The sequence below is a fragment of the Cavia porcellus genome, unplaced genomic scaffold, assembly GCF_034190915.1.
Source record: "Cavia porcellus strain 051 isolate PalLab524CR breed Dunkin Hartley unplaced genomic scaffold, mCavPor4.1 scaffold_1, whole genome shotgun sequence".
In the NCBI taxonomy this organism is placed as follows: domain Eukaryota; kingdom Metazoa; phylum Chordata; class Mammalia; order Rodentia; family Caviidae; genus Cavia; species Cavia porcellus.
In genome coordinates, this window is record NW_026947484.1 from 120,088,885 (window position 1) to 120,377,242 (window position 288,358).

Consider the following 288,358-nt stretch of genomic DNA (forward strand, 5'->3'; position numbering starts at 1 on the left):
GCACTTTCTTGCCCTTTCATTATTACAATATCTATTATACATTTTGGATATTATTCTTTCAGTGTTTTATTATTACTTTTTACACTAGCGAGACAATATGACATTTACAAACGTGAGTCTGATTTATTTCACTTATGAGGATAGCCTCAAGTTGCCTCAATTTACCTATAAAAGTCTCATCATCATTCTTATAGGTGAGTAATATTCCATTATATAAAAATACTACATCTTTTTCATCCATTCTGTGATTAATGGGCACTTTGGTTGATAAAATCAGCATGATACTGTCAAAGAAATGGAACAAATTAGAAGATGAAAATATAACTACGAAGACACTCAGCTACCTGATATTTGATAAAGGAGCTAAAAATGTTCACTGGAAGATGGATAACGTTTTTAACAAATGGTGTGGGAAAAATTGGCTTCCCATATGCTGAAGACTAAAACTAGACCCATGTCTACCACCATCCACTGAAGTAAAGTCAAAATGGATTAAAGATCTAAATATTAAAAAGAAACACTAAACATACTGGAAGACAAGGTAATTCAAAGAATCAACAAAGCAGTCCCTCAGACAAAGGACTTACATCCAGACCATACAAAGAATTGAAAACATCAAGCCCCTTAAATTCAAAGACCTTCTCCAAAAATGGGCATCTGAGATGAACACACACTTTTCTGATGAAGATATGCAAATGGCAAATAAATACATAAAGAAATGGTCACCATCACTGGTCATTTGAGAAATGCAAATTAAAACAGCATTGAGATTTCATCTCACTCCAGAAAGAATGGCTTCCATCAAGAAATCAACCAGTAACAAATGTTGGTGAGGCTGCGGGAAAAAGGAACATTTCTCCACTGTTGGTAGGAATGTAGGCTGGTGCAGCCACTTTGGAAATCAGTATGGAGATTCCTCAAAAGACTAAGATTGGAAGTACCATTCAATCCAGCTATTCCCCTCCTGGGCATTTTCCCAGAAAAATTGCAAAGGCCATGTCACAGCGACATACGTGCACCCATGTTTATAGTAGCACAATTTGTAATAGCTAAATCTTGGAATCAACTTTAATCTTTTATAGAATTCTATAACTTTCATCATAGAGGTTTTTCAGTTCATTGATTTAGTTAATTACTAAGTAATTTCTCTTGATTTCATTGTGAATAGTTTTGTTTTGCTTATTTCTTTCTCAGTGAGTTCATTATTGGTGTGTTCAGGAAGGCTATTGATTTTCATGTGTCGATTATCTATCCTAATATGCTACTGAATTTAGTTATTAATTTGGGAATCATTTCACAGAATTTTTGGGTCTTCCATGTAAAGGATCATGTCATCTGCATATTATATTGACTTCTTCCTTTCCTATACATGTCCTTTTTATTTCCCTTGCCTAATTACTCTTGCTAATGTTTTGAATACCATATTGAATTAAAGTGGTGACAATGGACATCCTTATTTTGTTTCTGACTCTAGAAAGAAATATTTGTCATAAATGGCTTCTGCAATATTGAGATGTTCATGTGAATTTTGTTCTTTCTTGTGTTTATGGGGGTCATTGAATCATCCTTGCATCTTTGGGATGAAAGCTACTTGGTCATGATGCATGATTCTTTTGACAAGTTTTCAATTCTATTTGCCAATAACTTATTGAGAATCTTTGTGTGTATGTTCATCAAAAAGATTTCTTTTTTTGGGTTTTGAGTCCTTTTCTTGTTTTGGAATCAGAGTGATCCTGACTTCCAGGGCTGGATTTGGAAGTATTCCCTTTCTTTCAATTTCATCAAACAGTTTGAGGAGTATGAGTATTACTATCTCCCTGAAGGTTTTGCAGAATTCATTGGTGAATCCATAATCCATCAGGTCCTAGATTTTTCTTAGATGGCAGTTTTTAAATTACTTCTGAAATTTTATTGCTTACTATTGGATGGTTCAGAATTTTTATGTCATTTTAGTTGAGTTTTGGTAATTCTTAAGTATCTATAAATATATTCATTCTTCATGATTCATCAATTTGTTAGAGTACTATTTTTTCATAGTAGTTTCTGGATTTTGGTGGTGTCTGTTGTAATTTTTGAAAATTTTTAATTGCATTTATATAATCTTTTCTTGCCTCCTTTTTACAATTTTTATTCTCAATTTTGTTAAATTTTTCTTTGTTCCTTATGATTTCCCTCCTTACACTGCATTCTGATTTGAACTATTTTTGTTGTTGTTGTTGCTGTTGCTGTTTTTACTATTTGAGGTTCATCACCAAATCACTAGGTTATTTATTTGAGCTCATTCTGTTTTTCTAATGTGAGTATGGACCTAAAAAATTTTCCATTTAGGACTGTTTTCTTTGTGTCCTATAGGACTCAGATGTGTTGTACTACAGTCTTGTGTGAGTGTAAGAATTGTTTAATAACTTCTCTTAATTTCTTCTGTGGCCCACTGACTGTTCAGGAATGTAATATTTACTATTCATATATTCACACATTTTCTGTGGTTTATTTTGTGATTGATTTCTAGTTTTACTGCACAATGATAAGATAGTATATAGATAGGGTGATTTTTATGCTTATATGTTTATTTAAGCAGGCTTTGTGGATTAATCTGTGGTCTACTTTGGAGAAAGTTCTGTGTATTCTGTTGTAAATATGTAAAACACTGTAGATCTCTAATAAGTCCTGTTTAAAGGGGTGATTTGGAGTTGGTATTTCTTTATGGATTTTTGTTTGTTTACTTGAACTGTCTCTTCGTGAAACTGAAATATTTAAGTAATGCACTATGATGATGTTGGTATTTATTTGATTTTTTATGTACAGTAGTACTTGTTTTGTGAAATTAGGTACCCCTTTGGTACATGAGTGTTTACAATTGTTACTTCTTCCTGTTTAACTGTTCCCTTAATTAATATGTAGTGACCTTCTTTGCCTCTTCTGATCAATTTTACTTTAAAATTTACCTACACAATAAAAGTGCTGTTTCTGCTTCCTTTTGGGGCACTGCTACATAAAATATTGTTATCCATTCTTGATTTTTAGTCTATGACTTTATTTTGGAATTGGATAAGCTTCCTGAATGCAACAAAATGCTGAATTTTGTCTTTGGATCCAGTGTGGCAATCTTTGTCTTTCCATAGAGTTGAGGCCATTTGCTTTGAGAGTTATTAGTCAAATGTATTGATTTTCCTGCCATTGTATTCTTTGACTGTTTTTGACTCCTTTATTTGCTCTTTTTTTGCATAAATACTTGCCTCTTTGATGCATTCCTTTCTTTCTTTCTTTTTTTTTTTTCTTTTTTTGGTACCAGGAATTGAACTCATAACCTCGTACTTGCCAAGCAGGCACTGAAGCCACTGAGCTAAATCCCTGACTTTTTTTTTAACTTTTTGAGACAGTGTCTCACTATGCAGTTCAGGCTGGCCTTGGGCTCACTTTGTTGCCCCAGCTGGTCTCTAACTTGAAATGATCCTCCTCCCTCAGCTTCCTGATTTCTGGGATTACAGAAATGTGTCACCAAGCCAAGACATTTTCTCATCTTTTGTTTTTCCTTTCCTTTTCCTTTCTTTGTTTCTTTTGCTCTTTTTTATTTTTCTTTTTGTTTTCTTTTCTTTTTTTCCCTTTGATGTTTCAGTTTAGGATATTTATTGTAATGCCTCCCCTAATGACGTCATTTAATTTGTTTATCTTTCCAAAAACACTAATTCTAAATGAGGTCACATTCTGATATACTTGAGGGTAAGATTTCATCATATGAATTTGAGGGGAACACAAATCAAATCATAATTGATAATGACAGACTTACTTATTAAACTCATAACACCCAAATCACTACTGGATGTCAAGCATTAATCAGAGCCAACAATGAGAAAACAGATGTAGTTCTCACAGTAATTGAGACTGTCTCTATTGTACTTTTCTTGCCTAGTATTCAGTTCATATAGCACCTCACCACCTCACCGCATGCCTTATGAGTTTCCTTGATAAGCAATTCTGACAATTAAATCTCATATTTGAATAATTAAATCTCAAATTAAAATTCTACCAGAAGATACACATCTGCCCTTTTAAAAGCCTTGCAAGAGTAAATACTTTGGGTATATTTAATAAATAAATTCATTCTATCTGGAGGTAAAATTAGCATGTTAGAAAAGATTTTCTTAGGTCCCTAGCATGACTCTTAGAGAATTAGTTCTCTCTGTTCACTAAATGACATAGTATATGAGGTGAGAAAATTGTTATTTGACATAACATTGATTTACATTAATTTTATATTTGTAAGCAGTTAAAGTGCTTTATTTACCTGAGGCCTAATAGTTCTGGAATTAAGCAATTTTCAGAGTGACAATATCATAAGTGAATTTTTAAAATGTTCTTACCACATTTGTTCTTTTGCTGAATGTGTGAGCCTACTACGTAGAAATATATACCATTAGGATCCAGCTAAAAAGGAGGTAAAGGAAAGATACCATGCGAAAGTTAAGAGTGGCATCGTTCAGAAGAAGGAGCTCTCCAGGAACATGAGCTAGCAGAAACTCACGCATGGATTGAAAAGATAAGTGCATTTTAGGCTTTCCTTTAGAAGGAATACACAAACTTTTTTAAAAAAAGATGGCAAGTAAATTAATATTTTGATACCATAAAAGTCTACCAATTTCTTGAGAAAAAACTTTTTTGCATGTCCGAAGTTTTACTCAGGACCTTGTGCTTGCCAGGCAGCTGCTTGCACTGCTGAGCTTTATCCCTCATCCGAGAAAATCTTTTAAATGCTGGTGTCATTCTAGACCAGTAAGATTGACCAATGTGTGCTGGTTATTGGAGTAACATCTGTAGAATAGTGTGTTGCCAGGGCAGGAAGTGTTTGACCTGTATTAAAACATTCATGGACATCTGTTTCCAGCCTCTTGATTTCTTCTCCCTGAAACACCTTTCCACATCTCCGTTCTCCTTTTGCTTTGCTAGCTTTCTCAGTTTCAGTTGACAGTTTGAGTTACCATTTTTGAGAACTCCTCCTGGCTGTCCTCAGACTAGACTAATATTATCTACTATCTGTTTCATTGGCACAGCAGACTAATATTACCTGCTATCTGTTTTCTATTGCAGCCTTCCGCAGACTTGAGAGCAATGCTCACCTGTCCATTTTTGTTTTGGCTGTTCTATACATTGAAGCTCTTGAAGACTGAAAATTTCATCTTTCTCACTGTTGTGGATCTAGTGACTGAAACATAGGGGTACTCAACATTATTTTGTCAACAACAAATTTAGAATGATAAATATTTTACTCAGCTATTTTTTTCTAACAATGCATTGTTTTCTTTAGCTTACACCACAAAAGCACAATATAAAATGGAACATTGATAATTAAATGAATAAGGGATTTTCTGTCTCTGATGTGTCATTTGTAGCAGGATGAAACTTCAGAATTCAACCTTGCTGAAACTTAAACTCTTACAGAATAAATGAAAGTAATAATTGCAGTCTTTTCTGCCTCACAGGAGTGATGTAAGGATTGTGTACATGAAGCATTTCATGAACAGCTGTATAAGTATTAGATTTATTGTTATCACTGAAAAATACCACGAGCTGGATTACATCAAATCCACTTGTTACACATTACTAAAATGCCTGTGGTGAATTTTGTTGTATGTCACCATCAAATATTTACTCAGCTCATACTGGAGACAGACTTTCTTTCCTTTCATTAAAAACATTTACACTGTTGGCAAAAGTGCAGAAGACTGGACATTGAGATGGATTTGACTAAGTGATGAAAGCCAGTTGAATAGCTTTATTTGTTAGCCTACAGATTTCATAAAAGAACCTTAGTGTATTTTATAATAGGCTCAGAAAGCCTTTTGTGAGATATGGTAATAAAGTGAACCATTTTATCGGTTTCTTTTTATTTTTTGAAGGACTTTTCCCCTCCTGCTTGTGGAGTAATATTAGTTTACCCATTTTTTTACCGTTGCTGTAACAAACTACCACAAATTTAGCAGCTTAAAAAATACATTTTTCTTTTCAAACATGGTGGCCACAAAGATGTTTCCATGGCTGGATGCCCTCTGAATGCTTCATTAGGGATCCATGTCTTTACTTCTTTCCACTTTTAGAGGTTGTCTGTAGCATGATCTCTTTTGGGCTTAATTTTAATCACTTGTATTGTCTCATCTCCTACATCTAAAATTAAGTTTATCGGTACATGTTAGCAACACATAATGATAACATTCATCCCAGGGAATTTGTACCTCTGTATGATAAACCTTGATTCTTTCCTTCTCCTATTCTTTTATTCTCCCTTTATTCCCTTTCCTTCTCCTTATTTACAAAAGTTTTGTTTCCATTTTGTACTTCTTTTCTCATTTTTTTGTTTTCTCTTCCTTTCTTTCTCTCTTTGCTCTCCCTGGTTCCCCTTCCTATTTGAACATTTTCTTCCTGTTTCACAATACCTATTATACATCTTTGATCTTATTTACTCTTTTGGTTTCTTACACAGAGAAAACAATATGGTGTTTACACATGTCGAGTAAGAGACAATTTATTTCACTTAAGAGTATGGTATCAAGGTCCACCTATTTTCCTAGAAATGTCTCAAGTTTATCCTTATTTATGGTTGAGTAGTATTCCATTGTATTAAAAAAAATCTTTATCCATTCATTTGTTGATGAGCATTTGGGCTGTTTTTAAGACTTAGCTATTAAAAAGTGTGCCACTATAAACAAATATTACTGTGGTATAATTCTTTTAATTCTCTTATAAATATACCAAGGGAATAACTGGGTGGATTGGATCCTCTAGTTGTTTTGTTTTGTTTTTGAGGAATCTACAACTGATTTCCCCAGTGGTTGCACCAGTCTACATTGCTACCTACAGTGGAGAAGGGTTCACCAGCTTTTTTATTGATTGATTTCATAATTATCCATTCTTTCCGGGTTGAGATTGCATCTCAGCATTGTTTTAATTTGCCTCTCTTGAATGAAAATGTTAAACTTTTTTTATATATTTGTTTTGCACTTCTACTTAATCAGAGAAATATCCATTAATTTCAGAAGTCCATGATTGGATGGGGTTTTTTAATTTGGGGAACTGACTTTTTGAGTTCTTTATAGAATCTAGATATTGGTCCTTTATCAGATGAACAGCTGGCAATTATTTTTTTCCACGCAGTGAGTCACTTTTTCACTCTGTTGGTGGTTTCATTTGCTATGTAAAAGCTTTTTAATAACATAAGATCCCAGTTGAAATTCTTTGAGATATTTTCTCTGAAATAAGGGATTTCTTTATATATCTTTGTCTATTCTGATGTCTTCAAGGGTTATACCTATTCTATCTTTCAGAATATTTAGTGTTTTTTTTAATATTTAGATCTGATTCATTTTCATTTTAGTTTACTGCATAGTGAAAGATATGGGTCTAGATTTGTTCTTCAGCACTTGAAAAGCAAGTTTTTCCAGCACTATTTATTAAAGAGGCTATCTTTCTTCTATGAAGGCCTTTGGCTCCTTTGTCCAAGATACATGGCTGGGTTATGTCTATCTTATTTGACTGTCTTGTCTTCTCCTCAAAAGAACTTTTGTGATTATCTTGGTCCCACTTAGACAACACAGGGTAATAGCTCTACCTCAAAATCCTTAATTTGATCACAGTTGCAGTACTTTTTATGGTAGAAGGTAAGACATTTAGTTTTTGGTAGTTTTGACTTCTGTGTTTTGAGGGACATTTTTGAGGGGCAGTATTTGTCTCTTGCATGATAGATCACTTTCTCTATTTTTAATGTTGTTTCTGTTTTTGAATTTTATTTGTAATAACGTTTTATTCTCTATTACTTGGAATTATAAATAATTATTTGTAAGTTTTACAACTTATTGGAAGGCTGTAGTAGGCAGTTTTAGGTGTTATGTCACAAATTACTCCAAAGTTTTGTGGCTCAAAGCAATGATAAACACCTCACACTGTTTCTGTGGGTCTAGACTTCAGTAGTAGCTTAGGGAGGAGGCTCTAGCTCAGGTTCTCTTATCAGATTTCTTTTAAGATGTCATTAGGATGGCAGAGCCTGAAGGTACCTCTGGACTGCAGTACTGGGTGCTGACCAATCGCCCAGTCATCTGGGTGACAGATGATAAAAGAAAAAGAGACAATAATTAGAATGCAAAGTGAGTCTAGAGAGCCTGAGCTCTTATCAGGCTACACCAAATAATCTTTTAACCTGCCACTTGTTACTAAATTCCCACAGCTTTCCAGGGGGCACAGAGGGAAATGTTAGGAAGAACTGAGTGGAGGGCACTGATATGAGCGAGGTCGAGTAAGAGACAAACTGTTCTTGTATGAATAAGCCATTGATAAATTTAAATTTATTTTCCCTTGGGGTAGTATTTACTTCTACAGAATCTTGTGTAAATATCAGAGTGTCTAGATAAAACATTATCTTCTCTTCTGAGATGTCACAGAGCCACAGGTTTTAGAGGCCCCTACTCGAGCCAGTGGCACAGGGAGGGAGCGGCTGGCTCTGTCTACGACGGACTCAGATGCTTATTACAGAAAGCCAATTCATGGATTTGTAATTCGCTTAAGGTGTTCTCCATCACTGCAGGATGTGACTCCAAGCTTCCTCACTCACATGGATGGTAGGTTGGTGCTGCTTGGTGGTACGAGACTTCAGTCCTTCACCAAATGCAGCCCTATCAAGGCTGTTAAGTTTCCCCATGACATGGCAGCTGCCTCTCCATTGAGGGAATAACTCAAATCACACAATGAAAACCAGACCTACCCTCAGAAGACTTAGCTCTCAATTTTACCATTTTCTACTGACCCAGGGTAGGCAAAAATCAGTGTACAGGAAACTACACAACTGCATAATTATCAGGGAGAATCTTTGGGGTTCATATGAAGCTTGCCTTGTACAGACAAGTGAATACAATTTGGTATAATTTTTGGTGCTTGAGTGTTAATCAGCTTTGAGACTGAGGGAGGTCTTACAATTTTTAAAATAAATTCAGTTATGTAATAGCCTAAAATGAATTAACAGAAGGCAGTTACGAGCATTTTCTCAGACAAGATTTTACTTTTTGATATGTTCTGTTGTATGGACGGTTTAAATAACTCTAGATTAAATATATAAGGACAAAATTTGGGGAAACAAAATTCTTGACCAACTTCTGACAAAATAGGTATTTTTGGTGTATTTTGAGAATAAGAGAACAGAAAGAAAAAATAGAAACAAGACTTTAAAAATAAGAAGGTTTGAGGAGAGAGGAAGGAAATAGGAAAAGAAAGTAGAATGAAGATATATCATGTACAAGTACAAATTCCTTATGATGAATGTGATCATCATGTATATCAGAAGTATACCAATATAATGAATTATAAATTAATTTTTATAAAGGAACAAAAGGGAAATTCTCACTTAAACATAGTCCATTTTTGGTATGCATTGAGTATATAAATTATATTGAAATGAACTATATATAATATTACTATTCAGGAAAAATGGAATATAAGTTTAACATCTAAACAATACAGTTTTTAAAGGATTGGTTACAAATAAAAATGTAAGCAACCAAGTAGCCTGTGCCCATAAGATGTTACTTTTTACTGAATTTGGGATGGCTAGTTGTGCAAATTACAGAGAAAGCTCTTAAGAAATGATTTCTGATTAATATTTATTGATGCACTGTTTATATTTCCTTAAAAACTGCTGGCTTTGGCGATACTGTCTGGCAAACAGAACATACTTAACAAATTCACACTCAGGTGATATATCACAGGATCTACAATTATCATTTTCAAGTTCTATTTTACTCTTTACCATGAATCTGAAGACATGTAGTAAATGGTTCCTATAGATTGGTATCCAGGTTACAGTTTCCATTTACCTCTCTGATCATGTCTAAGCATATGCTGACTTTCCTATTTGGTTATCCACAGTCATTTTTCAAGTACATCTCCAAGGATTCTACCCCTTTATCCCAGGATACATATTATTCTTTGAATAGGATTAGATGACTGATAGTTCTTATATATATCAACTTTCATGATTTTGTTTGATGCCATTTCTTTTTCCTAAAGTAGTCTCCCTACCCTCTTTTTATCCTGTTGATTTCTTACAAATCGTTTCAGTCTTTGATGAGGTGGCTTTTTTTCTAAGAAATATTTCCTGAGCCTGCCATTTTGAGTTGTGTGTCCTTCCTATGTGTCACTCTATAATTATTATAATACTTAAATCACATATAAATGAATAATCATGCAAGACCAAAGCCATAACTTGTAATGGGATCTCTGCATTCTTTATATCCTAAATGCAAAGCTCATTACTTACTGAATTTTATTGAATGAATGGATGGATGCATATGTGTATAAATCAAAAACTAACGCCCAGTTTCACCACTTAGAAAACTGGGGTCAAACTGTCAAATTTTTAGTTAGTAGTTAATATTGAGGATGTGCCTTCTGTGGTCTCATATTCAGAAGCATATGCAATCATTGGTAAGATAAACAGTCACAACAAAAGAGATTAGTAAATAATCTATTCCTAATAAAATTTAAAGGAGACAGTTCAAAGTCTCAAGAATCTGTAATTTTAAATTTTCTCAGTATCTTAAAGGATATAGTAATATTTAAAATAAGTTTTTAAATTCCTTTGTCTTGAAACCTACTGTTGAAATGTAATAAAAAAGATTCAATGGAAAATAAATCCTTATTCTTAAGAGAAGCATTATAGTGGTTAATCAATTCTATCTCAATAACTCGATTGATGTTTTGAACTTCCTACTTGATCAACACTTCAAAGGTTTTAATGTGCCATTGTATATATTGAGCTCTCATGCCCCTGTGAAGTCCAGAGTATTTTTGAAGTACTAGAGAAATATGTGTTCATCGTTTTCCTGCCAGGTGCTAAGCTCTTCAGGTAGCAGCCTCTTAGCTCCCTGGCTTCATGGAGTTTACAGTTCTGTGAATGCACAAATGTATACATTTGCAAATGACTGTAAAAGAGAATTTCAAAGTGTAATAGAAAACTACATCAGAAATCAAAAATACAGTCTGGTGGACAGGAGTTATCTGAAAAAAAAAAAGACTAGAAGGATATTTAAGGGCTTGTTCACATAGCAGAATCTAGGTTAAAGCTCTAATATTCTAACTTGAAATTCAGTCATTTTATATCTAATACATGCCATGTTAGGAAATAAAATATATTGAATGGTCTAAAGCAAATTATTTCTCTTTATTTTATCAGATAAATGTTAGGAATTCATTTTAACCTGTAGACTAAAAGCCCAGTAAATTAATCCCTAAATACAGTTTCCTTCTACTGAGGAACCAACTCAAAAAGAATGTGAGTCAAGTCATGAGAAAGATGAACACCTGACCACTGATAGGTTTTCTTTTTGACTACAGTCTTTTTGACATTTTCCCAGCTTGGAGAGTTAACCATTCAGAATTATCTCTGATTGCTTTCTGGATCCATTACATTCCACTTAGTGTTCTAGAGAATTGTATACAATCGTATACAATTCTCTAGAACACTAAATACAAGAATTGTAACAAATTGTATACTTCAGTGTTACAGTTAGTGCTTTATAGTAGTATATTTTTATTGTTTTCTTACAATGCAATTGGTATTGTGAAATAGTGACCGGCGCAGCTCCCCAATGAGACAGGAAACGCTTCAGGTGGGTAACAGGAACTGCCAACTTTATTGTTGCGGGTTCTGGCTTATATATCTGACTGTAGCCAATCAGGCTGCCACGAGGGCTGCCACGAGGAGGAAGGGCTGGAATGAGATGCGGGCTCTGGCTAATATACTCAGCTGTGGTGAATACGAAGTGAGTACGGGGTGGCTAATTTGGAGAGGGACGTAGCGCATTGCGGAAGCTGGCGTGGTCCTTAGTCCCGGGTAGGGTATGATATGTTGAGCACCTGCGCCCAACAAAATAGAACTTTGAAAGTTAGATTTTTCTTTCTTGTGGAGATAAGCAATTTCTCCAAACCTTCTCTTGCTGATTACATAAGCAATACCCCCTCCTCTCCATAGCCCAGATGAAGTGACAAAATATGCAGATGGCAGCCCCAGTAGGCAGGACCCCTCTTTCCTTTCTTGAAGAAGGTGGTGGATGCATTGAAGGTGGTAGTGCTCCCCTCTTGTCTTCTTAAAGTAAAAGATCTTTACACTCCTGTACACAGTGAAATGGGGATTTATGGTCCCTTGATCTCCTTGGAGCTAGCTTTGAACAGATCCTTTTTTTCCATTTTACCAAAATACATGTTTTCCTTTGATTTGGTCAGTGACCATCAAGTGAACCTAAGGGTATGAACCAAAGTATTTGAAGGCAAGAGTGGCCAGAAGTGTTTTTGAACTATCTGATCATTTCTTTGCTTATCTTGTTCTCCAGAAAGACACAGAAAAAGAAATGAGGAGGGTACAGGAAGGGGTAGGGGGTGGGCTCTGTCTCATCCCATAGAAACTAACTTTGTTTTTAATAGCTGTAATGTCTTCAAAACTGTGTGTGGTTTGGGGGTGGGTTGAGACTGCCAGATATGCAGCAGTAACACTTTCTTACAACACCATAGGAAGTGTCAAGATAGAGCAGACATTTTAGCAGCCAGAAAAGCAGATTTAATGACAGTTATTCTTTCCTGAGCTACTTATAGAAACCAGGATTGTTCTTTCAACAGGAAAAATTCTGAAGCCAAGCTCTTTTTTTGGGACAATCCCTCTCCTGTGAATCTCTTTTGAGTGGCTCTTTTTCCTCCTGCACTTGTATGATACCTAGGCCTAGAAATGCAGTACAAATGTTCCTCATATTATTGTCCCTTTCAGATCATTCTTTCTTTTATGTCCTACCTACTATGAGTGCATTTCATGTCAATAGATTATACCCACATGCAGTCCCGTCTACCCTCCCATTTCCAATCACTGTCACCTTATTCCTCAAAGACATTAGGTCCTAGCATACTGCTACTCTCCAACACTACTCTTGTCATAGCTGTGGATGATTTCAGTATTTATATAGGTTTTTTTTCAAATGTTTAACATCTCAATTTCTTTAACTCTGCTCCTCTAATGATTTTTTTCTTCAAACTATCTCTAGCACTCATTTCAGTATCAGTAACTGAAATCCCAACATAGCCCTAAATCCAAGTATTCTAGTCTCTGAATAGCATCTTTTACTTTTTCTGCCTTCTCCAACTAATGTTCTGAATGACTTTCCCACTTTTATTAGTATATGTATACACAATAAGTAAATTCATCAAGCGGAATTAGTACATGCACGTCATAACTATTACACACACACACACACACACACACACACACATTCTTGCTTTTCCCTTCCTTCTTTTCCCCAATCTCCCACCCCAATTCCTCTTTCCTTTTGAAGAGTCTTCCCATTTTGTATTATCTATTGTACATTTTGGATCTGATTTATTCTTTCACCTTCTTACAGAACGAAGACATTATGATATTTACATGTATAAATCTGATTTCTTTCACTTATGAGTATATTTTCAAGTTGCATCTGTTTATGTATAAAAGTCTCCAGTTTATACTTCTTTCTGGCTGAGTAGTACTCCATCACATAAAAAGACCACATCTTTTTATTCATTATTAGATTGATGGTATTTGGGCTGTTTCCAAGATCTACTGATTAAAAATTGTGCTGTTATAAACATGTATGCACATATATTATGCTTTATATTCTTATATATCCAGAAAGGGAATAGTGGATGAAAAGGAACTTTCAATACTAGCTTTTCAGGAATCTCCATACAGAATTCTACAGTGGTTTCACCAGTCTACACTCCCAGCAATAGTGGAGAAGGGTTCCTTTTTATCCAAAGCCATTCAAGCATTTGTTGTTGGTTGATTTCTGGATAGTAGGCATTATTTCCAGGGTAAGATTGAATCTCAGTGTTATTTTAACTTGCATCTCTGAAAAGAATAGTAATTATGAGCTATCTTTCATACATTTATTTTCTGTTTGCATTTCTTCATCGGAGAAGTATGTATTCATCTGAAATGCCTAATTCTGAATTGAACCTTTAAATGTAAGACATGATTATTTGGAGTGCTTTATATCTTCTTGATAATAGTTCTTTATTTGATGAACAGTTGATAACCATTTTTCCCACATTATGGGCTATCTCTTTACTCTGTTGTCTTGCTGTGCAAAAGCTTTTTAATAACATGAGATCCCACTTGTTGATGCTTTGCAATTGTGTCTGTGTGATTGGGGTTTTATTCATCAAGTGTTTGTCTGCACTAATGTATTCAAGAGTTTTACTCATTCTATTTTCCAGCATATTTGATTCATCTGTTTTAATATTTAGATCTTTGATCCATTTTGAGTTTCATTTAGTCCAAGGTGAAAGGTGTGGGTCAACTTTAACTTTGGCATATGCAAAGACAGTTTTTCCAGCACCATTAATTAAAGAATCTATCCTTCTTCAAGGGAACGTGTTTGACAACTTTGTCAAAGATAAGCTGGCTGAGTAGGTCTAGAGTTGGTTCTGTATCTTCAAATCTATAGCATGGATCCTTGGATCTGTTTTGTTGTTGGAGTTTGTTTTTTGCCAGTACCATGCTGTGTTTATCAGTAGCTTTACAGCATAATTTCAAGTCAGAGATTGTGATGACCTTGTCTCCTTTGTTGCCCAGAATTGCCTTTGCTATTTTAGGCCTTTTTAGTTTCCAAATGAATTTTAGGATTTTTCTTTCTAATTCAGTAAGATATTGTATTGGAATTTTGGTTGGAATTGGATTGAATCTGCATAACAGTTTAGGAAGTATGGCTATTTTCACTATATTAGTTTTTCCTACCCAAGAGCAAGGGGTATATTTCCATTTTCTAATGTCCTCTATAATTTTCTTTTAAACTGTACTGTAATTTTCAGTGTAGAGGTCTTCTACTCTCTTTATGAGATTGATTTCTAGCTATTTCGTTTGTTTGGATGCTATTGTGAAAGGTGTTGTTTCCTTCATTTCTATCTTAGTGAGTTTTTTATTCATGTACTGGAAGACTATTGATTTTGAGCGCTTTGTACCCAGTCACGCTACTGTTTTTTATTATTAAATCTAGCAGTCTTTTAGTAAAATTTTTAAGGGTTTTCTATATAGAGTATAATATCATCCATGTATAGTGATAATTTAACTTCCTCCATTCCAATCTTTATTCCTATGATTTCTTTCTCCCATCTGACTGCTCTGGCTAGTTTTCAGTATTGTGTTGAACAAAAGTGGAGACAATGGACATCTATGTTTTGTTCCTGATTTTAGAGTAAAATCTTTCAGTTTTTGTCCATTTAGTATGATGTTGGTTGGTGGTTTGACATAAATGGCTTCTATCAGATTGATATAAAGACGTTTATTCCAATTTTCTGTAGGAGTTTTGTCATGAATCGGTGCTGAACTATGTCAAAACCTTTTCTACATCTATTGAGATGATCACACATTTTTGGTTTTGACTCTGTTAATATGTTGTATTACATTTATTGATTTACATATGTTGAATCATCCCTGTATCCCTTGGATGAATCCAACTTGGTCATGGTGTATATAATCTTTATGATTTTCTGTATTTTGTTTGCCAGTGTCTTATTAAGGAATTTTGCATCTATGTGTATTAAGGAGATTGGCCTGTTGTTCTCTTTCTTAGTTAGATCCTTCTGTGGTTTTGTTACAGGGTAATGCTTGATTCCTGGAATGCAATTGGGAGTAGTGCTTGCCTTTCAATTTCATTAAAGAGTTTGCAAAGTAGTTCTAGTTCTTCCCTGAATTTTTTATAAAATTTAGCAGTGAAAGTGGCTTTTGTTGGGAGATTTTTAATTACATTTTCAATTTCATTGATTGATATGGTTTTATTTTTAGTATTTTTATATCTTCTAGATTTAGCTTTGGTAATTCATATGTATCTAGGAAACTGTTAATTTCTTCTGCATTTCCCATCTTATTTCAATGTACATTTTCAAAGTGAATTTCAAATTTTTCTGAATTTTTGCAGGGTATGTTGTGATATCTTTTCCTTCTTTCTTGCAAAGAACCAACTCTTTGATCCATTGACTCTTTGTACTGTTATTTTAGTCTCTAGTGCATTAATTACTTCTCTGTTTAGAGTTTCTTCCCTCATACAAGCTTTTGGCTTAGCCTGCACTTTTTGTTTTTTTTTTTTTTTTAGAACTTTGAGGTCCACCATTAATTTGTTTATCTGTGCTTGTTCTATTTTCCTGCTATGAATTTCCCTCATAGGACTGCTTTCATTGTGTCCCATAAGTTCTGGTATATTGTATTGATATTATCATTTAATTGTAAAAACTGTCTAATTTCTTCTTTAATTTCATCTGTGACCCATTGTTTGTTCAGGAGGGTACTATTTAATTCCTTATGCTTATGAAGTTCTTGCATTTATTTTTGCCATTGATTTCCAATTTCATTGCACTAATGGTCTGATAATATGAATGGGATAATTTCAATTCCTTTGCATTTACTTAAGCATGTCCTATTAGCTAGCATGTAGTTGAATTTGGAGAACATACTGTGTTCAGCTGAGAAAAATGTATACTTTGATGTTGTGGGATAGAATACTTTATAGACATCTACTAATTTGATTTGTTGAAAAGTTTGGTTCAAATTTAATATTCCATTGTTGAGTTTTTTCTATTTGATCTGTCTTTTTGTGACAGTGGGGTATTCAGATACCCCAATATAATGGTATTTCTGCTTATTTGAATTTTCATGTCCATAATATTTATTTCATAACATTGAATGTACTGATATTTCTTGCATATATATATATATATATATATATATATATATAATTCTTATTTCTTTCTCTTATTAAATTGTTCCCTTTGCAAGGATAATGATCTTATTTATTTCTGTTAATCAGAAATTTGGTTGAAATTTATTTTGTCTGCAAATAGAATAGCTATCCCTAATTTTTTCTGGTTTGCTGAATATTGTTTTTCATATTAGATATTGCTTCTTGATCCATTATGCCAATCTGTTTCATTTAATTGGCAAATTGAAACCATTAACATGGATGGTTATAGCTCGTATGTATAGTCTTATCCTTGTCATGTTATTTTCCTGTTGCTGTCCCCTACCCTGATTTTTCCATCTGTTTAATTGTTTGCCTTGCCTGGTAAATTCCTTCTGTTGGGATTCATGGAGTTGTAGTCCTTGTTATCTCTTTCTAGAATGTCTTTCAGAACATTTTGGCATGTTGGTTTGGTGGTTATAAATTTTCTCAGGTGTCATGGAAGTATCTAATTTCTCCATCAATTTTGAAAAGATAGGTCAATCGGGGTTGGAGATTAGCACTTGAAATACTTCACTCCAATCTCTCCTTGACTTGAGAGTCTGTGCTGAGAAGTTAGGTATACTCTGATGGGCTTTACTTTGTAGGTGACTTGTCTCTTTTCCAAAACAGCTTTTAATATTCTATTCTTATGTGGAATTTCTAGATTGTCGACTATGATATGCCTCACATTAGATTTTTTTAAATAAATAAATACTTATTTTTTCGCATGGCAAATTGAAGCTGTATATATGCCTCATATATCTGTGTGTCAAATTCTTTTTCCCTGCCAGGGTAGTATTCTGCTATGACATCTGTGAACAGTTTTTATATCATTTATGCTATCCTGCTTTTTTATTGATTCCAATCAAACTTAGGTTATTTTTCTTTGCATATCTAGCAGCTGCTGAATTGATTTCTCATGGTCCTTTGCTATTTTTAAGAAATCTTTTTTTTCATGATCACTAACCATGAGCCTGTCTTCTATGTCTGAGATTTTTGTCTTCACATTGGCTCATTCTGCTGTGGATACTTTCAATGGAATTTTTATTCTTCTGGATATCTGCTTGAATCTGTCTTATAGATTCCATTTGTTTCCTATGTTGCCCATTCATTTTTTTTTCCATCATTTTCTTAACTTCCTCTACTTTTTTACTTTTTTCTGTTTTAGTGTCACTAAGCATGGTCTTTATTTTGGACACCATCTTTGTAGTTTTCTGAGAAATTATTTTGGATTTGATTTTTTTCTAGAACCTCATTCAATTGCTTTGTTTTAACAAATTCAGAGAGGCTGAGTAGGAATTGTCCCACTTGATTGCTCCCTGCATTTAACTTTTGTGAACTGAATGTCTCGGGTTGCATCTTGTTTTAAGTTTCTTCTCATTTTTTTCTTTTTTTAGTTTAATGCCTGGTTTGATGCTTGCAAATTGCCTATGGCATGTTGCTTTATTACTTGTACTTAGAACCCGTGTGGAAATGACTACTTCTCCAAGGAGTCTTCTCGGTATAGCTGATTTTCGGGTTTTGAGTCTGTTGTTAGATTCTACCTCTTCAGTTTGTTGGGGATGAGAACAAGTTATCTACTTGGCCCAGCCTCTGGTTCTATGGCACAGTACCACAGCCTTTTCTATGCTGTTTAGTCATTCTTGGCATTAAAATACCAGGAAAAACAGATGGTTAAAACAGTTTGTCACTGTTGACTAAAGTGGGCCCTTCAGCAATAACCATAGTATCAAACTCAGTCTAGAAAATGACAAACTGAGGTAACCATTAATTTGCCACCTTTATCAATATGTCAAATTTACCCTAAGCAGTGTAAATTTTAAAAGGATTAGGGGGGAAATAGAGAAGTAGAAGAATAAGAACAGATTAAAAAGCAAGGCTGGAGGACAAAGGGGAAATCACACTAACCTTGGTGGTACAGAAAGTACAGAAAGTCTCAGAAAGTGGTACAGAAGACAGGAGGGAAAGAGAGAAGAAAGAAATAAAAGATCAGAATAGAACAACTACCAGAGGCTAGAAACCACATTCACACTCATATAAAAACATCAAACAATGAAAGGAACAAAAGACAAAAAAAAAAAAAACCCCATAAGAACAACAAAAAAGCACGAAAGCAAGAGAGAGACAGAGAAAGAAGAGAACAAAATAAAAAAAGAGAAAGAGCAAAGGAAGAAAAACAGAACATAAAAAAAGAAATAAAGAGTCACTTCCAGTTTTCTTTCTGCTGTCACTGGTAGACATTGTGTGGAAACAAGAGTCCAGATCTGTGCTGATTTATCCTAGCAAGGCAGCAGTAGCTTTATGGGAGGGCAATGAATAATCTCAGGGAAGCTACACCTTTATTCCCCCTGAAGTTCAACCTGTATTCAGGCCTTGGAGGCTGAGCCTGCAGCAATCAGCACAACTTCTGTGGATTTGAAGTCAGCTGGAAACTGCTAGGTAAGCCTAGCAGTTCTGAGATCTGAGATCCGTTGCACCATCTCCAAAATGGCTCCTGGAAATTGCCCTCTCCCAGTCACCTTCCACTAGTGCAGTCCTTTACAACTGCTGAACCCTTCCACTGTCGCATCTCTCTGTGGAGGCATCTGGTGTTGCTAGCAGTCATTGTGTGTCTGCAGGTTTAAATTACTCCTTTAATGCAGTGAGTCCAATCTTACGGAGAAGGTTCCAGTAGCTACCTCCTTCTTCTTTGCTGACATTGCTCTCTTTGCTTGCCATTTGGGCTTCAATTCTCACGTCAGATCCTTCCTGAGTCCAGAGGAAGGGTCCCACTTCCCTTCTTGTCTTCCTTAAGTTGCTTTATTCCAGTGTATGGAGGGCAACTCTCAGAGAGGTTCTTTCTCCGCTACTTACCATTCCACCATCTTTCCAGAAGTCTACCCCATTTCTTTTAAGTTAAGAAATTCCTTTGTATTTGTGTACCATGTGTCTAATAACATTAAAATTTGATTGTATTCCTGAAATGTCTTTATTTTGCATTCACTTTGGACTGGTATTTGGTATTCTGGATTAACAGACCTTTCCTATAAAGTATTAAAGATGTCATTCTATTCATTTTTGGCTTGTATTTCTTCCTGATGTTAATACAACCATCACTGGAACTATATTCCTGAATGTAAGTAATTTTGCCCCTTCCCTGTTGTAAGGTTTCCTTTACTCCTTTTGCATGTTTTGGTTTCAGTTTGATGTGCTCCAGAGTGCTCTTTCTATTTATTAATTCTCCTGGAATTTGCTAGACTTCTTGCCCTGTGTGACTTGATATTTTTACTACAATTTGAAAGTTTTGGGCTACTGTTATTATTTTATTATTGGTACTGGGAATCGAAGCTAATACCTTTGCACTGAGCTACACCCATATACCTTGACTTTATTTTTTAAAGACACAGTTCTTGCTAAATTGCTGAGTTGCCCAGGTTGGGCTCAAATTTGTGATCCTCATGCCTAGAGTGCTGGGATCACATGTCTGCCATTACATATTACTTAGACCATTATCTTTTCAAGTATTTTTTTCTCTCCTGCTCCACTTTTCCTCCCTTCCCACTCTAGGTATGTGATATGTAAAGTTTGACCTGAGTTTCCCTTCTTTCACATTTTTATCTTTATATATCAGTTTAAATAATTATTATTGACTTTACTGAAACGAGATTGCTAAAAGGTTTTCAAATCTACTATTAATCATATTGATAAATTCTTTATTATGGCAATTTAAGTTCTCAAATTTTCACTCAATTCCTTTTTAGAGCTTTAAGTATTTGCTAAAATGTATCATCCATTTGTACTTTTTTCCATCTTTTCTGTTAAATTCTTTACTATACTTATATTAACTTTCCAAAGTCCTTCACTGATAATTACTAAATTTAGGTCATTTATCTGTCTTCTAGTGATCAGTTTTCTTCCATGAAGGTTCTTCTTGCTTCTCATATAACTAGTAATTTTATTGTGTGCTGTCATGGTTTATGTCTGTGTCCCTCAGGCCTCATTAGTTCGCATTGTTCGTTTGTGATGGTTCATTGTCTAGTGCTTGGATTGATGGTGTCAGTGCTACGCCCACAGAGGGGTGGAACCAGGATGTGATGTAATGGCAGGAAGAAGGTATGTCTTGCTCTTTGCTGGTTCCTGCTTGCTGTTTGCAGCCACCATGAACTGCAGCCCAGCCATGCCTGCCTGCTTTGGAGCCAACTGAGTGTGGGCTGAAGCCTCCAAAAACTGTAAGAAATAAACCTTTCCTTTCCCAACTTGGGCTTCAGGTATTTTGTCTCAGCAACGAGTAAAAGGTAACTAAGACAGAATTTGGTACCAAGAAGTGGGGTCGTTTGCTGTGACTATATCTGACCATGCTTTTAGAGAGGCTTTGGAAATGGCTTGTGAGCAGACTTTAGAAAGGTTCGAACATGTCACCTGGATGCATAGAGCTGGAGCAGCTTAGGCTGTTCTGTAGAGGAGATTCTGGTCAGAGCTCAGGAGGCCAGAAGGCTGATAGAAAGCCTTATGGTAAAGACCAGGCTTGGAAGGTTTCTGCTGGGAAGAAGGACTGCATTGGTTGTTGGACTCCACATGATGTGTGTTGTGGCTTGGCAGAAAGTTTGTCTGCATTTTGCTCCTGCCCAGAGACTTTGCCTGAGACTGAGACAAAGGGCAATGGACTGATTAATCTTGAAAAAGAAATTAAAAAGCAATCCATGTTGAGTCTGTAGCATGGCTATTGTTGGTGGCTTTTAACGAGCTTTATGTTGCAAATGAAGAGCAAAGAGCCCAGCAGGATAATTTGCAATACTGTGAGTTTGGCCAGAAGGAAAATGCCAGGAAGGCTGTGGATTGTAAAGTCAGAGTTGAGATTTTGATTACTGAGGGAAAAACAGAGAAATAAGAAAGATGGCCCTGGGGCATCCCAGGAAGCGGTCCCCACCTTTTGCAGCCTCACTGCAGAGGTGAAAAAATTTGCTCAGAGGAAAAAGCTGCAGAGTACCATGCTCCAGAATGGCAACAGAGGCCATGTGAGGTTCTAAAATGGCGGCAACATAGAAAAGCTTTTCCTCACAATCAGGTAGACAGAGCCCTGAGATCTAGGCAACTGACCCCTACAGCCAAGAGAGAGAAAAGCCTGGCTATTGCTTCAACTGGCAGCAGACCTTGGCGGCATCCACAAGGTGCTGATTTTAGGTGCAAGGAAAATGCATAAATTCTGAGGGTAAGATGGCTTCCACCTCAATTGCCAAGGGCCTGGGAGGCCAAGCAGTGTGCCCCTGAGAGGGCAATTTGTGAAGATGTAAGTGTGAAGCCAAAGGTGCAATGGAGACCCCAGAAGTTTGAAAAAGCCAAGAATGTGGATGATCCAAGGAAAGCTGCAAAAAACAAGCAAAGATGATTAAAGAGAAAAGCTGTGGTTGCCAGAGGTGCTGTGGGGGTGGAATCACCCAAGCCTTTTGAAGCTTGTAACCAGTTTGCTTCAGATGCTGAGCTTGGAACTCTACGACTTAATGTTTGTCCTGCTGGATGTTGGACTTGCTTTGTTTCCAATACTTTATATTCCCCTATTTGTAACTTTTGGAATGGTAATGTTTATCTTTTGCCTTTGCATTTCAGTAATGTTTAACCTTATTTCGTTTGTACAGGGGATTACAGTTAAGAGTTTACCACAGATCTTGGAGGAGACTTGGGACTTGGACTGTTCAGCAATGCTGAAACTTAGGACTTTGTCAACTCTTGGAGGTGGATTAAATGTCTTTTGTATAAAGGATGTACATGAGTCCTGGGGGCCAAGGGTAGAATGTCATGGTTTATGTCTGTGTCCCCCAGGCCTCATGAGTTTGCATTGTTCATTTGTGATGCTTCATTGTCTAGTGCTTGGATTGATGGTGTCAGTGCTACGCCCACATAGAGGTGGAGCCAGGATGTGATATAATGGCAGGAAGAAGGTGTGTCTTGCTATTTTCTGGTTCCTGTTTGCTGTTTGCAGCCACCATGAACTGCGGCCCAGCCATACCTGCCTGCCTTGGAGCCAACTGAGTGTGGACTGAAACCTCCAAAAACTGTAAGAAATAAACCTTTCCTTTCCCAACTTGGGCTTCAACTATTTTGTCTCAGCAATGAGTAAAAAGTAATTAAGACATATGCTGAAAGTCAGAAATTAGATATTATAGAGCTTCTAGATGGCACCACCCTCCTCTCAAGAAGTAACCTTATTCTGATTGTTGATTGCACTTATAGTGGCCAAATGTGTGGCCTTCATTCTCCAGATATTGTCCTAAATCCTTAGGCATGGCCTCTTGGTTCTCATCTGAGTACTAAGGCTGTCTGTGAGATTTCCACATTGCACTGAATGAAAATGCAATAAGTCCCCTGGAATCATTGTTTCCTGATTGGTCTCCTAGAAGCTGTCATTGGTGTGTTCTGTCAGGATCATTTCTCACACATGAACAACTTTGAATTTCACCAACAACATAATGGGAAATGCTATGGACATTTCTCAGACTTCTCTGGTTTCCTGTTTTTAGAATCTTACTATTTTAGATGGTTTGTTCCTGATTTAAAATTCCCAAACTCTAACATTCATTTCTTTTATTCATTTGCCATTTTCTGCATATAGTCAGATAGCTATTTTACCCATTTAGCATTTTCCCCATGTAGGCAGATAGGTTTGCTTGTTCAATTTCTTGAAAAATGATCTTAAATCTCTTACAGAGATTACAAAGCCACAGAAAATGACAAACTAACCTCGATCCAGTGGGAAAGCAAGAGACATAGTAACTATGCATGGTAAGAACAAATATCTTCTTAGAAAAGGTGGATCATTGACTCTTCCTACTTCTCCACCCAGAAATATTTAAAACATCAATGATTATTGTTCATCCCTAGGGGAAGTGTGTAGTGTAGTCATTTCATTTTCTTGTCTTGAGGTCTGGCCCTCAGTAAAATGTGCCTCCACCCACAGTTGTAATGTATCTGCACTGACTCCTTCAAGGATTTATTCCTGTCTTACCACCTATAATATTTCTAACTACTTATCTGTCTATAATATTGTCCCCTTGACTAAGTGTGCTTAACTGTGGTACGGGAGCAAGGAACAATGATCATTCAGGCTAAAGGGGATACAGTATGATCAGCAGTTGTATATATGCTCCAGAAGATCTGTCTAAAGGCCCTCGGTAGATCCAAGTGTTCTCATCTTGGGTGGGCATATAGCTTTCAGTCTGGAGGAGACAAATCCAAAGAAATAGTTAAATATGGATGAGTCAGGTAATGAGATCAACAAGATTATTACAAAAGTTTCCACCAGGAAGAGCTGTTAATAGCCTACCACAAAGCAAGTAAGGAGAATGTTTAGGGAGTTTTAGACTATGACAAGGCATTAACCTGCCTTACAATATCTTGAAAAGCCATCAAGTTATTAGCAAAAGGATCAGGAATGTACACACAACATTCATCTTTTACAATTGTACAAGTATCCACTTGTGCTGCTGTTTTATGGAAGTCCCTTTTCCCAGCCTTGTCATGGTCCAGGAAATTTATATTTGTAATCCCATGGAAATGTTACTGGAATTCTGGTAAGTTAATCACAATCTACCACCTCCAGCACAACCCACAGTGTGAATAAGACACTAAGACATATTTAATACTGTGGGCAGTCAAGGAGTCCTGAGTCCTGTGCAGATAAGTCTTGTCCAGAACAAAGTCCTTAACCCAAGCCAGATTTTATGAATTCACGAAGAAGGCAGTGGCTAGAAGATGAGAAGATGGTCGAGTGAATGGTGAGAATTATGTAAGTTCTGTGAACTGGGCTAGTTAGGGGGTCAGGAATATGGAATATGCAGAGAGGACATAGAGAAAGACCAATATACATAACACAACTGATGTTTAGAAGGCTGGTGCTTCAGTTCTGATGTGCAAACCTTTTCTGCCCTGGGAAATCATAGCCTCTTATCTTGAGGTCTTAACCCAGTTGATAGCCCTATAATGTTAGCTCTGTGTCTAGCTGTGCTCAACCATTAGGGAGACACTGAGGTGGGGAAATAGCAACTATCATCTGGCTTCAAAGATTACACACCAGCACCTCAGCCAGCCCTATTTACATCGCTTAGAACCAATTGAAAGGGAAAGGAAATAGCCTAGCCAGCTCTGCACTTATCAGTACATGGAGAGAGGACCAGGTTTAACCAAAGTGGAGATAATTGCTCTATATTCAAGGAGAGCCATCCAGTTGGACTTTTACACTGTAGGATTATTAATGCTAATTGATTATGAAGGAAAGCTTGCCTCATTAATTTTACTTCTTCATCATTTAGGACAGAAAAACCAGCTATGGTATTGTTTAAGGCCCTGTTGAGTATAGTTAGTAAAGGCCTTGGTGTGTGGCATGACGTGCTGTAATCATAGGGAAGGGATAAATATAGAAGCCAAATAATCACACCAATGAAACGCACTTCTAGACCATTGATGTTATAGACGGGGTAGGTTTTCAGGTTTGTTGATACCTTTGACACTCCGGCTTTGAAACCACACAAGTCCCAGTGTGCCTTTCCCTATCTATCCAGAGGGTATCCAAGGCTACAAATTGGTTCCACAGGACCAGTGAGTGCCATTTGGAATTTTCCATCCAATTTCATGGTGATTAAACCCATTTTTTGTAAACCAGTCTTTAACTTGTAGAAACATTGTGTGTATATACTACTTGGAGGTGTAGCCTCCCCACATATGTAGTAAAGGTATATCAATGACAATAGGAATGATTTCTTTGTTCTCAGTATAAATGGTCTATCTATTAAGTTGTTCTATAATTGAAGTTAGGTACATATAATCATCATCAGTATAAATACTTATTTTTTGTTTTTTACAGAGTTATAAAGCCTTAGACAGAGCTATGAGTTCTGCTAGCTGAGAACTGGTCCCAGGAGCAAGTGAGAATCTTTAAGCATTTGATGTAAAGTGACTACTGTAGAACCCACCTTTCTTGTCCTATTTTCCATGAAGGAACTGCCATCACAGGAGAGAGTCAAATCAGGTTTAGTGTGTAAGTAGTGTGTCTAACAAGTTTTCTCTGGCTGCATGTGTATAGGGAATTACCTGTAATGTCTTTCAGCCTCAATTCACTTTTTTTTCTGGTAGAAAGGAGGCACAATTTAAGAAGTAATATGTCCTTTTAGAAGTAGAATCCAGTAATTAAGAAGTTGGTTGTCTGGTAGGTATACGCTCCCTCTAGAAGAAAGAAGTCCTACCATATTGTGTGGTGTATATACAATAGATATTTGTCTAAAGTCAGCTTGGATGCTTCTAATACCAAGAAAACTACTGTGTTCATAGCTGTAAGGTATGCAGGCCATCCCTTTGCTACAATGTCTAATTCATGACTCAGATATCTATGGGTTTCCTATCCTGAATAAGCACTCCCAAAGTTATCACTTGCTTTTCATCAACATATAGATTGAAATGATGTCCTGTTGTAGTCTCAGTGCTGGCACATTTACAAACATTTGTTCAAGCTTCTGGAATCAGACTCCCAGGTTAAAGTGAAGGCTTCCTTTATGAAGTGATAGAGGAATTGTGCAACCTCACCGTATCTTGCTACCCAAAGATGACCAAAGCCTGTAATTCCTAGAATCTCCTTAGCTGTTTTAGAGTCTTGGGTTGCAGGAAAGAAAGTATTGGCTTAACTTTTCCCCCTAGCCTTTGGGTTCCCTTAGATGTGATGTAGCTCAAGAATTTTGTCCCAAGCCTGCAAAGTTATGTCTTAGACCTAGAAGCCTTATAACCCCTGTCTGCTAATATATTCAGCAGAGAACAGGTGGCATAAGATTTTGAAGCTCAGGAAAACATACTATGAACATTCTGAGTGATTAATACAGTAAAATAACACTTTAAGTGTTCAATGTAGTAATGGTAGTAGTGATGATGGACTGTTATTTTGTGATTGGTAGTTCTAAAGTTAGCATTTAAAACATAAATCATTAAAAAAGACGTAAATCATACATGCTCAAAATTCATTGGAATCTCTCAGAAAGTCCAACAGATAGTTTTGTTGCATTGTTTTTTTTTTTGGTGGCTCACTAGATAAAGAAATTTCCTATTTATTATATGCCATGTTATAGTTTTTTAAAAAAGAAAAATACTTTATAACCATAGGCATTTAAGCACTACATCACATTTAGAGTTTATATTAGGCAAGAAACTTAGTCTGATGCTGAATGACAAATTCATATCACCTGTCTTATATCTTTGTTGGGAAGTGTGCCATTTAAATGAAATGATGGATAGGACTTTATCTTTCAAGAATATAGAAGTAGCCAGAAGTAGTGATGCATGACTGTAATCCCAGAACTAGGGAACCTGAGGCAGGAGGATTGTTGTGAGTTCAAAGCCAGCCTGGGTTACATATTGAGTTCAAGTCTAGGCTGAGCTGCATATTATGACCCTGTCTCAAAAACCAAAAACAAAATAATCTATCTATCTATCTATCTATTGATCTATCAATCTATCATCTATCATAGTGAATTTTACTGTCTTTTTCTCTTCTTGTACATGTGAATTTTATTCTTTCTACTGTTTCATTCTGCTCATTCCTCAGAAGAACTTCAGTGGAATGCCAGTTTTACAAGGTAAATATGTGGGCCAGTCTTCAGAATACTATATGGCTCAGGACTAAGTAGCTGGATTTTTATAGCACAGACCTACAGGTTTTCAGCCTTTTCATGTCTAGCAGCTGAACTGTGGTTTTAGCATATTCATTTGGGTATCAATGTGAATCACTGAAATTGGGCATGAGACAAGGTCAGGAAACAACTGGAAGTTTACGAAATGGAAGAAGAGATTAAGCTGACAAATTGATTTGGTGGAGAGAAGGGCTGGATTTATGAGATAATTTTAACAGATAATAAATTGTTAAAGTATGGAATACATACAGTGCTATTAAGGTATAGTGAGTTAGACAAGTTAAATATAATTCACTGCTAGTTAAGGAAGGACCCTAGCAGGGAAAAACTCTAACATGTGCTCAGAAAATGGACCACTATTATTTGACAATGTGACTGACTTGTTTTAGTGGTCTAAATGCCACAGGTTGAAAACAAAACAAGAAATTCTGTAATTAAAAACAACACAAGAAACTTCAGTATTAAAAAAAAGTGAGTGCCTGACCCTGAGAAAAGGTGAGGTTATTCTAAGATTTCACAGTGTATGAATAGCTAGGATGCCTTAGACATTTAAGTGAGCCGGGAGAGAAGACAGCAATCTCTGCTAACTGAGCATGTCTCAACATGCTGCTTGCTTCACATAGTGTGGTAGACTAAAGTGTCCCAATGCAGAGGAACAATGATCTTGAAAAATGCCTGCATATAGCTTGGTATAAAACAATTATGATTTTACTGTGGGGAAAAAACTGCTTACATGCTGTGTTATAAGACACACAAAAGTAAATTAGGTAGACTAAAAGTTGAAAAAATTAAGTCAACTATCTGCTAGAAATTTTCTCATAAGGTCCAGATCATTGGTGTCTCTTTAATGTTAGACAATTAGCAGCTCTGAGTTCTGGTTTGGTAAGAGTTGCCATGAGCTGCAGATGGTACTCCTTGATAAGTCCTATATTCGTAAACAAAAACTATATTCACACAAAGACCAAAGGATTTTTATCATTTACTCAGTTTTACAGGCTTTTGAATTCATAGTCTCTGACTTAGGTTTCAAGTGAAGTTTTAAGTTCCAGAGTATCTTGTTACCGGGTCCAGCAGAAAAAAGAAAACTAATGACAGTCCTAAAGAATGACTAAAAACATTGGGATAATTTATTTTGAAATATATAAGAAGTTTCACAGATGGCATTATTATGATATTATTGGTATTAAGGGTTTTTTCCCACCTCAAGTGATGAATTTAGTTGAGGACTCCTCTGAAAGGACAGAGAGTGGTTACATAATTTGTGTATGAATGTATATTACATTTGAATTTCAAGTTTCTTCTAGATTGATTTAAAAACTTTCTTTAAAAAATTTTCTTCCAGATTGACTTACAAACTATTTTAGTTTCAGACTATACTGTATATTAACTTACATCACAAAGTTTATTATCTTCTACCTTTTATCAGGAAGAGTTTAAAGTAGATACTGACATATGATGAACACGCAAAAGCCTTTTATCTTTTCTTTGATATTTTCCAGTCCCACCTTCATATTCCTGTATTGTGACTCATTTTCCAAAATGCTGGCTGAATGAGACTCTAAAATGTGCTCTTACACTTATAAAGAGCGCCAACTGCTGAAAAGGTGACCACATTCATTTCTTCAAAAGTAGAGTCGTTTTTGATCTACTATGTCAGATTGCTTGCTTCTAGCCTGGGGTTCGGCAGCATTTTAGCTAAGCAGAGAATTTAATTTTAGTTTGAGTTTCAGTTTTATTCTTTACAATCTAGAATAAATTGCAGTGTTATTTTTCTTACATATAAATTGGGACATAATAATGAGTGATTTATAACTAGGGATTAATAAGAAAGATAATGCATTGTTAGGAACAATATGGGCAACATGTAAATAGATACCAGCATGTAGTCAGTGATCAGTAAATGTTAGCCATTCTGTTGTTACTGTGCTTTTTCATCCCTTTCTCAAAGATCGCATAGCTTTCTTTATCTCCAACCTACATTCTGCACTCAGTGAACCAATGTTGATCTAAGCAGACATTCAAGGTGATCCAACATAGACTTTTAGGAAATAGCAGTCCCTTCTTTCATCTTCTCATCTCCTCTTGCTTTCCTACTTCTCCATCCTTCTCTCTTCTCTTCCTTTCCATTCTTATCTCTCCCTCTTTACTTCTTTTTTTTCTTCAAACTACATCACTATATTTATTAAGGATCTCTTACGAGTCATGAATCATCATAGACACTGAAGATAAAATGACAATAAAACTATGGTCCCTTTTGAGGATCTGACAACTTAGTCTTTCAAAATTGCTTTAGAATAGCCTGACACAAAGGTCTTCTATAAGTGTTCTTAAAGAAATCTAATAAATGTGAGTTATTGCCCCCTTACTAACACTTGAAGCTAAACTTTCATTCCATCTGCTAATCAGGTTCTGTCCTGATCCTCCATGTTTTTCATACCCACTGTGCTAATAAGCATAGAAGATATTCTGATCATGTTAGCACTGAGGTCTTTTATCTGATTTTTTTTTCTTTTTCAGTTGTGAGATGTGAGAGACTGGATCTGAGTATGCCCGTAGTTCAGCAGTTCCTGAAATTCTACTCCCTGCTGGTAGATTTATTCATCACCAGCTGCCCACTTGTACGCGTCAAGCACCATTTATCTCAGTTCTCTGCTCTGATATCCTATTTCAGACCTCTCAAATCCATGTTTCCCAATACTGAGCCCTGTTGAAACAGCCTAACATGCTGGATTTACCTGTTGTTTTCCATCTCACAGCTTTTGGAGACTTGGGCTATTACTTGTTAAATTTGCCTCACATCCTGGACCAAGCAGTGGACATTATAACCTCCCCCACTTTCATATCGCAACCAGATCTACCTCAGTCACAGCCCACTCAGCCAGCCCTCCTCCTTCAAACACACAGAGCTGTGTTTCTCTAATATTCTTCCTTCTTTTCATAGGATATCTCTTAAACTTCTAGTTTTATCAGTGTGTAAACAAATGCATAGAGAGATTGCCAACCAGTTAAGCATTTTAATGAACATATTTTGATAACAGACAATAGATGAATTCAAAGCCCAAAGGGAAAGAAATGTGGACTCTAAGTTTGCCTTCTGCCTGTGAAATTTGACTAGTTTGGTAGAGGAGAAGACACACTGACAAATCTCCAACAGTTCTTTAGATTTCAATGTTACATACATTATTTTAAGAAACTTTATTTTAGAAGAGATTTAGATTAACTAATAATTATGAATATTTCAAAAGATAATTCCCTTATACATTAGACCGAATCTACCCTTTTAAGCATGATACATTTTTCTCAGCTAATGTACTGAGTGATATGTTGCTTATTACCTAAAGTTCTGTGTTTGTTCTGATTCCCTTAGTTTGTGCCTATTATCCTTGGTATCTTCCGTGAACAAGTCCGAAATATCATATCATACTTCATTTTCTTGTCTTGTCTCCTTCATATCTTATTTTTAGACTTCCTGTTTTTGAAAGTCTTGTCAACTCTAAGTAGTACTAGTCAGATATTTTGTGGATTGTCTCTTTGTAGACATGCATTGGATATTTTTCTTATATTAGCCTGGATTTGTGCCATGAGGACTAACACAGGTTATATGTCATTTCTGTCAAATGAAGGATACTTACTATAAACATTGTTTACTTACTGTAAATATTAATTTTGATTACCTGGCTGAAGTAGTATTATTAAAATTTCTCTACCATACAGTCATTTTTTATGCCATACTCTACATAGAAGTCATTGTATGTAGGCCATACTTAAGGAATAAGAAGTTATATTTCAATCTCCCTAGACTTATGTATCTACTTAAATTATTTACTCTTACATTGTAGAATTTGTCTATTTGTCCTTATATTAACTCAGTTATTCAATCATTTCTCTTCATAGGCATAGAATCATTGGTATTTATTTCAAACTTTCGATTATATTATCACACTATATTATTTATTTTCTTGCTTAAATTATTCTAGCTTGGGCCATTAAGAACTTTTTTAGTTGGGATTTATGTCCTTTGACTTAGTCCTGTCATGTTTGACATGGTTCACAGTGCACTACCCTAAATATTATGTTGGCGTTTGAACAAACTACAGAAAAGTAGAAAAGACACTCTTGTTCTTGCCCCTGTCCTCTGAAGATTATAAAATTTTCATCCAGAGATGATCTCCCTAAACCAGGGGAAAAGGAACACTCTTTGAAAATGCAGAAATCTGAAGAATCTAAACAAATAGGCCTTGCAAGATTCTTCTCAGAGCATAACCTATTTGTCCAATCATCTTTCTGCACAATTTTACACTGTTCATTAAACTAGGAACAAAATTACAAAGGTTTTCTTATTTCTTAAGACTCCCAGTCACATAAAACTTAATTTGTATGCTTTTTTTTTTGTTAATCTGTTATTTGTTATAGAAGCATCAAAGCAAGAAATCTTCTAATGGGTGAAGAAAAGTTGTCTTTTTTTCCTGATGTAGGCCTAGAACCAGCCACTTTCCCACAAGGGGCTATTTTGAAAAGTAGAAACTTTTATGTAGAGTGATATTAAAAGCAAGACACAGGCTCTGATTGTGGTTGTAAGAGAGCTGTAATTGCTTCTATGCCATTCTCCCTAGCCACTGGTCAGCTGTTAAGGAAGCACAAGTTAATTGCAGCAGTTGTGGTGTGCAGCTGGGTGGCTCCACGCCACTGGATGGTATCGCGAAGAAGGCAAGAAGTTGGTAATAGCAAGTAAAAGATGGGAGAAAGGAAGAGGTAGCTAGCAGTGAAGCCTTTAGGGTCACAGAAGGATCCTGAACACGTTGTGCACAGCTTAAGTCAAGGATTCAGTGAGCAGATTCAAGACATAGGGCAGAAGCGAGCAGTGGTTAAGACAGATTGTTTTTTAACCTGGAGAGTATTAGTAAAGCGGCATTATCATTTTACTAATATTCCATGGGGAAATAATGGATTAAAGAAGTAAAAATTAATTACTGATCAGCTGTTTGGAAATTGTCTCTGTTCTGTAGTCACTTTCATGAGATTTTTCAAATATACATGTTATGGATTAAGAACTGATGGTCAACTTAATGCCAGCCAGATTACATCAGCATGGATGGCATTGAGTGAAGATGCTCCACCTGAGGAAAGTTGCCAGCATAAATAGGTGGAGAAGGGAGATATGGAGGGTTGAGGCATTAAGGAGGCATTGTGGGTTCTCCTACGAGTTTCTGTCTGAGCTGTTGGTTCTCCTGGGGAAGCCTTGGTCCTCACATCGAGCCTTGCTTCCTGGCTCCGGAGGGGAAGACATGTGCTGCTTGGTCTCCAGGTCACGCTGCTTCCTTGCATGTACCCGACTGTGCTTGTCATTGGAGGAGCTCGGGGCCTCCGTGTGGCTGAGGACGGCTGTGGTGTCTTTCAGGACAGCCCTGGTCTTTGTTGTGAGTGTGACTTCTCGGCTCCAGCATAGAACCCTCATCCCACTAGCACAGCTCCTTCATCCTGCTGGCATAGACTTTCTGGCTTCCACTGCTGACCCTTGGGTCTTCCCGGCACAGATCCGTGAAAGAGAATGGTGTGAGTACTTCTTGTGGGCTCTGGACCTCCCGTTGGACTCGTGGAGGCATTGTCCTGAGCTTTGGATTTTTATCTGGACTCATGTGGGACGCTGCTGTGGGGTTTAGGCTCTTGACTAAATATGTCTTTGGTGTTGTGGATAGATTTCCTGCATTTTCCTGTGTTAACTTCTAGTAACCATTATAAAAATATTATAAACTCCATGTCCTGATTCTAATTGTTCTCTGTGTACAACTTCTGACTAAAACAATACGTAATTATATTTTATAGCACATTTTAGCTTATTAAAACACTGCTACATTACGTTTCCCACTTTCTCTCAGCCATTCTTTGAGAGAGGATAAATTATAAGTGAAGAAACTGAAGGACAAAATCTAAGTGGTTAGCTCAAAGGTGTCCTCTTTAACAATAAATATGAAACTAAATATTAGGTTTCCTATGTTCTTAGCACTGGTACTATTACCATTTTGAGTCAGAGACTTTTTCATTATGAGAATTGTCTTATAGCACCCTGGACATTTTCAGCAATCTCCTTGGCTTCTACTGGATACCAGGACTTATCTGTACATACTATTGAATGGCCCTGTGAGACAAAATGGCCTCTATTACAGATCGACTAGCCTTAGTTCACAATCTGCTTTTAAGCAACAAAGTCATCAATGACTCATCTACAAAATTCAGCAGTGTAGATAATAAGTATTTGAAAATTTAAAGTGCAAATTTTAGTATATAAGTAATATTTAAAAAACTATGTTATTGCTGAGAAGGTGATTCTTTACATTTCAGGATGTACCTGTTGAAGACATAGAAAACCATTTATAACAGTAATGTAATAGAGCAATTACAGAAGTGCTACTTTTAAGATAATAAATTAAATTGGATAATATTCAGTTAGATTAGCTCAAACAGATGTTAGCATTTCAATGAATATCAAATCCACTGAGAGTCACTGCTTTTCAGTTCCCCTTTTAAGTATTATTTTTAATTCATTATGGAAATAATACTGCAGAAACAAGTGAAGGAATGGCTAATATATGTTTTAACTGATACAAACTTGTACATTTTTCCACATTTTCTTTTAATCTCACACATTTACATGTATGATTTTATGTAATAGTAATTATAGGGCATAATGTACATCCTTTTTAAACTTAAAATTGTATCATAAACATTTTCCCATTTCTTCTTAATGTGTATAGTTGTAATTTAATGACTACATAGTATTCTGTATGATTGGTAAATCATAATCCAGTTAACCATTCTCTATTGCTATATATTCAGGTTGTTTTGCTATCATAAATAATACTGCAACAGTTGTCTTTGTGATTATTACATTATATGACTTTTGGAAAGAGATTCACAGGAGTGAAATTACTGAATTGAGGTTATGAGGATTTTAGTAGCTTGCAAAATGTAATACCAAATTGCTTTCCAAAGGGATTCACGCTGCCAGTAGAAATGTAAGTTTGCATTAGTTATATTAGTTATATCCTGTTCAGAATTAGGAATTGTAGTTCTTGTGTGTGTTTTATAATTTAATTGTTAAAACTCTAAATCTTCTTTGGTTAATGCTAATGACTTAAAGAAACATTTATTGGATGCCTACAGTCATCACAGTGCTAGGAAATTTGCATTTATTGCTTAGAGTATCTATTCTGCCTTTGCCTCCCTCAGGCCAGTGACAGTCAATGTCCTTACCCTCTGTTTCTTTTCTTTTTTCATGACACTTACAATCTCAAATTATACGACATATCTATATTCCTCTATATATTGCTGACTTCTCCAATAAAATGAAAACTTCATGGAGACAAGAGTTTGGCTTTGTTCATTGCTGCTCTGCTGACATCTCGGACAGCACATAGTCCAGAGTAAGAGCTGGAAAAACATTGTTGAGTGACTACATGAAGGATTGAATTAATTAATTTCAGTTTATGACCACTGTCATTCTGACAATAGACACTGGAACTGTTTTCAGATATTTGCTGCTGCCTTTCTGTTTCCTTCCTCACTCACTTGCTGTTAAGTAGAGCTGTGCTGCTTGTTTTGGCCATTCAAAGGTGAGTAGTGGTGACTGTATCTCTTTGGGGCAGACTGTGTAGGAGTCAAATACACCTCAGCACTGGTATCTTTTTCCTGCCACAAGTGATACTTAAAAGATATGTAATAGAAACTCCAAGTAAACACTAATTCCTTGGGACTGAGATTTTGGGGTTGCTTGTTAATATAGTAAACTGAGTGTTATAAAGATTGATAAATAGTTTAAGTAATGTGGTCTCAATCTCTGAGCTTGCCGTGGAAAATCCAAGACTCAAATTTGATTTTCTTTGTGCCTTTCCCACTGCTCAGAATACATTGGGAGTAAAGAGCTGCATTAACTTAGTGGGACCGAGCACAACGACCTGTGTGGTATAAAAGCAATAGAAATTTATCGTCTTACAGTTTTGGAGGCTGTCAGTCTAAAATCAGTATGTCAGCAGGCTTGTCTCCTTCTGAGGGCTGTGAGAGAAAATCTATGTGTCTCACTCAGTTTCTAATGATTTGTCACTCTTTGGTGTATTTTGGAACATAAACACTCACTGTAATCTTTCCTTTCATCTTCACTTGTATGTATGTGTGTGAGTATCCAAATTTCTCCTTACTGTAGAGACACCATTCACGTTGGATTACAGCCCCCCATACTACAACCTAGCTTCATCTCAACTAATTATATCTGCAAATAACATCTGTTCAAATAAAGTCACTATCTGAGGTACTGATGACCAGGACTTCAACATGTGAGGGACACAGTTCAACATATGCACATATTTTCTTGGCCTATTATCCAAAATAAAATTAATTAATGAAGTATATATGTATATACACATAGTAATGCCAAAATTTAAACTCAAATGAGGATAAACAGGCACATTCCATAATTTTATATAGGATATAAACAGAGTATAACAATTGAGTGACAACATCTAGATTAACCTGGATAGAACAAAATTTAACTTACAATTGTTTCTGTTGTGCTTACAATGTTCCTGGAAATTTGTAGAATTAGAGAGAGGCAACAATAATGGGAAAAAAGAAAAGTAAAAAGTAATGTTATTTTAATATATATATATATATATATATATATATATATATATATATTTAACATGAATAGTGTTACAGTCTCAGTTGATGATGGCCCAGCTGTTGTCTCCATATGCCTTCAGTATTTCATGATTAGCACCAACTACTCAGAACAAATGTAAAGTCACCGGAAATGGTATGGCTACGATCCCAGATGCTGTCACCATATGTCTTATGAATTCCTCATTTAAAAATACCAGGTCCGTATCATTGGATTTATCTGGTATAAATACAAGTTGTTCTCTTAGAACCTAAATCACTGAATCACAATTAAAGCAAGCTAGCTAACAGAGCTTGAAAATTTCACAGCATTGATGTCTTATACTCATTTGTCACAATTTGGGATTTCAAAGGTTTAAACTTGTAATAAAATTGTTTTAACATTGATCCATATGCTGAAGTCATTCTCTGAGAGAGCAAATTTAATCACTTGACATATACCGGGTTTCTTTCAGAATGTGCTGCAATATGACATCTGGATGTCTCATATTTTATTGTTTATTTTTAGTAGTGAGAAAAAAGACACTGTATTAATGTCTACTTACCCACAGCAAATATATAATCATGGCCCTACTTTTGATAGTCAAATTATTTTCGTTTGAATCTCAAAGGGCTGTCTGGAATCAGAAGTACCACAAAAATGCCAGAGTAGCAGTAGTAAAAAGCATTCATCACAAAATCCAAATATTGTGTTGTTCACTTCTGATTAATTGATTGAATTTTACATGTAATAGCACCATGGTTACCTGTAATTAATTGTCATCCTTTGGTTTTTCTATGGAATATAACTATAAAGATACGTTTTTAAGACATTGGATAACTATAGAATGTTTCCTCATCCCACCCAAATTCATACCCACTGTGACTATGTTTGCAGACAAGGCCTTCAGGAGGCAGTTAAAGTCAAATGAAGCCCCAAGGATGGGGCCCTAATCTTTCAAACAGGAGTCAATTAAAAACAGGGGAAGTTACACCCAAAATCTTTCTGTTTCTACGGAGAAGGCACTTATTTGCAGTCCTGCTGGATTCTGAAACTGGACTTCCAGTTTCCATAATCTGAAGAAAGAAAGAAACAAAGAAAGAAAAGAAAAGAGAAGAGAAGAAAAAATTTTAAGTCACTCATTCTGTGTGTTTTATTGTGGCATATCAAGCTAACTAATATAATAGCCAACTTGAAGCAGTGAGAAAGTTTCTATGAAATAGTTTTCAAGGCAAGAAATTATGAAAATTAACAGCAGAAGACAGAGAATGATATAAAGCAAGTAGAAAAAAATTGAATAAACAATCACATCTTTTGAGATTCTTTAGTTTAGAGGAATAAACATCTCTATGCAGCTCCTTATAACTCCCAAGAGGCTTATACTTTGTTAAACCACCAAAAGAAACTATTCATGTTCAAAATGCTGGGTTAATTAAATCAACTGTAATGCACATACTAAACTAGAATGAAAATAATAAAAGTTTAGAAGACTGATTGAAATATTAGGCTTGAATTATTTGGGAAAAACAAAACAAAACAAGTGTTTCTTAACCCCTTCCCTATCAATAAATAGTCAAAATAGCTGAGGTGATAATCTAATATAAATACTGTCTGTTCTACTGATAAGACCAGTATTTCTTGTTTGGCCATAGAAAAACGAGTGAGAAGTTAATCAAAATAATATTAAATCAGTAATTAAGTTTAGGATATAAAATTGTCAAAATATTGAAAGTCTCCAATAATTTAAAAAATTAAGCAATGAAAAATAGGCTAATATTCATTTAGCATACTGCAATTTAAAGTACAAATACTCAGAATTAAACTTATTTCTTTGTAAGTTGTTACTGATTATAATTTTTGCTACAAACTGGATGAGCTACTTTCTTATACTTCATAGTTCGAAGTTGGAAGTGAGCAGTGGAGGTAATTAGGTTTAGAAGCAGTTCTGACAATGAGATTCATATGATATGATTAGTGTTATTACAAAAAAAGGGACCCAGTTCAGCTCATATCCTCTCATTCCTGCTCTACCCACCTGCTCAGTAAGAAGGTTTTCCCAGAAGATCAATGCCAGAATTCAATCATTTTACCTGGCACTATAATTTTACATTTATAAGCTTCCAAAGTCATAGAAAATAAACATCTATTATTTAAGCTGTTCTTTCTGTGACATTTTATTATAGCCATCTCACTGACTTAAGATAAGTGCAATTAGTTTGCGGACTTAGGCTATGGAATGAGTATCTTTTTTATACCTTGGCTAACTGTCATATTCCTTTCTAAGTTTAGATCAGCTACTGATATTTGATCCCTTGCACTTTCAAAGTAGAATATCCCCAAGAGTTTCACTAATGTGAGGTTTTTCTGTAAAAATCGCTTCCTGAAAGACATCATTTTTTACAATATTTAAGTTAATATAAATGATTTATACCAATAAGCTCACTTTCGCTAGGTTTCTAACTGAATTTCTAGAATCTTGTCAGTGATGGCTGTGTCAACAATTCCAGGGGAAGCTACATTTTCTGTATCACTTTTTATGTTTTATTTGAGTTTCATTTTCAACATTATTACTTTTTTCTCTTCGCATCAAAATTTTTTATCTTGTAAAAATCACATAGTTACTATACATTAACCAAAATTTGAACTGTATTTTTCTGAGAGTAATATTATTTAAATTGTGGCAACTGAAATTTCTGAAAATCAGAGTTATATAAATCAAAAGTTAATATATATGCACACATACTTCACAATCATTTATATATATATATTCATATATCATTGTATCATAATACAGCCTTATATTTCACCTACTTTCCTATTGTAATAATGTTTTGCCTCATTTTTTATGTAAATGTATAGTTTTCTCTTTTTTACAGCCTATTGTAAAAAAAATAGAAAATTTACTTTTAAATAAAGGCATCAGCAACTTTCCTATGGTCTTAGTTAAGTACTGGATAGATAGTTCTCTAGCATATCTATCACCAGTGTTCTGATGATGTATTTAGTGACATGACTGGTGGAGTCATCCTGATTTGTATGTAACAAACATGTTTTCTATTGTTACTTGTGGATTTCTCATAACAGATTAAATGAATATTGCACAAGTTGAGAGTTTGTGCGTATGTGTCTGTGCCAGGAATTGAACTCATGACCTCACACTTACAAAGCAGGCACCGTGCACAAGTTGAGAAATTTAATTTGAAGTATAGTACTTGAACATTTAACAGCTGTAAGTCTGCAACAAATTTAATTCAAAATATATCCCCTCTCTGCCATCTGTATATCTGCTATCTTGCAATAAGGCTGAAATTTCTCCCTCACTTCTCAAATCTCTTGAGCACTTGCCTTGGACAACTGAATGAGATACCCAAGTGCCAGTATGCCAGTGTCTTTCATGCTTCTGGTCCTTCAGCTTGCTCTGCTCAAATCCAATTAGACTGGTGATGTTTCAGGGATTATCTAGAGAAGAGTTCAGTTGTCCCAAGCAAAGCCATCCCAGACCAGCATGTGGCCAGGTACATGAGAGAGGCCAGGCAAGATCATCTGGAACCAACAACCAGAACTTGAATTCATAAATGAGCTTAATTTAGACTAGACAAGTGATTTTGTTAAGTCACAGACCCACGAAGGGTTGCAAATGCTAATGTATATTAGACCCTTTTAATTTAACAATAATTAAGTAGCACAATGTTATTTACAGAGGCAATGCTTTTTTGTTTCTTTTCTAAATCTTAGCTATTGACATCCAGTGACCTACAAGTGGCTAGCAAGAGCCTAAATCTGGTCCCAGGATCTGAATGTGCTTGATTTGATTTGCAACACATGCGGGAAGTTTTGGAACATTTCCCAGCAGCTAAGACCACACCCAGTGTCCTAAATCAATGCAGGATGCATGAGAGGTCCCTGTGGCCTAACTGAGCCATTACCAATGACTTCAAGCTGTCTAGCAGGGGCCTGCATTCAGTTCTGGGAGCCAAAGTGGACCAGGAGATTCCTAAACCATGAAGGAAGCTTTGGAACATTGCTCAAAATCTGGAAATATAAGACGATGAAAAATGAAAGAGCAAAATGCAATGTCAAACTTCCAGCCCAACTCTAGCAAGCCTAGGAGACATGGGCATAGAAGAAAATGTGAACCATACACCTGAAATTCCTGAAACAATATATCTGCAATAAAGAAGCAACTATAGGAAGCTATAAAAGAACTCAAATCAAAAATAATCTCCCAAGTAAAAGAAGAAATGATAAATGTAATGAAAGAAATGCTGAACACATCTAAAGAAGACATAGCTGAAAAATTAGAGAAACAATGCAAAAAGATGGAAACCCTGAATGAACAATATAAGAAACAAACAAAATGTATGAAACAGATTCAAAGAGATGTACAGGAAATCAAAAATTCCATGGAAAGTTGGCAAAACTGCCTCAACAAAAGTGAAGTTAGAATTTCAGTCCTCGAAGACAAGATTGCAGCTAATGAACAGGAAAAGAAATATCTTTTAAAAATAACAAGGAACAAGGAAATAAAAATTCAACCACTACAAGATGATGCAAAGAGAAACAATATAAGGTTGATAGGTATAATGGAAAAAGAAAGTGACAACACAAATGATATCAAGAGGCTATTTGCAGAAGTAATAGCTGAAAAATTCCCAAACATGAGAATGGAAACTGACATATAGGTCAGTGAAGCATATAGAACTCCAAATAAACATAACCAAAATAAAACTATATCCAGACATATAATAATCAACATCCCAAAAGTCCAACATAAGAACAGATTATTAAAAGCTGCTAGAGAGAAGAGACAGACCACCTATAAAGGAAAGCCTGTCAGAATCACAGCAGACTTCTCAACACAAACAATGAAGTCAGAAGAGCATGGAGTGAAGGACTTCAGATCCTAAAGGAAAATGACTTCCAACCCAGACTGATGTACGCTGAAAAACTGTTCTTCAAAATGGATGGAGAAATAAGATAATTCTACAAAAAAGAGCAGCTGAAGAACTTCATGACCACCAAACCAACCCTGCAAAAAATACTGACTGACACTCTAGATAGTCATAGGAAAAAGCACTAAGCAAGGCAAACAATTAAACAGAGAGGAAAGTTAACAAATCAAATGCAGAAAGATAACACGTCAAAAGTAAACCAATATATATCAATTATAGCCAGTAATGTGAATGGCCTCAATTCACCAGTTAAAAGAAAAAGATGGCAGAATGTATCAAGACACAGTATCCAACCATATGCTATATACAAGAAACCCATCTAATCCAAAAGGTAACACATAGACTGAAAGTCAAAAGATCGAAAACATACTCCATGCAATGGGATCCCCTCCAAAAAGCAGGAGCAGCTATTCTGTTTGCAGGTAATGTGAACTTCAAAGCAAGAATGATTCAAAGAGATAAATAAGGTCATTACATACTAGTTAGGGGAAAACTTCAAGAAGAAACACCCAGCTACACAAAAAAAATTTAACAAAAATGAAAAACCAAATAAGTAATAACACAATTATGACAGGAGACCATAACATGCCATTGACACAAAGGGACAGATCAACTAGACAGAAAATCAGAAAAGAAATACCAGAACTGAATCACATCTGTGAACAAATGGACTTGGTGGACATATGCAGAGCATTCCACCCAACAACATCAGCATATACATTCTGGGCAGCACTGGGATTATTTTCTAAAATAGAACATATACTAGCCCACAGAACATGCTTAAGTAAATGCAAAAGTATTGAAATTATCCCATGCATGTTATCAGATCATGGCACCATGAAACTAGAAATTAATGACAAGAGAAACTGCAAAAACCCCACAAATCCATGGAAATTAAATAATACACCCCTGAGCAATCACAGAACAAATTAAAGAAGAAATTAATATCTACAAGCAAACAAAAAGACAAATACATGTTACTGGAACCTGTGGGACGCAATGAAAGCAGTCCTCAGAGGAAAATATATTGCACTGAGTTCCCACATCAGTAAAACAGAATGAATACAAATAAACAAACTGACATTACACCTCAAACATCTAGAAAAAGAAGAGCAAGTCAAGCACAAAGCTAAAAGAAGGGAGGAAATTATAAAGATCAGAGCAAAAAGCAGTGCAAGAGAGACTAAGAAAACAATACAAGGAATCAATAAATCAAAGAGTTGGTTCTTTGAAAGAATAAATAAAATTGATAAGCCCCTAGCCAACCTTATTTAAAAAGGAAAGAAAAAACTCAAATTCATGCAATAAAGAATGAAAAGAGTAAAATCACTACAGACCCAGTGGAAATATAGAAGATCATCAATACCTATTTTGAAAACCTCTATTCCTATAGGCTTGATAACACAGAAGTGGGCAGATTCCTAGAAACATATGAATTACCAAAGCTGGGTCAAGAAGATGTAAAACTGCTGAATAACCTAATTTCAATTAACAAAATTGAAAATGTAATTCAATCCTTATCAACAAAGAAAAGCCCATGTTCAGATAGATTCACTGCAGAATTCTATAAGAATTTCAAAAAAGACTTAATGCCAACACTCCTCAAACTTTTCAATGAAATGGAAAGGGAAGCAATTCTCCCTAACTCATTCCTGGAAGCAAATATTACTCAAATACCAAAACCAGAGAAAGACCCAACCACAAAAGAGAACTATAGGCCAATCTCCCTAATGAACACAGATGCAAAAGTTCTTAATAAAATATTGGCAAACAGAATACAGCAAATCATCAAGAAGATTATAATGAAGTGGGATTCATTCCAGGAATGTAGGGATGGTTCAACAGATGCAAATCAATAAGGTAGTCCACCATATCAATAGAGCCAAAATATGAATCACATAATCATTTCTATAGAGCCAAATAGCTTTTGATAAGGTCCAAAACTTATTCATGATAAAAAAAACCTTACACAAAATTGGAATAGATGGTGTTTACCTCAATAAAAGCCATCTATTAAAAAACCAACAGCCAGTGTCATATTAAACAGCCACAAACAGAAAGCCTTTACCCTAAAATCAGGCACAAGACAAGGATGTCCATTATCACCACTACTACTCAATATAGTGCTAGAAATACTAGCCAGAGCAATTACATAAGAGAGAAATAAAAGGAATAAGAATAGGAAAAGAATTTAAATTATCATTATTTGCAGATGACATGGTACTCTACATAGAAGACTCCCAAAATCCCATGAAAGATTCTTAGGTATAATAAATTAATTCAGTAATGTAGCTAGATGAAAAGTCAACACTCAAAAATCAATAGCATTGCTATACACTAACAACAAAATCACTGAGAGAGAAATAAGAGAAGCCACACCCTTCACAATAGCATCCAAATATTGAAATACGTAGGGCTCAATCTAACAAAAGAAGTAAAAGATCTATTCAGGGAAAATTATAATACTCTGAAAAAGAAATTGAAGAGCACCTCAGAAAATGGAAAGACATCCTTCGTTCATGGATAGGAAGAACAAACATTGTGAAAATGGCCATTCTCCCAAAATTGTTGTACATATTTAATGCAATCCCAATAAAAATACCACTAGCATACCTCACCAATCTAGAGAAATCACTCCTAAAATTCATTGGTAACCAGAAGAGACCTAGAATAGCAAAGGCAATTCTAAGCAACAAAGGCAAGGCAGGAGGCATCACAATCCCTGACTTGAATTTATAGTACAAAGCTACTGTAATAAAATCAGCATGGTACTGGAATAAAAACAGACCTGAAGATCAAAGGCATATATTAGAAGATACAACTACAAACACACTCAGCCACCTTATCTTTGATAAAGAGGTCAAACACGTTCACTGGAAGAATTTTTAATAAATGGTGCTGGAAAAATTGGCTCCCCATGTGCTGAAAGCTAAAACTACACCCATGCCTATCATTATGTACTAAACTAAAGTCTAAATGGATCAACCATCTAAATACTAAGTCTGCCGGAAGACAAAGTAGGTAGAAATCTTGAAGACATAGGAGTAGGTAGAGAATTAATGAACAAGACTAAAATTATATGCCAAATTCTTCACAGGATCAATAAGTGGGATCATGTCCTATTAAAGAGTTTCTGCATGTCAAAAGAAATTTCCAGTGTAGTCAAAAAGAAATCCACAAATTGGAAAAAAAAATCTTAGTGAACTGTCCCTCAGACAAAGGACTTTGTCTAGAACATATAAAGAGTTAAAAAAAATCAGACCCCCAAACTTCAAAGACCAAATATAAAAATGGGCATCGCATCTGAGATGAATACACAGTTCTCAGATGAAGAAATACAAATGGCAAATGAATACATGAAAAAAATGTTCAGCATCACTGGTCATAGAGAAATACAAATTAAAACCACACTAAGATTCCAGCTCACTCCAGAAAGAATGGCCAAAATAAAGAAGTCTACCAACGACAAATGCTGGAGAAACTGTGGGGATAAAAGAACTTTCCTGTACTATTGATGGGAGTACAGACTGGTGCAACCACTGTGGAAGTCAGTTTGGAGGTTCCTCAAAAATCTGGGATTGGAAGTCCCATTTGATCCAACTATTCCACTTCTGGGCATATTCCTAGAAGAGCTGAAAACATCATACTACAGTGATATATGTGCACCCATGTTTATAGCAGCACAATTTGTAATAGCCAGATCTTGGAAACAACCTAAATGTCCATCAACTGAGAAATGGATAAAAAAGATGTGATATTTTTAAACAATGGAGTACTGCTCAGCTATGAAGAATGATCACTTTGAAATATTTGTAAGTAAATGGATACAACTCGAGACCATATTCATAAGTGAAATACATCAAACTCACATTTATAAATACCATACAGTTTCTCTAGTGTAAGAAATGGCAAGAGCACATAAGATACAAAATACTCAATAAATACAATGAAAGGATAAGAATCTGCTTAAAGGGGAAAAATAATATCTCAGGGAAAATGAGGAAAAAGGAAAAGGAAGGGAAAATAAAAAATATCTAGAATTATATAAACACACCTAGGATACCTAAGATGATTGTGCTACAAATTCCATAAGTTCTTGGATCAAAAAGTTAACATTCATAGGATTGGAACAATGCATATATTATTTTATGGTGATTTGAGGAACTCTTGAAAATCATGACATAAAATAGCAACCCTAGTTATGCTCCTACCATCTTATTTGGAAGACCTATATTGTCAGTGTTTTGGGATCTTTTCTATTGTTATTTTTTTTTTTGTTTTGTTTTGTGTTTTTCTAGGAATTTGTTTTTGTTTTGTTTTGTTTTTTCCTCTAATACAGAAAGGATAGCTATACATGTACAGACTCATACATGCATAGAACTTCGCCTAACCAGCTTATGAGAATTGATTATATAGTGCATGAGGAAATGAACAGCTACTTTGAAGAAAAAAAGATACTACAGTATCCAGTGCTGATTCCATATCATCATGTTGTGAAATGCAGAAATGCTATTTTTCTTTGTTCAGAGTGATTTTGGTCTGTTTTGTATTGTTTAATTTTAACATACATGAAGGTATGGACAACTATTTTGAAGAGAACAAGAGACATTATGGCATCCATTACTGATTTCCCTATTGTCTGGTTTTGAAGGCTTATAATGCCTTCATCATTCTGTTCTGATCAGTTTAATACTATTTTGTTTTGTATGAATTCATTGTGTGTGAAGCTATGGACACCTATGTAGAAGAAGACAAGAGACAACATGATACTCAGTGATGATCTATTGTCTTGCTTTGAAATCTTTGTCTCTTACATTGTTTTCTTCTGGTTTACTTTGTTCTGTGTTGTTATGTCTAGTTTTACTCTCTTTAAAATAAAATTTAAAAAACAATAAATCTTAGCTATTACTGTAGACTATTAAAATATCCTTTGCTTTGGCCTCAAAGTATCAAGGAAACTTGAGACAGTGCTCTCACCTTCTTTCAACAAAACTTGAGGAGTTTCGTCATCAGAAATGGTGAACAATAAAATCTGGTAGTCCAGGAGTCACATCTGCCATTCTTTAACCAGTTCATTGTGAATTGCTCAGTAAATATGCTGGATGAATGAATGAATGAAGGCTGACAGTTACTGTTGACAAGAAGCAATATTGCTAAGGAAATTTTATGAATTGTGAAAGTGTATCACTGTTTTGGAGAGAGATAGCCAATTCAACAAATGATGCTAAAAAAAGAATGGATAGCTGTTTTCAGAACACTGAGGCAGGATCCATATCTCTCACCATGTACTTAAATAAAATCAAAATGGATCAAAGATCTTCCATTAAAACAGAAACATTGACCCTACTAGAAGATAAAATAGGTAAATTGTTTGAAAATCTTAAGTGTAAGAAAAGATTTTCTATACACAACTCCAACTGTACAAAAAATGACAGCAAGAATCAACAAATGGAATTATATGAAATTAAAAAGCTTCTGCACAAAAAAGGAATCAATTAGTGGGTGGAGAGATAGCCTACATCATGGGAAAAAATTTCCAGCTATACTCAGACAGAGCACTAATATCTAAAATGCATAAAGAACTCAAAAAATTAGACCACCTAAAATAAAATACCCCATTAAGAAATAGGCAAGCAAAATGAACAGATACTTCTCATGAGCCAACGAATATGTAGAAAATGTTCAACTCACTGGCTGTTTGGGAAAGACAAAACAATGCTCAGATTCTCTCTTTACATCAATCATCAATGGGAATCCTCAAGAAATCAAAGAATAATAAATTCTATCATAACTATGATGAAAGGGAACCCTCCTACATTGCTGATAGGAATGTAAACTAATATTATCATTGTGGAAATCAGCATGGAGATTTTTCAAATAACTAGAATTACAAATTCCATATATCCCAGCTCTTCCTATTGTTATCTTCCCAAAAGTGCGAAAAACATCACTGCACAATGATACATGCATATCACTATTTATAGCAGTGCAATTCATAATGGTTAAATCTTGGAAGCAACCTGTATGTCTATCAATAGATGAATGGGTAATGAAAAAGTATTACCTATTTATAATGGAACATTAATATTTTATAAAAAGGATAAATTTGTAGAATAATGGATTCATCTGGAAGTTATAATGTGGAGTGAAATAAGTCAGATACACACATTTAAATACCATACAGTATCTCTCATTTGAGTAAGCCAAAATACAAAAATGCATAGTAAAGAATGAATAGAAAGAAATGAGAGGATAGATCTCTTGCAAATCAGAAGGGATCCTGAAGACCAAAGGTGAGAGAAAAGAGGGAGGAGAAGAAGAAGAAGAAGAAGAAGAGGGAGGAGGAGGAAGAGGCAGAGGAAGGGGAGGAGAAAGAGGAGGGGAGGAGGAGGAGGAGGAGGAGAAGGAGGAGAAGGAGAAGAAGAAGAAGAAGAAGAAGAAGAAGAAGAAGAAGAAGAAGAAGAAGAAGAAGAAGAAGAAGAAGAAGAAGAAGAAGAAGAAAGAATTAAGATATGTCATGTACAGGAACCTCGTAACCTGAACGAATGTGAACATTGTTTGTCGTAAACATGAGTCAAGACTAACAGCATCAATAAGAATTTGCTATTAGCATCAATAACAAGTTGCTCTTAGTTTTAACTCATGTTTATGACAAATAATGTTTACATCCATTTAGGTTAAAGCTTCCTATATATGGCACATCTTAATTCTTCTTTCTTCTTCTTTTCCTCTCCCTTTCTCTCACCTTTGGTCTCTAGGATCCCGTATGATTTGCAAGAGATCTATTGATTGTCCACTGTTTATGCCTTGATTTTGTAACTTGAACAACTACTTCTAAGATAACAATATGTAATTTATTAACTAGTGATTATTTTTTTTTGAAATTCTGTATTATTTCTACCCTTTTTTCTCTAAACAATAACAATGACAACAACAAAGAATGAAAATTGGCTGTGAATCAGCAGCAAGCATCCTGGGTCTAGGAGAAGCCCACCAAGCAGAAGATGCAATTTAGTTCTGGTGAGCCATGTAAGCCATGCAGAGCTCAGGAAGAGAGAAGTCAGATAGCACCTCCTGTAGGCTTACCAGTAGATGGGCTGAGAATCAAGAACTGTCCTCCACTCCCTCCTGTAGGCAACTGACTGGGTAGGCTGAGTTGATAGTAACTAAGCTACAGTTTGGTTGATTTTTGCAGGCCTGGGGCCAGTGGTCTGAGCATCTATTGGGAGGGTGACAGTACGTAATATAGCAAATATGGGGGATTTCTATCTTGTTTTAACTCACGTTTACGACAAATAATGTCGTAAATACTGGATTTTGAAATCCAGTATTAAAGTGTTCTCACTGCTTTGATTTGTTCTGATTTATTGGTTTGCCTTATCCAATATTTTATTTTGATTGGTTTTATTCTTTTTTATTGTGCTATGTCTGATGGAAGGGACAATATAGTGAAGATAGCAAGATAGAAGCCATTGTTGGTTTCCTGTTATCCTACTTCAAAGCTCTGTACTAATTGCACTGCTTTGTTTTGATTGTTTTTATTCTGTTTTGTTTTGCTGGGTTTTAAAATTTAAAAAAAGAATGAAAATTCGACTAAGGAATTTAAGGGCAAAGAGAGGTTGGTGGGAAGGGGAACAAGATTAAAGAAAAGAAACAAGTTGTATTACATAAATGTACCAGCTCTCTAATATGTAAACTTTAAGTACTGAAAACACATACTAACTTTAAAAAGACAGTTATAGAGTCTGAGAATGTAGCTCAGTGGAGACAGTTATGTATTAAGAATGTGTGAGGTGCTGGGTTTGCTTGCCAGCACAACGACAATAAAAACCAGAGAGGAACTTTGATAAAGAATAAAAATCACAGTTAAAAAAAACTTAATATCCTTAAAATCTGAGACTTAGAATTAGCCAAAAATATGAGAAGATATAATTCACCATGTAACCAAAAATTACAAGTTTCTTAGAAATAAATTTAATATTTTTCTAGATCTCTATGAATAAGTCCATGAAAGTACTGAAAGGACATAGAATTGCTGATCTAATGGAGAAACATTTCAATACGATCCCAGTAACATTGAAATCATAACTTTCCCCAGATTAATCTGGATATTTCATTCCAATCAAACACCCACAGTATTTTTATTGGAACTTGACAAGCTGATTTCAAAGTTTATATGTAAAACAATGAATATTTTGTTCAGAGGAAGAGGACAGCTTTTGCTACCACTGAAGAAAACTTAATGAAAAGCTGATTTAAGGAGCAGAGCATTAACACAGGGACACTTAAATACATTAAAAGAAAAATAATAGAGGATTCAAGTTTATGCACTTGAAAATAAATTGGAATTTCATTATTATAAATGTAGAAATTCAAATTAGGCATACAATGATGGACTCTTATGAAATAAATCAGACACACATGTTTAAATAATACAATCTTTCTCTTGTACAATAAATCCAAAGGGTAACTAAGAATCAAAAAGATCACAGATATTGGAAAGTAATAAGAAAATGTTCAAGAGGAACAAGGGACAAGGGAAGAGAGATAGAAAGGAGGGAATAGAGGTAAAAATAAAAAAGAAGGAAAGCAGTGGAAACAAAATTTTGTAAAGGGAGAAGGGAAGGAATGAAGGAAAGAAAGAGGAGAATGGAGAGGAAAATTTAAGCTTTATTCCATATAAGTACAGACTCCTGATTATGAATATGATTGCTACAGATATCAAATTATACTGATGAAATTAATTAAAAAAGAAATACTAACAAAATTGATTCTCCAATTACTAATACAGTAAGCTCCCTACTTCATATCATATATAAAAAGAAATTTGAAGTGGATTACAGACTTATAAATTTATCGAAGTTTTATATTATATATATTATAATAAGAAAATGAAGGCGAAAAGAAAAAGCCATTAAGAAAATATACTCTGATTTAATTCACTAATATTAAAAGCCTTTATGGTACTGTTACTCACAATTCTACGCATTTTTAAAAGTGGCTCAGAGGAGAAAATATTTGCAAACAATAGACAAAGGCTTAATATTCCAAAAGGTAAAGATAAGCAACTTCAAAGAAAAAATATGTAAAACGCATGAATAAAAGACTTAATAAAGAAAAGGTTACTTTTTTCTGAGACAGGGCCTTTTTTGTAGTTTGTGCTGGCCTTGAACTCACTAGTTGGTGAGGCTAGCCTTGAACTCTTAGCAATCCTCTTGTGTCAGTCTCCCAAGTGCTAGATTACAGATACGCATCACTACACCTGGCAAAAATATGCATGTTTTAAAAAATGCATGAAAGTATATTTTCCAATCAAGAATATAAAATTAAAACAGCAATGATACAATTTCCTGTCATTAGATGAACAAAAATTAAAAAGAACAGTAATGCTATTTTTAAGCAAAAGGAGAAAATTTTATTGTCAACAGTGTGTGAATGTTGACTAGTTCTGGTTTGGGTGGAAAGGAGTGAATCTGACCAAATTCATCCAGAATTCCCTGCACGCTTCAGAGTGTGTTCATGGAGTGCTGCTACAAGGTCAAAAGTCAGAAGCCACCAAAAACTGGTGCTGGCTAAATCAGATGCCCCGCATCCACGCAGAACATGGGGAATAACGCACAATTAGAAAGGCTTTCAAGTCACACGCTTTTTTTTTTTTTTTTTTTTTGTCTTTTTCCCTTTTTATCGGTACTGGGGATCGAACTCATGACTGCCTGCTTGCACGGCAGGCGCTTATGCCGCTGAGCTAAGTCCCCAGCCCCAAGTCACATGCTTTTTTAAAATGTAGGTTTTCAAAGACATAGATGTAAGATAACATTTATTTTAGAAATTGTAGCTTTTAAAGGATGTTGAGGGCTACTTCTGGGGAGTGGAGAAGAATTGGTAGTGGGGGCAAATGTGGCAGGCGTATCTCTGGTGACTGTTTCTAATAAAATACAACTTGCATGTAAAAACAGAAAAGCATCTTTTATTCCTCCATCCCCAATCCAGACCAACACATAAATAAAAAGTCATTTTTATTTTAATTTTTAAAATTTTATTTGAAAAATACAATACACAGCAGAGAATTATTCCCCTCCCTACTGCTCTTTCACAAAGGAAACTGTATGATAAATGTAACTGAGATACTTGGCTAGCTATATCCTGAGAAAAGAGAGGCCCAGTTAGAAGTAGGAAGGACAAAGTCTGTCACAGAAGGTTCACCTCTCTTTTAAAATAAAAGAACCTTTCAAATTATTTTAGGAATCAGATAAAACATGTGCAGAATTTCTGCCGTGCAAACAGACACTACCGAAATTTTCAGGTTGATCCATTTATACCGACCTGGGCCCCAAGTAAGTAGAATAAAAAGGATACGTCTTTATCAGAAAGGTATGTTCACCTGCCGTTCATATAGGCGTGTATACATATATATGTATAAAAATATATATGTATATATTTTTGTTAAATGTGTTTCTCATTATTCTTAGTAGTAGAATCATGGTTAGAAGGTTTGTTTGGCTGGCTTTTGCTTTGCATGCATCTTCTTTTTTTTCCTAGTTTTCTTTAGGATAGAATCATTCATTGAACGATCTTGGATCCAAGATGTCTAAGCATTAGAATGATCTTATTCTGGTTTAGGTTAAATCTAGAGATAGTCTTTTTGAAGAATTTTAAATTCCTGTATTCAAACCTGGTTTAGCACAAGGTACAAAGATACAACACTGACATACTAATTTATAGCTAAGGCTTCCAACAGAAAAATATTTCTGCTTGGAGCCTTAGAAAGTTGATGTCTAACCGGTAGAACTGATCAAACTCTAGAAACCTTACTGGTGATTCAGCCTCCTAAAGCATTATGAACTTCCCCCTCACTTCCATGGCCAATGACTAATTTCCCCCATTGCTGTAATTGCTTAAAACATAAGTCTTTAAAGAGGTACAAAGCATTCAAAGGTTTTTCATGTTCTAAATTTCTAACCGAATTGAACTGCTATAGATATTTGAAATTGGTAGACATATAAATTTACTGTATTTCAGCCTGGTAAATACGTTGAGTCTTAGCATCAGAAATGGTCCAGTAGCCCATTCTGGAAGCAATACATTTTGGTTATGCATATGCTGATTTCTACTGAATCACTTAGTGAATTAAAAGTTGACTTTATTTCAAGACTAAAAAAAAAAATTGTTTCAATTGATTGCTGCTTATATAAGCCAAAGTTACTAAGTTAGCTTTAAAGTTGGCAGGGAGACTGCTGAAGAGATCACCATCTTCCCTTTTATGGTGAGTCCCACATGGTGATGGTCATCACAGCCCTCAGGTCTCCTGAATGCAGTCTGAGGTCTGGAGGCGAGTGCGAAAGGAAGGACATTTGATTCAGGGTTCACTTTTATAAAGGGCCTCTTATCCAGCCCCCATTAATTATTTACAAACAAGATTACAAATAGGTTACTATGTCATTGTATATTTAAAAAGTGTGCATTCTTAAAAAGTAAACACTTAAAATATAGCGGTTCTTGTAACCTTGTTTTGGTATTTCTGCATTTGTTGAAATACAGGTAGGACTTAATGATTCTCAAAGGCCTTGGTATCCAAAAAGTGCATGTTGGAAAGGACTACATGCTTGGGGACATAAAAATCTAAATTTAGTTTAATGCTGCCTTTTACTCATTATGTAGGGTCAGGCACACTGCTTACCCCATCCTGGCTTCATTTTTCTCATCTATGAAACAAGGTCATACTTGTAATATCTACATAGGGCTGTTGTGAGGATTAAATAAAACCATAGAGCAAATTCATTTCATACTATAAAGGACTGCACAAATGAAAAGTCAAATATATTAATGATATTAATAGCAGTTATCTAATTTAAGTTGTGTGCTGTGGGTGGTTCTTTCCCATTTAAGTAATGCAAAATCTGACCCAGTAAAAATTGTCTATGAATGGGGCCTACGAACTATGCTCTAGACACTGTTATCAATGGGAAATTATTCCTTAATTGGCTGGATTTCTCATTTAATTGATTCTAAATACTGCCAGCATTCAAAAACTATAAATCAACAATTAAACCACAACTATCAGGAGAAAAACTCCAAATAAATAATTTTTAATTATGATACATTACTTATTACAGTAAAAATTGGCATTTTCCCCTTCAAAAGCAGAAGCACCAGTCTTAGAATGTATAGTATGAATGCTATTTTAAGTGACATACAGCATAATATAATGTGCAAACATTATTTTAGTAGTATAAGACATAGTTTTTAAAAGTAATTTCACATACTGAAATCTGTTAGAATGGGAATAATGTCATGCTGAATAAAATAAAACCCCCATGACTTTCAAAGTCCACTTCAAATTAAATAGGATATGCAACTGAACAGATAATATGAAAAATTAAAAAGTTAGCCCAAAATAGTGGTTTTTCTAATACAAATACGACTCATGTTGAAGTTTTAGTTTTTTACAGTCTCAGAAATTTCTGAAAAATTAAAGTGAACATTTTATTTAAGAATTAATTTGTTCCTTTGAGCATCTCATTTTATTGAACACCTACTTTGTGCTAGGTTTTGTTGCAGGTGTTGGGGATACAGAAAATAAAGACACAGTCCTGCCCTCGAGGAGCTCACAGTCTAGTGGGGGAAACAGATACACTGACATTAATTCTAAAATTATAAAAATTATTAGACAACTTTATAAACTCCTTTTAAAATCAAACAAACTTTGGGTGTTATGAATGGATGGTAAAAAGAGATGATGTCCAATGCAGGGAAAAACCATCTGCTTCAATATCATGTGACTTCCGCAAAGGCGGTGATGTGGTTCTGTAAAAGAGAAAAGGAATGAGAAAGTCAAAGCGTTGAAGAAAGTGAATTTGTCAAACATTTAGAATCTTTACACATAACCACTAGACTAATATAAAACTGTAGCCCATCTATGTCTGAATTGCCAAAACATATAGCATTATTAAACTGAATTCTGTGTAGTAGTACCTAATTTGAGCTGCTAATTATATATTTTATTCAACGTTATCAATAAACAGAATAGACTAAAATGTTTTACCTATTTATGATTTATAATGTTATACCTGCTTTATTCAAAATTTAACACTGGAATTTGGGGAGACAAAAATGGCAGTGCCAGACATGTTAATATTCTGCTCCACTGTTAATGGAATTTTAATGCTGCATTTTGGAATTGCAGATTAATTGTTCCCTGTGAGACAGATGGCATAAAATGAGGAGGTGAAATGCTCAGAATGAAATGGTATTTGTTAGCTGACAAAAATCTACTTAAATACTTCATTTTTGATGCATGAATCCAGACTCCATAGAAACTGCAATCTCTCTCTTTTTTTATTGTAACCACAGAATTCTTTACAAAGCCTTGGTTTTCTATTTTTTCTTCTTAAAGCAACAAATTATATACAAAAAAATGTCATGAATGGCTAATATTTAAATAGATTCAGGCATGCAATAGTCCGTATTATGACTGCTGAAACACTGCTCTGAGAAGTTGATATTACATAATTAATTACACTACAGAATTGTAATCTTGACATATGGGATTCTGTCAAAACCTAGTAGGAGTAATAACCTCAGGAAATAGCAGCAACATTGCAATAGCACTATTATACATGACCCATTTCGAATGTTTTCACAGTAGTTGTTTCACTGGCTCTTTATAATACTATGACACTCTAAGCAAAATTTTTATATTGAGAGTGTGTCATAAAATTTCTTCAACAAACATTCAGCTCTTTTCAAGTTAAATCATTTTAACTAGTTAAAAATACTTAAAATGTATGTATTTAAAAATACGTGTTTTAAAATGAAAATAAAATTTCTTTGTATTGAACTTACGTATTTTAAACCACAACTAGGAGAATATTATTGTAAGACATTTATTAAGTAATTTAAGACATTATAAGACATTTGTTAAGTAATTTAATACATTATCACCTAGGCTTGACTTCATAACAAAAACACAAAAGAATATTAGTAGGAATCAAAAATGAAGATGATTTTAACTAACCCCTGATAACACTTTAAAAACTTTAATTTCCCATTTTAAAAATTTTTTGATGAAAACCTTGGGAAATTCAGCAACTTGTCTCTAAATTTTCTTGATAAAAGCTTAATCAGAACGTTAGAACAAGGAAGACAGAATTATACAATGCATTCACTGAATAAAAGTTGTAAGAACTCTGGAAAGAATACAGTTTTACAAAGTTACAATTTTATTTTCAGTGGTCCCATGAGGAAGTAAAATCAGTAAACTGAGAAAAGACAATTTGATAAAGAGTATTTCAGCATGAAAGTGACATCAGAGTCACACCTTTAAATTGGGCCCAGGATAAAATAACTGCTAGAAAGACGTTAAGATAGAAACTGAAGATTAGTCAAATGTTGCTTTGAAAAGAGGTGAAGAAAGGATGTGAGAAAGAGATGAAAAAAAGATTTAAAGAGAGAGAGAGACAAACTAGATGATGCTCCAAAGAGCACTGGTGTAAGCCTCTATCCCTGCTGTTGACCCTATTAATGAACAGGGCACAGGTTCACTTAATTTCCTCAAGGGAATCTTACGTGAAGAGGAGTGAGGCAGAACTAAATGTCAAACATTGTCAATAAAGCACAGAAATAAATTACCAGAAACAACCACTCATGAGCAATGCCAAGCATGGCAGCAATAGAGGAAATCCACGTGCATTAGAGCAAACTGGAGAAACTAACACAAAAGGTGCAGAAACCGTGAGGAGATGACCATGTAGCTTGTTGTTTAACCTGGGCATACAAGGAGGTTAAAGGGATGCTAACCATAAGCAAAGACAACAGGCATCAATCAGGGCTGTCCCCAAAGGGATAACCATATGCCATTATTTGAATGCATCTTCAAAGCTATGTGCTATACTTTACCCTCAATCCAACTGTGGGAAGTGAACCCCAACAAGATGATTGGCCATGAATGCTGAGCCCTCCTTGTGAATGGATTACTTCTCTCAATAGGGATTTTTATTATTTTTTTCCTAACAAAAAGGTGATTTTCCTTGAAAGGCATCTAGTGAAGGAGCAAGACAATTATAAAACAAGAAGATAATATGTCACCACATATTAAGACTGTGTTTCTATATTATACAATGAACTGTAATAAGATAATTACATGCATAATTTGAAATACATATGCAGATGTAATAATTCTTATGCTAGATATTACTGTTCGTTACTTCTGCACGATTTTTGTCAGTAATATAACAAAGCCCTAACTGCATTGGAAAATTTCAGATCCCCTGTTTGACCACCAATCAATTTGTATGAATTCTTAATAAGCAACACTAATCCCTACTTGCAGGCCACAGCACAAACAGGCAAAGGTAACCTAAAATCTCATGCATGGGCACAGCTGAATTTTTCAGCACCTAGTGCTTTCCTCCATTGCACACTCTGAGGCTTACGATGGAGATGTCAGAGCCAGGACCCAGGTAGATAAAGACTAAAACATGTTCCATAAAGGAAAGTTCACTCAAATCCACAGCAAACTGGTAGCAAACTACTGAGTCTAGTCCTTGAGTGCAGGGATACTATAGAAAAACAAGTATTTTGTTTCTTAAAGGTGTTTTTAGATTTTTAAATTTAGTAAAGTTTAATGTCTATTAGCATGCCTGTTTTGAATGTGATAAATTCTATGTGAGAATCTCTAATTTACTATTGTATGAGTAATTATTGAAAATGTATTCTCTTTATAGCAAAAATATGTTACTTATACAAAACTATCAATTTGTGATACAAAAATTTGATGATTTGCCACTTGATAAAATCTGCCATTCATCATTTCTCTTTTAAAAATAGAACAAAATAAAAAAATAAGTAGTTTAGAGAAAAGTGTTCAGAACTGCAGCTATAAGCAAACTTTAATGAGCCATTATTAGGGTTATTTATTTAAGCAATACTAAATTCACATTGGATATAAATGAAATATATTTGAAAGGTTGATATTAAGAATAACAATAACAACAATCAGGCTCTTTAGTTTCTAGATTCTTTTTGGTTAGAATGAAGCCTGCACAGAAGGACATATTTTTCTGTATTTGCCTTAGCTTTGCAACCCAACTCCCACACCAGTGCGCTTGAGCGCACATACGTTTATTGCCTTAATTGAAGGTGTTCACAGTGGCTTATTCCCATTATCCAGCTGAAGAACCTTGCAAGACAGTCTTTAAAGGAACTTCCCTGTGAATTTTCTTCTTGACCGTTCTCAGTAGATTGATGTCGAGATACCTACAAAATGTGTTTCACATAAGATTTAAATATTGGCTTCTTAGACAAACTATGAGTTTAATTAAAGTTCTATATTTTTACCTTACTAGACAGTAGCATTTATGCTAATATTAGACAGTATTTCAACTCCATTCTTTCAAGGTGATTGATTACAGAAAGGCTTAGTATTTTAACAAGAGATTATCAAGAGTAAGTTTAGATTTTTAACTTAAGTATAAAATGGAACACAAGCATATAATGATGCTAATTCAATGAGTTGTATCATTGGCCCTGTTGGTATGGAAGCAAAATACACAGTGGAAACTGCAGTTCAGCAGTTTGAAGGTCAAATGTTTTACTGTGGCTCCATTACAAAGAAAATTTTCTCAAGAAATTTAATCTGAGGCAGCTTTCTCATGTGTGAAATAAAGATAATCCCATATTAATGGACCATTATTAAGGTTAAATGAGATCATACACAATGTTCTGTGTCCTTACTGAAACATACTCACTATTCCTTTATAGTTTAGAAAAACCACAGAAGCATGCTAAAATCAAAGTGAAAAAGAAAAAAGAAATAATGAGAAAGTAATCAAGACTTTTTAAAAAGACCTTTTGAAATTTCTAAATTAAATGCAGCAATTATCTATTTGACCATGCCAGTAGAGGACAGTGAAGGGACCAAAGAAGAAAGAAAAGAGAAGGCAGAGAGGAAGAGAATTCCAAACTCTAGCACCTTATTGTGTCATAAGTAAGTTTTCTTCCTAGCAAGCTTGATATTTCTAAACAGAAATATCGTTTAGGTAAACCTAAGAAAAAATTATTAGTGGAATTCAGGTTTGAGGTTATCAAATTTTTGTAAAATTTATGTTAGCCAATTTTTTGTTATTTTAAGAAATTAGGGATATGAAGACATAAATGTTAAAAATTTAAAGAATAAAGGTTTCCTTGAAAAAGGAGACTCTTTGGACTCTTTCTCTCCCTACATTGGTTCTCTCCCTCAGTGCAAAGTTTTGCATTAGTTCCGTTTTGTTTCCATTCAGGATTTTCTTTTTGTACTATACAGAAAATGTCTTGATACAACTTTCCAAAGGACCCATTCTCCCTGGAGAATGAGTCTCTGGGTGGCTTTCTTTGATAAACTAATTAAACCAAAGGTGGGTTCTTTTTTACTGGAGCCTTAGCTACAGATCTTATGAAGTATTTTTAAAAACCAGAGAATCCAAAGAAGCTGAAGGCTTTGCACATCAAATCTTTAGGGGCACTAGTTCTCATCCGTGGTTTTATGTAAAGAGCTTAAAGGAAATACTGATGCAACCCCAGAGATTTGGATTTAATTGGTTTGAGGCATGGCCTGATTGCTGGAGTTTTTAAAGGCTCTCTGGATGATTCTAACATACCACCAATATTGAGAACCACTGCATCAGAAGTGCTGCTGGCCCAGATGGATCCAGGGAAGGTACTGGCTCCGTACTCAAATCACCTGAGGTGCCAGATATAATTCCAGATCTGCAAACTCAAACAGGGCCTGCTGGATTAGAGTCTCTTGGCCTGTATCCCAATAACTTGCCATAAGAAACTGATTAGCAAAGTAAGCATTGTCAAGCATACAAAATCAATCCTTACTTTAATGTGCTACTTTTCACTGGAAAAAGTACTGCCTAAAACAAGCAGTAGTAGTGAATGATCCTAGAAACAGCTTTGTATTCAAAACATAGAATCAACTACACACCATGCGCCTTGCTTCAAGTTTTACAAGACATAGTAAGGCGCTGAGAAGGACTACAGCAAAGGCTTTTGCTTCACTTCTTCTCTGTGTTTCCCTAATGTGATTTGAAAGTTCATGTAAACAAATCAATTAATATCAATGTACTTAAGATATTTAGTGGATGTTTTGTCTTCCTGTACTCTGTCTTCCAAGCTTCTTATCCTAAGACCCATGAAAGTTAGACCTTTCTGTCTACCATCTCGTCCCATATATGAATTCTCTTAGAATTTTTCTCTCTACATAGTTTGCTTTTGAAATCACCACAAGAATTAAATATGATAATTTCCATCTGTAATTATTTGTTCTTAGTATGACATTTCTAGAGTTTTGGATTGTTATCACTGCCTACAACTTTCATTCAGCCAATGTTTCTGTTAAGTAATTGTTGTTGATTGGTACAGGTTACTGAAACATTGCTTACCCTGAGTATAAAATTAAACATACTTCTAAACTGTATCTATAATTACCTTCTTCCTCTTGGTGACAAGAAGAAATTTCCTTTGTTTCAACTAATCAAGATTGTATCAGCCAAGCAGAAAATAATACTTAGGTTTAGATGGCAAACAATTCCCAAAAAGCATTTCATATACTTGACTCTACCAACTTGAACTTTCAAAGGTATCTCAAATTTGCAATGAGTAGCTATAGTGGATTGCTACAGTTGTCTTAATAAAACTGTGTGGATATTAATTTTACATTAATATATTGGAAATACTCAATTATCTAAAAAAGGCTTCCACCTATATATTTATTGTTAAATGTATTTGTTCTCTTGATAGATAAAGAACCTCTTTCTTTAGATTTTCTAAATGTCATCAGTTAAAATCCATAACGTGCACATTGTTTCCCATGTGCTGACCTATACTGATGTATGGATGTCAGCATCAAGCTTTAAAGGAAAACAAGGCTGGACAAAAAGAGAGAAAGAACAAAGTCTTCCATGCTTCGTTATGGGCATGATGCAGTTTGAGCCAAAAGAATCAAGTAAGGATGGACAAGAATCACAGGAATGGTGAGATAATTGCTCTGTTCAGAATCTGCACCTGACCAAAAACAGCTATGCCAAATGATACCTGGCTAGTCAGAATGACAAGACATGGCTTATCGATCCCTGGTTGACAGCATCTTAGCATTCAACTGCAGTTTTGTAATACCTTTGGAGATTATTTGTTTCTGGTTTCCATTTGGCCTTTGGTTTATTCTCCATTCTGAATGTGATCTTTCCTTAAACTCCTAATGGCTCCCAGTTGCTCAAAGAGTAGAAGTCAACTTTTTAAATTCAAATGAAAGACTCTTCAAGAATTTTTGTCCAAAATGACAGAGAATATCTTTCTATGCAGTTATGTCTCATTTGTATTTCACCAATAATAATCTGACTGTTCAAAAATGTTATCATTTTTAAGCAGGATGCTTTATATATGATAGGCATCAACATTTTAGTAATCTGGAAACGTCCAGTCTTATACGTGTTGGTGTTATCTAGATTTCTGTTTTATTTTGTAATTTTTATATAACTTTCTTTTGTTATATATCTTGTTTTAAAATAAATTTTATAATTTGTAATATTTGTTACCAAATTTTATTATAAATTATTCCAATTCTCTATATAAATGACTTCCCATTGGGCTTGATGGCATATACCCGGCATACACATAATCCCAGCACTCCACAGACTGAGGCAGGAGGATCACAGTATGTTTGAGGCCAGCTTGAACTACTTAGTGAGTTGAAGGCCAGCCTGAATTACTAGTGAGACCTTGTCAATTCATTCATCTCAACTTTCCTAATTTGAGAGCTCTGAACATTGGTGCATTACTCAGTTGGTAAACACTGTCTAATAACTTTTTATTAGTAGTATACTGTCTGACTTCTTACCTAGTTGATCATTTTGTGATAATATTAATATTTAGATTTTAGGTAGATATAGAGCTGTTACTGTCATATTTACTCCTTGCAGACACTGATGACATGAGTCCATCTACCATAAATGGAATCAAATAGAACTTACATCTAATGTTTTGGAGGGAGAAGTCTGAGGCCAACATGGTATTCGTCTTGGGCAGGTAACTCACTTTTCTGACTTGTTTGTATGGTCTCATGTTCATATTACACTGTAGGATACCCTTGGAAACTCAATGGTTTCTAACAACAATTATTTCTCCTACTAAATGTTGGTGGCTGTGTTTTATAGTTCTTCTGAGGCTACATCTTATTTGAAGCCTGCTTTCCACGTCTTCCCATTCTGGCCTACGCTGAGGAGACAATCGTTATTTGTAATATGGGCTTCTTCTAGAAGATTCCATAAGATCAATGTTGCTCTGACTGATGAATCAATTCTATTGCTGTGCTGTTGATCATGTAAGTGAAGCAGGATGATCCCTGTGCTGAAGGAAGCAAGTAGTTAGCAATTGTGAAAAATAATACTGACCACTACAGTATTCATAGGATTCTTTCTTTAGTTGAAATCCAAAAAATTCAATGATAAATATCTAATTCCTGCTATGCATTTCAACTTTATATTGTCTGGTTGATCATCCAAATGAAAGATTGAAGTATTTATTTGGAAGAAGAGTTTCCTTAAAATGTATCTTTGAGTGTTGCTATGACATCTCTTGTTTCCTTCAGAACATACCATGATTCATATGTTAGGTTTCTGTGGTTTGGTATCTGTTGACCTTTCTCAGGTCAATTTCAGTCTCTTGTTCTTTTACTACAAAACCTGTTGTTAATATAAGCACTTGGACGTTTTTTAGTGTGGACTGTTTTCCTTATGGATTTTAGCATTGATTTTATTAATTGGCATTATTTGTTTTCTTACACTAGTTTCTTATTTGTACCAGTTGTCTTTCGTTTCTCACTTTATATGATTTGTTGAATTTCCTTTACTGTAAAAAGGAGATGCTATCTATAATAAATATATTTCTTACAGTTAATCTTTGAAATAAAGGCACATTTTCTTTCTCTCCTGTATCACAAAGTCATTTGAAGGGATTTAAATTCTTATGCTGATTACTCATGCTTAAATCAGGGTAGATTTGCTCAGTTTATTTTCCTGAAATAAGTGAAAGAGGACTCATCAATGTTCTTATAACTATTTTCATGAATAGTGAGGAAATCCTACACATAGATTCTGAGTGAAAGATCTAGATGATATAGTTTTAAATCATCATTTTGATAATCATCTTCAGTAGAATGTGAAAAGAGGTTGAGACCATGGACATTTCTAGAAAGATAATTTTATTTCTATGCAGTTTTATTCCTATGTTTGTTAAACTGTCAAAAATCAGCTGATCTGTACAACATAATTTCTTCTCCAGAAGGATGGGTACAATCCTTGGAGGCAATCGTTTCTTTATTTTATATTTTTACTTTTTATTTTTAATTTTGAATAAAGATAATAGCACATCGAGGTTAGAAAATAGTTTATTCATCTAGTATGAGCCCATGTTAATAAGAAGCCTCATCAGAAGAAAGCTTCTTACCTGAAGCCTTTTTGGGGTAAGTATTAGCCAATTTTCTAAATCTGCCTCAAAATGGTGTTGGTATGAGATGTTGAAACTCACTTCAAGTGGAATGAACTCTCTAGACTTTCCTCCTATATCTCACAGTCACTTGAATTGTTAATAGGACTCTAGGACTTTAGCTACTCCTGTGTGCTCCTTCAGTGGCAAAGAAAAAAGTTAGTTATCTTTTGGGGAAATTCTTTCAAACTAGGTTTACTTTACCGCATATCTAGTAGAAATCCCCCACATTGTATGCTATCTAGTTCTCATTCTTGGTTACACTGCTATTAATATATTTATTCTTTCTGATGCAAGAGACTAATGAAAGTGAAAAATGTAAATGGCTCCATCTTCATTTTCTAGAAGAGTGTTAAGCTTGTTTTCTTGGATTCACAAGGGTAATTGACATTTCATGTTTCTGGAAATACAGTGAAGGCAGCTCACTGGAGATTTTCTTCGGAATAAATGAGTCCATATAGGAGGAGCCAGAAAAAATTGTGTCATGAAGAGGTAGTGACCCACAAAGAGTTCACTTTATAGGTTCTTGAGTGGGTGAGAACTTTGTAGATCCTTCACATGAGAGGCATTTGCACATAGCTGCCATGCAGGACCTCAGGGCTGATAGGGCCTACCAGGGGTATAGCTGCGGGTATGCCAAGGAAAGCGGGGCCCAGGGTTTAAAAGTGCCGAAACTACCACCAACCAAGATTCCCATGTTTAATTTGGCAAGAAAAATAAATCACACATTTTCAGAAATGTCACGTGAATCATAAAAAAGGAGTATAGGAATTTAAATTATACTAAAGGAATTTTTTTCAGGGGATTTTGGTCAATCTGAGCAGATCAGGTTGCTAATCCCATGAAGAAGCATAACCAAGACTTTTGAAAGAAGTTAAGAAAACTGAGTAATACTTTAAAATTAAACTTATTCTTGGTCATACAGTTATTTATGAATAGTATGGCATTTCATATATCAACATGGTGGGGGAGAAGGGAAGATGGGGGAAGAGGGGAAGGGAAAGAAAGGAAAGGTTGAGGAATGCAGATAAGTCTTGGTGCACTGTCTCAGTGGTTTCCTTAGATTTAAGCATTGCTCTGATTATCTATCTATCTATCTATCTATCTATCATCTATCTCTTTCTTTCTGTCTACATTTCTATGTCTCTTTCTCTGCCTTTCCTTGTCTTTCTCTCTCTCTCAACCTCTTATCCACATACTCCTTTCTGTCATACTAGAAATAAATATCTACCATGACATTTTGAGTAACTGGCTTCATTGTACACGCACACATACATACACACACATACACACAGTGGTACCTGGGTTCATGAACACTTTTGTTTGTAAACAATTTGATTCACAAAAAGAAGCAGTTTTTTGTGAGAAAACAAAAAGAAAGCAATACTTTCTTTTTGTTTGCAAACTACATCAGGTGACAAACAAACCTGCATCCATTTGTCCTGAACAAAAAGAAAAATGGCTCTGTCCCAAAATTGTGGCACAAATTAAGTTTGTGAACCGAGGTGGTACAATGTATGTGCACATATATATTTTTTCCTTAAAAACACTTTTCTATATATTGGAAAACTTTCCACATCTTGATTTACTTTCTTCATTTTAACTCTTAAGGAGTAATAATAATAATTAGTAATTATTAAAAATGTCATGCACACTAAAAGCTGTTGTGTTTTACTATTATTTTACTTAACTCTCATAAAGAGCAATTTATGAAATAATAAAAGAGTCACTGAGCATTTAAGTGAGCTACCTAAATTCAAAACTCCCCAAATTCTTAGCCAGTCTATCTCTAGATCCTATAAGCAGAAACACCATACTGGAATATACTGAATCTCTTTGTAGGAATGTGTTGCCATTGCTTTAACAACTCTATAGATATGAATTTAGACTTTTCATGATTTTACATGGTTAACATCTGTAATAAAGTTACTGGTAACTTAAACATTTATTGGACATTGGATACGAGAGATCAGTTTCCACGGATGACTAACTCTTTTCATAAAAACTAAATGCAATAAATGTTCTGATTTACATAACTCAGAAAAATCATGAGTTTTCCTCATAAACTATGGTAATTAACCATATGACAAATTCCCTATAATTAAGGGATAAATTGCTGGCATAAAAATAATTGCTTGTATGCTATAATTACTCAGTAGCTTATAGTTTATCAAACATACTTTTAACTAAGGGGTTATATAAGTACAAAACTTCTGGAAGAAACTCTTTGCTTTCTTCATATGGAACTGACAATAAGAAAACGATAGATTGGCATAATAATGCTAAAACTCTTGGCCATTCCTATGGACTGAAATTTAAATAACTCTTCCTTTGTCTCCTGTTATGGATTAAAAACTGGTGGTCAACTTAATGCCAGCTGGATTACATCAGTATGGCTCTGAGTTTACATGTTCCACCTGAGGAAAGTTGCCAGCATAAATACAGATGTGGAGAAGGAGAAGCTATGCATTGATGCATTGAGCTGTTCAGGAATTGTGGCATTGTGGGTTCTATGTGTTGCCGTTGGAGCTGTTGGTTCTCCTGGAGGAGTTCTGGTCCTCACATCAAACATTGCTTACTGGCTCTAGAGGAGAGGAAGACTTGTGCCACTTGTGTCTTCAGGATGAACTTGTCACACTGGCTTCCTGGCATGTACTCAACTGTGTTTATCGTCAGAGGAGCTCGGGGCATTCCGTGTCATTGAGGATGCCTGTGGTGCTTTTCAGGACAGCCCTGGTCGTTGCTGTGAGTGGGACTTCTCAGCTCCAGCATAGAACCCTCAACCTGCCAGCACAGCTCCTTCACTCTGCTACACTTTCTAGCTTCCACTGCTGACCTTTGGGCCTTCCCAGCATCGATCCGTAAAAGAGACTGGTATAAGTCCTTGTGGGCTCTAGACCTCCAGTTGGACTCGTGGAAGGTACTGTCATGAGCTCTGGGTCTTCATCTGGATTCATGTGGAACATTGCTGTGAGAATCAGGTCCTTGACTAAATATTCTATGTCTTTAGTGTTGTGGATAGATTTCCTGCATTTTCTTGTGTTAACTCTGGGTGACCATCATAAAACAATATTACAAATTCCATGTCCTGATTCTAATTGTTGTCCTCACAACCCCTGACTACATCTCCCAACTAATGTCACTGTTCACCAATCAACTATTAAGATCAAAGTATTTAGGAAGAATTTCATATTACCATATTTATCAATGTGAATTATAGTCAAAGCAATGTGTTTGATTTATGTAATCCTTATTACAAGGAAAGTAGAAAAAATTATAGTAGACACCTTTGTGTAATGATCTTCCTCTCCTTCTGGCTGAGGAGTACAAAGAAATGTTGCAATACAGTTGCAAGGGAAGCCGGACATATATTCCTCCTATACTCCTAGTATCACCTCCTAATCTACCCATGACCTGTGTGTATGGAAAGGGGTAGGGGAAGACCACGCTCAGTGCATCCTTTGTGACAACAGGAATGGAATAGTCAGAGAGGGGACCCATACATCCCCATAAAGTGAGAATGAATCTAACTATCCCCAACTACCAGAGTGAAAACAAAGCACATGCATTTGACATGAGGAACAGTAATAAAACTAATGAAAGAAGTTCATAAATACTTGTCTCTGGAAATTTATTATTCTAATAAAATTGTTTCCTTCTACCAGTTTGTATTTTAAAGCTCACAATAAAAATAAAATGAATTAGCATAAAATTAGCATAAATAAAAATGAATTAGCGTAAAATACATAGTAATGTTAAAATCATTTAATATAGGGAGTTATGCGACAGTGTATAGAAATATTTGGCAAAACTGGAAGTTAATAAAAAGCTATAATGCAAATAAATATGCTAGAAAGTAGAATATTGGTTATCATTCCAGTAAGTTTCAGAGATGCAAACAGAAAAGATGAATGTTACCCTATTTTCTTCAAAATATGCTTAAAATCTTTTCCTTAATTCCATTGTTTTCTATCTTTATTAAGTTAAACAAGATGAAATTTTGTATATATTATTCAGTTTTTAAAACTGAATAGATATAGATACATGTCTCATAGTATTACACTGCATATTTTTCTCTGTTGCTCATCAATGATGTGGACTTTTGAAAATAAACACTTGGAAATTCAATTTATTAACTGTGAGTAGGGAAACTTATTGTAATAGAGTATTTGCTAAGCTCCTATAGAAGAGAAATTTAAATAAACAAATGGCTCAGAGGAGAAAGCAGTTCACTTTGTTTTTGGACTCATGTACATAGAGTGGGTATGTGGACTCCACTCTAAGAGTTCATCTATTAAGGTAACTGGCAAGGTAGATTTGCCCTCCTGGAAAAGGACTCCCCAAGATGGTTCCAGCCACCAGCTCATTCATTTGGTGAGCATGGGTAGAGAAGGCCCAGGCAAGTCTTCCAGGAAGCATATCAGAGGCTGAACTTATTTCTTTTGCTCACATTTCATTGTTCTAAACTTGTTTTCTGGTCACACCTGAAAGCAAGAGAAAGTGTGCAGTGTGGACCAGAGCTGAGCAGCTGGACTGATGTGGCTAAAATTGAGGCAGCCAACTAAAAAGGAAGAAGAGAAGATGAAATATTTCTGGATCATTCGCAGTCTGTGCCACTATACTAAGAGCCAGCTTTAAAAATTGTTATGAGGCCTGAGAATATTTTTGTAGAGCACAGAAATGTTTTTGTGGAGCTTATAGAAACCATCAGCATGGTATTTGACATGTACAATTATTAAATGGTAGCTATTACTAGAACCATCATTTTATAATTAATCAGCATCTCTAGACTCTCTTAAAGGCTTGAATTTTCCTCCATAGGGTCACACCTAAGTGATTATTTAGCTGTTCTGGAATTGTTTCAGGAAAAAAATCACTCTTGAAACAGTCATTTTATTGAGAAAGTTTTCTTCTCTTTCCAGCCTTTGCTTATCTTCTTAAATCCACATTCTTTTCTTTTGTCCTATTTGTGCTCTCTGAGGTCCTACAGAACAATTCTCATTAATTTGTCTTACAATAGTTTTCCAGATGCTTATAGAAAACTATGGCTTTGTCTATACGTTTCTTTTCCATAGGCTAATCACTTCTGGTTCCTCCAACAATCTCTCATAATACATGATTTTGAATCCATTCACCCTTCTACATATATTCATTTAGAATTATACATCATATTGAGTGCTGGCTACTCTATTTTACCACTCTCTGTCTGATAAGCATGTTGCCAAAGACTGTATACAAAATTTCAAGTTATTCTGACCAAAAATAAGCATAGCAGATCTATGATCTTCTCATTCTGGATATCAGTTTCCCTAAATGGGTCTTAAGATCATGGAAATAATTTTGGCAGCTGTTCATGCTGTTCACATATGCTCAGTTGTGCCTCGCTGTCCCACGGAGCCTTTCTCATTTGTGCAGTTAACCTAAATGTCCCCTAACCTACACATGAACTCACTTTTTTTAATCTACATACAAACACTTCTTTCTTTCTAGCAAATTAATTGTACCTTCTCTCAAGAACTTTTATTCCTTCACCCGATATGCCTCACAGATTCCCACCCTCTATACACCTCATTAGCAGGTGACTCAACTTCTTATCTAAAACACTGATTACAATGTAGAAATGGACAGAGCTGAGCAGAAACCATTAGCAGCCTTCTGGGAAATCATATAACTGGTTATAAATGCATACAACTACATCAATATTATGGAATATAGATATCCTATCTGCTTTACAAAAATGTTTGGCTCTGTGCTTTCTTCCGTGCTAGGTGAGGCCATGTCCCCCCATCAAAGTGCTCCAGGGTCTGGCTGTATCCAGCCCAGCTCAAACCTCATGCCTCCTCCAATAGGAGAGTATGCCTGCGGTATTCCTGCTGCTGGGCCCTCATATGCTGAGGTTTAAAATATTATTAATCCCTGATTGTGTGCCAGGTATTGAATGAGGTATGTTCTTATAGGCATGAAGCATGAAAGAAATGCAATGTTTCATGAAGAAAATGATTACATTTTCAAGTGGAAACATTTTATTGGGTCCATTTGTGAAATCAGGGTACCATGTTTCTTACATGGAAGTGCTCTGAAGTACTGCATGGATTCCATGCACAGGACTCAGCTTTGGACATGAGGGATGAGACAAACATTTTAAATGAGATATGCATTTTTCTACGATAACCTATTCAGTGGCTAAATTCTTGCTAAATAGCACATCAAACTGTGAGGTTAAATTAGTCAACAATAGGTATGTAGGCATTCTCCTGATACATGTGCAGAAACTAATTATTAGTTTGATCTAGGTAACAATAACATTTGAGAATTCAAACTAGCAATCACCTGTACAGATGTTACCTTTTCCAAAGGACTTTCTACTCGAGGAATGTTGATCATTGGCATCTGGGCCAGATTATCCATGTGTATATGATCATTTTCTGGTTGTTTTCCTTTGAAATTATTTACCACACACACGACCTAAAATTTCAAAATGGGTTACAGGTAAGTAAAACCATAAATCCTGTGTTATCAGCCTTTTGATTAATTTAATACATTTAAATATAATAGTAAAGTATTAAAAATACTTAAGAATAACATGTATAAATTTTGCATTTAGATTTATTTCATACAAATTTTAATAGCTGCTCGAATGCAGTGAGGCTCAAAGATTCATCAATTAGTATGTAGCTCAATTAATAATGACAAATTCATCATTCCAAAATTTTCATTAAAATATAGTCAATTCTCAAATCAACCCCAAAATAGCACCATAACCTTATAAAAATTCACAGCAAGCTAACCTTTCCCTAATGTGGCTAACCTACAGCTTAATTTAAATGCTAATTACTTTCCATTGCTTCAAGATTAATACATTCATGATAAACCTTTTACAATTGGCACTGTAATTCAGTAACATCCTTTTAATTAATCTAGTTTATTGTCTATTATTGTGTCACACATACATTTGGCATTTCAACAATACTTTACTGGCGATACTACTTAAATAGATGACCCTTCGTATAAAATTGACCCTTGTTTCAGTTGATTATATTATAGAGGTGAAAGAATTTGAAGTAAACCAGAGTTTCTCACACTCTGTCCATAAAAAGTTTTAGCACGGTGAGAAATGCTAATTCTTATGCCTTTCTCTAGAATTTTCCATATGGTAGGTTAAGGATGGGCCTAGGAGTTGGTCCTGTAAAATACATTCTAGAAATTTCTGATACAAATGGATGATGTTTAAGAAATGATAAATAAAAAAACACAGAAAGTTTTTGTTATTGTTTGTTTATGTTAAGTAGTGGGCAAGATCTTGAGTTTTCTGTTTATGAATTTCAGATACTATAAAGCGGGATACAGATTTACTTGCAGTTACAATCTAATACTCATTTTTAAAAACTTATCCATAATAATACATTCATATAAAATGCTAATTCATTAGAAAGCCTTTCCTTAGGAGGACTTACTACTGAATATTGCTTTTCAAATAACCTTAGTTACTTTCCAACTTTTTAAATGAAACTTGCATTAAATGAAACTTATAATCTCCAGGATACTAACACTTACTCTCAGAAATGTCAGAAAAATATTTCCTTGTAATCTGTTATTTATTTCTTATCCTTCTTTCCCTAAAAGAATTACAAGTTGGAAACATAAATCCTAACAATTTGATAACTCAGTTTTACTGATGTCATCAATATCTTCAAAGAAAGGAATGATAAGGCTGTGAAGATGTGTACTTGGTAAATCTGTGAAATGACATTGCCAGCTTCGAGGCCCCACAAAAGACTGATACTGATTGCTGAGAAGATAGTCAGAGAGTTTCTCTGGAAACAGAAGATAGTATTTTTGGCTTTGTAGGTTTACAGTCTCTACGGTAACTAGTCAGCTCTGCTTTTCTGATACAAAGCAGTCACTAAACAATTGATAAATGAACAGGCATATTAATGTTCAATAAACTTTTTTTACAAAATCAGACAGCAGATCAACTTTGGTCTGTAGGCTGTAGCTTACTGATTAAGCACTGTCTAAAAAAAGGATATCATCAAGAATTTTTGCTAAGAATTACAATGAAGCAAACTAGTCATCTTTCAACCATTCCACAAAACAAAAACATATATGCATTTTCTATTTCATTACTAAATAAATTATTGAAAAACTCAGTAGATGAACATTGTTAGTAAACCTTCTGAAGTAAAATTTATTGAACACAGAAACTACATAGGCTTTTGGAACTCATGAAATGAAGTTCATCTAACGTTAATATGAGTTCTAGAACTAGTATAATTATTTTGTTTTTCAAAGCAGAAAAAAGTAAGAAATAACAATAAAATAGAGTTTCAAAACAGCCTCGTAGAAGAGTAACAATAATCAACACATTGTGTATTGTTATACTCACAGTAGTTATTCAGAGGACAAGATATAGGCATGAAACAATACCCAGAAAATTACTAACATGGAATTTTCCTCTCAATGAATCAAGAGAAACCAGCTGTGTAACTATCTTAACTGTCTTGTGTTTATATATTTTTTCCTTTTCCCTTTCTCCTAACACAGTTTTTCTTTTCTTCAGAACAGTTTATTCCATATTCACAATATCTATTGTACATTTTGCACCCTGTTTACTCTTCATATTCTCTCTTTTTTAAAAAATTTTATTTAAAAGGAAAAAGAAAAAACAAAACAAAACAAAGCAGTGTAAGGGTACAAGTAATACAGAACTACAAAAAAAAGCAGTAAGAAATCACTTCATATTCTCACATTAGTGAAATAAGATGATGTTTACACATGCAGGGCACTTATGAATACAATCTCAAGTTGCATTCATTTACTTATAAAAGTCTCAAATTTATATGTTTTTATGGCCAAGTAGTATTACACTATATTAAAAAAAAATCCACACCTTTCTAATCCATTCTTCAGTTGATGGGTATTTGGGTTGTTTCCAAGATCTGGCTATTATAAATTGTGCTGCTACAAACATGGGTGCACACATATCTCTGTGGTATGATGTTTTCAATTATTCTGGGAAGATACGCAGAATGGGACTAGCTGGGTCAGATGGGACCTCCAATCCTAGTTTTTAAAGAAATTTCCACAGTGGTTGCACCAGTCTACACTCCACCAACAGTGAAAAAGGGTTCCTTTTTCCCCACAGCCTCATCATCATTGTTATTGGTTGTTTTCTTGATAATAACCATTCTTTCTGCAGTGAGATGGAATCTCAGTGTTATTTACATTTGTATCTATTGAATGACCAATGATGTTAAATGCTTTTCATATATTTATCTGTCATTTGTATTTGTTCATCTGAGAAGTATGTATTTATCTCAAATGCCCATTTTTGGATTGGGTCTTTGAATTTTGGGGTCCTGAAGTTTTTCAATTCTTTATGTGTTCTATATATAAGTCCTTTGTCTGAGGGACAAATGGCTATAAATTTTTCTCACTCTGTGTTTGTTTTTCACTTTGTTGGTGATTTCTTTTGTTATGCAAAAGCTTTTTAATAAGATGAGATGCTATTTGTTGATTCTTTGTTGTATTTGCTGTCCTAACCGGGTTTTGTTCATGAAGTCTTTGCTTATACCTATGTGTTCAAGATTTCTATTTATTTTGTCTTCCATTTTATTTGGTGTTTCTGTTTTAATGTTTAGATTTTTGATCCATTTGGACTTTAGTTTAGTGCATGGTGATAGACACGGGTCTAATTTTGGTCTTTGGCATATGGAAACCCAACTTTTCCTGCATCATTTATTAAAGACTATCTTTCTTGCAGTGAACATGTTTGGCTTCTGTGTCAAAGATAAGGTAGTTTACTATGTTTGTAGTTGTATCTGCGTCTTGTATTCTGTTCCACTAACTCTCAGGTCTGTTTCTACGCCAATTCCATGCTGATATTATCATAACATTTTTGTAGTATAATTTCAGGTCAGGGATTGTGATATACACTGACTTACCTTTGTTACTCAGGATAGTCTGAAGGCAAGTATTACCCTGATTCAAAACCCAGAGAAGAACTCAACCAACAGAGAAAACTACAGGCCAATTTCTTTAGTGAACGTAGAAGCAAATTTTCAGTAAGATACCAGCATGCAGAATGCATCAAATCATCAAAAATCATGAACAAGTAGGATTCATACCAAGAATGCAGGGATGGGTCAATATCAATAAATATATACACCCTATGAACAGAACCAAGAGAAACCATGAACCAAGATCATCTCAATAGATGCTTAAAAAAATTTGACAAAGGCCAGCATCTATTCATGTTAAAAATCCTACAGAAAATTATAATAGACTGTCTTTATCTTAATCTGATAAAAAAAATCTATAACAAACCAAGAGCTAACATTATACTACATGGGCAAAACCTAAAAATTTTTATTCTAAAATCTGGAACAAGGATGTCCACTATCACCTCTCCTATTCAGTATAGTTCTGGAATCACTAGCCAGAAAAATTAAACATGAGAAAGAAAAAAGGAATAAGGATAAGAAAGAAAGAAGTTAAATGAACATTATTGTAGAAGACATGACACCCCTACATGGAAAACCCCACAAGTTCCACCAAAAGACCTATAGACTTTATTTGGTTATTACCAAATTCAGTAAGCTGGATACAAAGTGAACACTAAAAAATCAATAGCATTCCTGTACACAAATAAAAAACTCACAGAGAGTGAAATTAAGGAAAACATACCCTTCACAACACATTCCAAAAGTATTAAATACTTAGGAATCAATCTAACTAAAGAAGTAAAAGTTCTATACATTGAAAACTACAGTACTCTGAAAAAGGAGATCAAAGAAGGCATCAGAAAATGGGAAGCCATTCCTTGCTTTTGGGTGGGAAGAACCAACGTAGTGACAATGGTCATACTCTCTAAACTGCTATACAGATTTAATGCAATTCCAATCAGAATACCATTAGCATACTTTGCAGATCTAGAGAAAACATTCCTAAAATTCATTTGGAACCAGAAGAGAGTTGGAATGGTATAATTGTTTTTAATATTATTTAGATTTGGAAAATTCTTTGAAAGAATCTATAGGTTATCTCTTTGCCTGTATAAAACATTAGGTTCAGCTATATGCCACTGAATGCCTATGGTCTAATGGGACTCTGGGAACCTGAGGCAGGAGTTTAGATCCAGCCTGGAAAATTTAGGGACTTAAGAGAGTCTGTCGCAAAATTTCAAAATTAATAATAATAATAATAGAAGAAATGATGTTGGGATATAGTTCAATGCAAAGACTGATTTTAATTCCCACTACAGAGAGAAAGAGAGAGAGAGAGAGAGAGAGAGAGAGAGAGAGAGAGAGAGAAGCTGAGAGAATTCATATGTCAAAAATAATCCATAATATCCCTAACGCTTATTTATTGAATGGTAAATACTGGCATAATAATTATTCTTCTTTACTCTTGGTATTTAAATTATAGGAAAAGAAATTACCAAATCTTCCATAGAGTTTTCTTTAGAGTCATATTCAAACATTTAGTAAGTTATCTGCTAACATCCACAAGTCCAGAATTGACTTATTGTTGGTAAAAACAATAAGAAAAAAGTAAGAGGCCTGTTTTTTTGATCCTGAATCTATATTTTTCAGGCAGATCTCTGGATCTCTGTTTTTTCAGTTTGAAGAGATTGCCACCCATCACTAAGTTAACTGCTTTTGTTTGACAAAGATATGACAAGACAATAAATACTCAGCACTAAATTTAAGATTTACCTGTCTCCTGCATTACTCTTGGAGGCTCTTAGGAAAGACTACATCCCCACTCACCCAACCTCCACCACAATGCAGCTGTATAAGGCTGCAAACTTTGTTTTATCTGTAACACCTTCTGTACTCAAGCACTCACTAAATCCTACAAACTTTACTTCCTAAAATCTTTGATAATTAGAAATTCCATTTGACCCAGCTATTCCCCTTATATGGATTTTCTCAAAAGAGCTAATGACATTATGTTATAATGATACATGTATACTAATGATTATAGATGCACAATTCATAAATCCTGGAAGCATTCTATATGTCCACCAAGGGACAAATGGATAAAGAAAATGTCTGTACACAATGGGATACTACTCAGCTATAAAGAATAAATTTGTAGATGTAGGAAAATGGATATATTTGGAATATATGATACTTAATGAAGTAAGTCAGTCACAGAAGCTTAAATACCATATAGTATCACTCATTTGAGTAAGGGAAGTATAAATATAGAGCAAAATACAGGTATGATAGCAGGAAATAGTGTGGTACCTATTATACAATGGGAAGGAAATCAAGAGACTAGGACTAGGGGAGGAGAGTAAGGAAGAGGAAGTAAACCGATTTAAGATGTGTCACATACAGGCACCAAATACCCTCAATGAAAGTTAAAAATATCAACTAAAAATAATAATATTAACAAATGAGGAGAGGGGATCTAGAAACAGAGTTAGGAAGGTAGATGAAGACAGGAAGAAGAGTAAAAAAGAATCAAGATATATTATGTACACCTACCTGATCCCTAGATCAGAGTAAACTTCATGGATTGCAAATGTACACTAATAAAAAGAAACTTTAAAAACAACTTGATGTTGTCTATGTGCTTCATTCTCTTTCCACCTCCAAGGAATCACCACCCCTTGCCCACATCCTACGTAACTTTCAAATCTGACCTGCTAAATCCAGTCTTGTCAGTCTGTAATCTATTCCTGATTAAGAATGGTATTTCTAAATGATATGAGAATGATATTTCTAAACACAAAATAAAGTATGTCATCCTCTTAGAGCCAAATTTGTGAACAGAAACAAGCTATTTAATATAACTTACATCTCAGTTTTTATGGTATGGAAAATGAGGACCATAACTACATTTCCACGAGGTGTTGTATTAATGGCATTAACGCAGTAAAGATCCCAAGAATAACTTAGTGTTGATATTATACAACAACCTAGTGGTAGTATTAAATAAGTTAATAAGTAAACTATTGTGGTTCAATAACCCTGAACTATTTTGCATGACACTGTATATTATTTTTGGAAGTATTTGGAGTCATATGTTTGATAAAATAATCAAAAACTATTGTTCAACTATATGTTTTGTATGGGGATTCTGTTCTCTATGTTGAAAAACATGCACACAAGAGGAGTGATGAATTTATACAATATAAATCCTAGTAAGAAGAGAATACAACAGGCTGAGACTGTGGTAGAAATGAAGGAAAAATGGAAGGGTTAGGTAATCAGGGACACTGTACAGGGAAATTGAAACTGGCTTGAGCCAAAGTATTTAAGTACATTGTAGATGTCAAAGGTGAGGATCATGAGCCTTAGCACTATCTTGGTACCAGGACCTAGTCTGTACTTACTACCTTTGGAAATTCATTTAACATTTAAAGAGTTCAAGGAAGCAAAACAAAAAAATGCCTACTTATTCATTCCTCATTTACTAAGCACCCCTTATGTGTCAGACTCTGTTACTTACTGGGGATATGAAATAGATCAAATTGACAAGTTCTCTGTGAGAAGCTTACATTGTAGTAGAATCAACAGCAAAATAAAAAAACAAAAATGTTAAAGTTGAAATGTGTAATGGAGAAAAGCAAAACAGGTACTGAGGAAAGGAATTGTCTTTGAGGAGGAGTAGCTGGTTTATACACAGGTCAGGAAAGGACTCATTATTTAAGAATAATGAGGAGCTAATTGGCAGGACGAAGTCATACATATAGGAAGAAGCAAAAGCAGCATTCAGAGGGAGATTTTTCTGACTCACTAGTCCTCTATTCTGAAGAAGGAACATGCCTACTGAAACAAACGTACAAGGTGGGCAGATCTTGTTTGTGACAGGGAATAAAGTTGATTAAACTCAAAGTGTATGATTTATATACATAGTAAAGAGGGGAACATAAATTTTGGCAGAAAAATTACAGCTAGGTTATTGAGGATGTAGGAATCCAATGGAAGTGCCTGGTTTTGATACAGTAGGAAAGAAGTTTGGTTTGGTTTGGTTTTTAGCAGTAGGTTGTTGTAATGGGCATAGGCCAGACTGGTGGAAGGGTGGTATTAGGAAGAAAGTCTGACGTGAGGAAGCAGCTAAGAACCTATGCACATAACAGCTGAGAAATAATAATCTCCAGAGTGAGAGATTCTGATCGGAGGAGCAAAGATATAAGACATGGAAGCAATGGATTTTGTAGTGGAAACGAACTTGGATTAGATGAATCACTGGTTGTGGTGGATGAACCAGAAGAATGAGTCAAAGACAAATGCTAGGCCAAGAGTCTGGGGATGGTGGCAGGGCGTTAACAGAGCCAAAGACGCTTGGAGCAAGTTAATGTTAATTTTATTTTGGAATCATGTTAGAATCCTACGCACACTGCAAAATAACTGGAAATATTCCAGGATGTTGCAAGCCAAAGCTAAAGACATTGCTTAAAATAAATGTCCTGCTGAGTTGTCCAAATGAGAAACTGGGTAGTCACCATAGACTGCTCCCTCCCATTGCCTTGCCTGAATCACCTTCAATGTGCCCACAGGCTGTGATCTGTTCTACCTCACCAATTCATTCACCTGTCCTCCTAAGGATCTTTTCTCTTGGTGCCACTGAGGTCCAATTTGCACCATTTTATTTCCCTGGCTCTGTGTAACCTGTCTCTTCTAGTCTTACTTGGAGTTTTATTTTCCAGCAAACATACTTCAAAGCTCAAACGTACTATACAGAAAAAGGAAATGAGACAAAATTATAATTTATAGGACTTATTTGTCATTCAGGTAGCTACTAACCAAACATTCACTATGTCTTTTAATTTTTGTAATTCTTAAGAATGAGTCTTTTGGGAGGGTATAGCTAATCTTATTTTTAAAAGGAGATACTGAAGTTCTAAAGGGATAAACAAATAACTCAATGGCATAAGCTGAGTATTTGAGTAAAGTGATTCAGCTAGACTGTATTTGTTTAAAGTCAGTTGAGGTCTCACGGTGAATTATGTAATTTTTAAACAGAAAAACAAGTAATTATCATGACAAAAAGGTCATGCGGGATACCTCACCCATGTCCTTTAACAGTCTCATCTCTTGTCAGTCATGCAAGAGAGAAAACTGCTATGTTCCTATATGAGCAAGCCGTGCCTGCCACTGGAACACAGCAGGGGCTGTCTGTGCTGAGGTTATGATGAATCTTGTCCTGCCTTTGTGCACTGTGATCTTCACCTCTCAGCGCATGTGTCAAGCCTATACTGACTTACTTTACACACTTGAAGAGCTTACAAAAGCAAAGTTGGGATACCACCTATCTTTGGTCTGTACTTAAACCCAACAAAGTTCATCTCTTGATTAGTGGTACTTCTATCATTACACTTAATCCTCTAAAACTTTATGTCTGCTTTTTCCACTAGGCTCTGATCTCTTTCAGAGTACAGGACTATATCTTTTTCAGCTGTTTGTGCCCAGCATCAAACACAGTGCCTAGATTAGAATATATGCATGGCTTTATGATGGAAGAAAAGGAAATGTCATTAATGAAATAATTCCAGTTATTACTTGATTCTTTTGGAAATATGTCATGTTTATCTGAATTTCCTTGTATCTACATTTCTTGGCAAAGTGCTTTGTACCTATAGGGACCCACACTCATAAATTCTTGAAAATGAACATATAAATGTGTGTTTAGTTATTATATGGTCGTCACTAACTTTGCAAGACCTTGGCATGAAGCCATTTTCTTGGATATGTGGCATTGTCTGAAAGGTACTCTTGACGTGTTCTGAATGTGCTCAATGAGTTCTTGTATATACACAATGAGGGTCCATAGTACACCTTAACATTCACTACGTGTTTCTCATATTGGGGAGTGACAAGAAGGTACCATGACTTTGGTTTTGGCTTTGCAAGCTATTCAGATGGCTAGGGAAGATGGCAGGAAGCAACCAAAGGAGATCAACAGGAAGACTGATGGGATGCCAGGGAATAAATTCTGCACCTGAGGAGCTCAAATACATTAATGTTTTTTTCGAAGTTTTTACTACTGGTGCGTTCTCCACTTATTTTTAAGATTTATGTGTGATAGTTTTGTTTTGTTTTCATTGTTAACCAGTTTCAGCTGTGGTGAGTGAAATCAAGGAAGGTTTGGCTAAAGTCTGGGTCCCATTATTTATGAACCTCCAGGATGTCTCTAAGAATTAGGTGCTACATTGGTAAGTTTGATCTGTTTCTGCACTTGGATGACAAAATTTGGTCTAAAGCAGTCTCTGTATATAGTGATAAATATTCTAACTTGGTATGTAAATAGATTGGAACCTAATCTACAACCATTCTCCCGCAACCAATCAACTAAATCTTAGTTATTGATATACCTGATCTTCCATTCAATCAGAGGCTGCAAGCTGCCAAAATACAGTTATACAAGACAAATGCTGAACACAGTCAATCAAGTTGTTCCTTTATGTCTTTTCATTTCCTTTGGCTATAAACATAACCCATACATGTACTAAAATGGGTGATTCAACTTTGGTGTGCAATATCATTCAGTTTTAAATTTTTTTCCCTCAAACTTTGCTAAATTTAACTCATCTCAGTTTGGTTGCTGTTCTTGTTTTAACAGAGGGTTGGGCCTACATTTCCCAGTGTCCCTAACAGTTAAAATGAATGACATCACACACACACACACACACACACACACACACACACACACACACACACACGTGTAGCATGTAGAACAGATATCAGGTCCTAATCACCACCTTACCAAAGAAAAATCTTGAGGAACCTACTTAAGATAAAAGTGCATAAGTTGCATTCAAACATTCATCAACTAGAAAGTTTCATATATATTTTTCTTAAGGATTATAAACTAGTACAAGAATGTTGAGGAAGGAAAGGTTAGAGTAAAAAGCAATTCAAATATAATAAAAGTGGAAATGATGTATTTCTTTAATTATAATATGTATATACAGAGCTACATCTTGATTCATACTATGTTCATTTTGTCAACTATGTAAAATACTATATAACAACATTTACAACATATTGATAAACTTTAAAATACATTTTCCACAACCAGTACCTACATAAATAGTCTAAGGATATTTTTTAACAGAAGCAGATCTGTCTACTTCATTATTAGTCTCCTAGAATGCTGACTGCACAATAAAATATGATTGCGCTGCCTTAGAAAGTATCTGGAAATGTTTAGTTGGAAATGAAATGGCCCACATCAGACGGCAGCATTGTCAGAAGTCTATGAGATGCAGGTTCTGGCAGAAGACAGGGCCAAGGGGATAGGGAACTCTGAGGTGTTTAAATAGTCCAAATATAAACCATACTGTTACAGTTTATATATTGTGTCAGTTTGAGAAGTCTAGAAGCTTAATTGACTCAGGAGCTTTATATCCTCGGGTGTAAAGGGACAAGCCCTTACCATTCTAGCCTATTGCTACTGTGTCAGTTTTCAAGGTCAGAAGTTTAAGTGATTCAGCTGGGGATGAGAGATCCTAGATTGTAACATCTTCAGCCTGTGTAAGAGGAGGGATCCAGACTGTGTGAGTGCTATGCCCACCTCAGGGGCGGGGGCCACCTGCAAACAATAAAAGGCAAATGAGGAAGGACTGATTGCTGGTTCTTAGGAGAAGCTCCAGTCTTCCCCTTCAGCTTGAGCATCCTCTGTCTCCTGGCTTCTGGCACAGATTGTTCTGCTTCTGCCTGAGACTCTTCAGCCTTTGAGGTATACTCTTCATCTTTCTATCTAAATTCTTTGGTGTTCTGTTGCAGACCCATTGGCCTCTTGAAAGGGACTTGCAGTGGACACTGCAGTAAGCTCCAGGCCTGCGCAGGACCCTTCAACCTCCAGGACACAGACACCCTCTGCAAACTCCCTCATCCAACTCTGTGGCTGACCATTGTAAGTCAATCTTATAAATTCTTATGCATTTGCATATCTTGTGTTATATCTGTTTCTCTAGTAAATCTTGACTGATATATATTCTAAGGAAATTTTTTAAATGTCTAAATAACCCAGTCTCAAAAACTAGCCAGGGAGGACTGTTGTTAGCCCTGCTCCATTTATGTGAAAGTATTTTGTTCACTTTGAGGTGCACAACTTTCTTTTTTTTTATTTTAAACCTGATTTTAAGCAGAACAAATGTGGAGGAAGTCATGATTTAAAACATGCATATTACCATTTGATATATTACATTAAGATACACTCAGGGATTCACCCTTGTATGTTCTTGTAGGTAATTATATAAATTAATTTTAAAAATATCTAAATAAATTTGTACTTACCAGAAACACTGCTATAGATATTCCAACCAGAAAGCCTGCTATCACATCTGACCAATGATTTCGATATTCTGCTACTCTGTTGAGTCCAGTAAGAAAGGCTAAACACATTAATCCCAAGCATAGAACTGGCTTAGCAAGTCTGGTTCCTTTGGCTTTGATTGTGTTGGTAATGTACATCTGAAACAGTAAGTAAAAAACATGACTTTTCATGAAGTTCTCTTTCATATTTACTCATATTACATTATGTATATATACACACACAGATATATATATATGGCTCAAATCATTAACCATAATTTGTGTATTTTTTGAAAGAAAATTTTTAAAAGCAGAGTTTAAGTAGCAATTATTTAGTTAAAAGATAAGGCTATATCTTTGGTCAATTCCTATAAAATAATTATTAATTATCTAGGAATGTTGACCATAGATATTCCAAGTGGCCTCCCCCTCCCCAATTTTTAATTTATCTTTTCTAGTATGACTTGAATTTATATTTTAGATCAACTGCAACAATACTATTAGAATGAGAAAATTGGTATTTTTAATGCTTTCATCTTTTATATAACATACGGGGAAGATGCATACTTGATAAAACCAGAATAGTGAATACAGCCAGAAAAGATAAAATGGAAATTTCTGCCAAGAAAATATTACTTTGAAGAAGGAATTTAAGGTTCAATTTAGTGCCAATATTTACTTTTATGTTATTATTTGAAATTTCAGAATTACTCTGTTTAAATTTATCAGCAAAAAGTAGGACAACAAAGAAAATTTTAATGATGGAAATGTAACTAAAAACAAAACAATGATTTGATGCATATATTTGGCATTTCCATATAAACTAATGAAAAGCATACAGTGTCAATTCATAGTAATGAATGAAATACACATGTATAAATTGTAAGATGCCATCCTCAAGAATAACTTGGTCCTTCTAATCTTATTAATGCTATAGCTCAATTGTTTATAACTTAAACCAAGTAATATTCTATAAGCAAACCTATAGACTATACTTAGAATGTGCCAATTTTTATTCAAGTCAATAGTTAAATGATTAACAGAAAGATGGCTTTGATGGTACAATTTTAGATTAGATTTTATGGTGTTAATGATAGTATCTGATGCTGATATTATTACTCAGAAAAATAGTTAGAAATAGATATAATCACTTGACTACTGTCCCGAATTGAATAAAAAATATGTTTACCTAAGAGAATAAACCAAAATTAGTTCCTCACAAGCATTTTAGAATGTTGTAAAATTCAATAATTACCTTCTGTATTGTTTTTTTCTAGGCAAAATATACAGTACTGATAGCTACATGAATATTTAAACAGTTCAAATAGTGTAAGTTTTTACTCTAGCCAGGTTTCGGCTCTTTGCAGTCTATCCCAGGTCCTCATACATCAATGGAAACAAAAATCTGGATTGCCTTCAGGTTGTCCTCTTCCTTTAGAGCTAGGCCAGTGTATTCTGAGATTGTCCTTTTAAAAGCTTAACAAGTTCAGTCATAGGAGATAAGCATTCATGAGAAGGAAATAAGAAGAGACATAAAGGAGGAAAAGGTACTTTCACCATTCTGTGAGATGTTGAAGAGCTATGTCTGCAGGCATAACAAGGCAGGGATATCATGAGGATTCTAGCTGCCAGCCATGCAGCCAATAAAGCAATTCCATGCATGACTGGTGCATATGAATAGAGGGTGGGATTTACTGCTGGAATTTTCTTTAATACAGTTTTCAAGAGACTTAATGATTCTTTCCCTTTGCATTTCTTTACCTCTCAAAACTAAAGATAGCCTACCCTTATTAGGACAAAATACATATGAGATAATCAAATAATATAAATACCATTAATATCAATTATAGCTGTCATCCAGCGAGTGCTCACAATTTAGGGTAATATCCTAAGCATTTATATTATCCAATATAATCCTCGACTGTATAAGTTATCATTATTACCCTCTTTGCATAAATGACAAAATTGAATCAAGGTTAAGTTTACTATGAAGATTGAACAAATTGAGGTGCTACTGTTGAGAGAAAAGGTTGTAAGTGGAAGTAGGAGGAAAACACTCAGATACTTCTGAATCTTAAGTACTTAAATATCTTACTTTTCCTTTCTTGTTTCTCCATTGATTTCTTTGGGGATGATAAGTGGTAAAAAAAAAACCCACATAAACTGAGTCAGAAAATGAGAGCTCCATTCCCAGTACCAAAATAAATACAATAAAATGAAATGAAATAAAACAAAATAAAGAGAGACAGAGAGAGAGAGAGAGAGAGAGAGAGAGAGAGAGGATTAAACATAGGCAGATGACAGTCTCCTACTCACAGAACTGAGGCTCCATCTGAGCTTTGCCATTAGGGGTAAAGGGGAAATAGATCAACTATAACACGTGTACAAAATCTCCTAAAGAATCAATATGGCTTTGATAAATGGTTTTGTTCTCTTTCTGCCCAAAGGCCATCTGAGGTACCACTCAGCTCTTGTTAAAATTGTAGAGGCCTATAGTGACTGATAGGCTTAAATTACAACCCTCTGATGTTTTTCAGTTGTGTCCTAAATTGCCCTAGTGACTCATGCAAGGCTTACAGAAAGTCCCGAAATACTCTCTATCCAAACCACTAAAAAAGCATCTATAAGTAGTCAGAGATTTGTATTTTCCTATATCAGATCCCTACTTAATGCTCAGAATCACATAGCAAATGGGAAGTGACTGGATTTCCAACGGTTATGGGAATTTCAAGATTTAGATATAACTTTAAAGTGGATTATAGCAGTGTGTTATATAGCACATGGGTTTTTCTGCAATGTAATCACCTCAGATGTAACAAAAGAAAAATTAAAGAATTTTGACTCATACTTGGCAACTGTGGTACTTAATACATGTAAGTGTATTTTAATCAACCTAATTGTGTTATCTTTATAGAAAGTCTATTATTCCCAATTTGCAGAAGGGGAAATCATGGCATAATAATCTATTAGGCAAACTGGATACAGGATAGGAATTTATTACGTTCTCCTGGTCTTTAATTCACTTATGAAATCATCTAGGTTAACCAGATGTCAAAACGTAGCTAAATGTTGATCTGACTGGATCAGGATGGTATTTATACAATCCTCAAGGGCCAGTGCATGCTCCATATCTTACAGGTCAACCCACTCAGCCATATTAGCATTCTTTATTCATTCAACAGATGTCATTTAGCATGCAGAAAACAAAAGCTAATTACTTTCCCCCAGCAAGTAGCCTGATTCCTCTATATCTTTCTCTTTGCTTATACAAATATATAGTATGGTGCCTTGTCATGATGAATAGTTTGAACTAAGAGATTGAGAGGCCTCAAAAACAATATTGATCTCTGACCTTCTTGTGCCCCCTATTTTACACAGAAACAAGTGGAAGAATTCTTCCCTTATCCCCAGAAGCAAGTCCATAAAAAGCCAGAATGCTTCTTCCCTAAGGAAAGTCATGAACCATAAAAACTTCATTTTTTTGTCCTATCCTATTTCTACAAGATTGCCCATTCTTCACTGAACCTAAGTATAAAACGTGTCATTTCTTAGGTTTCTTGTGTTACTTAAAACTTGATGAGACACATTGATTATGTGTTCTCTTGTTAATCTGTCATTTGTTAGAGAAGCACAGGCCATGCATCCTAAGGTAACACAACTTTCTGTTCCTACAAATGTCATAAAATTTGTATATTTGCAATCTAGATTGTGCAAAGGAAGCAGCTATTCCATTTTCATAATGATCTAAACTTCACTCTGAGTAGGACTTGGATAGGGAGGGAGGAATCAGGAAAAGATGCTAAGTTACTCACAGCTTCTCACTTTTAACAAGACAATACTGCAGTCTAGTCGGAAGTCTATAAGATCTCATGACTGATATGGGAAGCAAACTGTCAGTAGTGACGCAGGACTGATTTATGAAGTACCTCTCTGTCTTTTTTGGCCTCCACTGTCATGGGAATGCTCACTGTGTCACTGAGACAAACGTCTGACAGCCAATACTAATATCTTTGTGGCTTCATGCTGATTCAGTATATCTAAGCTCACAGGCAGTAAAGATCATTTAGTCTCCAAAAGATCTTCCCTGTAGCCCAAGGTGGGATGCAGGTTCCTTTCAGCAGTGTCTGATCCATTCTTTGATTCATCTCTCTGCACTTTAAAGAGTGAATTCTCCCAATTTCAAGCCAGAAATGAGGCAGAAGTCGTTCCAGGTTTTGTTATTCAAGAATCACGTCCTTCTCTGGGTTTCAAACTAAGGTTGCTTGCCCAAGTACACACAGCTACCACATGTCCTTCCATCCCCTAGAATCTTCTCTCTCCTCCTAGGTTGACACACTGTTCCTTACATTATTTCCCTTGCTTTCTATTTAAAAGACTCAGTTCTTCAAATTTTGCTTTTGATGTGTAAAAGTAGTTTTGAGATTGGCAAATCCTATATCCTTTGGACAAATACTCCTCTCCTATTGCCTACCCTTTTCTGAGGCCTCGAATTTGATATGGCGACTTTCACCCATTAGAGAGTTTGAGCGTTAGATATGTGGCCAGTGTGACCATGGTACTAAATTTTTAATTAAATGCAAACATCCAAGTATTTGTCTAGATTATTATTAAATGGATTTCAAATATTCAACCACTTGTGGATATGCATCTACTTTTTACACTGAATTTTATGACACCTAAATAAAGTATTTCATAGGAAATAGTAGTGATAGAATTGAGGTACCAAACATGCACTAGATTTAGAAAACTGAAGAAAAGGAATAAAAACATAATTTTATATTGATACATACTGAAATAATATTTTGGCCATTGAGGATTAACAAAATGTGATTTTAAAATTAATTTTACTTCTTTTTACATGTTTAAAATGTGCCCATTAAAAATTTTGAAATCATATATATGGTTCACTTTTTATTTCTGTTGCATAATGTTGACCTAGTCATAAATATCATATTTGAAAGCAAATGAAAAGTGATCAATGAATGTTCTGAAAAGATAATACCCATCCAATCTGTACTGATATTTTATTCTTTTTATTTATTACATTAGTTTAAATTGGTTATTGTACCCAAACTGTTTTCAGGCCACTTTTCAGAAAACATATTTCTGTATAGCTTATATGTATAGTAAATACTGTCTCATAAAATAGTATTATTATAAAATTATTTTTAATTTTCTGAGTAAATTATCACTATTTTTTAAGTCCTAAGAATCCCAACAATTACCTTTAACAATTTACTTCCTTAAAGTTAACCAACTGTTTTATATTTTATGAGTTTAATAATCTTGGCTAAAAGGTCAGTTTACCACATTTTAGCTCCATGACCTTAGACAAATTACCAAACTTGTCTGAGTCATTGTTAAAATGAAAACAAGAATTACACTAACTTTGTAGGATATAGCACAGTTATTGCATTTGGAATTTTAGCTTTTTCTATTATCACGGGGTGCATACAGTCTTTATTCTGTGACTAGAATAAATGTGAAGGTTTAAAATGGTATCTTTCTATTAAAACTATACATCTGATGGCAGAAAGAGTAAATTTCTGGGCATGGGGGTAAAGGTTTCTGTTGTGTTAAAAAAGAAAATTGTAAGTATCCACTTTCTGTATAATAGCCTTAATGGGTACCTAACAAAAGATTACAACATCACAAACAGAATTTATCCTGTAGTTGACATCTGTGAATAGGTAACATTAGGGAGTCATAAATGTGATGTAAGTAACAACAACCTCAGTGTGCAGGACCAGCTGGTACATGCAGTTAGGATCAGAATATGCTGAGTAACTCAGCTGCCCTCAGTACAATGGCCGATTGATGGTTTGCTTGTGAATAATGCCCCCTTTATCGCTGATTCATTTACCTTATCCTTAAAATACAGCATGGCTGATTTCACGTGGAGACCATTTCTCTCCAGTACAACCCCTCTGCTAAATATATGACACACACATTACTTCATCCATCAATAAGAACAAATACACTTTACTTGACATTGGTGTCTATAAAATCAAGAATGACAATCTTTACTGCTCAATATTTGTTTTCCATACACTGGATAAAAGCAAAGTGATATTGACTGAAAATAGCCTTCTAATTTATTTCTGCTTTTGATACAAGATGAAGCAAGTTGCATGACATTACCTGTAAACAAGTGATATTTTATCACAATGATTTCAAGATTTCTTTCACTTCTGAGATTTCAAATTCTCTGACTAGCAGGTACGGAAATTTCTATTAAGAGACTAGCCTGAAAATCTGTAAATACTACAAAAATATGCAATAGACTACTAGGTTAATTGAAAGATTAGTTTGGCTTATCATAATGGCAAATAAAGAAAAGAGAACTTAAAACTATTAACATATATAAATACAAATTTTCAGTTCAATATTAAAGATAAAAATTAGTAAAACGGTGATGATATATTTCAACTACATCTGACTAATTTTCAAAACTATTTGAATTTATAGTTAAATCTTTTTTTTTTCCTTTTAAAAGGAAAAAGAGAAAAAAAAGCAGAACAAAACAAAACAGTGTAAGGGTACAAGTAATTCAGAACTACAAAAAAAACAACAACAACAACAACAAAAAAAAAAAACAGTAAGCTATCACCAGTTAATACATTACACGCTATCATCTTAGAAACGGTGTCTCATCTTTAGGACTCAAAATATTTTTCAGACTCAGTTAAAGAAAGAAACTGTAACAATGCTGCAATTATCTACATGCATAGTCTTATAATGAACTTGAGTATAAAATATGATGACCATAAAAACAAAAAATTAAGCATTTATAACTGGATTTTAAATTTTGAGATAAATTATATAATAGCAGAGAAAGACTAAAAACACATATTTTGCAAAATAAATATACTTTTCAATGAGGAAGGCACATCCAAGCACACAGGCAAACACATGCAGTCCCAGGCCACTGGGTATATAGGGGAACAAACCTATACAGATACAACTTTGCAGCCATCTGCAAAGTACAATTCTACATCATTTTCACATAAATATTAACAGTTGTGCGACATTTCAAAGACAGTCTTAAAATTTCCAAATGTACTAACTGGTTATTTCTGACCTCACTGTTAACTCTCTCTGGGGATTCAGGGAGAAGCTTTTCTGGTTGGGGTCTCAGAAGGGGTGCTTCTTTCCCTGATGTAATGGTTTAAAATTTTCTTCCACCCTTCCCTGGATTTTCATTCAATTGAAATTGGATACACTCATCCTTATCCTGTCGTCACCTAGTTCTCAAGTTTCTTTGCTCTCCTTTCAAGAAAGAGTTAGAGAATGAACTGCCATAAGCTCTGCTCCTAAATTTGCCGGCTTTGACCTCTTACACCAAGAAACTCTGGGTTCTGGCAAAGATGTAAAAAAATTCCTCTGCTTCTTTGCACTTCAAATCATAATCTGCAGCCTCAGAACTGGCTGCTGGAAGAGAGGAGTATAAGCTTTCTCATTTTGCTTCCCATAGTTTGTTCCAAATTATTATGAAAAGAATGATCATGTTTTGCATTGTAATAATATATATTGTTATCCTTTGTTAACATATGAATAATGTCTCCTTTGCCCAAGTGCCTAGCATGATGCTTTGCTCACTCTCAATACGCTAGCTAGTGATATAAAATGTTAAAATGTATTGAATTTTTATCATGAGTCAAAGATTATGGTAATTTATTTATATGTACTCAATCAAATAATCCAAATCTTATGATATTGGTACTTAACGGAAGGGGTAACTAGGACACAGGAAAATTAAGTTACTCACACATGGACTTACAGCTAGTAGGAAATGAAGCAGGATGCAAACCCAAGCAGTTTTCCTGAAAAGCCTCTCCTATAACAAGGATGCTGCAGGCAACATAGACGTGAGAGGGATCTACCCCTCAGTCTTGCGGAGAGGGACTCTTCAAGCAGAGGTCAGAGCATGTTCTCAAGAGAAATGATTGGGGAGCACCTGAAAATAACTCAGTGTGGTAGTTGGAGGCTGTGGGTGAGTTCAAGGTGGGGAGCAGGCAATCAGTCAAGAAAGATTAATGGGTAATGGTTTCAAAAGTTTCTGTGTGTCACGTGGAGGAGTTCAGGTGTTTATAAAGAGGAAAATTGGAAGCCCCTAACTGATAGAGAATATTGAGGTCTACTGAAAAACCTATTACATTGAAATGATCATAATTGTGTGTATTTATGGTTAAAATGTGATATTTTGGTTTATATAAACATGAAAAATTCAGTCAAGTTAATTAACATATTTACCATGTCACCGACGTATCATTTTTTATATGTGATGAGAACTCATATAAAAGGTGTTTAAAATAACACCTTGATTGAAGTAATTCTAAGTGCTGCATTGTACCATCTTGAATGGGAATAATGGCTGTCCTGATGAGCAGATCAGAATATTTGGGAAATAGAATTCTGAGGTTTGTCTTTAAATTGGGTGTTTGCCTATGTGCACAATGAATGTGAAGCAAGCGGAGACAAACAGAGAGGAGGAACCCTGACGCATCCTACATCTGTTCCAGAACTAGTTGTGATAGTGCAGCCAATGCAAGCATCAAGTAGGATATCTTTTTTTCCTAGCTAGAGGGATAATTATGTTTGGATGTACACGAAGAATCCAAATGTCTGATGTGTCCTTTTATGGAAACAGAAGACTACATGTAGTCTTATTGTGCTAGTTATAAATTTTAAGTACATAATGGATTAAATAAATGTTTGAAGGCGAGTCAGGTATCAGTCTCCATGTACGACATGTTAACAGTGTTAAAGAGCTGAGTTCAAACATTTGACTGAACTTCTATGAGGACAACGGTGATCTCTGACTTATACCTTACTCTATGACTGGCCCCTAGCAACAGGCTAAGAATGTAGAAAACATGAATGAATGAATGAATGAATGAAATAAACAAATATACTGTTTGGAGAATTATGCTTATGTCTATATTAAAGTTGCAATGTCTATAATAAACATGCAATTTACAGAAATTTCCACAATAGTCTAATTTTATGAACTGTTGGCCTTATGTGGTTCTTTATTTTCTCAACTTATATAGTAGTTATTATAGCATTTTGCAAGTGACCTCTAAACAGTTATATATTTTCTAGGAATCTATTGGCCTTTGGATAAATTAGCACATTTACTAACCAAGATTTTATTATCTTTCTCTACCTTGCAGGAAGTAGTCATGTTGTTGTTATGAGTGGGTCATGTCCCAGGCAGAATCAGAGAACCTGAGCTCCAGTCCTAATCCCAGATCTTTAGTGGTAGACTGGTAGATGAATGACTTATCCTTACTAAGCCTTACCTTCTTCACTTGTCCAGTGTGGAAAGTAGCCATGTTGCCTCATGGCTACAAAGCCTAGCTCTACAAAGCCTAACCTGAGCCCTGGATTTGCGAAGCACTTCAGAATTCAAAAGTTTCAGATTGTGGAAAGGAAATATCAACCATTAATTACATGATACCTTCAGTGGAGCTGGCTATTCTACCCCACAATGGAACACATTCACATCTTTTCGCCAAAACACATGGATATTCACATTAAGTACAACAAGCGACAAACTGTAATTTTTTTTACCCAATAGATTTGGGTCAGATGAGATTTTTCCACACAGAAAGACAAAAAACAACCTTGCTTTGAGAAGTCTGAATTTTGTTTGTTTTGTTTTCTAATATTTTGCATTTAAACTGTAGAGTTAAGAATATAGAATTGTGAAACAGTGTTTTCAAGGACTAGGGGACGGATGATCTCTGAAGGACCAAGCCTAGACATTAGGAGTTGAGCTCGCAGTGGCCAAAATGTGTTCGTCAACTTTCTGGAAGTTCTCATTAGAGCAGCAGAAAGCTGTGATGCTAACTACGTGGGAAGGGTTCCCATTCATCCCTGAAAGCTGACAAGTACTAAGGACATATAGACCAATCCAGAACACAGTGGTTGATCTGGGACACTCCTGCCTTGTATAGAGGCTGCTAGTGTCAAGGTTACATAGATGCGTGCTGTGAAGAGAGCAAAGGCATCAAGGGTATGGCCTATGGTGTAGTCAGAGAAGAATGAGTATACCTACCTGGCTCAAGCTGGAGAACAAGGCTGAGAAAACTAACTTGGCATGCAGCGCTATATGAAGTAACATATTCCTCATCCTGAAGGAGGAGGATAGTATTTTAGGTGTCTGGCAGGTAGAACAGCATGCAGTGCAGGGAGTGAGGTCAGTGCAGAGTTTGCACCTTGTCAGTAAGGCGGGTTACCTAGAAGTCAGTTTCAGAGACATAAACGTTTACCCATGTTCAGGGGATAAACTCAAACTTCTTCCAAAAGCCTATTGTAAATGATTTGCTTTTCTGGAACCTAAAAATAGCTAAGGGAGCAGAGGCAGGAATGTACTTGCAGAGAGAGCCAGTGGAGACAAAGTTTCTCATTCCCAAGACCAAATGCGGCAAGCAGGAGATGACACAGGTTTTCTTGGAAAACAAGAAAATGTTTCCCAAATTACCATTGAAAATATGGTGTATTCCTGAAAAAGCTATTGATTAAATGTGAGGAAGAGATATGGATAGAATTTATTCATTCATTCCCTCATTTATTCTTTCATTCATTCACTTTCAGTAAATTCTTATTGCATCTCTACTGTGTCTTGGACAATGCGCTTGGACTAGGGATATGGAGATTGGGAAGTCAGACACTACTGACCTGAAGTAGCTCTTAGTCTAAAAAGAAAAAGAAATATGTAAAATGATTTGTTACTAAGAATAACTGATGTGTATGTTTAGGAGCATAAAGGATTTACAGCAAATTAAAATCAGATTGATCAATAGTTTGTTGTTGTTGTTGTTGTTCTGTAGGCTTTAGCTACAGGAAAAAAAAAAAAAAACCTTTTCCTCAAAAACAAGCAAGTGAACAAACATACTGAAGCAACAACCAATCCAAACATGGGCAGGGTTATACAGAGCTTCTTGCAGGGATTTTTCAGAAACAAGATAAAAGGCAAGACATGGGAATTTTAGATACTGGGAAAGAAGAGATATTATTGTAGAATGTTAAGAGAGTTACACATTAGTTTACCTTAAGGAAAAATCAGGTAATATGAATAAACCAAAGGCAATGGAGAAAAGTCAGTGGCAGAGCACAGTGACATAGGCAAGGAGCTCATCAGCCTTGCTCTGCAGCAGAAAGAAGATAGACAAGACCAGCAGGAGAGAACAAGTGGCACTACAGAGACAACTCTACCAGCTAGTGCTGTTGGGGCATGTATTCCAGAGCCATCATATCACTCACATCTCCACAATAAGACTTAGAATTCTGAAATGAAATTTACCAATTTAAAAAGTTTACCAATCAAGTAAAAATTTAAGTGTGCTAGACAAACCCTAACATATCTGCCTCCTGTTAGTCATGCACTGGTAGTTCACCTCCCTGCAGAGGTGAACAAGAGTATGGAAATCTCACAGGAAGCAAATCAGATAAGTGGGTCCCCATTGTGTGCAGAACAATGATTGTCTTAAGCATGGTGTACGAGGCCCTCCTTGATATGGCGTTTTATGGTTTCTCCAACCTCATCTTTTCATTCTGTACTGCAGATCTATGTTCCAGTCATGCTGAGCTGTTTGCAGTTTGCTCAGAAAATCCCATATTCTCTGTCTTCTCATCTTTTTGTAGTGGTCTGGACAGTGCATTCTAGAAGATATCTCCAAGTATTAATCCCTGGAACCTGTCAATGCTGCTTTACTTAGGAAAAAAGGTCTTTGCAATTGTAATAAGTCAAGTATGTAAAAAAGAAATCACTCTGGATTTTGAGTGGGTCCAAATTTACTAGAAAGTCTCACTAAAAGGAAAGAAGACAGAGACAGAAAAAAGAAAAAAACTACAACAAAAGGGTACTGGAAGTCAAGGGGCACCTAACGTCACTAGAAGTTACATTACAAGGGAGGGATCTTTCAGGGGCCTTCAGGAGCGGGACCCTGTTTAAATCCTGCTTTTGGGTTTCTGGTCTCCAACCTGGAAAGGGATACATTTCTATGGTTGTAAGCAGCCATATTTGTGGTAATTTTCCATGGAAATCACCCACCATGATCACTAGGCTCTGTCTCTCCGATACCGCTTCTGACTCTTGGAAACCTGCTGATTGCCCCCATCATCCAGAGTCCATCATCTATGAAAGCCACATTCTATTAGTAAGGTACAGTGGTTTTGCCTCCCACTCTGTTTCACCTGTGTGCTAAGCAGCCTTGCTGCAAGGGCTGAATTTTTTTGTCTCTACATCTTTAGAATCCCTACATGTTCAATAATTGCTTGTTATGTGACTAATAGGTGAATCAATTATATTCAATGTTTCAAAAGTTAGCCAATTTATAATTGTTAGGTTTTATGACCTACATTTCTTCTCTAATATGATGTAAGACTTGTAAATTGATATAAAAATGTAACAAAATCAAAATTTATAATTTAGAAATGTCTTACTGAATACTAAGATAATTAATGAGTGAGAAAATGACTAACTGGCCCCATCTAGATCTGTGACTATAGGGAAAAAGATAAAGAACAAGAATCCAAGGAACTGTGTGTGACTATCACATCAATGAAGTCAACAGTGTGATGCCTCTGAAAAGACAAGCAAACTACTAACAAAGAAGCAAACAAATAAAAACAATGTCCAACTTGGTTATTTATCACAAGATTATTTTTGAAGGATTTCTGTAAATATTAGATCTTTGACACTTCTTAATAACTATATTTGTAAAGCACTTCATGGTTCACAGAATTACAGACTTCTAAAATCAGCAGGAAGTTTGCAGAGAATTTAGCTACTTCTAACCCATATTTCGCAAACTCAGAAAAATCATTAAAGAGCTTCTAGAGCTTCTATGGGGTAAGGATGGATTATATGATTGTATATTATAGGACTGGCTACATAATTTCTAAGGCCTAATTCAAAATTAAAATGAGGAATTTCCTATTAAAAATTATGCATAATTTTAGACATTGACAGCAGAAGAGTAAACTCAGCATGGGGCCCTTCAAATACAGGCGCTGTGGAGCATAAGGTACACACATGTGAAGCTGGCCCTGCACATTATGACCTACATATTAGAAAGCTACTCAACAATTACATCAAGAACCAATGAATTATAACTGACAAGAGAAGAGACTATTAAGAAACTTTTGTTAGTAATGCAGTATGGTAATGATGAAGGTCTAGACTAAGTTTTTGGTGATGGGAGTGAAGTTTTACCATCCAACATTTTATCATCTTTATGATCTAATTTTCTCATTTTAAGTGTATGTATGTTTAATAGTCACAGAGTTACAATTAGAGCCATAAATTTATGAGCTTCACAAAATAAGAGGTACCCAATGAGACAACTTTAGGGGATAAGGAAGAACAATTAAAAGAACAAGTTAAAATACTAAATCTATGATTCTGCTAAAAATAGTCCAGCTGAATTGTGGGTGTTATTGTAAGTTAAAGCTAATGACAAGAAATATGAGAATGCCAAGCTCACTAAGAACACTTAAATACAAGAAATCTGCCTATGTTTTTTTATGCAGAATCTTCCTTTAGTGTCCTTGTGTACTGGGAGCACTACAATCTCATCACTCCTTCTTAACAAGCCAGCACTGTCAGAACACTTCATTAGGCTATGGTCATGTGAGTTGCAAAGGACCATATTGAGAATCACAATTCAACCCTTGAGAAACTACAGAGACATTAGCCACCGCAAACAAAGGAGCCAGTGAAAAGGCCTGGAATTTTGCATGGTCAGAGACCTCAGAGTGTGTGTTTTAGCTTTTTGACTGTGTGGGGAAGGCAGTGGAATGGAACAGTTCATAGAGTACACTAGATTTGGATACTGGCTGCAGTGTAGGCCAGCTGTTTGACTCTGGGCAAGTTATTATTTCTCTGAGCCTTAGTTTCTTGATCTTTAATTAAGAAAAATTATAATAATATCTATTACAACAAATACAACTAAAGTAATACAACCAAATTAAAGTGAGAGAATACATGGGTTCAGTTCTGCCATATACAGTGAAAGTAAGTTAAATATGTAGTTTTTTACACAAATATAGTGTGCTGTTTAAAGAAAAAAGCAGAACAAAAATCATAACCTTAAGGCTTTTTAGAGGGTATAAGGAGTGTTCTCAAGTTGATTGTTGGAGTTCAAAATTGTGCTGTACAGAAAGCTAGGGACATGGTCTGGAGAAGTCACAGACACAGTTAGGGACAACCCCACCCCCAGCCAGTGTCAACAAATGCAACTCAGTTGCTTCTTCTACCTTCCCAGGTGTGATAGATGTGGCTGGGCTTGTTTATGGGTCTGCAGCAGGACGTGCTAATCCTCTAGATGTGCACTGATCTCCTTCAAGTAGCCTCTCCAGCCGTGAGATTGATGAAAAGTTTTCTCATTTGACGGCAGAATGATGAAGAGGCTCGGTAGGAGGGTATGTGGGGTTTTATATAAATGTCAGGGTGCATCCCCATTACCTCATTTGGCTCTATTAGAATTGTCAGAGAAAATGCAAATGCTTGATTTATTTAAAGAACTAGACCAATTTATTCAGAGCAATCAATTCAGTGCTTTATGTAGGTACAGTCTCCTAATTCTTGAGTAGTCCTTTTCCCACATCAGTGTACTTTGAGACTGTAGATTTATTAGGGAACAAGGGCAAGACATTTACTTAAAGCTCTTAGTTTCAAATAATAAGCACTTAATATGTGGTTGTAGTTATTTGAGCCAATCAACATATCTTTCTAAATCAATTATATTCAGGCTGTGACTACCATTTTGCTAGCTATAAAGCAATTCTTCCTAGCCTCGGTGAATTTATAATTTACCTGATATAAGAATACAGAAGTAACAATAAAATCAAGCTGTTTTTAACTTTTTATGTGATATGCTACCAAATGTTTTGAAGTCAGAATATAGACCATGGCATGCTAAGAATGGATTCTGTCCTAGACATAAGAAATAAAGGGTTGCAATAATAAAACCTACTGCTCCTTGTTATTACTGTGCTTTGGCAATTTTGATATAATCGGTAATAATTCACTCCTGTTATTTTTCAAAGTCTTTCCTTGGTTGTGGGAGATGATGTTCTTCAAAGAGTACAAAATCCCCCACTTCTAACTCTTGCTTCTTTAGGACTCCCACACCAAAGAGAGGTAAGTTTTCCTGCCTTTTCAGTCTTGTGACTTGCTTATAACCAACTAAACAGGGCAAATGTGGCACAGAGAGCTCATATTTGCAGATGGACATGTCTGGTTCATCAGGACACTGTGTCTGGAGGTTTGTATAAAGTTGAATCCCTTGGGCTGCCATCTATGAGGACCGCAAGGCGTGTAGAGTCAGTGCAATCATTGCGGTCTTCACCTCCTCTCAGCGCAGGTGTAGAAGAGAAAGTCCACAGTCCTTCAGATGGATCCATGTGCAGCTAGAGAGTCAAGTCTGCCTTTGTGGCTTCCCAATTGAGGCCAGAAACATCACAGAACAGAGGCAGCACAGAATCACACTACAGGTATCTTAATTATTGGACCCACAGAGTCTTTGGCTATGATAAAATAGTTGTTTTATGCCAACTTTGGGGTGGTTTTACTATGGTGGTGTTATTCTATAGTATAAAGACATTAAACTTTATTTCAAGTTGAAATAATTCTTACAACTAATGCTGAACATTAATATATATAATTAGCATGTTTTTATTATGCAATCTGTATGATTTATTTTTTATATTTTGAAATTAATTCAAAGAAACCCCAGGCAGAAATTTGTCCCTTAGCCTCCGGACTCAGGTGTGCATATTTGCCTGGAAAGTAGGTTTATAAAGAGAACCACTCAAATGCAATTTGGCTATGTCTATGCATCCAGCCACCGTGGGGCTACATTTAAAATAGATTTGAGCAATAGGATAGCATAATATTTAAGAAGACAAACTAAACTTGAGTTTTTCAACTCTTCCAACCTACATAAGTACTTTCAGCTTTTATGTATGCCTGAAATTTAAAACAAATGTGAATGCAAAGTATATTTTCATTGAGTAAGCGAAAATTTTAGTTCCAACATGAGACAGTGTGTTGGATGTTTACAACTTTGAAATTTAAGTATGTTTATACTTTCATGTAAATATAAATATTATATTTAAAATACTAAAAATAAGTTGTAATAAAGTTTTTACAATATTTTATATATTCTTAGTTCAAAGCTGAAAAATAGATTTATCAAATAATGGCTGTTATTATAAGTTGGTTTACTGAACATGATTTTTTTACATAGATGAAAGGATAATAAAATGATGTGCATTGGTATCTAATATGCTAGATGTACCACTGAAGAAGATTAATTTCAATTAAAAAGACATGTTAAAATTTCAAACAAGAAATCACCTTCAATCAAGTTCACAAAGGTAAAGAGCATCTTCTTCCCCTTCAGAGCATCTGAACTCCCAAGAAATTCTCTACTTCCGTGCATCCTATGTGGGAAGAATAGTCTACTATCAGAGACAACAAAACCTGGACATGGCCTTCATCAAAGCCTTGGCAAACAGCTGCTGCTGTAAGACTCCCACTTAATCAATCAAGTGCTCCTGCAGCTGACACACAGCTGCACAGAGTGAAGCTTCCACTGCACTGGCAGCAGAGCAGGTGCAACAGGAGAGATGATGCAGTAGAGATATCAGAGCCCTCAAGTCACGTTATTGTCCTCACCATAGCCTTTCTGCAGCTCTAATTCTGGCTGTGGTTCCGTGTGCTTACCCTCTATTGCCTCTTGTTCCTTCTCTGAGCTTCACTTTCTGGCCTTTTCATTCATTTCATTTTGTCTAAATCAACCTGACTCACTTTCAATTATTTGTATTAGAAAATTCTGACCTTGGGGCTGGGGATTTAGCTCAGTGGCATAAGCACCTGCCTTGCAAGTGTGTGGTCGTGAGTTCGATCCCTGGTACCAATAAAAACAAAAAAGACAAAAAAAAAAAAAAAAGAAAGAAAAGAAAAGAAAAAAGAAAAAAAGAAAACTCTGACCAACACATAAAAAAATGAATATAACTTTGACAGAGTGAATAAAGAAGTTGGAGGACATGGAAATATTTTAGACTGACAGAATTCTTTTTTTAAAAATTTTATTTAAAAGGAAAAAGAGGAAAAACACAAAACAAAACAAAGCAGTGTAAGGCTACAAGTAATACAGAACTACAAAAAAAAACAGTAAGAAATCACTAGTTAATAGATTACATATTATCATCTTAGAGATAGTTGCTCAAATCACAGTATCAAAGCATACAAAGTGAACATTCAAACAGTGAGGCTGCAAACAGTCGTGTTCAATGATTCAACCAAAAACATTAATATGGTCAGCTATTAACACCCCTAAACACACTTGCTGTTGTATCCTTTAGAGCTCTTTTTTTCCCTCTCTTTTTTACAAGAAAATTTACACATTTTGGGTTTTATTACTCCTTAGCTCTTATTACTTTTTTTTTTGGGGGGGGAGAATAAAGTCAAATATGGCAAAACAGAGCTGTCAGACTGACAGAATTCAAAAGCAAAAAACATAAAAGTAGATAAATGTTATGATTAGTAACTGGTAGCAGTATAGTATAAATTCTGTTCAAATGTACTGAGAATTGAGATCTCATCAAAAGGCACTTTAAGGTAAGGCAGGTGTCCTAGTCAGTTCTGGCTTCAAGAACAAAATGCCACCACTGGGTGCCATGAACAACATAAATTTATTTTCTCATCATTCAGAAAGATGGAAATTCAAAAGGAGGGTACCACTAGGATGGGCAAGTTCTGGTGAGGGCTTTCCTCTGGGCTTGCTGTGTTATTGTTGTGTCCTCTGAAGGACAGAAGGCAAACTCTCTGGTGTCTCTTCTTGTAAGGATACAACTCTTATGAGGAAAGGGTCACCCTCATAACTTTATCTAACCCTAGTGTCCTCCCAAAGTCCGTATCTCCAATACCATCACTTAGGATTAGGACCTCAAAATATGAATTAGAAAGGATGCAATACATTCCATAGCAGGAGGAAAGAGAGGTTTCAGGTAGGATAAAGGGGATCTTTTACAGTGGTGTCTCTATTCATCAGTTTTATGTGTTCCATGATTCTGGAAAAGAGGGCAACATTTGTGTTCATGTGAAAAAGATGGTTTGTCACCTGATGCAGAGTTCACAAACAAAAACAAAATTTTGCCAAAGGCTTCTGGTTACAAATTAAATTGTTCACAAACAAAAGCGTTCATGAGCTGAAATACCATTGAATATCATATGCAAGAGTTGTGGGATTTTAGGCTAAGAGGGATGCGCTTGAAACTCGTGTTTTAGGGGTGCTACCTCAGCAACAGGGTACAGAATGGATGGGGTGAGGGGAAAATTATGTTAGGAAGTTTGAGAGGCTCCTGACTTACTTAAGGCTGGTAATATAAAGGGGCTGAATTCAGAAAGAGAAGCACAAAGGTGAAACAGAGGAATCTGAATGTGAGAGATACTTCAGATGTGGAACCAAAAGAATTAGACATCTGTAAGTGGGTGTGTGGAAGAGGGAGGGATCGAGGTTGACTCATAGATTTCAGGGTTGGGTAACTGGGCAGGGAGGAATGCAAATCATCAAATCAGAACACATACAAGCAAGTGCTAGCTTACAGCAGTGGCAAGATCATGCTTTTGGCTTTTGAAATGCTGAGTTAGCTGATGGGACAGCACATAGATATTTCAAGTTTGGAATGAAGTCTGGAGCTCCACAGAAAGGTTAAAGCCAACTGAGTTTTGGAGTTCATTTAAAATGGCATGAAAGAAGGAATGGGTGATATCACTCTTGGAGAAGAAAAGAAAGTCAAGTATAGGAGCTCCTTACACTGAAAGATGCTTTTTCTGACATTAAAATAAAACATTTGAATAAGAAAGGAAGTGAATTAAGAGAATATGAAGTTTTCAAGATCTTAAAAAGAGAAAAGCTGAGAAATAAGAGGAATGATCAAGAGTATCAAAGCCATTGAGATCCAAGGACCTAAAGAAATTTTTAAGAAGATCACTGGCAGATAAAAACTGAAGGATAGTTCGTGTGTGTGTGTGTGTGTGTGTGTGTGTGTGTGTGTGTGTGTTTTGAAAGGAAGGTCAAATCAGTGTAATTATTTCATAAGGTAAAGAAGCATAAGTATTGTTTCCAGTAGTTTATTTATAGATTGTATGGTTGTTTAGATTAATAGGAAGTTGCTGTGTGGTCATTAGTTTTGCATTTTGATAGTGAAAATTTTAAAAACATATTTTCCTACACTGTGAATAAGCTAATAGCACAAGTTTCTATACAAAAAAAGAAAGAAAACACATGTAAAGTGCTCAACACAGTAAGCTTTCTATAATAATAACTGTTCTATGTCGCAAATTGCTGTGTTATAGAAGAATTTCTACTTGTTATTTAGAGCCCTTTATTCCTCTTCCAAGATTTTCTGTAAATGGTATAAACCAATAACTCAAAGCATACTGTGTTCATAAGATGGTAACCTGATAGCAATACTACTGAAAAGGTGCAAAAAAATCTCTATTTAAATTACACCTTTAATTTAGAAGTCAATGACTGAAATTAAGTACTATCATTTTTACACACATTAAGACACTTAAAATATTTGTCACAGAAAGGATCACAGAAGATAATAAATCATGCTATTAATCTCTTGCTGTGCATTAACTTATTAGATTCTCTTCCTGAGTTAGAATTTGATGAAAACAGTGTAGCAGACACAGAGGTCAGTTACTATACATGCCTTTAAGAAATAGAAGGAAGAAAGGAAAGAAGGAAAGGAGGGAAGAAATAAGGGAGGGAGGAAGAAAAAAAGGAAGGAAGGAAGGGAGAGAGGGAAGGAAGAAGGAAGGAGGGAAGGAGGAAGGAAAGGCTGCTGTAAAGAGAGCAGTGACCCAAGTTCCTACACACAGTGCATTTGGATGGTATAAACTTCTAATAAACTGGTTTGAAAACGATGGAGCCACTTTATCTGAATAAAGAAGAAATGCCTGAACAGCTCAACAGATAGTAAAGGAAAAATTTAAAACATTCAAGACATTGCTGGAAGATATAGATATAGATATAGATATAGATATAGATATAGATATAATAGATTTAGATATATCATAAGAGGCTTGAAGACTCACTGGAGTATTATGTGCCACAAGAGGGTCTCGTGGACACACCATTTACAGAGGCAACAGGAGTTTTCTGGTGAACAGGCTGCCAGTATGACGCAAAAGTCCAGGGGTACCTATTTTCTGCAGGTCAGGCTCAATGGTAGGAGAGGCCACCATAGAGCTGATTTTTTAAAAATACTAATGAGATACTCTGTATCTGAAGAAATTGAAGTCGGGTGAACAGTTTAACCACCAAAACCCAGAAGCTGGGAGTCTCGGGTGTTGTAAGAATGCACAAGCCCAGAGTGACAGCAAAAAGTACCTGAATCGCAGAAAATTTCAGATATAGTCAATAGAATATAGCATTCCCAAGGGCAAAATATATGGAGATACAATGGGGTTACTTAATATATTTATCATCACAAGAATATAAGACTGTGTGAGTTGAGGGTAAGCACTCAGTAAAAGGTGCAATATTTTGTACAGTTGCTAAACCTGAATGACTACACTGACTGAACGGACATTTACACAGTGATTTCCTCACTTCTTCCCCAAAAGGACCACTGACTATTCAAGTGTCTATACACTGAGGAAAATGGATATCCATGTATTTCAAGGACTACTGGACACAGCATATGAATGGATATTGATACTTAGAGACCTGAGTTAGTCTTCTCATGGACCCCTACTAGAGTAGAGATAGGCCAACTAAGGAATAAATGAGCTCTGGCTGAAGTGTGGGTTTATTAATTCTGTTAATACATCCAGAAGCCTTTTCGTAGTCTACCAAGATATAAATGGGACATCTAATACTTGACAAATGGAATCATCCCTTATTGGGAGAATTCAACCGAAGTCTCTGACACTGTACTTTCTATATTCTCTACTAGATGACAAATCAAAAGCAACACTGAAGCGTGAATGGAAAGATGGTTAAAATTTAAGGCCATTGCTTAAAGTCTCAAGAATGCAGGAGAGTGGTCTTTTTTATCTGATTTCTAAGCAACTTAGCACTCTGGATAATTAATGGAATTTTCAACCAAATAGGAGTGAGTGGCCCTTGATTTTTCCAACTGCTCTTCTCTATTCTACTCAAGAAACACAAAATGTACCTCATGTGTACTGATATTAGGAGACCCCTTACATCATAGTTTATGTCAATACCATATTAATTCCTCCACTCTGTGCTATAGAATTACCAAAGATATGTACAGTGTGGATGTCTTATAGTTCGGATGCCTTTGACTTTTCACATCACTACAAGATAAATAGGATGCGATTAGCAGAGTAGGAGCCTTGTTAAAACACATGAACTACAGATTTGTTGCAGTAAACCCTATAATATTCAGGGCTTTAGGACTTCAGAAAGTGTTTAGGGATCCAGTTATCAGGAGTGTGCTAGAGATTCCCTCCAAAGTAGAAGATGATTATTGCATCTTGTACCCATACAATAAAACAAACAAACAAAGAAACAAATATAGTACCAGGTAGGTTACTGTGGGTTCTTGTGGAAACATATTCCATACTGATAAATACACCCTAGGGAGCGATCTGAAGATGGTGGCTTGATAGGGAGCAGGGTAGAGAGCTTCTCTGAGAAAAACAACTCAGATGCTAGAATTTAACAACATGGAGAAGACAAGATGAAAGTAGAGGGATTCTCTCAAGCCAGGAAGAAACTGAGGAAAAAGAAAAAGAAAGAAAGAAAGGGAAAAACATTGATGAAAGGCTGGAACCAGCTGCGCTCACTGGCACTGGTCCCACGCTGTGCTGGGCACACCTTGGAGTCAGATGATTCATGGTTGCACTGAAGTTGCAGCCACTGAAATTAGGAGTTGGTGAGTTCTGGGCCCTTGGTGGGAGGATGCGGCACAGCGTGGAGTGGAGCCAAGGTGGAGAGCTGCATTAATTCACAGTGAGTGCTGGAAATTGGGTCTCGCAGCGGATGTGGCTGGCTGAAGGATGCATTGGAGTTGGGCAGAACAAGGCCTGAACCTAGTGGCGTCAGTCAGCTGCCCCTCGCCGAGAGGGGAATGGTGGGATCTGCTTGGGCTGAGTCACGCCCCTACTTGAGACCAAATAGCTAGGGACAGAACTGTCCCGACCCTGTGACATCCACACAGTACAGACCAATGTGCTGAAGGCACTCTCTGGTTGACTGGCTCAGAGAAAAGGGCAAGCCCACATCGTCCCTGCATGCACCTCAGATAACAGTAAACTGGAGAAGGCAGCAAGTCCCCAGCCAGCATGCTTCAGAAAAATCGTAGGTAATATGGAAAGGGCCTGAGACCTCCACCATATCCCTGTCTGAAAGAAAACAGAAACATGACAAGAGAAAGAAAGAAAAAGCCTCCAGCCACTGACCCAAGGGAAATAAGTCCAGGAGAAGTAAATACAGAAGAGATCCAGTGTAGCAATCATACAATATTGGCCACAGCACCAGCAGACATAAAGAAATACCTTTGTGACCTCATAGATGAACTTAAAATTGAAATTCTATTTCAAGTGAGGCAAGATATAAAAAGATTAATAAAACAAATGCTAAACTCCTCTCAAGAAGACACAGATGGAAGAATGGAGGAACCCAGAAAAATAAGAGAAATCTTTGGTGAAGAATATAAACAAAATCTAGAATACATGAAACAGATCCAAAGAGATTACCAGGAAATTAAAAACTCCATTGAGAGGTGTCAAAATGCCTTGACAGAAACTAAAGTTAGCCTTTCAGAATTTGAAGATATATTTGCAATGTGTGATCATGAAAGAAAAGACCTCTTAAAAATAACAAGGAACTAGGAAGTAACAATACAAAGGCTAGAAGACGACAAGAGGATCTATAATTTAAGAATAAAAAATGTGAGTGAAGAAGCAGGTAAACATGAATTATAAAGGCTATTCACAGAAATAATTAAAGAAAACTTCTCAAGCATAGGAAAAGGAAATGATATCCAGATAAATGAGGCATACGAACTCCAGCCAATGACAACCAAAGTAGATCTACACCCAGACATATAATAATCAAGATCCCAGAAATTCACTACAAGAACAGAATATTAAAAGTGGTCAGAGAAAAGAAGCAGATTACCTATAAAGAAAAATCCATCAAAATCATGACAGACTTCTCAACACAAACTATCAAATCAAGAAGAGCTTGGAGTGAAGTAGTCCAAGCCCTGAAAGAAAATAACCTCCAACCCAAATTGATGTGCCCTGAAAAACTCTCTCTCAAAATTAATGGAGAAACAAGATGTTTCCATGACAAAGAGGAACTGTGGGTGTTCGTGACCACCAATCCAGCCCAACAAAAAATACTGAAGGACATTCTAGAGAGAGATAGAAAAAAATACTAGGATTCCAGCAACAGTGGCAGAAAGGCCTCAATGAATGGGGCACACAGTAAAATGAAGGAGAAAAGTGGAAAAATAATAGCAGAAAAATAGAACCAGAAATGAGGCAGAGAAGGATGGCTATAATCTCTAATATAGATGGCCTTGATATACTAACAAAAAGAAACACAGGCAAAGTAGATCAGGAAACAAGGTCCATCAAGATGTTCTGAATAGGAGGAAATATACTCAACATGAAAGAGAGTTAATAAACCAAAAGTCAAAGATGAGAAAACAATGCTCTATGTGACAGGGAACCAGCGAGAAATAGGGACAACTCGTCCAACAGCTGCAGATAGATTGGAAAGTCATGACACTTTTGTGCAGTGGAAAACTACTCAGCTATAAGGAAAATCTTGAGGCTTTAGTAGGTAAAGGAATATGGCTCAAGATCAAGCTCAGGGGTAAAAAGGTTCAGCACTGCTTAGATAGATAACAGATTGCCCCCCTAATCTAAAAACTAAAGGAGTTAGTGGGACCCAAAATATACAAAGCACAGATACCCTGAGAAAGGGAAAGGGGATGAATTGTCTAAAAAAGGAAAGCAGAGGACATTGTTAATAGTGTATCAGGATTTAAAAGCCATATTAGTCTTATCGCTCTGTTTAGTTTGATTTTATTCTGTTCTAGTCTACCTACTCATACTAGATTTCATGGCACAGACAGCTATCCCCAAAATAGCAGGTAATACTACGGTAACTATCCTTACTTTCCTATTAACTTAAACTGAAGCCCTGTAGTACTTACATTGTCATACTATGACTGATCTTATTTGAATCTGGGTTGTTAGATCGTTGTTTTGTCTTGACTGATTTTATTCGAATTTGGTATGCTTGATAGTATCAAGTCTAACAGTAGAGGCAACTACTCTGAAGATGACAAGATGCAATAAGATACCCATTCTAGCTTATTAACTGCTTTTGAAGTCCTACAATGTCTCTAATGTTGTATTTTTATTAAAAATGCTATGTAATGCTATGTTCAATTATATTATGCCTATGTTGACAATTCTATTGAAAATAACAAGAGATAGCATAGTAACTACTGTAGATCACCTAGTATTGTGGTTTTATATGTCTTTTTCATTTCATGTTTTTTCTAGGAATTTTTTTGTTATCTTGTTTTAATCTGTTTTTCCCTGTAATATAGAAAGGGTAGGTACACATGTAGAGATTCACCTATGTGTAGAATTTTTAAACAGTTTATAAGAACAGATTATGTAATGCACGATGTAATGAACAGATACTCTGAAGATGAGACACTAAGATACCTAGTGCTAATTCTGTAGCACTATGATATAAAATCTAGCAATAATATTATTCACTGTTCAGAATGATATTAGTCTAGTCTCTTATGTTTAATTTCAACATATGTAAAAATATGGACAGTTATTTCAAAGAAAACGAGAGACATTATGGCAGCCACGGTTGACTTCCTTATTATCTGTCCTTGTAGACCTAAAATTCATCATTCTGTTCATCAATCCTTCATCATTCTGTTCTGATTAGTTTAGTACTATACTGTTCAGTATGTATTCACTGTGTATGAAGATGTGGACAACTATATGAAAGAAAACAAGAGACAATATGATAGACAGTGAAGATCTCCAGTGGCCTTTCTTTGAAATCTGTGTTTCTTAAAATTGTTTCCTTATGATCTGTTTTTTTCTGTTTAATTTTATCCTCTTTATAATAAAAACAAATAAATAAATACACCCTAGTCCATATGATAAATGCTATGGCTGGAATATTGATATTCTGGCTCTGAATCTATATGTTAAAATTCTAATCTCAAGGTGATAGCATTAGGAAGTGATTAGGTCATGGAATGTTGTTTAACTCCCTTCTAAAAGTGACCACAGTAGTGTCTTCAAGAAAGTGACATCTACAATTCTAGTTTAGATCTAGTGTCCTCTGAACACCTCAGGTGTTCTCAGGTCAGTCTTCTGGAAATTAGCTAAACTATGGGGTGCTATTCTTATCATTAATTTATTGATGAGTTGGTAGCTAACTGTGCTGTTAGACAACGAGGCCTGACCAAAAGACATGGGTCAGTGAGGCCATGACTTACAAGGGTGTATTCTCATCCCTGGCTCTCCCTTTTTTTGCTGCTTCCTGGCAATATGAGTTAGCAATTTTCCTCCACTGTGCCCATCTACCATGCTGTGTTTGCCTTTGAGCCAGCCAATAATACATGGACTCAACCCTCTGAAACCATAACTCCTAAGAAACTTCTGCTCCTTAAGGTTGTGAGTATTGGATACTGTGTCTCAGCAACTTTTTGAATCAGAAATGAGGCCATCAATAGACACTGACTGCCAGTACCTTGATCTTGGTTAAACAATAAATTTCTATTGTTTGTGAGTTAGTTGGTTTGTGGTTATTTTCTTAAAGCAGCTGAACTGGACTAAGACATTAGTTGTCAAGGAAGCCTACCATCTTTGAGAGAGCCATGAAGCAAGAGGGGCCTCTATAACAGATACTGAGTGTGGGGTAGGCAGCCTTCATATTTAAGATTTGTGATCTAGCAGATGCTGTAGTGCTTTAGGTGTCAGTGGAGGAGAAAACATATAGTTAGGAGTTCACAGCAAATCCCAGGTGAGTGACTCACTAAATAGGCCCCAGAAATTCAAGAACAAGGGCATGTCACTTGCATCTGAGAATTAAGTATCTTAAAAAGTAGGCCTAAGCATGCTACTGGGCCTAAAGATATTGACTGGATGAAAATACAAAAGAAAACAATTTCTGAGCTGTCCATTATTAGCTTGCTTCTATTGGACTCTGTCAAAATAGTTATTATCTAGTATGGAATTCTAGTCAACTATAAGTATTGACAATGCTAGACAATTATTGTGCATTGTAAAAAGGCTAAAGATAACTTAGAAGCTGTGATATTAAAAAGCAATTAAAGTTTAACATCTTCAATAATGTGCAAAACATTAAATATTAAAAATTAAGGATCATAAAAACAAAGTATGCAATTATTAAGAACTAAAGTGCAATGAAAACTCAATAATCAAAGCTACTTAAATTAGTTTTGGTGCTTGAGCTACTTGGTCACTTGGACAGTAGGACATACATAGAAATTTTTGGAGTGCATGCTTTTTCAACTATTTTCTTAATGCACATAATACAATGTTCAATTAAAATCAACTAACAAGTTTTCTTCATCTACCATGTGTCAGTCACTACAGTGAGGATCACTCAAAATATGACTGACTTCTCTTCACTAGGAACACATCCCAGGAAGTAGTGCAATGCTGAGGTCTATGTTCCTGGTTCTAACATGTACCAATGGAATAAAATCGAGCAAGTTAATTATAACTGAAGGTTAAGTCACATCCTTAGGTTTGTTCATGCTAAAGACAGTATATTTTCATTCCAACCTTTCAGAAAATTAAGGCATACAAAGTATTTAGGATGAGATTACACAAATAAATAGTTTTTTTTTAATGAAACATAGCTCTGTGAGTAGTCAAGGGATTGAAATAAAGCAGCAAATTGAGTTCTACAATGAGGTTCATAGACTAGGCTATACCTAGCCATTGGGCCTGCGTCAGTAGTGATAGTGTATAAATCCTGGGGTGCACACTGAGTGTCAGCCCGATTCTTGTTGTGCTCTAACAGAAAGCCTAAGGATTCCCCACAGTGATGGTGAACCTTTTAAAGATTGAGTACCCAAGCTCTAACCTCAAACGCAATTATCTACCACAGATGTCAACACTGCAATTAAACCTAAATACTGAGGTTTTAGTTTAGAAAAAAGAAACTCTTTTCCAGTGTTTGGCTGCTGGGGTGACTTGGCTCATGTGCAGATGTAGAGGACTCTGCATGATTCCCCAGCACTGCAGCACATCCAGCCATCTCTCTACTCATCTGCTATAGCCCAGGCTCTTGGTGACTCACAGATACCTAGTTCATCCCATCCCTCAAAAACAATCAAATGCATTATCTCCATTTGACTCTGGACTCACCAGCACTAAGGTTCCCAGTTTTAAGAAAACCAGCTGAGCTCAAATCTTTATTATTTTGTATTTTAGATTCTATGATATTCTTCTTAAAAGGTTCCATTTTGCTTTTAGTTTCTTCTTATTTTTAATGCCCTCGTTACTCTCTATCAGATAACTCTTAAACTTCAGAAGTTTATATCAGTATAATAATATTGAATACCTGATGCATTTTTGGATACATGTTTTCCATATATATATGGAATTGAATTAAATGCAATCATTCTAAAGTATTAATCTGGCATAGTAATTTTCAGCTTCACATTGCAGTTTAACTCAAACCATGAAGCCTCAAGTTGATTTACAAGATCTTTCTGATTTATTTATTCTTGGTAATGCTTTAAATCCCACATTTCCCCACATACATCATGCCTTGAGTTCCCCGCTCATATGTTCCTGTTTCCCTGTTTCTTGCTCTCTGCCTTTGCTCCTGCTTCTCTTTCATCTGGATTTCTATATCTTGACCTATCCAAAGCACATCTACCTTCCAGATCTGTGATGGTTAATCTAGATTGTTCACTCGATCGCTTAAGGGAGCCTAGGTGATCAGTAAAGCTTGTGACTGGTTGTGTCTGAATGCATCGTGGAAATGGCCTTGAGGGACATATTTGTTCCTTAGCGCCTTTCTTTCTGACTCTCCCATGGTCTCTTCTTCCTGGGTGCCAGAACATGAGCAGCTTTTCTCTGCCATGTTCTTCTACCATGAAAATGGACTGAAACAAGCCGAAATAAAATTTTCTCTTAAATTGTTAGTTCAAATATTTATCCTAGCAATAAGAAAGCTGACCAAGGCCCTCAACAAGTATAACTGATTCTGCACCACTTCCCCACTGTCTTCACCAATATACTAACAATTGTTTCTACCCAGTAGATTATTACACACTATCCTCTACAGTAAGCACTATAACTATAGCTCATATTTCTAAGGATGCATGAAAATATCCTAATTTTTTAAAATTAGAAAGATTTAATATACAATTTTAAGAATTTTTTTTTCAATCTTATAATAAAATATAACTTTAAATTTTTCATGGTACAGCCACCCATGAAGAGATAGCACCCAGGGACTAAAAAAGTCATAATGCAATGCTGACTAATTTATACTGCATTATAGGACATCTTCTTTTCCTAATTAGAATATACAAGCTACCACCAGAAGTCTCCACATTGCAGTTTGCTAATATTATACTTAAGAAACCCCAGATATACAAATGGAATTCTGTGATACATTTTTCAATATACTAACTGAAATGTACTAATTAAAATGGCAATGCTCTGTTTTTAGCTGGGACCAGTGATCACTAGCTGGCAATGCTAGTGATCTCAGATTGGTTAGAGATTCTGCTATATTATTGAAAATGCAGGAATTTCTTTAATGTGACTAGAAAAACAAATATCATTATAAAGTCCCATGTTAGTACCAGAGTATTCAAATTTAAGTATCATTTATGGAACCTACATAAATATAAAAGTGGAGCGTATCCACCTAACTTTGTTTACCTATCTATTTATTATCACATCAGTCATGTTAGTACTTTATTTGCACAATTTCAAAATAGTGTTGTAATACAGCTTTACTATTATGGGCCATTGTTTAATATCTGAGACTAAAGTTGGTATGAAAAAATAATTCACTAGATATGATTATTATATGGAGTTCACAAAAGGAAAAGAGAAACAAGATGAGTGATAAAGGTGCTCCATGGTAGTAAATATCCTAGATTCCAGTGGGAATATCCTAGATTCCAACCTTACAGATGTCCTTTGAACCTTTTCTCATCCCCACTATAACCTTAGCTGAAGGCTAACAGAAGAATCAATCAAATAAGAATAGAAGCTAGAGCACCAACAGTCACAGTAATAGTATAGCAGTTACATTATGGGTGTATATTCAATAAATATTTTTGGTATATTACCTAGCAAACAAGACACTCAAGTCATCTCATTTGAAATTTAGAGCAGAGAAGCATTAGAAAATAACTGTTTGGTGGCAGGTATGTCTCACCAAGCCAGAAAAGACAAAACAGGAAGGCAGCTCAGAGCTTGTCTTTTCCCCTTCCACAGTATTTGTCCTCCAAATGCAATTTCCAGCTGGTCTCAGAAAATCAACTGCTACAGATAAATTGGCATGTGTTCTCCAAATTCCTGTCCTCCAGACTGAGCGCTGTTCAGACCTCTATAGAGAATGAGATAAAAGTCACAAGAGAGGAGGAAGCAAACTAGCACCACTGAATTGTGTTTATCTAACCTCTGTCTTGGCTGCATGTCAACAGTGTTTGCTACACATGTGACCCTTGAATTTACTGGCAATGTGACGACATGTGCTTTATTTTTTGGCAATAATATGTGGCTGTGTGAGTAGGATTGTGCTGATGATTGCTCTCCAGTGAGGAGGAGGACAGAAGAAAATGACATTGTAGCTTTCCATCAATATGCTGGGGAAACACTGTGGTAACTTGTTGAAGTTACCACAAATTCCTCTTATTTTAATATATTCATTTTTTATGATGTGGCTTGATGGCATATTCTATCTGCTTGTTGTGTTTCCTTGACCCTCAACAGCCTAAGAAGACTTTGGGGCTTGTTGGAAAGACAGACTATAGTGAAGTAATCACCAGGAAGCTGAAGAACTTCAAGAAACCCTCTGGGGAGGCTGCACCAAGATACCTTTGGGGAAGGTGACGTGAAAAAAGAGTTCCTATGAAAGACAGAGAGAGGCACAGGTACTTGAGCTTCTCTGGCTACAGTTGATCCTAGGTGCCTGGCAGCTGAATGCAGACCAGGGGAGAAGCCCAGGACAGACCAGCAGGAAAACTGCAAGTCAATATCTCAAATCCTGGGAATAATAGATAGATTTTTTGAGGTTCAGAGAGGTTTGTAATGAAGCAATATATAACGGAAACTGAGGCCAACAAATGTAGCTGACTCATCCTTTTTTTTTCTTTTAATTTAGAAAGGAAAGTTAAGGTCACAGTTGGAAGTGACCTAAAGAGATGGTTTTGGCCTCTGTATTTCAAAAATTTATGGGGTTAACTGGAAAGTTACTAAAGATGATTTTTTAAATTCTCAACTTGGAGATTCATTTCTTTTAACTGGAAAAAAATTGCTAATTTCACAGGGAAAGAAAAGCCAAAAAGCTGACTTTAAGTATTATTCTAATATGATTTAACACTGAATTATAAATTTGATAGTTCAATATTAAATAACCTTTAGAGTTCTCCCCTTTCCCCAAGAAAATCCAACAGCATTTGCAAAAATAGACACAGTAATTTTTATTTCTCTAAAAGTTTTTAGTAAAACAAAATAAAACTTTATCATCAAATTATTACCAACACCTTAGCTGAGGTCACATGCTTAAGGATAGCTCAAATTCCTTAATTTTATTTACTAATCCACATTGGAAACATCAAATATTCCTCAATTTTATTCATATACTTATCATGGTGCTTATTTATTTTTGTTGATGAGTTTACATGTGTTTATAAAATGTTAAATAATTCCTAAATATAATCATAAAGGCCATTTCCATAGAGAACACTGACTATATGGTTGTTTTCTCCTATTTTCCTATGTATCAAAATTCGGGCAAACATTTCATGAGACTGTGTCAGTTTAAAACACCAAAAATTTCTATTATAAAGTCTTCCCAAGGTGCCTGTGGTGAATTAGGGAAGAAATATATTTGTACTTAAGTTCAAATATAATGGTGAAACCCGACTGTAAAGCCGGCAGAGTTGCCATAGCAGCCACCCACAGTCACACACACACACAAAGAGGTGCTGGGGAAAGAGAGAGGCAGAGCGGAGCACAGAATCTATTGTTAAAAAGACAGAAGTACCCATAAGTGTAATCACAAGCAGGGATCCTAACTTTTATTCTGAGCCACCTTTAAGAACAAAAGATTTCTCAATGTCACCGTGTTTATTAAATGATTAAATGATTTATTAAATGATTTCTTTAAACCCTCTTCTATCTGCATTCTGGCTTTTAAACCTTACTAGCTGCTGAAACTATGCAGGAGGATGTGGAAATTCAGCAGACCATGCAGGTATTATAGCTAACAGGATTAGGGTTACACAGTCTGGAACACTTAGAATCATTGTAGAGAGGGTAAAGAGTGTTCTATGGATCAGAGCAAGTTACTTCACTTTTTAAGTGTCCTCCCCTGCAAAATGGGTCTAATAAGAGCACATATGTCAGAGAAATGTTACAAAGATTAAATAAAAATAGCACAAATAATAAATTAATAAATTAAAAATCTGTAAGAGTAAAGCTAAAACAATACCCAGTATATAGTAAATGTTCAATAAATATCTATTATAATAATTATTGTTAATTAATTATTACTGTTACTACCCTGAAGCTTTTACTACAGACTAGAACAGTATGGTCTATAATGTATAAGTTGCTAAAACATATGCAAACAGTTGGGCAGCAGATCAGGGGAAAGATATTAATATTCTTCCAGTAACTGAGCAGATAACATCTTCACACATAGCTATGTCTTTGAAACACTATTTCAGTGGACTAAAAAGGCAAAGTATTTTGTTATAGTTACATATTCACCACCTCTGGAGAATGCTGGTTACATAGAAAAATCTAACATCTATCAGTGCTAAAATATTTATGCAACAGTAGTTGGGGCCAGAGAGCATTTTGGAATTTGCTTTCCATCATGTGCTTCAGCACATATCTATATGCAGATATATTTGCAATTCACATACAGATATAAAGGTAAACATCAGATTTTGAAGTAATGGCAATGAATGCAAAGTATTCTGTGACTTCTCACTCATTCTTAATCTGCATTTTTAGGGCTGAGTACTTCATGTTCAGCAAAAGTGAAGCTTGTAGTCAACAGAGTTAGTGAATAGGAAAGAATATGCATGGGTTAGCATATTTCATATAAGGCTCAGAAGTACCTAATAATGTGTAGGAGAAAGTAAAGCTCAGGAGCTAAGAAATAAGAAGAAATGAAAGGAATGGAGCTGGCAAGCCCAGTGAGAGGGCAGGAAGAAAGCTGAAAGAAACAACTTCTACAAGACAGTAGGTAGAGGAAGAGAAAATGGAGAGGATAAAATTGAATACTGAACCCCACACAAATTTTCCTGATGGGATTTCTTTTTTTTTTAAATCAGGGCAATAAGAAATGAAGTAACTTGGCTTATTTTTTTTTAAATGTTAAAATGCACATCCTATGGCTTCTAAAGTTAGCTTACCATTGTAACAGTGATGTGCAATGTTATAGTTCCCCTTTTAAATTGCTCTTCCATTCCATAACCTTTATTTCCATTCTCAAGAAGTAGTGTCACAGGGCATCACTATAGATTCTCTCTGCTCCCAGTGAGCCTGCCATGACTGTATTAGAAATTTTTCCATCATCAAGTAGCTTCTTGGGAATAAAAACAATCCTGATTTTTCCAAGTCATTAGAAATAATCAAGTTGGGCTTCAAATTGGGCCTAAGTCTTTACAAATCTCTTGTTAATAAATTGAAATCAGGAGGAAATAGATATTGGCTCCATTAGAAAAGTGGACCCCAAAAGGCATTTAAATTCTCTGAAGTTCTTATGAGAGTTTATGGCAAAGCCTATGGAGAACACCTTTGAAGTCTAAGTCCTCAGCTGAAAGCACATCCCGTTGATGACAGAAAAGACTGATGACATAGGGTACTGGTGTCAAGAACAGCCTTGCCAAGCCTGTTCCTCTTTCCATTCTTTCTTACAACAATAATAAGCTCAGCTGTGACCACTTATTCCCTCTAAAAGGTCTTTATGATAGTTACACGTGGGACCTCACTCTTACTCCTAAAATGATGGCAAATGGTCCATAATAAACTCGAAATGAGTTTCTGAGTATATTTTGTTTACTGTGAGAAAATATTAAAACACTGTTTGAGATATTAGGATGATGCAATTACCAATAATAAAAGAGCTTTCTATGAATATAGTGTCACCTTTTCACCCCCACAAGGGAATACTAGAGCTTGAGTAGGCAACCAAGCCCTCGATAGCTCTCTTAATTGCATTATTAGCAGTTCATAGGGAGTGCTACAAAACAAATATGTTTTCATTAAGTCCCATTTAACACAGAGACAAACAATATTCACAATAGAAATACAAATGGCTAAAGTTTTAATATAACCAACTACGCACATAATCTCATGAGAATCAAGTGACTTAATTTCATTCACAGTACAAACAACAATTATCAGAAATAAATTAAACAGCCATTAGCAAGCTATTACTATAGCATCCAAAGAGTGATTTTCCTTATGGTAAGGAAAGGATTTGTAGCTTGGAAGAATGATCAGAAATCCATGCTCAGGTGAATATTTACTCCTTACTTACTGTTAGATACATGGCTGCATAGACACTGAGAGCTGCTTCTTTGGATGGGAATGTTTTCCTTGCCCTCATGATGAGATCTGGATTCCCAGTACAAGCCTCTTCCCCACTGATGAACTGTGTGTACTGCTGGCATCCAAGTGCTGTGTAGTTGGGCTTACACAGGGCAAGAAAATGTGGAGCCAGGTTTCCTGTAACGACTTGTCCAGCATTTACAAAGATATCTGTTGCGAACAGTCCAAATGTATAAATTCCTGAGGAAGAAAACAAGGAATTTGAGCTCTGTTTATTTGTATATCAACTCACAATAAGCAGAAATGAAAATATTTTAGACACTATAAAATATCTATACATCCATACAACTGGTTCATTTTATTTTCCTCCTTTCCAGTTTCTCCCTTGGTTCTCTGGAGTAGTGAGAGTGTTAAATTATTTAACACATTAAGCTGTATACCACCAGCTACATTTTTATGCATAGCAAGATTATAAGACATAAGATAAAAGAAGAAGATATATTCTAAGACTATGTTTGGGTAATTGATGTTTAAACGGAGACATGTATCCCTTGAGAGGGGATCGTTTATCATGTTTCACTAATGTTAGCAATCTTTATTTTTTTCCTGATTTTGAAAATATTTTTTATCGTACTAACATAAAGCAAAGCAGTTCTCTCTCCCTGAATATGCCTCTTAGGCCCATTCCAATTGGTATTATCTCTGCTGGAAATGACAATTAGAGTAAAATCCAATGCCATCAGTTTTCATTTAAGTATAGTGGAAAATCTTAAGTAAAGCAAACTGCTTTCAGATTAATCTCTACATAGCCTTCAGAAACATTTATAAAAGCACAGAACAGTTGGCAATTTAGTTTCTCCTTCTCTTTTTTAGATTGGCTATTTATTAAATGTGGGACAATTTAGTAAACAATAAAGCAATTAATATTATAATTTTAAATATCTCTATGCTAGTAAAATTTATTCACTTGAAATTACCTGAAGATCTAAAATTAAATATATAGATTTTTGTAAGATGTAAGAATGTTGTTCCTTTGTTGAATACCAAAAATGTGTTCTAAATTCTGAGTCATTGACCACCACTATCAAAACTTAGACAAAAATAAATTCTTTGCTATTAATTTCAACAAACTTACAGATGCAGTCTTCAAGGATGAGACACTGTTGTAAAATTTAATTTTTTATACTTTTGGGAAACAAAAAAAATCAGAATCATTTAACACTATACCAAAATAATACTTCTTTGGTTCAGTGGTTCAGTGTAATTTTATTATAAAACTAGACTTTCCTCTGAGTCATGTACTTCTTGTGTTCTATCTTTTCATCAATATTGTCTATTATGTGGAAAATTACCATGAAAGTTGCAAAGGATCAAATAATTTTCTAACATTAGAGGCATGGTTCTTTAAATTTCCAAATATTATGCAAGATTCAAGAGCAAAAGATTTATACACAAAACCTTGCATGTAGTATCCAAATGTCAATGAAACAAAGACATTAGACGTCCTTTTATCTTAAAATTCTAGTTGCAAACAGTAAGAATACTTTTCTTTATTCTACGATCATGCCAAGAGTTACACATAAAATAAAGATTAGTTAAAGCAGGAGTTTGGGAGGAGCAGAGAAATGAAAAAGAACTGAACTCAATAAGATGTTAATGTATACAATCATCCATTTCAAAATCCCAGGACCCAAGGATAGGAATATAAATTACAAGCTTTCTTTATCTGTGCTCCTTTGAAATCTAGGCTAACATGTACTCATTTTATTTAACTCAACAGTTCTTCTTATCTAACATAACTATTCCTCTTATCTAGAAAAATAGAAGTATTTGATAAGAATATAGAAGTATCTCTTGATACTTGTAAAGTTGCCAAATGCAGTTTAAAATTAAAATGTTAGTGCATCAGATCCAAGAGCAATCTTGTAGTAAACTAAACAGATAATTATTAAAGTGATATCCCACTAGGGTATCTGATCTGCTGACTTCAAGAATAGTCACTATACAAAGTGAAGTCTTATTATATAATAATGTTTCAGTTAAAAGCTTCCATTTCAGTGAAACAAACCAGAAACATCCAATTACAAAAAAGGAACAAGAAAGAAATCAAGCTGTCTTAAATGTTTTATGAAGTCAGATAAGTAATAAATAGGAAAAGGTTTAAAAACACACTTAGGGCCACACATTATTTAGAAATGTGAGTGTAAATTCAGGAAAATATTTTATTTTTAAGTAGACAAAATAATTTGCTTAACAGTATTTAGGAAAGCGTCAATTCATGCTTTTAGTTTTGTATAATTATTGATTATTGCTCATTTTATTATTTTGAATGACTCTCTTTGCAAAGAAAAATGAATCAAGGAGAAAGACTAGGCAATTTTGAGAAATAATTTATAAGATTTCATATAATAGTTATTGCTTCAATAAAATAAGTGAGCATTTTTGAGACACACAACTTAATGGCAATAAAAACATTCAATAGATAGGCTTTTTGTTTTCAGAGACATCTATAAGTCTGAAGGTATCTGGCTAGCCTTTACTGAGTTTATTTATATCTTAGGCCATCTATGCATAAAATCTATAGTTTTCTCATCCTGATCCCCTCAGAAGGAGAAATACATTGAATTACAACAGTATCTCCAATGTATATCTTAATATTGACCAGTTTTATATTTAATGCTATTTAATACATACATATATATAATTTTTATTTTTTACAGTACTGGCATACATATTTAGGACTGCTCTATCACTGAACTACATCCACAATCTTTTTGTTTTTCTACTTAATAATATATTCATTTTTATTTGCTGAAACTAGGAAACAAGTTAATTTTATTGTTTCTGTTAAATAAATGGTTTTGACCAACCTTCTATTGAACTGAAATAATGCTCAGAGTTTTTCAGTGCTCATAACTATTAATGGCAATATTAGAAATTTAAAATTAAAGCACTGATGAACCTAACTTCCAATAAAAACACCAATGTATTTTGTGTATAAGATAGATTAGAAGTAGAGCAGAGTACTATTTATTAAATACAATACATTGTACTTGTTTTTATGGTAGTGAAAATATAACCTAGGTTAGAATTTCTTGTATTTTAAACTTTATAAACATAATAACTCATTTATTTTAATTATGCAATTAGTAGTTTCTTAAAGAATATTAAATATTCAACTATTTGAGGTCATTTTCTTTTTCAATGTGAAATGACTCCTGAAGGGGGCTATTCCAATGTGAGAAAATCATGTGACCATTTTTAAAATGAAATTGAAATATTTCACAAAAATTATGACCAATATTTGCATAGAGTCAAAATATTGTTTCAGCATGAATAAAAACAATTCAAGGAACACATACCAAGAAATCGGACAGTTCGGCGCACCAGTGGATTTATGTAGCAACAGTCTCCAGTTAAAATAGTTTTTTCCTGATTTTCAAAATCTCTTGTTGCAAGTTGTAGGCAAAACACAGCTGTTTCTCCAACTATTATCTTTCAAAGAAAGAAAGATTAAAGAGTATTAGAATATAATCAGTATGAGATTTTTAAGTAAAAACGAAAAACTCCTTTGAATAATAGTCTTGATGTACAACTAAGTCATACTAACTAGACTCTTTTATTATACCTTGTCATATTTACATATATATGTGTATAAACCACATTCCCCTCAATCCAAGGAGATAGTAAAATGATAAATTATGGACAAAAATAGACATTAATACTTTTGTTTTCTGAAAGACTACATTAAAATGGAGTATACAAAAGAATTTGAGGAAAGTACTCAGTTACTTTTGGTGTGTGATTACATTTCATTTTCTTTTAAGTGACTGTTTTATTTAAATTTAACTTCAAGTTGAATCTTTTACAGAATTTGAACATTCTCTGAGAATATTTTTGAAGAAATCTAATATAGCCATACTAATTTAAAATCATACTACTAATTCTGTCAGGAAAAACATACTTGGTCTTGAGATTATCCTATTCTTAATTATTATTAAGAATTCAACTACAATCCTTAATATATTCTTTATATTTTAGAATATATGTTATATGCATCTACATAGAAATCATATAAAGCAGGAAATAATACCTTATTCTTTTTGAAAATGAATAAATAAAGGCTTAGAATTTAAATGACTTGCCCAAGAGGTAGTAAGGAAAACCAGGTTCTGGTGCAGACCAGTTTCTTTACTTGTGAGTTAGAAATATTATATTCTACATGTGTTTGTACCATTTGCAGTTATTTTAACACATACTTTTCAAAATGATCAGCACAAATAGAATTATTTTATTTTATGGGCAAGGAGATCAAAATTTAAGGAAGCTAAATCAGTTTCCTTTTAGACCAGTCAGAACCAGGCAGAAGTTTCTGATTCTTATTTTTTGGTTCTATTTAATACCATAGACAACAGCTAAGGGACTAAAAAGACAAAAAGAAACTGAGGCTAAGAAATAGTACATCTGATAATTTGTCATGCTTATATTTATGCTTAGTACTGTATTTTATTTTACTGTGCTTTGTTAATTATCATGTTGTACTGGGAATTCTTCATATTACAAGGTCCTCAGATTTGAGTGTGTTTCCCAAGTCCATGTGTTGGAAACCCTAATATGAGGTATTAAAGGTATTTGGAGGTAGATCTTTTGGAAGGAAATTAAGATTCAATGAGATCATGAGCTTGAATATGGGCTACAGTTATGGCTTCAATATCTTTGTAAGAAAGATATCTCACGGCTTTATAAGACTCTTGAGATGGCACATGTGGTCTGTCTCTCCATGTGATGTCCTCCACCCTTATAATGCAGCAAAAACGTCACCAGGTACCAAGCAGATACAGTACTAGCACGAAGCTTTTGAACTTCTTAGCTTCCAGAACAAGATAAGTAAGTTCCTACTTTGTATAAATTACCTTTGCTCCAGTATTTTGTTATAGCACCAGAAAACAGACTAGGATATCAGGGAAATGTTTCAGGAATCCCCATGAAAAGTATGATTAGAAGCTATGCAAAGTAGTAAAAAGAAGTAGAGAAGGAATCACAAAAGATTACGTTGTCAAACTACTTTTACCCTAAAGTGAACAACAGACTATAGGGCATCTATTAATTTCAAAGTTTTTTCAGCTCCTTTTCCTCTTTTCTCATTATAACTCTACTATATTTTCATGAAAGTCACGGTTAAATGATAAACCAGAAAAAGATGAGTTAAAGTGTACTATAAGTGCAGTATTGCCTGTCTGGTGTTCTGGGTTGAACATGGAAAAGACTAGGACTTCAGGTTCCTCTTGAATTTTAACTTTACTTTTGATGAAGTAGAGCAGATGTGCTATGAAACAATTCATTCAGGTACAAGAACTATTTGACAAAGTTATGTCAGCTGTCAACAGGACCTTCGGAGAAACCAATACACAAACAACCTGTGCTTGACATTTTAATTCCCTTTCTGAATAACTCTTTCATGTACTACATAGTCTTTGTTGCACATCAAAATATATTATCCCAAGGATGCTTTCTAAATTTTCAGTTTTAGCTTCTTCTAGGTCTGTTTTGCTATAGGATGTTTCAAATTCTAACAATCTGCCATCCACTCCACTTCAAGATTAACCAGGTCTGCAGTGATGGATCCCTTCTTCCAGTTCTCCACAGAAGTTACCGCTGGGTCCCCACACCCAGGCCGACCTCACTTTACAGCATGCTAACACAGTAAACTCTTAAGAATATAGTAGACTATAGGCAAGTCTTATGGAATGTGGAAATGCATCCCATCTTCATACACCTTATTTTGAAAAGATTAGAATGTCCTAGTCTGTTATTGACCTTTTGATAACCAACTTCTACACTGTTCCTGTAACAAAGACTCCACCTGGTACTCAGGTTTTTATAAACAAATCTGATGTCACATTCCTTGACTTGATAATCTTCCTTCCTGGATTCCTTCCAAACTGAGAAATTACTTTCAGAATGAGAAGTGCCTTGCTTGGACCACTCTGCTTGTGCTACTCTTTAATTATCTTTCCTAATGCTGACTTTGCCTGCATCTCAGCATATTTCACACTCTTGCATTTCCTGTTTGTGTATTGTGCATATCTGCCAAAATAATGTCAATGACATTTGGCTACTACTATTAGAGCTTCTCTTAAATCATATTAGGCAAAGCAAAATTTATTCCAGGGCTGGTGACTTATCAGAGAACCTAACAGCAAGGGTTGGAGATTCATATCGATGGAAGTTCTCAAGGGTTCAAGCAGTAGCTCTTAGTCTTCTTATCTCTTCCCTGTTGTCACACTGTCTGTATCTCAGCTTCTCTATGAATGCTTAACTTGTTCTAATTTTCTGCCAGCCAATTTTCCTGCTTTATAGCATACGTGTTTGCCCCCATAAGTCTCTGGAAGCCTTATTTTGGGCTTACCATCTCAGATCAAGGAAACAGTTCAAAATTCCAAATTTCCAGAGGTTCAGTTTCAGGGAGGTGTCTCTTTTGGTCCAATTAACCACGGTTAAAAAAAATTGTGTCATTATATCTAAGAACCAGTTTTCTGGGCACAAAAGCTGTTTCTCAAAAAGAGCAGGGAGTATGCTGTAACCCAATGTCTCTCATCCACCACATCTTTCCATGCCTCTCCTAACCAATTCTCAGTCTACACTAGCCCTATCTACCATGTTCTCTGGATGTGCTCCACATGTCTATTTGGACTTCATTTCAACAAAGGTGTATGCCTGGGCCCCGAGCATCTGCTAGAAAGTGGGTATATCTAATTCACATGCTCTTGTTATCCTACTCTCTAGAATTCATTGTGACATCTATGGAAATCTCCCTCCAACCATGTTCTCTATTACTTCTCCCATCAGATTTCCTGTGTGAAAACTCCCATTGCTTACAATTCTTGGATAAATTAAAACAATACAGTAAAATAATTCTAATTATAATATATAGAGTAAATGCTCTCCGAGGGCAGGACAGACACAGCAGTCAGGTACTGATGTTCCAGGAAAGCTTTATAGTTTAATTGAATGAACAAAACCAAAATAATTATGCAGGGCCACATAGGTTGAGCTTTGTTTGACTGCTGTTTTATTCACAAGTCACTGAGGGCATCTGTGGTGGCTTGTGGACCAGTTCCCAACTGCTCTGGACCCACTGCTGTATCTGTGGCAAGACCATTCCTCCCATCCAATGCCTACACATGATGGGGCACAAAGGCACATCTACCTTCTGAGACAAGGTACGTGCAGCTGGAAATTTGGTTTTAAGATATTCCATAACCTTAATCAAATCTTCCAAATCTTTCTTGGAACCAGGTTATAGTCTAAGGCACTACTCATCAATTGTTCTTCTCCTGTACTGAGATCATCAATCTATCTGAAGGCTCTCCCAGCTTTCTCTGGTTTACCTGCCAACCTTTATCTTTTCCTTGTGTTTGCCCTAATAAATCTCTGGTGTATCTAATTTCATTTGTATTTTCTTCTATAAGAATATAAACCAAACAACATCAAAGACAGGATGTGATCTTAAATACACTTAAATGAAGAGTTGCAACTAGACAAATCTAGAGGTCTCAGAAGCAATCCTAACCACAAGCCAGGGTAAGGAGGGGTGAGGAGGTAGCTTTACCCCTGGTGACTCTCAGCTTGACCTCAGCAGAGGCTGAAGAAGATTGAGTTGGCTTTGGCGGAAAAGGCACATAAGTAGCATTTACTACATGTTAACCATGATCATAATCACTGAAAAGTTATTGATACCAAGTACATCATTAGCAACAAGCATATTAATGCTGATAGCTTAATATTCAGTCTAATATATATATAATCATATGCAATTGATGACATTGCTATTAACTCACATTCTTACCTACTCTTTTTCTAACCTTCCATAGCACTACTCATTGGCAAAACATGAAGATTTTTCATCCTACTTTCTCTCTCCACTTCTGACTAATTTACTATCAGGTGATGATTTCTCTTGAGGTTGAATTCTCTCTAGGTAGTGACTTACAGATTTAGATTCTGCTTTTCCCAATGTTTTGTCCTGGCTTTTTTTTTTCTTCTCCTTCTAGAAGCTCTCTTGGTATATTTTATTCCTCTGAGCCTTATTAACCCTTTCTACTCAAAAGAATCCTAAATATTTATCTTTCTTCTGAATGCCTACTGCCTACTAATGGGCAACATCTTTACTGAAATTCTCACAGCCCTTGCATCTGAAGTATAATCCATGGATCCCCCTAGTTCTTCTGTGGCATCATCTCAGTAAGTCATGCTTCTGTTGAGGATCAAGTTAAAACTCTCAAATCCTAAGATATCAGATTGAACCCTCCATTTCCTTTATGTATCTCACTCTGCCAATGGCTTTATTTGTATTATTAACAAATAATTGTATTATTGTATTATTAACAAATAATTTGTATTGACAAAAATCACATATAGTATGTTATGCAATATGATATGTTAAAATACATAATACACTGTGCAATGGCTAGAGCTAAAATTTAACATATACATTGCCTCACATACTTTTTGTATGGTGAAAACATAGAATCTATTCTCAGCAATTCTTAAGTGTGTGCACATACATATGTATAGCTATTATTCATAGTCACTGTGGTGTACAAGAGTTTTCTTATTCTTCATATCTAACTGAATTTCTGTCATTTGCTAATTCCTGATGATTTTACATCATACTCCTATTTCAAACATGTTCACTTCTGTTACTATTTCTATTTTGGTATCTAGTCTCATTATTTTTATCCTCCATTACAGTATGCACAGAAATCACTTCTGTTCTTGAAATTGTCTACCGTCAGGTTTATCTATTGAAGACAAATTTTACGCAACTCATATTTCTTATTTACAGTTTTCAATGTGTCCTTGTAGCCTACAGCTTGACAGGAATTGTCACTAAAGATCATTTATAGCAAATCCTAATCACCCTAATCTTTTCAGGTTCCGAAATTCTTACATAGCCTCCAGACATGTTATATTATAGTCACATCTAAATGTTATTCAGCATACCAGGCATTTTCATACTCCCAGGCTTTTATATTTGGTCCATGGCTTCATATAACTTGGTAAGTAAGGCATCGTTCAGTGCTTGTGACAGGACTTAAATACTGCCTTCTCTTTTGCAAGTTTATGTCTATTCCTCATGCAATTCATCATTCTCTTCTCTTTCTTCTCATGGCACTTTGTACATTTATTATGGTAATTTCTATATAGCTTTATAAGTATAGGCAACAGCTGTCTCCTCCAATCAGTTAAAACTTTCTCTGAGGCAGAAACTGTATAATGTTTATGCCTCTAGTTTTAAAACAGAATGACAATAAATGTGAATGCCATATAAATCAATGAAATCCAGTTCAGTCTACTCATTTTATGGACAAAGACTCCTACCCTGAAATAAACAGAGGAGTTAAGCATGCCTGAATGACACTTACTAATAGAGGCAAGTGAATCCAAGTTCACAGCTATTTCATCACAGCCTCTGCTTATGCATTTGTAAGCTTTTCCTCCAATATTTTCAGATTAAGTCAGGTCAGTCCATTGTTTCCAATTTATGGGTTGCAGTCACTGTCCTACAGAGCCCTACCATTTCTACAGTTGTAAAGGAAAGGTGCTGGACACCTCACACCTTATCAGGACCTTCCCAACTCCTTGATTGTACTGCAAAAGAGAATTAAGCATAGAAATGACATTCCTGATTCTCATAGAGCGCACACAGGCTTTCTCATAGATCTTTCTCATAGATCTTTCTCAAGATCAAAAGTATCTCACTCTGTGCTTCCTATCTCTGATATTATTTTTTGAGATTCTCTTTGCAATGAATTTCTTCTTGTTTTCTCTTTTTACTCTTGGATCTCAGATGGAACTGAGGACATGGTGTTCTGGTTGTTTTCTCACTTTTGTCCAGTGATTCTTAGCCCTGGGATCACTGGCTGTCATTCCCATTAGAGTCCCAAAACAGGCTTTGGGTTAAGAGCATGATTGGTTGCTTTCCTTTGGAGTAGATCACGGGGGAACATGACAGTATCAGGGCACAAAGATAGAGATGTGAATGCTGAAAGCACTGGTGTTTCAAAGTTTTCCTTAATAAAATCTTCTTTCTTTCCTAACTAGCAAGTAAAAGCTATTTCTGAGGGAGCTGAGGTGGTGAACTGTGTTGGCTGAGAGTAACTCAGGAGCATGAACTCCCTATCCTGCTGTCACAGGCACCAGCTGCCTATAAGTGAGAAGTGGACAGAACCTCAGTAGAACACTTGTGGCTCTTGTGAGGTCACAAAAGTCCCAAGAGTCTGGATTTCATGGGACTCACTCTTCCCTTACCTCAGCAAAAGTTATCTACTCAGAAGGACATGAAAGAGAAAGGACTGTACTGGGATATACAGCCTAGACTGGCCATCAACTATACAGCTGCCAACTCCCCCCCTTTCTTCTGCCTTACTGCTCTTATCACCTGAGATCTAATCTCAACTGTTTTCTTTCATCTTCTGCAAGCAAGGCTTTCACTCTTCAGGACCAGAGTCTGATCCTACAGTAGCTGGTGCCACAGTAAGGAAGGCATCCTGGTGCCTTGTTCACAGGCCCCATGGTGGGAAGAGTTAGAGGAGTCAAAGATAAGCTCTAATATATGAAGCCACTGAAATGGGCAGCTTCAACTCCCTAATTTCCCCACTGTTTTGCTTTTAAAGAAAGATTAAATCTCAGGCTTAAGATAGTTAGCAGACAATAATAACTGGTAAGAAGTGAAAAATACAAGTTCTCATTGTATTTGTTGTCCTATTTTTAAGTGATTTTTTAAAAATTATGGTAATGACATAAAAGATTCTTTTATAAAAATTGCTTGAAAAGCAGACACATTGAAAGAAAAAGATAAATGATAGTTGAGAGGTTTGTAGCCACAATAGAAATCCTAAAGGTAATATTTTTAAGGAAGAAATTTGGGAAGCAGTTAACATGTAGGCTAAGTTACATGGCTTTTGCTAGGTTTTAGGCAGTGTTCTAACTTTTTATTAAATACTAATTCAAAGCAACTCTCTGAAGTATTTATATTAAAATTCAGTCATAGATGAATTAAACAGATCTAGCATAATATCCATGTGTTATTAGGAGTAGTTGCAGCTGTGGGTTTGTGGCAACAGGAGATGCCAGTGCCCTAGGGAAAGTGCAGTTTTAGTGAAGTAGTGGGGTCAAAAGGAAGCTTAGACAGTTTACTTTACACAAGTAAAGTTTAGTTTGCAGTCTTTAAGAGCCTCCTACTAATACAACTTCTAGGGGATAAAAAAAATGAACTTGTCAACCAAACCACTAGGTTGCATAAGCTGGTTCATTTCTCCACAGGCAAACCAGTGGAAAGATATTTGTCTATTTTGAGAGCTCTGTAGTGCAGAGAGCCACTGAAGCTGGAGATTGATCACATATGTGAGGCTAAAAGCAAGGCAGGCCCAGGAAAAACAGAGAGACCAAAACAGGCTATGTAAGCAAATTGTTCTAGCACCAAGCAGGCAAGGGGCCCAGGCAAGCCAGGCAAACAAGTTGCTAGGAAGTGGGGTTGGAATTGACATTCTTTCTCAGGAATGTATGGAGTACATAAATAAAGGTGCTATGAGTGGTTGAGCAATACCTTTCCTCCCATCAGAAGGATAAGGGTTCCATTTGACCCCAGCTTTGTCTCTTCTTTATTTTCTCATCCTCTCAGGGTCCTTCACCCCCAGAATCTCAAGAGTCACATGAGTCATGACACTATAGGCTGTGATACTTGGACCAGCAGCAAAGCACTACTGGTGCCCTTGATAGACATGCAAAGCCTCCATCCCTACTCAAGAGCTCTGGAGGTGGGGACTAGCCAGCCATCTGTGCTTATACAAGCCCTCTAAGCTCTAGCAGATATTTCATGATGTGTAAAACTACTGATTACCACATTTTAAATTTGTCAGAGATGGTTTAAAGGGGCTTTTAGATATTTGAACAAATAATTATTAGGTATTGTACTATCTCAGTGATTCTAGTCATTGTAGTTGAAGGGTAGGATTATAGTAGAGAGGTTAAGTAAAACTCTAAGTGAAAGAAAATCCAGCAGTCTTACTTTCCATATATATATATATATATATATATATATTTTTTTTTTTTTTAAACTGGGGATCAAATTCATAACCGCACACTTGCAAGGCAGGTGCTTGTGCCACTGAGCTAAATCTCCAGCCCCTCTCACTTTCCACATATTTGAAGTGAGAATAGAAGAAGTGAAATATCCTAATACAGCAGGTTCAGCATCAGCAAGTTCACTCAGATCTCCTGTCTCAGAATTCACTGCACTGTTCACTGTGTCAATAGTGGAGTAGGCCTCGACTTACCAGCCAAGGCAAAAACATGTTCAAATACTGCTGCAGAATTAACAAAGAAGAAATGAGTTACAGGGTAGTGGTGACTGATAATCAGGTATGCAAGTGACAAGAATAACATGAAAAAATTCTGGCATTGCTTTCTGGAACATTCCTTGAGAAAGATATCCAAAATAAGAAGAAAGATACCTTGAGAGCATCTCAGGAATCAACAAAATCCCATCCATTGTAGGCTCAATGGTGCAAATATGTAAACCTTTCTTTTGAAAAGAGAACCTGTGGGGCTCAAAAAGAGCTTCCTAGAGAAATGGCTCCCTGGTATTCATTTTATTATGCTCAGCCATAAAGAACCCCTAAAAGGTTGGTACATGAGAGGTTGTGGAATTGAGACCAAGGATTAGAAGGAGACCCCCAAGAATCTGAAGATGCCAGAAATTTAAAACATCTACTAAGGAAAGCTGCAGGCCACGAGCCAAGCCAGCCCAAGTGAATGAGAGTTTCAATCAGCAAGACCACAGGAGTGGATCTGTCAAGCCCTCTGAAACTCATATTTCACTGTGTGCCCCAGATAGCCCTTGGAGCTACAGAATTTAGTTTGCCCAAGTGCTTTGTGTTTTCTTTGGTCTAATTTTTTTTCTATTCACTATATTTCCCTTTTGAAATGAATATGTTTACTCTGTTTACAATGGGATTTAGACCTTGGGATCATGTAAGTTGTTTTTGGTTTTTACAGTTTCACAATAAGAGTTTGTCTTAAGTGTCAGAAGGGATTTTGACTTGGATTTTGGAAAAACACAGGAACTTTTGAAGTTTGGAGAAGAGATTTTGTGCATTTTAAGTCACATACAAGATAGTTACAGCAACGTAAGGCAGAATTATGATTTCACTGTATTTACATGGAGATCAAAGATGATTTAAGGAGATGTAATTAGGTGTCAAAGTCAGAAAGGGTGGACTTGTGCAACTTAATCTTGATTCAGTTAAGCGACTCCTTAAAAGATTGGTGGATCACAGAGGTGCTGTATGTATAAGTGGGTTAATCCACTTATGTTCATAGCTGAATGTGTAGTTAGGAGGTAGGGCAATTTGGCAGTAGATCACTAGGGCTGCCTCTTTTGCAGGTATATCCCTAGTTGTTGCTTTTCCTCTGGCTCTGTTTTTCAGCTACCATGAAGTGAGTAACTTTGCTCCACCATGCCTTCTGCTATATTTCTAACTTGGAGTCAGACAATCATGGACTGAAACCTCTGAAATCATGAGCCAAATAAACTACTTTGTCCATTAATTTGTGAGTGTCAGGTAATCTATCATAACAGCAGAAAATGTAACCAATACATTGATGAAGAAAATTAACCTAAATCTTACAACTTTTTTTTTTGGTTTGAACGAACTCATGACCATAAGCTTGCAAGGTGGGTGCTTGTGCTAAATCCCTGCCCTGATTATGATTATGATTATTATTTTAAATCTTGTAACTTCTAACTTGTCTTGGAGATTCAAATGAACATTGGCATATCAAGATTAGTTCAGCAACTGCCAGAAGCCATATGATGGTGTCATCTTAACATCTTCCTCTCAAGATAAGCACACACCTGTAATCTCAGCACTCTAAGAGGGTGAGGCAAGAGGATCATAAATTTAAGCTTATGATCATGGGAAGCTTATTGAGTTAGCAAAATTCTGTAGCAAACACAAATATTAAATTGAAAAGATAGAGGATGTAGTTTAGAACAAACATCTTGGGTGGAATACCCAATACACACACACACACACACACACACACACACACACACACACACTAGCAAGACTATAGCTTACTCTGTTACTGTACCTTCTATTACTTTAATGAAATACTTGAAGCTGCATAACCTATAATTAGAGGCTTATTTAACTCACAACTTCAGAGTCTGAAAGTCCAAAAAGCATTGTAAAAGCTTTAATGACAAACCCCTGATGGTATCACATCATGGTAGATGACATCAGGAGAGAATATATGAAAGATATGAAAGAACAAGAGATTACATTGTTAGGCAGGAAGTCAAAGAGGCTGGGGAATAGTCAACCTTGCTCTTTTTTAATAACCCTCTCATACTCGTGGACTCACAAAAAAATACCTTAAGGATTCTCTTTCAAGGGTTGTTGTTATGGTTTGTGTTTGGATGCCCCACCCCCGAAAGCCTCATACAGTCGTGGAGGCAGTTGAATCTAGCATTTGTGATTGGTCATCATCTAGTGCCGGGATTTGCCGTGTGAGTGCTGCACCTGCCCAGGGGTGGGGAGCCAGCATACAATGTAAGGGAGGGAGGCAGCGTGTTTTCCCCGCTTCTGCCCTTTTCACTCTTGTGCCTCCATGAATGGCTGCCCCTAAGCCATACCACCCTGCCTTGAAACCAGGTGAGCATGAATTGAAACCTCCAAAAACTGTAAGGTAAATAAACTTTTCCTTCTTTCATTTGGGGTATCAAGTACTTTGTCTCGGTGACAAGAAAAAGTAACCAAGACAGTTATACTCTTAACAATGACCCTCCCCCCATAAACTCTACTTCCTCAAGGTCCCAATATTTGCTAATATCATTATCCCAATGACCAAACCTCCAACACATCAGCACTTGCGGGACACATTGAATCCATAACTAAATCGTAGCACTTACCTATGATTATTAAACTAATAACCCACACAGTCTAGTTCTGGAGCTCAATTTGACTTCATAATGTTTTATTTTGTTTTAGCTTAGGAAGAAAGCTTCAGCAGCTAAAGCTTTCTTTTTTGACCTTCTGTGTTTATAATTTCATCAAAATTATTTTCCCTGCATTATATTCTGTTAAAGAAAATTATCAACTCTTTTGCTCAGTGTTTTGCAAGTTTATTTGATCTTAAAATTATATATTTTAGAGACAATTTTAAATGTCCAGTATAGTTTGTGTCCCAGAAACATAACTGAAAGTAGGGAATGTTTTCTTTCTTCCTAAAAGAAATGTGACCTTAGGAAAGATTACCTGGTGAAGCTACTATATGATAACTGGATAAAAAGAACAAGGCTTCTTACAGAGTTAGTTGAAAAAGTCTGGCTTTATAAACTGAGAAGCAACTCATTCCCCCCTTCCCTGGTCATTAGGAAGAAGAAAGAGAAATGTTCAACACAAACAAGGACAAATATTAATGCCTACAATGGGAAATAAAAGTATACTCTAAGAAATGACAGAAGTGAGAAATAAGGCTTTTATATAGTGCTTTGAGTTTTACCTGCAGAGGAAGTGGCCAAGGGAAGATAATGAAGTTTATCTTATCTTTCAAATATATCTGGCTAAGAATAACTTCCTTTTCTTATAGCATAGAAGAGTTATGCTTTTCCCAATTTGACTTCCTTGTGGTGGCTATTGTCAACTGTATTTGGGGAGAACTATCAAGGACCTGAGCCAGTGTGGAGGCTCTTCATTACAGTCTGGTCATAGGCAGTAATTTTATTCCTTTTGTGGTCCTGTCTTCTTTTGGCTTACTCAGTCTATCTATGTGCTTGAGATTTTTTCTGCTTCAAAATAAAGATTCTGTCATACAACAGGACTGAATTATTAGTGGTAACATTTTACTACCTTATTATCACATTAAGAGAAGCAATAGCCAATGTAATAAACCATGATACTCTGAGTAACCTTCTTCTCATGAAAGTAGGCTTTTGAGGTCACACCTTTGCCTGAGAAAGCAGAAACAGAATTCCTCGCAATTTCAAATTCATCGTATAGTTTATTCCCCCACAGGCCATCTTCTTCCAGTTTGTGTGACTTTCATCTCTCCATTTTTAAACAGACTGCCAGAGTAAATGTCATTTAAGGCCATTCATTTTTTAATGAGAAAGGCACTAGATGCTTGAAGGACTTTATTTTTAAAACATTTTGCAGGAACAGTAAATGACGATTACAAAGGAAATCCTTATATTTTACCACACTAGTAAAAATATTTAAAGACAATATGCAAAGAAAACCATGATTAAAATCCAAAAATAAATGAATCAAACAAATACTGGAAAATGCTCTTATATTGCAGACTCTTCATTAGTATTTGGTGCAAGTGCAATATTTCAGATTATTGCACATAGAATATTAGGAGAAGATATAATTATAATATAAATGTGAAGTCTTGAAATTTCTGAATCAGCTAAATTTATTAATCAATTTAAATCCTTCCACTGTAATAGGAAATATACTTTTTCTAAACCTGGTTATTATCTCAAGTGCGTTTAAGCTTATGATATATACAAACAATATGAATTCATATAAATAATTCTCATTCATTGTCATTTTAAAAATAACATTAGCATTTATCACAAACAAAGAGAACAGGCACTATTGTAACATCTTGCATATATTAGATTTGGTCCTTGATACTACTGTATAGGGAGTTACTGTTACCCATATCAAATATGAAGCTCTCAAAGCTAGTAATGTTAGACCTGAGACTCAAACGCTAGTAATCTGATTCTAATTTTGACATTATATTATCATGTCATTATATTTTATTCTTTTGTTTTATATTTGGGAGAAAAATTAAAACTTTATCTGAAATTCTGCATGTCTGAGTCTAATTTCCCACAATTTTTTTTTTATTATTTTTAAGTAAATCACAGGAATCGTTTAAAAAAAGTTCACCAAGTGAGTGCGGTAATTAGGTTGGAGTTTTTACTTGATTGGCTTTGGGGTCTGCCCCACAGAAAGGTAAAGCACATTTGTAGTTGTGCATAGGTGGGTCATGGAGGCATGGCCTTGGATTCTGTGTCTGACTTTTACTCCTTTTTCTGTCATTCTCTGCCTGCTCTGCTTCCTGGTCACCATGATTTAAGCAGCTTTGCTTCCCCACACCATTCACCACTGTATCACTACTTTGGGTCCAGCTGAACATCGGCTGAAACCATAAGCAGATTAAATGTCTCTTAAATTATGAGTCTTAGGTGTCTAGGTACTCAAAAATTGACTAACGTAGTGTAGATAATGTAATGTAGTATGTCTATAATGTAGTATAGATAGTATAGATGATAGATAATAGACTCAAAAATTGACTAATGTAGTATAGATGATAAATGACAGTATAGATCATCTATACTACATACATACTACACACGGCAATATTTATCCAAATAGCATAAGAAGATAGAGTCCATATTGGCAGACAAAGTTGGATGAGGCTGGGAATATTACTTTTTTGCAATGTCTCCCGAGACTACTAAATTTTATTTTGAAAATCAGCAGACTCTTCCACTTTAGAATACTGATGATGGGGCAATTTTGTGGACGCTGAAGAAAATAATATTGTTTCAGGTAATACCTAACAAGATGTTTAAGGAAAAAATGATTAAGCTTTAGATAAAAGTTATGAATTAATATTATTTCCCAAAATAGTAATGATTACATACTTACAGAAGCTGACAAGCATAGAAGCCTATAAAACTGATATAAAATCTTTTTATTTAATTGTGAAAGGCAAAAAAGTATGACTTTGAAGCTCACTATCAATTCCATACAAAACTAAATTTCTATGTCATTTTCTTAGCACTTCATCTTGTAATATTGAGACCAGCATTTTTATCTGACATATATGTAAAAGATTATCAAGATAAAAATTCTTGACTTTTACAATCATAAAGGACTCAGTCTTTTCCAGCCCTTTCAGTTCTTCAGAATACTTGTTCAAATGGACAAGCCATGCATAATCTTAACATCTAATTCTCTACTAAGTTCTATTGTGATCTATCAAAATATTTAATCATCATAGCTCACTACATGGCAAGACTGTTGGAGAGAACATAAAATGCCAGCTCAAAACCTCCTGACACCCAGGTCCATAATGATTTCCTACAACATTTTAGAAGCAAATTCCCTCTATCCTGTCCTTTCTATTTCATTCAGAAGCAAAATGCACTTTTCTGGGCTTATTCTTGCATGGAGTATTTTCGGGTTACTAGTGCTGGTTTCTTTTTATGCTGGCCTAGAAGTCTAGGACTATAGACTATATACTGGGACATATGTGTGGCTGCTCTAAGAAAGTTGAACAGACCCCCATCTACTGAGTCTAATTACTAACATCAAGGCAAGGATTGTAAGTACTGCTCCAAATTCTCTGCTTTCTTTTCCAACATAACCACAGAGCTTCCTGAATTGTATGAGGTCTGAACCAACACTGGACAGAAAGAGAGGGTATTACCATGGTATCAAAGACAACATTCAACATCCTTACTTTACACACTACCCTTGGTGTTGCAGGACATTTCAAAATCACAGATTTTAGTCTATTGTTTACCACATTTTGTAGTTGTCAGATACTTTGGGAATATTATAAGAACAAAAGGCAAAGACAGAAATTTCAAATTCTATGAATTTTGGTGTCCTGTGGGATTCAAATACTTGGAAAAAACATTTCTGCAAAAAGCAACAAGGAACAATTCCACTTAATGAGCAATTTGGAGCATAGTCTGCTGGCCAGCAAATTTAGATAGCTATTAAAATCTCAATCAAGTTTTCATTCAAAATCTTAATTATAATCTCTCCATATGAACTTAAGCAAAATGGTATTAAACTGAATCTATTATATGAAATCCCAGAAAGTTAAAAATTCATGACATCATTTGAACACCCTTAGAGACAAATTAAACTTATTTATATCATGACTTAAAACCAAAATCCCATTTAATAATTACGGATTGAGCCAAAACTTGAATGAAGTAGACACTGTTGTTTGTCCTAATGCTATGTATCCTCTTTTTTAAAAAGCTTTGGTTTTGTTCTCTTGTTAACCTTCTTGTAAAGGACTAATAGTCAGGGCATTCTTGGACATAAATGATAAATGATTTGTTGAGTCCTGGGGCTTCCATGTATTCAACTTATGCCATTTTAGGCCTTTTATATCATAAGATATTGCTGATAAAGCATTAGGAGAATTCTGTTAAGCCTTATGCTTATATATCCCCCAAAGCCTTGTGAGTTCATAGGTGGGGCTTTTCAGAGGTGGCTGCATTTGAGGCTAGAATTGCAGGTGTGATGTTGACATTAAAAATGTGTTTTTACTAAATTATTCCACTGGTTGGGGTGGCATAATTCTGGATGCGGAAAATGGGAAGACCTATACTTGATGTAAGTGGCACAACCCACAGGTTGGGTAGCGTGAGTGGTATAAAGGGACAGAAAGAAAGCAGGCTGGCAGCTGCTTTACGAGTCTACTAGTTTACTGCATTCTGCTCACCATGAACTGTTTCTCCTCCATGATGTCCATACCACTTTGTTGTTGTTTGATGAACTGAAACCTCTACAAACTGAGCTACAATATATCTTTTCTTCTTTAACTCTGGAGGTAGGGTATTTTGTCTCAGTAACAAGAAGTCACTAAGATAAACAAGTGCTTCTGAACTGGAGATTTTTTTTTAATAGAAATATTCTTCTTCTCAAAGATATCATCATGTCTGAATGTGATTTCTATCACAAAATGGCCATTGTGCGACCATTAAGGGAAAAGACTAGAGCAAAACACTTACCATGGAACAGAAGACAGAGAAGAAATACCCGGATGATTGATTTAATGTTAAGATACTGAGTTAGTCATGTTTGAATCACCCTCACTTGTCAACTTTGTTACATGACAAAATAAAAATTCCTTGTTGTTTGGATTGTTAAATCAGTGTTTTCTGATGTTTACAGATGAAAACAATTCAATTGGTAAAGATTAATGCCCTGAACTTGTGAAAAGTAAGGGAGATAAAATTAAAAAGACAAATAACTGCATACAAATGTAGTTAACTGTAATAGTATGTTGATAAATATAGGAGTTGCAAGCAAGAAGATAATACATTAAATTCTTGATAGTAGCAAGGAAGAAGGGAAAAGTATTACAGAAATTTATATTTTTATATGGCATCTAGTTTGAAAAGACAGAACTTTGTTTACCAAGGCAAAGTTAAACAGAGCAAAGACTAGGCAATAAGATTGAGGAAAACAATAGCAGAAAATGCTCCTTAGGTAAGGGGACTATTATTTATCATCCAAACTACTGTATCATTGAGTATAAAATGAGAACCTTTGTGTTACTAATACCAAGACAAGGATAAACAGGGACTGACTGAGGCAAACTAGGATATATGGTCACCACAATGATAACACAAAGGAGAATATAAACAGTATCAGAGGAGGGAAATTGAGCTACCTGTAGACTAGACAGGGGTCTTAATTGAAGATCATCTTGGGACTGTGGTATAATCACTTTGCATCTAGGTGAGAAGCTGCTTCTTAATTTTATTCACAGTGGAAGGCCATGGAATTTCTGGGCTCAGTAAGAGACTTCCCAGACCTACACTTAAGGAAAATCAATGTGGAAAGAAGCAGGGAAAATGAGAAGAGGGAAAACCCGGTAAGCAGCTGCTGCAGTAGTGAGTAACAAACCACATTTGTAGCAGTGGGAAAGCAAAGGAACACATTCAAATGAATGGGGCGGGAGACTAAAGGGAGAAAGTGTTCTGAGGTAGATTTTGAGATCATTTATGCTTGGGGAGTGGAAGATAAAAAGGGCAAACAAAAAACACCATATGGGATGGACGAAGCATGTCCTGCCATGGAAACCAGGAGAGGACAGACTTTCAAAATGAGGGACCACGACCGGACACATTCAGTGCTTCATGTCTGGGAAGTTTTTGTTGGTGGCCTTCAAGAAAATCCTTGGTGTGATGAAAACAGAAAACATCTAAATACTGTTTACCTTTCAGGAAACCTTGTTCACAAATCAATAGAGTAACTCCCCAAAACAGTCTGACCTTAAAGGACCTGACGACAGGTTTGACTTAAATAATTAATTCAACTGGATGAGGAGGAAAAGGAGGGAAAAAGTGGAATAAATCACAAGGGCTTTATTCTACTTTGTTCATAGCTCTGCACCACCCACCCCCACCCTCTGCACAAAGTTGAGGCACTTGCATACTTTTTTCTCCTTGGTCCCCAGATTTTTGGCTCAGGCTTTCCTCATCTCTGAAAACAATTACCTGAGAAAGGAGAGATTCGTACAACTCTAGCCTAAGTTCTGTGATTCAGTAATTCAGTTTGAATGCTTTGGCCTATATTCAATAACAAGATGAATGCATTATTCCTGAAATGCAGTTTCTTCTTTGCATTCAATTTCTGTTAGCTGATGCTTGTTCCCAAATTTGTGCTTTGATCGCCTACTTAGAGCCCAGTCCCTCTAAGACTGGAAGTGTTGATTCTTATTCGTCTGCCAGGAACTGGAGTTTTGTCTCTGAGTGTTATGGTAGCTAAAATAGTATTTATTCTCTTATGTAGTGACAAGTGTTCTTGATATCCTCTCGTTCTTGGACTCCTGGGAGCTACGTTCTGCCCACCACCTAGACATGCCGTTGCGCTCCATCAAGCCACCCAATGCCAACTTTTTTTCCTAGAATACCTATATTTTGCAATGGTTCTCTCCACAGTCCTTGTTTTGTTGCATCACATGCTCAGAGCACTGCTGAGGGAATCTACCTTTCTATGCTTTTACTGCGTCCATTCCTCAAACATGCCCACATCTCAGCTCCATAATTCATTCCATCAAGTTACAAAGTGAGTCTGGGTTTTATCTTGTTTGGATGTATGACAGGTCATTGTATCTGATCTCATTTTTGAAAACAAGCATCCAGGCAAACAGAAACACTTACAATCTGGAACCAAAGCAAAGCAGATTTTCTGCTGTTCCCCACACTGACAAAAATTGCTGAATGTGATCTGTATACTTGGAGATAAACAGAAGCAGCACGAAGCACTAATTCATGCATAAAGATGTAATAAAGCCTCTCTAAGTTGCAGCAGCACACTTCTTATCAAAATTTGCAGTATGAATAAATGGTAACAATGATATTTTAGTGATAATACCTGAATAACAAATGAGTATATCACTCATGAACTTCTTCCAGTATCTATCCAATCTGATGAGATGCCTCTGACAAAATAAGTCCAAATATAGTCTTTCTCTTAATAGAGGTATTTCCTTAGAAGGATCTGGAGCCCACAGACATTGACATAATTAAGACTTTAATAAAAGTAAAAGAGGGAGGAACACCACTTCACTTTCACTATCAGGACACTGGACTCCAGCTCTACCATGCCAACAAAAAGTAAGTAACCTGTCTCATTGAGACTTCTGGTGGACACTTATGTAATGTTTTTTTATGCAATTTTCCCAAATACTGAGGGATCCTTGAAGATTTCTTTTTCACTGTTTGAATCCATGTCGTACAAGCTGCCTGGCATGTTAGAATTGTGTACACTGACCCACATATTAAGTGGACAGTGACAGAACCACAGTAGTTTTGGCTTCAGAAATACACAAATAGGCCAATCTTTGTTGCACTTGCTAAATGCTAAATAACTGCACTTAAAGAAATGAAAAGAAACAAAGGAGAGGAAATCAAAAATGCCTAGATGATGCCATGAATAACTTTTCTCCTCAGTGTTTTTAATACATACAGAGAACTGGCAGAGGGAAGAGGAGATGGGTGCACTCCACACCCAGCAATGAATTTTTTCCTCCCACTGGGTAACACATGGAAGGGAAATCTATAAAGGCTCTAATCCAAGTTAAAATTATAAAAATATTCTAATATTCTCACATACTTCTCAATTTCCTAATCTGGATGAAAACCATATTTTATTTTTAGAAAAATCTTTAAAAAATCATACTTGAAACAGCTACAGTAAACCAAGTGAATATTTCGAAAAAAAAAAAAAAAAAAAAAAACTTTAAAAATCTGTTCCGGTATCTCCTGAAGTATAGATCAAAATGGCACACATTAATTAAATGATATTCCCTTGATTCATAGAAAAAAACTAGGAAATTATATTTCTTTATTTAACAGAGTAAATATATAGATCTTGTGTATGCAGCACAATTGCCACCAGCCTTCAGCACTTGGCAATCAAGCATTCAGAGTTGGCTGGTACAAACCGAGAAGTCCTGTGAAAGTGTAAGTGGATTTCAAAGACCACACACAAAAAAGAACAAAAAACAACTTCAGTGATGAATTTTTATATTAATTGCACGTTTTAAAAATAGTGTGGATGCAGAGGGTCAGTAAAATACATTATTAAAATCAATTCTGTTTCTTTTTCATTTTTTAATGTGTCACCTAACAAATTTAAAATATGGCTTGCAATATTTTTCTGTTAGGTCATATGGATATAGACTCTTTATGCTTTTTAGCCTTTCACAAATTCAGATAATTACCCTACAATCATACTTGCTCAACAGATTTTGGATTTTAAAATGAGCCAGAGCAGAAGAAGAAGCTGCTTGGGTATCATGGATATAGATTTTTGAGGCTTTATTCAGTATGTGCATTCAGTTGATTTTCTTACGTATAAATATAAAATTAAACAGGAGGGGAGCATTTAGGAAACTATTCAGGTTTCTCTACTACAGCATCTCAGTCTTTAAAAATACCCAAGAGCAATTGGACATACACTGCAAATGGGTTAAACAAATATATGTGAAACTGTAGTGTATTTGATGGGTGTTCTGATCAACTGACCTGACATCTTTCATGTTCCTGAATTAGATCTAGTTCCAACATGTCAATCACAGCTGAAGTTTAACTTACCACAATTTACTATTCATTATTTCTCCACAAACTAAAAAAAAAAAAAAAAAATTGATCCCAAAGAAACAATCTTACAGAATTGTATCTTGACCTTTTTCCCATTAACTTCTAGTCTGAAAGTAATATTGTAGTATAACAATATTGTTATTGTGTCTATGGATATGTACTAATCTATCTAGAACTTCTAATCTGCACTTTTATTTATCACCTAAGATTCTGTTTTGGGGGAGGAGGGACTACCGGGAATCAAACTCATGCTTGCCAGACAAGAGTTGTGATGATTGAGCTATATCCCTGGTCCTTCACATAGGATACTTAAAAGGCCTTTTTTATAGATGCAAGCTATTTAGAAGCAGCAAGTTCAATAAATTTTTCTCTGTGAACCATCTTCCCATAGATAGCTCTTCATCCTGACATTACCGGAACCCATCATCTTCCTGGTATGTTTTTAATCACATTAGTGTTTTGTGATATTTGCTTTGGAGGAAGATTTATCCAATGGTAGATACTGGTCTTTTAGAGACTGTTCTTCCAGAACAGTCATATCATATATAGTACAAGTATATAGTACATGAGACTTTAGGAAAGTATATCAGTAACCAGAGAAAATGAATAACAAGGACATGGTAAAAGATCAAAAACGTTAACTATTTGAAATTTCAAACTATCTATACAAAACTCAAACAACCACTGCTTGTATAGCAATGAAAAAGGTCAATGAACATGACTTTAAACAGAAGGTGTAAAATCAGTTTTGACAGCTAAAATCAGTATTGACAGTATACAGTAAAATCAGTATTGACAGTTTGCCTGTCAATAGTGGAAGGAGAAATGAGTTTTAATTTTTCAGACATCTAAAATAGGATTTCTGTAAAAAAATTCCTGATGCTTTCATTAATCTTTATATTACTATAACTTTGCTTAGATCCTGGCATAACGAAGACATTCAACAAATTGTTATTGAAGACAGGAAGGAAAGAGGGAGAAAGTACAGCAGAAAAAAATAGACAGGAAGGGAGGAAGGATGGTGAAGGAAGGATGGGAAAAAGGGAGGGACAGACACAGGAAAAACAAAAAGCCATGTGGTTTGATAGATTTGCTGTGTCTACCATACGAATGAATGGTGTCCATTCTGGCACATGGAGAATCTGACTGGGTCACCTGTGTACCTGACACCAAAGCTCTACAATGACATTTTGCAAAACATCAGTGACAGTATTTCATCACTGTTCCACATACTCTTTTATAATCTATGTGACATGGAATTTGTGTCTTCAGCAATATTTTAATGTATCAAACAAATTATATTCATCCCAGCTCCCCAGTCATAGGGAAGTCCTCTTTTTTATGGAAGTATTAGAATCTACAAGTCCTCACATTTATATTCTTATCATTTATATTAACCTGGGTCTCTACATCAATTGTGAGTAATCTGGAGAAAGCAGAATTAACAAACTTCATAAGAAAAGTTACTTAAATAGAAACAGATCTTAATGCTTCGGGGAGGAACTAATACTCAATTTTCCCTTTATTTCCTTTCTACTTAATGTCTCTTGAGTCAAAGGTATGTTCTCCTGGTTCAAAATACTCATAAGACATAAACTACTTTGGGATGTTTATTTCAATTCAACATTATCTTAGGTAATTAGTGGCCATGTTTATATCTGCAGGGCTACTTTACATTACGTTTTAAGTCTTAGAGCTTCAAATGACATTTCAACTATTTGATTTTCATATAGAATTTTGATCACATCCTCTAGTCTTCTCCATTAAGGAGGATTTGGTGTTGCATTGGGACTTCTTAAACTACATATAAATTATGGTTCTTTTCAGTTGTTTGCAACTATCTTTCTCCTTCTACAAACTTCCCATTACAGCACCATCAAACAGAACAAGAAGTATGCCCTTTCAGAACTACCCATGGACCTCAGTAACTTTTCTTGCTATTACAAATGACAGAAAAAGATTTTGGAGCTAGCCTTCAAATTTCTTGTTTTTTTTTTAAAGAAAAAATAACAAAAACAATGATGCAGAATTTTAAAACAAGATAACAGAATAACAATGGTTAGTATATGCCATATTGTTATCTTCAAAGTAGTTGCTCAGATTAAAATATAGACATGAAAAACTGATCAAACTTTATCCAAATTACTTAATGCTGCTTGACTTGCAGTTTCTTCCTCAAAAAGTAATGAAAATATGTGATAAAAGAAGTGTTATGAGAATTAAATTAGCACACTCTCCTCAATGAATATGTTCAAAAGCACTAGGTTTTACACAGTAAGCACCTATTATAAGGAAACTGAGTCATTGAGAACAAGTAGCTGACTCTACATGACACTGATTTGTAGCAGAGGTAACATCCAAACACAGCTATTGCCTTAATAAATGTTAGTTCTCATTCTTTCCTAACTAAACCTAGGGCACTTGACAGGACGATACGGAAACATCTTGTCATTAAAAAGTTAAAATGCCAAGTTCTCAGAGAAGGTTGCCACAGATCAAGTCTAAGTGAAGTATCTTCTTCACAAGGCAATGGCTGAGTGCCTCCCAGGTCCGGGGCACTCCCTCACGTATGGGAATACCTTGTGAGAAGGTTAGTTTTCATGAAGCCTATTTCTGCAAGCATCTAGATTCTTCTGTGGACTGTAAATTTCCAGTCAAAAGAACCCATCTTGTTTATCTTCACAGTAGTTGCTCTTTCCTTTACTCACTGTCAAATACTAAAAATTTAAAATATCAAAAATAAGTTCAAAGCTAATCTCTGGCAAAATTTCGGCTACATGACTATGAGCAGCCCTAATTTTTCTGAGCCTCAGTTTCATCATCTCTAAATGATTACTAGGACCTTTTCTCTGAGCCATAGATCACTATACAAGTGTAAAGGCCATGCTGCTGTGGTTGTCAATATCACAGTATTATACAATACACGGATTACAGAATGAATGTCTTACAGACAGCTCCTGCACTAGCAACTGTGAGGGCAGAAGTCTGGTTCTCTACCAAACCTTCTTTAATTGTATCACCTCATATCTGTTGTGTAGACTCTGATCGGATTCAATCTCTGACTTCTTTCAAAGTGCAAACTGTTGCCTCCCAGGCTGACTTCTAGTGCTGGAGATAGACAGCCACGCCCTGCACCTGACCATGTGTCTGAAACCTCATCCTATTGCTTAATTCTTCCCTTTGCCCCTTCTTATCTCCGATTCTCACCATCCTGCCTTCTTTTATTCAGGGATGCTTTCCTCCACTTCACTCCCTCTTTACCTCCAACCTATTGCCCTGTTCTACCCTCTCACTCAGCAATTCAGCTCCAGGCTGGCATTTCTTCTCTACCCCTACCTCAGCATTGATCTCTGATGTCCAAGTGACTGCCTGTTAGAACTGCTTGCTTTCAAGGTTGTAGACCTGACTGTCTATATTCTTCCTTTGGCCTTCCTGGTCCTCAAAGCACCATACATCCCCCCAGTCTCTATCATCAAACCATGGGCATCAGGACTGTTTAGCCCCTTTTTCTGTGGATAGAAACATTGCAATGTGTTGCCTGCCTGAATCTCCCTTCTCTTCTCTCCCTCCACCTGTCTTTCCTGTTTGACCTGTCTACATTGTGTACGTACTGCTGAAACTTTCACTGCCTTTGCTCCTTGTGGAACCCAGTCTTTAACTTGATTGTTTTTGCACACTTCTTTTGCAAACTTTAATGTGCCTCCTCTTTCGAATTCCTTAGTTCTCCCTTCTAAGTGAGAGAAGCCAAGACACTAGCATATTCGCATCATAAAATTTATGTAAATCCAATTAATCCAATCAAAGCTTGTTTGTGAAAAGCCTGTCTTATATGCTCTTTTGAAGTCACTTTCTATGAATGGAAATCTAATTAGATGACTACATTTAGCATAATGTATCTTGCAAGAAAACCATGAACATTTAATCTTTGATACTATAAACTGGGAAATCTGAGTTTCTCTTACCAGGAATAGTAATGTTCCATTTCACATTAAGACCAGTCAGTGCTTTCCTGAAAGAACTACAATATCATATCTTCAGGTTCTAGAACAATATATAAATGTATACATTTCACTGTAATTTTCAATTATAATGAGAAAATTGAAGGCATTTATTACACAGATGAACACACCTGTTATGTAATTTAGAAAATGCAAGTCAAGGCAACTTAAAAACAGTAACAACAATAAAAATAACTTTGCAAATTTGAATTTTAATTGTTCATTCCTAACATAAACTTTTATAATTACACAAATATTAGTCTTTTAGCATTGTCCATGGTGCCAAAAGGATCATGCAATGTGTGTGCCACAGAAGTTAACTTATTACTAATTGAATAATTAAAAAGTTATTTCAGTATATTTTTGTTTCTAAGTGCGAAAATCATAAAATTTTTGGAATATACTTAGCAACTGAGGCCCAAGGGCTAAATACTGCCCTACATTCTTTACTACTCTAAAATAATATTTTTGTTTTTCCTGTCAACTTAGTAAGTTAAAAATCAGCTACCAAAATAGAATTACAGTACTTTTATGAGACAAGCAGCATTAGAAGATAGAAAAAACGAGGTTAAGAGGCTAGAATGTGGATCATGGGTTTAACTGTTCAAACTTGTAAAGGAATCTGGATTTCAAACTCTTGAGTGTCATTAGAATGTACTTGCCACCAATCAGTTCTGAACCTGATTACTTCTGTCCTATCCATCCTCTTATTTCAGACATTTTTACAGTTCCTTTAACCCACTGAGCTTTCTCCACCCAGCTGGCTTTGCACACTATTTCCTTGGAGCACCTTTACTTCACTGCTTAAACCAGCTAACTTTCCCTCCTCTCAGAATCATCTTCTTTCACAAGATTCACTCTTCCATCTCCCTCATTCCACCCCCACTTGCTGCTAAATATATTCCGACCGAATCAGATGAAATATACTAACCCAAAGGCCCTTTTTCCCAGCTATGACCCATCACACACACACAGCCTTATCCAGGAAGGACTTGGTGAGTGCTCTTTTCCTTTAACGAATGAATCACTAAATACCAGGTCATTGTACTTTACCTTGATTGTTAGTAAGCTGTTTCATTTGCACCTATTTCATAAGGTGAGGAGTTAATTTGTACTTGCTTGATATTTCACACCTAATTGGGAAATCCTGAATTTCACTGAAAAAGTATCCTAAACAATAAAATCCTAATTTCATTTTCCCTGGTCTGCCTCAAGTTAACTGAAGTTGTAAGTGAGCTGCTTGCATAAGTAGCACTGAATATTTCTGTACTCATTAATGTCAGTCTCTAAAGTACCACTAATTTTTATCACTCTCTGAGGAAAGAAACTCTTCAAAAATAGTTCTATGTACTGAGTCAAGTGTTTCAACTCCTAAGCTATGATTACTAATGAAATCGTACAGGCTATGACTCAGCTACCCTGAGTGACAATAAAATCATGACTCACTTCATTTAGAAACTGCCAGCTATCTGAATGCAGCATCACAAGAATATCAAAAATAAAGATTTTTTAAATTTTGCCATACATACATAGTTCAGATGTAAAATGTACTGATGTCTTAACTTATGAAGTTGAAAGGGAGATGAACTGCTTTTAAGTCACCTAATTTATTTGGGTAAGCTTTTTAAAAATATATATTTAAATAGATAAAATGTCACATTTGTTGAGAAAAAGAATATACACTACATAAATATTTAAATGATAACTTAAAGTCACAAACATGTGCTATGTACAATTAAGAGCATGACAAAATGAATTATTATTTGTAAAACAAAATATAATTACGTTAAAGAATTTTAAAACAGTATGATAGGTATTTGGTACATTCTCCATGTCAAGTAAATGAGATTGTTTTGGACTATGTTCTGCATACCTTGATTAAATAAAAAATAAATTTACACAGGAAAAAAATTGAAATTATTAAGATATCTTTTAGGGGGGGTACCAGGGATTGAAATCACGACCTCATGCTTGCCAGGCAAGTGCTTACAACACTGAGCTAAATCCCCAGGAAAATTTTGAAATTATTGATGAGTGGAAAAATTAAAACATCAAATATCTGGAAAAATAAGCTAGAGGTTATAACCTTAAAATCTATCAATGGGTAGTGTACTCAATATATTTTATCATAAAGATAACATTTATTCAAGAACCTAAAAAATTAAAAATAGCCTTCCAGAAGAGTACCTAAAATGATTTTTAATTTTTATTAATTATGCTATTTTAAAATACACAGGTAATTATTTATACTGTATAAACCATTTAAAGGTATTATATTAGGTAATACGTTGTGAGCAGAAGGCCAAGATATGCAGGACACATTTGACAGTCTCTACTGATTTATAATCTTTTGATACTTTGTAATTAGCTACAGCCATATAATAGCATACTAAATTGTAGATGCTAAATATGATTAAAAACAGTTTAACATTCACTTGATTCCAGAATGGCAAGCCCAATTAGGAGTTTGTTCTTAAAGACTAAGAAGAGTAGATGAATTTCAAACAGGGAGAAAAATGCCATGATATCCTAACAGAATCTGCTGTAGTCATAGGAAATGGACAACGTACATCAGCATGTTGTATCTTTATCTGTGTGGAAACCACTGGAATTCATTTTTTTCATAAATTACAAGAATGACTAGAATATGGTTCTATACCCACCCAGGGATAGTGGATTAATGGGAAAAATAGTATGCAAAATAGGTAAAATTCTTACTGTATACATCAGGAGTGTAAATACAATATGATAAGTCATTCAGCACTGAACGTAAAAGACAGAAGATATCTGGAGAACAGAGATAAGGAAGCCAAAATGGTAGAACAAATTCAAATGCATGCCAGGGAAAGATGAAAACTGGCAATCTCAAGAATGATAGTCAGAAAACCAAAAAATAACCTCAACCATTGGGAAACTACCTAGACTGTTCCACATAGCTTCAAAAGATTGAGCGAGGTTAGCAAGCAGAAGATTCAATGAGACAGCCTTTCTTTTACTGGAAGATAGAATGTCCTAATAGACTTGTTTTATACACAGAAAGAACTGCCTGGGGAAGCAATCAATCAGTCTCCTGCTCCAACTAGAGTCCAAACCTTTCCAAATGAGATATCTAGTGATATATAGACCAGAAAAAATGACCTGACTTTCTTAAAGTCTAAAAGCTGGTAAGCAGCAGAGCAAAAAGGAATACTCAGGGACTCATAGTGAATCACTGTTCATTTTTGTCTTATTTTCTCTTAGCAACTTGCTACACACCCACAGTATCCCTTGCTTTGTATGGAGACTATATCAGATGAGGGGGACAGGCCATTACCCAAAACAGAACTGACAGGAAAAAAATAGATTGATGTTGATTCAAAGCATCAAGGCAAAAGTTACCAATAAAGAAATACGGAAGTACGTAAATTAAAAGATGGAAATATTAAAATGGATGGAAATGAGGACCAGGGAGAATAACAAAACACAACATTGCAGAGAACTGCTTTTCAAGTCACTGCTACTTCCCAAGTAAAGCTACCAGAATTGACCAAGAGTTTTCACTATTATTCTGAAAATACTCCTAAAAATAGTAAGACACCTTCAAAAATATATGAGTTCCAAATATAAACACATAGATAGATTCTTATGCTTTTCTCTTAGACTGTACCACAGAATAGCAGTTCCATGCCTGTACTTATTGCTAGATCTGAAAGTAATGACTATGGTTCAGCCACTGCAGATATTTTATATGTTAGTTATATGTTTAGTTAATGCTAAAATTGCATTATAGGATTTTAAAATCTGTGCATCAAAAATGATTTTTATTTAAAGTTTTTATTATGATTCAGATGCGGTTTTACTTTTTATCTAAGAAGACAGGTTGATACAAACATAAATATGACAATGCCATATGATTCATGAATTAGAGTTTGTTTTCTCATCTTTTGCTATCCTCCATTATCACCGATTGTGTTAATCACTAGTATAGTGTTCAGAAAACTCTGTTGTGTAAACAGAGATAAGTCACAGAATAAAAGAATAACAGTATCAGATAGTTTTCATTTCTGTCTCTCAATGAATACCGCCATACAGAGAGTCATCGTAAGTGGCTTTATACCCTCCAGAAAAAGACAAAAATGTAACACAATGTTGTTGATGAGGGCCGTTCCCATGTTAAACACACATCTGGAATCATTTACCTCAAGAGCCCATCCCTTGATGTGGGATCAGAAGTTAATGCATTGATCTTTCTGAGTTTTATTGTTCTTACCTTTAAATTGAGATACCAGGAAAACCAACCTCACAATTTTGCTGTGAAGGCTTATTTAGTTAATCTGTGGAAAGTACCTGTGACAATACCTGATACATACTAAGTGCTCCGTATATGTTAGCTATCTGTGTAACGCCTCATTACCTGCATACTACTGAACAAGTCACTTCATGGATGGGCACTGATTTGAAAATTAAGAGATAAAAACTGGATGATTTCTATGACCTGTTTCACGGCTAAAAAGTTCCAGTCATGAAGAATCGTGTAGCCTTTCACATTAAATTCACAAATTTTTCCAACAATAAAATGGCAGAAAAGGCCTGACAGTGTGGCTTGAATAAAGTGTCTGCTAGATTCCCATATCTGTATTCTAGACTTAGCCCAGAAAAAATGAAAAGGGGACCCCAAGAAATCACGTGCTGAGGAACCAGAGCAAAAAGAAAATAAAGGTCTCTTTGTGAAAGACCAAAAGGGTTGTCACGTAGTCTTGACTAAGTCTCTTCATTCCTTTTACTAACCGAGAAAACCCATACTGCCCAGGCATGTGTGAAGGAAGAGGTCACTGTTACCAAACCAAAGACATTTTTCCTTCTTTTAATTGAAAATGTTAGGGATTCATTTTAAATAACAAGATGAATTTCCAGGTGCACTGTCTATCTAATGCTGCTTGATTTTGGTGCCTGTGAGAACATGACATTCTGCTTTGATGAGGTCTCTGGAAACACAAGATGCTGCTCAGTATGAAAAGTGCTTCTATGCACCCCAGTGTGAGAACAAGCTAAATCTGAAATGGAGATTTTTTTTTTCAAAAAGTACAGTTTCTGTTGGCACTATTGAAAGCTCCCTTTTAAAAAAAGGATCATTGCACAAGAAACATAGAGGTTCTAGTTATATCAACACAAATCCAGCTCAGAAAGTAAATTCCCTGAGTTACTTTGATAATGTGCAGCTATATTAGGGGTACTTTTACACTTTTATTTTCCAGTATTATTTTGAAAGGCTAAGGAGGAGGGACTTTTCTGGGTTTCAATCCCTGCTTTGGGATTTGGAATTGGTCACTTAACTTTGAAGCTTACATTCAAGGAATGATTCAGAGAAAGAACTGGTTCAAGAAAGTGTGAATGAAGAAGAGAAGGAAGGAGGCAGAGGAAGATAAATGAAAGAACTTTTTACACATCCTTCTGTCGATACTACTTCAATCTCAAGCGTTTCAGATATTTTTATCCCAGGTCAAGCCCAAAGTACATCTCCAGTAAGTAAATAAAAAGTTCAAGAGACTAACAAAATATAAATGTGCCAACAAGGAAAATAAAAACATTACGTTTTCCACTTAATTAATTTATTTTCAATGCAAAATATGGGTAAAGAACATTCAGTTCCTATATTATGAAGTTTACAAATTAAGCTACTTCAGCATAATCTGTGTGACATCTATGTACCCATTGGTTTATGTTCTAATTAAGAAGATTAAAGTAAAATGCTACTAAAAGGCAAAGTCCTACATAGTCAGTAACCCTTTATTAGAAAGATCCCACTCCAAAGTTGCTGCCAAAGTCTTTTGCTGTCTGTATGTTAATTAGCAACTGATTTAATTAGCATTGTGGATAAAAAAGGACATTTTTTATTCATGAAAGGTGTGACTTTTAATTAGTACAATGAATACTAAAAAAGGTTCTTATTGGTGAAATGAAAGATTTTCATTCTATTTGCACTGACTAAAATAGTTCTGAGACATTCACCACCCTTGAATGAGCAGAGTAGGAGATTCTGGTGAGACTCTTATCCTACCCTCCAATGGTTTATTCGGAATGGATCCAGCGTCTGGTTTTTGCTGGTTTAGGAGGATTTAGGGTTGAAGACATCAGCCTGAAGACACAGAATCCCATGGTGGTTGTGCTAGGCCTTCACAAACAGTTTATTAAGCCTGACGACTCAAATAACAGAGGGTGGGGAGTTCAGTGAACTTACAGGACAAGGCCCTTGAACTGTTCTGCTTGTTTGAAAGAAAGGTTATTAAATAACTCTTGACTCAGAAAATTTGCTTGATGATTGACTTCAAATTCATTTTAACCTCATCACATAGAACTTCATTGGGTTCCTGGACACCAAAACTAATCACCAAGTTTGGCATGAATTCTTTTGAGTTGCCTCACAGTACTCTGACTTTCAGATGCTTGTCTAGTGACAGAAACTTTTAAAACTATAATATAAAGCACAGTACAAATTATTTTAGTGCTATAGTTGCATAAAAAGAAAAAGGATCCTAGGAACATAGTTATTTGAACCTGGAGAGTCAAAGGAGTTGATGCTATAACAGAATGTTCCAGATAGTTGGAACAAAAGTTTTCTACTTTTTTTTCCCCTAGGGAGAAGTCATGGAAGAAGCATTATATAGGATCAAAGAAAATAGTTAAAATTCAAGAAATTACAAATGTAACTACATACAGACAAACACTTTCATTCAGACACATTCTGCCAATGAGAAATGCTACGAAAAACTCTTTTTTAAAATAAAGTTTAAAATGTACCTGGCTTGAAGAAAAAACTTTAGAATTCTGTTTCTAACTTCCCTTCCCAAATGGTGATTTCACTGACAGTGATTCTCAACTACAGCTGTCATAATAAGACTAAAAGAGTAACCAGCCTGCTGAGTGAAAACTGGCATTCCCAGAAATAATTTAAATAGTACTGAATATAGAACTCCATTTCACATATTTTAAAATATCACCCATCAAAATAATATTACTTACAAGTCTCCACAGTCTATTAAAAGGGTCCTCCTAACTACAGATTAAGATCATACCTCTGACATCAGAGCTTGTCCTCTCGGTCTCTATGGATGAAATGTTGATTCTGGAAAACCAAATTATATTGCCTGTTGTGGTCTTAGGAATTGATAAAGCTTTTTCTACAAACGGTTTTTAAATTGCCCTCTTCATATTTTTGTAACTAGGGCTATACATTATTAAGCATGTGAATACTGTAAAGAACACACTGTTGTATAATCAATATGTTTTATGTCTCTCCTGCCTAGCAGGAATTCCATCACTTATGCTGCGAATCACGTTTGTGGGCAACTGCAGGTATCCAACAGAGCACTGGAGTTGAAGTATTAGGTTTAGATTCTAGTTGCACCATTTACCAACTAGTATGACTTGCTTAAGCTCCCCAGATGTGGTATCACATATACTGTACTATCTGGGAAGATTAATGTGAGCAGTAAGTGGCTTCCTTCCTTCTTTCAACACAAACAATTAAATGCACACGATGTCATTTTAACCTGCACCATCAATACAAATTACTAGCATGTATAATAAAGAGCTGCCATCTGTTAATACTTAGTATATGCATGTATTTGATTCTTGTAAGATATCACATTATTATTATCTCAACTTGATAGCCAAAACAACTGAAGCTTAGAGATGTAATTTTATGCATGCTGTCTCAAGTGTTGAAGCATAAGGAACATGCTTTTCTCATTCTATAGGCCTGAGCAACTGCAATGTCCCTCATACATAGTACATGCTTTATTTTGATCCATAACTTCATAAATAATGTCTTTTTGGCATAGTGAAGTTTAAAAATCAATATGAGACAATGAATACTTAACAAAGAATATCTGATATCAGCAGTGCTCCCTCTATATATTATTCCCAATTACAAAAATGTGTAGCGTGATTCTTTATAATAATTTTGACAATATTCAGAGCTTACTGACATATTTTGAAAAATGGATTTGAGTACTAGAATAATAATCTATAATAATTAGAAGGTCATTTTATATTTGTATTTTTGGCTTTTTCTTTTTTACTATTTTTTCTACATAAAAATCAGAAAAGAATTTTAAATATCATATTACTTTTCCAAACCAGAGTGAGTGTAGGAGGCTGGCCACACAGCACTTCAAGTGGTGCTAACCTTTTCCAATGACCAGGTGGTTTCACAGCCAGATAACCTGATCGCATTATGTTTTCCATATATGTATGAAGGGAACTATGGTCCCTAAAGTGCTTTCTCATCCATTCAATTCCTACAACAGCTCTGAAAGGCAAAAAAGAGTAAGTTAACAGTTCTAGGTACAGTAACCGTCTCAGATAAGCTACATGGATAATGAGTGTTTGGGGAAAGAAGAAGAGAAGAGAAACAGAAAAGGAGAGAGAAAAGAGAAAGAGAGCCCAGGAGATGAAAAGGAAGAAAGAAATTCTAGCTGTGTTCAGACTCTAGGATCTTTACTTTCCCCTCAGTAGCAGCATTTCCTTATCAGGATGCAAAACAGAGGGTAAGGGCAAAAGAAAGACAGGAGGACAGAGCGAGAAAGGCAGGAAAAAGGAAAAAAGGGTGACATGGATGACTGAATATTAGGAGAAGCCAGGTAAGCCAGGTACTGAGAGAAGCCAGAGAGTTCACAGACCCACCAACTGCAAAGAGTACCTATTTTAGAGAATATTGCACAGCTATTATAATCTGATTGAATCATAAAAGCTCTTACTAAAAAATGGCATGTGCCCCTAAATATATACAAATTTTCCACACAATTTATGTGTATTCACTCTCAAATATTGTGCCTTAGAAACAATAATTTAGCGTTCCATTCTCCATAGTCTGCAGATCTGGCGCCAGAGGATGGATCTCCATCAATGTGGGTGTAGCACTGGAGCAGCATGTGCCGCTGAGATAAGAGGCACCTTCCCATCAGAACAACAGGACTCTCTGGATCCCTTCTGCCGCCACCCACCTCTCCACAATGTTTCCAAGCTTAATAGGATGTGAAATAATTTCCTGCATCACTCGAGACCATTATCTTCAATGGAACACAAAGCTTCGCATCAAGTCAAAAAAACCGAAATCAAGGACAAAAATCTGACAAAATTTTTACTTTCTGGATATTGAATCACTGGGACTAAAAGCTTTAATGATTACGTAACATAATAGAACAAAGCTGTTTAATGAAAGAACTAAATGTATAGGTGATTTGGGTGATTGGTGCTATTGCTGTGGGACTATGAATTGGTCGTTTGACATAATCTTACCAAATGTTTTATGAATGATTGATAAAATGTATTTAATTATAGCATGTTTAAAGAAAATATGATTATGGGGAGAATGCAGATGTCTGGCACATAGGAAATGAAAACTATTGGCTAGTGTTACCTGATCTGATAAAAGGGAGGTCAGGGATTCATCAAAGAAGGGAATCACTAACTTGATTCTAAAAACGAATTTATCATTTCACTTCTCATACTATTCAGACTCCCCAGTTTGTGATGGTAGGATTGAGCTAGATGGTTTCTCTGTGCCTCTAATACAGATTTCAGTATTGGAATATACTAATTCAAAGGTATTTTTGCTAGGAGCTTTTACAAAGGTTATCTTGGTTGATCACTCCAATCTTAGAAGGAATCATGGTAGCTGACACACATAGCTGGGCACTACTCCTACATGTAAATGTGTTAACTCATCTCATACTCAAAATAACCTTATGAGACCGATATTCATACTATCTTCATATTACAGTAGAAGAAATGAGGCATATGGTACAGAGAGAGCAACTGGTTTAAATTCTCATAGCTAGAAAATGGCAGATCTGGGTCCAACCAGAGTCCGACTCTGAAATTTCTGATCTTAACTTCTACATGTACTGACACTCTAAAGAGCAGTTGTATTTACCTCTAGTTTATGAATTATTATGCCAAAGACACATGACTAGTAAACTAAAAACAGCAACAACAACAAACAGGATAAGAATCCAGAATTGTCTGTCACCCATGTCTATACTTTGTTTCCTATGTCACACCACAGAGATGTTTTCTGAGAATGAGGACCCCCAAGGAAAGGTTTAGGCGAGAGGAAATTTATGTCTGTGGGAAAGCTCAGAGTATGAGACTTCTGTCAACACCAGGACCCACTGCATACAGACATACTGGCAACCTCGGCATGACAGCAGCATCTACTTCCCTCAAATCTGAGTCTCATCTTCGGGGGGGTGAAAATGTAAAGAATACGGGATGAACCTCAACCTTCAAACCCACCCTGTCTGATGTTGGGTCACGTTGGTAGAGCCAGTTTTTTTTTTTTTTTCCTTTTATCTTGACCCTGACGCTATGACGATGGACAGTCTCACTTTGTCTTCTTCAAGTGGCCTGTGTTTCACAAAGATCTAAACAACAATAGCTCTAAGGAACACCCGATTCAAATTTGGAGAGAATAAATCATTACTATCAATAATTCTTTCAAATGCTGAAAACTAAATATCATTAATTAAGTTTCTGTCTATATTATACACGACTTTAACAAATGCTACACAAATTAAACTGAATAATGCCTGTTTTCAGAGTTTACAAACTATATCATGTATGTTTTTAAAAGCCTAAATTGCATTTTTTATGAAAATATAATTATACTACCCAATCTTGTGGGCAGAATTTAAGATGATAACATGGAGATGTGTAGATAATAGAAGAACTTTCCACACTCTGGTTCCCAAAATGCTCTGCACCACCACCGGCTACATCCCTGCTCATTTCCTGGCAAACTCTCAGCACAGAATTCCAGGTCTCATAAACACAATTCCAACCTGTGTCTTCAGTCATGACCCTTTCTGTCCCTTAGACGTAACTCTTAAAGATCAACCAATACCTGCCTCAAGAGGAAAGTCTGCATTTTCTACCTTCATGGGCTTCTTCATGCAACAGTTCCTGTGATGTCCTAACTCAGGTATCATTGCAATCTCTTCTTTAAGACAAACTTCAAATTGTATCATCTCCTCTATGAAGCCTTTCTTCACTGCTCCAACAAAAATTGCTTTTCTCTTTTCTGAGCCATCAGACATTTTTATGAAGCATATATTATATTACACAAATCCATTTATACATGCACATAATACCTATTATAATTAGTTATATTATCTTCTTTGTAATGTTTAGCTAATTTTCCAAATTAGGCTACAAATTTCATATGACCGGTGACTGTGATTGGCTCCTGAACTTGCCTTTCATAGTGTTTGAAACACACTGATTCAATAAACATTGAACAGTTATTTTATTAATAATAATGTTGAGCTGGGGATGTGGCACAGTAGTAAGACATTTCCCTAACATGCGCAGGGCCCAGGTTCAATCACTAGAGCTACAAGAAGTAAAATAAAATAAATAATGTTAATGATACAGTGAACTCTTGTGAAGTACAACTGTGGGCCCAAATGACATTTATGTTTTATAAATTTAGTATTGAAAATCCTTTCACTGGGAGAATTGAGACCTAATAAGTTTAAATAAATTGTTCAAGGTTACACAGAAAGTAGATTTCTCAACTCTTATAGCAGTAGACTACACCTTGAATTCAAATTTGTTAGATTCTCAACCAGCTCAACACTGAGTAAAGTGATAAAACGTAAAATATATATAGTTTGTAAATTTATAGATAAACTGCAAGGTATGAAACAAATTTATTCTGTAATACTGAGGAGGGCTACTTTTCTAACTTATTCTTAAAGATTAGATATGAGTTTAAAATATCTATTTATATAATTAGCATAAGAAATGTAAATATGATGAAAACAGTTCTGAGACATTTACTTAGAAGAATGATGATGTGGGAGCAAATTCAGTTTTCATACTGTAATCAAACAAAAGCAGAATCTTGTTAAGTTTAATAGTTTTGGGCTAAATTTTTGACAGTAATATTTTAGCCCTGATCCGTGAGCATGTTATTTAATCTTTGCAAGTCAGCATTTCCCCAGTGTTGTATGGTCACTAATAATGAGAACTTTCAGAGGCATTTTGGATATTAGATGAGTATTAAATAGGAGGAAAACCTACTAGAGTATCTAATAGAGTGGCAACTCCTCTGATGTGGAGTATTATTGTTTTTATCAATAATATTTTACGTCAAGGTAGTAAGCTAAGCCAGTGTTCCTTGAGAAGAATGGAGAACAAAGCTGCCCTTACTCTTTCTGTTCTTCATGTGGTGACAGAACTTCTAAGAGCAGAAAGGAAAGGAAACAAAGGCCAGCATCAGCCATCCTCAAATCCCTACACTTTCTTCTTTTCAAATTTTCACTTCCTTGCTCTTAATTCCATTGTGTCATCAAAATAATGAAAACCAAATTACAATCTCTTCACTTATATCTGCAATGCCTGCTCTGCTGACTTGCACACATCTTTCGGAGAACAGGCTCCTTCAAAGCAACAGCAGCATCACAGCACTTAGCCTCAGTCCCATGGGTACACAAACACCATAACCACCTTGTTTTGTTTTCACATGTTTTCCAATTTGTTATCCTAACTTCAGTTCCCTCAAATGTTAATTGGGTTTAGTATCCACTAGCAGGGCTGCTCTGCAGAATAAATGCATCCGTAGCCATGCACGGCGCAGCACAGAGAGGCACTCAGTAGTGACTTTGTCCCACTGAGGTTCCTCCTAAGTTAGAGAATCATCAAACTCTTCAGATCCACTTGGAACACCAGCAAGGGATGCATGGTTTGGCTTTGAAAAGATTTATTTTGTTTAACTAAGACACAGAATGGCAATTAGCAAGGGACAAGTTACAGACACTATTGATTATGCTTGCAACCAAGTCAATGACCTGAAAGTAACACGTTTTTCTTTTAAAAATAAAATACCCTTGAAAAATCCCTGCACTACTTAGTTTCCTAGAACGTAAGTACCTGGAAACTCAAAATCTGCAGAAAGTCAAAAAGGCCCCAAGGATCAGTGCAGTTTTTCCTCTGCCTTATTTTCAAACGGAGAAAACACAAGGATGAGGCTGGACTTTGGGTTTTGCTACCTGTCAGAAAACTGCAATGCCAACAAGCAAAGCAAAACATTTCCTGGGACAAGGTCGAACCATTATGTTGGAGATTAAATTGAACGCATCTATCACAGTACCTGTGATAAACAAAATTACTTTGAAGTTATCAAAACGTTGATCGGTTTGTTCATAAAATTCTATTTTGTGAGTTTAAAACATATTATTTTGTAAACTTAAATTAAATTTTCCTTAAAATCAAAAAAGGTGAACAGAAAGCTTAAAGGATACAACAGATGTTCTTAACATTGCTAACAGGAATTTATAATTCAAGTACTGTAAATAAAAATTCACTTTCCTTTTCCATTTTTTAATTTACTATTCATTATATAGAGGGAAGCTCCTCTAGTACTAAAAGAACCATAATGTAGCAAGTTTTCTAAAGAAACACCACCCATTCTCCTACAAATAACTTTGCACTGTTACATATGTAATTTATGAGGTGATTTTTATTCCTACCGTTTCACATGAATGTGTATATACACTCATGTGCAACAGCACGGATCTGCATTTTCATGCTCTCATACACAGACTTCTAGTCCATAAATCCAAAGGGCTTTTCCAATCAGGTTCCAGGAGACAAGGACTGGAGCCCAAGGAAGGAGCAGCCTTTAAATAAACCTGAAGTGCTCTTGTGATTGAGACACAGCGCCGACCTCCCAGCAAAGCACTGTTGCTGAGGCCTCTTCATTTAGAAATTCCCACATTCCCAGTTAGAATCCTCACTCCACCCCGCACCCCGTCGGCTTAGCCCACTGGGTCCTTTCATCTGAACCCGGGGAGAAACCGTAAAAGGAGACTGTGTGCCTGGACTCTGGAAGCGGGAGTCCCTTCCACACCCCAGCAATCGACTCCTTTCCCTCGCCACTGCCCGGCTGCTGCTCATCTTTGCGCGGCTTAAAGAGAGGTGGGAGGGTCAACGAAGCGAGGCCACGGGGAGAGCGAGCCCAGCTTCACGCCCTGGGCTGGCCTCCTCCCGGCGCCCGACACCCCCCATCACCTCGTACAGCCCCTCTCCCTTTCCATCTCCTCCCGCGTGCCCCAACACTGCGGCCGCCGCAAGGGCTGCGGGGTGGTGCGCGGGAAAATTGGGGGGCTTCCTTCGCCCCAGCCCTGCACACCCTGGAAGAAAGCCCCCCGGGGAAGGGCTGCTACAACTTGGACGAACTTAGGCGGCCACAAAGGCTGCCGCGCCTCACCCTGCGGGCGGCCGGGCCTCCACCCCGAGGGCGAGGGCGAGGGCGCGGGCGCGGGCGCGCACCACCCCGGGCTTACCACGAGCACGGGGACCCCGGCGGCCAGCGAGTAGAGGAGCACGGGGGGCACGGCGCTGCTGTCCTCCGGGCCCGGGTAGGGCTTGCGGTAGGCGCTGTCGTGGCAGAAGAAGCCCTGCACGTTCACGGTGAACGTGTCGGTGTATTCGAAGTAGTACGCCAGCATCACCGTCCCTGCCATGATCACCATCTGGAAATAGAGCATGCTGCTGGTGAGCGCCGCGGGCAGCCGGGGCATGCACGCCTCCCGGCCGAGCCTGGCGAGCCCCCGCCCGGGTCCTCGGAGGGAGGCAGCCGCCCGGCGCGGGGGCGACGGGAGGACGCGGAGCGCGGAGGGAGGCGGCCGCTGGAGCGCAGGCGGAGCAGTCCGGGCTGGAGGCTGCGGAGGAGGCGGCTACCCCCGGACGAGCCCCCGCTCCCCTGCCCGCCCCCTGCCCGCCGCAAGCGCCGCCCGCCCGGGCGCGGGGTCGTGCGGAAAGGCGGGGGGTCCCCGGCGCGGGAGCATTCGTGGGACTGCGGTGCTGGGTCAAGCCCGCCGGGTCCCCGGAGGACGCGGCGGTGGCTGGCAGGACGGCAGCACCTGGACCCCTGGGGGCGGAGGCTGTGGAGCGGGAGAAGCTCCCCGAGGGGGTTAAAACCAAAATCGGTAGGGGAGGGGAGGCAATAGAGATGGAGCTTCTAGAAACTCCCTTTCGAGGCACCAGCTGGGCTGTTTAAGAAACCAGCATAGCGCCTGGGAAAAGGATGCGTGACTCGTCTTCAGCGCGCAAAGGCCACCCGAGCGCAAAGTGGTTGGTGCCGCGCAGTGAGTTCAGCCCGCGCGTTCAGCCGCACTGCCTTGGCTTCCTTAACCCGCGCGGGATGCCGGAGAGAGGTGGTTTCTGGGCGCAGTTGGAAAAATGAAATCAGAGGATTTAAGACTGGTTTCTTGGCCTCCTCTCCAGCTTCATGGGGCCTTCTATATAAGAATGCTTGTAGCTCCATCTCTTGTACACCTGCTCCTTCTCCGTTCCGTGTATTCTCTTGCTCATCTTCTCAGTCTGCTTTTAGTAGGTGTTAATGAGACCAGCCATTGTAGATTGGGGGCGGGGAGGACCCACAGGTACCAGTCAGCAGGGCAGAGGACAGGGCTGTTTGGCTCATTGCTGTATTTCAGGAGTTCAAGGAACTGCAGGGATTCCTCTGGGGTCAGGTGAAAGGAGGAGACCAGCGCAGGTTTGCAGCACTTGCATACAAAATGAACCCATAACCCATACGTGGATATCCATGCGTGTGTGTGAATCTGCAAGTAGCTGTAGAACTACATATATATGCAAAGAACCTGTTCTGAGAGGCTTTGTGGGTCCCTGCTTGCAAGCTCAGAGGCTGACACTGCTCACACCCTCCACTCCAAGTGACAGGGAGGAGACTTCCATGTAAGGCAAGGGGAGAAAAATTTTCTTAGAACTCTGCCCTTCTCATTAAAGCATATAGCTACTTTAGCAGGCTTCAAGAATGTTAATTCATTTTAACAGGTTGTTGCCTGGTCCACTTTTAGATGTGGGCTTTTATTCATTAGGAAAATACAGCATCTTTAGACTAATGGAAAGCTATTTAAATTTGGCAGATCATTGGTATTTGGGGATAGGAAGTAATGGTATTGTTTTAAAAATTTTGAGTAGGCATTTTATAGCTCCATGTTATGGTAAATTATCATTCAACAACTAACCAGAGCATGCTGCACAGACTGCACTAAATCATGTGTGCAACAAGCAGTGTGGGACAGTGGAAGTCAACTGTTCCTATATGGACAAGCATGATATCATATGTGAAAATATAACTACTCTAAGATAGATGGGTTTAAGTTTTCACTCAGAAAATTATTCTAGGACTATAAGAGTGTTTTAAACTGCTTCTGTATTTCTAAATAGGAATCCTACTTTGTATATACTATTTGTGTATTATAGGAATAGGCCTTCCCACTTCGTAGAATTTTTGGAAGAATGATGCTAATTACTAATAGTAACTAATAATTTGTTCCAGAATGCATTAAATGAAAATGTATTGTAACACACAGATAATGTACACTGAGTGCTTTGTATTGTATATATAACAAGGTGAAACCCTTGTCCTGTTACCAGCATGATCAATGTATGGCTCGTAGGTATTCAATAAGTATTTGTTGAATAAATTAATCAACTCTCCTGACAACAGGAAAGTGTTTTAGCTTATGAAATATGTCAGAAAACCTTGCTTATGTCTCTGCATAAGCATAGCCTGCACACTGGCATAATCACACTGACATAGAATATTTGAGGCGTGTGCAAGCAGCAGGTTTCGTTACTACCTCAGTTCACATGCACCCAGCTCTGGAAACCTGGCCAAGGCACTTGACCTCCTTTGCTTTAATTTATCCCCCAGCAGAGCTGACAGATTCCAGCACCACTTTGCAAGTTTCACATGAGGCTTAAATGATTCTCATTTCATTGTATCAAGCATATTCTAAGTCACCTGTACAGTGCTTATTTTCTATGATTTGACTTCTAAATGTAAATACATCTAATTTACAAAACTCATTTCATTTCAACATCTTCCACCAGTCACTTCCTTCTCACTTTATTACCTACAAACTGCTACTAGGCTTATCCCTATTTCTCTAACTGTAAATTTTTAAATATATTTTTGTATATTCTATTTGCTCTTTTAGATACTACCTCAGGAATCAGATATTTTTACTTCAGAATTCTAATATTCCCCATTATTTACTTAATTAATGATGATTAAAGAGTATTGTTGAGTGATTCATGGTTGACTAACCATCTGATGCTGAAATTCAAAGGCAATATTGAATCTTACATTATAAAGATATAAACATTAAATTCACTTTCAATGAATATTTAAACAGAATGGATATTCAGGGAAACACTTCAAGGTGGATAAGCCCTTGAGCTGCTTACTTTACCTGCTCTTCCTCCTTGGTAAAATGAACTATGTTTTCTGACCTCTGGTTAATTTTACCAGTTACGTGAAACAATGTTAACTATCTGGCCAAAGAAGGTACTAATTTAGTGTATTTCACTTTATTTCTGTTAACTCATTTATTTCCCACGATGCATCTTTTCAACTGCAGATAAATAATCCTTCAAAATCCTGCCTTAATTCTCTTTCAAACTTCTGACTCTTTCTAGATTAAAAGCAGAATTATTGATATTTAATCTACTTGAATACAGATTAATTCTTAATTTAATTCTTAAGCACATTGTTGTGATTTCCATTGTATTGTAGGGATCAGCCTTTCTTAACTGTTCTGTCCTTCAAACTTTCCCACCTCAGCTCCCCTCATTGAAGATAAAATAAATGAAAAAAATTATACTTTCATTTTCCAACTTCCAGTATTTAATATTATATTTAGATGCTCATGACTTAGCCACTCATAACCCCATCATGTATATCTATTGTAAAACACTGTGACATGGTAAAGTAGTGGGGAAACTCCCATTAAGTTCAACACCTCTCTTCCCTTCACACCAATACTATGTGCTCCGGCAAGAATTAGTAAAATGCTAGACCATGATGAAAAGATATAACCCTTATCCACAGGGTTTCTATTTTCCTGCTAACACAAAAGTACAGAATGTCCAAATGGAGGGGACCTTTATGTTAATGAATAGCTTGAGTAGGAAGCTTCAAACATTTGTTTAAGGCTGATGGTTGCATTCTCATTTAGCTTTGAAAACCTGAGGTGTTTGCTAGAAAGGTATCCATAATGAATGCCCAACTCTTCAAGACTATTACCAGTTAGGTTTTATGCAACTAATCTGTTATAATTAATATATCAACTAGTGATGATTTCTTTATGTCTTTTTTTTTTTTTTTTTTTTTGGAAATCCTGTACCATTTCTACCCTTTTTCCTGTTTTGCTTTTTTTTTTTTTTTATAAAACATAGAGATTTCTGGTAAAAGGCTAAGGATTTGGTCTTCACTATATTAGGGACAGAATGCTTTTAACAAAGAGATTTCTCACCATTTTCAAAGAAAGTACAAAATGATAAATAATGATAATGATTTTTGTGTGTTTCTGGTAATTAATCTGCAAGCCTAGAAATTTTCCTGAAATTTTCTCGATCCATGAGCAAAAAACAGACAGACAACATAATCTTCAGTGCATAGCTGAGATGGTAAAATACGAAGATTTAGATAGCTTTATATGAGACAAACTAGGGAAGTATCCTTAAATAATAGAATCTTTTTTAAACAACAGCATAACATATATTCATAATGGTAAATTTGAGCTAAACATATTTAAGGAGATTAACTGTGAAAAGTTAGACAAATTTGTACTAATGAAGAATTTTAAACATTAGCATATAGGTTTGTAGAAGATCTCATGAAACAAGACTGAGACAGTTTTGTTTTTTTAATAAGTTAAGTAGCCGCTTTAAGAATAACTAAGAACAACTGGTAATTCATTCTACAATTATTGAAAGTTGATGGCAAAAGACAGTATCTACCTGCTCTTTATAGGGTTAAATCTGGACAATGAATGAATACAGTAGTCTAATAATATCCAGACTACTTGACAGAGAATAATCCTATATCTTGAATGAGAAATAAGACATAGATCTGTTAAATTATGAAATATGGTACTTAAAAACACTCATACTAATTCAGATACCACATTCTGAAAAACATTAAAAACAGGAACAATTGACATTACACCCTGGACTTCTTGTTTCTGACATTACGGAGGACTGCATCCTCACAGAATCATTTCTGGTGCTTTATTTAGGAAACAACTACTTCCTCAAGGAAAAAAAAGGAAGAACGAAAAAGCCAGAATGGTAATTTGAGTGTCTGTTTTTTACACCCTCCCTGTAATGGGCTGATTATCTCACAGGCCAGATGCTCCTGACCTGGACAAGTGGTATTTATCCTTAGCTGGCCTCACTGAGATGTAAAGTTCCTTATTGCGTGACTACATTAGGGCTTCTTCTGTTCTACATTTCGAATGTTTTAGTTTAGTTTTCCTTTTTTCACTTTCAAGATAGTTATCACAGACCACATATTTTATTAGTGAAGCTAGTTATTTTTCACTGAAACAATACATTAGCAACTTTCTGCCACTGGGACAAAATACTTGACATAAACAAGTTAGAGAAGAAAGAGTCATTTTGGCTTACAGCTTCAGAGGTTTCAGTCCATAGTCAGCTGGCTTCAAAGCAGAAGCACGGTGGAGAACGGTGAAGGTTTTAGAAAGCTGTGGAATTCAAGGCAGACAGAGGAAAGGAGGGAGAAAGGAAGGGGGCAGACAATTACAGTCCCCAAAGTCATGCCCTCATGACCCCTTTTCCCAACTAAGCGCTAACATTCCCTTAGTTCCAAGTAATGCCACCATGCACTGAGAAAGTCAGAGTCCTCATAATCCAATCACTTTACAAAAACCCCAGCTCTGATTGCTTGTGTCTTTTGGGGTACATTTTAGATCTAAACACAACATATGTATGTGAAATTAATTGAGCGGGTAAAAAGAACTAAAATGATCTACAAAATATTAAGGCTGGGAAAGAATAGAAATGCTTGCCATATCAACTGTTGTGTAAAAGCAAAAATTTTAAATTATTGTTAACAAAAAGGTATTTGGAACATGCTGGTCATATTCACTTTGTAACCCTGGCAATTAATTAGCTTCTCTAAGTCTCAGTTTGTTCATATGTATAATTAGTTTTATGAATCTTAAGTACAAAGAAATTGAAATGCTTATATTTATAAAATGCTTTATGAATATTGGGAAATTCCATGTTATAAAACATATAATCAGCTGTAGAGAATGACTCATCTAAGTGGGTTTCTCCCCAAACTTAGTCCAACTCACAGAAATTCGGAATAATCACTCCCTGGTCTCTTTCTATGGCTGTGAAATCTGCATTGCTTTCCATAATGTTGTGATCATTAAAATATACATTGTTTTGTTAAGATAAAACCAGTGAATCCACAATGCTAGAGGACATTTCAAAGAATTTAACACCCCTAAGAACTTCAACTTTTAAGGACATGGATTGAAGAGAATGATAGTGAAGTATGGTTCTTCAGCTCAAGGACTGAGGACCCCACAAAGCTAAGTTAGTGTCTTTGCTCTGTGAAGTAATGATTATGGGGCCTTGGCCAAGTCATTTCATTGTTTCATTTTCTACAGTATCCTAAAATGCGAACAGCATGGACCTCTTCGATGGGATACAGTGCAGAGCTTCGGCCATCCACAGTTACTGATCATCACCATTTTTATTGTTCACTATGCCAATATAGTCCAGCCACACTGCTGATCAGCAAACCTGTCATTGACCCATTTGGAAATGAACATAAAATCCTTCTTGCCATTGGACCTTCATATTCCTTGAAGGTACCTGAAAGTTATTGTTGATGCTGCAAGATGACCATCCTAAACCAAATCATAAATTCTGCTGATATTTGAGAAAAAAAGAACTTTAGGAGGGATGCAAATGTGAGGCAAATTATACCAATGACAGCTGCAAGTTTATTGTCCCAGATAAACTTTGTGAATGCTAATCAGCCTGTGTTTACTTGTCCTTCACTGTGCTTGGTAAATGATTGAAATAAAAACACATCAAAAACTAGACACTCAAAATGATTCCTTATGTTCATATATGGACCATTGTCAACTATGAAATTTAATATCCTTAAAAAATTTTGGATCAAGATAAACACATTTAGATTTATAACTTGATTAATAAAGGATCAAATTTATTCATACCAGATTCTATATACACTGCAATGCTCTAAAAACTAGGAGGAATACTTTTAGTATTAGTATTTTGCACATTATAGTTGCAATAGTGGCAAACCAAGATTGATGCTATTATTACTTCAGTGAACTCTGGGTGGTCTTGAGGATCAACTATACGTGAATAAAAGACTCTTTTTCTGATATTAGTAGTCACTAAATGGACAGTGTTGTTATTAAAAGAAAATAAACATGTTATATTTCAGGAATTTTTTTTCAAAATCTCCATGATTTATCCCACCATCAGCACTTAGAAAATTTCATTCTTCTTCAATTTATGCAACCACAATAATGAACAGTAAGTATTGAGCTTCAAAATAATGACCCTATGTCAGACTACCAAAGAAAATTGCAGGATATTCAGCACGTTTTGATTATTAATCTAAGAGTGCTGACAAAGAAGTAGAGGGTTTCTATTAATAAAATCAGTATAGTTCCCTGGTATACTCTATTTTATGAAATTAATTAAGGTTTTACTGTTTGTATTCTATTTTTATTAGAGATCTGTATAAGTCAAAAGAAACATAAAAACAAGCCATCAGTGAGTGAAAAGTAAGCTAACATACTCTCACCCATTACTCTTGGTTGAAGATGCAGTTGCACACTGAGGTTTTGAATAATGGCACAATCAAATATGACGTAATACCAATTTACTAATCAGAAAATTACACTGTAAAGCAACATATGCAGTGATATATTTATGCCATAATGTATGATAATAAAATACCATACACCAATAATGTATGATAATACAATATTATACCTTAATAATATATGATTTATGTTCAATGATACACATATGATATGTGTACTATGTAGATGTATGCATATGTATATCATATGAAACATCCATATATAACAATGTATGATTGATATGTAATAATGGTATAGTATAATAATGAAATATGATTCATCATACTGACGTAATCATAAAACAGTAATCAGAAAAGCAAACTGTAAAGTGGTATTCATTGTGATATATTTTTCTTCCAAATATTTCTTCCAACTTTCTTTCAAAATGATTTTTTGTTTACAGTGGCAATGTATACATATGCATATTTATCAGGGTTAGGCTTTCTTTATTACTTAGAATTTTCCAGTTCAGCAATTAAATTATTTTTTTCTTTAATCAAAAATTATTTTGTATATGACTCTAAATTACTTGGGGGTAGGAAGAAGCCCAATTAAATTTAGAAAGCAAAATCAAGCCAGAGAAGTTTAGCATCCTCACTATTAATAGCATTCTGAAAAATCACTTGAAATTTTTATGGTCAAAAAAACCTGCAAAAATTATTATTTGCCCTTCTCATAGTATAATACCTTAAAGGAAAGTATTAAGGTGCCCACTAGACAAAGCACCAAGACTATTTTTCTATGTTTATCATCATATGAAGCACAAGAAGAGCCAGACGTGATCTACTGTTTTGAGTCCCATGCACTCAGGATTGATCTGCTATTTGAATACCATTCATCTAAGTGAATAAAACACACCCCACCAGTAATTAGCCCTGAGATCATACTGCTATAGCACAGAGAAACCAACTTCAGTTTTCAAATTTCCAATCCATCCTTTTCCTATTATTGCTTTCAGTAAGGACAAAAGTCATGCCTTCAGTAAGGACAAAAGTCACATAGCTGAGTTTTGACAGGACTATCTATATCTTTTATCTTTAACTCTATCTAGAAATTTTATGCAAAAGAATTTCAGGCATGATGTAGATGCTCTGAATCTTAAAGTTTTCTTCCACTGTATACTATTACTTATTTATACATTTACCTAATTTCTGTGAAGATAAATGATAAAGAGCAAGAATTTATGTGAGAAACGTCACAGTTTTCATAAAGGGTCCAGTAATAAGTGGTTTGGGTTAAGAAAAATAAATAAGATAGCCTATCCAAGAATACACTGCAACTTATATTACAAAAGGGTTTACAGTTGAATTTGCAGTTTCGCCTTTAAGACATGTTCACATCAATGAAACCACTAATGATGTTATTCCAGGCACTAATAGAGAGAGTATGGGACAAATGGGTAAAAGGCAAATGACCTTCACATGCCATCATATCACGAAGTCCAGCGGCTCAGTTAGTGTGGAACTTGAGTCTGTGAATTTTAAAATCTAACTTCTTTGTAATTCTGGCAAAGCATGAATCTGCTACTATTTGGAAGTAGTAAAAGCTGCTCTTGAGTGACACAAATTCCCATTTTGGCGTTTAGCGGATCTGGAGACAACCTCATAGGCTTCAAGGGTGGATATCCCTATGTTCCTTTAACACTGAATAATATGATTTCATTACTGATTCAGAAGATGAGGGAAGGATTAGGATGAGTATCATCATCAGTTGGCTTGGGCTGCCATAAGAAAAAATTACAGTCTAAGTAGCTTGAATAAGATATATATATATATATATATATATATATATATATATATACACATATATATATATATTTTCACAGTGTTGAGACTGGAAGTTGAAAATCAAGGTGTCATCAGGGTTGATTTCTATTGAGCTCTCTTTCCCCAGCATGGAATGGAGACCTTCTTGCTGTGTCCCTGCTTGACCTTTCCTCTGTGCTTACACTTCACTGTATGAATGTCCACTTTATATGCTTTAATTTAGAAATATGGACAACTGTTTCTGGGAAGATAATATGTAACCTATTAACTGGTGATTTCGTACTATATATATTTTTTTCTTGAAATACTGTATTATTTGTGCCCTTTTACTGCGTTGTTTTTTATGTCCTTTCTTTTTTTCTATCTCTCTTTAAAAAGAAAAAAAGATTTCTGGCATCCTTTTCTCTTCTTATCAGGACACCAACTATATGTAATTAGGCCTCATGTTTATTATTGCATTTTATTGTATTTGCTTTCCTATAGGCTCTGTCTTCAAATGCAATCACACTTGTATCAGGGCTTCAATTATAGATTGGGGAGTGACGACTCAATTTATAACAGTACTCACTGTTTTCTCATTTTGAAATATTAATGTTTTCACCAGTAGAGTTGTGGATAGTTACCATTTATGAAAGTGGAAAACAGTTACTTGCTGAAAACTTCAAACAGCTCAGCCTATACAAAGTCACTGTAGGTTTATTTTATTGCTGAAATATCTAGTTGATGAGCTTATAAATTATAACATTGGGGAATAATAAATTATATTTATTCATTATTAATGGTGTCCATATCTCTCACTCTGAAAGGTTTCTAATTGAGTTATTTAAAGTTAAGTCTGAGATTAAGTTAATTTTTATTACTTCACTGTAAAAGTCAGAAAGCATGAGTTAAAGCTGAATCAGTAGCACATAACTTTAATGATTTACTTGGCTCACACGATTTGCATACTATAAATGTTGTCATCTGAAGGGCAGTCTTATTCAGTGGTGTAACTGGAAGTACAAAGTGAATAAAATATGGGGAATTGTGGGTAAACACATTTTGGGTTAGGAATTTAATTGCTTCTTCTTGCTCATCTTGATAAGGAAGCCATATGGTACGATCAAGAAATTGCAACAAATCAATTACTGACAAGTCCTGGATTTCAGTGTCAAGTGAGATAAGAACGCACAGAAATCAGCTTCATCTGAGGACTTTACCAGTGCTGCCTGAGTCACCCAAACCTCCTTAGTATTTGAGCTTTGTGTTTTTCCCCCAAGTTGCATAGAAGCAGGTAAAATATTTGTCTATCATATATTATCATTATATATCAAAGAGCTTCTAATTCTACAGATGATATTTAAAAGAAATTTACTAAATTCTTGACTCCTAGAGACTCATTTCACACTAAAACATACAAACTAGTGTTTTGCAGTTGTTCAGAAACATAGTTATAAGAAATCACAATACGCAAAGACCTGTAGCAGGTGTACTACAACAGATCATCTTCCACACGCTGCTAATAAAATCAATTATCTAAAAAGTCAGCATTGTGAGCTGACTTTCCACACCTGAAATTCAGAAAGATAACATTTTCTAAAAGTAAAAACTATACTACCTTAACTTGATGACAGATGGGAAGGAATATACACATTTGACTATTTACTATGTGCCAAGCACTTTATGTGATTTAATCCTATTTAATTTCTTCGGAAATACTATGAAATAAATATTATTGTTCTTCATTTTATGAAATCTGAAACTCATAGACACTTTCTTACTTTCCAGAAGTTAATGAGTACAACTAATTTTTGATTCTAGATCTGACTAGTTTCTAGGATACTACTATTGCATTATATGGACAAATTTTAATGTGTTATACCTGTCTTACAAATACCATAATGTATATTACAATATATAGTTGAATAGATAAATAAGTATTGTCATATATATATATATATATATATATATATATATATATATGACATAATACTACTAAACATTATAGAGGAACAAATTCCTTAGGTGAATCCCAAAGGCATTGAGCTGAATGAGGGAAGCCAATCCCTAAAAATCATGTACTGTAATATCCCACTTACATTTATATGTCATTGCTGAAAAGATACAGATATGGTTTTAGGAAACAGATCAAGGCAGTTAGAGTCTTTGGGTGGGCAGGGGAATACAACAAAAGAATTGATCGATGAAACTATTCTGCATTCTTATTGTTGGGGTTATTATTTGAACCATAGACTATATGTTACAATTCAGAGAACTATGTACAAAGGCATCAAGGAAAAATAAAATATTCAAAACATAAAAATATGTAGAAAATCTGTCAGTGTACTAATAATTCCAATACTTTTATGGATTTGTTCTCACATAGAAAGTGACATACTTTGGGAGAGTTTGTAAGCTCTTTGTAGACAAGTATGTAGTCTGATTTTATCTGGGTTTGCAAGATGATGAAAGATAGTGTTTAGAAGTAACAGAGACTGATGTGTAATAGTATTTTAAAGTTGATTTGCATATTTTAGGGACTATTGCCAACATCTCAGACAATAAATTAATATATTAAGAGAAAGAGTCCATCTAATTATTTGGAAGTGTGTAGTTAAAGCCCAACTCCCACCAGTCCTTTCCATGCTGGCTAGTAGGCACAAACATCCTGATCCAGTAATGATGAAGATATGTGCCATTTCATGTCCTCTACCAAAGAAAGAAGAATTAGGGAAAACAGATTTATGGTAGCTGAGAATTGGAGCTGGTAATGAGGTGGAGGCTGATGCAAGGAGAAGAATGCCAGAATTCAATCTTGTAATAGCAGAAAGTGGGTCACCCTCTGACCACAGACACTGACCATTTCCTCTCAATAAACCTAAAAAGAATACATAAACTATAGGGCACTGTACAGATGTTAGTTGCTATTAATTTTGAAACGGGAAGGCTAGTTCAGTGGAGTATATTACACTAGAGAACTAACATCTGTAAACTAAGCAAATAATAAATGTTCAGTCTCTCAAATTTTCAAACACGCATTTCAGGTAAACATAATTCATATATGCCTTCACATTAATATTCATACCGCACATTAATAAGCACATATAAATGAGCTAGAAGTTGTGAATTACTCCATAAAACCATAGCAGCCCATCTTGATGAGAAGATTACCCTTTCAGAAAAATCCATTAAAATGCAAATATGTTAAATAAATCAAATTTGGGGGGTCAGATTTTCTTGGGAAATACAGTCTGCTAGCAATATTGCATCTTTTCAGAATTTCCATCTGAATTGTACTGATGATGTGCAGGCTGAAAGAGTAATGTAAAAAAAAAAGATTTCTAAGACTATTGGCTTCAGCTTTAGCAGATGTTGTATGTTCTGATAATGAAATCAAAATGAGATGGATGAAACTCTTTGCACACATTTTATATCTATTTACCACTAGAGAGATAGTCTATAATAATCAATTCATAGGAGAAATAAAAAAGTATGTACAATTTTAAAATAACATAATGATTAAATATCAAAATATTAATTATATTGGCAACATCATTAATGTCTTTGGCAACGCATGCTTGGTGAAGACTTGAGTTCTGTTTTTATAATGGCTTTCTCAGGCACATCTCCTCTCCTCCCAGATGATCACAAGGATGATACATTTGATACATCTGTGTTGCCAGGTTTCTCAATTGAAAACTAAGATCTAGACCTAGATGATAAGTAGCTATTTGGTTTATCATCAGTGTCTCATTCTCTGCAAAAATCAAGTCTGATCCTTCCAAAATACCCGAGGCAGACTGTAGAAAGCTACTGTCTGAGGTAACCCAGTGGAGAAGCCTGCCAACCTCTCAAAACAGTGTCATTTTTGTCATATTTTTCTGCCCATCTGAGGACTTGCCTCCTTGCTTGGTTTTAAGATTCCGTTTTTTGCTTTGGCAGGGTTCCCAAACCTTGCTGCACACTGGAATGACCTTAGGAGATTCAAAACTCCTGCTGCCGAGGTCATACCAACTACTAATTAAATCAGAATGTCTTGGGATAGAAACCAGCAACCAGAGATTGTAATAAACCTCAGATAATTCTAGCATACAGTGAAATTTTTGAAAGCATTGTTTTTGTGCCAAATCTAACATAAAGCATATTGCCTGATACACAGCTGGTGTATCATATGCATTTGTGGATAACTAGAACAATCCAGTCTTTGGATCAAAAGTCTTGAAGTTCTCTTATACATTGTTTGTAGAAATTTCTTCAACACTGATTCAGACAATTTACAGAAGGAGGCTAAGCTTCATTAAATACATGTATTCAAATGAAAACAGTACCATCATATTAGTTTTTTAGATGTTAAATTACAAAACATATATGCAATGATAAAAATCCATACTGCTGAGAATATGCTGAAATATACATTTTTCTTACTCTGCAGAAAGCTTTCTTAGAAAGCTATTATGTAAAAAGTCATAATAATTGTTCCCTTGACCCAATACTTGCATATTTCTAAATCTGTCCTAAGACAATAATTGAGACAAGAGAAAAATGTAATTTAATCACTCTATTTACATTGTGACAAAATAGAGAAACTTAAACGCCTGGCAACAAGATATGGCTGAACAAATCATGGCATAACAAATCAGTAGTATCTTATGTAGCAAGTGTAATTATTACCCAAGGATTTTTAAGAACACGCACAATCTTTTATTAACATTAGTATTGCACTTAACTTATTTATTTTTCCTCTGATTTTTCTATTTCCTAAATTTTTAGAAACATATCACACTCATAATGGAAAAATAAAGCAATGATATTGCTTGAAAATCCACAGTCTATGTCTAAATTGATAAGCTGTAGTTTCAAACATGGAGTTTCATCCTAGAAATAATGGGAAATCGTCTAAACTATTTGATCAAGAAATGTGCAAGTTTTAAACAGCACATTGAAGGATTATTTAGATACTAGTATCCCTTATAATTCATTAGAAGGAAGGATAGGTGACATAGATACAATTAGAAGACATAGGAAGTCATCATTTCACCATTGTTTATAAACTTCTCAGTAGTATTATTAGATCTCAAAATTTTTTAAAAAATTACTTAATAAGGTGTATGTTATGGCTTGCATCGATATGCTCCTCTCCCAGATCCTCATGTACACATAGCTGGGGCTTTCCACCTTCCAAAGGTGGTTGTATCTAGGTTGTATGAAGGTATGTGATATGGAATTAGTCCCCTAATTGGATTAGCATAGTTCTGTGTGAGGCTGCATTGATTTGCTGAAGAAGGAAGCTGCACCTTGGGAATGGGTAGCACCAATAAAAAGACTCACACTTTGTATGCAATATAAAGGGACAAATAGAAGGCAGGTTAGCTGCTTCCTGCCTGCCCTGTCATGGTCTGTTTGTTTTCTGTCGTGCTGCCCTGACTTGGAACTGGCCAACTACAGACTGAAACCACTACAAAATGAGCTAAAATAAATCTTTCCTCCTTTAATTATGAGGATTAGTTATGTTGTCTCAGCAAAGAGAAAGTAACTGTGAGAGTGTACAAGACCCTCTATGCCCCTACCTACCTCTCCAGCTCCCTAACTCTATAGATTCCCCTTAACTCTGTATAGTTTCTTACAATCTCTACTCACCTTGTTACCTTTGATCATAAAGCATTTGCACCTGTGGCACCCTACCTAGAAGACTCCTCCTTACGCCATTATCAAAATAATTCCTATTCATACCTTATATTTCAATTTGAATACCATTTCCCATACACATTATCTTCCACTTCCTTATACCTCCAGTTACAGGCTTACCCAATACCAACTACCTTTGAAGCATTGCAATTGTCACTGTTGAGATTACACAATTATTTGTGTTGCTGTTTAGTAACTCTTTGTTCATTTTTCTAAGCCTTATGAGGAATGAATGGGTATTTCATCTTTCATTTATATCTCTATTGTCTAAAAAAGATTCCTGGAACCTAGTATACAATGAAACAATAGTTGTTTAATGAATAAATCATAAGTAAGATTTGGAAAAAGATGGAGAAAGTACAAATTGGAGAGAAAAAATAAACTTGAAAGATATTTTAATGGAACCAGTAGGGGAAAAAAAGTGATAAATGAAAGAAGATAACAAGAATTATTGCAAAACAGTAATAGTGTCATCGACTGTGACAGAGGAGAGCCCTGGCAAAGTGAAGAAGAAGAAGTAGGTGGTTTTAATATTGTGAAACTTAGGCATGTACATGAATTGGTGATCAGTTTTGGGGGTTATCTGCTTAAGGATGACAATCAAAACAGCCTAAATGAAATATATTGCACACCGTGTGTGTATATCTAGCTTTGTGTTTTCTCGTGGAGGGACTTCCACCAGAATGACACTCATAACGTGTCTTACATCTGCTAAGTGGAAGCAATGAGATCCATTGCTTCATATTTTCCACTGGGAAAATCTTACCTATTTAAACACTTATAAATGTGGAGACATGCTGGTTTTGGTGAGGGGAAGGTATTCTGAGTAAACTATTTTCTACAGTACATTTTTTCAGTCTGGAGTTTGGGACAAGTACGGAGGCAGAGAGCATTAGCATCTCTTTTTGGTCATGAATGTATTTAATATCTACTTGCTGATCTATCATATTTAATTGTTCAATTGTTAATATGGTATAGTAAAATTAAGTAATATATTATTCTATCTCCAAAAATTCAGTATTTTAGAAAGTTTTACAAAGGTGAAAATGATAAAGTACCTAGTAGAGAGTCATTAAACATGCTTGCCAAAATCAAGTCTTTTTCCAAGATCAAAGAAACCAAGAAGGGAGAGCTTATAATGAAATATGAAAAGAGCACGGGTCAGATTTTCCAATTAAATGAGCATATGATCAACTATGAACTGTCGGGCATAATGATTACATCAAAATTGTATTCTAGGACTGAGGATGTAGCTCTCTGGTAGAGGACTTGCCTAGCAATGCATAAGATCCTGAGTCCAAGCCCCATATTACCAAAAAAATTGTATTCTACATAAAGTCCTTGAAGAAAAGAATTTCAGGGGGCGAGAAGATATAGAGGCGGTGGTTCCAGATGATTTGTCATAGAAAATTTGAAAAGCAACAAAGTAAGGGGACAAAAGGCAGTGGTTGGAAGATATAACAAGAGAAAGAGATGTATTATTTTGTTTCCCCTAAAAAGAGAGCTGTGTCCATTTGATCACTAAGGATCCAAAGAACAACTCAGAGTGAATGAACAGTTCATAGAAAGAAGATCAGTTCATGGGGATCATTTTTGACACAGACAGAAGTGGCTAAAAAGGGCAATGTGAACTCTAAAGCCATGCTTTGTTGCGACATGCTTTTCCATTGAGACTGGAGAATGAAAATAAGGAAAGACCAGTAATATCCTCTACCAAGAGAAGTTGAAATAAAAGAGAGGAAGTAGACCATGGAGAAAATAGATCAATAAAATTATAAAGATCTCAAGAAGGCTGGCGTCTCCCAGTTATCTGAAAAAATTCTGTTTCCTCTGTAGTTTACCTTCGGTGTCAGTCTCTCTTCTAGATTGTAGAGTGAGTGAGAAGCATGCTAAAATAGGACACACTAACTCAGTTGAAAAGCAGTTTTAAAAAGATGTGTAGGACCTGGGCATCTCAATTTGGCAACCTAAAATCTCATGAGAACAAAGCTTCATCTTGAAATCAAAAGATACATTTTCAGAGTTCTGCTTCTGGGAGGTAGGAACTCCTCTTCCTGGACACTCTAGCCTCATACCACATTTCTTCTCTTGCCTTTGAGAAGACTAACAAAGACATTAGTGCTTTTATTTTTCTTTCTAGTAGCTAACATACTTATGAAAGTGTCTTTTTCAGAAATTCTATATCAGAGCAACTAAAGTTGTGCCAAATTCTCTGATTGATCCTGTGCCATGTTTTGAGACTAATCTAAATCATGGGACACATCTAATCAGCATAGCCTGGGAAAACAAAGCAGAAAATTAATCTCGCAGGGATTTTCTCAAGCAAAAGTAGAACTAGAATTTACCAATGAAAATTAGCATTATGCCTCCTGCTCCTGTTTCTTAATGAGAAAGGTGAAAACATCACAAAGATAGAGTAAAAGGACTCAGTATTACAAACAAAAGGGAGAAGCAATGTAATTATTGGCAAGATTGGTTATGCTTAAAATGTTTAATAATGATTTTCTACAAGGAACTTAAAATGGAGAAAACTGTTACCAATTTTTATCATTCTTCATTCAATGAAAATGAAGTTACAAGAGGAATAAGACAATTCAATACTTTTCCTAGAATCAACCGGTTAATGTCAATTGAAAATAAATGCGTTGGGCTTGGGATTTAGCTCAGTGGCATAAGTGTCTGCGTTGCAAGTGTGTGGTTGTGAGTTCAATCCCCAGTACCGATGAAAAAGACAAAAAAAAATTTTTAAATAAAAAAAATAAATAAATGTGTTAACATAGACGCATAAGTAAACTGTGTTATACAGAGAGCTCTTTTTTCAGAATTAAAAATGATAGTTCTAACATCATATGTGCTAAAGATAGGTATTACACTTTTTCTATTATTCTTTTTAATATTTCAAACATTCAGATAAGTAGAGAAATAATATTTTTTAAAACTTACGAATCTGCCCCTCAGTTTTTAAAAATATGAAAAATTTTGAAAACATTTAAGGGGAATAAACTCTCTGTCTTTATTGCTACCCTATTAAAATTATCTCTTTATAATCAATGAAGCTTTGTTTTAGCTTCACGTTTCCCCTGCATTCCCTCCAGATTGTTTGGAAGCAAATTTCCAACCCTTGTTTCATTCATAAATAATTCATCATTTATCTCCAAATAATAAGCTTTCTCTCTAAAACAAACTAATGTGCTATTTTCCCAAGGTACTTTGCTTCTTTTTAGGAGTCAATGACATTTAGAGGCCAAATCTGGATAACAGAGGTTGCCAACTGTGGCCAGATTGGTTATTGTTTCTACACATTTTTGACAGAAGAAATAGACTTTTTCTTTCAGAGAAAAGAGGCCATCTCAGAGTACATGATCTGTACTTAATCTCTTTGGTTTCACATCTGTACTTATTTTCTTGGGTTTTACATATCTGTCTTCTCAAAAATAGCAGTGTAATTACACATCTACTGTGGTACCCAAAGCTCAAACAGCAGACTAAAACACCAAGTCTGCCACAGGTAATACAATCACGAAGAGAACTAAATGTTTTCATTGTGAGTTGTTTTTTCCCCAATGAGATTTGTTTGTTTGTTGTTTTTAGAGAATTTCTCACTAAGAATATAGAGACAAATTCTTGTTTTAAAATTATTTTAAATAATCTTTTTCTATGTAGTTATGTCATCAATTTGAAAAGTAGTTAAGATCTTTTGACTAATTTTGATTTTCAATTTTGGTGATTGGATTTTCTTTTTCAAACTTTGTTTTATAGTTTTATAAAATATTTATAAAATATAAATATAAAATATAAAATAATCACGGTTTATTCAAACCCTACCTGACAATTTGTTTGAGCTTTTTGGGAGCACTAAGTCCAGGACTAAACTAAGCCATACCTGAACCCTGACTATAGAGACTGTGAGATAATCAATTTTCAGTGTTCTAAACTTTTAAACTTGGGAAAACTTTTTACTTGGCAGTACATTAAGAATATATTCCATTTATTTTCTTATTGATACTTGTCTAACTGAGATTGTCATAAGATTATTAGCATTTTTGTTTTTAAAATATATTAGATTATCTCTTTACATGTAATGTAAATATATTCCCACTTGACATTATTCAATTTTTATGTACTCAAATTTTTCCAGTCTTTTTCTCAATTCTAATCACAGTGAAGCTTTCCCCCTACTAAGTTTTATAAAAACTTCCTACAACCAGCTTATATAAGAATGTACTCATGTATTCATTGTAGTTCTTATATGGTTTTATTTTTGACATTTTCGCTTCTCATTCATTTAAGATTCACCTACAAGTTGGACAAACAAGACATTAAAGCGCTGTATAATTTAAACAGCCAGGAAGAGATGAATCATAATGTTAGGAATTACATTTATATGGGTTAAAGTTCAGCTTTGTTTTATAAGCCCTATAACCTTGACAAGTTATTTAGCATTTCTGGAACTTGATTTCTGCTTGTTAAAAGTGAAGAAAAGTAAGTGTAAAGTATTTGGTGCATAGTATTTGACTCCAAGTAGGCACTCATTCTATGTTAGTTGCTACACAGCTGATAGACCAAATTATCATAAGTATTCAAGTTTCTGTAAACTTCATTTTTCTTTGAAAATCAATTGCTGATTTACTACTGTGTGGTATATATGCAAGAAAGTGTGTGTGTATATGAGTAAGCAAGTAAAAAAGAAAGACACAGTTGTCAAATCCCTGATACCATCTACAAACATTCTGATCCAGTTTTCAAAGTTTATTCTAACTAGTGGTTCAATTCCTTTCCATATTTTTCCATTTTTCCTTTTTCTTTGTTTTTATTTTTTTTAGAGATAAAGTTTCTTGAGAAAAGAGGATCATATCAACTGTATCTACATTCTCATATCCTGTGGGTTTGATTTTTTTTTTTTTTTTTGGCTTACAATAATCCAGTTTCTGATCTCAGTGATCCACTGACACTAACCTTCAGAAATTTATCTAAATGACAAGTTCTAATGAACACACTTTGAACTTATAGTACTTGGCCTCTGTGGTTTAGTAGTTAGACATATCGATCATGCCTTCCATCTTGTGATTCGTCACTTCCTTAACTTCCAGGATGTCACTCAGTCCTGACCTTTCTATCATTTTGTAGACTGTTTCATAGAATTATTTTCCTCTATTGATGTTTCCTCATCTCACAAGCTCTGTTGGATCACTTATTTTCAGATGCCTGCAGGATCTGATGTTCGTAATTCTGGAATCTTTTACCTCATTTAAATTTTCTCTAGTGCTTTTTATCATTTGAAATCTGATACATTTAATTATCTGTCTATTTTTGTTCTCCTCAATCTATGGTGGCAGGCATGTGATCTGTTTGGGTTTCATGAGACCTAGAATGATGTATAACTTGTCACAGTTAAGAAACACATGGTGATTGAGTGAAGACAGTCTATATCTGTGATCAGATTTTTCCATTCATTCAATTATTCCCAAGTACTTTTTGCATGCTGCTATGTTCCAAGCAGTCACCTACACAGTGGAGATAATGCAGTGAGCAAAATAGATGAAATCTCTGTCCTTATGGAGCTTGCATTGGAACAGAAAAGCAAGATATGTAAATAAAACATTATAGATTAGCCAGTCGAAAGCACACACACAAAAATTAAGCTAAGAATGAAGATATGAAATGCCAAGTAAGAGTTAAAATTTTAGGAAGAATGGCCTTGGTAAAAACAAGATGGCTTTTGAGGTAAAGCAAAACAAATAGTTTTTGAGTAAAACTCTAGGAACTACAGAACTCACCACAGATATTTCTGAAGGAATGAATGCTCCTGGCAGAAGAAAATGCAAGCATAACCCTGAAGGAGGAAGTTGGCAGTCTTGAAAAGGAGAAAGAGGCCAGTGTAACTAGAGGAGAAAGGGAAAGTGATAGCAGGTAAGGTCAGGAGGACACAGGGCAGTGGACTGTGTCTGACCTTGGTGTTTTAATTTGAATGAGGTTCTATGACTGTGGTAGAGAATAGGTTTCTGAGCTCTGAGGACGAGCAGAGGCATAGGCCATTCAGCTGAGAGGTGGCTTTTATAATCTTCTAACTTCTAGGTCTCTCCATTCAGCTGCCCACTTCAATGACCTGCACTACTTTTACCTCATCATGTTCAAGAGATAGTTATAGTTTCTTCCCTCCTTTCTGACATCAGCTTTTCCTCTTTTTGCCCATTTCTGTGAATAGCGTCGCTGTATATCCAATTGCCAGATGAGGAAGCTTGAAAGTTCTTTCACTGCTTTCCCTCCTTTTCAAGTTCACATCACATCAGTCACTAGATAAATCCGCAGTCTCTCTGAAATCTCACTCCTCTACTTCGTCACCATCTTAATTCAAATCTCCTAGTTTCTTGTCCGTTTGAAGCAGTAGATTCTGATACGTGCCCTACCTGTATCCCTCTAATCTCTCCATGTCGATTTCAGAGTAAATTTCACAACATGTGAACACATTATATAGCTTTTCTCTGCTTCAGTAAATATAATCAATGCCTCTTTTCTTGGTCTAATTTTTAGTCACATATAATTAAAATCTCAAATTTCTGTGTGCTGTAGGAGCCATTCCTGGTCATTTCCTTTATTTATCTCTGTACATAATACTTTCATATATGCTTTGTGAATAATAATCTCTTAGAAGCTGTTTTAAAAACTTCCATGGAGATTAGTATCCTTCCTAGCAGTTTATATATTTTCTTATGTTTACTTCTCTATTCATTTTACTTTCTCTAAGACTGTATTCATTGATATTATTTTCCAACAATTATACCATATATGATTTTAGAACAGAAATGGTATAGTCTATAACAAACCTTAGGATTTAAAAAGACTTAGTTTTGTACTTTGGAGCTATTATTTCCTTAATGTGCTAGGATACCTGAGCTTCACCTTTCTCATCTGTAAAATAACAATATAATATAGAAGACTGCTGAGAGTTTTAAGTGAAGCAATGCCTATCATATATTTGGCATAACTCATAGCTCATAAGAGCTTTTAATAAATATAAACAATTATTTCTATTATTTATATCAATAAGGTGATTAAAGAAGGCAAAATCAGGACAAGGTCAATCTCCATGGGAAGTAGTCCCATCACCAAAAGGAAGAACTGATGCAGATGCAAGAAAAACAGAACTAGTAGCCTACTGGGGACAGAAGGTGCAGGTCAGTGAGTGGCTCCCCTAATTAGACCAGGAGTAACAGCTGAACCAGTCCCAAGAGGCAGCTTACAATTGAGGCTGCCAGTAGCTGGCTGAAAAGCTAGATTAAAAAAAAAAAAGTAGGACACACAAAGGACAATTCTTAGAAATGTGCTTTCTACATAGCTCTTCTGAGTTGGTGTATTTGAAGTTATATTGGTTCCTTTAAGAAGTAATATTAAGAATAGATGCTTGGTGTGGCAAGTTGAACTATGTCATTCAAGAAACTTATATTGAAGTTCTAACCTCTGGTATCTCTGATGCGATCTTAGTCAGAAATATGATCTTTAAAGGGGTAAGCAATTTAACACAAAGACATTAATGTGAGCTCTGATCCAGAATGACTGATGTCTTTATAGAAAAAGAGAATATGGACATAGATACAGAAATGCACAGAGGGAGATGATGTAAAGACAAGTAAAAGGTGCATAATTATGTTACTACAGTGATCTACAAATCAAGAAAAGTCAAAGACTGTGTTCACTAGCAGCTAGAACAGACCAGAAAAAGTTTGTCTAGAAGTGCCAGGAAAATAAATCATGACTTTGCCAACACTTTCAGTTCAGGCTTCAAATGTACATCTCCCACAGCTGTAAGTCACCCAACCCACTGTTTTAAGCCACCCAGCTTTTGGTATTTCTCTAGTAATTGTGGTAAATTAATACACCTGATCATATAAAAATAAAAGCTTATCTCTGTGCTTTCCTTTTTTTCTTAATTTTAATTTCAATTTTTAATTATTGAATAAACATTGTATACATCTATGGTCTACAACATAATCTTTTTTTTTTTTTTTTTGCATCAGCGATCAAACTCATGACTGCACTTAGTAGGCAGGTGCTGTGCCACTGAGCTATATCCCCAGCCTCTAACATAACTTTTTGATCCAATACATATTGGGAATGACTAATCAAGCTAATTAACATTTCTGTTCCTTGTATTTGCCAAGTTTTAAAAATAAGCTTTAAAGTATACTCTTATAGCAGTATGTATGTAGCACACTATTAATATAAACCATAATCACCATGTTTTGAAAGGTCTGAATTTATTTCTCCCATCTAACTGAAACTCTGTATCTTTTGACCAACATGTCACCAATTCTTGTCTCATGCCATAACCCCTAGTAATCATTATTCTAACGTTTGATTGAATACTTTTCATGGATTTTCAAATTCAGTACTACAATTTCTGTAAGTTACATGACAGCACTGAAGTTTAGAGAAGATAAAGCACCTTGTGTGGAATCACAAAGCTAGAAAAAGGCACAGCAGAAGTTCAAGCCCATTCTGCTCAGTTGAGAGCTCTTGTTCTAATCAATATACCCTGCTTCCTTTAGGCACATAATGGCATACTAAATTTTAGAGGAAATATGGGACAAAGGTTAACATATAGTTATCCTAAGAGTGACAACAACAGGATGGTGAAATAAGAGGTCCCCAGTTTGTATTTCCCCACCCCAGGAAGTAATTTAGAAACCACCCACAGAAAAAAGTGTTTTTGTGGGAGCTTTGGAATCAGGGAAGAATGTCATTCAAACACAGTGAAGCTCAAGATCAAAAAAGTCCACATTTAAGAGTCATATATACAAATGGTAGGTTCACTGACCATGGTCCCAGCTATATACCAGAATCAGCTCTGTGCCCCAGTGGACTCAGCTCTAGTTCTGGTTGCTCGAAGTACTGCCACCAAACCCATAGACTAAGGAACCTGAGAAAATCTACATTCATTTGTGCTCTCAGTAGCAGGCCTTGGGTTTGGCTGTGAAACTTGAAGGAGCCCTGTGGTCCAGCTTTAACTCTGCCCTAATGCAGTCTCCTGCCTACACAGGATTTGGTGGGTCACACGACCATCTGGGCCCTTGGCAACAGGCTTATCAACCTAAGAATTAACTGTGGACTCTGAAATAGCCTGCAACCCAGATTCAACCCTATCCTGTGATCTGCTAGAGTCAGTCTGACCCACCCAACTATCCAGTGGAAGCCACGCCCAACAACATTCTCACTAATAGTCTCCTCAAATTTAAAATTGGTTGTTGACTCTCAAATTGCCCTAGGCCTTGGAACCAGTCCTTCAAGGACATATGCAGGTAATTCTGATTACCCAGGGAACTTTAGGGAGCCATGCTGACCAGCACCCTAAGGAACAGGCCCACTGACCACAAACTAAACTATGAATCATTAATCAATCCTCTGACCACTTTCAAACTGCTTGAACAGAAACTTTTCCAGGGACATGATAAGATCCCACTTAGGAGCCCAGGGAGCCACGTGAGTCTCTATCTCTAGCAACAGGCATCCAACCTGCAGACCTGGGCCCAATCTTTATTACAAACCCAGAGGCAGCTCCAAAAATCCTTGCGCCATATAACAGAGATTTTACCCACTGAAACAAGTTTACAAGCATTAGAAGAATTTTCTCCTTTAAATACACAGACACCAAGACAAGGGTACATAAATTACAAATTAGGCAAACATAACATCACCAAAAGAAGCTGATAAAGCACTAACAAAGGCCCCTAACAAAATGGAAATCTATGCACTGCTTGGCAAAGAGTCAATTAATTACCTAAAGAAGCTGAATGAATTATAAGACAATACAGACAGTTATATGAAATAAGAAAATGAAACATGAACCAAATTAGAAGCTTTTTATAGAAATAGAAAACATAATCAAAACCAAACAGCAGTTTTAAAGGTGAGAAGTACAATGGCCAAAGTGAAAACTTAGTAGAGAGTCTCAACAGCAGGTTCAATCAGAAGAAAAATTCAGTGGGCTTGAAGACAAGACACTTGAAATTAATTAGAACTAAAAGTGAATGAAAAAGATTGAACAAAGCATATAGTATGCAACACCACCAAATGAACAAGTACATGTATTATGTCATGCAAATGCAGCACAACATAATTGACATCATCTACCACATTAACAGTATAAAATAAAAACTGTGATCATCTCAATGATATAAGAATTGACAAAATTTAATATTTGTTCATGATTATGAAGTTCACCAAATTAGATATAGGAGAAGCTTAACACAATGGAGACCAGATATGTAAAGCTCATTTCTATTATTGTAAATCAACAAGGTGGAGATTGAGAGGCTTTTGACCAAGATCAAGTACAAGACAAGGCAGTCATTCCCATAAATTCTATTCCATGTAGTACTAAACCTCTAGCCAGAGCAAACTGATAAGGAAAAAAGACATCAAAATCAGAAAAAGAGAAGTAAATCATAATTTACTTTACATCTGACATATATAAAATCATTATCAAAACAACACTTAGAACTAATAAATTCAGGAAAGGTATAGTATATAAAATCAATGTAAAGTAGCAATGGCATTTCTATGCAATGATTTGTAAGGAAAGGAAATTTAAAGATCTCAATTACTATCTGGAAATGACACACTTCCTGATATCAAAGTATATTGCAAAGCTACAGTAATTTAAGTATCATATGGCACTGGCATAAAATCAGACATATAGACCAAAGAAGCAGAAAAGAAAAATTAAAACTAATTCCAAGTTTTTGCAGTGAATTGATGTTCAATAAGTGTGATAAGAACACGTGATAAGAAAAGGAAAGTTTCTTCATTATATGGTGCTTGGAAAACTGTTTACTCAGATAGCAAATAATGAAATTGGACCTTTGTCTCACATATATAAAAATCAGCTCACAATGTATTAAAGACTGAAATGTAGACTTGAAACCATAAAACTTTTAGAAAAACACATAGTTCTGGGCACACATATGTATATGACTATTCTACACATTTGTAGATAAAACTCAAAGCACAAGCAACAAAACATTTTTAAAAAGAGATTGGATCAAGGTAAAAATCTGTACAGGAATGAAAAGTCCCACAATGAAAAGGAAGTTCATAGAATAAAAGGAAATATTTACAAACTATATCTGAAAAGGGGTTAGCATTCAAAATATATAAGGAACTCAAATAACTCAGTAGCAAGATAACAAATGATTTGATTAAAAATAGGCTAAAGCTTTAAATAGATATTGCTCAAAAATCACACAAATACAGAACAGGTAATTAAAAATGCTCAAAATCACTAATCATCAGAGAAATGTGCACCAAATTACAAGAAGATATCAATTCACACCTTTTAGAATGACATGAAGTAGAAGCATTAGTGAATATGAGGGGAAAAAGGACTTTGTGTACCGGTAGGTGAAAATGTCATAGCCATTATAGAAATAGCAGTCACAGTGCTGTTTACACATCCTGAAGCAATGGAATCTCAAAAGTAAATCTGCACTTTGTAGTATGATTCATAGTATCCAAGATATGGATAGAACCTAAAAGTCTGTGGGTCAGTGTGTGGGTTAAAAAATGTGGTGCATATTTATGGAATAGAATATTACTTAGCCTTAAATAAGAAGGAAATCCCACCACTTGCAGCACCATGGATAAATCTGGAGGATCTCATGCTAAGTGAAATAAGCCAGACATAGAAAGACATACACTGTGTAGTTTCACTCATACGTAGTATCAAAAACAGTTAAGCTCTACAAAAATTAGTGTTTGCCCAGGATTAAGAGTTAGGAGAAATGAGGTAATAGTCAAAAGGTATAAAGTTTCATGTAACATGAATAAATCCTGGAAACCTGGTGTACAGCATGTTGATTATAGTTAATAATACTATATTATAAACTTAAAATTTGTTAAGAGGATATATCTTAAATATGCTTACCACACACACATGCATGCACACATGCACATGACCACACACACACACACACAAATAATAACCAAGGAAGAAGATGACTAGGACTGTGGTGATGATTTCACTATATATACATATTTCAACACACTGAGTTGAACACTTGACAATATACAATTTCTGTTTGTGAACTGTATACCAATAAAGTTGAAAGCATAAAAAAAATTTAAAAATCCAAAAGGACTTATATTCATTTTAGTAAGTGATGAATGTACCTCTGTGTTTATATGTCAATCTTTGAACAACGCTAGAGGCAGGATGCTATAGTAACTCTGAAAAAGAATAAAGTTAGAAACCAGACAGTATGGATTCAAGCACAGACATTTTGATTAGATACACATTGTGCTTTGGGGCATAAATGTAATATGAATTTCTTCTTCTAAGTTTTTAACTCTTTGTGTTCCTTCATTTATTCAATAAATTCATCCTAAGCAATCGCTATTTGCTAAGATACAAGGGGAACTATTGACTGTCTAAAGGGAAAATAATCTCTGCCTTTCAGAACATTTAGTGTCAATTTTTGCACCTCCAAGGCTTCTTTATTATTTGTATTTCATCTGTGTTTTCTAAACATGTTTTTTCTCTTGAGGACATATTTAATATGAGTCAGATTTTTCACTATTTCTTCATTAATATCTACAGCATTGTTTTAGGAAGAACACCGATTTGAGTTTGAATCGATGATATCAGTATATTATTCACGTAAAATGAGGCAGATTACCTAAGATCTTTACATTTAAATTTACTTTTAGGGACAATAGAACTCAACTCATACTGTACAGTGATAACCCTCACCGTTTTAAGAATTAAATGGAAAAGCAAACAGTTCCTGGTTGAGTCCAAACCATAGGATTCTAGCTTTACTCTTTTCCAGAGTTAGCAGCCTGCCTCTAGCATTGCTCAAAGACTGGCATATAAATGGCCCTATCAAATCAAAAAGCCTATTTAATCAAATTTTATTAATTTAATTGTGTATTTATTAAATACATACCATACGATTAATTTTCTGCAGCACATGAAATATTAAAATGATTTATATCTTACTATAAAAGGTAAATGAAGGCATTTTATCAACTGTTGGGTTATAAAATGTAATACACTTTCTGAAAATCTGCATATGCTTTTAATCATTTTCTGTTATTTGTTTTTTAAAGAATTAAAATTTGAAAATGATTTGGAATACTGCTAATTTTTATTTTATTAATGTATGTGTGCATTACATGAAGTTTTCAATCATCTTGGGAGTAGTTCATAGGCTCATGTATATAACAGTTTATTTCTTTCTTTAGTACTCCTTTCCTTTGTCACTTGCTTCCCTCTCTCCATCTTTAAATTCTCTTCCTTCATCTTCATTGTTTTGTTGTTAATATTTTTCTTAGTTCATGCTTATAATATATGTTTACACTTATTGTGGGATTTTGGTACCTGCGCATGGTATATTTTAAATCTCCATCCTTTCACTTGCTGTTCCCTTCTCCCAAGGCCCTTGATCTCCTGGACCCCTTCCATTTGTATGAGATCTATCCACTTTTTTTCTTGTATCCTTTTTTTTTTTTACTCTATAGTTGTTTTTTTTTGCCTTACTCAAATGAGAGATACTATATGTTTTTTAAACTTGTGTACCTGATTTATTTCACTCAACACTATATTTTCCAGCTGTGTCTATCTTCTTATAAATGTCTTGAATTTATCTTTCTTTGTAGCTGAGTAGCATTCCATTATGTATAAAATCCACATTTTATGTATCCATTTGTCTGTTGAAGGACATAGGCTGCTTCTAGGATTTAGCTGTCAATTATATTGCTAGGAACTTTGGTATAGTCTGAAAAATTAGTGGTCAAACAAGCATGTCAATATTTATTTTACAAGGTAAAAAAGAAAAGTAACAGTGTGAATACTGTGAAACTTTTAAAAATCAAAATGGAGTCATTTATATCAAACAACAAAAACTAAGTAAATAAACATAGGAAGTTATAAAGAAGGGCTCTCATACACACATGGTTAATACTAAAATATATTACAAGACTATCTGAAGGGACCTTATACACATATGCCCATAACAAGAATTTTTCCCCAAAACCTTTCCAAATTGTAATTCTTTTTATTTTATGAAAAACTAAAACAAACATTCACAATCAAATAAAAGAAAAAAGAATAATTATATTGTGTCTCATTGTCTTCTAAGTAGTTACTCAGAGAATGAGACATAATCCAAAAAGATTCTTACAAAAAAGAAACAAAAGCACAACAATGCAAATATTTGTAGGGAACTAAAGTAATATTATAAATTAAACCAATTAGCATATGCATTGAAATGTTTTTAAAACAATAGAATTTACAATTTGTGGCAACATTTGAGCTCCTCCCTACTTCCTACTTGCTACAGGAGTCCCAGCATAGCTGGCTGGATTGATAAAAACCCTTGCTTTATATGCTGTCCATTAATGAACTGATTCGACTCTTGCAAGCCCCAGTAACTAAAGTTGTCATTGTTTTAAATCAAGTTGCATGTGCCTCTTTCTTTTGCTTTTGTTTCCCTTTACCTCAGCTTTCACAGATATGCCTTCAATTCTCCATGATGCAACTGGATCTCTAACTTAAAATACTTTGGCTTACTTCTGGGTAAATTCATCATGGAGAATCTCTCTGTGTTATTTACCCTGACAATAGCTAGTGCCTTGAGAGCTCATTTATATACAGGGTTATTTGGTTGACCATTTTGCTGGAATCAGGTGCCTACTTAAAATTAGTTTACATGGGGCTGGGGATTTAGCTCAGCAGCATAAGCACCTGCCTTGCAAGCAGGCGGTTGTGAGTTCAATTCCTGGTACCAGGAAAAAAAAAAAAAACTTACACATAATTTTGGCAGATTAAAGTAAAAAAAAAATGAGTAGATTGTTTGACATAAGTATTACTGCCTATCTTATTTGCTTTTAGCTGAACTATCTCTGAAAATAAATCTACATTTCAGAATGCCAGCCAAAACGATGCTTATTCTAGAGACTATTTATAACTCCAGATTATAATGACTCCAATCTGCATTCCTGTTATTCTTTTTACCATAGGCCTTGTTATATTAATTATTTAAATATTGATCTTATTTTACTCCATTTGAATTTAGAACTTCTTACAGAAATAAAGTCTATCTTTGCTTCTAACATAGTACTTTGCACAGAAGAAATATCTGTCACATAAATGAATTAAAGAAAAAACTAGTAGATGAATTATGAATGAATAAATAAATACATAGTTGAATTTCTGAATCATTCATTAGAAACCTCACTTCTTCATTCTTGGAAATTTTTTGTTATTGTGTTTTGAGACAGAGTCTTACTATGTTCAAACTGGCCTTAAGTTCACTTGTAGCCCAGGTTGGCCACAAACTTGAAGTGGTCTTTCTGTCTCAGCCTTCCAAGTGCTGGGATTATAGGTGTACACCATCATGCCTAGCTCACCATTGGAAAATTTGATTTAAGAGTTCTTAATAACTGGCTGAATTTTCATATTGGTTTAATAATATGAAATGTATTAATTATTGTTTTTTTTCCTGTTAACCTGTTATGCAACTCTGGTTTATTGCTATATTTACTTAAAATGTTTTCCCTTTAAAATAAAAATAACATACATTACTCATAGTATAATGTACTCATATATTTCAACATTTGTTGCTTAAATCATCATGACATGTTGTATGCTTGATTCATAAATTTGTGATACTGAAACTCTTCTGAAATTTGATGATGCATGACCTTTACTCTTTAGAAAACTCAATTAGACTGAAATATTAATGACAGAAAACTTTTAAATAGTAATCTCCTGATGAATTTAGATGGTGACAGTTCATCAACTAATTGACAAAGAATCTTGAATGGCAGAAGATGGTGAAGGTGTTATAAAGGACATCCAATTGCAAATCAATCAGAAGTGCAGATAAAATAACTCTCCTAATGTAAGTCAATGTAACTAGACTTGCCCTTCTTTGATTGGCAGAAGTTTATCTAATGAATAAATGACACTTATGCATAAAATTAATTCAAAGATTTACCACTACTATTCTCTGTTTCCAGATTGCTCATTTCTCCAATTAATTTCTAGATATGGTAACAAATGCTTTTGGCCAAGTAAGAGGAACATTTCTTGAACAAACTTAGTTGCATGGACATGATAAATCCTTTGCATATCCGTATTGTCTCCTCTGCCGCATCAGATCATCCTGCTTTTATGTAGTTTCTCAAATGTACTCATAGTATCTGGTTATTTTCTGCCTGTAAATGCAACTCTAAACATAATACATTTACTAATCTTTAAACACAATAGAGGATGTTTTGTTTTAAAACCTCCATATGGAATACATGTTAAATGCTAGGTATTATGTTAAGTGCAAGGAAATACAGGTTCATTATGTAATATATACCCTGTATTATGCAGGTTCCAAAATTTCCCCTCAATATTTACTTATTTTAGGGCCTGGGGTTTTAGCTCAACAGCAGAAGAGCCTGCCTTGCAAAACAAAAAAATTAAGTTTTGAACATATTAATTACACATGTTTAACTGGGCAGTGTAAAATCTCAACATATGTATGCAATATTCAGTAATCAAATCCAGACTCCATTTATGCACCTACCTTTCCAGTTACAAACCCTAGAAATCAATACTCTGCATTCAGATCAATATTGTTAGCTTTCACATATGAGCGAGACATGGAATATTTGTCTTTCTATACTGCACTTCATATAATGTCCTCCAGATCCATTTATTATTTTTTTTTTTGTCTCTTTCTTTTTATCGGTACTGGGGATGGAACTCATGACCACACACTTGCAAGGCAGGTGCTTATTGCCGCTGAGCTAAATCCATAGTCCCTCAGATCCATTTATTTTGCTGCAAATTACAGGATCTAATTCACTTTATGGCTTAGCAATAGATGCTAAGAATTTATACTACATTTTCTTATTCAGTTCATCTAGAATCAACTAGGTTGATTCCATGTCTTAGCACTGTGAGTACTGCCGCAATAAGTAAGGGGATATAGGTATTTCCTTGGTATAATGATTAACTTTCTAACCGTAAATCAACTTCAAATTCCCCCATTAGGTAAAATTTCCAGTTTTTCTCTTAAAATAATAGATATTACATTTCTTAGAATCATTAATCAAATTTTTGGCTCTTTTCTTTCTTTGTTTCCGTAGAATATTACTACTTTCTTCTTTTTTTTGCAATATTTATTCATCAACTTATAAAATAATTTTATTGGGAACATGTCATGTACAGTCATTATTCTAGACTAGGGGAAAACGATAATGAAAGACAGACTTCAAGAACTTATATATTACTAGGAAGATATGAACAATGCATAAAAATAAACTGATAGACTATGAAAAGGATAAGAGGCCATCATTGTGTCTGGGTTAGTTTTAGTAGCCAAAGAAGGCTTTCCCTTGTTTGCTATGCAACAAACAGCATTCTAGGTTTTCTTATCATTCCAATTTTTCTCATCATTTACTTTATTTTGTAATTTCCAACATGGTCTTATTTGTTCTTAACTGTTTGACAGAGACTGAGTTTCTCACATCACTTCTTAGAAAATAGCTTTAAATGGATTCTATTCCAAACCTATAGGTTCTCTCCTAACCCCTTCTTCCAGCCACTGATCCTCCTTGATTTACTTCAAAATGACTCTCCATTCCTTTTCTCCCTGATGCTGACTCCTATGTTTTCATCTTTTCCTCTTGTCTTTGTTCATGCGACTTCCCTGTCTTGGAATTCTCCACCCCTTTCTTTTCAGTATTTTTCCTCCGTTCACTTAAACTTCAACTCAAACCTAAGTTTTTTTTTCTGAAATTTTTCCTTCTAGTTTAGTATTTGAAATTTTCTCCAAACTTCTGCATGAACATTGAAAACCAGCAATTTAAAACCAGTTTCTCATGCTGTCTCAATTTACATCAATCTAATTACCATGTTAGTCTCCAAACTTCCTTTACTTTTAACTCAGAACTGACATGAAGAAGTACTTATAATAATTCTCTGTCCCCTAAACACATATACACAAAATTTGGGAATATTCTTTTAAATATTCTTTTATACATAGCAAGGGTTTCATTTGACAATTCTCTTATAGATTCTTGATCTCCCTACAAGTAAATAATACCATTTCCACATCAGAAGTTTCCACTAAATAATACAGCCACACAACGGAGGCCCAAGAGAAAGCTAACATTATTTATTTACTTTTATTCATCATTGAAATTTTCATTAGTCTGTTGTGCATTCTAGAACCAAGTCAATTTTAAATTATAACAGTACTATTCATACTAAAATCTACCATCTTCTTAAAAATTTGTGAAGTCAATTTGTCTTTTAAATTTTGCATAAACAATTGTGATTATATTGTGTTATCCTTGACTTTTGGTCTACCTGTTTTTGAAATATCTGTGCATGATAAAACTATGGACAAAAATTTGCCTGTCATTCTTTAGTTATTTAAGAAAGATGATGGCAAACTACAACTTTCTGTGCATATAGATGCCTCAAAACATATATATGTCACATTGTTTTCTGACTAGATACACGAGTTAATACACAGATACACAGTTAATCTGTTCTTGAGTGCATCCTCTTTGCCTATGTCTCTAAAAAACAATTAGAGAAACTCCAGTCTAATCAAATCTCACATGCATCTGGCACCTGACCTGGAACATAAATCTTTGAAAGGTAACTACTGGATAAATAAATAAATGCAAGTAAGAGTTCAATATGAAATATCCTCACTGAGGGCAATTCTAAACATTTTCCCAAAAGCATATCAATACTTACTCAATCATTAAACACTTTATAGAAAACTAGGCGAATATTGTGAAGTACTTTATTTAAACAAACTTTTAAAAAGTCATCTGAGTTCACCAAGATTATTTCATAACCAAAAGCTACTTCTAGGTTAAAAATGAAAGGGAAGTTTCAAAAGAACTAAATCTCATCATTTGTTAAAATATGAATAAATCTAGAGATCATGAGACCAAGTGAAATGAACCAGTCAGGAAAAGACAAATACCACACAAAACCAATGGTTTGTGGGGTTTATAGAGGCTTATTTCACAGTAAGACAGAGTAGAGGGATAGTCATCAAAAGTGTGAATGGTTCCTGTGGCAAGGGATAAGGAATTATTGGTCAAAAGATATAGAATTATAGTTATGTAAGACCAATAAAGAAGTCCAGTGTGAGCAAGCATAAAGAGATAGAAAGGAATAATTACATGGCATCGTGGGAAGAGGGAGATGCTAAGCAGGGCTTGGGGAAAGAATTGGGAACTATTACTAAGGATTATGGCATTTCTTTCTTGGGTTATTAAGATGTTTAACATTGATTATTATGATGGTTATACAATTCTGCGGATATATTAAGATCATTTATTTATATCCTTTAAATGCTAATATTGTATGATATATGAACTGTATCTCATAAAGCTGCTTTTAAAAATGGAAGAAGGAGAGATAATAGGAAGATAAAAGGGATGAAAAAATTAAATTAGGATGTGTTAGGTACATATATCAACTCCACAGAAGAAATATAAACATTAGCTACTCCAAACATGCAACAATAAGGAAAATGATCTTAAAAATGGAGAAAAAGTGATTAAATTATGAAACAATTAGTTATTTTAACATCCACATCCATTTAGCAATGTATTTTTGAATCACATTGAATGGAATTATTTTATTAAGGTGGAATAACTTTTATGCCGACTAATTGTCTTGATTTAGTCAGAGTATATTGTCTCCTATTACCTATATGTGTTGTATTTATGCCCTTAGGAATTATTTCCATGATTTTTCCATATTACAAAACCTATCTATTCTTCAATAACAATTTTAAAGGCAATTTTTCATACATACTTTTCACAAAACTCCAACTGAAAATACTTTCTTCATACAATTTTAGTTATTTGTTTGTTATTCTTGCCATACTACTAATTTCAACTACAGAAAGCCTTTTAAAATTACTGAATGTTTACTGAGTGTTCAAGACCAGCTTATTCTTTCTTATGTACATATACTGATTCAGTAAAGACAGATACTAGTACTTCTAGCAGAGGCTATGCTTTTTGTTCATGAGAATATCCTTTTTATTCTTAGATGTCAGTTTTCACAAGTTGCAGTAAGTGAGGCAAAGGTTGAAGGTGCAGGAGCAGGCAGGCTTGTGTTCTTTCCCCAGAGCAGCACTGCATCATTAATGAATCTTAGCCCCAGAGAGGGGAACAGGAGATGTGAGCAGAAGCAGATGCTTTTGTGGGAATGAGTGTGCCCATAGTGTTGATTCAGATATGCTTTCACTTTTACCTAAAGATCTTCAACATTCATTTATAATAATTAATGTTGCACCGGTGAAATAAATGTTTCCACAAAGAAAATTGTAGTCATTTAATGTAGAAAATATAAAACACTAACATAAAATATGACTGTACGTATTTTAATTATATTGTGATTAAGTTTATTTGACTTAAGCATATTATTTAAGAATTTAAAACAAAAACACTCAAAAATAAAATGGCTTTATTTCAACCAAATAAAATATTCAATCCTTATTGAGTTTATGGAAAAATTCTTTCAAAAGTTCATTCTATCATTGGTTATTTTCTTAGAATGTTCTACATGTCAGATACTTTGCTAGGCCCTGATTGTCTCCCAAAAAACAGTATTAATTATGTCCCTATGAAAATTATTTCTGTCCCTATGAAAGTATTTCTATCCCTATGAAACTGATGGTCTAGTGAGAGACACATAAACAAAAAATATTTAATTATGAATATCAAATTGCTGCACAGAAAATCAATAAGACTATTGACAGAGAATGAAAAGAGAGTAATAAATTTGAAGGGAAAGACAGAGCCAGTTTGATGGAGTCATTTAAACTGAGACATGCAAGGGAAGCCTGGAAACAGCATTCCAGGAAGGAAGATCATCTGCAAAGTTCCTATGAAATTCTATACATATGTTGTTAGGTAATGAGAGGGAGTGGTATGCATCAGGATAAATCATTTTAATATAATAAATTTATTTCAAACCACAAAGAACAAAAATTGACAAACTTTTCCTAGATTTGAGTTGATACGTGTGTAAAGCAAATCACATTGGTTGTTTATTCAGAAGGATTTGGAAGATAGAGCATTGTTTGAAAGCTGTTGCTGGATTGCAAAAGCTTGGACCAAGGTTGAGTGAACAAACAGGGAGAAAAATTCACATGTTGAAGAGTTATTTAGAAAGGAAATCCCAGGATTCCAAGAAATCCCAGAAATCCCTGGATGAATAATGATGAAACAAGGTGCTCAGGATGATTTCATAGCATGTAGAAATAAACATTATGGCCTGGTGGATGATTAAATGTGAGCCATGATCAACAATACAGGAAGATGGACAGCAATGAAAAAAGCACTTTGTGAAGCCCAGATTCTTCCAAGTGTCTGGATCTTCACAGGTGTATTCCACATCTTTAACAGCGGCATCTCTGAACATGGCTGATGTGGAAATGGTGAGGGCACATTCAGAAAAGACAGAAAGGATCCAAGAAAGCGAATTTCTACATTTTTCATCAGTTCATTCCAGGCTATCATATATCTGTAGGAATTGGAAATATAAAGATCTGGGGAAGGGACTGCAAGAGTGTGGAAAGAAAGTAACAGAAAACTAGACACAAAAATATTCAAATGTAAAAAAATTAAAGGTTGAATTATAGAAAACATTAAATTGGTGAAAAAGTTCAAGTTCTCACATACTTTATGGTCTAACTGTCCAAAAACACTTCTAAAATAGAAATTTCAGTGTCTCACTGAGCTGAAACTGAGTTTTCTCATCTTTCACACTCAATAGTTTAGGCAACTTCATTATCCAGTAGTTTAGGCAACTTCATTATTACATGGAACCTTGAGTGTGTTTTCATTAATGACTTTGTGTATTCATTAATGAATAGAGGAAGATAACAGCAAGTAGGAAAATAGTTCTAATCAAGTAGTTCACTCAACAGCAATTTCTATAGACCCAAGTTTCAAAAGTATGTATCTGATACTTATGCTTAATGAAACTGGTGTTTAATTTAATGAAATTCCCTGCAAATAGCACATGTTGGACTAAATGTTAGAAAATCTAACTCAAATGTAAAGTAATAGGTGAGGTCTTTAATTTGGATTTTAGGAATGAATCTGGTGAATGGTAACTCGGGTTAACAGCTTTAATCTCTCTTGGCTTGTTTCTACATCTATAAAATGAGAATACTATGCGATACTCCAGAGATGCTGTGAGAGTGACAATACAGTGTTAAGTATCAATGACTGCTCAAAACAAAATGCATTATAGGAGCATGGAAAAACTCACACATGTGTGCCATATAGTGCAAATAAGTTACAATAAATTGTATAATATCTAAAGTGTGGTTTTTTTAGCTGACACATATGTATTGAGAGTGGTTACATAATTCTGGATGTCAGGAATATAAAAATGAATAAAACTAATTCCCTCTTTTTCAGGTAATGCATTCTAGCAGAGGGAAAAGGAAAACAAGTATAACTATGTAGGTAGTGACACATGCTTTGCAGAAAAATAATTTAGAGGGATTAGAAACATAAGGTTGTCAAGTAAGGGCTCTGCTGGGAATGCCCATTTCAATGAAGACTTGAAAAGTGAAGAGGCAAACTCACAGGTATGTGGGGGAAACTTCTAAGACAAGTGTCAGTTTTGAGGCAGGAATAAAATTAGTGTATTGAAAGATCTCTAATAGCAATGTGGGTGAATAGGAAAGGGGAAGGTGAACTGAGGTGAGGAGGAATGAACAGGCAATGACACCACAGAGATAGTGCAGAGATAGTCCCCACTGAGCTTTGCTCCGCAGGTCATGGCCATATTTTGAGTCGATTTTTCATAGGATGCAACATGATGGCCTTGTGATGGAAGAGTGAGGTGAACTGACTTGCATTTTAAAAGTGTCATTCAGACTACATGGATTGGGACCAAGAAGGAAGCAGAGAGCCCAACTGACACGTGAAGATACTAAGGTTGATAGTTTATCATACTAAGATGATGGTAGAGAAATGAGAGGCTGTCAAAAGGTGCATATCTTTTAAAGATAGAGCCTAACAATTGTCTGATGAATCTCTTAAAGGACAAGTGGAAGTGTGAAAATGGCCAAGTCATTTGATTATTTAGCTGCAAAGAGATGTGAGGTAAAGAAGGACTTTTCTTGTGATGGAAAATATTACACGTGCTTTTATACTAATAGAAATTATTTAATAACAGAGAAAAAATGATAATGCAAGAAAGGACTACAGGAGTAGTATCCTGGAGTGAGACAAATAGAACTCCTTGAGCAAAGGTATGCTTTGGGATTTGGTAAGGGTACCACACCATCTCTTCACTGTTTTCATGGGAAAGAAGGCTGGTTATATGGGTGTAGATGCAGGTGAATTGGCAAGTTTGGGAGCTAGAGCATGGGGGAATTTATTCTTGTTGTCCATCTTTTCTCAATGATGTAAGAACAAAGGACATCAAATAAGAGTAAAGAAAGAGGTATAAGAGTTGTGTAGGAGATTATGTGAAAAAATACAAAATATTTTCCTAGGAGAGTAAGAAAGTGAATTAATTGAGGAAATGTGGCAAAATTCCATATAACCTCAAATCAGCACTGATGACTTAAAATTACATTGATCAGCATGACTGTTTTCTTCTAGCCTTGTTCAGCTGCTTGGGATAGAAGTGGAGAAGAAAACAAATTTAATTTAACTAGTGTTATGGTGTAGACAAAGAATGTCTCTTTACTGCCTCATGGATCCAAAGGGCAGGCTTTTGGAAGGTGATGGAGTCCTGGGAGCTTGTGCCCATCAGTATATTGATCCACTAATGAGTTCAGAGATAAATGTCCTGTTAGGAGATGGTGTGTGATTGGCAGAGGTGGCTCACTAGGTAGTGATCTGGAAGAGTGTATCTCCCTCCCAGGGTCTCTCCTCTCGCTATAATTCCTGGTTGGCAAAACACAAGCAGCTATCCTTCACCGTGTCCTTTCAGCTGTACCGTTTCTGTCTTGGAGCCTGCTGACCAAGGACTGAAAATGTGAGCCAAAATAAACTTTTCCTCCTTTAAACTGTTGACGTCAAGTACTGTGTGTCAGTGAGGAGAAAGTGACTCAGATACCAAGGTTGTTGTTTTGGTAGGTGATTATATTATGAAGATACCTTAAATGAGAAAATCCAGTAGATTTCTTGGCAGGAGATGAATTAGACATAGATGTTGTCCAAATAGAAGGACAATTTTGGAAAAACAAACATTTAAAGGACGCAAAGAATCATGAAACTTTCAAGTATATGAGTCTTATTATTACGTAAATCATGTAAAGTTATTTTAATTGAGTGAGGAGAAGTGAGTGGTAGTAGAAAATAAAAGAAGGAAGATAAATCGCTACCTAATGGAAAAGAGGAACTTTTTCTAACTTTTCACTGTTGACTTACCTGACATGAAAAAAAAAAAGAAAATTTTGATTTGATAAAATACATTATGTGTTGTTGCCCTTGTATATAGAGTTCATAATGTGTTTCTGGGTTTGAAGACCTGTATTAAGAATCTAATTAAGATTTAAAAAATCAAAATACAAAAACCAAACAAAGAAACACAGCAAACATTTATGAACTTGGGTAAAATTTCTATTTTCATTATTCCCTGAAGGTAACAACAGGAATCAGAACAAAATGAGATTGATTAGACAACAGCGTAATAAAAACTATAGTTTAGTAGATTTTTCTTCTCCTCTTTTGAAAATAATTGCGTTAATGCACTTTTCTTACCTGATACTGTGGAGAATATAAAAAAAACTGTTTTGTCTTAGGACAAATACAAATTATTAAGGGCAAAAAAAGTAACACAGAAAGTAAAAGGCTTTCCTCTAAATATTCATAACCTCTATAGAGTATATGTTCCTAAGCAACTCAACAGAGCAAAAGCACATTTGTTTTTCACTTACTGGAATCTATGTGCCTCTTAAGAATATGAATTATTATCTCAAGGACAGAAAATTAGATATTCGGAATCACACTTGATGCCTTCTATATTTTTTAGCTCTAAAGCCTTAGAAAAAATGTGTAACTAGATAATCAATAATCTATGAATAAGCTACCACTAATAGCTTCATATTTATTTTCTTTGCATGACATTTTTCTATTGAATTCATGCTGCATAATTTCCATCATTAAATTGATAAAAATTAAATTATGTTTCATTATAAATGATTTTCTGTGGAAATTTTATTCTAAATGATGAGTGGAAAGAATGACATGGCTAAAGTGCACAAAAATTATTTCTCAGACAGTATTGCTGTCAGAGCAGGACAGCAGCAACAACACCTAAATTTAATATGTAAAAGTTGTCTGTTTTATTTACTAAGAGAAATATAAGACATTGGAAGTTAGAAATTTGGTTAGAAATATGTTGAAATTTTGCCTTAATTATAGCACAAAACATCAGTATGGTATCTTATTATTTTAACCTTGCCTGTAAGAAAATTAAGCCTCAATGACTGGTATTATACAGGAATGGAGCCTCAGGCAAATAATTGGACATATCAATACAGGAAATAATTCCTATATAAATTATTTCTAGCTACAAATTTAGATAATATGTTTTAAAGAAAAATACGTAATGCTACATCTCAAAAATATGTATCATAATCTGAATATTGTGCTGTAGTTGTGGAGGACAAATTATAAACTGTCAACATAAGAAACTTAATGAGCTGCATGTCAGCAGCCTATATTAATGAAGCAGTCTATCATTTCTGTTCTTTGTATAATAATTTTGATTTTGAAATCTCATCTTGATGGTATAGGAAAAAATCTCATGTAAAAATCCTGCCTTTCAGATACTTAGGTCCTGGGTGGAAGTCCTAAAGGAAGCATCATTGAAGAGTTTGGAGCTAGATGAGGTGGGTTTGGGGACAGGAAGGTGTTAGTCAATATATTTAGGAAGACTCAAGAACTGCTTCTGGAAGAATCTGGTGGGTTGATAGTGGTTTACAGTGACCTAGTAGTGCGTAATTGCTCGGATCATTTGCAAAGTCCAGATTAGAAGAGCATCAGTAGTCACAGACTGTAACTATGAAGTCCATACGCCTCAGGATTCTAGGACAGGCTTGAAAGTAGGCATTTTCAAAATCTTCACTGATTCCATGACATTGGAATCATAAAAAGTTCCACATACAGTTAGGAACAAAGAGTGCAGAAGATGAGAGAAGCAGCCATTCTTGTTGAATTCACGTGGAAGGATCTCTTACTAGGAAGTTAAGTTTCAAAGCCGCTTTAATTGCCATCATACAAATTAGATAAAAAATTAGGAATTCATTTCTATATTACAGACCATTTATGACATACAAGTCATCATACTTTTGAAATTTTCAATACCTATTGTAATATTTGAGTTCGTTTTATGCTCCTTGACTTTGCTTAATTTTTAAGTGCTGGAAATGAATGAATTGTTTATATTTTAAATATATTTGTTTATATTTTGCTTATAAATGTCCATTCACAAGAAATGACTTCTCTGAGAAATGTTTTGCTCCTATCCTATATTTTTTTTTGAAATTTTCATTTCCGAGAATTTTAGGTGTAAGCAGATATGACTGTATGTATAATTATTCCTCTGCTGCAGTTACATTAATTGATAACCAGTCTTCTCTCATTTATGGATCTCCAGCTAGACATTTAACATTAGATTACTTTGAATAGATAGTTTTTTAGACATTGTATCTTTTTATCCCTCTAAAAAGGTAAATATTCTTATATGACTCTGTCCCCCACCCTCTCTTTGTGTGTGTGTGTGTGTGTGTGTGTGTGTGTGTGTGTGTGATCAGAGATTGAGTCCAGGCCCTTCACACTGACTGTATCCCTAGTCCTTTTTATTCGTCTTTATTTTGAGACAAGGTCTTGCTAAATTACTCAAGCTGGGCTTAAATTTGGGTCCTCCTACATCAGCCTGAGTGCTAAGATTACATGGGTGAGTTACCACACCCAACTAAACTTGTTATATCTTTTAATATTCAGTTTTTCTTTCTGTCCTTTCCCTTTCCCGCTCCTTCCACTCCCTCCATCTCTCATTAGACTGAAGAAATTAGTTTATTATTCTATTCAATAGAGCTCCTCATTGTCTTTATTTGTATGATTATTTTGCTTTAGTGTCATTTATTGTTTGTGTGTGTGTGTCTGCTGTTTCCCTGTCACTTTATCTTTAATGGAAGAGTTTAATGATATTTAATTTCAACATGGAATTATTAATTCCCATCAGACAGAGCTGTTTTTGTTACATTAATAGCCATTCATGATCCTTGCCTAGACTGTCTATATTACATCCACACTAGGAGCTGCAGAATGGTGACTTTATCATTCCTTCTTCTTTTATTAGTTTACATAAAGTGAAATTTTCACGCATAATTTTCACGCATCGTTTAGTTATTCTGAGACATACTTTCTATGAGAAATATAGGGTGAATGCTTTAGTTACTTTTTCAAAATACCGAATTTATATTACCTTCAAGTATTTTTTCTGGAAGTGATAATAGGGGAGTTATTTATTCTTATGAATGCATGGACTTAAATATATTTCATATATTTTTATCTAGAGAAACTAATATTATTATAGTTGCATAAATGTTCATCCTTGTCTGGTAGAAACTTCTTCAGTTTTGTTCTAGACTTATTCTAATATGAACACTGCATACTGACTTTTCTTTCTTCATGACAGATGTTCCCAATTCATATGTACACTTCCTCACCTAAACCTGACATCAACTTTCTTCAGTGAGTCCTCCTTCCAGAACTGGAAAATGACACTGAAATAATATGGTTCTAGTGCTGGAATCATTATCTCAGAAACTAATGTAGAAACTTTCTCATACTTTATTATTTTATTAATAATCTGTAATTATACTTTTAGTTTCTTCTTTGACTGAAGAGATATTTTTAACATTTACAAGTAGTCAAGTGTGTTTTTTTTCTTAAAATTATCTTTATTTCCATTTAGGTTATTACTTTTTGATCAAAAAACACAATCTCTAAAATTTTTGTTTTTGAACTTTATATTGAGATACTTAGATTCTGATATTTTGGAAATTTAATTTCCTCCAAACTCATATACTAAATAAGACTCTAAAAAAAAACTAAAGCAAGTTAAGTTTCTTTCTGTCTTTTGTAATCACCCCAACATAAATGATCAGGCCTAATATGTAGGTCTTTTCATCTTATTCTTTGGTGTTTCCAAGACGTTGTTCCCGTCTACATGGAAGATGGGTCTCCGCCATGTTGAAACATTAGCCAGCTGGAAGTAGGAAGGACCCAAAAAGCATGCGTGAATCTCTTCCTAATAAGAGCATGGATCAAAAGTAACAAATGAAAATTCTGTTTCTATCCCTTGGACAAGAACTTAATCATATGCCACATTAAGATGCAAGAGAGGCTGAGGGAGAGAATCCTTACTTTAGGGAATCCTGTTAAAATATATTTTAGGCACTCTTGTTAAAATATTCATGTAAAAGAATACGGAAAGAGATTTGGGGGTGGAGTGGGGAGAGGTTTCATGTAAGTCTTTGGTACAATTGAAGAATGCATTATTCCTTGAAATTAAAATTTCCCTGGCATCTGTATTAGTTTTATCTCTTTCTTTTGAGTTATTAAATCATGATGTATCCTTTTGATGTAACTATAGGTCTTATTCTTAACTTGGTAAATTTTATTCTACAACATCTAGAATCACACCTTCTGTGCCACAAGTTCAGTTCTTTTCTTCAGGCTTATTCATTTCTCTAAGATCTGGACCTGTATAAATTATAAGCACAAAATGCAAATTATGAAGAATGACACTCCTGTCAGTACAGAGATCCAGGCTGAATGCTTTTCTTCAGATCAGGAAAAACTCTCACTTTCAGTAGAAGTTGAGGCTGATGACCTCTAAGGTTATTCTTATGTCTGAGATTCTCTAATACTGTAAAATGTTTACACGATATGGATATTGAGCTTATTTTCTTTTTGCATGTGTCACGTGGATCTTTCGGGCTCCATACAAACCCTCTAGGTATTCTCAAAGAAGTTAAGGTTTCAGGAACCAAACTGAGATACAGGTACATTACTTGCAGGGAAAAATTATACACTGATTTTCAAATAAGTGAATGCATTAGTTTAATAAGTCACATGATTTTATTATTTGGAATATCTAAATGGTGATTTGAGTACTGCATTGTAAGATTTAGTGCAAAGGACGTTTATTGTGACACAGAATGTGCTGGCTCTTGCGGAAAACTGAGTAAAGAACACAGAGTTCATGCCCAGTGGGCCTACAACCTAATTAGGCTGATGGACCTAATACACTACATTAATAAATCAGTTAACCACTTTTAAAACTGGGCCGACAATTTTCTAATCTCATAGGGCTCGTTACACCTTAGTGCAAACTGGGCAGCTCTAAAATTGGAAATGACTTGACAAAATAAGGCAACAATTTTTATACTACAATGCTGATTCAGACACGTTGTCACTTGCCAAAGGATATATATCTATTGTGCTTCACATCAACATCAGTCTGCCTCAGTCCAGTGCTTTTTTTAGTCCCTTATTGTCATCAGTTATGCCTCATGGGCTGCGATGTAACTGACCTCATACAATGACTCAACTAATTCTTTATATGGGAAAAACTCTCAAGACAAATCAGATATTTTCTGGCATAAGCCAGAATGTAAGGTTTGTATTACATCAAACGTTACTGGTGAGATAGGGAAATCTACACTGTGCTATCACAAGTATAGTGAATGTTTAATTTTTTTATTATTTTGTGTTTGCAGTACATAATGATTACAATTATCATGGGGAGTTGGTAGGTGTACATAATACATTTTAATTATTTTTCTGTTTCTGTTTCTCATTCCTTCTCCACCCCCTTCTTCCGAACTTCTTCCAACTCTTAGTTCCCTTTCCGTTTACAAAAGTTATATTTTAATCACTTTTCCCTTCACTTCTTTCATTTCTACCCATTTTCCTCTTCCTGTCCTACCTGTCTTGTTCCCTACCCTTTTGAAAAAGCTCTCCCAACTTTCTCTTTATCTTCTCCTGCACCCTCTGCACCACGACCCTCTGGCTCTTCTTCAAAGTCAAATTGATCATGAAAGGCAAATATTTTGAAATGATTCAGGATATCGAGGCAGCCAGAACAGCACAACTGATAACACTCATGAAAAAGGACTTCCCAAACCCCTTCAGAAAGTTCAAGCAACGAGATGAGTGTGCTAAAGAGAGAGATTAATGGCAGTGTATCCTTTATTGTAACATATTTTTCGTATTTAAACATACCCTGTGTTTTTTGATCACACTTTACATCAGCTGCATTTATTTGTGGGTTAAGAACAGCTTAAACACCTAAACTTTAAAGAAGACAAAGTTATATAGATTGTACATCCTACACACACACACACACACACACACACACACACACACACACACACACACATGCACGCACACACACACACGCACGCACAAACACACACACACTCCTCATAGAATCTCTGGGCAGAAGGAGATCCTCAGATAAAAATCCCAAATCATTCTTAACTACTATATACTAAGGAACTGACTTAGGAGACACCACATGCCCTAAAATTAAGGTGAATGGAGAGAGATAAGGAGTAGCAGTCCAATTACAATAACTTCTAGAGCTTCCCCAGAGACCTGACATGGTTTGAGAGTCTCTATATTCAAGTCTAGCCAAATATAGAACTCTGTAGCCACATCCATGACCTCTCAGCATCGAGGAGTGAGGGTAAGTTTGAGTCCAGAAAGGAAGCTTTCTGAGCTCCTGAGCTCTGGGCAGAACAGAGAGGATTTAATATATTACCAGCCATACATTTTAGCATTGTCTGTCAGCAGATACAAGGACCTGTGCAGAAGTGAGCCTTCTCCTCTCAGTCACTGGGAATCATACAGCCCTCCCCATCTTCCATCTTGTGGTGCATTTGGAACATATTAAGAAAATGGACAGGAAAACTAAAAGAAGGAAAATTTATCTGAGTAAGTCTGTCATCTAAAGAAAAAGTTTAGATGATTGGATCAATGTAAATTACTATATTAAACCAAATTATATTTTCCCTATCTCGCAACATTATTGGTTCGTGTAACTAGGAGATGGTCTCTAAAAATTGCATCAGTTATTGGAAGATATGTTTCTTGTGAATGTGAATTGGGGACTCCTTCACAAACACAGATTCAGCTTTTAAACTGTCATGTCTTTTTTACTAACTGTCATGGTGAGATTTATCAGTGTCGGAATGGTCAGAAGTCAAATATAAAAGTCAAACTGTCAAGGCAGAATGTGTCAACCAATTACTACACTTCAACTTTTAAGAGAGATGAATTATTGTTATTAAATATCCCAGGATATCTGAGGAAGATTTGTGTGTCACAAAATACTCAAACGTTATTTATAAAGGTATTAATTTCTTTTTGTTTTGTTTACTAATGCATCTCCATTCTTATATCCTAAAATAGAGAAAGGTTCAATGAAACATTATTGAGTGAATACACAGATGAATGAATGAAGAAGAAATATGGATGCTGAAGTTAGAAACACAACAGAACAAAAGCAAGGATTATGGATAAACAGTGTAGCTCAGGCTGGTAGGCTGACCATAGTTCACACAACCAGGTCAATAGTCAGTTTAAAGTAGTTATAAGACACCAAAAGCACCAACCATCCGGATATTTGTAGCTGCTTTTCTTCTACTAATTTTTACTTGAAATTCATTCCCCAAGTTTCTTTAGTGACAATCTGTTTGGTGCTAATTGGTGGTATTAAGAGACTCCATAGCAAAACATGGACACGATTAGGGCCATGAGATAAATCAGAGCACTGAGAATCCACAGCTATGAGCTACTTATGTAACCCTCAATTAGACATTTTCAGTGTTTAAAAAGTATGATGTTCTTCATTGTGACATAATCCTTGATAAAAATCCATCTTTTAATGTCATTGTTTTAACTAGCAGCTGAATAATGCAAAGAAAATCAAAGTTTTTAAACAAAATAGAAAAATACTATAGAAAATGACAAAATTTTCTAGTGAAACTAAAGACAAGGTATTTCAAAAACTATGGTATTTCTTATTTTATTTGTAACTCTGTATTTAAAAACATATTCTTTTGTGAAAAGTAAGAAAATAATTTTGAAAACACAGGCTAATACCAAAGTTTATAATGACACTGAGAAACTGGATTTACACTCAAGCCGATTTCAAACTCTTGCAAGAATTTCTGCTCATTGAAAGGTTAGTGAAAGTGAAATATGGAACCATTCATGACCTAGACCTGCTTGATTTCACAAATGAAATAGCTTCCCAGCATGTTCCCTGACTTGGATACTTTCTGTTTTGTGTATGTCAGAAAGTGTCTGATTTTTAAATACATCTTCTGCAAAGGACTAGGAAAATGATAAATTTATTAGCCCTTTGGATTATAATGGGACTAATGTACAAAGGTACTTGAGTAAGATACTCATCTCACCAAATATTTTAATAATGAAGCACTGGAACCCAGTGAAATGTCTTTCATAGCAGAGTGGATATATAAACGAAGGTGTAATCATAGAGTGGACTAATTCAAAGCTGGTATATACGTGATAACCAGGATAATTACCAACACATATTAATAAGGGAAAAAATACATTCTTACAAATTAGTAAAAATCTGTAGAATGGGTTTCTCATTTTATATTTTTTTAGCTTGTGTTTATATGAGGAGAAAAGAGGCTGACACCAAAATAATAACAGTAATTGTCTTGGAAGCAGAGTCACCACAGATTTTCATTCTCTTTTCCCTGATTAAGTATTGGACAAATCTTTTACAATGATTTGCTTTGTATCTATAATAAAAAAATCAACCCACTTCAGTAAAACTTCTTAATGTTTTTGTGTAACACTATGAACAAATGATGAAGCATCACTACCTTAAAACATAAAAGAAATAATGTCATGTGGGATACAATTTAGCACACAGAGCTCTTCTTCCAGGGCGTAAAACACAATAATAGGTTGTGAATTAATCAGTGGGAGGGAAGTGGGAGTACAGGGAAAGGGGATGGAAACAGAAACTGAGATTGTTACGTACACAATAACTCACCTCAAGGAATGTAATCAGTGTATATTGAAAACATGCACTAATAAAAAACAAAAGCTGAAAAAAACCCAGAAAGCTGTTTGTCTTGGCTAATGAGAGTAGCAGAACAATGAGAAACAACTAGAGGCAAGTTGAAGGTCAGAGTTGGGGCTGCCATGGGAGAGAGTTAGAGATTGAGATTTTACTAACTGAAATTCTGGGGAGCAGCATTCTGTGAAAGAGCACATGGGAAAATATTTGTCTTCTTTTAATCCATAAGGGCACAAAAATATTGGTAAAATTGATAGCAATGAGTTAATGGAGTTGAGAAAATCTCCAGCTGAGGTTAATGTGCAGACAAGTGGAAAAAAAAATGTCCCTAGAACACAGGATTTATCTACCCGAGGAACTGAGGAGCAGCTGACCAATCACATGTCCTACAATGCCTGTAAGGTATTTTTTGAGTAAAGAAATTCAGAAAGAAAGCTGAAGATTGACGTTTAGGGAAATGCAACGCAATGAAGTCTGGAGCACGGGCTTTTTAAAAACGCAGCTCAGAAGGGGAAGTGGAGGTTACACCTCTGGGCACCACACTCACTTCTCATCCACATGCCAGAACCATAAGGTTCAAAGGGGACATGCGAGCAAGATGATGTGAAATGAACATACAGTGATAGCAGAGAGCTTCGAGTAACGCCTGGAGGCTGGTCAGGCCATCACAACACATTTCTAATGTTTACAACATGTAAAGATATATCCAGTGTGGAAGCAGTGTCACAATTAACCTCCCAGTAGAAGCATCCTCATAATTGAATTTAAGTCAATAGGTTAAAGATTCAAAGTAACCTAGGTTACCAAACATTCTGCTCATGTCGAAATCAAATCTACTTCTTTTTTCTGTTACAGTTCAGTGCTGACAATTGCAATGTGACATTATATTATGGAGAGGGATAACCACTGGGGGAGGTCTGCAATTATTTTGTCTGCTCTAAACTGAATGGGTGAGGCTGCAGCTGAGATCACCCCTGCACCTTAGTGACCCTGGATTCTTCGATGACACATCGCACGTGATAAACCTGGAGACTGAGTTGCTGAAATTGGAGTAACTGAAAAATTGAAGTTGATACACGTATTTCTATTGAAAATAATGAGTACACACATGAAAACAAATGCAGATTCCATGTGAATGAAATCTCTCTTGCCAAAAACTAAAATGAAAAATAGTTTGATAGGAAATGTTTGTTTTATTTTACTTTCCATTTATTCATTTTTAATCAATTTTTGGTGTTAGTTTTTAACTTCTCCCCAAGGATATAATAATAAGAAGCAGAATTCCACATTGTTACAGTCTGAGACATATTTTGAAATTGTATTGTGTTGTTAGAGGTACTTTACCTCTGTTCTGGATTTTAGTATAGAGTTTAATAAGAAATATTAGAAAATGAGACTGGGCATAATTTGAAGATAGAAATAAATAGGGAATGATTTTTGGCTAGCAAATCATTGTGCCCTCTGAGTTATATCACTTGATGACTTCTTCTTGGCCTTGTTAGAACTTTCTAGATGTCCATTCACGATTTATCTCAGGAGGAAATGCCATAGGAATGAATGGTGGTCAGGAAAGAGGTCTCCTGAGGAGGAATGAGACTCTGGTGATGTCTATGACTTCCTCCTTGGAAAAGGTGCACCTGTAGCCTTATTTGACAACAGCCTTCATATTAAACAAGAAAGAGTATATGAACACAAAGTTTGGGCGTCCTAGGAGAGAAAGCTCATTCTTTAACATTTCCCACTTATTTCTTGTGGGGAGAGAACACTCAGAGAGGAACAGAGGACAAATATCCGATTGAGGAACTCCTGGAGAGCTTGTTATTGATGGGCTGCATTTATGGGAGGGCAGTATCAGTGTGTAGGGATGTTGCTCTACTGAAAGCCTCTTCTTTCCCTCTCTCCTGTCGAGGTCTCTTGCCTTCAAGTACAGAAAGCCTGACTCACAGACACACCATCATAACCTATTAAAAAGCCAGAACAAGTGGAGTTTGTTCTCTGTTTTCTCTGACCCAGCACCTCTGCCTGCACATGGATGAATGCTTTCTCCAAGTTAAGTAGTCTAAAATCAAGAGGAGGCATCAGAAGCATTAATCCGGCCTTAGATCTAGGCGGGACACTCGATCCAGCTTTACCAGTAAAAAAATTATTGCTGAAATCTGTTCCTTATTTAGTTCCCTGATTATAGTTATCAGTTAGCTAGAACCAAGAAAGGATGGTATATGATTAATCAACAATGTATACAATACACTTAGCCATTTTTATTAACATGAAACTATTTTGAGGCTAAAAGAACAATACTCAAACTTAAATCAAAGAGATAGAAATTTAAGAAACAATATGTATTATTAAAACTGCACAATGAACTGAAAATGGCATAAATTATGCTTGTATGATGTGTGATTGAAAAGTACAGCTAAGGTTTAAATTTTTTAAAAATTACTACAGTAGGAGACACATTGCTATTATTCCCTCTCCAAATGTCCAAACAGTTATTCCAATTGTTCATATCACTTTCTAAAGCAGTTCTGGGAGTCCTGTTTAGTCACACTCTTATGCCTACCTCAATGCCCTGAACTGGTGCAAAATCTTTACCTAGCGTGGTCATTGCGACTGTGGGGAAAATATGGAATTCGCAGGATCCCAAATGTGGTGAGTCAAATAGTTGAGGACACTGTGATGTATTTGTGAGCCTGCCTTTCAGTCAGATGGTAAAGTATTCTTTACAACATTCATGACACGTTTGATCACATTTCATAAAGACACACAAAAAGCTTCCAGAACTGCCTCAGAAAGTGGAAGGAATGATCAGATAAGTATTTAAGTTTCTCTTGTTGCTAACCTGGACACCCGAGATGTCCGGAAGCCTCAGTTACGACAAAGCTCTGTGGTCTATCAAAAAGTTTCAAAATACTTGTAATTCTACTTCAAAAAATTTTAACAGATATTTCCTGCAGGGGTGAAAATTAAAGTTGCATATGGCACAGAGTTTAGTGTTTAGTTAGTATAGTGTTCTCTTCCACTTGGTGGTATTGACTAATAGAGAAAGGGAAAATGTTGAAAGGAGAAGACATTTGAATTTTGGAAGTGCTATGCAAACATAAAAGAAGCAAAAATCCTAACAGCTTTTTTTTTAAATTTTGGAAGTGAATTCACAAAATAAGTATATAAGAAACAATAATAGATACTTTTCTTACTCACTAAAATGACTGCAGTGAAGTGCTGGGATCTGGCTCAGAGAGAATTTGCCTGCCACGAGTGAAGCCCTAAGCTCCAACAATACCAGCACTGAAAGAAAATACAAGGTAGAATGGCTATCATGAAAACACCGAAAATGCCAAGTAACTTGAATTGCCATTATTTGCTGGTAAGAGTGAAACTCTGTGCAATGATTTTGAAAACTGCCACTCTCTTTTGACGCTGAGTATGTGCATACTATTATCAAACAATTTTACTCCAAACAATGTCTCCAAATATGTACCATGTACTGGAATGTACATAACACCAGCATTAACTTTATACCATCAACAGGAAAAAGTGTAATGAAGTAAAGATAACTTTCCCTCACACTTTTTGGGTTCTTAGCTGAGAGTTCTGCAACAGAGATGAATAAAGAAAAAGCATTCTAAGGTTCATATAGATTTCATGCATACATAGGAGATAGTAAAAATTGAGTGATTCTCAAAAAGTTAGTGTAATTCCCCAGCTAATATAACATTGTCAAACAAAACAAAGAGGAAAGGCAGCTAATGACAGGAAATTAATGATAAAGACTAGTCATTTATTACACAAGTCACACTGATGCTAGTAAAGTTCCAAAGTCATCTTTGGGCCAGGAGTACTAGAACATGTCTGTAATCATTCTGGGAGACCGAGACAGGATCTCAAGTTTGAATCTAATCTGGGCAACTTAGTGACTTATAGATACTCTATCTGAAAATAAACAAGAGAACTGAGATTGTAGCTCAGTGCAAAGGTCCTTGGTTCAATCATAAGGATGAAAGGAAAGGAGAGAGAGACAGAGAGAGAGAGAGAGAGACAGAGACAGAGAGAGAGAGAGATGGAGAGAGAGACAGAGAGAGACAGAGAGAGACAGAGAGACAGAGACAGAGAGAGAGAGACAGAGAGGGGGAGGGAGAGAGAGAGAAATAAGAAAAAAGAAAAAAGAAAGGAAGGAAGGAAAAAAGGAAAGGGAAGAAAGGAAGGAAGGAAGGGAGGGAGGGAGGACAGGGAAGGGAAGGGGAGGGGAGGAAGAAAAGGAAAGAAAGTAACAAGACAGAGAAAAAGAAACATCTCTGATGACTGATTTTTATGTTTACCCTTAGAAAAGAGAAAGGGGAAGGGAACACTTTTTGTAAATTTATGTCCTAATTTTAGGGAAATAAGGTAGAGAAGAATGCTTTCCTTTTATCTATGTTTCAGTCACGTTTAACTCAAATTATTCTTACACCAAAGTGCAGTTTTTTGGAGGGCATATTTTGCTTCCTTTACAATGAGTAAAGTAAATCTGATAGAATCACATAGTGTAATAATTGACAACAGTGAGAATTGAGAATTAAGATATTATAAATTTGGAAAAATTTCACAATAAGATGTGAAATGATTTACATTATATCTAGGAGGATATGTATAAATTACATGCAAATACCATGATATTTTATATAAAATAGTTGGTGCAATGGCTGATGCGTTGTATTAATTTGAGAAGTTTAGAAGTTTATCTAAGATGCCAGAATTCTTACTTTGTGAACATCTTTTTCCTTGCAAGAAATATAGCAGGGAATATTTCCCCTGTGGTTTGTGTTTTGTTCATGACCTCCTTGCCTATTCCTGCGTCTCCAAGATTTCTGCCTACCTTGTCTTCCAGTAGATTTAGTGTTTCTGTTTTAATATTTAGATCTTTGACATGTTTTGACTTTAGTTTAGTGCATGGCGATAGATATGGGTCTGGTTTCAGTCTTCAGCATATGAAAAGCCAATTTTTCGGCATCATTTATTAAAGAGGCTGTCTTTCTTTGAGTGAACATGTTTAGCCCCTTTGTCAAATATCAGGTGGCTAAGTGTCTTTGTAGCTGTGTTTTCATCTTCTAATCTGTTCCACTGACCTTCAGGTCTACTTTTTTGCCAGTACCATGCTGATTTCATCACTGTAACTTAGTAGTACACAATTTCAAATCAGGGATCTGCCTTAATTTTGTTGTCTAGGATTGCCTTCCTATTCTAGGACTCTTCTATTTCAAAATGAACTTTAGGAGTATTTTTTCTCTAGATCTGTAAGGTATTTGTTAGTGTTTTGATAGGGATTGCATTAAATCTGTATAATTATTTTGGAAATATGGTCATTTTCACAATGTTGGTTCTTCCTAACCAACACCTAACCTAAGAGCAAGGGACATCTTTCCACTTTCTGACATTCTCTTCAATCTCCTTTTTTTAAATAGTACTACAGTTTTCAGCACATAGGTCTTTTACATCCTTTATTAGATTGATTCCTAAGTGTTTCATTGTTTTGAATGCTTTGTGAAAGGTGTAATTTCCGTAATTTTCCTCTTAGTGAGTTTGTTGTTTGTGTACAGAAATACTATTGACTTTTGAGTGTTGACTTTATATCCAGCTGCCCAGCTGAATTTGTTTATTAATGCTAGTAGCCTTTTGATGGAAGTTTTAGGGTCTTTTATATAAAGCATCATGTCGCCTGCAAAAAGTGAGTAAACTAGAGAAAGGCTGGGAGATGGTGTGAGTGCTATACTGGAACAGGAAAAGGAGCAGGCAGGGCAGCCTGCTTACAATATAAGGGAGGAAAAGAAGTATGTTCTCTTCCCTTCTTCTTGCTCTTGCTGATTTTGCTGTCTTCTGTGGCCTTGAGCTGTTGCCCCTGTGACACACCACACTGTCTTGGAGCCACTTGATTATGGACTGAAACCTCCACAAACTGTGAAATAAATAAATCTTTACTTCCTTAATTATAAATGTCAGATATTTTGTCCCAGCAACAAGATAAAAAATAATCAAGACCCTTGCATATGTACAGATGTTACTATTCTCAAGAGGTACTGAAACCAAGTTCTCATGGATACCAAAACATGACTATAAATTGCAAGATAATTGAAACAAAGAAATAAGAAATCAAACAAAACAGAAAACTAAACCTACTTAATCTCCTCCTGCTTTTAAAACTCAAGTGCATTGGTTGTTTTTATAGAGATAAACGATGCTAATAAATGGATCAGAAACAGGGTATTCAGTATTACTGGCACGACACTATAATGAAACTCTCATCCTCTCTGTGCCCTTCAACCTGCCATTACCTTTTACTTAAACAATGATGGCAGCATCTTAACCTGTTTGCTTCTGTTCTCACCTGCCCAGTCTCCTATACTTCACAGTCACTGTGAACTTTTCTCTTGTTTTAAACTCTTCTTGTGGCTTTTACTTATACTCTGACTAGGTGGGTAGAATGGTCCTGCATGCTCTGCCTGCCTTTCTGACTTCATTGTTTATCCTGAAAGTTCTATTATATTGAGCTTCTGTCTTGCATTCAATCTTTTCTTACAGTAGTTATTTGCTTTACCTGAAATGATCTTTCTTCTCAGATCTTCATATGGTTGGTTATTTTTAGTACTCATGTTTTAACTCAGATGATACCTTTTTAGAAATATCACCTCTAATCTAGTTTTTAAAATAGCTCCATCCTAACCTCCTACATCATATATTATTATGCTTTCCTTAGCATATATTACTATCTGTAATTTTGTCAGTTTCTAGAGCTTTTCATATTCCTTGTCTGTCTTCATTCACAAAATGTGAAGTTCATAAAAACTAGGAATTTTTTAATCTTGTCTATTACTTTATTTCCAGCTCCAAATATAATGTGGAGCACAGATAAGGTGTTCAATAAGTAATTGTTGAATAATTTAAAAGTTAAAGGACAGTGGAAGAAGTGGCCCTACCTACAACTTGTTTGTGGGAGTTAGAAGGCATTGGGCAGTAGGACTAGCCAGATGCAAGGAATGGTGGAACTAATACCTTCATTGCTTTGTTATAACTTACAATTTGTTTGTGGAGGTTTCAGTCTATAATCAATAAAAATGTACATACTTGTCAGAAATAGGAGATAATACCTCCTGATTACCTTATTTTTGTCTCTCTTCTCAATTGGATCATAAACTAAAGACAAGATTCTTTTTCTATACTGAAAGACATACATCCAGCACCTATTATGTGCCAAGTCTAATAATACCTCTCCTAATTGTCCTTATAGACAGTAAACAACTAAATATAAAACAAATACATAATTTCAAATTGAAGAAAAAAGAAAACAAAAGAAAGTAACTGTGAGGCATGCATTTCAATTGGGGTTTAAAAATGGTTTTAGAAAGAAACTAAAACTGTGATGTTCTGTTTGTGCTCAAATTCTGAACACGAATTTTCTGGAGGAGGATTATGAAATGAATGCTCATTCTGAGAAAACTGCAAGGGTGGTAATAGATCCAGGTTAGAAAGGAGGTTGGACTGTGAGAAATAGGGGAAGTGTAAAGCACAGAAACAAAGACAAATTCTTGGGGCCCATTATGAAGATTTTGGATTTTGCATATGAGCTGTGGGGCCTTTAGGAGGTAAACATGCTCTGATTTCACTTTGAAAAGTTCACTTGGCAGTTGATTGAGAGAGCAAGCTCCCTGATCTTCTTAAAAGTGAGCTTTAATAAGAGAAGATTGCAATGTGGCTGAGATACTGACAATGAGTGATTAGAACATTGGATGAATTCAGAAACTAATTTGAGAAAAAAGTGTTTAAATTTTCTGATGAACTGGATATAAAGGAAAAGGTTAATGAAAACTACAGTACTCTAAAAAAGAAAGTAACAAAAGATATCAGAAAATGAAATTACATACCCTGTTCCTGCATAAGAAGAACCAACCTAGTTAAAATGGTGATACTCCCAAAACTGGTGTACAGGTTTACTGCAATTCCAATCAAAGCACCAAGAACATTTTTCACAGGACTGGAGAAAACAATCTTAAAATTCATAGAGAACCAGAAGAGATACACAATAGCAAAAGCAATTCTGAGTAACAAGAGCAAAATGGAAAGCATCATAATCCTGATGAGGCTATACTGCCAAACTACCAGCTTAAAAACAGCGTGATATGGCACAAAACAAATATGAATCAATGGAACAAAAGACAGAATGCAGAAGCAACCCCAAGTACAATCAACTGTTTTATCTTTGACAAAGGAGCTGAAAACATACCATGGAGAAAAGATATCTTTTTTAATAAATGGTGCTGGGAAAACTGGGATCCACATGCAGAAGACTGAATGCAGATCTATATAACTCACCATGTACTAAACAAAATATGCATCAAGAGCTTCAGTATTAAAACAGAATCTAGTGAAAGAAAAAAATGGGTAAAACTCTTGAAGTTCTTAGCATAGTCAAGGACTTTCTGACAGAACCCACGTTGCATGAAGAATAATACCAAAAATCAACCAATGGGATCATGTCAAATTAAAAAGCTTCTGCACAACAAAAGAAACAACAGAGTGAAGAGACAATCTACAGAATGGAAAAAATTCATCAGCTGTTCTTTAGACAGAGAAGTAATATCTAGAATGTACAATGAACTCCAAGAAGCTTCTTCCAAATAAAATGCCCAGTCAAAAATGGACAGCTGAAATGAATACACATTTTGCAGAATAAGTATAAATGGCTAGTAAACATATAAAGAAGCACAGAAATGGTCAGCATTACCAAACATAAGAAAATTCTGAATTAAAACAAACCCAAGATTTCATCTAACGCTGAAATATGGCCATAATCATCATACCAAATAATGACAAATGTGAGTTAGGATATGAGGAAAAAGGAAAAATTTTACATTGTTGGTGGGAACGTAAACTAAGACAGCCACTGTAACTGAAATAAGAAATTCCATTTGACCTCCCTATTGCCCATCTAGGTATTTTCAGAAGAGTTAAAGTTTTATAGTGATAATTGCATACTCATGTTTATAGAAGCACAATTTATAATAGCTAAATTTTGAAAACAGTCTATATGTCCATCAACAAATGAATATGTTAAAGAAACTGTGATATTGTCCACACAACAGAGTAGCATTCTGTCCTAAAGATGGATAAATGAGCCATTTGTAGGGAAAAGAATGTACCTTTAGATTACCATTTTAAAAGAAATAAATCGGACACAGAAACTTAATTATATGGTTTTTCTTGTGTGAGAAAATCAAACATAAATAAAAAGCAGACTAAAAGGTAGGTAATAATTAGGGAGATGAATCTCTCTAAAATGAGAAAAGGATCAAGTGAAGAGAGAGGAAAGGAATAGAATGAAAAAGAGTGAAGACATTTTAGCCCTCATAAGAAAGGTGAACATTGTAGATCTCAAGTATATTCTACCAGAAAAATAAAGACAAAAACAAGCAAAAAGGTAAAAAAAATTCTCTTGAACAAATAAAAAAATATTTATCAAACAGATTGAAATCATTAAAAGATAAATGAAAGTGTAGATTGGAAAATATAAATAATTAAATTTTTAAAAAATAATTGAATAGTTGAAATATAGGATAGAGATGATAGCGGACAGAATAGGTGACCTTGAGGTAAGATAAATAGAACTGATGCAATCTGAAAAACAGTGAAGAAATAGACCAAATCAAAAATAAACAGAGACTTACAGGCTTGTAGGACATTAGTAACTAATATTAATATCTTCATCATTCCAGAAGGTAATAGTAGTAACAAAAGTATTTAAAGAAATATAGGTTAAGATTTCTCTAATTAGACAAAATGAAAATGAACAAATGAAATCTCATTAAATTAAAAAGTTTTTACATATTAAAGGAAAACACCACCAAAGTGAATAAGCAATCTACAGAATGGGAAAAAATGTATGACCACAAATTGTTAGATAAAGGACTAATATCTAGAATATAAAAATAACCAAAGAAATTAAATGCACCCAAATTTAAAGGCCTACTAAAAAATGGGCATCTGAAATACACACTTCTCAGATGAAGAAACACAAATAGTTAATAAATACAGGAAAAAAAAGTCAACAGGTCTGGCCATTAGAAAAATATCAATTGAAACCTAAAATTCCATTTCATCACAGAAAGGATTGCTGTTATTAAAAAAATTATCAATAATAAATGAAGAGGCTGTAGGGTTTTTCCCTGTAGGGAACACTTACTTATTATTAGTGAGAACATAAACTAATACAACCACTATAAAAATTAAAATGGAGATTCCTCAAAAACTAAAACTATGTTATATTTGATCCTGATATTCCCCTTTTAAGTATCTTCCCAGAAGAGCTAAAAATAATTCATGCCACAGTGATGTATGTATACCTATATTTCTAACAGAGAAACACATGATAGATGAATCAGTCTACATGCCTATCAACAAGTGAATGGATAAAGAAAACATAGAACCTATACACTGTAGAGTACTACTCTGCCATTAAGAAAAATAAACTTGAGGCATTTGTAGGAAAATGGGTGCACCTTGGGACCATAATAAATGAAGTAAATCAGACACACAAGTTTGAACATCAAATAGTTTCCCTTATGTGAAAAATTTAATAGGAAAGAGGAGATAGACAAAAGAGAAAGGAAAAGGAAGCTATTATAGCCTTGTTTCTGCCATCTGTCTCTCTCTATGTTTTACTCTAATATGATGTAAGAGCTCATTTTGCAAGATTTACATTTCTTTGGATATATTAAGGTTTTTACTGCTGTTATGAGAATGGCCTATTTTGAAAAAAATAATTTCCCAGAATAGGAAAATCTATGATGGTAGATAATAGCTCAGTGATTACCTAGATTTGGGGGCAGGAATTGAGGAATGATAGCTAGAAGGTAGTTTTGATTTGGGATAACAAAAGAAAGGAAAATTTGATTGTGGCTATAACTGTACAACTCTGACAGTATATTAAAATCTATTTACATTTTAAATTTGTAAATAATGTGGTAGGCAAATTTTTGGTTCGTTACATTTGTTTCAGTTGTTTTTTTTTTAAAAAAAAAACTGAAAGTGAGATTCAAGAAGCTGAATTCATTGCAATTAGTGTAAAGGCAAAGAAATATGTGCTGTATTAAAATAATGAGCTTTATAATGTGTAAATCATATCTCAACGAAACCTAATCAACTTCTCTTTTGCCATCATCATTGCATTATTATTAAAAATAGATTTTAATGTGTATGTTTATAGTACACAGTATGGTATAGAATATATATATATATATATATATATATATATAATAAAATTTATCCTTCGTTTGCTTGTCTAGATAATTTAAAGTCTACTCATGTAACATGAGTTCCATAAACACTACAAATTCATTATTTGTAAGCTTTACATTGTACATTCAATTGCTAGACATTTCTGTCTTCGTATGTGCTACTTTGTATTCTTCCACCTACAGCTACCTATTTTCACCACAAATAGTTACTGGGTTAATAGACAAAGTTGATAAAGAACACATGAAATTCAACAGTGGCAAACAAGTAACTATAATGAAAATGGGCAAAAGACTTTCATAGACATTTCTCTGGAGAGAAAATGGCGATCAGGATATCATGATATTTAAAATGATATATGTATTTTTTATTCTTGTTGTGGTTCATGTTGCTCAGCACTTACTGTCCAGGTATACATAGTGTCTTAGTTACTTGTCACTGAGACAAAATATTTGATGCTCAAAGTAGGGAAATAAAGGTTTATTTCTTACGGTTCCTGGATATTTCAGTCTATACTCAAGGCAAGGTAGCATGGCAGGCCAAAGTTCATGGCCGCTGCAAACAGCAGGACAGAAAGACACCTACCTCCTTCCTGCCTTTACATTATATGCTGGATCTATTCCTCGGTGGGTGTAGCACTCACATCAGTCCAAGCACTAGATAATGAGCCAATCACAAATGTTAGATTTAGTTGAGTTCATAATGAGGCTTGGAGGTGACTGACATAAACTATGACACGTAGGTTGCTTTTGTCTCTTGTGTATTGTCTGGTCTACTGTGTATGCTACACACACAGAAGGGCAAATATCTTGGCAGAGTGATGATTTTGTTTCCTTTATATATTTATTCAAAAAAACTTTGTTCAATCAATTTTGTTTCTAATTTATTTTGAAACTTTCTTACTTTTTTCCCAATAATAGTTGGAGCAGTTTACTTTCTCATCATCACCGTAGAAAATGTTTTTCTCATCCATTTTCCAATATTAATTGTTTTTTTACTTTTTAAAATGTAATAGCCATTCTTTTAAATGTGAATTAGTAATCTTTGGTGCTTTTGCCTTGTATTTCCTTGATGATTAATGATCTTGAACACATTTTCATATTCCTACTGGCCATTTTATCTGCAGAGAAATGTCTATTCATGTCTTTTACTCATTTTCAATATGGTTATTTGTTTTCCACTGTTGAGTTTCATGTGTTCTTTATCAATTTTACCTATCAAATCCATTATCAGATAGAGACTGTATATTTCTCAACCCATAGATTCTTTGGGCAATATGAACATTTCAATAATACTAAATCATTTAATCCATGAGCTCAGGACACCTTTTCATTTATTTGTGTCATTTTAAGGTATTTTTATCAAAGTATTATAATTTTAGTGTACATATTTTTCACCTATTTGATTAAATTTTTCCCAGCAATTTTTAAAGTTATCATCAGCATTTTTAATTTCTTTTTAGGTTGTTGTGTATGAGATGCTATTGTTTTGTGTAGGATGATATTGTATTCTATGACTTTATTGGATTCATTTCTTTTTTTCTTCTTCTTCTTTTGGTACTGGAGATCGAACTTATGACCTGGCACCTGCCAGGCAGGCACTTATGCAGCTGAGCCAAACCCTTGGCTGAATTCATTTATTAGTTCTAACAGGCTTTTGTAGAATCTTTGGATATTTTTACACATATAATTATGTTATCTGAACATATAGATAATTTTTACTACTTCCTTTCCAATTTGGACCCTTGCTTTTTATATACTGCTAGTGAATATATGGAAACTGAAATTACAAGCCCAGTGTTGTTTATATCTTGAAAGAGGTTTTACAAATTTGTATAGGAATTGTATACTGAAATTTCTAAAATGTTGATCTAAAAATTCAGAGAAGACTCAAATATAGCAAGACACATACGGTGTTCATAGACTGAAAGATTGAACATAGTAAAGATGTTAATTATTTCCAAATTGATCTTTAGGATTATTGCTACTCATATAAAAATCCCATCAAGGTTCTTTACAGTCACACCAAACATATTCTAATATTTATACAGAAAATCATGGATCCTAGGGTAGCTAAGCCAATCTTAAAAAAATAAAGTAGAAGAAATCATTCTACCTGATGCTGCATTCTACTACATAACTATGGTAATAAAGATAATCTGGTGTCAAGGAAGGGACAGACTCAGAGATAAATAGAATCTAACAGAGTATCCAGAAATAGGCACATGCAAATGTGCCCAATTAATATGTTATAAAGACACACATAGAATTCACTGAAAGAAAACTAGTCTTTTAAAGAAGTGCCACTGTAACCAATGGATATTCATGAACAAAAATAAATTGAACCTAAATTTCACATTTTTTCAAAAATTAACTCAAAGTGAATCATGAACTTAAATACAAACAAGAAACTACAAAACTGTTTGGAAAATGTATAAGATAAATCATTTAGATCTCAGACTAGACAGAAAGTTATTAAGAGATGTGTAGCTTGAAAGGTATCAAGAAGAAGCAATGAAGGAAGGCTGATTTCTGCTGCTTCTTCAGAGAAGCTGCACTTCTCTCTTACCCCTTGGACATCATCCCCCGCCTTCCAGCACAGCCCCTTGAGCCTTCTGATGCAGATCTGCATAGACACTGCAGTGAGCTGCAGGCCTTTGCCTGGATCCTTCTGATCTCCAGCGTACATACAGACCTTTTGCACTCTTGCACATCTGACTCTGTAGGCAGCCACAGCAAGCCAATCTTGCAAATTTTTATTTATTTGAGTATCTTGCATTAAATCTGGTTCTCTAGTAAGCAGTGACTGATACAATAACCAAGAAGGACAAATATCTGTTACAAGTTAATTATAACAAATATGGATAACATCAATCTGTTAATGAACAGTGACATGTAAAATTTCATTTGTATGTTAATGAAGATAAAGAATCCTCCATATATACATCAATAGAATGAACTCTCAATTCTCAACAATAAGAATAAATCTAATTAGAAAATAAGAAAAATAAGGCATGAAGAGACATTTCACGTAAGAGGATATATGGATGGCAGCTAAGCACATGAAAAGATATTTAAAATCATAGTATCAGTGAAATGCAAATTAAAACTATAAGTTATTAAAATGGGACTATTAAAATGACTAAAATAAGGAACAATAACACCACCAAATGATAACAACGTATGGAAAAACTGGATTTCTTATGCTAGTCTAGAGGCAATGTGTATGCTGCAGTGATCATGAGAAATATCTTATTTTAGTTAAAACTGGACTCACACGTGCCACACAAAAATGAACATTTATGTTCACACAAAAACCTGCACGGATGTTCATAGCCACTTTACTTGTGATGGACAATAACTAAAAATAACTCTTGTGTACTTCTGTAGATTAGTGGTTACATAAACTATGTATATCCACACCAGGAAACATTACTCAAAAACAAAAGAATGAACTACTATACTGAATGGAAAAGCTATTAAAGAATTCAGTCTTTCTGATGTCTTTGAAATGAAAAAAATAATAAAAATATAAAACAGATTAGTTGCTGACACTTGTTCAGGACACGGGTGGAGGAAACAGAAGTAGTTTGCTACAAAGATGACAAAAATCCTTGTGACAATGGGACTGTTCTGTATTTTGATTATACCCATGTTGAATCTTGGTTGTACCATTGTGCTGCTTTTGAAAGACATGGTACTGGGGAAAAGCTAGTTGAAGGACATTAAGCATCTATGTGTTTTATTTCTTATAACTACATGTAAATCTACAAGTGTTTGATGTAAAAAGATAATGTTAAAGCTAGTGTTGGAATTAAAAATAAAACCCTCCTGAGGAATATTCAGAGTTGTGAAGTTAAAAAGAGAGTTCAGTGTACCTGCTTACAGGGAGTGGGGATGTGTCAGGCTGGTCCTGGAGTGTGCTGTCTGTAAAACTGGATGAGAATAAGCAATGTTTAAGAGGAAGAAGATCATTCACATTATGCTTAAAAGTTTATGTATGGGTTTGACATAAATGAAATGAAGAGGATGGGAGACAAAAATATTGTAGGACATTCTGAGAAAGTGAATATGCTATTATGTTTAAATACCTAAAACGGGAAAAAAGGATGAAAGATACTACTTTAAAAGAAGATAGAAAAAGAAATATAAAAATCCTTCCTGTGACTAGGAAATGTACCAGCTGCAGATGAAAGACTGAGATGTTAGTAGACTAATGAACAGGAATGAAGAGGAGCCACTTTCTAGTTAGAGATCTTACACATGCAGATTCTCAGGACCATGGTGACTGAGGAGAGCATGTGAACAAACGCCGCCAAGTGGGTGTGACTAAGCAGAACGTGACGTGCACTTTTGCAGGTTAAAAAGGTTGTCAGGACAAGCTAGAAGTCTCCAGCAAGCCAAGTTGAAGCACTCACTGGGCGTCCATCTATGCTCCAAGTGGCAGGAGGTACTGGAGAAGCCACGCCTCTTGCCGCATGGTGTTTCCTACCTTGTTTATTTTCCTCCCTTCCTTCCTCCCCCCTTACTTCTCCTCTTCTTTCTTTTCTGCCATTCATCTCATAGTCTTTCCCACTATTTAGCAACACATTGAAGAAGACACCAAAGTGTAGGAAAAACTAAAGATCATATCCGCTCTACATGCATAGAGTCTAGAAGAAAAATTGCACATGCAACCAACATACTGTTTTTAGATTTGTTTACTTTTGTTGATAGAAAAGGGAGTAGACATAAAATGTATTAAACTCTGTAATGCTCCAAACTGTGCCCAAAATTCTGCATGTGTCATCTCGTTTTATCCTCACTACCATATGAAGTAGGAAAATCATATACAAGCATATTGACATATTATATAAATGCCTTTTATAATTAAAACTGTGGAATTTCAACCCTTGGGTGTTCAAAAACAGACTATACATCCATCTGTTGTAAATGCTCAAGTGATACCCTGAGGGGTGCTGTAGCCCTTGGCTCAATTAACGGTGTCAGCTTCTGTGTAGTTCCAAAAACTTCTGAAATTTTATAATCAGATGGAAGTCATGATGAACTCTTGCACTATTTGAAAATAATTTAAACATCATTTTTTTTTAAAAAAAGAAACCAATGTTTTACTATCTCTTCTTACTAAAAGTGCCACGACATTTTCTCTAGGGTGATGGTAGCTATGCTTATGCCAGGGCCAACTTCCAACAAAATGATATCAGTTGGTTTGCCCAAATTCGCTAGGGATTTCAGAGGCTTAACCCGTACTTTCATTTTGATATCAGCAATTGCGTAGTAATTACATGGGTCATATTTATGCTTACTTTTCAATGGTGGTAATAAATGCCCATATTTAATATATAAATGCATATTTACATTTATTTATGTAAAATAAAATCATCGTTCTTATACCTACATCATTTACATCAAGCAATCATTGCAGTTTTAAAATTTTTGAATTTATTTATTTTTGTCCTTTTGAGACAGAGTTTTGTTATGCAGTTCAGGCTGGCCTTGAACTCCTTTTGTTGCTTAGACTGGCCTGGAACTCACAATGACCCTCCTGCCCCCGTTTCCTGAGTGCTGGGATTATAGGTGTGTGCCACCACGCTCGGCCAAACAATGATTGCATTTGAAGAAATCCTAGTCCCTGAAAATGGCTAGTGGTGCTCCTGTATCTGGAATTTAGAGAGTAAGTGGCAGTACTATTAAAGGTGCCTTATATGTGTTTGGATCCAGGAAATGTGTCCAGGTGCACAAATGTGTGTCTGCTTTCTGAGTACTATAACTTTAATGAGGGAATTTATAGTCATCTTGCTACAAAATTTTTACTGAATCTGGAGGGTTATTTCTGTGCAAAATTTTATGAAATTTTGCTTTATGATGGGTTGAGCCTGACGAATGAAAGTTGGTACATCATAAAACACATCACAGTAAAGAGCAATAGAATTGAATGTCCCAGATCTTGGTTTCCTAGCATAATCTTTGCCTTTGCTTGGCTATTTGACATGAGGCAAGTACTTTCACCTCCATGGATGTTTGTGGCCCCAAGAATCACTGGGTCATGTAGCAAGTATAGTGCAGATTGGATCCTGTTTTCAAAGGTGATGAGATGCACAAGGGATGTCCAGTAGAGATAACATTCATTCTGTAGCCGATTCATACCTGGGGAGCAGGCAATGCCAGGTGCAAACCTCAGTTTCTGAACAAGCCTCTTTAGAATCTGTGGTTTTCTTAAGATGAAAGCAGCAAGTCCTTTTTCAGAGGAAGAAAGAGGTTAAATCAAAGCCATCCTGGAAATGTAGCTCAACGTTCCCACAGTTCAATCACTGGTCATAAAATAAAAGACTTGAAGTGATTTCATGGATAGTAATGATAAAAGCAGAGAATCTTTGTCTTCCATTCTATTCACAGCCTCATTCTTTTGGACTCCTTCAGAAACTATATGACTATGAAAGAATGACAAATCAGAGAGCTTCCACATGTGTGAGATCATCTGAAAGTACATTTTAGCTAGGCTGGGCATAGAAAACTAAATGTCACGCAAATCAGAACTTTTGTTCAGAAAATCTGAAGAGATGCTACACAATCTAGTTTGTGTAAATCTTATGGTAGCACTTTTAAAGCCCAGCCAAACTTTTAGGGCAGTGATCAGTATTCTGCATAATACTTTCATTGCAGATATATCTCACTTGTCAAAACTTATAGAATGTGTAGCATGAAGAGCAAACTCTAATGAAGGCGATGGAAATATGTCAAGGAGGTTCACTCATAGCAATTCTCCAATTCTGATTGCTTCAGGAAGTTGACAGTGGGGAAGCCATGCATTTCCTGAACCAGAGAATATAATGGAAACTGTCTGTGCTTTCTGCTAAATTTTCCTGTGAAAGTTAAAGCACCAGCCCTGCAGAGGACAGTAAGCTTATGAAGGCAGAAAAGAACAACACCCTCAATGTCATTTTCCTCCCTTAGGACAGTGTCAGATAAGAAAGAGCAAGCACATAGTTTTTAAAATTATGAATAAATGAATGTGTGCATGTATGTGAAATACAGAGCAATGTGACAGATGATCAAGAATCAGTAGTTAATACAATCTATAGGATCTCTGTCCATCCTCTGTCTCCATAGAAATGATATAGATGAGTACAGTTTTGATTATGACAAGCAATTTGAATGGAATCAGTGTGCATGAGCCTGTGTATATCTCTGTTTGGATATTGGATAATCATTTCCAGGGCAAGTGTGAGGTACAAATAGGTTCCTAATCTCAGACATGGGAATGTGACATCATGAATTAAGGAAGGCTGGCTATACTTCAAAAGAGCTAAAGGATAAATTGCTAAGATGAAAAGTAGAGTTCTTTTGAGGTGGAGCTAAAGATGGTGGGTCAGTAGCAACAAAATACAGGGCTTCCCTGGGAGAAACAACTCAGAAGTCAGAATAAAACATCTGGGAGAGGACTAGACAGAGGGAGATAGATCCTCTTGACCCATAAAGAAACTAAAGGGATAAGAGCTGATCAAACAGATGGTCATGGGGCTACCATTGAAGCACCTCAGATTCATGACCATGGTGCTCATGCTGGAGCCGCCCAAAGTTGTGATCACTGCACACTCACTGCCAGAGCTGCAGTCTCACTGAGGTCAGGGGTCTGCAAGCCCGATAGAGAACTGAGCCTCAATGGAGACCCGCATTAACCTTGGTGATGGCTCAAAATAAGACCCTCCCAAGGGAAAGGGGCAACCAACTGGACAGCATGTTGGAATCTGGCAGGACAGGCCTGAACTAGGAATGGCAGTGACTTCAGTTGGTTATTCCCTGCCTAGAATACATTGGTGGGATCTGCTTGGCCTGGGTCATGCCTCTGTCTGGTACCAAATAAATTCTCCCAAACCAATTCTGTATGCACCGCACACACTAATGTGGTGAACGCCCATGCTGGTTGACTGGCTTGAAAGGGATGGGCCAGCATACACTGCCCCTGCTTGTACCTCAATGACCAACAGCAAACTAGAAAGGGCAGAATTCCCTAGCCAGCACACTTCAGAAGAACCACAGCCAACAAGGAAAGGGTCTGGGACCTCCACTATACACCTGTATGAAAGAAACCAAAAATATGATGAGAAAGAAATAAGAGAAAGCCCCCAGTCTCCAACCCTGTGAATATTGATTCTGGAGAGGTAAATACAAAAGAAATTGAGGGTAGCAAACATGCAATATCAGACACGACATCAGAGGACATAAAAAGATCTTCGTGACCTCATAGATGAGCTCAAAACTGAAATATTAATTCAAGTAAGGCAAGATATAAGAAGATTAATGAAAGAAATGCTAAGCACCTTTCAAGAAGACACAGACAGAAGAATGGAGGAACACAAAAAAAGGAGAGAAATGTTTGATGAAGAGTGTAAAGAAAACTTAGAATATATGAAACAGATTCAAAGAGATTACCAGGAAATTAAAAACTCCATCAAAAGCTGAAAAAATTGCCTGACAGAAACTAGAGATAGATTAACAAAACTTGAAGATAGGTTTGCAATGTCTGATGATGAAAGGAAAGATCTCTTAAAGATAACAAGGAAACAGACAGTAACAATAGAAAGGCTAGAAGACAAACAAGAGGATCTATAACTTAAAAATAAAAAATGTGAGTGAAGAAGCAAGGGTACATTCTAAGGAAATACAAAGGCTATTCACAGAAATCAAAAAGGAAAACTTGCTAAGCATAGGAAAAAGAAAGGATATTCAGATGTATGAGGCATGTAGAACTCCAGCCAACTACAACCAAAACAGAGCTACACCCAGACATATAGTGTCTTAGTTACTTTTTTACTCATTGCTGAGACAAAATACCTGAAGCCCAAAATTGGAAAAGGAAGGATTTCTTTCTTATAGTTTTTGGAGGTTTCAGTCCACTCCGCTGGCTCCAAGGCAGGCTGGCAAGGTGGGGCCACAGTTCATGGCAGCTGCAAACAGCAAGGCAGAAATTGGCAAAAGAGAGCAAGATACACCTTCTTCCTGCCATTACATTACATTCTGGCTCCACCCCTATGAGTGTAGCACTGACACCATCAATCTAAACACTATACAATGAACCAATCACAGATGCATAATGTAAGTGCATGAGGCCTGGTGGCCACCAACATAAACCATAACACTCCACCCCTGGCCCCCAGGACTCATGTACACCTTTATACAAAAGACATTTAGTCCATCTCCAAGAATTGCCAAAATCCTAACAGTTTCAGCATTGCTGAAAAGTCCAAGTCCCAAGTCTCCTCCAAGATCTAAGGCCAACTCTTAACCCCCTGTACAAATGAAACAAAGTTAAACATTTCTGAAATGCAAAGGCACAAGATAAACATTACCATTCCAAAAGTTACAAGCAGAGGAATATAAAGCATTGGAAACAAAGCAAGTCCACCATCCGGCAGGACAAACATTAAGTCCTAGAGTTCCATGTTCAGTATCTGAAGAAATCTGGTTGCAAACTCCAAAAGGCTTGGGTGATTCCACCCCCACAGCACTTCCAGGGATTTAAGCTCTCCAGCTTTTCTGTTAAATCCTCTCTGCTCCCTTTTTGCAGCTTCCCTTGGATCATCCATGTTTTTGGCTTTTCCAAACTTCTGGGGTCTCCACTGCACCTTTGGTTTCACTCTTTCATCTTCACAAATTGCCCTCTCAGGGGCACACTGCTTGGCCAGCCAGGCTCTTTGCAATCGAGGTGGAAGATGTCTTATCCACAGAATTTGTGCATTTTCCTTGCACCTAAAATCAGCACCATGTGGATGCTGCCAAGGTTTGCTGCTAGCTGGAGGAGTAGCCAGGCTTTTCTCTCTCTTGACTGTAGGGGTCAATTGCCTGGATCCTTGGGCTCTGTGAACCTGATTGTGAAGAAAAGCTTCTCTCTGTTGCCGCCATTCTAGAACCTCATGTGGCCTCTGTCACCATTCTGGAACATGGTGTGACCTCTGTCGCCATTCTGGAGCATAGTGCTCTACAGGTTTTCCCTCTGAGCAAATTCTTTTATCTTTCTGTTTCCCCTCAGCAATCAAAGTCTCAACTCTGTCTTTACAATCCACAGCGTTCCTAGAATTTTCCTTCGGGCCAAACTCACAGCATTGCAAATTATCCTGCTGAGCTCTTTGCTCTTGATTTGCAACACAAAGCTGGCTAAAAGTCCCCAGCAATAGCCATGCCACAGCCTCAATATTTGATTGCTTTGAAATTTCCTCTCCTAGATTAATCAGTGCATTGTCTTTTGTCTCAGTCTCAGGCAAAGTATCTGGGCATGAGCAAAATACAGGCAAACTTTCTGCCAAGCCATAACACACATCATGGGGAGTCCAACAACCAATGCAGTCCTTCTTCCCATCAGAAACCTCCCAAGCTTGGTCTTTACCATGAGGCTTTCTGTCAACATTCTGGTCTCCTGAGCTCTGACCAGAATCTCCTATACAGAACAGCCTAAGCTGCTCCAGCTCTATGCATCTAGGTGACATGTCCAAACCTTTCCAAACTGTGCCTGTAAGCCATTTCCAAAGCCTCTCCAAAAACATGGTCAGGTATAGTCACAACAAATGACTCCACTCTTTCTAAATTCTGTCCTAGTTACTTTTTACTTGTTGCTGAGAAAAAATATCTGAAGCCCAAAGTTGGGAAAGGAAAGGTTTATTTCTCACAGTTTTTGGAGGTTTCAGTCCATACTCAGTTGGCTCTAAGGCAGGCTGGCATGGTGAGGCCACAGTTCATGGTGGCTGCAAACAGCAAGCAGGAACCAGCAAAGAGCAAGAAACACCTTCTTCCTGCCATTACATTACATCCTGACTCCACCCCTATGTGGGTGTAGCACTGACACCGTCAATCTAAACACTATACAATGAACCAATCACAGATGCTTAATGCAAATGCATGAGGCCTGGGGGCTACCAACATAAATCGTGACATATAGTAATCAAGATCCCAGGAACTCATCATAAGAACGGAATATTAAAAGCTGTCAGAGAAAAGAAACAGATCACCTATAAAAGAAAACCAACTCAAAATCACAACAGATTTCTTGACACAAACCATCAAATCAAGAAGAGTTTGAAGTACTCCAAGCCCTGAAAGAAAATAACCTCCAACCAGATTGATGTACCCTGAAAAAGTGTCTCTCAAAATTAATGGAGAAACAAAATGTTTCCATGACAAAGAGGAACTGGGGGAATTTGTGACTACCAATCCAACCCTACAGTACTGAAGGACATTCTAGAGAGAGAGAGAGGAAAAAACACCAGGATTTCAGGAACAGTGGCAAAGAGTCCTCAATGAATGAGGCAGACAGTGGAATGAAGGAGAAAAGTAGACAACCAATGGCAGAAAAATAACATAGCAGAAATGAGGCAGAGATGATTGGCTATAATCTCTAACACAGATGGCCTTGGTACACTAACAAAAAGAAGCACAGCCATAGTAAATCAGGAGGTAGGGTCCATCAAAATGCTCTATATAAGAAATATAATTAATCTGAAAGAGGGTTTATGGACCAAAAATCAAATATAAGGAAACAATGCTCTATGTGATAGGAAACCAGTGAGAAATAGCAGCAACTGGACCAGCACCTGCAGATAGTGGGAAAAATATGATACTTTTGTGCAGTAGAGAACTACTCAGCTGTAATGAAGGAAAATCTTGAGACTTTTGTAGGTAAAGGAATACAACTTGCGATCAAGACCAAGATTGAGAAGGTTCAGAACCACTTAGGTAAGAAGCATGTTGCCCCTCCAATCTAAAAACTGAGGGAGTTGGTGGGACCCAAAATGTGCCCTGCGCCCTGTGGGAGTGAAAGGGGAGAAACTCTAAAAATGAAAGGCCTCAAGGATATTGTTAATAGTGTATCAGGATTTGAAATCCACATTACTCTCACCGCTCTGTTTAGATGGATTATATTTTGTTCCAATTTGTCTACTTGTACTAGATCTGAGGGCACAGACAGCTAGCTATCCCCAAAATAGTAGGATATAGTATGATAATCATCCTTAATTTCCTATTAATTTAATTTGAAACCTTGCATAACTTACACTGTCTTATTATGACTGATCGGATTTGTTAGATTGTTTTTATTGTCTGACTTTATTCAAATCTGTTATGATTGATAGTATCAAACCTGAAAATATAAGCAACTATACTGAAAATGACAAGATTCACTGGATACCCACTCTGGTGTGATTATTATTACCTGCTTATGAAGTCTTATAATGTCTCTAATGTTTCATTTTTATTAATATTGTTATGTACTGCTATATTAAATTATCCTATGCTTGGTTATATAGACAATTCTATTCAACATAACAAGAGAAATCATAGTAATCATTGTAGATCACCTTGTATTGTGGTTTTATATGACTTTTTCGTTTCGTGTTTTTATAGGAATTTGTTTTGTTTCATCTTGCGTTGTTTTGTTTCTCCCTCTAATACAGGTAGGATAGATATGGATATAGAGACTCATGCATGCATACAACTTATAAATGGTCTATGACAATTGATTATATAATGCATGATGAAATAAACAAACTATTTTAAAGAAAAAGAGACACAACAGTACCCAGTACTGATTCCAGAGCATCATGATGTAAAATCCAGCAATACTATTATTCTTTGTGCAGAGTGATTTTAGTCTGTTTTGTTATGTTTAATTTCAATATATATGAAAGTATGTACAACTATGTTGAAGAGAATGAGAGATATTATGACAGCCATTGTTGACTTCCCCTTTGTCTGATCTTGAAGACCTAAATTGCCTTCATCATTCTGTTGGATCAGTTTTATGCTTTGTTGTTTTATATGAATTCACTGTATGCAAAGATATGAACAACTATTTGGAAAAAACAACAGACAATATGATAGATAGTGAAGATCTCTGGTTGTCTTGCTTTGAAATTTATATCTCTTTGCTTTATGTTCTGTTGTGTTTAATTTTACCCTCTTTAAAATAAAAAAAGAAGAGTCCTTTTTATATTCAGTACTCCTAAGTTTTCTCATATTTCTATGTATTGGGTCAATTTATATGGCTGTGCTATAGAGCAGTATCTTTATTTGATGATGCCACAGTGTTAACTGCATCCAAAGTAGTGCAACTGACCATTAAACTGTCAGAGTGTCTGAAAAGCATTCATATCTGCATGACAGACTTCCAGCAGGTAGATCTCATATCAAATTTCATTTAATCAGAATAAATGTGTGTATTTATACTCATTTTCTATTACCTGTCTATCTGTCTATCTGTCATATCTGTATCTATCTTATAGTTCTGAGGAATCAAACGTCTTCACATTGTGGTACATCTTTAACCCTTTTTTATTTTAATTAATTTATTTATTTTGAAACAAGGTTTTCTATATAGTTCAGACATGCCATGAACTCATAATGTGTCCAAGGCTGGCCTTGAATTCACAGCAATCCTCCTATCACAGTCTCCCAGAGTGCTGGCGTTACAGGTGTGCACCTTCACTTCTGGTTACTTGTATTTTTAACTAACTTATTTACTTGCGCACTATCTTAATATTTCATTTAACATAATTATTATTATAATAGATACTTCACCTACTAAAATATAGTGGATTTTCACATTAATAGATATTTTATTCTTACAGAAATTAGTATAGACTAATTTTATTGTGTGATGTTTCACACAACCAAAATATTCTAAAATATTGACAATATGGACTTTAAGAAGTTGCAGCTCTAAACTTTGCCACATTTTTATCCACATTTTCCCCTGACAGTGATATTATTAGCCTTATTTTTCATATGGCAAAGTTAAGTTGAAGATTGACTCTGTTGGAAACAAGACAAGTGTCATAACCAGAAAGAGACCCAATTTGTACTATTTGAATGCATGCAAACTATTGTACAATTTGAATGTTAGAAATGACAGATTAGAAATGACTGCCGAAAATGTGTCATTTTCTTTAGATAATCTCCACATTGCCTAGCACTGTGCTTTGAATTTAATTGACATGAATCCAGCAACAAACAGTATATTCTCAGAAGGGAGTAAATAATATTCACCTGGACATTCATGATAAACAATGGTAAATGAATTGCTTTTCTGAATCTCTATAAAAGCCGTAAATATCAACCAAAGTATAACTGTGACTTAAAAGACAGCTTATGCTACCCCTACTGTCTTATTTAAGTAAGACTCACAAAGTTTTACCAAACCAGTTGCACAATACAACGTACAAGTATCTGGAAAAGTTTATAAATTTAGGAATAAGACATTTCCAAATGTCTTGAGGGCTTCAAGATCATATCTGATTATTATTTGATGTCTCAGCTTTTAATCATTTCTTATTCCTTAAATAAATTGCATTTATTGATTAATTTAGTCACTGTCTAATTTATATGTTCACAGACATTTTAATTTGTCACCTGTAAGCACAATCAAGAGCTTATTTCAAAGATATTAAGGTTGAATTCATCTTCAGTTTAAAAAAATTCAGACAATTAGTAGCAAAGAGTCTGAAGTTTTACATAACACTTTTCTTTACTCATCTAACTCTCAATTCTGAATAGTTGTGGTTCATTTTTTAATTTGATAGTATGTGCTTAGGACTCTCTTTCATGTACCATGAATATACATCACACACATAAAATTGTAGTCTCTACTTTTCATGAAACTCACATTTTTACAAGGAAAAAGGTAAACAACTAATTAATTAATTAATAATCTTATAATGTTAAATAGTAGCAAAGGTTGAGAAAGCAAATGAGATATGAAATATCCGGGGAAATACTCCTCACATCGGGGAGAACACCCAGTGCGGAGATCCTGAGATGGGAGCTTTCTTGGCATGGTAAAGGGGTAACTAAAAAGCCAATATGGCAAGACGGGAAATGGAAGTGCACAAAGTCAAAAGTTTGAAACAAACACAAACCGTATAATGCAAGAGAGAGTCTGGATTTTTCCGTTAAGTTATATGAAGATGTCATTAAAGAATTTTGTTTGGAAGATGATCTGTCATGTAGGGTGGGGGAAAGAAGAACCAAGGACTAGTTATTTGACTATTGGAGAAATGGTGGTGACAGCATTGGGGTAGAGATAAGAGGAATGGCTGGATATGGAATATATCTTCACCATAGTTTAAAACCATAAGAAAAATTATTCATGGTATCTGGGCTTTGGAAGATGAATTGCTACATTTGGCTCACACCTAAATGTAATAAAATTGATCAATTCCATTGCTTCAGTACAGCAGAAATCATAAAATGCAATTTATGGCGAACATACCTAGGTGCACAAATTTTGACAGGAGACAGACAACCCTTTATAATGTTAACCAAGCATCAAAAGCAAGTATCATATACAGAGAAAAACGAAGGTAAACAAAATTTATTGCATCACTAGTGAATGCTTCATAAATTTGTCAAACATCTTAAAATTCCAATAAAAGAAGCTGATGCTGACTCCTGAAGGAGAAAAAGTCCTAATCAAAAGAATGCTGGATTTTACAGAGGAGTTTTAGTAAGGCCAGGTGTGAAGAATGTACAGAAGGAAGAGAAGCTAGGAAACAAAAAGAAGTTCAGCTGAGTTACAGCACACACGAATGTGACAGAGACACTGTTGTTCTGCTTCAGCTCCTGCCACTGTTCCTGGGTGAGGGTGGGGTGGAGGTGGGCAGGAGGTGGTAGGGCACCACGTGCATTACAGCTGCCACTGCCACAGAGGCCACAAAGGCCAGTACTGGACATCGCATGCTCAGTGACCATAGCTGCTTGTGAACAAAATGCTGCTGCTACTGTTGTCACTCTCCCAGTCCTCACTCTTATTTATACCAGCCGCCAGCTCCTGTAGTGTCTGTTATGAACATACATCTATTTAGACTTCTAAAATGAGTGATAGGCTCCAGCTGGGTGTGGTGGCCCCTGCTTGTAATTGTAGCCCTGGGGAGGCTGAGGCAGGAGGATCATTGTAAATTTTAAAGTGAATTCAAGACAGCCTGAACTCCATAGTGAGATCCTGCCTCAAAAAGACAGAGAGAGAGAGACAGAGAGGTAAAACGAGAGATAGGTTCTATCTCCCACTAAGATTAAGACTCATACATTGAAGAAATTCATACAACACAGAAAAGGAGGTAAGATGCTATGAAGATACAAATATTGAAAAAATCTATTACAGGAAATTCCAACTGCTTAAGCTTAGATAAAAAATTTCTTCAGAAACCAGTAAGAAATCTATGAAACATATCATTCTAGTTTTAGTTGACATATGAAAATGATGACAGGAGTTATACAGAGAAAGAGAAAAAGAACATGGGTAATTTCATTCTTAACTGAGAATTTTTACCAGTTCTTTAAAGAAGACTTTTACCTGAATTTTTATGAACTGAATTGTGCCCTTCACCCTAAATTCATACGTTGAAATTCTAATAATCCCCAAAATCTCAGAATCTCATTCTTTATTAATCAATTGTTAGTTTTTATTTTACTGCATCCTTTGATATATTAAAGCTACTATAGTAAAAGCTACTGTATTAAAAGTTTCTATATTAAAACTACTATAATAAGACATAAGTACCAGGGCTTTAGGGAAAATTTGTTACCCACAATCTTTTATAGTCTGCTACCACTTCAAGATAACAAGGAATGAATCTAGTAATAGTCTGAAAGCCAAACACATTGGCAGGTTGATTGAATGCAGCATTAGTAATGGCAGATTCTGGACATGTTGGTAACATTTTTTAATAATGGTTTCTCTGACAAGTTGCAGAAGTCAGTGGGGAACCTTTGCTGCTTCTTTTTTCTTTCTTTCTTTTTTTCTAATAGATCACTGAAATCCTTATGTCACGAATATGAACTAAGTACAGTTTTCTGACGCAGTTCATTATCTTGCAGAATAAATCTTTTAAAATCATAAATATTGTATTATAATTTTTTGTTTAAAAATTTTAAAATCAAAACCCCATTAAACACAAGAATTTCTTTTTTTTTTTTATTTAAGAGGAAAAAGAGAAAAACACAAAACAAACCAAAGCGGCGTAAGGGTACACGCAATACAGAACTGCAAAACAAAACAAAACAAAACAAAACAAAAAAACATAACAGTAAGAAATTACCTGCTAGTAGATTACACACTATCTTCTTGAAAATAGTTCCTCAAATCACAGTATCAAAGAACACAAGGTGGACATTCAAACAGGGAGACTGCAAACAGCTGTGTTCAATGTTCCAAAAACATTGATAAAGTCAGCTATTTAACACCCCCAAACATACTTGCTGTTATATCCGTTAGAGCTCTTTTTCTTTTTTTTTTCCCTCTCTTTTTTACAACAAAATTTACACATCTTGGATTTTATTACTCCTTAGTGCTTATTACTTTCTTTGGGGGGGGGGAAGAATACAGTCAAATATGGCAAAACAAAGCTGTCAGTCAATACCAAGGATAGACATAGCACATGGTGTAGAACAGAGTACAAGTTTATCAACAATGGTTACCAACGTTGTCCCTTGTTTCCTTAAAAAGAATTGTCTATCTTATTAGATATTATAAAGTTGGACAAAACAGTAGAGAACAAGACCAATAAAACTTAGGCATTGTAAACATTACAGGACTTCCAAAGAAGACAATAGTCAAACCAGAATGTGTATCTTAGTGAATCTTATTGTCTTCAAAGTAGTTGCCTATGTCTTCAAACTTGATACTATCATATAGAATGGAACAGAGTCTAATCAGTCAAAACAAGATCGTGGGAGTACTACAGGACTTCAAAACAAGTTAATAGGAAATCGAAAAGAGTTACTATTTATATATCCTAATTTTTTTGAATTTTTTCTTTAATTAAGACAAACATAAGAGATGACTAAATAATTTTTTTTGAAACAATAAGGGGGAGATTGAGATAAAACAGGACATAACAATATAACAATAGAGGTCACAGCATGACTGTTTCAACAACCTAGTACTTCACCACCTTATAACCTGACTTAATAGTAGTTACCATAGTGTCTTTTTCCTTGAAATATTTGGATAAAACTTCATATACTCTAGCTTCAAATATTTTCATATCAAGAAGCCCAGAATAAAGCCTTTCTAATTAATGAGTGAAAACTTTATAAGGCTTCAAGGCCACCTAATGGGGAATCATGATTACCACATATTTTTATATATTTGAATCATTATTTACATTAGGGAAACTATTCGGTATTCACACATGTGAGATTGATTTATTTCACTAATGAGTATGGTCTCAAGCTGCGCCCATTTATTGATAAATATCTCAATGTGATCCTTCTTTATAGCTGAATAATACTCCATTGTATAGAAATACCACAACTTTTTTATCCATTCCTCAGTTGATGGGCACTTAGGTTGTTTCCAAGATCTGGCGATTACAAATTGTGCTGCTATAAACATAGGTGCACATATATCACTGTGGTATGATGCTTTCAGTTCTTCTGGGAATATGCCTAGAAGTGGAATAGCTGGAATAAATGGGATTTCCAGTCCCAACTTTTTGAGAAATCTCCAGACAGATCTCCACAAAGGCTGTACCAGTCTACACTCCCACCAGCAGTGCAGGAGAGTTCCTTTTTCCCCACAGCCTCTCCAGCATTTGTTGTCGGTTTTCTTGATCCTGGCCATTCTTTCAGGAGTGAGATGGTATCTCAGTGTGGTTTTAATTTGCATTTCTCTAATGACCAATGATGATGAGCATTTTTTCATGTATTTATTTGCCATTTGCATTTCTTCATCTGAGAATTGCATATTCATCTCAGATGCCCATTTTTGGATTGGATCTTTGAATTTCGGAGGTCTGAGTTTCTTTAATTCTTTATATGTTTTAGACAAGAGGCCCTTGTCTGAGAGAGAGTTCACTAAAATCTTTTCCCAGTTTGTGGGTTTTCTTTTCACTATGCTGGAGATTTCTTTTGACATGCAGAAACTTTTTAATAAGAAGTGGTCCCAGTTATTGATTCTGGGAAGTATTTCCCGTGCGGTTTGAGTCCTGTTCATGAATTCTTTACCTACTCCTATGTCTCCAAGGTTTCTACCTATTTTGTCTTCCAATAGATTTAGTGTTTCTGTTTTAATATTCAGATCTTTGACCCATTTAGATTTTAATTTAGTACATGGTGATAGACATGGGTCTAGCTTTAGTTTTCGGCAAATGGAGAGCCAGTTTTTCCAGCACCATTTATTAAAGAGACTGTCGTTCTTCCAGTGAACCTGCTTGGCTCCTTTATCAAAAATAAGGTGGTTGAGTGTGTTCGTAGTTGTGGTTGTATCTTCTAATCTATTCCACTGATCTTCAGCTCTGTTTTGATTCCAATACCATGTTGATTTTACTACTGTTGCTTTGTAGTATAACTTCAAGTCAGGGATTGTGATGCCTCCTGCTTTGTCTTTGCTGCTTAGAATTCCCTTTGCGATTCTAGGTCTCTTCTGGTTCCAGATGAAATTTAGGAGTGATTTCTCTAGATCTATAAGGTATGTTGATGGTATTTCTATTGGGATTGCATTGAATCTGTATAACAGTTTTGGGAGAATGGCCATTTTCACAATATTTGTTCTTCCTATCCATGAGCAAGGGATGTCTTTCCATTTTCTGAGATCATCTTCAATTTCCTTTTTCAGTGTATTATAATTTTCACTGTATAAGTCTTTCACTTCTTTCGTAAGAGTAATTCCTAAATATTTCATTTTTTTGCTTGCTAATGTGAATAGTCCAGTTTCTCTTATTTCCCTCTCTGTAATTTTGTTGTTCGTGTATAGGAATGCTATTGATTTCTGAGTATTGATTTTGTATCCAGCCACATTACTGAATTTATTTATTGTATCTAAGAGTATTTCAATGGAGTTTAGGGGGTCTTCTATGTAGAGTATCATGTCATCTGCAAACAATGATAATTTAACTTCTTCTTTTCCTATCTTTACCCCTTTTATTTCTCTTTCTTGCCTAATTGCTCTGGCTAGTACTTCCAGTACTATATTAAATAGGAGTGGTGATAAAGGACATCCTTGTCTTGTACCCGATTTTAAAGTAAAGGCTTTCAATTTTTGGCCATTTAGTATGATGCTGGCTGTTGGTTTGTCATAAATGGCCTTTATTATATTGAGGTAAAGACCATTTATTCCAATTTTCTGTAAAGTTCTTATCATGAATAAGTGTTGGACCTTATCGAAGGCTTTTTCTGCATCTATAGAGATGATCATGTGATTCTTATTTTTGGCTTTATTGATATGGTGGATTACATTTATTGATTTGCGTATGTTGAACCATCCTTGCATTCCTGGGATGAATCCCACTTGGTCATGGTGTATAATCTTCTTGATGATTTGCTGGATCCTATTTGCCAATATTTTATTGAGGATTTTTGCATCTGTGTTCATTAGGGGGATCGGTCTATAGTTCTCTTTTATAGTTGGGTCTTTCTCAGGTTTTGGTACTAGAGTAATATTTGCTTCCAGGAATGACTTAGGAAGGATTGCTTCCCTTTCAATTTCATTGAATAGTTTGAGGAGTGTCGGCATTAGGTCTTCTTTATATTTCTTGTAGAATTCTGCAGTGAATCCATCTGGGCCTGGGCTCTTCTTGGTGGGCAAGGACCCAATTACATTCTCAATTTCATTAGCAGAGATTGGGTTATTCAACAGTTTTATATCCTCTTGATCTAGCTTTGGTACTTCATATGCTTTTAAGAATCTGTCTATTTCTTCTGTGTTATCAAACTTTTGAGAGTAGAGGTTTTCGAAATAGGTGTTGATGATCCTCTGTATTTCTATTGGGTCTGTAGTGATTTCTCCTTTTTCATTTCTTATTGCATGAATTTGAGCTTTTTCTTTCCTTTTTTTAATAAGGTTGGCTAGAGGCTTATCGATTTTATTTATTCTTTCAAAGAACCAACTCTTTTATTCGTTGATTCTTTGGATTGTTTTCTTAGTCTCTATTGCATTGATTTCTGCTCTGATTTTTATAATTTCCTCTCTTCTTTTGGCTTTGGGCTTGACTTGCTCTTCTTTTTCTAGCTATTTGAGGTGTAGCATCAAGTTATTTATTTGTATTCGTTCTGTTTTCCTGATGTGGGAACTCAGTGCAATAAATTTTCCTCTCAGAACGGCTTTCATTGCATCCCACAGATTCCGGTAAGTTGTATCTGCATTTTCATTTTCTTTTAGGTATTGTTTAATTTCTTCTTTAATTTCTTCTGTGACCCACTGATTACTCAAGAGTGTGTTATTTAGTTTCCATGTGTTTGCGGAATTTTTGCAGTATCCTTTGTCATTAATTTCTAATTTCAGAGCGCTATGATCCGATAATATGCAAGGGATGATTTCAACTCTTTTGCATTTGCTTAAATATGTTCTGTGAGCTAATATATGGTCTATTTTAGAAAATGATCCATGTACTGCTGAGAAGAATGTGTATTCTGATGTTGTTGGGTGGAACATTCTGTATATGTCTATCAAACCCATTTGTTCACAGGTGTGATTCAGTTCTGTTATTTCTTTGCTCATTTTCTGTCTGGTTGATCTGTCCCTTGGTGTCAGTGGTGTATTAAGGTCTCCTGTTACAATTGTGTTACTGATAATTTGAGTTTTCATTTCTGTTAATATTTGTTTTATATAACTGGGTGCTCTGGAGTTTGGTGCGTATATATTTAAGATAGTTATCTCTTCCTCTTGGAGTTTTCCCCTTACGAGTATGTAGTGACCTTCTTTGTCCTTTATGGTCATTGTTGGTTTAAAGTTCACGTTGTCTGCAAACAGAATGGCTACTCCTGCCTTTTTTTGGATTCCTGCTGCATGAAGAATTGTTTTCCATCCTTTGACTTTCAGTCTGTGAGTATCTTTCTGGGTTAGATGGGTTTCCTGTAAACAGCATATGGTTGGATTTTGTTTCTTGATCCATTCTGCTAGTCTGTTTCTTTTGATTGGTGCATTGAGACCATTTACATTAATGGTTATTACTGTTAAATGCTGGTTAATTGTAGGAATGTTATCTCTCTGCTGTTGCATCTTTATCTTTCGGTTCTGTTTAATTATTTGCTTTGCTTAGTGGTTTTTTCCTTTGTGTATCTAAACTGTCTTTCAATATTTTTTGCAGGGTTGGTTTGGTGTTCATGAAGTTCTTCAGCTGTTCTTTGTCATGGAAGTATCGTATTGCACCATCTATTTTGAATGATAGTTTTGCAGGATATATCAGTCTTGGTTGGAAATCATTTTGCTTTAGGATCTGGAATACTTCACTCCATGCTCTTCTTGACTTTATTGTTTGTGCTGAGAAGTCTGCTGTGATTCTGATAGGTTTTCCTTTATAAGTGATTTGTCTTTTCTCTCTGACAGCTTTTAATAATCTATTCTTGTGTTGGATTTCTGGGATGGTGATTATTATATATCTGGGTGTAGTTTTATTTTGGTTATAACTGTTTGGAGTTCTATATGCTTCACTGATCCTGATGTCGGTTTCTGATCTCATGCTTGGGAAATTTTCAGCTATTACTTCTCTAAATATCCTCCTGACATCCTTCAAGTTGTCTCCCTCTCTTTCATTAATCCCTATCATTCTTATGTTATTCTTCTTTGCATCGTCTTGCAGTTGTTGAATTGTTGTTTCCTGGTTACTTGTTATTTTCAAAAGATCTTTCCTTTCCTGTTCACTAGCTGCAATCCTGTCTTCAAGGTCTGAAATTCTATCTTCACTTTCATTAAGGCAGTTTTTACAACTTTCAGTGGAGTTTTTTATTTCCTGTATATCTCTGTGCATCTGCATTATGTATTCTGTTTGTTTCTTATATTGCTCGTCTAGGGATTCTATCTTTTTGTTTAGTTCCTCCAATTTTTTATCTGTGTTTTCTTTAGATATATTTAGAATCTCTTTCATTTCTTTTATCATTTCTTCTTTTATCTGGGAGATTATTTCGAGTTTGAATTTCTTTAAAGCTTCCTGGAGTTGCTTGTCAATTTCAGTGGCTATTGTGTCCGATATATGAGGTGGATGGGATATATTTTCTTCTATATACATCGCTCCTAGGGTTTCTTGAGATGGGCTGGAGGTTTGAGGTTGTAATTTGGTCTTTCGTTTTGTCATTTTCCTATATTTCTGTGTTTCAAGTGTTATTTGAAAGCTTCCTCAGGATCTGTTGAAAATCCCCTTCTATGTTTGGAGCTACTGAGACTCTGGCGCCGCGCTACCCCAAGCCATTAGGCCTACAGAACCAGTGGCCCTCCTCTGCCTGCTCAGAACTCCGCAGTTCCAGACAAGCTGGGCCTCAGGGACACTGTGCGCCCACCTGCCCCTTGGAAGCTCCACAGTTCTTCAATCGCAGCCGGGTTAGGGTACTCACTACAGGCCGCAGTGCTTCAGGAACCTGTGGACCCTCCCTGGTTGCAGAGATATCCACAGTCCTCCAGACACACGGAGAGGCCGATGCAGGCACCCCAAATCTGCCCAGCTCCTCCTCTGCAGACCAATGGCCAGGCGAGGCAGCTAAACAGGCTGGGCTAGGCTGGTAGTGTGGGCCAGCCCACCTATCGGGAGCTCAGCAGGTCTCCAAATGAAGCCGGAATGGGGAGGCTGATGTGGAAGCCTCAAACCCACCTCTCTCCTTCACTGCACCTGGAAACCTGAGGGAACTCCAGCAGTCTGGGCGCAGATATCCAGAGTCCTCCAGACACGCAGAGAGGCCGGTCGACTCCAGCAATTCTTTGGAGATCAAAACCACGGGGCTGGAGGTGTAGCTCAGCGGTATAAGCATCTGCCTTGCAAGCAGGCAGTCGTGAGTTCGATCCCTTCTGCAGTACAAAGGAATGCTTCTTTACACTGTTTCCAAGATGTATGTCCATAGGATTTCCCTAGCTTGTCATTTCTTAAGTATCTCCAGTAAATTTTGCATTCTTTTTCAGCTTCCTGGATATCCCCAAGTCCTCCTGCTGTGAAGTTCTGCACCAATTTCACTGTACAATCTTAGGTGGCCTTATTCTTTCTTGTTCTGTTGTTTTTTACCACTCAAATGTCAGTACGCTCTGTCCAATTCTCTGGCACTTGTCTCATGGGATTTTTCCATTCACTGCAAGTCTTTTGCAGGAGCCTCTGGGCTGGCCCTGACCCCAGCTCAGGCCCTGATGCAGCCTAGGCCGCTGAAGGAAGAGAGCACTGGTCTTCAGACAGCATCTTTAGCGGCAAAATGGTGACTCCAAGCACAAGACCGGCATGCACTGCTAAACACAAGAATTTCAAAAGGTAGCTTTCCACCACTATGCACATAATACAAAGCAACTTTGATAGACTAAAGATTTCTCTCCTTCTTAGACACTGGTGCCAAACCTAAATTCTGATGATTCTTGCTGTTTCCTGGCTCAATAATTTTGCATTTTTCAAAAAGCCATGTAAATGCAATCATGCTGTGTTTAATCTGTAGAGACTTGCCTACTCACACAGCATGATGTCTTTGATATTTATTCATGTGGTTGCATGGATCAATAATTTGCATTGGTATAATGCCAGTACATGGAAACACACAAGTTTATCAATGGGATCCAAAGTGAAACTATTCTCCACATCATAATTCTGTTCACTATAGCAAGCTGAATAGTGGTACTTCGTATGCTTACTGAGAAATGAAAAATGAACTATTCCTTTTTAATCCCTATTCTTGAAAATACAGAAAAACAGAGAAGTTATTTAAACTTTCACTGACTAATAAAAGACAAAGAAGACATGTAACAGCCAGTATATAAATGAATAATCTCATCAATAAACAGAATAGTAATAAAATTTATTTTCTCCTTTATTCACACAGTTGGCTAGTTGAACCAGTTTTTAGTTAAAATAAAAATGTTTTGTATGTAAATATTAAAAAAATTCAAGTAATGGAAATCATAAGAAATCCATACCAAGTGATGGATAATGATTACCATTAAAGAATTTGATATATAAATCAATGACATTCCTTATTCCCATTGTATATAAGGCATACAAAATTGCTTAAAAGTGTTTTGGTAAGTTGTTATAAATTGGTATATGTTGGTCTTTATTAAAAAATTTAATATGTTCAGAGTTAAAAAGAACTTACGGCAGCTTTTTCTTTGAAAAATATGGTTTAGCTTTATTACATACAATTTATATACAATACAATATATTTGATACTTAATCTGACAACTTTGAAGATATGTGTGTTTGTGAAATTATCACAGCAATCAAGATAATGAAGGAGTTCTCGCCTTCCCACTTTGGCACCTCTGTCTTCCTTGCACTCAGGCAGATGGACCTGTTCATTTCACTGTATATTACTTTTGAAATTATAATGTATATACCAAATGTTATAAGCTATATACCTTTTATTGTGGTTCCCTCTACTTGTCATACTTACTCTGAGATTTATCTATAATATTGCATTTACCAATTTTTAAAATTTTTATTTTGCCATATAGATATATAAGCATTTGTCATCTACAAATTGGTGGACAGTTGGTTTGGTTTTTTTTTTTTTTTTTTTTTTTTTTCAGTTGCTTCACTTCCTTTCCAACACTTGGTTTGTTCAATCTTCTTATTTTAGCCATTCTATTGGATACACAATGTTATCTCTTTGTGGTTTTAATTTGTATTTCCCCAATGCCTAATGACGTTGAGCATCTTTTCCACGTGCTTTATGCCACTCAGATATATTCTTTGGTGAAATAGCTATCGAATAATTGACCTTTTAGTTTTTTTCTTTGTTCCCCTGTCTAAAAAGCTGAAATTCTCTCTCTCTCTCTCTCTCTCTCTCTCTCTCTCTCTCTCTCTCTCTCTCATATATATATATATACACATACACATACATATATATATATAAATATATATATATATATATATATATATATATATATGCAGTCTATGGTTTACCCTTTATTTAAATGACAGTGTTATTTCAAGAACAAGCATTTTTATTTGTGAAAAAGTCCAATGGGAATTTTATGTTTTTTTGTGTTCTATAGTATTTACAAAGCTTATAAATGCTAAGATTTTGTTTTCTTCCAAAAATCTTCTAGTCTTAGCTCTTACATTTACATATGTGATCTTTTTCAAATTGTTTGTTTTTACTTTTATATGTATGATGCTCCATCAAAATTCACCAAGTATATTTTCCTTTTCTAACTGAATTGCATTAGCAGTTTCACTGAAAATTATTTAAATATACTGAATGTATGTATGTCACATAATTGTTGCTATACTCCCTACTCATTATTTTTGTCAATTTGTCTAATGAAAGTATCACAACGTATTGATTACCACTAAATTATCAAAACAAAAAAGCCTTGAAGCAGTGTAAGTCCTCCCAAATTGCTCTTCCTTTTTAATGTTTTATTTTGTTTTGTTTTGTCTTTTTCCTTTTTATCAGTACCGGGGATCAAACTCACAATTGCCCGCTTGCAAGACAGGAGCTTATGCCACTGAGCTAAATGTCTGCATCTTTCAAATTTCCACAGATACTGCCGTTTGTCAAATACTAATAATGTTTTTGATGGGAATTGGATTAAACATCACATGAATTGGTATATAAATGATATATTAGTAATTTTGAATCTTATGACCCATGAATATGGATCCATGAATATGCTGTATTTGCATATAATCAGAGTTTCCTAATTTCTCACAAGTTTTGAAGTTTTCAGGGTAAACATCTGAAGTAGTGTTCAAATGAATCCTTAATTATTTTTATTTTTTATTCTATTGTAAACAACAGACTTTCAAGATGATGTAGCTAACCCAACAGTTAAAAGTTATAAATTTACTTCTACTACATATGCAATATAGAACACTGCCCAACATATCTGTATACACGGCATCTCCAAGAGCAGAAAGTCCATTCTAGAAGCTGAAATAGTCAACAAAACAAATATTACTTTACTTATTCTCATTTATCAATTTTTATGGTTTAGATCTGCAATGTTCCTAAAATTCTCATATGCCCAGAGTTGGACTTTTTAAAAGCTGTTGGATTATGAGTGGACTACTGTTGACCAGTTTTTAAGACATGGGGCATTGTTAGGGTTGATACATTGTGTCAACCTGAGAAAAAAACTTAGCTAAGAGACTCAGCAGGAAGTAAGGATTCTTACTTTGTAAATATCCTGAACCTGTGCAAGAGGAGGGCACAGAGGAGGTGTGAGTGCTACAACTGCCCTGTGGGTGGGGTATGGGGTACCCTGCTTAGAAAATAACAGAGGAGAAGAGGCTTGTTCTCCCCACCTTCTGCTCTGGCTGCATTTGCTAGCTGCTGCCTTGAAGTGTTGCCCCAGTGCCTGGCCACCCTGCCTTGGAGCCTGTTGATTATATACGGAAACCTCCACAAACTGTGAGCTAAATAAACCTTCTCGTCCCATTTTGTGTGTTGGGTATTGTGTCTCAGCAATGAAAAGAAAGTAACCAAGTCAGGGTTGTTTTAGGTGGCTTACTGGAGGTGTGACCTGGAAGGATCAATTCCTGACCTTGGTGTTTCTTTTTTCACTCTGCTTCCTGTCACTACGAGCAGCTTTGATCACTGTCAAGCTCTTTCACCATGCCATTTTTGTAGTTGACCCTATCAATGATGGACTGAAAATTCTGACACACAGTGAGCTGAAATAAACTTCTCCTTCTTTAACTTGTAGGTGTTAGGTATTTTTATTCCAGTGATAAGACAGTTACAAGGACACTACTTCATCTATAGTATAAGACTCTTCAAATAATGTTTCTAATTTTCATTTATCTTTTTTTTGGCTATGGCTATCACTTTACTTCTGTACATGTTATAAATTCTATAGCATATTACTATTTAGTTTTACTTTAAACAATCATATTTTAAAGCAATTTTAATATTTTGTGAGTACTGTTAACTGAACACAAGGCCACACACATATTAGGCAAGCATTCTACCTTTGAGGTACGTCCTTAGTACAACAGTATTGTATTTTTTACTGCTTATAATGTTGGAATTTCTTCACTTTCCGTGTTAGTCCAGAGTACTGTCCAGTTTATATTTCTACTACCTAAAGGGCTTCTTTCTTCTTTATCACTTGATACTGATAAATTGTTTTACTTCTGTATGTTTGAAAGTCTCCATTTCACCTTCATTTTTGTTTTATTATGAATATGGAATTTTACATTTGACAATTCCTTTTCTTCCCAGATGTTACTCAATAGTTTTTTGGTTTGTATTATTTTCCTCAAGTCCAAAAGGCCATTATCATTCTTATCTTTCTTACATTTTGCATGTCAGTTTTCCTTTATCACTGTTTTTCAGAAAATTGATTATGATATGTCTTTGTGGATTTTTTCATATTGAAATTCACTAATTTTTTATATATGCAAACATAATTTCAATGAAAATTGAACCTAGTACCCATTTTTTTCATTTTACATTTTTCTAGCTCCTTCTCCATATTCTATGGACTCTATGTGTTTGTGTTATACTCCTTGAAAATGTCTCACATCTCATTGATGGTTTTCTCATTTTTGTAAGTTTTTTCCCTCTATGCATTTTCATTGAGTTTGAAGCTACTTGTATTGCCACATCTTCATATCTTATTTTTTAGGTCTCTGAACTAGACCCCCACCCAACTAGGAGAAAAAAACTCCCCCAAACAGATTTGTTTTTCACATCTAGTAGGGGCATGGCATTCAACAGGAAGCTGACAGCTGTCCCCACACAGCTCACCCAGTAAAGAGCTGTTTCCACAAAAAAAAAAAAAAAAAAAAAAAAAAAAACAAGAGAGATGCTGCTTCTGCCAGCATTCCCTGTACCTTGTCTATCACCTAACCTTGGACCCCCTACTCAGTGATCTAAAATTTTGCATTCCACTCAGCAATACCTCCCCCGCTACCTAAACTCCCCTATAAGACCATGCCCTCGTCCCTTGCTCAGGGCCAATGGTCTTTACGCCCATGGCCCAATTGCAACTGGTCAGCAATAGATTCCTCATACATTGCTTCAACTCTGCCTGCCTCAGTGGTCTCAGTTGTAACTCAGTTTAGCCTAACAATATTAGTCTTTTCTATTCATAGTTGCTATTGCTGCCTTTGTATCCATTAATCTTTTCTCCCATAGGGTGTCTGTATAGGTATAAAATGTGTGTATGTAATTTTAAACACCATATTTTTTTAATTCTAGATTTTTGGATTAAAGTTTTTAATATTTTTCATTCTCAACCCATTTAAGATTTTGTCTATCTTTTGGAATACATGAAACATACGTATTTGATAGTTTACTCTTTCTACTAATTCTTCTATCTTTATAATTTCTATGTGCATTTTGATACGTTTTTAGTTTTGGTGTGGGTCATGTTTCCTGTTTCCTCATATGGTTGTGGTTTATGGTTGCATAGTAAGTATTGCAAATTTCTCTTTTTCACCCATTCCTAGATGTTTTGCATTTCTATAAATATCTTTGGGCTTTGTTCTATTACAGAGCCAAATTACTTAGGAACAGTTAAATCTTTCCAAGGCTTGCTTTACACTTGCTAGTCAGGACCAAAGCCCCAGATGAGACCAGTCTTTCTAACTATTCTGAGGATCCCTTGAATTTAAATTGTTTTTAGTTCTGTGGAAATAAATTATTCTGGATCTATTTAATCTCTAGGAATTTTTCTCCCCCTCTCTGTTTCCCTAGTTCTGAGCAGGTTTTCTGGTGCCTGTGTTGCTCAGTACTAGTTGAATACTCAAGTAGGACTCTGCGCAGGTCACTGAATCTCTATTTCCCCATTCACCAGTCAATTTTGAGCCAGGCATGGGGGCTTATGCCTATAATCCCAGCACTCGAGAGGCTGAGGCAGGAGGATTGTTGCAAGTTCAAGACCAGCCTAGGTTACAAGGCGAGCTTAAGACCAGCCTGAACTGCATAGAGAGACTCTGTATCAAAAAGACAAAATAAATAAATAAATACTGTTTAGTCAGGGATTTAGCTCAGCAGGCAGAAGCACCTGCCTGGCAAGCGCTAGGTCATGAGTTCGATCCCTGGTACCTAAATATGTCAACTCATGAAGCTGGGCCCTACTTGCGCCCCATGCCTGTACTTGGACTTCTCTCAACTACTGAGGCAGGGCTGCACCCACCTTATTCCCACCTCTTTGAGGAATCACTTTCCTGCCCGATGTCTATTATTTGATAAGTCATGTCTGTTTTTCAAGTTATTTGAAGTGGGAGGATAAAATCTTGTTCTTCTGTGATAGATATAAAACTGCATGCAAGTATTATAAAGAAAATATTTTTATAAGTGAGTAAATACATTTTTTAAGATGACAAGATTTATCCGGTGAACAAATGTTAGGTGATAAAGCATTTTAGATCTATTGCAAATTTTAAAGGTTTTAGGTAGAATTTTTTGAGCTCTTACTTAATTACTAAAAGACTGAATTTAGATCTTCTATCTATTTTAGTCTTATTTTAAACTTTTCATAAATTAAATCTATAAGAAGTAAATATTTCTGACATTCAGCAATACTCAGAATAAAGTGTATATTTGCACAAAATTGGTTTCAGTTTTTAGGAAAGCTCCTCCCTAATATTTCAAATAATTTGCATGATACTCAAGGTTATAATTTTATAATTAACTAAATTAAAATGTCAAACCAATGACATTAGCTAATAACTGCACAATTATAAGATAATTTACATATTTTATTTTGTCTAATTATTGTATCTCATTAAAGTATTACCTGAAACATTTCCTAGAATACTATACTGTATTAATTACACAAAGCATACATTTTAAATAATTAATATATACACATATATCAAGGCAATACTAGGATATACAATATTAGGGAAGGGATATATTTGTTTTACTAATAAACATTATTGTCAAATTGCATTACCAATGAACATTGAAAATCGCTATAAGTTTCATGATGTATTTTTGAAAGATATCATAAGTTCATGTCTTTAGAAAGGACAAATTGAAAATAAAATTCTGCTAAGAAAACACTGGAACATTCAGTAAAGTTTACTTTAGGCCCAAAACATGTGCTACCTGTATTTCTCAGGAATTGAAGTAATATAAAAGTAATAAATATATGTAGAAAGAAAACAAAAAAATTCAATTTTTTGTCTCTTTTATTACCTTAAAATTTGAGTCAGTTTTTTGCCTGACTTTGCAAGTAGTCATGTTAATCACTTAAAAAGTGTCTAACTTTATTAAAAGATTTGTGGACCCCACATTTACCAAGTCTGCATCATCTACCTTCAAGACTGGGACACTAAGAAAAAAGTAACAAAAAAATTCTCTAGGGTTTGCCTGGACCACGACTGCCAGCTTTGAACAATCTCCAGTTCCAGACACTCTGGAGTAAGGAGTCTCCAAACATGTACCAGGTACCAGGAAAATAAATCCTTTAAGACCACCAGTGATGACATTACTTCCTTTCAAGCAGGAGAAATTACCCTATGGCAGGATATGAAAGAGCCACTTTCCCAAACAAGAACAGTCATCTCATGGGAACTGAACTCCTCAAGCAAGAAAAGGGACCCTTGGGAGCTACAAAACCAGAACTTAGATAATAGGCAACCAGATCCTGATCTACCTCAATTAATCTTTAAAAACTAGCCTCACTACTTTTGCAAGTAGGCCAGTCTAAATCTCTTTACAGAGAGAGCCCACTCCAGCTGTCCAAGCTGCAGTCCTTTCCCTATTCTTTCTTACTTCCTAACTTTGCCTGATAAATCTGCCAATCTCATTTTGAAGCATCCCAAAATTCACTTTTCTGTGATGTGAGAACCTACTCAATGTGCTGAGTTGAAGTCTCATCTCCTTTTTGGGGAAAAATCCTTGTACCCTTTGATCCAGCTTTCAGACTATTCTTGTATCTCCTTTTGTTGGCAAGACTAAGAAAAATTCTTTCTAGATCTAAATACAATTTCACTTCCTCATATCAGCGCATGTGTCTTAGTTAAAGTGCTTTGGTCTTAAGTAACAGAAATTAAGTTTTACAAATATAATGAAAAAGAAAAATTATTAATGCACGTTTTAAAATGTAACCCACATACTGAAAATGTTTCTTACATTAAGAAAGAAATGATACTAGAAACTGGAAAGCTCCAGAAAGCAGGGCCATTGCTGTGCTTCTGATAAGTGTTTCCCAAAGACTCTTATCTTAAAGGTTCAGTCCCTAGTCTGTGGCACTGTTGGGTGGTGGTGGAACCTGTAAGAGATACAGCCTGGTGGACATCTGCTGATCTTTAGGCTCATGCCTTAGAAAGGTTTATTTGACCTCAGCTCTTTTTTTCTTTTTCACGCTGTGGGCATAACATGAACAGTTTATACTGCCACGTACCCTCTGCTACGATGCCCTGCCTTGCTACAGGCCCAAAAGCAACAGGGCCAATTATTGATTGGACTAAAATCTCCAAAACAATGATTTCAAATCAACTTTTTTGTGAGTTGTTTATCTGAGGTATTTGTGATAGTATTGAAGAGTTAACCAACACAGTAGCTACACTCTCAGTCATTTTTTCTCCAAGCATATCAGGTATCTGATTCATTTTGTTTATTTGTTTATAGCTGTGTGTCTGTTTGTCTGTTTTTGTGATGCAAGGGATCAAAAGATTCTAGGTCTCATACATGCTAGGTGACTACCACTGAGCTATACTGCAGCCCTGTGATTCATTTTGGAGGTAGTTGACCATGAGTTCTAGAATTCCTGAGTACATCTGGCCTAAATTTCAAGCAATTTTCAGAAATTAGTTTGCATTTCTGTGTATCAGTTCCAAATTTCTGAAACCACTTTAACTAAGCAATTTCTGCTACAATTGTCTCATCAAAAAACAAGATCACAGAAAACAAATATAGTTTTCAGAGCTTACCACTATACTTCCTGAATATATAAATGACAATTATTATGAACCACAAAAACTGTTTAAAATAAAAGCAGTTTTATTTAAGTATGGAACAGATTTGCAAATCAGGAAACACATATGAGGAGATTGAAAAGTTTGTCTACCGAGGAAAGACTAGGGTTTCATCATGAAAAGAAGTGGGTATGTGAGATTACCCTTGCTTGAGAAGATGAGCAGGACAGAGCTCAGCCTGGACTTAGAAATTAATATAAATCAGAATGGTCATAAAGTTTTAAGTCCTTGGGAATGTATAGGTCAAGAGGCAAACTGTTCACTCTGCTGTTTATCCAGCCATGCAAAGTATTAGAGTCCAGAGAAATTTTCCCTCTGTGGAATTGATTCCTGATGTAATGACTGCATGATAGTGTATGCTGTGAGCAAATCTCTATGATGCAGAAAAGGAAGCATCCTTTATGGACACTCAGTAGCCCTCATTTTATCTTGGGACATTATCTCTTGGGTGATATTGCACAGTTCTTGAGTAGAATAACTGTTCAAAAAAGTGTAGGATATGGAAAATCACAACAGACATTTGCTGAATACATGAAAATCATTAACAATTAAAGACAATAGAAGATGTATCAAGCATGGTGCTCAGTGAATTATAAAAATCACTTGTCCCCTACAACAATTGTATGTTAGCCAGTGTAATTATTTTTATTTTACAGATGTGAAAATTAAGCATCAGAGAAAGATTAAAGTAACTTCCTAAGCTTTTAATTCTATTGAGATGAATTTTAACCAAAGGATTTAACTCTAGAACCTGATTATATACTAAACAAAACTTTATTCTGCACCAAGTGACACCAGGTCTCCTAGAGACCCCAAGTATCTCAGTGCAGTGGCTTTCCTCCTATCATCCTGTCTGCTCATCATTTGCATTAATTAATATTCAGAACACTCAGTTAAAATTACTGGATTTTTTTCTGCTTAAAAATGAGCCAAGTGAGAAAAAGCAGGCATTCATCAGAATACATAAGGCTAGCTAGGCAGACCTTGACAGATTGGCATTCTTTGATGAAGTAGATTTTATAAGTGGACCATTATTGCCTCTCATCAAGAGGCAGAAAAACTTCTGTTCATAAATTGTTTTTTGTAGTTACTTTTAATTAGACAACTCTTATTAAGACCTAAAGGCTAACCCTTCTCAATATTTCTGCTCATTATTACTGTAGAAAGTTAGCAATGTCACCCATCAAGTACATAGGGATCACAGCAGGTAATTACCCAGTCAGCAATGGTGATTGCCTGGAAGGTCTGTTTTCTGAAGTTGTCTCAGCCCAAGATTCCATAGCAAAGAAAAAATAATTCCCTACTTTTCTGAATTGCTTTCTAAGATGTCTTTGTGGAACCTGAAGGGAATGAGTGTAAACTGCCAAATGGAAATCATCTGATGGAAAGAGTAGTATATACAGCAACAACATTGCTCTGAGTTCCTTCAGAAGTCACTTACAAAGAGCGTGCCTCTGAAAACATACAAATAAACCTGAGAGAGCGAGAGAGAATGAAGAGTAAGCAGGAATTGCAAATAAATTTTGAGAGCCAACTGTTTAACATGCATGAGAATTAGATAAATACCTTATTGTTCTACAGTAAATTAGATAGAAAATGCTATCTCCTTTTTGGGCTGGATTTTTGAAGCAACTGTGTATTCTAATTACCTAGTAAGTTGAGTAAACAAGACAAATTCAAATACATGAAAATAGTCTGTGGAAAAGGGTGCTCCAGTCCTTCTTTATTTTGTTTCCTTGCATACTCCTCCCTCATGACAGTTTTGAAGAATTAAGGCATGTAAGGTTTCCTTGGTAGACTAACAGGAATGATTTTTGTTAAAGCTTGCTTTTAAAGTGAAAGTTACCATTTAATATAACTTATGAGTTGAAATATCAATCAACAGTTATTTGGCAGCTGAGACATATGTTTTTTTCTCTTAATAAATTGTAATCATTTAGTTGCCACAGAAAAGCCTTATTTGCCCTTTCCAACCTTAGTGTCTCATGTATCAGTAGTTGTCTGGCAATGTTCATCCTCTATTCGGATATCGTGAGAGTGATAATAATCCACTAATCTGCAGTCTTCATAACATTTAGTACAATTATTTACCCACTAAATAAGAATTTATTATGTGGACCTAATGAAACATAGGAATAAAAATTAATATTATTTAGCTACATAGGTGACATTTAAATTACATAACAAGATGAATTTCTATTGTTTTCATTTTTTGAGACAGGGTCTTACTATGAAACTCAGGCAGCCTTGCATTCACTATGAAGCCTAGGCTGGACTTGAGCTTACATCCAACCTCCTACTTCAGCCTGCCAAGGGCTGAAATTACATGTGTGTAGCAGTTCACTGGGCTAGAATTTTTAGAAATTATTAATTAAAAGCTGAATGCAGTCTGGGAAATTTAGTAGCTTAGTGAGACACTGCCTTGAAGTAAAATTTTTTTAAAGACTAGAAGTTTCACTTAATGTGATGACCGAAAGTTCAATCCTTGGTATCATTTTTAAATTTATAAAATACTGTATAATTAAGAATACATTTCTCAGTTTGAAAATATTTCACATGATCTCACAAGAGATTATGCTATTTTGGAAACATAACTACAACATGATACGATTTTGCATATCTGTTAGCGAACAGAAATTATCTGGGCACTGTATTCAAATGGACACACAAATCATCAAGTAATTGACAAGTTGCTTTTAAGATGCTATATGACATTTTTGGAAGGAGCCAAAAAAGAGATAACGCAATAGATAGAGGGTGAGTAAATTTTTAAAAATTTAAGGAGAAAATATTCAGTGACTATACTAAAAATATTTTCATTACTAAATAGAATATCACCTAATTTCAAAATTGGAATATTGATATTACCGAATATTGAAAATATTTCTTACATTTATTTAATCTTTAGACTTAAAATTTTGTTATCGTTAATTTCTCTATCCCTTTTTCTACATACCTGATCATTGGCTGGATATTATATTTCTCTTAGAAACAACACCATGGATTGATGTTCCTTTTATACACCATACCGGCTGATAGTTCAATATTTTATCCACCCAAAAGTTCATTAATAAAATATTTTCCTTTATAGTGTCCCTACCTCAGCTGTCAACTTGAAATCATATGTAAAATATCCATCACCAGTTTGATTTTTTTTAAACTTACTAATAAACCTACTGTCATTATAAACATACCAAGTGTAATTCTTGCTGTCTTTTGGAGTGCAAATTAAGATTTGGTACTCTAGTACTGTATAATCTATCAAATTTTAAGATCCATTATTCCCCAAGAAGAGTCTTTAATAAACCACTTGAATTATTCTTTTCTCCATTTTATTTCTACAGTAAGTAAAGATTTGTTACTTTGTTCCCTTTCTGCTGTAAAAACAAACCTAAATGATCTTTCTTCTTCTCTCTGTCCAAAATAGATCATACATAGAATTGAAGAAAGACCTTCTAGTCACCATGGTCTACTTTCACAGAATAATTTTTGTTTCAGTTTTCATCTTTATAAACATGTTTTTAAAATAATATAATAATTAAAAAGCTTGTTCAGTAGACAATTTTCAATGTAAGAATAGGAATTCTATTTGTTTTTGATTCTCAAGACATATCCTTGTACTATGTTGTACTGGTTTCAGTAATAATTATAAATAAACCAAGGGAAATGAGAGAAGGAATTTCTTTTCCTAGCATGTTCTCAAGAAAATATAGAATAGATATATTTTTCACAGTCATAATAACAATTATCATTTATGGCCACAGTCAGTAATACCTGAGAAAGAACATTTGAATAAAATAGTCACAGACTAAAAAACTCATAAAAAGATAATCTTCATAAACTTTGACATGTAGTAAATTTTTTTGTTTTATAAGGGAAGTATAAATTGAATGCTTTATTTTAAATGTCACAACAGAGAAAGTAAAAGGTATATTTTTCTTATTGATTTTACTTTTCAGAAAATTTCCCCTAAAAGTCTAGAAGCAGATTATCTGCTCAATCAGGAAGTACAGTGAAAGGGAATCAAAGTAGAAGACAAGGGAATCCATCATCACCCTGGTCTGAGCTTAAATTTTTCATCTGAATTGTATATAATTTTAGACAAAATATACTTGTGATAAATATGTGGAATGATGTAAAGAAGTTCTATAATATAATTAAAAAATAGAATGAATCCTGGTGATTATTAATTCTACATTAATGTTTATGAAATTAGGTGAGCCACGGAGCCATTTGTAATCAGTTATCCTCCAAAAGTCATGTGCCAACATGTTTTCTAACACAATCATCAATAGATCTGAACCTTAAAGTCAAAATTTATGATCAATATTTTTGTGTTATTTTTAGTGGGGTAGTTAAATGTCACTAAATGTTAGGAAAAAATGACAGAGAGCAAGAAGACACAACTGAAGATAAAAGGAATTACAAAAAAGTGAAGTCAGTATAAAAAGCAGAAGAAAATTTCAAATACTTGTTTAAAAAGAAAATATTGCATTGAAAAAGAAAAATAAGATGACTAAAAGGATGATAAAATCTTGTGAATTAAATTTTTACAGGTAACAGTGTTAAAAATTCCATGATAACACTGCAGGATAAATTTGAAGAACTCTTCCAGAAAATAGGGTTGTATAATGGGAAAAGAATGCAAAATAATAGACAGAAATTATCAAATCAAGACACATGATTAGCCAGGCTTATAATACCAATGATACCAAATTTCTTAAAGACTTGCAGCTGTAAGAAAATGAAGTCATACTTTATAAAGTAAAAATGAAATTTCTGTAACCTATAATTCTGTAGCTGGTCAATATTTTAATTACATGTACTTGTACAATAAAAATTTTAAGGCATATTTCCAGGTATCCTGACTTATGTAGGATAGTGGGCCCCCTTCAGTTATCCATATCCTAAGTTGTGAATATGCTCCTTTAAGTGGACAAGGGAAATTAAAATTGTAAGTAAAGATTATTATTCAACTGACCTTAAAATAGAGACTGTCCTAGATTGTATATGTCAGCCCAATGTAATGACAAGATCATTAAAAGTAAAAGAGGGAGGCAGGTGAGGTCTGAGTGGTGAAGTCTATTTTCGGCTTTGCACATGAAGAGGAGGTGTCACCATCCTAAAGTATTAGTTCCCTCTAGAAACTGAACAGATTAGGAAAAGAATTCTCTTCTTGAAATTGAGAAAGGAAAGCAGCCTGCTCATACCCTCGTTTTACTCCTGTGAGGTCTAAGTCTGCCTTATAATCCAGAACTGCAAAATACAAGTTTGTGTTGTTTTAAGCCACAAAAAAGACTTGCTACAGAAGAAACAGATAATGAATTCATATGTTATTGAGAAACTGCTAGAATATTTTCTCATTAAAATAGACAACAAACCAAAAAGCTAAAGGAGAGAGGAGAGAGAGAGAGAGAGAGAGAGAGAGAGAGAGAGAGAGACCTGTGACAAAGGCAACAGGTAATACAACACAGGGAAAAAAGGAAAAGGTGATTGCCAAGATGCTGGCAAAAGCTAATCTCAAGGCAGTTGCTGTGGACCAGACTTGGAGAATGAGAGCAGTCTGAAACAAGAGGGTGAAAGTTACTGAGAGGGTGTCAGGAGGAATACTTTTTTTTTTTGCTACCAGGGATCAAACCCATGACCCTGCACCCGCCAGGCTGATGCTTATGTCACTGAGCTAAATTCCCAGCCAGGAATAGATTTTTGATAGATTTGATCACGTGGAAATTTTCAATGAGACAACTCTAGCAGAGATATTAAATTATGTGTAAAATTAGACTTTTAATTAAGCCAATAAAATAATGAAGCCATCGTCAACTCCGAGAAAAGCGAAGAATTATAAAAGCAAGGAAATGTACCTGTTGCCAGGAGTCCTAAGCCAGACGAGGAGTGACTCTGAAGACTCCAACAACTCAGATCTGGCCACTTTCCCAAAATGAGCCCAAAATGACAGCAGGAGTAATGATAAAGGGCAGGAAAGGAATTTAATATACATTATAGCCACACTGGAAATACAAGAGAGAACACAGTCTTCTGCCCTGGCTTTAGAGAATTAATATAAAGCTCAAGATTACATGTGGAAGGGGAGCAATAATTATACATAATTAAGCAGTACTGATCAATTTGTGCTCTGGTTTATGATTATTTCAGGTGGTGCCTTATGAACTAAAAAAAATTATTTCAAATTAACACGGATGGATGTCCATCCTTGTGTTTCTGGAACTGGAGGTAACCACAGAAGAAAACGCAGAAAAAAGAAAAAAATATATACCCACTATGGTAAAGAGAGAAATGAGGAGGGAGTTAAAAAGAGGTGAAAACAAAACATCTAAAATTTATAATTTCACACTGCATTATATACACCTTGGAGAAAGAGACTGAAAAACTACTTAGTAGAAGGAGAATACAGAACTAATAGACTGCATTTCTTTTTGTTATTTTAAACAATTTTTGACTTTTCAAACTATGCACAGGTATTAATAGATTTACAAAAAGTTAAAATAGTAGACTGTATTATAAGTTTAGAATAGAAAATTTGCATTGATTTATTGCCCACAAGTGCCAATACTGTGGAAAAAATTATGAGACCATGGCCTATTTGCTGTCAACCTACCCCATCCTAATTTCTGCTATCTTTTTTCTCCATAACATCAATTACAATGGATGCCCTAAATATTCTACTCACTTATTTATTATTCATGGCTTTCTTAATTCAGTGGGATGTAAAATCCAAAACTTAGTAGATAGAAATAAATAAATGAAACTTTAAAACTTGGATATAAAATCCCTTTTTAAACTAAATAGATATTTATTACTTTAAAATCTGAAGGAACCCACAAGGCCATTTTCATTTCAAAGAAAAAGTTCCATCAAGGAACAGAATGGAAAAGGGGATAGACAGAAAAGGCCAGGTCAAGGCAACACGAGACATGGAAACCACACTGGGCCTGTTAGCCCAAGAACTGAGGAAGAAAAGAAGAGTCCAGGAATCCAAGGACCTGGTAACATTTGGATACCAGTCACTTAATTCAAGAAGTTTTAACATTCGTTTTGCAGGAAAAGCCTGTAGAATTCACTCAAAGATAGTTTGAAACCAGATTAAGAATGGGTATTTCCAGCTCTTCTGGTCCATGACTTTTTGGCATTACTAGCTCAAAACCCATGCACAGTATGATAACAAACTCAAAAGCAAACACATGAGCCATGAAGAGGAATGATTAACATCCCATTAAAAAGCAACTCCTCTCCTCAGTCTTTCTATAACCACTCTCCCTTCCCACAACCAGTGGCGAGCCATATCTGAGTTTATAGTTCCTGACTTCTTTGCTGCTGGCCACAGAACAAAGCATTTTTGCTTTTGCTGAAACTCGGTGCCATAGTATCAGTTTCTGTGGCACTGGGCAAGAACCTCTTCCTCACTATCCTAAGTATGTAATAGTCAAAGTAGATGAAATGTTAAGGAAAGAAGGGGTACATTTGGTGCTTTCCCTCTTATCACTATGCAAAATGTCCTTCTTCAGACTCTCTCTTACTGGACACAGGCACAAGCGAATATCACCTATTGTGAATTGATAGATGAGCAGTCTCTTCTCATGCATCATCATCATCAGTTAAAATACCTTCTAGTGTTAAATTAAGACACTTGGTTAGCACTGTGGCTTCCCCATTTCAGTCCCAACTATTTTTTCTCTGCTTAAGTGCCCAGATTCCTGGATTTATTCCACAGATAATTTAGCAAATGTCCCTAAATCACCCAAAAGCAATTTTTTCAATTGTTAGAATCCTAAAGAGCATCCATCTCTCCCTGAACACCAGAATTGTTTTCAGTTTAAAGAACAATGAGACTTGGCATTCAAAGTTATCATTTATCCCGCTGTGCTCCACTTCTCTTGCTCTGTCTAATCTCGAGCACTTTAAATAGCAAAAATCCTCTCCTATCTGTGTTTCCATTTTCCAACTCTATTCGGCTCTGTTGGAACTTGTTTTACTTGCAGTTTCATTGAGTTTTCAGTTTCTACTTATTGCTACGATCTTTGCTTGCTACATGAGAATAAACAAAATCCATAGAAACAGCATGATGGATATCTTTTGACCTAACTGTAAACAGGTCATTCTGTCATTTGTCTATCTTAAGGTAAATACTGTTTATTGTAAATCAAAGTTCTTTGTCATTAATACTAAATATGTACATAAATACTAAAAATAGTTCATTGTGGATATCTTTTAGCTATCAGATTAGATTTTTTAAAAATTTAGTTTCTTAAAGGTGCTTTGCTTCTTGTAGTTGTAAAGCATAAAACTCTATTTTACTTAATCTAAAGGTTTAAATACCAGGTGTTCCCTTCACTTTTCACATTAACATCAGGATACTCTGCCTCTTGATTTATATCATTGCCCTATATCATTTTACAGAGTAATACTAGAAAATTATTGCAGTAATTAAAAAAGAGGAAAAGTCCAAGAAAGTAAGTGTAATTTTTGAGTTCTAAACTATAATCTTGTTAAAATGCCATTGGAAGAATCTATTACCAATTTGAATTTCTGGGTTAATTGAAATATTCATTTTATTCATTATAACATACACATTAAGTATATATCACTGTAAAATACATTAATATTATTTCTAGTATTATATATACAGTTTTTAAAAAGTAAATGCACAGCATCCATTTGAACTGACCAAATAGGTCCCAGCTGGTGTCCCTTGACCATGGTCCATGTATTAGAGAAAGGCTGTCTACACATGCTCAATCTGGGCAGACCACTGTAAGTAATGGTTCATTCAGACAAATATTAAATCTCCCTGTAACCCTGAGCTCCTTTGTGGGAGCATATAATTGGCATATTTGACGTGGCATGCAGTTGTACCTTGACTCCTAATGAAACCAACTTCCTTACCGTCCACGATAAACTCAATGAGATTAGAAGAACAAACACACTGGAGCTCAGAGATCTTGTCATGGTGGGTGGGGATAGAATGTGAGAAAAGTAAAACCAAGTAAAATGAAAAGTAGAATTAAGTGGAGGAACTGAAGGAGGTGAGGCAAAAGATCCCAAAATGCATGACATTAACTTCAGGGCTTGCTGGCTAATTTTGGGCCAGGTGTAATTATATTAAACAATTCAGTAAAGTCAACATTGTGGAGTTCAAGAGCAAGGCTGAGATGTACTGGGATGTGGTAGAGCTTGTGGGAAAATGGGTGGAAATTTTTAAAAACTAGGGGCAGATAATGATCAATGAGTTAATAAAAATATAACTTTTCATCTAAAAAGAAATTTGTAATGCCACAGACTTGCTCCCAGTGTCCATAGCCAGCATGACTGTGAAACATTTTAGATGAAATTAGTTCCTGACATTACAGGTTACTACAGTTAAACCTTCAATAGAGAGAGAGTGAATACATGGAGTAGCTAGTGAAGGAAATGAGATTCTATTCTTACTTTCAATAATATTTCTTTCTTTTGAATACTGCATATTCTAAAGGTAAATTTTCAGAGCTTTCTTACCTCTACAAAGAAGAAACAAGGGAAAATCTTATTGCTCTTTAACTCTTGGCTTTGGTGATTTGGAAGCATGTTTTCCTGTTGACAGAAGAAGAAAAAATAGTGTTTGTGAAATGTAGCTTGTTGGTTGTGTGCTTTGTGGAAGCTCAGTAAATTTGCATTACAAAAGTAACTTTATCTTTTCCAGGAAATGACATCTCCCATCCTGAGTTACTGGTTGGAATGTCAGGGAATCAATATCTTCCACTTGTCTTGTACCTGCCATCCTCAAGGACACCAGTTTTTTAAATGCTGCCTTTGGTTCCAGATATTATCAAATGTTTGCACCATTATCTCCCTGCAGGCATAATTCAATATTTAACACTTGACTGCATCTGTGAAGGGACAGGTATTACCCGTGAAAATGGTGTATTGGTCTCTTTGGGAACCATATCCACAAAATCCACTCCATCGCTCCATGTTAACCCTCCCCACAGTCCTAGCACCACATGAAACATCTCCTTGGACAGCCTCTTATTAGTACCTTTGCCAATAACCCCTCCAAATGTACTCCCGCCCCCAAGAATATGATGAAAGATGCAAACCGGCTGACATCTGTGGTCCACAGAAGCTTAAATTCCAAGGAACTTCTATATTATTGCCATTATATTGTTTGGAGATTTTAAAATAAAATGTTCATGCTCTAAAAAATCTGATTAGATACACATGGGCAAAGATAATTAAATCATTTATTCAAAAATATCTATTTATATTTTTTTATTAGGATCATCCCTAAAAAATCAAAAATACATCAACTGAGTCAGAAAGTGAAATAGACAATACAAGTATCTTAGAGTCCAAATTAGATATTGATATGGATTACTAGCAGTAAATAATATTTAAAAAAAATAAAAATGTATGTAGTATAGGCCTATAAACAAAAAATCTAAATTGCACTATATATGAAATTAAAATGAGAATGTTTAATTTTTTTCCTTTAATTCAGTTTCATGACCAAACTTTGCTGTTGTTTACTATATTCTAAGTACAGTTGTTGCAAGTTTTTGAAGTTAGCCTCTTTACTGAGAGGAGGAAATCATCACGATGACCTCATGGTTCATGAGTTTTCAGTAGAATGTTTCGTGGGTATTTGTAAATTATAGTTGGAGATTTTGTTGCCATAATGGGTTGGCATTTAGGGATAATGACCAGGAGTGGCATAGGTTCTGCAATTGATAAGGCAGCTCCAACACAATAAAGAACTATTCCTATATTCTCTTTTGCTTTCTAATGTCCCACTGGCTTACATGCTCCTTAAAAATGTGAGCAGTGTTTCAGTTAAGATAATAAAGAGAAGTATAAGAACTTTTATAAACCCCAGCATTTTAAAGAGAAAGCTATTTTGAATAGTAAAGTAAAGCTTAAAGGGAATAAAGACATTATTTCACAATTACACAAATTTTACTTACCTGGAATATTTTGTTCACCAAGGATCATTACCCCACTACATACTTAGTTTAAAAGGATTTCACCACATGGTGCAGCAAGGTAGTTTTGCAAAACCAAAAATGCGACAGTAAATATTTGAAAACTTTAAATTTTTATATTTGAGATAGGGTTTCAAATGCTGTTATGATTTGTGTTTGGATGACCCCAAAAGCCTCATGCAGTCATGAGGAGGAGGGCTTTTCAGAGGCAGCTGAATCTAGTTTTTGATCCATCCATTATCTAGAGCTGGGATTGTGGGTGTGAGTGTTACACTCACTTTAGGGTGGCTAGCCTACATACAATGTAAGGAACAGAGAGAGTCTTCAATCCATGCTCCTTCCTTTTCACTGTTGTCATTTTTGCTGTCTTCTGCCACTTGAATTATTTTTCTTCTGCCATGCCATTCTGCCTTAGAGTCATTAGAGTATAGACTGAAACCTTCACAAGCCATGAGCTAAACAAACTTTCTCTGTTTAATTTTGGATGTTGTGCATTTTGTCTCAGCAATGGGAGAAAAGTAACCAAGAAATACTAAATATAATTTAAGACTTTTGGAGGACTTGGAATCAAATGTTGTCAACTTAGTGGAGATCTGTTATACGTATAAACTTACTGAAATTCATAAATAAACGTAATTTAAAATAGCTTATGTTACTTTTAGGTATGTTTTAACTATTTAGCACAATAAGAAATTATTTTATGTGACAATTATATATTGAAATTATTTTATTGTCTTGAGGATGCCCATATTCTTCAATTTTATTTTGACTTTTGGACTTCAGTCTTGGAAAATAATTGCAAGGATAAGGAAGGGTAGTAGCAGAGAGTGATCTGAGGTCCCTTTGTTTAAGAGATGGCACAAGGGAAAGCATCTTGGTTGTAAGCTTTCTTGCCAGCATCACACTCAAAAGTGCCACCTTGTCAACCTAGGAAGAGAAAGCAGTCAGGAACACCTTTGGTAAAGGCTGAAAGGAAGTAAAAAAAGGTGGAAAGATCATTAGAAAGATCTTTCAAATAAATTCTGGGAGAAAAACAAAGTTGACTGTTAATTAAATGTTTCCATAAAAGATTAAGCCTAATTGGTGATGGTGAAAAACTAATGAAATGAAATGAAATCTCCAAAATGAAAGATGAGAATGAGAGCCACTAGCTTCATCTGTGGGCCGAAGCCCACCACACTTCAAGAATCATCAGCCACTGTTACTCGTGGCCATCTTCCCTATGCTACCTTTCACTGTTTCTGTCCAAATACAGCATTATGTAATTTAAAATATACAGTGCAAGAGTGGGAAAAGAAAATCCAAACTTTACTAAATTGGGGGAAAAATAATTCTTACTATTACAAGAGTATATTTCAGACACCATTTTGAATACCTCTAGGTCTTAACATAAGAAAACGTACTTCTCTTAAAATGAAGCTGCCATTTTTCTCTCCCTTGGGGAGCTACAAGAAAGGTAAAGAGAAGTTTCTGATAAAGCTTGTATATTAATTAGTCATACTAATTGTGAAACTAATAAGTTTGGGATATTTTAAACATTCTGTACAGATCATTAATTTTAGACTCAAAGTCAAAAGCTAAGTAGAACTGTAACATGGAAGCAATGAATGAGTTAACTATGAGTGAAAGATCTAAATTGCGATGATTTAGAACTAAAAATATATTTGCTCTTTTAAATAAGCCAAGATAAATTTCTGCTGGTTTGTTTGGTTTTGTTTAAATGCTTTTCAAAAAGATCACATATTTACTTTCCTTATATAGCATTTTCTATCATATGCGTATAAGGTTATGCTTTAAAATAATCCTGTGCTTGAACTTTAATTGTTGCAGGCTATTGAATCTGAATGGTTCTTAACACACCCTGTACAAGGTGATCAAAAAATTCAGCGATCATTTAAATTAGAAAAAAATTATCATGTAAAAGGCACATCGCCACTAATCCTCTCCAAAATACAACCTTCCCTTTAAAGACACATATTCTGTAATTCTTGCTACTTTTGGAAGCAATTCTGAAAGTCTTTTGTGTGAATGCCTTTTGAGTTACGAAAAAAATACATGAATACTGCTGCTGAGTACCATCCAACAGAAAGCAGTCTTACAAAAAAAATTACTGTGTGTCTTCACCCCGTCTCCCACCCCTCACCACCCATCCCCAAAATCTGGCACCATAGATTTCTGGCCTTAATCCAAAGTCAAAATGACCATGAAAAACAATTAAGTCTTTTCAGGACACCATGGTAGTAATAACAGACCAACTAAAGACACTCAAGAAAGAGAACGACCGCAGCTACTTCAGAAAGTGGCAAGAATGATGTGTGTTGTAAGTGTGGAGAGGTATTTAAAAGAGAATTCATGACAATGGGTCTTTTTTCTTATTTAAACACATGCCGTATTTTTTAACGCACACCCTCTATGTGTGATATTTTCAGACACATTCATAAAATTCTTTCCTTTTCAGACAAGTGACACCTAATTCTTCTCCCCTCCACAATGTAAGGTACTTTATACTTCAGTTTTATTGAATGGAATACAGCAAAATTGATGGTGTGTGACTTTGGAAGTTAGGATACAAAGAGCACCAGGGTGTCCTGCTCACTCACTTGTTCACCCTTAGACCACTGAATCTGGACAAAATTAGCTCCCATACTATTAGGAAAGAAAAGAATAATACAGTGTTTGGTTTTCTACAAAATCTGTGAGGAACTGAGGCCTCCTACAAATAGCCATTCAAGTATGACATCTTGAAAAAAAGGTTATCCCAGCCCAAACCAGATTACTGTGGCTCCTGCCAACTTCTTACAGAAGGAGCATGACGGACACTGAGGCAGAACCGTCTAGCTAAACTATTTCCAGAGTCCCATTCTGCTAATCTGTGTGATAGTAAAAATATTGCAGTATGGCACCATGTTGTTTTTTACATGATAGAATAAAACAAGATTAACTGTGATTCATTGATATCTTTGTTTTTGTTCTGTGAAGAAATTGAAGAGGAAAATACTTAACAATATATATCAACTCACTGTTAACTTTTTAGTGGAACAAAAGTGTGTCTTAGAAGTTTTTATTTAATTTATTTATTTATTATTTATTTTTGTTCGTGATCCATTCTGTGTTTCACACACAATATATACATTGCCACGCCTTCCCTGCCTCTTCTGTGGTCTCAGGCTGGCATCAGGAAGCCCATCGCTGGTTGATAAGTATATCACAACCAGAAGAGAGCAAGGTGGATGAAAACAGAAAACTGGGAATAGAATGTAATTTATTTCTTGACTGAAACATGAAGTTGCATTTTCGTAGATCAAAGCTAGTTGAACATTAGCCTTTTCATGTTTATCACCAAAAGCCAACTTTCTTTGACTGTATAGCATTTGAATAAACAAAAAGGTAAATAGAATGCACTTCCCTAAACCCACCCCAAAATAAGAACAGAACAATTAAGGGCTGGGGATATAACTCAGCAGCATGGCCCCTGCCTAGGAAGCGTGAGGTAATTAGTTTGATTCCTGGTACCAAAAAAAAAAAAAAAAAAAAAGAACAGAACAATAGGAGACAAGAAAGAAAGAAAAAGAAGGAAGAAGAGAAGAGAAAAGAAAGAAAAGAAAAAAGAATTTAGCTAGTAAACCCTGGAAGGTGGGTGACGTTTAATGGATTGGTTTAAGTACTGGCTTTGTCAAATACTGCATGACCTTGTGGTTGTTATTTAATTTCATAATCTTGTATTTATCATCCATTTTATGTATGTAATAATGATATTTTCTATATAAATTATTTTTTGGTGCCAGAGATCAAACTGACAACCTCACACTTGTCAGACACTCATGCCACTGAGCTAAATCCCCGGCCCTCTATAAATTTATCTTGAGGGTCCAATAAGGACTGTGTAGGAAAAGAACTTTTAGAAGTACTGTTCTCTCCAAGGAGACCTTGGGACTTGGTCCTCCAGATTTGAAAGTCTAATGAAATAGATGAGCTATACTCTTTTGCCATTGCAAATATGTTTACAATCTGTGTGATAAAAAGGAGACTATATTTTCTAGATCTTATGAACTTGAGGGCATACCCCAAATTTATATAGTGAAACTCTAAACTCTACTACCTGTTTCCATATTTAGAGACAGGTCATTTCAAGAGGCAACTCAGATAAAATTAAGACAGAGGGTGTTTCTAATTTTATCCCCCTATATCCCTTTATAGGAAAAAGGACACAAACACACATAAAGACCATCAAAGCTGTCTATCTACAATCGAGAGGAGAGTTCTTGAAAGATACCAGCTCACTGACAATTTGATCTCAGACATCTGGCCTCTAGAATGGTGTGAAAACAAATTTCTGTTGTTCAAAACCATCCAGTATCCTGTACTTTGTTATGGCAGCCTTAGTAAGCAAGTCCACTGAGCAAGTCCATAACATAATGTTATGGTAGAGTGTCAGATACAATTTAAAATTAAGTTTAACTTAATTATTTAGATTTAGGAGCTGATGGTATCTGAGTAAAGTTTTTGCTGAGAAAAGATTATTAGATAAGTAGATTAAGAACTCTTATTAGCTATATAATTTTGAGTTTCCATATGCTGTAAGGTGGATTGAAAAATGAAATATTTATTTAAATTATTCAAATATAAGTTACTTCTGAAAGTTTTATTTTCTACTCAAGGAAAATTTAAAATTTATTTTTACTTGAAAAATAATACACATAGAAAAATTTACTTAATTTGCCTGAGATTAAAGTGTGACAAATTTAAATTCGAGTCATTTTCCTCATAAGCACAAATGGAATGCTAATGAATGTTACTGTTAGCCTCAGAAAAAAAATATAATTAGGAATTTAAATCTACTCCTTTTTCTATCCCTCAAACCAAATAATGCATCCCACTTAAAGTAATTTAGGAAGACCAGAAATTCAGTTTAATTTCACAACATCTATTCATCATTAGTGAGAAAAATATTGAAAGGGAAATGGACGTCACTATTTTTGTGATATTACTGTGATGTTAAATTATATGAATATCAGTAAAAAGATCACATAATATTTTCAAGAAAAAAGTAGGATAACTGCAAGTTGTGCCGATGATATTGTTATTGCGTGAGATTCCTACAATATTTGCCTACATTCTATTAGTATTTGTATTTTTTGAAACCCTGCTTTCTGTATTAATTGATTTCCATTCATTGTTCCTTGATGCTTTAAGAACTACATAAATATGAGCAATCTAGCTACAAGAAAATAATTGCTTTAACTATTGATTGCAATTTCTTTGGGAGCATTTCACAAATACATTAAAACCTTTACTAGTTCCAATAACCTCGTATGCTCTAGAGTACTGTTATAATGGGTTGTGTCTAATAACATTTAGCTATGTGATCGTTTTACCAGTCAAGAAATCAGGCTGGTAGTTTATATGCTACATTTACTTGGAGAGAGAACTTAAAAATATAAAAATGCTTCCTCTGCATCGTTTTTTCTTGATTTTTAAATCACAAAGTTTCTAACACTTTAAAATTAGTGACTGTGTCAACTTTCTAGGAGGCAAAGGAGTAGCATGTAAAATACTACTGATTTCAGAGGGAGCCCTCAAATAGACAAAAGTGTTTAAACAGACCATCCCAGGAGAAGACAATTCCCTTGTTATGCCATCTATTCTGAAAACAGAAGAGCATTATTTAGCATAATTTTCAATGATTATCTTAGAAAGCTAAAATTACAGGTGCTTAAACAAAAATGAATTGTATTTCCTACTTAAGTAATAGTCCAAATCCATATAGTCAAGGCCTATAGGAGCGGCAGAGGGCTGAGGGTTTGATCTTCTTCTCTTATGTGGCTTTTCCTCCCCACGTGTTCCCCTCACCTGGACTGTCCAATATGTTCATGTTCACCATGTCTGCTTTATGGGGAACATGAACAAATAAAGGATCAGAAGCAGAGTAAAATCCCTTGCATTTTAAAGAAATGTGCACATCATTTCCAGATTGGCCAGAAAAAAATCAAACAACAATGGGAAGCTGAGAAATGTTCCTCATTGAAGCTTCTGTTTTTAGGTAGTAGAAATTGTGAATGAGAGGGTGGAGATAAGTAATCTTTGCCACTTCAAAGAATAGATATTTTTTTTCTTTCACAAATATTAATGCAAAACCCTGGAGTATAACACCATATGTGGAAAATTAAGTTATATCTTTTGGCTTAGTGTGAAATCAGCAACCCACTCCAAAAAGCGAAAGAAACATCATGGCTGGCTGGCTTCCAATGGTGTACTTGCATCAGGTGCTTTCCAGTGAATCAGAGTTTCACAAAACTTCAAAGCTGTGGTCACAGAATTGCCGCCCCAGTTTCTTTCTTTCTTTTTTTTTTTTTTTTCTCAATAGAAACAGAACTTGTGAGATAAATTTAGCTTACATAACTTCCTAAAACAAAAAATAAAGCACTCTAGGTTGTTAATGATGACATTAGCATTTCTGTCCTAAATTGGATTTGTCTCAGTTCCTCTGGCAGTATGTTTAGGAAAACCCGAATTCACCTTTATGAATACAGTTCTAATTTATATTCTTATTAATTGAAACAATTGCTTTATTATTTTTCTGACTTTTAAAGTATTTAATTTAACATTGCATAACTATCATCAAAAGATAATTTCTGTTATCATTTTGATATATTTTATTTCATATTTTTGTCAGTCATTATGTTGGTTACTTTTCTCTGATTGCTAAGACAAAATGCACAATACCCAAAATTAAGGAAGCAAAGGTTTATTTAGTTCATGGTTTGTGGAGGTTTTGGTCTGTCACCAATTGGCTCCAAGGCAAAGTGGCACATGGCAGAGGGCAACAGCTCATGGTGGCAGAAAACAGCAAAAGCAGCAAGAACGAAAAAGGAGGAGCATGGAGACAAGACTCTCTCTGCCCCTTATATTGTGTATAGGTCACCCACTCTAGGGTGAGTGTAGCACTTACACCCGTAATTCCAGCATTGGACTATGAATTAGTTGCAATTTCTAGAAGCTGCTGCCATGACTGAATGAGGCTTTGGGGGAACATTCAGACATAAACCATAACAGTTATATGGACTTTGAACTAGTAAATTCATTATATGTTATATTGAGCACTTGCTTTTTGAAAACTGTGATATTACCCTGGCTTCTAAGGGAAACTCACTGTGATGACTTGAGATACTCTAAACATGGAGAGATGCCTACTTTTCTTGTTTTTCTGCCTCTTATGTGTCTTATTCCAATCTCATTCCTAACTAGTCCATCATTAGGTGTTACTGTGCCTTAAGGACTCTTAAAACTCTTATGACTTTTCTTACTTACCTGTAATAAGATATTTTTATAGACTTCAAATTCTTTTTAAAAGATTTAAAAAGCTTTCTCTCTACATTCTGATTTATAGGAACGGAGAAAGGCTCTTGTGTTGCAGCAACCCAGAATGTGATTTGAATGCTTGTTCCTGGTCTGTTCACCACTGACTGAAATGCAATCTCTATATAATCTATATAGATATAGTCTTCTGGACATACTCGAGAAAAGTATATAAATTTTTTTCTTTTTTTAACAGGAAAGTCAGCTATATTTTAGAGATTTCACTGAAAACTTCATGAAACTAAAATTTAGCTAAATAAGGTATTTTAGAGACACTTTATGCATACTCTTGTGTATCATTTTCCTAATACTGTAATTTTTCCAATGAGGCGTATCTCGTTATCTTTTATCATCTAATGTTGAAAATATATTAAAAACCACATTGTTTTTCTACTCTCAGTTCTCTGCAGATAAGCAATTTTATTCTATTTTAAAATGCTTTCATAAAGTTTTAGGATGTTTCCTTTTTCTGGTTATAAAAATATACAGGAGTTTCTGTTAAATGTAGACCTTCTATAATTGTATTGCTTGTTACTTTTAATCTGGAAATTTGTGTTTTTCCTTACCTCTAGAAAATGCTTCTGGGTTAGTCTTTGAGTCATGTCTCTCCTTTATTAGCCATAGGCTTTCCCTGAAATTCTTTGTTATACATGCTCAGCCTCCTTATTAAATTTCTGTCTTATGACTGTATATTTCTATGTTTTTTCTGTGCTATAACTGAGATATTCCCTTTTATCCAGCATTTTTGCACTTTATCAACATTATGTTGAAACAAAAGAGTATATAAGTTGTGATGTATCTTTTTAACCACGTATACTTTGAAAATTAGATTTTATAACTTTTCTAAAATACAACAATTTGTCATTACCAAATTTCAAGTAATGGTCTACCACAACTACATTATCTCACAATTAGGTGTGGCTAAGATCCAATCTTCAATTATGTAATATAAACTAGAAATTCATAAATTATTATTAGTGAATACCAATAGGAAGAAATTAAGTTTAAAATGCAGAATTTTTAAAAGTATGAAAAACTAAAATTGAGAATCCTGTTCATAAACAGCAGAATTGAAGCTACCAAAAGAAAACTCAATGATTGAGAATAAAAGACATGTTCTTCTACAATACAAAATGGAAAAGATTAGAGATAAATGATATGTAGAACTGAAAATAGCTACAATATTTATTAAAGATTTTTTTTCAAAAGAGAAATAGATTAAAGTTCATGACCCAAATCTCTCATTTTTGATGTAAGTTTCCCGGAATCTGGTATAGAAATAAGGCCAGTGCAGCAGCTTCTTGGAAGAAAGAACAGTCATTTTTCCTGTCTCCCTCCATTTCATTGCCTACTGAAACAGGGTTTTCTTTCCAAAATTGAATTGGGGTGAAGAAAGTTTTTGGGCTCAGCAAAGGAAGGCCTAAGGAAGAAAGTCTGGACTCTGACCAGAGAGTGAAACTAACATTATTTCCTCACTCTATGTGTGTATGAGTGCGTGTGTATGAGTGTGTGTGTGTGTGTGTGTGTGTGTGTGTGTGTGTGAGTGTGTGTGTGTCCCTTGTCATTGGAGTAGTAAAATGCAAAACCCAGGCATAGAACTCCATTTGATGACTTAGATATTTGGAAATATATAGAATATAGTTTTACTAAATATACTTTTTACTAAAACATGTTTATAGTATATAATGCTTACATTCCTTGTGAGGATTTGGTACATGTATATAACAGATCTTCACTACTTCTTTCATCCTTTTCCCTTGCCTACTCGCCTCTTCCATTCATCTATTGTTCCTTTATTATTTCTTGTTTAACATCTTTGTGTGCAGTTTGGATACATGTGCATAATTCTTAGTAACTAAATCTTGGAAATAGTCTATATGTTCACCAACAGATAAGCGGACAGAAAAATTGTGATACTTATGCACAATAAAGTACTATTCTGCCATAAAGAAAGATAAACTTTTGTAATTTGCAACAAAATAGGTGCACTTTGAGGCCACTAAGTTAAACAAATCAGATGCACAATCTTGAATGTCATATGGTTTCCCTAATATCAGAAACTCAAAATACGAATAGAAAATAAACTTGAGAAAGTAACAGAGTATTTCAAAGTATTTCTTTTTCTGAATATTTTACTATGAACAGTCTATTTCTTTATGAAATTTGTCAGCATATAAGTAGCTGTTGAAGCTCAAATGTGTTTGATAAGAACCTGATTCCCCTCTAAGGACTCTTTTCTACTCAGTATAAATCATTTCCTTGTTAAGTGCTAGTTAATTGTGTAATGAATCAAAAAGACAATGTTGGCTTGATATATTCAATTAATAAGACTTCACCTGAGACACTCAGACTCCTGTAAGTTCTCTGAAAATGATGAAGACTTTCAGAGGTATTTTCCTAAAAGGGGCATAGTAACTTCTATTGGCATGGCATTTGAAGATTTCGCATTTGTGATTATTTCATTTGTTTTTCTCTTAAACTTTGTTTAAGAAAAAAATCTCATTCCTTTTATAAAAATTCTTCTTAATTTTTCACTTGGGGAATTAATTAATTCTGCCATTCCCTCCTTTTGGCTTTCTAACATCAATAGCCATCAAGGATTATTCACTATCCACCAAAGACCTTTAATAGAGAAATAAATAGATTATCTTCTTAGATGTTCTTCAACCAAACAGATGACAGGATTGGCTCTTTTACCGGATTAAATTCTGGAGATCAGAGTTTCTCAAATGTTCAAACCAGAGCCAATATAGAATATAAGTTTTTATTCAAGTTAAAATATAAGCTTTACATTATAGAGACAACAGAAAACTTGAATTCTGAGAAATTGGAAAAGTATGATACTCTAAATGGTTGTAACAAAGACATTAAAATTGAGATACTGATAAGGGAAAGCGTGAACCAATTAAAGAAAAATTTTTACACTTAGCTATCTACTTATATGTGCTATAACTCTGTTCCTCTAATATCCAATAGGTAAAATAAAAATATTGTTATTTCACCAGTGAAAAGGTTAATTTCATAGTAATTTGCTCAATGTCACACAGCTAGAATTTAGTTCAGTGCTATGAATTCCAAGACTCATGTACTTAAGATTATAAATTCAAAGTTTACAACTGAAATACAGTTTGGAAATGTTGGGCTGCAGGTAGCCCTGAGAATTATGATTTCAGGTAGACCAGGAAGGGTAGGTTAAAAAATAGTTTCCAAAGTCAGTGACAAAAATTAAAAATTGAAACTATATTTGTTTTTCTTAGAGCAGAGACTATCACAAATAGAAGAGCAAGAAATAAATGCAATCTAAAAAAATTATTCTCTATTCAGTACACAAAATCACTTAATCAGGAAACGCTTAACTCACATTTTTAGAGAGCTACATAGAGATACAGACTTTGGTGGAATTGTTTCTTCTACAGGGTTACAGGAAATGAGCGATGAGAAGGGGTAAGATGGCTACAGTGTAGGATGACACAGCATAATTTGCATTCATGAGAAAAGAGAACAAGTGCCTTGAGGATAAATAAACTATTAAGCCTATATATACACTGTAAATTTTGCTTGAAGAAATAATTTTCCTATCGAATGCTCCCAGATTGAGCAGGAAATTATAGAGGGGATAATAAGCCCAGCTGCTGCCTCCAGCAGGACATAAATGATTTCTCCAGCAGCTGGGAAAACTCATATAATAGCTGATAGGTCAAGACGCAAATGGATACACCCACCTTTGCTTTCACTCCTGCAGGATTTCATTTCATTGAGATCTTAGTTTTTTACCAACCCAAATAGATGTGTAAGAGACTCTCACTTAGTGCCTCTCCTTTGTGTTTTATTTCCTCTTTCTAATGTTTCTATAAATCATGTATTCACAATTAAATTGGATGATATGAAAATACACATTTCCCCAAATAAAATTATTCCATTCAACAATAGCTTCTTCATGCACAAAGGCTTATTTCATCTTCGTATTGGGGTCACCCATCTGGCTTTCCTGGTGAGAAAAAAAGCAGTTTACACAAGCTGATTCTTTTAGGTCTGAGTAAATGCAAATCAGAAAGAGAAAACTCAACCAGAGTCAGATGTAATTGGACAGGCAACTCCCCTTTCTGATCTTTATCCCACTCCCTCAATAAGCCAATTCATTCTTCCAGGTGTGGAACTCTGAAATCAATGCAGATCTATAGTTCTTTAGCATCCAAAAAAAGATGATTATAAATTCCTTTCCTCCTTTAAGGGATCTGCACTGCCAGGCATTGTCTGCTGTCCTTGGTTATACAGGATCTTCCTTCTTTTTTAACTTGTTTCTCATTGTGTATATTTGATTCCTTGATTAAGATATTTTATCAGATTTGGTTACGCTTCCACTTCATGTCCCATTCTTGATTAAACTTATTTAAATATCTAAATAACTGTTATTTCTATAAGATATAGAGTGGTTACACTGATACAATTAAAAAACACTGAGAGGTAATTTGAGACCTTTGTTTTAGAAGTTTCTCTAAGAGTTTATATCTTTAGAAGTTTTTTTAAGAAACATATAATTCATAAGTGAACATTCCATAAACATCTGTTGAAAGACATAAAGTAGGAAAAACCTCCATCTTTCCTTTTTGTCAGTTGATGCTCTGTATCTTCAAAACTTGCCTCTTCCAAATTCTATTCAAGCAAAACCCACCCAGCTGTTTATTTCTCTACTTGACATCCCCTGTTATCAACTTTAATAGAGAAAGGACATTAATATTTATCAGGCACCTACCAAAGTGAGGCACAAAGCCAAGTAATTTTCACATGCTATATTTAAATCCACACAAATTTTCTGCTTTTAGATATGATAAAAGATTGACTCAGAAATGGTCAAAAATTTCCTTCCTTACAATGCAGAAAATCACAAGATGATTGTTGCCAACAGAACAACTAAGAAGATGGATAAAGCACAAACAGTATAGTTTTTATAGCCATCAGAGGCTTGAGGTGCACTGACAAGTTGAAGAACAAAATTTCAGAGCCTACCAGGTTATGCTAGGAGTGAAAGTATCTCCTGATGTGTTTAACCCTGCAAGCACAGCGGAAGATGCAAGCACAGCACAGATGGTGAGATTTACAGGGTCAGGAGAAGCCAGCAAGATTCTTAAGGGCATATGGGCTGGCATGACAGATGAAAATCTTGAGAGGCTTAAGAGTCAGAATCTGTGTCTACCTGCCAGTTGTTGCCTGAAGAAGGTGTGACAGAGACTGATGGAATGATATAACGATGCAGGAAGACTGGAGTGAAGAGGAAAGTTTCTGGTGATGTGAAAAACATGACTGTGAAGCACTGCGACATAGTAAGAATTTTATTGGCAGTTATTTCAATGAAGTCCTATTTGAGGAAAAGTCTTAGTTGGACCTTCAGATTATTTGAAACCTGGGGACTTTTTGCCAAATTTTAACCTTTACCATAACAAGTTTAACTACAGATTATAGAAAAGAGTATCCCATTTAATGAGCTTAAATATCATTTATTTCAATTTCAATTATCCCTTTATACCAGTGTCATGGTTTATGTTTGTGTCCCCCAGGCCTCATGTGTTCGCATTGTGTATTTGTGATGGTTCATTGTCTAGTGCTTGGATTGATGGTGTCAGTGTGCCACCCACATAGGGGTGGAGCCAGGATGTGATGTAATGGCAGGAAGAAGGTGTGTCTTGCTCTTTGCTGGTTTTTGAGCTTGCTGTTTGCAGCCGCCATGAACGGCGGTCCAGCCATGCCCGCCTGTCTTGGAGCCAACTGAGTGTGGACTGAAACCTCCAAAAAACTGTAAGAAATAAACCTTTCCTTTCCCAACTTTGGGCTTCAGGTATTTTGTCTCAGCGATGAGTAAAAAGTAACTAAGACAACCAGGGTCCAGAACTCAAATTACAAGACATGCATAGGTATTAAAAATATGACCTATGGTCAAAAGAAAGAATAAGCAACAGAAGCAGATGCAAAACCCAGAGGTTAAAACGAACAGACAAGAATATATAAAACAACTGCTATAAATGTGTGAAATTGTTTAGGGGAAATGTGAACAATAAGCTTGAATAAATAAAGAGTTTTAGCAAAAACTAATGCACAAATGAGGGCAAGGATTGTAGCTCAGGGACGGAGCACTTACCACACATGCGTGTGATCCTGGGTTCAGTCCTCAGAATTGAAGAAAAACACAAAGAACATTTTAGAATTAAAAATGAAAAATTATTTCAAATGTTTAACATCAGAAAGAATAATTGAAAAAAATATATAAGTGAGCCACTAGAGTTTTGTAGACCTTTCACAAGTTGAAGACACAAAGAAATTAAATGAATTAAACTTCAGGAATCCTAAGCTCCTCTTAGAGTAAAAAGTACTCTATGCCATTGCCATTCTCCGATGCATCAAAACTAAGATGTTATCTCAAAGTGACAATTATTAAATAGAAACTACAGATTTTTAATTCAGGTCATTCTGATGACAAAGTGTGATCTTTCTGTTAGAAAGTTCAGTATAAAAAATTGCACTCATTTCTTATTATAGTGCTTTTATTTATTTGTTTTCTTCATAAGTGCTTTAATTTAGATCACAAAATCTCTATAGATAAGATATGTGTTTTCTAAAAGAGTTTCAATTTGTGTGAACCCAAATTGAGTTATCTCCATACAAAAGTATGTGACATCAAAATTAAACGTGGTCTACACTGAAAGCAATTCTGAGAGAGGTTACGAGATATAGACATAGATCTTAGGTAGCACTCTAGAGGTTTGCTGGAGTTATCTTACTGATATGAGGTTCTTACATTTTTTTCCTTCCAGACTCAATATTTACTATTTTATTATTGTTCTTTGGCACAGCAAAATAAGAGTCTCAAAAATCAAATGTCTTCTATGGCTAGAGAAATAAACTAATTGTATCAGGCAAAATTACACAAGAAGTAAGATAATAGAATGTAATGAAAACTTATAGACATATAAAGATCTGTAAAGTGATACCATACCAAGACGTATTTCAACTCAAATCTATTTTTAACCATTTCCTGACCTAGAGTTTAAAGCAGCTTTTTCTTTACATCAAATTTTTTTCCTTCTAATCACAGTGCAAAATTTAAAATCCAATCTTTGGTGACAAACAAAACTGCTGATTATTTAACACAAACTCTTATTGTCACTGCTTTTAGTTTTTAAAGATATCACTAGATGGGATCTCAGGATGGGGTCCTCTGTCCTCTAACATAGGAGATTAGGATGTAGCAAAGCCGGCCGAGGAAGTCTGCACTACCTGTTAATTACCAGATCCTGGAACATGTGGTTTCCAAAGTCTTATATATGAACTTGAGCAAGTTTTCTATAGGAAGGTCTTGACTTGACATTAGCATGAGATGTGAGATTCCAGCACCTCATGCTACTCTCAGGACCTGTATGTAGAAGTTCTCATGAGTTTCCCTAAGAGTCAAACAATAAACAAGGATGAAAAAATGTTCCCTTGTTCTAGGTTAGAAAGAATCAACATTGTGAAAATGGCCATACTTTCAAAACTGATTTAATGTAATTCCAACCATAAAGCCAATAACATACCTTACAGATCTAGAGAAAGATCCTAAAATTCATTTGGAAACAGAAGAGACCTAGAATAGCAAAGGCAATCCTAGACAACAAAAGCAAGAAAGGAAGCATCTCAATCCCTGACTTGAAATTATACTACAAAGCTACAGTAAGAAAATCAGTGTGTACTGGAAAAACATAAAATAAAACAGACCTGAGGATCAATGAAACAGATTAGAACATGCAAACACAACTACAAAGATACTCAGCCACCTTATCTTTGACAAAGGTGTTAAACATGTTCATTGGGGAAAAAAAAAAAACTCTTTAATAAATGGCGCTAGAAAGATTGGCTTTCCACATTCTGAAGACTGAAACTAGACCCATATCTGTCCACCATGCACTAAACTAAAGTAAAAATGGAGTAAAGATATAAATATTAAAATATAAACACTAAATCTTCTGGAAAATAAGGTAGGTAGAAATCTTGAAGACATAGGGGTAGGCAAAAGGTTCATGTACAAAATGCAAACCACATGGGAAGTATTTCAAAGAATCAACAACCGGGATCTCATTTTATTAAAAAGTTTTTGCACTTCAAAAGAAATCACCAACAGAATGAAAAGAAAACCCATAAAATGGGAAATAATTTTAGCTAGCTGTCCCTCAGACAAAGGATTTATATATAGAACATATAAAGAATTGAAAAACATCAGGACCCCCAAATTCAAAGACCCAATACAAAAATGAGAATCCGAGATGAACACTCACTTCTTAAATGAAGAAATACAAATGGCAAATAAATACATGAACATCACTGGTTATTCGAGAAACACAAATTAAAATAACATTGAGATTCCATCTCATTCCAGAAAGAATGGCTGCTCTCAGGAAAACAACAGATGCCAAACATTGGTCAGACTGTGGGGAAAAAGGAACACTTCTCCACTGTTGGTGGGAGTGTAGAATGGTGCAACCACTATGGAAATCAGTATGGCGATCCCTTAAACCTAAAATTGGAAGTCTCATTCAATATAGCTATTCCTCTAGGGTGTTTTCCTAAAAAAATTGAAAATGTCACACCACAGCGATATGTGTTCACTCATGTTTCTAGAAGCATAATTTGTAACAGATAAATCTTGGAAACAAAGAAAATATCCATCAACTGCAGAACGGATAAAAATGTGGTATTTTTATACAATGTAATAATACTCATCTATAAAAAAGGACAATCCTGAGGCTTTTATAGGTAAATGGAAGCAACATGAGACTATCCTCATAAGTGAAATAAATCAGACTCACACTTGTAAATATCATATTGTCTCCTTAATGTAAAAAAAATGTGATAATAATAAAAACTGATAGAATAGTAAGATCCAAAATGTACAAAAGGTATTGTAATAATGAAAGGGAAGAAATGCTCTAAAGGAAAAAAACAACTGGATTGGGGAGAGGAGAAAAGGAAGAAATGGAAAGATTGTGTGTAGGTATACACATATAACTGTATGTATGTGTATGTGTGCAAGATAGATAACTATCCTACTAACTCTGTGTTAGTTCATCAAAAAGAACTAAAAAGTTTGAGCTGTCATTGATTGTTTGATCATTTTTATGCCTATTTTATAACCTGAACAACTACTCCTAAGAAAACAATATGCAATATATTAACTAGTGTTGATTTTTTAAAATTCTGTATTATTTCTATCCTGTTCTCTGTTCTGCTTTTTTTTTTAATTATAAAAAAAGAAGAATGCAGATGCCAAGAGGAGCTTGCTATTGTGTCTCTCCTCACAATGACCCACGCAGGCATTCTTCAGGGTGGACTTTTGTCTTGCTTTTTCCTCTTTAACTTGGCCCAACTTTGCTCTGCAGAGCCAGTTTCCCTCTTATTCTTCACTTTTACTTTTTCAAATAATCTTTATCATTGCTTTTTGCTCATTTCATTCAATTCTTCATTCTAGATGAGAAGAACCTAGAATCCAATTCCAGAAGGAGGGGCAAGGAACTCAGCAACATTTATTTGGAAAGCCACTTTTAGAAGGAGCTACCCCATAACATACTAGTGTCTCTAGCCAGGAGAACTAAAAGCCAGGAGTTCCAGTAGCACCCCAAATAGGAAACAGACACCTCAGCTTACCCAGGTAGGGTTTTGACTGATAGTACAAAAGCATTTCAGGACATATTAGTGTGAGATTAGGATATACTATCAAGGTTGAGGAATTCAAGAGGGCATAGCTCTAATGAAGATGATCAGATCGGTTCACAGACAAATGACCAACACTAGCTTTTATGAATTGCCTAATTGGCCTAGGCCTCAGTTTTTTACAAGACGGTTCCAGAGAAATTCTTATTATTTACTCCAGTCTTCAGAGGTGATAGTTGCTGCTTGGGGAAGTCTTAGTTCTGTAGCGGCTCTGCTGGCAGCAAGGTTTAGGATAGTGACTGGAGACTTCTGGGTATATAGCTGTGAGTTTAATGTCTTTGTAAATCTCTCTTCTTGGATTCCTCAGTCTGGAATGTGGAAAGATAATTATGTAAATTTAGATCTCACCGATTTTATGTTGCCAGCTTTTAGACAGGCACTCCCTAACTGATTAACGTGCCTATATGCAGAGCTAAGCGAGAACCTGTCCCAGACTTTAAGGTAGTGTAAGAGAAACAGAAAAAAATGAAGCACAAGCATTGTCCTGATTTTAGTTACCCAACAGATATTCACCAGCCCAAGTAAAGAATCACTGGTGTCTTTTTGTGTGTCTTTATTTTCCAAAATCAGCTTGCAACTTCCTGACTGTTTCAAAAGAAAACACAAATCTCTTTATTTTTTTTTTTTGAAACCACAAATTTTGCCTTTAAATGAGTAACTGATTTAAGATGCAGCCTGTCGTTGACCTATGTCCCTATGGAGGTCTTTGTCTCACCTCTTAAATTATAATATGAACCAAATAATAAGATAATATGTATTCATTTCTTTAAGCAGGGCCTGATATATAGTAAATTTAATTAAAAAATAGCTATTTTTGGAATTAATAAACCTACCCAAGTTTTCCACAGAGATTTTACAATGCAGTTTTAAATTTTATTCTTGATGGGATATAGAAAGTTTTATTTTAAAATAAACATTAGCAGTTGGTTATTAGTATCTATATTTGCAGAAATTCACACAATTATATTATATATGAGAATACCAAAACATGTTGTCTAAAAATATGCCTTTTTGGTCTAAGGTTTATTTTGAGTTGACTATTTTTAAAAGCAGCAGGCACAGTAGAAATTCCAACACAGAGAAGTTAGTTACCTTCTTATAAGAGAAATTTGCATTTATAGAAGAAATCTTCATTTATAAGGAATTCCTTTCTCTGTGATTTGGGGAGAGGAGGACTAAGTCCCGAAAACCCTTATCATTTGAATTTGTATGATATCAACCTAAGTCTTCATAACAAAATTTATTTCTAATTTTCCATGTGTTCCTTGGAAAAATCCCATTACTGGTTGGGCTAATAGCCTCCTTTTGGTTTCCACTGAACCAAATGGTGCTTAAACCTGATTTCTTAGGCATGTCTTTGAAATTTACTCATTTCTCTGGAGATATATATATATATATATATATATATACATATATATATATATATATACTAATATATACATATATATCTAATATATATATATAAATATATACATATTTATGTGTGTACATACATACATAAATATATATGAGACACTCATTCTTCACTTGTGTTGTCTGTTATTCAAAAATGGCATCTTGGCCTCTTCTGTCATATTCATGAAGAGCTGGTAATGTCTATATTTTAAAATTGCTTTTTTGCAAACGTATTTTCATAGATACAATTCCTTGGAATGTCATTTTAAAAATTCTCGATAATTTTTTAGATCCTTTTTTATTAAAACTGCTATAAATATTCAATAAGGCAACACTGAAGTGCAACAATGACAAGACTTTTCTGGAAGTGACCATTGAAATGAAAACAGAACAAAATTAGGACTTATTTTATATGTTGTTTTATCTTCTTGTCATGTTAATACATTGCTTTGACAGAGTAAATCTGTTGACTGTTCTATTTTTAAAATCTTGCTTATATAAACAAGTTAAAACTCTATGGGTAGATTTCCCATCACATTTTGATTTTACATTTATATAGGAAATATACATCTGTAAAGGTATCTTCCTCTGCAAAAAAAATTAATTTTCTCATTAGAGAAAAATAAAAATTTTACTATACTGCAGAACATGGCTTTCTGCAACTCTAGTCTTTTGATGACTTTTAAAATAATCCTCAAATCATAAAACCAATATCATTTCTTTTCCTGAAATGCTCATTAATCACACATGTAACAATTGTTCTATGCAGTTCTTTTATATGATGATTTCCATAAACAAATAATAATAATGTATTTAATAGCTACTGCTTAGCAAAACAGTGCCAGAGTGTGAGGCCACAGTGATAGATAAGACTGGTATAAACTCTGTCTTTAAGGAGTTTGCTATCTAATGTGGAAGCACTGCCAAAGGATAAAGGCGGACACATGGCATTCCAGTTCTGCTTTTAGTGCTGGGGATTAAATTTGGACCCAAGTATATGATAAACACTTGCTCTACCCCTGAGCTACACTTACACCTACACATATTATGTATAAAGACATTAATTTGAGCAATCAGTTCATCAGTTAGCCAATACCACATTGCTAGCAGTTTTGTCTTCCACTATGGTGGCAACAGAGGAAATTTTATTACAAAGTGTTTTGACTCCCAATTAAACTAATTAAAAAATATTTATCATTTTCAAGGATCTTATGTCACAATAGAACTTTTCAAGCGAGTAGCAAATGGGTAAGTTTTTTCTCAAAAGAAGATAAATTGATAAGCACTGAAAGCCTTATGAGATAAATGCTACTTTGGGCCTCTCAAAAATAATTTATTACTCCTAATAGTTTTTATTTTATCTGACCTAACATTCTCATGATTGTTAGGTAAACTTTTTCCAAGATATGTTTGACCTGGTTAACTTTCCACAGCTTGACAAACAACAGACTCCTGACTCATCCAGTCTTCTAAGGCTGCAGGAAAAACCATTTCAGTACAAGCTAAGATTTCCTCCTCTTTGCCATAATCTGCCTACATAAGGCTCCCAACAATGTGCTCACTGCATTCATTGATTTGTGATTACCTTTACACTCTGCGTGTGAAAGTTAACTTTTTTTTTCTTTGTTAAAATCTTTTAGAGTAACATGAATCTCCCAGGCCTAGGTCATTCACATTTGGCTCAGAATAAATGATCTTTTTGTTTTCCTTTAAAGTAAATTTTTTGCATTATTTAAAAGACAACAATTACACAAAGTTATTGACTCTGAAATGTGATATTACAACACAAAAGTAATTTAGATTTATTCCATCCATTTATTTATCAAAAGTAAATTGCAGGGCCTGGGGTTTAGCTCAGCAGCATACGTGCCTGCCTTGCAAGCGCACAGTCATGAATTCGAGACCCGGTACCAAAAAAAAGAAAAAAAAATAGTAAATTGCAAATCATGCTGTATGTTAGGAAATCTTCAGAATCAAAAAAAAAAAAAAAAAAAAAAAAAAAAAAAACGAACTCCAGGACTTCTGGAAGAACATGGCAGATAGATAGCAGCAGCTATGGAGGCTCTCTGAGATACCCCACTTAGAATCCAGGAATGCTGCAGTACGAGGAGTCCTAAGCAAGGGGAAATACACCCTGCTGACCCAGGAATGAACTAAGCTAAGAGAAACCAACTAGAAATCCAATCCTGGTGCTATAACAAGAACAAATAAAATCTCAGTGCGGAAGCTAGAACCCATGCCCCTGGAAGCCGCAATCTGAATTTCCTGCTGCCACTGCTGTGTCCGAATTTGCAGGGCAGATTCCCTCTGAGAGCGGGAATCTGAGAACGGAGTTGAAAGCAGGACTAGCAGGGAGCCCTACATCAACTTGCATTGAGTGAGGGGAACCGGGACCCTTTCATAGAGTAAGAGGCTCCAGCAAAGGACATACTGGGACCAGGCAGACTTGCCGGAATGGGGCGCTGCAGTGACTTCAGTCACATATTCCCCTCTCAAGAAGGATTGGTGGGGAGAGCCTGGCCTGCGTGACGCCACTGACTTAGACCCAGTAGGTGAGTCCAACACAGGTCCCAGCACCTGGAGGTGCATCCTAGCAGTGAAGCCTTTGGTAGGTTGACCTGGAGGGGCGGGCCCAGGAGAAGCTGTCCAGGTCTGTGTCTCCCTGGTGCCACTGCAGTGGCACACCTAGCCAGCACAACTCAAACAAACTATAACCAAAAAAAAAGAGAAAAAAAAATTGGGCCTCCTACATTTGTTTGTATGGAAGGAACAAAAAGTATGGGAAGAGGGAGAAACAAGAAAGGGTCCTCAATCCCCAATCCTGAGAACACTGATCCAGGAAAGGGAAATGTAAAGGAAGACAGAAAACATGCAATATCAAACATGGCACTAACAGACATAAAGCGCTATCTCCAGAGCCTCATAGACCAGTTCAGGAATGAAGTATTTAACGAGATAAGAGATAAGTACAATAGTTAGAGAAATGCTAAGTATCGCCCAAGAAAAAACAGATGGTGGAATGGAAGAACAGAAAAGAAGGGGAGAATTGTTTGATGGAGAGAATAGAGAAAACATAGAATACATGAAGCAGGTTCAAAGAGATTACCAGGAAACTAAAAACTCTATCAAAAGCTGGCATAACTGCTTGAAAGAAACTAAGGATAGATTATCTGAATTGGAGGGCAGACTTGTAATATGGGAGCATGAAACGAAAAACTTCTTAAAAATAACAAGAAAACAAACAGCAATAATACAAAGACTAGAAGATAATAAGACGATCTACAACCTAAGAATTAAGAACATAAAAGAGGAAGTAGGGATACAAACAAATGGACTACAAAAGCTAGTCACAGAAATAATCCAAGAGAATTTCCCTAAATTAGCAAAAGGTAAAGATACTCAGATGTATGAGGCATACAGGACCCCAGCCACTTACAACCCAAACAGAGCTACACCCAGGCATATAATAATCAAAATTCCAGAAATCCAATATAAGAACAGAATACTAAAAGCCATCAGAGACAAGAAACAGATCACTTACAAGGGAACATCCATCCGAATTATAGCAGACTTCTTAGCACAAACCATCAAATCACGAAGAGCATGGGGGGAAATAATTCAAGCTTTGAAAGATAACAACCTCTCGACAAGATTGATATATCCTGCACAACTGTCCCTAGAAATGGATGGAAAAACAAGGTGCTTCCAGGATAAAGAGCAACTAGGGGAATTTGCAACCACCAATTCAACTCTACAGAGAATTCTGCAGGATATTCTAAAAAAGGAAAATACCAAGACTTCAGAAACAGTGGCAGAGAGGCCACAATGAATGGAGCAGCAAGCAAAATGAAGAAGACAAACTGACAACAAATGACAGAAAAAGAGCTCAACAAAAATGAAGCAGAGAGGATTGGATGGTAGGAACAGCTATTTGGAGAAAACAAGGCATCATAATAGCTAGTGCTGATTTAGTATCATCTTGCTTTGAAGTCCCATCAAGCTTTTATTCTTCTGTCTCCATTGGTCTTAACAGGTTGTATCTTATTGGATTTTATTATACATGATAATATAAGCAAAAACTTTTATAGATAAGGAGATTATACAGAAACCGTTGTTCATTTTCTGATAGTTGGTTCTAAATACCCTGTAATACTGTCATTCTCTTGAATGGTTTTACATTGTCTTGATATGTTTGGTGCTACAGTAAACGAAGTTATACTCGAAGATTTCAAGGAAAGAGACATTATGGTAACTACTTTTATGTTGGGATGTCTTGTGGTGAAACACTATTTTGCTTAAATGGTTATGCTTTGACCTGCACTGTTTTGTTGTTATGCCCTCTTTTATCTCAGTCTCCTTTTTTTAATTATTTACTTTTTTATTGTTTTCTTTTTAATTAAGGGAAAAATAAAAAAGCAGGATATATTATTAGAGTAACCCACTTTGATTTCCTATTAACTTGATTTGAAACCCTGTATAGCCCTCTCCATCTTGCTTTGACTGATTTTCCTCTATTCTGCTTTACCAAGTTCAAAAGTATAGGCAACAACTGTAAAGACAATAAGATTCATTATGACGCCTGTTCTGGTTGACTATTATTTTCTTTTAAAGCCCTGTAATGTCTCCAATGTTTTGGTTTTATTCTTTACTGTTTTGTTCAATTTTATTATAACTGATGATATAGGCAATTCTTTTTAAGATAGCAAGAGGCAGTATGGTAACCATTGTTGATCACCTAGTATTTTGTTTTTACATTATCTATTATGTTCATCCTTTTGATTTGACTTACTCTGTTCTGTTATGTCACATTTGGTTTTACTCCTTTCAAAAAAAAAGTAATAAGTACTGTGGGAGTAATAAAACCCAAAATGTATAATTGTCATTGTACAAAAGAAAGGAAAAGAAAGTGCTCTAAAGAATATAACCGCAAATATATTTAAGTGTATAAGATAGATAACCATATTACTGAGTTTTGTTGGATCATTGAACAAAACTGTTTCCAGGCTCACTGTTTGAAAGTCCACTTTATATGCTTTAATTTTGTAACTTGAACAACTATTTCTAAGATAATAATATGTAATCTATTAACTAGTGATTTCCTACTGTTTATTTTTTTTCTGAAATTCTGTGTAACTTATACCCTATTTCTGCTTTTTTTTTCTTTTTCTCTTAATAAAAAAAAAGAAAAAAAAAAAAAACGAGCTCTATCATGAAGCCTAACCTGGAATATCTAGGAAAGAGATGAGTACATATATGAAAATAGTAAAGGACATAATAGAGACCTGTGCACAGCAAAACAGCATCACAAAAGACAGACCAAGATTCTGCCTGGATGGTGAAACTTCCAGAAGAGCTTACATTTTATGTAGATATGAAGAATAAATTAATTATTTCAGACAAATAAAGCAGGAAAAGAGAATTTTTAAATGTCATCTTGGGCCTGGTAGTCTTCCTAACATTTTGGAGGTTGAGGCGAGGGTTTGCATGAGTTCAAAGCCAACCTGAGCTATAGTGTGAGATCTTATCTCAGAAAAACAGAAACAACAACCATAAAGGCACTGTTTAAAAAGAGTAATATATTTTTGCAAAAATTCCATTATTTAGATGATTTCCGATGTACCAGGCTGGGGAGAGCCCAGCAGCATAAGTGCCTGCCTGGCAAGCTCAAGGTCCTGAGTTGAATTCCCAGTACCAAAACAACAACAAAGACATGTAAGAACTAAAGCATATTTCATTAGAAGTAAAAGCAAATGTTTCTTGACCTTTTGGAACTCAGTACTCAAAAGATGAAGGAAAAAATATCGAGTACATTTAATTGTTTTAGAATTCTATGCCAAATCTGTTATGTGATTTCAAAATACTAGAAAATAACTTTCAAATCTAGGAAATTAACCCATAAAGGTCTATCAAGTCAAAGCAGAGGAAAGTGCAAGCGGATAATCTCATCTAATTCAGTGTTTTATAATATAATCTTCAACATTTTTGCATTCAAATGGTTTTGAATTGCTAAATGCATGGAAAGTGGTACCCAAGTCAGTGGAGTGAAGTATTTTTTTTTGATAAAAAATGCTTAGGAATTCAGACCCTAATTTGAAGATTATCAATAGCTCTTCTTCCTATTTCTGAAATAGAACAAGGATGCTTATAAGGACAAGAGACAGGAGGGATTCTAGGACTTTAGTCCATGGCTTGTCTCCCATTAAAGGGAGCTGTACCTTTTCCCTATACTGCTGTGCCAACAATATATGAAAGTCGTCCTCTTCTTATCCCTGTTCTTATTGTAAGGACCAAGTGCCCTATAACAACACAGATCACCATGATGTCCTTAGGGAGAATAGCTATCTTGCACTGGAAGAAACCTCTTGAAACATGAGGAAGAGATCTCCAAATCTGGTCTAGCATTATAGGGAAGACTGACATAGGATTCAATTTTTTTCAGACACTGATAGGCAGCAAAACAATTGCTACTTTTCATTACAAGGCAGCCCACGTCCCCGTGAACTAGTGAGTTTCTGGTATTAAAGTAGTCAGGCCTGGAGACACGTGTTGGAAAATTGCTCCACCACACCCTTCTGCATACTTGGTCCTGTGGAGAACTGTGACTTTTGGATGTCATGTAGCTGGTCTAGAGGGAGGTTCGGCTGAGCTGGTTAAGTTGCACAAGCTTTGATTTCAGATTGAGGTTTCCTGAATTCAGTGTGTGCACAGTCTTTCAGGCACGTGACAAGGGTATTGGTCAGGAATACACTTAGGAAGCATCCAAAGCAGCTATAACTTAAGAATCTGATCAAAGGATTTTTTCATTTCAACAAATGCAGGGATGAAGAGCAAACCTTTTTGGGAGATAGATTTCATAGGTCTAAGCATGTCCATGCAAAAAGCAGTGGCAGTAGCCACGGTAGCAAAAGGGAGAGCCAATGCCTACTAAGAAGAAGATGTGTAGAATGATCTCATGGTCATCAGCATGATGGTGCCAGGCTTCAGTATTCAAAGGCACAATGTAAATTGGGAAATTTTACACAAAGGAAGAATTTTTTTTATTTCCCTAGACATGAGAATGTTATAATGCCCAAAATCAATCTCTTTCAATGAACTTTCTCCCAAAAGAGTTTTAGTTTACTATCCATTGACTCTAGTTTTATATATATATATATATATATGTGTGTGTGTGTGTGTGTGTGTGTGTTTGTGTGTGTGTGTGTTTTTAGCATTTTTATGTCACTAAGTCTCTGCTACTGTTGTCAGCAACACTAAATGTAAGAATACTCTGGGATCATTGTGCTTCCTGGGATATCTGTTTTAGGGTTTCAGCATCATTCGTCCTAAATCTTGATAATGTAGAAGGACAGTTATAAAATCTTGGATGTCTCTAAATTTGGGGGCTTCTCTAGTGCAAAGATAATGACTAAATATTTACTCCTGGAACCCTGAAGTAATCACATTTTCTGTTAAGAACAGCCCAGGATGCAGCTGGAGAAACGCAAGGCCACTCGGCATATAGAAACTTTCTAGCTGATTTTAAGCAAAGCAAAACATTTTATAGGATAGATCTGAGACACATATTTGAGCATGTATTTCATAAACAACAATTTTCTGTCAAATTTGAATTTATTTTAGGCTAACTTTAGTCTTCTAAGAGAATTTAATCTTTGCAAGTAATTTTTCTCTGAAAAGTTAGTAATATAAGAAGTATACTGTAGAAATTTTGAAATATCTCTCGGATATTTTCTTTCATTGTTAGACTATTTTAATTTCATTGCTGTACAGGATCAGATAGATTGTCATAATTTGAAACAAGACAAAGAATAAATCTTTGGCTTTGGGCACAGCACTATTTTGGACTCAATTTACTTAATGCAAAGTGGTGACTCATTTCAGAAACCTCCTGGTTCAAAGCTGTGCTGTCCACTAGTAGGATCAGAGCAGAGACAGTGGTTGATCTGTGAGAACTGCCAAAGGGACCGTTGACTTCGGCCTCTGAGGAGCATAGTCATGCTCCTGATTGACTTAACTGAATAGTTAACTCCAACATATTAAGAACACTATTAGTAGCATAGTCATTTAGTCACTTGCTCACAAATCTACACATAGGCTAAGAAAGATGCTGTACTTTGTCCTATTCTGGAGCCCAGAAATGAAATATGATAGCAAGCACTCAAGGATTTTTTTTTATATTGGAGTTCAAAAGCTCCAAGATCAGTGAAAAGCACTACTCTATCTTTAGGACTTGGTTAGGATTAAACACATGCTCTTGGGCAGAACAAAGCAATATCTGGGTGTCAAGGAAGTATCTGTCCTGTGTAAGTCTTGGGTATGTATATTTTCCAATCAATGATAAACGTATCACTCAGAAAAATTAAGGAACAAGTCACTGCTTCTACTACAATTAATATGAGGAGAATAGCTTATTATCATCATTACTACTTTTCACCTGTTATCAGTCCATCCACAACACAAAGATAAATACATGTCTTTACTCTTTTTTTAAGTTTAAGAAAGCAAATTCAGATGAAATGCTAATACACTCTCTCTCTCTCATTCTCTCTCTCTCTCTCTGAAAACATGCTAGAAAGAACTAAATTAGTGCACAAATTATGCAATCAAGTCTAGAAAAATTGGAGAAAAACATCACCCTCTTAAATTGTGATTCCACATTCTTTATATTTGGCTCATTTGTTAATTTATGAAATGAACAGATAATAATAAAATAAAGTAAATATTTACATTAAATATCTTTGGCTTTAAAAGCTGTTGTAATACATTTGATTCTTACATCAACCCTACAATAGATAAGACGAATGGAAGTAGAGAAAGACAAAGACAGACAGACAGAGAGACAAAGATTTGTATTTGTTCAAAACTCAAGGAAAAATCAAGAAGTTCTGCAAAGCTTCCTGCTATTAGTCTTAAACTCATAGCTTTCAGAAATATGCTATACTTTTTTCCTATTCAGAAATCCTTAAAATGAGTCAACAGGTCCAATAAATATTCAAGCTCTGTACATATAAAGGTTATTTACTAAAATGTTAACCCTTGTTATTCATCAAACCTTTCAAAGAATTAATAGTATTTTCTATATTTCCCATTGGGTAGTGGATTAATTTTATAGTGCTTTTATGAGAAATATAAAAATAGATGCCTGCATATCTGTCTATACTGATGTCCACCTTTGTCTTGATTCCTATTTCTATATTCCTTACTCCTCTGCATGTTCATATGCATGCACACACACACACACACACACACACACACACATATATATGTTTTTATGATATATATGATTTTATTTACTAAAATGTGGATGGAGCTGAAGTAGTGACTGTATATTTAAAATATTATTGGGTTACAAAATAAACATTGTAGCTTTAAATTTCTTTACATAAGAGATTACAGAGAAATGAGAAATTTGGCACCAAAATCAGAAAACCCAGGTGATAATGGTCCTTTTAGTGAACTTCAGTGGATGGGAAATTTTTGGATGTGTGGTTTCCTGTCACACAGAAGTCTTGGTAGTGAATATTATGAGATGAGGTGGAAAGATGGATGCAAGTGAGCAGTGACTGGCTGTGGAAAAATAACTTCCCAAATCATCACCAGAGTTTATTAAGTTAAAAGAGTTTCTTTGTTTTGAAAAGCAGAATGATATGCAATTTTTAAGTGTGTGTCCAAATGCTATTTTCTATAGCTGTTCCCCAAAAATTATGTAGCCTTTAAGCCATTACTGGATCAAAGCTTTTGTACTAAATCAGATCTGTGTCAAGGACAGAAAAACCAACAACGAAACATAACTAAAGAATCATTTCATTGTTCACCTCAAAAACTACTGAAATTTTAGGCACTGCATTTAGTCTCCGTAGAACAGCCCCAGACATTCTTTAAGATATAT

At 35.3% G+C, this 288,358-nt stretch overlaps 1 protein-coding gene across 4 annotated transcripts; it reads right to left on the reverse strand.

The window, feature by feature from the left end:
* Positions 1-53,084: 53,084 nt before the first annotated feature.
* Positions 53,085-157,323, reverse strand: Plppr5 (phospholipid phosphatase related 5). 4 transcript variants are annotated; one of them, XM_063254753.1, is made up of 7 exons: positions 156,943-157,323; positions 118,027-118,159; positions 114,654-114,904; positions 80,794-80,970; positions 68,882-69,001; positions 57,132-57,268; positions 53,085-53,818 (listed from the first exon to the last, which is right to left on the reverse strand). In XM_063254753.1, the coding sequence occupies exons 1-6, from the start codon at positions 157,177-157,179 to the stop codon at positions 57,134-57,136; spliced, it is 1,053 nt and encodes a 350-aa protein (XP_063110823.1). In that variant the 5' UTR covers positions 157,180-157,323; the 3' UTR covers positions 53,085-53,818; positions 57,132-57,133. The 4 variants fall into 4 exon arrangements, with proteins under 4 accessions (XP_063110823.1, XP_063110817.1, XP_023417058.2 ...); XM_063254747.1 differs by having other exon boundaries at positions 68,867-69,001; XM_023561290.2 differs by lacking the exon at positions 57,132-57,268.
* Positions 157,324-288,358: the final 131,035 nt, after the last annotated feature.

Excerpts from the sequence above, each read along its gene's own strand:
- Plppr5 (XM_063254747.1), bottom strand. The coding sequence starts at position 157,179 with ATGCCCCGGCTGCCCGCGGCGCTCACCAGCAGCATGCTCTATTTCCAG. Across the intron at positions 118,160-156,942 it reads CCGGGGTCCCCGTGCTCGTG|ATAATAGTTGGAGAAACAGC; the intron begins GTAAGCCCGGGG and ends TTTCTTTGAAAG. Across the intron at positions 69,002-80,793 it reads TATCTATAGCAGTGTTTCTG|GTCGTGTGTGTGGTAAATAA; the intron begins GTAAGTACAAAT and ends TTGAAATTTTAG.